Here is a 221,948-nt window from a genome sequence, read left to right as displayed (position 1 = left end):
ACCCTTATTTTACTTAATAATAATGGCCCCAAAGCACAAGGTAGTGAAGCTGACAATTCAGATATGCCAAAGGGAAGCTGTAAATGCTTTGCTTAAGTGAAACGGTTTATATGTATAGGAAAAAAAACATAGCATATATAAGGTTTGGTGTTATCCATGGTATTATCTATGAAATCGTCACAACCAGAAACAGCCCCAGTATCCATAAAGACAATGCATAAGTGAATCGTGGCATGTGCTTACTAATGGAATATTAAACAGCAGTGGAAAAGATGAGCCAACACTATACACATGGGACTGACTCTGCAGTGAGGCCAGGAGGCATTCAGGGTACAAAATTTAAAGAAGCACTCATAGGCTTGTCCATTTGCACAAAGACACAAAAAATATGTATAGTATGCTACAAACAAAACTAAACTATAGCATTAGGGATGGATAAATAGGTGGTAAAATTCTAAGTAAAAGCAATAAATCACTAGCACAACAGTGACACTGTGGGAACCCCAGGAAGGAGGAAGTGCGCACCAGAGTTCCAGGTGCCGGCAAGGCTGTACTTCTCACTCTAGGTGGTGGTTGCACAGGTGTTCATGTTTGTAACCGTGTTTCAAGTGGACCTATCCATTTAATGCACTCATTTTTGGCATGAAGGTCGCATTTCACAATATAAAAAACAAACAAAAGAAAATAAAGAGCAGAATTAACACCATTTTTCTACAATAGTGTGATGCGTATCTCTGTTAATATAGTTTCACACAAAATATAATTAGGAAATATTCATCTTTCATAAGAAAACTTGAAGTGCCACAGCATAGCATAACATCTTGGGCAGAGAACACAATAAGCAACAACATAACAAATGGTTAACTGGAACGCTTGCAGCTCCTCCCGGCATGGATCATTTTCACTTGGTACGATGTGCTCATCCACATCCCACTTTCTGAAGTACATCTTCGTGGGGAAGTCAAACAGGGAAACTGAATAATGCAGCCACATCTTTCCATCGCCCGCGCAAAATGCTGGCTCATACGCTGATTACACGCACCTCTCTCCAAAGAACCCGTACTTAGGAGCCCACTCGGGAAAGATAATAGCGGCATCTAGCCTTTCAGGCAAACGTGTTTGTGCTTTTACTTATACCAGAGCATAAGGAAGAAAAGGGAGCACCGATTACACTGCAGCTGGGCTCTTTGAGGTGCCTGGCTTGGAGAGGAGGAAACAAGCCCTCCGTTCCACACTGAAATGAATGCTCTCTCCTCCACAGCAAAGCTGACACCCTCATCACCTTGATGATGTTGCCGCAGATATTGCAAAAGCTTTGATTGCACTTACGCACATCTGGGGTGGCAAAGCAAGAGGCTCAGCGGCCCAGTGCAATGCCTGCTCTCCCACCGAGGACAGTCAGGCGTAAAGAAAGTCAAGTGGGTGGGAAATAAAGAGACAAGCGGGAGGTCGCCGGATGGATAGAGGTGTGGGTCTGGGTGAAAAAGGTGAAGGGATTCAGTACAAACTGGCAGTTATAAAAAGTCATGGGGATGGAACATACAGAATAGAACATATAGTCAGTAACATTGTAAACTACTATGCATGATGCCTGGGGGGTACTGGACTTATTGGGGTGATCACTTCGTAAAGGATATAAATGTCTAACCACTATGCTGTACACTTGAAACTAACATAATATTGTATGTCAACTGTAATTGAAATAAAAAATTTTAAAAAATTTAAAGAGCCGAAACCGGTTTGGCTCAGTGGATAGAGCGTCGGCCTGCGGACTGAAAGGTCCCAGGTTCGATTCCGGTCAAGGGCATGTACCTTGGTTGCGGGCACGTCCCCAATAGGGGGTGTGCAGGAGGCAGCTGATTGATGTTTCTCTCTCATCGATGTTTCTAACTCTCTATCCCTCTCCCTTCCTCTCTGTAAAAAATCAATAAAATATATTTAAAAAAAAAAAAAAATTTAAAGAGACAAGTAAGAGAAAGACTAAAGAGGTCAATCCCAAGGTCGCCATCTACCTGCTTACCTAATCTTCCACTACCTATTGGCCCCCAACGCACCTCATGCCTTCCCATCTCTGCTTTTTCTTATACTTCCTCCCTCTTCCTCTCTCCTCCACAATGTCCTCCCTGTGCCTACCTGAATCCTACTTACCTGTCCAGGCCCCTTTATCTCACCAGTCATTTCCCAGCTCAGCCCGGCCCACGGGACCCCTCTCTCCTCAGCTTCACTGTAACACTGGCCCTCAGTTACTCGTGCCTGGTTTTCCTCCTCCTCTGAGACTCCTCTCTGCCCTCCGCCCTCTCCTCAACCCTCCAGGGTTGACACCCCTCTGCTCACTCAGCTCCCTGTTTCTGGCAATCTGGCCCACTGCTGTGGCCAACCATTCCCACATTAGAGTTCTCCCCTTTGTTGTCTCACAAGCTCAGAATGTTCAAAACTGAACCCCCTATGTCCTCCCTGCACCCCCAAACCTGCTCCTCCCCATGCTCTCTGTGCTGTAGCTCAGTGAGTGTCATCACCACCCCCCAATTGCTGATGCCAGACACTGGGGGGTCATTCATAATGTTTCCTCTTCTCTGGCCCCTCACCATCGCGCAATCACCAAATCCTGTGAATTCCACCTGTTCTTCTTAAATGTGTCTACATATCTCCACCTCTGCTGCCATCCCATCCCACCACTCTCTCCAATCGTTTGCAACGATTTTCCAACTCTGCCTGCTGCGTCTGCTCTTCCCTTTCAATCCATTCTCATCACAGAAGCCAGAGTGATCTTGGAAAAAAAAAATCAAATCTGCCCGGTTGGTGTGGCTCAGTGGTTGACCATCAACCTATGAACCAGGAGGTCATGGTTGGATTTCCAGTCAGGACACACGCCCGGGTTTCAGGTTCAGTTCCCAGTGCGGGGTGTGCAGGAGGCAACTGATCAATGATTCTCTCTCATCATTGATGTTTCTATCTCTCCCTTCCTCTCAGATAGATGATGATAGATAGATGCATAGATAGATAGATAGATAATTTTTTTAAATAAGATCATACTATTTTCCTGCTTTAAGCCCTTCAGATTAATTCCCAATGCCCTTTGGAAAAATTCCAAAACCATTACCCCAGAGCCCAGGCCTCCAGTCAAGTCTCCCCCTACTGCTCCCTCTTCACGACATCATCCATTGTCCACAGGTCCCAACCAGCCTGCACATTGGACCAGCCTTGGAAGCTTTAAAAGCCACCCAGTCTCAGCCCCATACCTGGAGAGTTTGACTTACTTGGTCTGGGGCACGGCCTATGGCTTGACTTCCCAGCTTTCCAGGTGATTCTAACCTGCGCTACATTCGGCTACATGTGAGAACGTGGGTTTCCGTTCCTTCAAAAGAGACAAAGCTCTTCCTGCCTCTGGGCCTTCTCCATTCTGTGACTCACACCGCCTCCCCTTCGCCAAGTTTCTTTATGTGCTTCCAGCCCCAGCTTAGCTCTTACTGCATTAGGGATCGTTTAACAAGGATTTTCCACCTGACTCAAGCTTGTATCAGCTCCCCATGCTATATGTAGTCTTCACATCTCTTCATTCTTTTGGTAAAATTGTTGTAGCCCTGCCGCATGGAGCCATGAACAAAATGAAAAATCAGTACCCTGGGCAACTCTTCTTATCAGAAAATTTGGGACAACACTGATCTAGTTCAATACCTTCCTGTCCAGGGAGCGCCCAACCTTTGGCTGACACCGCCAGCGCGGGGAGCCCTTGCAGAGGGGTCTGCCTGGCCCTGCCTCCCCTCCTTGGATTCTCCCCTGGGCTCCATAAAGACCAAATTCCTGCCTCAAATACCTGAAGACCATCTGCAGGAGACTGTGAGCTCCTTGAGGGTAGACACTGCAAAGTGTTCTTGGGTTTCGTTTGTGTGGTTGCTTTAAATTTGTCATTTTTACGATATTTTACAAAAGCATAAAAACAGCATGTGAAACAATGCAAAGATTTGCATCTACCCCCTGCCCACCCCAGGGAGTTAGGGTGGAGAAGAGTCTCACAGCCTGTGAAGTTATTCTTCCAAAAGCCACAAGCAATTATATATACTCAGGGCTTTCTTGTTTTCACCAGCCACAGAATCATAGGCCACAGGTTACTCTGCAGCTTGCTTTTATTTTCTATTTTTCAGTTAATGATATATCATTAGCATCCCTATAAGTCAGTAGAGATACATCTTTTTTCTAATCCTATATAATAAAAGGCTAATATGCAAATAGACTGAACGGTGGAACAACCGAACAACCAGTCGCTATGACATGTGCTGACCACCAGGAGGCGTGTGCAGAGCATGGCAGGCATTGGCTGCAGCAGCATGGTGGAGCAGGTGAGTGGGGGCGCCAGACCAAGGTGGGCGCCAGTCGCTGTCATCAGGGCAAGCCTCTGGTGGTTACTGAAAATTCTTTGCTCCCGCACACTGCGATCCTGCCTGGCACTCGCACCTACTGCCAACACCAGCCCCACTCACACCCGCTGCCAGTGCCCAGGGTCAGTCTCAATCACTGGGCGCCATCAGCAGGTGTGAGTGGCAGCTGCCGGCCCTGATCACCCCTGATGGCTTCTCCATCTTCCCCTGCTCCTGAGGGGCAATCAGGGCAGCAGCTGCCACTCGCACCTGCTGCTGGCACCAGCCCCAATTTCTCCGCAACGTCAGCAGATGCGAGCGGGGCCGGTGCCGTCAGCATATGGGAGTGGCAGTGGCAGGAGTGGGGCTGCTGGCAGACAGGAGACCACAGTGGGAGGGGCCAGGCAGGGGTGCGGAGGATGGGCCGAGACCTGTCCTGTGTCCACCGCAGCCTCGCAGCCCACAGTTCCTTTCAAGGTGCACAAATTCGTGCACTGGGTCCCTAGTTTCTATATAAGTAGAATTACACATGCTGGAGGGGTTAGTGCAACATTTTTTCTGCTCTTCTTGCTTGGCCAAATGCTCTGTCCCCTGACCCACGTTGACATCTAGAGCTGTAATTAAAATTTTTGTATGGTCATATATCCTAACATAGAAGCCCATTCTCATACACAGAGGAGCTGTCACTGTTTTACAGAAATGTAATTCTATTATACATTCTTTTCAGCACATTGATTTTCTTAATCAAAAGTACTTCCCCAAATCTTTCTAGCTCAGTTGGTTTATCTCATTATTTTTAATGATTGTGTAATATTCTACAATGCAGAGGTGTCTTAATTTATTCAACTGGTCTCATAATGATGTGCCTTCACTCTGCTTCCAGATTTTTGCCCCCCTGAAAAATGCTGCCTGTAACATCCTTATACATATATACCATATATGTCTAATAATAGGAAGTATTTCTAGCAGCGGTATTGCTAGGTCAAATATTTATATACGAGAGGCCCGGTACACGAAATTCGTGCACTGGAAGAGTGTCCCTCAGCCCAGCCTGCACCCTCTCCAATCTGGGACCCCTCGGGGAATGTCTGACTGCCGGTTTAGGCCCGATCCCACACCGGCAGATAGACATCCCTCTCACAAGATAGACATCCCTCTCACCCATCCCCACTCCTGCCACTGCCACTCCCATATGCTGGCTCCTAACCACTCACCTGCCTGCCGGCCTGATTGTCCCTAACTGCTTCTGCCTGCCAGCCTGATCACCCCCTAACCTCTCCCCTGCCAGCCTGATTGACACCTAACTGCTCCCCTGCCGGCCCAATCGCCCCCAACTGCTCTCCCCTGCTGGCCCGATTGCTCTGAACTGCCCTCTCCTGCCAGCCTGGTCACCCCCCAACTGCCCTCCCCTGCAGTCCTGGTCCCCCCCAAACTGCCCTCCCCGCCGGCCATCTTGTGACAACATGAAGGTGGCCATCTTGTGATGACGTGGGGGCGGCCATCTTGTGACGACATGGGAGCAGCCATATTGTGATGATGTGAGGGCGCAAGGGCCACCTAGGCTTTTATTAGTATAGATATGCATTTTTCAAAAATTAATAGATGTTGGCATATTGCTTTCCTAAAGCACTGCAACTGTTTGCAGTTCCCCCAGGAACGTATGAGAACCTATTCTCTCCCCACCTCCTTCTGGGCAGAAATAGTTATTGCTCATTTTAAGTTTTGTCAGGCTGGTGAGGAGTGTAAGTGATGACCTCATTGTTACATTTCCCTACCTACTTTTAGAATTGAGAATCTTTCCATATGCTTATTGGATTTGGTTTAATGTGAATTAATTGTCCAAATCCCATTTTCTGTTAGAATTATTGTCTTTTTCTTGTCAGGTTGTAAGAACTACATATTTTATGAAATATACGAAGCCTTTATCTTTCAGCTTCTTTGCAAATATTTTTCCAAATCTACTCCTCTATTGATTTTATTTTTTAATATTTTTTATTGATTTCTAAAGAGAGAGAAAGGGAGAGGGAGAGAGAGAAACATCAATGTGAGAGAAAACATCAACCAGCTATCTCCTGCATGCCACCTACTAGGGACTGAGCCCACAACCAGGGCATGTGCCCTGGCCAGGAATTGAACTGGCAACCTTTTGGTGCACAGGACAGTGCCCAACCAACTGAGCCACACCATCCTGGGCGCCTCTATTACTTTTAATTATAGTGTTTCTTTGCTATACAGTAGCAACATTTCTTTTATAACATACTAGAGGCCCCGTGCATGAATTCATGCACAGGTGAGGTCCTTCCGGCCTGCCCCAATCCGGGCTGGCCAGAAGGAGGGGCCATGGGCAGTTGGCCAGCCAGCCCTGCCTCCTGGTTGAACTCCTGGTCGAACTCCCAGTCGAGGGGACAATTTGCATATTAGCCTTTTATTATATAGGATGGATTTCCTGACTTAGTTATAGTCTCTTTCATAATTGAATTGTAGTTCTTCTGAGATTTGTGTTTGTTTTTCTCCCTTAAAGGCTTTACTCAATCAGAAATATAATTTTGGTATATGGTGTGAGATAGAATGCCAACTTTCTTCTTCTATATGGATAAAAAGTGAAACTAACATTATTTATTAACTAAATTAAATTTCCCTTGCTGAATTGAGATCCCACTTTTATCATAAATTTAAAGTACATACTGGGAACTATTTCTTAAATCTCTGTTTTGTTACACTGATCTCCATGCTTATTTCTATTCAAACAAACTTAATTGATTTCAGAGTCTTTAATTTATTTGCTTATAAGGGCTTTCTATTCTGTGTATTCTCAGAGATCTAATCTTTCATGTGGACATTAAGGTAATTTAGTGCAATTCCCCTAAAATCTCTGTTAATATCCTAATTGGAAATCACATGAAATACAGAACTTAGTACAAAGGGGATTGGCCATTGTGTTCTATGAGAGCTTCTCATCAAGGACCATCGTATGTTTTCCATTTGTTCAGATTTTGCTTCATGTCCTTCATAAGAGTTCATGTATTTATTTTTCATTTTAACTTATTGCTCAGTATTTTAATGTTTGTCATGATTGAGAATGGAATTATTGATTCCATTTCTATTTAATGGGACTTATTACTAGTACTAGAGGCCCAGTGCATGAAATTCGTACACGGGGGTGGCGGTGTCCCTCAGCCCAGCCTGCACCCTCTCCAATCTGGGACCCCTCGAGGGATGTCCAACTGCTCATTTAGGCCCGATCATGGTGGGATCGAGCCTAAACGGGCAGTTGGACATCCCTCTCACAATCCAGGATTGCTGTCTCCCAACCGCTCACCTGCCTGCCTGCCTGATTGCCCCTAACTGCTTCTGCCTGCCAGCCTGATCACCCCCTAACCACTCCCCTGACAACCTGATCAATGCCTAATTGCTCCCCTGCCAGCCTGTTTGCCCCTAACTGCTCTCCCCTGCCAGCCCTATTGCTCCTAACTGCCTCCCCTGCAGGCCTGGTTCCCCCCAACTGCCCTCCCCTGCAGGCCTTGTCCTTCCCAACTGCCCTCCCCTGCAGGCCTGGTCACCCCCAACTGCCCTCCCCTGCAGGCCTTGTCCTTCCCAACTGCCCTCCCCTGCAGGCCTGGTCTCACCAACTGCTCTCCCCAGCAGGCCTCATCCCCCCAACTGCCCTCCCCTGCAGGCCTGGTCCCCCCAACTGCCCTTCCCTGCAGGCCTTGTCCCCCCCCAACTCCCCTCCCCAGCAGGCCTGGTCACCCCTAACTGCCCTCCCCTGCAGGCCTGGTCACCCCTAACTGCCCTCCCCTGCAGGCCTGGTTTCCCCCAACCGCCCTCCCTTGCAGGCCTGGTCCCTCCCAACTGCCCTCCCCTGCTGACCTGATCACCCACAACTGCCCTCCCCTGCTGGCCATCTTGTGGCAGCTATCTTGTGTCCACATGGAGGTGGCCATCTTTGACCACATGGGGGTGTCCATCTTGTGTGTTGGAGTGATGGTCAATTTGCATATTACCTCTTTATTAGATAGGATAATGAACAGCTTTGGGTTTTTGTTTATTCTATATTTGTCCACTTATTAAGTTATCTTATTTTTTTTAAATACATTTTATTGATTTTTTACAGAGAGGAAGGGAGAGGGACAGAGAGCTAGAAACATAGATGAGAGAGAAACATCGATCAGCTGCCTCCCACACACCTCCCACTGGGGACGTGCCCGCAACCAAGGTACATGCCCTTGACCGGAATCGAACCCGGGACCCTTCAGTCCGCAGGCCAATGCTCTATCCACTGAGCCAAACCGGTTTCAGCTTAAGTTATCTTATTAACTCAACTTGATTTGGTTTGGTTTTTACTAGAATCTCATGGTGCACAATCATTTTATCACCAAAAATCTACACTTATTATTTTATTTTTTCACCTTACTGAATTTGCCAAAAGCTCTAAGAGGATGTTAGCTAAGAATGTTGTTAGTGGACACTACTTTTCATTCTTGATATTAAAAGTTTTAATGTGTTGCCTTTATAATATATATATTTTTTTAGTTTTTGCAAGTAGACTTTATTAGATTTATGTGGTTTTGTTCTTTTCTTCTATTTTTATTAGAGATGGCTGCTGAAATTTAGGAAATGCCTTAGTAATATATTTTTTTCTCTTTAATTTATTCATAAAATAAATTATGTTGATAGATTTCCTGATACTGACCCACACTTACATCCTTGGAATAAATCCTCCTTGGTTACAATGTACTTTTTCATAACATTGCTGGACTTGATGTGCTAAGTTTTTACTTAGAATTTTGCCTTTATTTTCATAAGTGAAACTGATCAATGCCTTTTTTTTTCTTTGCTATCATTTTCATGCTTTGCTATTCTATGGCTTTCATCAATGGCCTTGAATAGTTTAGATAATATTGTGACGATCTTTTTATTTTTTTTAATAGAGAAAAACTCAGTTCTGAAACCATTGGTCCTTATGCTTTTGCATATAATATTCTTAGGTTTTCAGCTTTTACTTGTTGATTGTATATAACAATTTACTTAAATTATTTTGTGAAATACCTTTAAACATGAGTAAATGAAAGTATAACATTAAAAAATGGAAAAATCATAAAGTAAACTCTGAAATTCTAATAATTCTTCCTGAGGTATTGAAGCAAATGCACACATTTTTTGTAGAAAATACGATTAAGCTACAGGAAAGCATTAAATTAGACATAATAAACAAAAGCGGGGGGGGGGAGGGAAACTATAGGGAGTGGCTATAGGGTTAAGCCTCAAATTGACCTGTGGCAGGGCCGCAAACAAGTCCCAGCCTGGAAGGCAGAGCTCTCCTAGCATAATTAAGCCTGACTTTGTAGCCCTCCCTAATTCCTTCCTAAGTAGCTAATGGGCTGTGAAGTTGCAGCAAGAATTGCCAAATCAAGAGAAACTCACAAGAACATTGTAACTATGTTGACCACTCCTTGTTTATCTCTGACTATAAAATAAAGCCTCAGCTTGTGGGCTGGATCTTTCTGTGTCCTCACCCAGGCATGGGAGGTCCACTGAGCCCCAGTTGTATTCTCTTTGTCTGTCTTCTTTAATCCTTCACCACGCCTCCTCAGGTTCACCCTTGGCTGTGTTGGGGTGGCACAGGAAACCAATAGATTATAAGGTTAAGTAGCTCAGTTAACTATCAAAAGAAACTATGTTGGAGAACAGTAATATTTCTCCCAAGTCTTAGATATACTCTCCTAAGAGTATCCTATCTAATAAAAGAGAAACATGCAAATAGACAGTACCTCTGCTATGCCCACAAGCCACACCCACCAGCCAATCAGGAGCACGTATGCAAATTAACCCAAAGATGGCGGTTGATTTGCATATGCAGGCACTGAGCGGCCTGGGTCCCAGGAACATACTTAGGACCCAGGCCGCTCCTAGCCTGTAGGCCTGCACTTAGGCCCTGAGCGGCAGGGATCCCAGAACACCCCTGGCCACTCTGGGACTATCGGTGCAGCAGCTAAGTAGCTGGGGGAGGGGCGGGAACATCCCCGCATCACCATTGCCCAGCCGCTTGCACGTGCTCTGGCACCAAGTAGCAGTTCAGGTCCACACCCCCAGCCCGGCGCCCACGACAGGGCTGGCTGCTGGCCTCCGGGGCGTTTGGAGATGGGGATGTTCCTGCTCCGCCCCCAGCCGCTTGCGTGTGCTCAGGCGCCAAGCGGAGGTTTGGGTCCACGCCCCCAGCCCAGTGCCCACGATGGGGGGGCTGGCTGCTGGTCTCTGGGGTGTACAGAGACCCCGGGGGCCACCACCAGGTGGCAGGGACACCCCCCAGCCCAGTGGATACAAAGCAGGGGCTGCATGAGCTGCAGAGGAAACACCATTTTAAAATATATATATATTTTATTGTATTTTTTACAGAGAAGAGGGGAGAGGGATAGACTGTCAGAAACATCAGTGAGAGAGAAACATGGATCAGCTGCCTCCTGCACACTCCCCACTGGGGATGTGCTTCCAACCAAGGTACATGCCCTTAACAGGAATCAAACCTGGGACCCTTCAGTCTGCAGGCCCACAGTCTATCCACTGAGCCAAACCAGTTCAAGTGTAAACACCTTTTCTGACTGCTCATTGGCTAAGCTCCTGTACACCACCACTCACAGTGTTCTTGGTAACTTGGGTTATAAGAATCCAAGAAGGTGATCAGGGTTTTTCCACCACACTCCTGGAGGAAAAAATGAAGGTCCGCTGCTGGAGGGGCTAAGAAATGTCATATCCTGCCCTAGCCGGTTTGGCTCTGTGGATAGAGCCTCAGCCTGCCGACCACAGGGTCCGGGTTCGATTCTGATCAAGGGCATGTACCTAGGTTACAGGCTCCTCCCTGGCTGGGGCCCAGGTCAGGGCTCATGCAGTAGGCAACCAATCAAAGTGTCTCTCTCACATTGATATTTCTCTCTGTCTCTCCCTCTCTCTTCCACACTCTCTAAAAATCAATGGAAACATATCCTCAGGTGAGGATTAAAAAAAAGGAAAGAAATGTCATATCCTATGAAAGACACATCTTGAAAATGCCTAAAGAAAGTTGTTGTTTTTTCACAGTGAAGGAACTAGAGTCCATGTTGATGAAAACACCTTGGTGGTTGCAGTGGCTGGCAGTGGCTGCAGCAGCTGGGTAATGGGGCTGGTGCTTTCCCTTGATCAGCCTGGTCACCTCCCACAGAGGGTGGCCAGACTGCGGCTGAGGCCCGCTCCCCAGAGGACATCAGTAGGACATCTCCTGAGGGCTCCCTGTCTGTGAGAAGGGGCAGACTGGGCTGAGGGAACCCCCTACCATGCACAAATTTTATGCACTGGGTCACTAGTACTTAAATACTATCCTTTTAGAAAGTTTACTAGGGAAAAACCAAGATGGCGGCATATGTAAACACCTGAACTTGCTGCCTCGCACAACCACTTCAAAACTACAACTAAAAGACAGAACGGACATCATCCAGAACCACGGGAATGCTGGCTGAGTGGAAATTATACAACTAGAAGGAAAGAGAAAAGCAGACTGAGACTCAGAGGAAGAGCGGAGGTGCGTAAGTGAAGTGCAGAGGTACAGAGGCGCACGTGCGGAAAGGGCTGGCAACTGAGTACGCTGTAGTTTTTTTCAATCGGGAAGGAGACACAAGCTCCCGATTGCTCTGAACTCCAGTTCTAGGCGAGACTCTGGGGACCCAGACTCATACGGGGAGAAACTGGACTATCTGGCATTGGGCGGCACTCGAGGGCGGCTTTCTCTCAGAGGTGCTTGCAGCGATCACTGTTCCTGCACAGTGCTGTGGGACACAGAGACCCGGGGGCCTCTTCAGGGCAGGACTGAAGGTCAGCCATTGCAGTTTGCTCCACCCTGGTGAGTCCCTGAGACCCTGCCCCACCCAATTTAAAACACCACCCAAGCTGTGCATAGAGGCTTTTGCATATGAATGGCCTGGCCTTTTGCAATCTAAAATTACCTAAAAAACTGCGGCTGGGTCAGAGAGCCCCAGAACTTCCAAAAGAAGGCTCAAGGCCCACAGCAGCTTGCACTGCTTCACAGCTGGGCCTCATCTGGGCACCTCCAAACCCCAAACAAAGAGGAGGAATCTGCAGATCTCTCTGTAGCTCCTGCTGGGTGGCCTCAGGCAGTGGCTGACTTTGCACCTCCTTGGAGATCCGAGAGCCAGTGTACCCAGTGGTCAGAGTGAGACCATACAGATTACAACTCTTCAGATCCATAAGGGACACACTCAGGGGGCAGACTCAGTGAGCACCAAAGCCCCAATGAAGCCAGTATTGCCCCGTAAGGGTGTCTCCAACGCAGAAGCTCTCCCATCATAGACACAACTGATCCTCACAGCCAGTTGGCCTGGAGGTCAATTCCTCCCAGTGATACCAACAAAATTCAAGACTAAACTACAACAAGGCTGTGCACACAGCCCACAAAGGGGTGCACCAAGAGTGTCCACCATAGGTAACTGGGGAGGCTGAGCCACTGAGCCCTAGAGGACACCTACCACACAAAGCTACTCTACCAACTCAGGGAAGCAGCGAAAATGCGGAGACAAAGAAACAGGTCACAAATGACAGAAATGGAGGAAAGCAAACGACTGGATATAGAGTTCAAAACCACGGTTATAAGGTTTTTCAAGAATTTTCTAGAAAAGGCCGATAAATTTAGTGAGACCCTCAAGGATATGAAAAAGGACCAACTAGAAATTAAACATACACTGACTGAAATAAAAAATATTATACAGAGACCTAACAGCAGACTAGAGGAACACAAGAATCAAGTCAAAGATTTGAAATACAAAGAAGCAAAAAACACTCAACCAGAAAAGCAAAAAGAAAAAAGAATCCAAAAATATGAAGATAGTGTAAGGAGCCTCTGGGACAACCTCAAGCATACCAAGATCCGAATTATGGGGGTGTCAGAAGAAGAGAGAGAGCAAGATACTGAAAACCTATTTGAAGAAATAATGACTGAAAACTTCCCCCACCGGGTGAAAGAAATAGACTTACAAGTCCAGGAAGAGCACAGAACCCCAAACAAAAGGAATCCAAAGAGGACCACACCAAGACACATCATAATTAAAATGCCAAGAGCAAAAGACAAAGAGAGAATATTAAAAGCAGCAAGAGAAAAACAGTTAGTTACCTACAAGGGAGTCCCCATACGATTGTCAGCTGATTTCTCAACAGAAACTATGCAGGCCAGACAGAAGTGGCAAGAAATATTCAAAGTGATGAATAGCAAGAACCTACAACCAAGATTACTCTACCCAGCAAAGCTCTCATTCAGAATTGAAGGTCAGATAAAGAGCTTCACAGATAAGAAAAAGCTAAAGGAGTTCATCACCACCAAACCAGTATTATATGAAATGCTGAAAGGTATTCTTTAAGAAGAGGAAGAAAAAGAAAAAGGTAAAGATAACAATTATGAACAACAAATACATGTCTATCAACAAGTGAATCTAAAAATAAAGTGAATAAAAAATCTGATGAACAGAATAAACTGGTGAATATAATAGAATCAGGGGCATAGAAAGGGAGTAGACTGACAATTCTTGGGGGAAAGGGGAATGGGGGGTGCGGGAAGAGACTGGACAAAAAGTGTATACCTATGGATGAGGACAGTGGGGGTGGGGGGTAAGGGCAGAGGGTGGGGTGGGAACTGGGTGGAGGGGATCTATGGGGGGAAAAAAGAGGTACAATTGTAATAACATGAACAATAAAGATTTCTTAAATTTTAAAAAATGCCAAGAGCAAAAGACAAAGAGAGAATATTAAAAGCAGCAAGAGAAAAACAGTTAGTTACCTACAAGGGAGTCCCCATACGATTGTCAGCTGATTTCTCAACAGAAACTATGCAGGCCAGAAGGAAGTGGCAAGAAATATTCAAAGCAAGTACCTACAACCAAGATTATTCTACCCAGCAAAGCTCTCATTCAGAATTGAAGGTCAGATAAAGAGCTTCACAGATAAGAAAAAGCTAAAGGAGTTCATCACCGCCAAACCAGTATTATATGAAATGCTGAAAGGTATTCTTTAAGAAGAGGAAGAAGAAAAAGGTAAAGATGAAAATTATGAACAACAAATACATATCTATCAACAAGTGAATCTAAAAATGAAGTGAATAAAAAAATCTGATTAACAGAATAAACTGGTGAATATAATAGAATCAGGGGCATAGAAAGGGAGTGGATTGACAATTCTCGGGGGGAAGGGGGTGTAGGGGTGTGGGAAGAGACTAGACAAAAATCGTGCACCTATGGATTAGGACAGTGGCGGGGGCGGGAGTGGTAAGGCAGAGGGTGGGGTGGGAATCGGGTGGAGGGGAGCTATGGGGGGGAAAAAGAGGAACAACTATAATAATCTGAACAATAAAGATTTATTTAAAAAAGAAAGTATACAGCCCTAACTGGTTTGGCTCAGTAGATAGAGCGTCGGCCTGTGGACTAAAGGGTCCCAGGTTCGATTCCGGTCAAGGGCATGTACCTGGGTTGCGGGCACATCCCCAGTAGGGGGCGTGCAGGAGGCAGCTGATCGATGTCTCTCTCTCATCGATGTTTCTAACTTTCTATCCCTCTCTCTTCCTCTCTGTAAAAAATCAATAAAATATATTTTTAAAAAAAAAGAAAGTTACTAGGAGTAATGCTAAGTTCTTAGAATCCCTGATAGGTTGGAGGGTTCATTTGTTGCAAGGTTGATGCTCTATGAACAGCACACGCATTTGTTTTCTACCTTTTACCCTGAAATTCCAAATGGAATACAATGTACAGTGAATCTATTACTATTTGTTTTTTTAAATAATGACGTAGAATGACATTTGTCCGCCTATAAAATAGGCCCATTAATTTAGGAATATAAAATAAGTTAAGGAATCCAATGCACTTACAAAAAAATTTCTAAGAAGACAGAGTTAATGGACACTAAGTTCTTTCTGTAAAAACGCTTCTAGCTCTACTCTCTCTTTTAGGCTGGACTAAAAGTAGTAAAATTAAAAGATCACAATAGTAAGTATAGGTTATATCTGGATTATTACCAGTTTAATTAATTTTTAAAAGGAGAAATACAACAGAACAATGTTGTTTTTTCCCTAAGAAAGGAAGTTTTTACTTTTATAGTCTGGGCCAGGACTAGTGAGGCAAGCAAGGCACCTTGGTCATACAGTCCCCGGAGGCAGGATTGTGCAGGTGCCAGCTCCTCACTGTGCCGAGAGGGAGGTGCCAGGGTGCCAGGGTTGGCACATGACCAACTTTTTCTTCTTGAATTTTATACCCTGAGCACCTCACTTGCCTCTCATAGTCCCAAATCTGCTTCTATTAATTTCTTATTCAGACTTTTTTTTGCTTTATTTTGTTTTCCATAGAATTTATTCTATAGAAAAACAAGTCCTTTTATTTTCATTCTTCTTTAATAATAATTGTAAGTTTACAAATTTTAGCTATTCTTCTTTAATAATAATGTAAATTTATAAATTTTCCTCTAAGTACAGAATTTGATATTAAGTATTTGCCTTTCCACTGCTCTCTAGACAGATTGCAGTTTTAGCTCTAAATTCCATTTTGTTCCAAAGGTTATCCAGAAAGTATTCCTTAATGTATAAATAGACTGTTCTGGACATTTTTAAATTACTTACTTCTAATTTTATTGAATGTGGCTACAGAAATTTCTTATTTCTAAGGCTTTCTTTGTGATCAAGCGCACAATCAATTTTTATAATATTCTATTGGATATATAAAAATTTCTGGGGTTTTTTTGCCCTAACCGGTTTGGCTCAGTGGATAGAGTGTTGGCCTGCGGACTGAAGGGTCCCAGGTTCGATTCGGTCAAGGGCATGTATCTTGGTTGCGGGCACATCCCCAGTAGGGGGTGTGCAGGAGGCAGCTGATTGATGTTTCTCTCTCATCGATATTTCTAACTCTCCATCCCTCTCCCTTCCTCTCTGTAAAAATCAATAAAATATACATTAAAAAAAATTTTTTTTTAATTTCCTGTTTTTTACTTGAGGGACTTATAATCATCTATATATCTGTTCAATTAAGTATGTTGATTGTATTGTTCACTTCTTCTTTTTCTTATTTTTTGGGGATATTAGATCAGTCCTGAAAAAAAGGTTTTCAAGTCTACGATATTTTTATCAAGTTGTCTTTGAATTTACATTGTTTGGTACACACAGGTTTACCGATGTTAATTCTGCATGAATTTATGTTGTTTTTTAGTATCCCTCCTATAGTGCTTTTAATCTTAAATTCCTCCTTGTCTGCTATTAATTTTGCTATTCCTATTTTCTTTTTTATTATATTTAATTGGTATCTTTGTAAATCCCTTTATTATCAACTTTTCTTTGTGCTTCGTTTCTATAAAGTTTTTATACGTATTCTTTTTATTTTTTAATTTACTGATTTGAGAGAGAGAGAGAGAGGGAAACATCGATTTGTTGTTCTACTTATCTATGCATTCATTGGTTGATTCTTGTATGTGCTCTGACCAAGGATCAAACCCGCAACCTCAGCATATCAGACGATGCTCTAACCAAGTAAGCTACCCAGCCAGGGCCTCTATAAAATTTTTAAAGGTATTTTTTTTTTCTAGATTGTGTAGAGCTGGTTTATATTTTTAGCTCAATTTAAGTGGCTCTGACTTTTAATGGGAAAATCCAGTCCATTTACATATAGTGTAATGATTGGACTTCTCCTATCTTATTTTACTTATTGGTTTATTTTACTTATTTCCTCCTTTTACTTGTATTTATTTTTGCAGGTTGATCAAATTGCCATTATTTTCTCCCTTCCATCTTGTTAATGTGACTCCTCTTGTAGATTCCCATTCTGTTTTTAGCTACTTCCATTCCCTGATGCTCATAATCAGATACAATTTTTGTTACCATTATATGAAAGTCAGACACCTATTTCTCCCCCCAAAATACTCTATGCGTCCACGCCAAACTTTACAATACTTTCACTTCCCCACCAGTTCCACAGCCACTTCCCAGATGAGACCTTAGGAATGCTTCCTCTTTTCAACCCACCCCCAATGCCCGGATTTGCTAAGATTTTATTATTATTTTTAGTTTCAGATTGTTTTTAGAAGAGTTGTCCAGGCAGACGGTGATCATTTCAGGAAAATAATAGTCTTTTACAGAGTGGAGGACCCAGCCACACTCAGCAGTCAGATGGATGGGATTCTCTGGACTTAGAGAATCCAGGTATGGGCAATACACCCTGACTTGGGTGATATTCTTCTAAGATTGTATATTCTCCTGACCCTTCCCCACTCTTCTGGAGATTTTTGCTCACTAAGTAACAGCAACTGGTAATATATTCTTAGGTTATTTTGCAAGACCGGGTGATCGGAAGATACAAGGCTCTTACCTAGATCCATTTCCATACAGTCTCCTACTCTCAGTGGTCAGCAGTTTTTATATTGTAGCTTCTGGTGCAGTAGATAAGCAGTCCAATGTTAGGGTGATTCTCCTTTGCGAGTAATTGGTTCTTCTCTGTGGAAACTTGTAAGACTTTTCTCTGTTCTTACTAGTATAGCTCAGAGATACAACACACCTAGGAGGCTTTTATAAATTCTTCCTGGAACTCTGTGAGATAAAGTCTCTCTTCAGCTCAGAACCTTCTATTATATTATCGATTGCCTCTTCTGTTACATCCCCCAGCCCTTCCTCTTCATCTTCATGTCTCTTTCTATTTTTGCTCTGTGCTTGGAGGTGCATCATTCTCCTATATTCCAGGACACTAATCCACTTTCTCCTTCAATTCTTCTCTTGAAATTTTTACATCAAAACCCTCTTTTTTGATCTCAGAATAAAGTTTGTGTGTGTGTGAGCTGCATTTAGATCTCAAGTTCTGTTTCTTTTTTGTTTTGTTTTGGGGTTTTTTGTTTTGTTATTTTGTTCATGTTATCTATGCCAGTAGTTATTGCTGGACTGAAGGTTCTGCTTGTAACTCTTCTCCCTGGCTGCGGGGCCACACTAGGAATCTTCTTTTCCTTTGTTTGCTCACCGGGGCTCTGTTTCAGCCACTGTGCTATCCTAAGTGGCAGCATTTTCAAAGCAGTAGAAGGAACAGGCACAGCCTCCTCTGGCCCCAGCTGAGCAGCAAATGGGTTGCCAGTCCTCTTCCCAGTCTCCTCACCGCTCCAACGCAGGGGTGGTGGCCACACAGCCCGCACGGTCAGCTCCTCAGGAACCAATGAGGCTAGGTGCAGTCACACAGGCCTGTCCCCACCCCCTCCCAGTTATCATTCTCAGGCAGGAAGCCTGTCCTGGCCCAGCTCTCTCTGTCAGCATTCCTGAGGCCTCACCCACATCCCAGGCCTCTCTGCCTCCTGCAGGTCCCAGCACCTGATTTTCCCGGGAGAGGCAGATGGGCTAAACTGCACAGAGAAGAGAGGCGGGATGCCTTCAAGCTGCTATCTTTCCAGGAGCCACTGCTCCCCACCCCTCAGAACTTCTTGACTTCTTGTTTATTTTTGCTCAATAGATAGTACTGAATAAATGCCACCACCTACCTCAAATGAGCACAGTCTGTTAATTGTGATACTTGGGAAGCTAACTCAAACTGGTTTAATTTTTTTAAATATATTTTTATTGATTGATTTCATAGAGGAAGAGAGAGGGAGAGAGATAGAAACATCATTGATGAGAGAGAATCATTGATTGGCTGCCTCCTGCACACCCCCTACTGGGGATCGAGCCCACAACCTGGGCATGTGCCCTGACCCTGAATTAAACCGTGGTCTCCTGGTTCATAGGTCGATACTCAACCACTGAGCTATGCCAGCTGGGCCTAATTTAATTTTTTTTTTTTTTTTTTTTTTTTGAGAGAGAGAGAGTGGAAGGGAGAGGGAAAGTCAGAGAGAGAAAAACACATTGATTCGTTGCCTCCCACACTGGCCCTGACCAGGGCCAGGGATTGAGCCTGCAACCTAGGTACGTGCCCTTGACCAGAATCAAACCCAGGACTCTTCAGTCCGCAGGCTGACACTCTATCCACTGAGCCAAACCAGTTAGGGCTGGTTTAAATTTTTAAAAATTTGTTTTTAATATCACAAAAAAGAAGTCCCAAGGTAGGCCGGGTTCTAAGATGCTGTGTCTTTTCTTTGCTCTGCTTGGCCATCCTTGGTGTTGGCTGCTATGGTTCCAGGCAGCACACTTAGACATGACAACATCCATAAAAAGAAAAGTAGAACCCCTTCTTATGTTATTAGCCAGATCAGGTTCCATGCCCATTCCTAATCTTGGCACAGGAAATGAGACAACCAAACACCAATCATCCCTAACCACATGGCTGTTGAGAAGACACTCCAAAATCAGGGAACACCTGCTCACGAGCTAAATGTTCTCAGTTCAGCGAGCAGCCTTTCACGTGGAAATGAGAATGCTGGCATTTGAGTGCTCACTATATGCAAGGTTCCTTACAAACATTCTCATTTAGTCCTCGTCACAGTCCCTGAGGTGGCAAATAGTATTATCTTTGTTTCACAGATGAGGTACCTAGAGCTTAACTAACTTTTACAAGGTCACACAGTTAATGAGCCATCATTTCCCTCCTTATCTATATATATAAAGAGCCAGGATTCATAATGTCCAAAACAACCAAAGGGACGACCGAACGCCAGGCTGCCTGCGCAGCAGGCTCAGGTGGGCAGGGACAGGCAAGCAGGCTGAACTGCTGGCCTCTCGGAGAGAGAGAGAGGTGGGACTGATCAGCAGCCACCCCAGGCTACTGGTGAGGCCCAGAGAGATCAGCAGTTCAGCCCGCTCGCCAGCAGCCTGGGGCAGATGCTAATCAGCCCCACCTCTCTGATCAGGCCCAGAGATAGGCGCAGAGACACTGACTGGCATAGAAACTGACCAATCAGAACCAAATCTGGGAGAACTGCGAGGAGCCAATGGCTGCCTAGGAGGCAGAGCTTTTGATGCTGACTGGCATAGAAATCGACCAATCAGAACCAAATCTGGGTGAACTGCAAAGGCAAAACCTAAGGTGGGTCTGAGTAGGGGTTTTAAGGGCAACGGCTGTTTGGTGTAAGGTGTAAGAAAGCGGTTCAATTTTTTAATGACCAGTTTGGCAGTATAGTGCATATGGCTGGCTATCAGTCCAGATATAGGGATTATGTATTTTTGTCTGAAAGGAGCATCTCCTGCTACTGAAAAAGGCTCCCCCCCCCCCCCGATTTAAGCAATCGTATACTATATAATCTATCTATACTAATAGAAGGGTAATATGCTAATTAGATCAGGTCGACTGGCCATCTTCTGGACGTTCGACTTCCTTTCAGACAAAGCCATGGTGGTGGGGGCCGAGGCAGAGGCAGTTAAGGGCAATCAGACCGGCAGGGGAGGGCAGTTGGGGGCAAGATCAGGCCAGCAGGGGAGGGCAGTGGGGGGCGAGATCAGGCCAGTAGGGGAGGGCAGTTGGGGGTGATATCAGGCCAGAAGGGGAGGGCAGTTGGGGGCGAGATCAGGCTGGCAGGGTAGGGCAGTTGGGGGTGAGATCAGGCCGGCAGGGGAGGGCCGCTGGGGGCGAGATCAGGCCAGAAGGGGAAGGCAGTTGGGGGCGACCACACCGGCAGGGGAGAGCAGTTGAGGGTGAGATCAGGCCTGCAGGGTAGGGCAGTTGGGGGCGAGATCAGGCTGGCAGGGGTGGCCAGTTAGGGGAAATCAGGCAGGCAGAGGCAGTTAGGGGTGATCAGGCTGGCAGGCAGAGAGGTTAGGGGCAATCAGGCAGGCAGGCGGGTGAGCAGTTAGGAGCCAGTGGTCCCAGATTGTGAGAGGGATGTCCAACTGCCAGTTTAGGCCTAAACTGGCAGTCGGACATCCCCCAAAGGGTCCCCGATTAGAGAAGGTGCAGGCTGGGTTGAGGGACCCCCCCCTTTGCACAAATTTCATGCACCAGGCCACTAGTCTATAATAATAAAAGTATAATATGCTCAATAGACCGGATGTCCTTCCAGATATCCTTCTGGATGACCTTCCAGACGAAGCTAGGGCTGTGAGGGAAGCCCAGGTCCTAGGTGCCTGCAGGGGGCTGGAGGGAAGCCTGGGTCCTGGGTGCCAGAGGGAAGCTGGTGCCGGCAGCAGGGGGGAAGGAAGGCCTACTCTTGCACGAATTTCATGCATCAAGCCTCTAGTACAGGGGTGGGCAAACTTTTTGACTCGAGGGCCACAGTGGGTTCTTAAACTGGACCGGAGGGCCGGAACAAAAGCATAGATGGAGTGTTTCTGTGAACTAATATAAATTCAAAGTAAAGGAGCGGAGGGGAGAGCAAGAGAACTGGATAGAACAGCCAGATCCGGCCCGCGGGCCGTAGTTTGCCCAAGGCTGCTCTAGTAGGTTCTATAAGTATATAAATGCAGCTAGCAAGACAGTCACCAGCAGAAAACACCCTTTACATGTTAATTTTCTTGGACTGCATGTGAGAGCTGTAATTAGGCCTCTACTTTAAGACACTGCTATATTTTGGAGCCTGGTAACTAGCTAACAGTGCAAATCCTGCATGGCAGACCACTAGTTGAGCTCTCCCTAGAGCTGCTGGGATGTGTGGAGGCATTTGGCTTTGCCTTGGAGTTTCACCTCATCTTATCTAATAAAAGAGCAATATGCAAATTAACCATCACTCCGCTACACCCACAAGCCACGCCCACCAGCCAATCAGAAGCGAGTATGCAAATTAACTCAACCAAGATGGCTGTGGCCACGGAGTGAGCAGGAGGCTTGGGTTTCCCTGGCAATGGAGGAAGCCAAGCTTTCCGCACACCCTGGCCAGCCCAGGCCTCCACTCAAGGCTACAAAGTTTCAATTATAGAAGATAAATAAATCCCAGATCCCAGTACCTCCACTTGGGTCGCTGGGGGGCGTGGCTGGCTGGCAAACCACCACAGGCCCCTTGCCCAGGCCACCCCATGCCCCAAGGGAACCCCCACCCTGATCCGGGACACCCTTCAGGGCAAACCAGCTGGCCCCCACCCATGCACCAGGCCTCTATCCTATCTAATAAAAGAGTAATATGCAAATTGATCATCACTCCAACACACAAGATGGCTGCCCCCATGTGGTCAAAGATGGCTGCCCCCATGTGGACACAAGATGGCCACCACAAGATGGCCAGCAGTGGCGGGCAGTTGGGAGGGACCAGGCCAGCAGGGGAGGGCAGTTGGGTGGGACCAGGCCTGCAAGGGAGGGCAGTTGGGGGCAATCAAGCCTGCAGGGAAGGGCAGTTAGGGGTGAGCAGGCTGGCAGGGGAGCAGTTAGGCATCAATCAGGCTGGCAGGGGAATGGTTAGGGGGTGATCAGGCTGGCAGGCAGAAGTGGTTAGGGGCAATCAGGAAGGCAGGCAAGGGAGCAGTTGGGAGCCAGCAGTCCTGGATTGTGAGAGGGATGTCCGACTGCCCGTTTAGGCCCAATTGGGCCTAAACGGGCAGTCGGACATCCCTCAAGGGGTCCCAGATTGGAGAGGGTGCAGGCTGGGCTGAGGGACACACACCCCCATGCACGAATTTTGTGCACCAAGCCTCTAGTTTATTATATAAGAGGTTCAAGGATCCTCTTACAAAACAATCCTCAAATCTTATTATGGAACAGCTGAGCCCTATACATTAAACACTCTTGGCTTGCACATTTATTTTATATATTCCCTCAGTCCCTAGTCATTTTGGCTCAATGGATAGTGTTGGTCTGAGGACTGAAGACTCCCAGGTTTGATTCCGGTCAAGGGCACGTACCTCAGTTGCAGGTTCCTCCCTGGTTTGGGCCCTGGTCAGGGCTCCTGCAGGAGGCAGCCAATCAATGTGTTTCTCTTACATAGATGCTTCTCTGTCTTTCCCTCTCTCTTCCACTTTCTCTAAAAAAAAAAAAAAAATCAATGGAAAAACATCCTCAGGTGAGGATTAAAAAAAAGAAGAAGAAAGAAACTACAAGAATCTGGGAAGTCAAACAAGTGTTTCATACTCCCGTCTACATTTGAAACTCTGCCATGGGGGCTCTGCAGTGTGTGTTTACTTGTTTTCTCTTCCCTTTATAAAAGCAACAGATGCTCACAGAACATATCAGAGGAAAGGATCCCAAAGTTCTCCTCCTCAACTCTCCTCCCACTCCCAAGATAATCACTTAACTACGTGGTGTGTTTCCATAGACTCTTCCATAGCAATGCTTTATCTTTATTTATTTTTAATATTTTATTATGGAAACATTTAAATATACATAAAAGTAGAACTAGTATAATGAAGCCCAGTGTTCCCATTAGTCCGGTGTCAACAATCAACATTTGCAATGCATTTGACATCACAATGTACTTAGTGATTTTAAAAGTTATTATAAAAAGAACCTGAGTTCATAAAAAATTAAAGCAGTATGGAAAGATAAAAAGTAAAAAATAAAAATCTCTTCCTTTCCCAAGACCCTTAATTCCAATGCTCAAAAATAAGTTGTCAATGTATCAATCTAGACATTTTCTATATTTTCACAAACTTAAAATTTCGCACACAAGAAATTGAACCATACATGTTTATTACTACTTGCTCTTCCACTTTCTAAACCTTAGCCTTCCTTTAGAAGTGAGTAAGTGGAGCTGGTGGGCATCCTCCAACAGCTACAGCATCCCACTAGAAAGCACACCTAACCCAGGAATGCGGGGGAGGTGATTACTGATTTGGTTAAGTAAATCTGTCTCTTAAAGCCAGAGTTACAAAGTGGGTTGTGTACACACCCAGGTGTATGCAAAATGATCCACTAGAGTATGGGGGAAATATAACTTCCATTAATTTTTATACCATCCCTGAAATTTTTTGCATATTTTAAAATATATATACTAATAGTGCAATAATACATTTGTATACTTTATAAACATTTCCGTATGCGAGGTATGTACTCAAAGGGAGCCCCCTGTCCCGGGCGGCTGTGTTGAGCAGCACAGAATCAGTGCTGCCTGGGAGAGTGCAGGAGGTTCCTGGCCTGTCCTCTGAAGCTCTGCCACCCACGCTCCTCAGTGCTTCAAGCCCAGTGAGAATCCCATAGGCAAGGAGAACCTGTTCCTGGCTGGGGACCCTGCAGAAGTACCTGCCATCTAAGCAGCAATTCCCAAATGTTTCTGCAGACCCCGGGCTCTCTAGGGAAGGGAATAAGAGAAGTTAACTGGCCTGGGAGCATGTAAGGCCATTTTACAGATCATGATCAGTGTTACTAAACTAAGTACCTCATTTGAAAAACAAAAACACGTCAATAAATGAAAAAAACAAAAACCTGTTTGATTTTAACTCAGCATTTCTATTTGATTCTGGAATCCATACCTACTCCCAACTTTTTTTTCCCCTGAATATTTGTTTATAAATCTAAGGAACTAGAATTTTGTGGAAAAACTTTGTACAGAAATATTGATCAGGAGGTTTCCTGCAGGAAAATACCATCTACAAAATGGTTAACTTCCACTTTCCATTATGAAATACTTGCATACCATAGATAATTAGCTAAAGAAAACACTTGTCCACACACACAAAGAACGAGGACCTCCAAATTTAACTTCTAAGTCGAGCTTTCTGAATCCACTTCCTCTGCCAGGAGTTATAATTTGTTACTTACACATTCCAGAGCTAAGCTGTGCTTTTCCCATTTGTGCAAAACATGGTGTGCACATTTTACGTTCTATAAATACAAGTGCATATTAGATTTTGAAAGAAAATTTCTCCCGGGGCGTGAGGGAAGGAGGTTGCTCTGCCAAGAGGATTTAGAACCAGAGATGTCAGAAGTACGGTGCTGATAACATGTGATGATGAGACTAACTTTTGAGCTTATCTTGTGAAATTAGCTTCATTGCCTATTTACACACAGGCTTTATTAAAACACCAGTGTTTTTTGAACACTTACTGTAACCAAGTCCAAGGAAGCAGTAATAAAGTGCAGTCCTGTAGAACCAAGAGGGAGGGACGTCCAGGCAGAGGGAAAAGCATCCCCACTGGCATGACAGCATGGTCAGGGAACTGTCCTGAAATGTCACTATTTCTAAAAGCTTGTGACAGGAAGTTTGGACTGAGCAAGATTTTTGTTAGAGCAAGTTCGCTAGAGCAAACTTTTACGAAACTCTAAGACTCAGCTCGAGCCTATCTTCTTGGGGAAGTCTTGGCTCACATATGCATGTCCCCTGAGCTCCTAGGTACCCTGTGTTTGTATTTTTCACAGCACAAATCCTCCTGTATTATAATGGTTGGACTCTTTCTTTCCACCAAATTATGAGCTCCCCCAGGGCATGGATTACATTCCCTGGGGGCTGTCAGTACAAGATGCAGTTAAGTTGATAAGTGAATGAAAATTGAAGTGGCCACTGAGAACAGATGATTCTTTCAAGAGCGTGGTTTACACGAGGCAGGATTACATTGCAATGTGGTATGTGCTATCACAAAGATGTACAGAATGCCAGAGAGCAGATCAGAGGCACCCTTCACTCAGTATGGTAGGAGGTTTAATGTCCTCATTCTCAGTATATGGCTGTAATATCTGCCACAGTAGAAGCCAGCTCTTCAGTAAACAAGTACTAGGCAAAAATGAAAAATCTTTTTAAAAATACACAAAGGCTAGGTTTATATATAATAAGATCAGGATTTAAAACCCTATTTAACCTCTTTTAAAAATATATATATACTGTATATATATATATATATATATATATATATATATATATATAATTATTATTATTATTATTATTTTACAGAGAGAAAGGGAGAGGGATAGAGAAATAGAAACATCAATGAGAGAGAAACTTCAATCTGCTGCCTCTTGCACGCCTTCTACTAAGGTTCAAGCCCATAACCTAGGCATGTTCCTTGACCGGGAATCGAACTGTGACCTCCAGGTTCATGGGCCGATGCTCAACCACTGAGTCACCACTGGTTGGGCTATTTAATCTCTTTTCATCCTTCAGATTTGGGCTCAAGCATCACTTCCATGGGGAAGCATTCCTTGCCTCCTCCTTCATTCCCATCCCTGCATGATGTGCATGGATCCCCAAAGGCTCCCATCATAGCACTTATCTTGGTTACAACTGTACATGTATTCACAATTCTTTGATTAATGACCATAAGCTTCACAAGGCAGGGACATTGTTCAGTTCACTATTGTATTCCTATCATCTAGCAGAGGCGCTGGCACAGCCAAGTGCTTAAGAAATATCTGTCCAATGAATAATTGAGGTAACCAGTCCATTCAAATCAGCACATGCATGCCATAGGAGCCAAAGAATTCCATACAGCCTATAGTAGGATTTCAAGGGAGAAGGGGATAAAATGGTTAACAGGACAACTCACTTAATCATAAAACTAAATAATGATAAATTAATCACAACATATTGACACCTTAATTTATAAAAACTTACTTTTGTGTTTAGAAATATAAAGGCTAATCCTATCTAATAAAGAGGGAATATGCTAATTGACCAGCACACTCTCACAAAGATGGCGGCACCCACAGCCAATAAGGAGGGAATATGCTAATTGACTGTCACGCCCTCAAAGATGGCAGCGCCCACAGCCACAAGATGGCAGTGCCCAATCCCCTCAGCCCCACCAGGGTGGCAGGCATGCAGCCTGGCCAAGCCCACCCCAAGGCTGGCCTGGCTGCTCTGCGCACCTGCCTCCAGAGTCCCACAGTCTTCTCAGCCCTCTAGCCCCCCATGGCTGGCCCAAGGCGCAGGCAAGCCTCAGATGTCAGCTGCCCAGCCACCCAGGGTGGGCCCAAGGCGCAGGCAAGCCTCAGATGTCAGCTGCCCAGCCACCCAGGGTGAGCCCAAGGCACAGGCAAGCCTTGGATGGCAGCTGCCCAGCCGCCCAGGGCTGCCCAAGGCTCAGGTAACCAGGGCTGGCTGAGGCTTGCGCTGCTGGCAGTGGCAGCAGCAGAGTTGTGATGGGGGCGTCGCCTTCCCCTGATTGCCATGTCACCTCCCACCCCTGAGGGCTCCTGCACTGTGAGAGGGGGCAGGCTGGGCTGAGGGACCCCCCCTCCAGTGCATGAATTTTCATGCATCGGGCCTCTAGTAATATACTTAGAATGAAATATGATGGCTTAATTTTTTTGTATTACCAAATAGCCTTCACTTTTCCAAAATGTTTTCTAAAACTTATGCAATGAAAGCACTTTTTATATAAGACAACCTACACTATATCAAATTATTCTAATTCTTCTACGCTGAGATCACACAAGGTATCTTTTTAAAGAGAGATTTCTACCTCTGGGGATCATGATCATTTCAGCAAGAGTATAATCTAGTTTACTGTACTGAGCTACTTAACATTTATTCTAATAAGGGACACACATGTTACATATGGATAATCTCATCACACTCCCTGACACGTTTTAACAGAAAATAAACATTTTCTTTAAATAGCTAGCAATCCCCCCAATAACAAATGAGCAAGGAGGGAGCTAGTGGCCTGCCTGCGAAAACTGCTGAGCAACTGATAGCTTCAAACATTCACCCTAGCAGTTAAAATCAATTAATCATTCCTTATAACTGGAACAGAATATAATTAATTATGTTAGCTTGGCTGGTTCAAGTTTAATTCCACTAAAAAATCATTATAAAAAATCATTATGAATATAGGCCATTATCATGAATTATTGCTAGGATAAAAACAGTAATGAATGAATTTCTAAATGAATCTTATTCACATTTTTTAAAAACCTTTCTAATATAAACACTGGGAGAGAAAATAGTATAATGAATCCCCAAGTATCCATCACCCAGCTTTAACAATTATCAACTCATGTCAATCTTGTTTCAACTATATTCCAACACACTCCCCAATTCTAACTCCTTAATTATTTCTAAGTCCTAAATACCCTATCATTTATTTTTTAAATATATTTTATTGATTTTTTACAGAGAGGAAGGGAGAGGGAAAGAGTGTTAGAAACATTGATGAGAAAGAAACATCAATTAGCTGCCTCTTGCACACCTCCAAATGGGGATGTACCCACAACCAAGGTACATGCCCTTGACCAGAATGGAACCTGGGACCTTTCAGTCTGCAGGCCGACACTCTATCCACTGAGCCAAACTGGTTAGGGCCTAAATACTGCATCATTTTAAACATTTTAATTTACATCTCTAAAAGGGCTACTTATAAAAATGTAACCATCACCACACCTAAAAATAACTGTAAAAATTCTTAAAATCATCGAACACTCAGTTAGTTTTCCTATTTCCCCAATGGTCTCATTTTTTATTGTTTGTTCAAATCAGGATCCAAATAAGTCTATAAGTTATATTGGTAGATATATCTCTTAAGTCTCTCTTAATCTATCTTTTTCTTTTTCTTTGCAATCCCATTGTTGAAGAAACAGGGTCATTTGTCCTACTGTTTTCCAGTATGGACTTTTCCTATTGAATCCCTTGTGAATTGCATTATTTTTTTTAATTTAATAAATCTTTATTGTTCAGATTATTACAATTGTTTCTCCTTTCCCCTGCCCCCCGATAGCTCCCCTCCACCCAGTTGCTACCCCACCCTCTGCCCTTACCTCCCCCCCCCACTGTCCTCATCCATAGGTGTACGATTTTTGTCCAGTCTCTTCCCGTACCCCCGACACCTCTTTCCCCCTGAGAATTATCAATCCACTCCCATTCTATGCCCCTGATTCTATTATATTCACCAGTTTATTCTGCTCCTCAGATTTTTAATTCACTTGATTTTTAGGTTCACTTGTTGATAGATATGTATTTGTTGTTCATAATTTTTATCTTTACCTTTTTCTTCTTCTCCCTCTTCTTAAAGAATACCTTTCAGCATTTCATATAATACTGGTTTGGTGGTGATGAACTCCTTTAGCTTTTTCTTATCTGTGAAGCTCTTTATCTGACCTTCAGTTCTGAATGATAGCTTTGCTGGGTAATCTTGGTTGTAGGTTCTTGCTATTCATCACTTTGAATATTTCTTGCCACTTCTGTCTGGCCTGCATAGTTTCTGTTGAGAAATCAGCTGACAATCGTATGGGGACTCCCTTGTAGGTAACTAACTGTTTTTCTCTTGCTGCTTTTAATATTCTCTCTTTGTCTTTTGCCCTTGGCATTTTAATTATGATGTGTCTTGGTGTGGTCCTCTTTGGATTCCTTTTGTTTGGGGTTCTGTGTGCTTCCTGGACTTGTAAGTCTATTTCTTTCACCAGGTAGGGGAAGTTTTCGGTCATTATTTCTTCAAACAGGTTTTCAGTATCTTGCTCTCTCTCTTCTTCTGGCACCCCCATAATTCGGATGTTGGTACGCTTGAAGGTGTCCCAGAGGCTTCTTACACTATCTTCAAATTTTTGGATTCTTTTTTCTTTTTGCTTTTCTGGTTGAGTGTTTTTTGCTTCTTTGTATTTCAAATCTTTGACTTGATTCTTGCGTTCCTCTAGTCTGCTGTTGGGTCTCTGTATAATATTTTTTATTTCAGTCAGTGTATGTTTAATTTCTAGTTGGTCCTTTTTCATATCCTCAAGGGTCTCGCTAAATTTATCGGCCTTTTCTAGGAAATTCTTGAAAAACCTTATAACCGTGGTTTTGAACTCTATATCCAGTTGTTTGCTTTCCTCCATTTCTTTCGTTTGTGATGTTTCTTTGTCTCCACATTTTCGCTGCTTCCCTGAGTTGGTAGGGTGGCTTTGTGTGCTAGGTATCCTATATGGCCCAGTGGGTCGGCCTCCCAGTTACCTGAGGTGGACACTCTTGGTGCACCCCTTTGTGGGCTGTGTGTACAGCCTTGTTGTAGTTAAATCTTGATTGTTGTTGGTGTCACTGGGAGGAATTGACCTCCAGGCCAATTGGCCGTGAGGATCCGCTGTGTCTATAATGGAAGAATTGCTGTGCTGGAGACATGCTTATGGGGCAGGACTTGTTTCAGTGGGGCTTTGGTGCTCACTGAGTCTGCCTCTTGAATGTGTCATTTATGGATGTAATTGAAATCTGGTGTCGTCTCACACTGACCACTAGATACACTAGCTTCTGGATCTCCAATGTGGTGCAGGTCAGCTACTGTCTGAGGCCACCCAGCAGGAGCTACAGCGAGAACTACAGTTTTCTCCTCTTCGCTTGGGGTTTGGAGGTTTTGGCGCTGTCTGACCAGAGCTGCAGTTTGTTAGTTTAAGCTGCGAATAGGGCAGGCCATTTATATGCAAAAGCCGCTGCGTTGAGCTTGGGTGGGTTTGTAGATTGTGCGGGGCGGGGTCTCAGGGAATCACTAGGCTAGGGCGTGGCAAACAGCGATGGCTTCCATTCAGCCGTCTCTGTGTCTCCACGTTTCCCCATCCCTGCGTCCTGCGCCCCAGCGCAGTAAACCATGATTTTTGGGTGCACCTCTGCAAGAAAGTCACCCTCACTTTCCGACCCGATGGCAGACAGTCCAGCTTCTCTCCATAGGAGTTTGGGTCCCCAGCGTCTCCCCAGAAACTGGAGTTCAGAGTAATCGGGAGCTTGTCTCCCTTCGGGTTGAAAAAAGCAGTGCTCCCAGTTGCCCGCCGCCAGCCCGAGTCGTGCACCTCCGTACCTCAGCTTTTCAGCACTTGTGCACATCTCAATGCTCTTTTCTCTTTCCTTCTAGTTGTAGAACTTCCACTCCGCCAGCTTTCTCGTGGTTCTGGGTGACAGACGTTTTGTCTTTTAGTTGTAGTTTTGAAATTGTTGTGCGAGGCAGCAGTTTAGGTATTTACCTATACCGCCATCTTTGTTTCTCCTGAATTGCATTATTTAACATGTTCCTTTGTTTCCTACATTTCTAGTAAAGAGGTGATTAGATATAGAAGCATGATCAGGATCAGATTTGACTTTTGGCAGGACTGCTTCATAAGTGGCATATTTCCATTAGGAGGCACAAAATGTTAGACTGCTATCTCTTTGAAGTTCTTAGAAGTCACTGGTGACCATTGTCTGAATCCATTAATTGTTAGAGTAAAATAGCAATAATCTATCACTCTCCAACTTATCAGCTAGGATATTTCTTTAACTATGATTTTGTAAACTATCATTATTAACTCGTGGAGTAAAATAGGAGCTTCAATCTCTTGCAGATATTATTCTTACTGATGCTAAAATTAGCTCAGCTTTGGCTAGTGGGAACATCAAGGTGACTCCTGAATCTTTTTGATCTGAATTTGCTTCCTTGCTTTCTGGAGATAGTATTTTCTAGGCTCTTCTTGGGTATTCCTTTCCCTAGATCTGGAATTAGCCTTTTATCCAAAGATGTCCAAAGCTAATAAAGTCAATTAAGGAGGAGTCTTCTACTTTTGTTTCTAATGAATTCATGTGGTTGTGTACCTGTGAATTTTTAAGCATGGAGCCCTCAGATTTAAAAGAAAAACGTTGCCTATATGACAATATGCTAATGGTGGAAGTAATCTTACATAGTAATGGAAGGAGCATAACTTGGTACATCCAACTGGAAGACAATATCATAATTTTTATCCACGACATTTAAAAAACCTTTAACCCAACAATTACATTTTTAGGAATTGTCAGGCTTAGGATTTCCCCTGTAGGATTTTTCAAAATAATGAACAATCTGAAAACCCAAATGTCCAAACAACAGGGAATTGGTTAATTTTTAAATGTACAATGTATTCAGAGAATGAAGTATTTAGTCATTAAAATTATGTAGATACCAATGTATTGTTAAACAAGAAAGGTGGATCACAATAGTGTGCATATTATGCCGTTAGCCACATGCATAGAAAAGTGTATTGTAGGCTATATTCCAAAATCTTAGTGCAATGGCTGTTCTCATGTTGCCACTGCTGGTTTAGAATTTGGCATCCCTGGGTCTGTCTGCCAAGTCAGATACTCCTCTTCTAAATGCTTTCCAGTTTCATTTTGTTCTTTTCTCCAGTACTCCTTGTCCTTGTTGGATTATGCCTTTTTCTTTCTCCAATTGCTGTGATTATAGTGGAGATTTTAAGAGCGAGCAGAGGTTAATAAACATTTTGCTGAGCCCTCCATTTTTACCTATCATCTTGTTGCCTTTTTGTAGGAGAAAACACTCCAAAGAGCTTGTCAGCTATAAAACATACGAATTTCTACTGAAAATGGTACATACATGTATATATCTAAGTCACACAATATAATAGTACAGAATACACTTGTATGCCAATAATACAAAGGGTTGGATATAGAAACAATAATGCAAAACTAAACTGGTAATAAATGGAAAAGAGATTCAAATGGAAGTTGTTTTTAATCAAGAACATAAAACCAGAAATGCTGAAACTGAAGCTGAGCCCTGTGATCATCGGTTTAGTTAATTGGAAATCAAAAATGGTTCTCAAAAAACTATTATTTCTTACAATTTTAATAACCTCTCTACAGATGAACTGTCTCTGGTAGTTGCTTAAAACTATACCCAACTTGCTTTCTAGTTTTGGGAGACCTGACCCTGTAAATCTGGATCATGAACATTCCCTCTTATACCACTGAAAATGGCTGTCTAGTTTTGTAATACTCTTGCTACAGTGACTCTCTTAGACTTTCAATTAAAGGGATTAACAAAAAAAACCCACCATAAATACATAACACACAGGCACACAGACAACAGTGTGGTGATAGCCAGAGGGAAAGGAAGGAGGGCGGAAAGGGGATTGATGAGGGAGACGGGGGCGGGGGGGGGGGGGGAGGGGGAGGGGCGGAGGAGGGCAGGGAATGGGGACGGAAAGAGACTTTGCCTAGGATGATGGGCCCACAATGCAGTGTGCAGATGATGTTTTATTGAGTTGTACACATAAAACCTGTATGGTTTTGCAAACCAAAGTCACCTCAATAAATACAATTTTTTTAAAAAAGAAATATAGTAACATTAGGTCTTAAAATGTACAGACCATAGAAACAGATGTCAGGATTTATAAGAGGAGTAGTTTGCTCAACTTGGAGAAATCTTCAGTTTTTACTAATCTGTGAATATGACAAAAATAAAGTTCCCAAGCACAAAGTGCTGAAGACACCCCAGAAAACAAAACTGATCAGATGGTTTGTCTTTCCCTTAAAGAAGTCCTTTACCAAACTATATGATATTGCCTGATATTATAAGAATTACTAAGTCCAGAAACTGTAATAACTGATTTTACTGATGATTTTGTTTGTAAGTTGCCTGAATTTAGAAAACTGAAAAAAATTCTAAATAAAATCTAAGCATTCAATTTTAAAAACAACCAATTTGCAATCATCTGAATTAATATTAATGGTTTCATGAACAAACAAAACTAAACATAATATACATTTTAATGTTTCTAAATTAAAGTAACTAAAAAGTAGGGCATGTTTATTCATTTTTTTTTAATATTTTATTGATATTTTACAGAGAGGAAGGGAGAGGGATAGAGAGTTAGAAACATCGATGAGAGAGAAACATCGATCAGCTGCCTCCTGCACATCTCCCACTGGGGATGTGCCCGCAACCAAGGTACGTGCCCTTGACCGGAATCGAACCTGGGACCTTTCAGTCCGCAGGCCGACACTCTACCCACTGAGCCAAACCAGTTTCGGCATGTTTATTCATTTAACAAATACTAGTTACTTATAACTGGCCTCAATTTTAAAGAAAGAAAAGAAAAAGAATTGGGGGCAGATTATTCTATGCAGGGCACCATTGTGGGCTTATAATTCTTTTTCTAGATAAGACTGAAATGTCAAGTCTTTCCTTTTTTGCTATGAATTTGACAAAGCAGGAAAATGAGACTCAAAAATTTAAAATATACTTACTAAACTAGGCTTTTAAAAAAATTAGGTACTTAGCAAACTTTGCAAAATATATACTGGTAAAGTAGGTTCTCAAATAACATCGTTCTTCAACATTTCACTATAACTTTGATGAGAAGTTGTAGGAACTTAACTCTACAATTACCCTCTGGTAAAACTGGTTTCATTATACATCGTTTTGCTTTAAGTTGCAGAACCTATGGACCAAGTTAAGTGAAAACTTAATGTCAATAAGACCAGTTTCCAAAATGCCAGCTCTTCCATCAACACTTTTAAACACAAATGAATAGTGACTGGAAATAATGTAAAGCAACTGAGATTATTTCAGTGTTTTGAAAATGTTCAGTGTATAAATACAAAGATACCTAATCATAGTTTTCACATGGACTCCTAACTAGAAATAAAGATATCTATACTTGGGTGGAAAGAGACAATCCTCTTTCTACTGAACAATCTCTTTCATTTAGCAAGAAGTTGCCTGTGGGAAGCTTCTTTTGGTAGTTCTCAGAGTTCAAGAGAATGGAACCTTCAAGTTGATTTCATCAAGTCTATTTATTAATGCATTTCAAGTTTCAAAAAACCTTACATCTTTGCACAATACTTTATTTTTTGTAATTTTTAGTAAAAATTTCCAAAGTGAACAAAAAGATACTGTATAAAACACAGTGGACATTAAACTGACAGTAGTATTAGATCTCATTTGTCTTGATCCTTTTGTTTTACCACATCTTGATCTGGCGTGGAGAGTTCAGTGCATGTATCTCTTTTCAGAAAACATTTAACTTAGACTCAAAATAAAACAGGGCAGTATATACCTGCCAAAACCTCACCACAGGATAACATTACAAGCAAAAAATGTACATGTTCCAAAGTCTACCACACTCAAGAAGTTACTAAGAACTCTTGCAGAATAAAAGTCACCATTTTAGAAATGCAAACCCACTTCCAACCTTTGCACAGTCCAAAAACAAAGGCATTTAAATGATTTAAAAGCAATTACATACATATCTACCTACTTGTTTGTTTAGAATTATTTATAGTCTATCTGGAGTTTCATGTACAAAATTTGTCTCTAAATCATGTACAAAAGGCTGTATTTTGAAAAAAGTCACCATGTACTGTACAAGTTTACAAGGAAGAGATCCCATTATTTTCTCTAGCATTTTTGGCCTTGCTGGCTTGCGTCACATTATGAGAATGATTGTGTAAACCTTATACTCTTAAGAAAAAAAAGGAAAAAAAGAAGCCAAAACACAAATTTTTTCAACTTTCCCTAAATTTGCCTCCTACATGAAGCCAGGAAAATCATAGCTATTTATGTCTAATTTAAGTGATGCAGTTGGAAACAGAAGCAATAAATATGTCACAAGCTTAAAATATTCTTGTAATGCCCCCTTCCATTTCTGCATAGCAATAAGCCTGTTAATACATTAAATGCTTTTGCTTTCTTTCTTTAAAAAGCCAATTATTTACATCTGTTTAAAAAATAATTTTGGAATGGGCCATTGTGCTGTTTCACCTCCATTGTTGTTAAAATATTTTAGGGGGAAAAAAACGTCAGAAGGCCTATCTACAATTTAGTAGTTGAGCAAATCACTCTTCTTTAGTGGTTACCAATGGTCAGTGATGATATACAGAAAAATTTGTTCAAATATTTTGATAATAAAGACAACTTTTCTTTTCCATATCAGACAAAAATCAAAAGCGTAATTAGCATACTTTAGATATATGGAAACACAAATAAGAGATTACAAAAAGAATCATTTCATTGACATAATTTCTACTGAATCATGAATAAAATGTCACCTATCAATCCAAAAATGGAATTGAATTAGAAAGTTTAAAATAAGCAGAAATCAGACACTTACATAAAGAACTAACTCTGAAGTAGTATGCTGCATATGTCCAGTTTGCACAACACAACTGTGTTCTTCAGCATAGTCACTCATGTGCTCTTAGCAGCCATTTGATAAAGACAAAATGAATATCAGAACCAACTCCATCATAAGAAAAAGGTAAATTGATTCTCATTTCAAACTACCTGTGTAAAGCATTACAGAATCCTGGACCACTGAATACCACCATTCTCTGTTATCCTGAGTATGTCAATTAAACAGTAATTTTTCATTAAGAGCAGAAAAATTTTATAATACAAAGAAACATCCATATTGCAATTTCTGTTTACAATTGCACACAGAAGTACAGTGTACGTAAGAAATACATGTCTGATATAACAAGGTATGTACATTGGCAAGTGATGTCTCCAATATTGAGGTTGTCGAGCCTCCTAGCCTTGACTGGCAGTTGAAAAATATATATATATATATATTTCAATTTGTGATAAAAGTTTATAGAGAGCCAAGTTTGCCTGCATGTGAAGAAAATGCAGCAACGAAGAACAGGGAACACAGGGCACACAATAATATTCTAAGATTTTGTGCCATTAGGTTAAAAATATCTGTCCATAAGAAAACTGGGTTCCTTTTCCACCCCCCACCCCCAAATTGGAATTTTCAAGCTTTAAAATTTAAGTAATTCCACCTGGCCTGAGGACATGATCTCTTGCCATTTTTTTCTTTGACTGTTATTTGCAAGGGTTTAGTTTGGGGATGTCTTAATAGGTGTCTCTTTGGAGTGAAGTTTCCCATTGTAGGCACTAGGAAGAACCAAGGCAAAAGCTGCAGTTAACGTCTCATGTGTCCCATTTGATAACTCTCCCGAGGCCTCTGACGCGGGGGTTGTTGAATGGGCTGTGGAGGTCTCCTCCTCTTTAAAGTGCCTGCGAGTCACAAACAAAAGTAAGATAGATTTACTGTGAGCTTTTTACTCTTTAAAAACAAAGCTGCCATATCAATAAGAAAGGCTCTAAACTGGTACTATCGAATAGAATTATAATATAAGCCATATATGTAATTTTAAATTTTCAGAAACTGTAATAATAAATACATTGAGTATTTTTTTAAATATATTTTTATTGATTTCAGGGAGGAAGGGAGAGGGAGAGAGAGATAGAAACATCAATGATGAGAGAGAATCATTGATTGGTTGCCTCCTGCATGCCCCACACTGGGGATCGAGCCTGCAACACGGGCATATGCCCTGACCGGGAATCGAACCGTGACCTCTTGGGTCCTGGGTCAACACTCAACTGCTGAGCCACACCCGGCTGGGCACATCGAGTATTTTTTATTCCACTGAATCCAATATAGACAAAATATTATCACTTCAAGACATGATGGATAAAATAATGAAATATTTCATTTTTTTTGTATAGTAAGCCTTCAAAGTCTGATATGTCTTTTATATTTACAACACATCTCAATTGAGACTAGCCACTCTCAGGTGCTCAACAACCACAACTTATTAGACTAATGTGAATTCTGAGGACAAGATTCATGACAAAGAAATTACTGAGTGTCTTTCAGCAAATGACTTAACCTCCTTGCAACTCTAATGCCTTGTCTATAAAAACAGAGAAAATAACGAACTCATATAGTCTATATGTGAAGATGATATGATAGTGAATGTAAAAATGCTTAACACTTTTTGTGAGAGTTCAATAAATGGTAGCAAGGGTTTTGTGGGATTTTTAAATTTTAAAGGTAGAATTTGCTTAAAGTGAAAATAAGTACAAGAATTGTTCCAATAAATGAGACTATAATTGGTAACTCATCTAAAATGTGTCATGAGGCCCTTAAAAGTGCCTAAAAAACTGACAAAAATTCCAGAGGGCTAAACATTGTAAATTTATGAAAAGCAATGATATAAAAATCAAATTTCCTCTGATTCCCACCAAGATACTATCTCAGCATGAATACTGAGCTCTCTTGCCCCAAGATAGGTAAATACAGGAAAACTCCGAAGGGAACATGGAGAGCATTGTAAGAAACCCCCTGTTTTAATCTGCTTTCTGTAGGGTAGTGAATTTGGCCTGAGGCAAGAGGTGTCATGATGAGTCTGTGGGAGAGAGAAGAGGCAACTGCTGTCCTTTAGCTCTGGTTCTCCTCTGCCATTGCCTTGGGACAATGTCTACCCAAAACCAACAGTGAACAGAGTGCTGGTCCAGGAGTCTGGAGGGCAGCATAAAAGTCACAAATACCTTGGGGAAGGTGAGGGAGAAATCAATACAGACTAAATAACCTGGAGCAGATGCCCCCTACCCTTTTCTTCTGTAAATCTCTGGAACTCATCTAAATCCTCCCTGAGAGGGGAAGGGTGAAGACCAAACCTTAGGAGTTATTTTCAGAGGTGAAGAATGGTCATCAGGTGACTAAAAGCCGCCACCCTAAGACTGTTCCATGGACTGTATTTCCCCATAAGCATCATCCCTAGGAAAAATGAGCTTATATGCCAGAAAATCGCTGATAAACACGAACATTAAAAACAATAACAGAGCCCTAAACGGTTTGGCTCAGTGGATAGAGCCTCGGCCTGTGGACTGGGAGCCTCGGAAGGGTCTCAGGTTCGATTCCGGTCAGGGGCGTGTGCCTTGGTTGCGGGCACATCCCCAGTGGGGGGTGTGCAGGAGGCAGCTAATCGATGTTTCTCTCTCATCGATGTTTCTAACTCTCTATCCCTCTCTCTTCCTCTCTGTAAAAAAAATCAATAAAATAAAAAAAAAAAAACAGTAACAGAAGCATAGTTATTAGAATAGAAGGACCAATAATCTAAAACAAAAATACAAGATCTTAGAATATGAAAACAAAAATTAAGAAAATAAATGAGTAAGTACCAAGCAAAAACAAAACTTTCTAAGGTCTCAATGTTTTTAGACACTCTGGATAGATTAACATTAAACTGTCAGCCATTAGCTAGATTGGATTGATTAAAATAAAATTAAAAAACCAAAACTTAAAAATCAAGTAAATAATTCATCTAGTAATCCCATTCTCAAGGAGAAAGTGCTTTAAAATCAGTTACTAAGGACTCATTCATAATTCAATCCTTCCTGCTGAACAGTTCTGTGTTATAAAAATACAAACTTTGTTCAAATTGTCTTACCTGGAAGAGGTTTAGGAGGAGGCAACTTTGGATTACTACTTGGAGTATGAACACTGCATATCTTAATAAATCCAGCCATTAACATGATCAGGGCAATTCCCATAAGCAATACTGCCCACCAATTATCCTAGAAATAAATAGATTTTCAATTTTAGAATATTTATCTATATATATAAAAGCCTAAGTGACCATCCAACCGTTCGACCATCCAACCGATAGCTATGACACACAATGACCACCAGGGAGCAGGTGCTCTGACCGGTAGCTATGACGTGCACTGACCACCAGGGGGTAGATGCTCAATGCAGAGCTGCCTAGCTGCGGTGACTTGGCAGCTGCGGTTCTCAGGTGACACACCCGGAACCAGAGAAGAGGGAGCCTGATTTCAGGGTGTGTCACCTGAGAACTGCCCTCTCACAATCTGGGACCCCTTGGGGAATGTGAGAGGGTCGGTTTCGGCCTGATCCCCACACCAGGCTGAGGGACCCTACCGGTACACGAATCCGTACACTGGGCCTCTAGTATTATATAAAATACAGAATAGAATATATTACATTTTAATTTTTAAAGAACATTTGTTGGCTGGAAGTTGTATAGATATCATATATAAGCACATACATATGAATTTTTTAAGTATAAAAAAGTATAAAGGAGAAAACAAAAATTACCCATAACTTCACTTCCTAAAGGAAACCACTCAAACTTATTTTCCTGTCAGTCTCTTTTCTATATAGCTATGTCATACACATGGATAAACACAAAACTGGGGTCATCCTGGATACAGTTTATACTGTATTTTTCTATGTTGTTAAGTATTTTCTGGTTTAAATATTTCCCCTTTTTTGGTCTACTACTCATATAGACTATACTATGTTTGCTTTTATACGCTCCACTGACTTGAAGATATATTACTTTAAATTCTACTACTGGACAGATTTTTATATTCTTTCTATTTTTTCTACTCATCAAAGTTAAGAATAAAGTTTTACCTTTTTTGAGGCCCCCTTTTCCTATTACTCTACTTCATTTGCAGTTTGAGACCCAGTCTAATGTTGTAAAATTATTTTAATATATCTTAATTTTCATTCTATTATGCATATATAATAGTTGTCTGTATAAATATATATATAAAAATTTATCTAAAAGTTAATGGTCTTTTTAATATGAAAAGTGGAGGATGTACATATTCTAGAAGCAGGCAAACTTAACTCAGCCTAAAATGGGCCTAAAAATTTTACTTCTAATTTAAATCATATTAAACAAATCAATTAGCTACACAAAAAAATAACCTTCAAAGTTTGAAATAATTTATAGGAAAGTTACTGTTTCCATTCTTAATAAATTATAAGTCTATTTTGCAATTCAAAATATTCAGATTTTAACATAGCATGTACAAAATAGTCACAACTTTAAAACTATGAACTTTCATATTGACTTAACCCAGACTGTTAAAATACATAATAATCATTGCTAATTATTACAAATAAAAATCTCATTTAAGAAGATTTTTTCTGATCTGGGGTCTTACAAACAGCCTATTTCTTTATCCATCAGTAACAATGTAATTAAAGTAATAGAAACAAAAATAACAATGCATGTTGTGGCAAAATACCCCAGGTCACTTTTCCATATGTGAAAAGCCTTTCCTATATACACATATTTTTAATTTGCTTAATTTTGAAAGAGTCTCTAACTTACTGAAAAGTTGTAAGTATAATACAAAGAACTTTTTAAAAACTGGACCATCTAAGAGAACACTGCTAGCATGATGCCCTGTTATACCTGAACCTTTTAGCATATAGTTTCTACAATATTAGGGTGTTTTCCTAGATAACCACAACACAATCATCATTCAGGAAATTAGCAGATACATTACTACCACTTTGTTGGAAGCCGCCCATTGTCTTCACTAGCAGAGAGGTGTTGACATAGCAGAGAGGTGTTGACAAGGAACCTGGAAGGCTGGAGACCTTGAGCTCTGAAAGGTCAGAGCTCTGTACCCACTGTTTAGTTGAGACAATGGTAGCTGAAGCAACTTCCACCTTTTAGTTTTATGTAAATCCTTGCTGATTGGCTATTATTGGAATTGCCTGCCTAAGGGCTATGGGTGTATCCCAAAACCTGAATAAAAGGGATAGCAAGGCCAGAGCAAAGCAGAGTCCTTCCTCTTGAGCTGGGCTCCCGTCTGGCTCCCAATTCCCAAATTTATATTTTCTAGTCTCTTTCATTTGTGTACAGCCTCCTCCAGAACCAGAACCCTGAAACTGAACCCTGAACAACGTGGGAAGTGGGGGGGACACTCACACCACTTAATCCTCAGACCCCACTCAAATTTCATCATTTGTCCCAATGCCATCCAATTCAGAATTGCATGTTGGGTTTAGGTACCATATTTCTTTAATATCCTGAAATCTAGAAAATTTCCAGTCTTTCCTTGGTTTATATAATCTTGACACTTTGGAAGAGTATAGGCCAGTTATTTTGTATCAAAATGTCCTTCAATTTGGATTTCTCAGATGTTTCCTTATGATTAGATTCAGGTCATACACCTTTGGTAAGAATATCACAGAAGTGATGCAGTGTTCTTCTCACTGCATCCTATCAGTTGACACATGATTTTAATCTCATTATTAGTGATGTTAACTAGATCAGTTGACTGAGGTGTTGTCTGCCAACTATCATAAAGATACTCTTCTCTTTTGTAGTCACTGAGTATTTTGTAGGAACATAATTTGGAACTATGTAATTATCCTGTTCTTCATCAAACTTTTAATATATTCATTTATTTATTCCCTCATGGTTTCTTATTTTACACAATGGGTTATAATCCATTACTATGATTATTGTGTCTTTTGAATGTCCCCCACAATTCTTTGAGCACTTTATTTACTGACACAAAGGAAAAGTTCTAGGTTCATCTTGTTCTTTCCCTGCCCCAGCCCTGGAATCAGCCATTTCTCTACCTCGCCCTGGTTCCTTTTAGAACTGTCCCTCCTATGCAGACATCCTCCTCAAAGCATTTGTACTCTGATATCCCAAGCCAGCTGCCCCTTAACAGGGCACCCTTCTCACCCTGCTTGGGCTCTAACACCCCATCCCATAGTAGTATTCTTCCCCTTCCTTCAGTGCCCCACTCTGGTTAGGCTCCAACACCCTGCTCTGTGCCACTGTAGCTCCCCCACCTGGCATGAATGCCTGCCTTGCCTGGCCTCACCTAATGGCTTTAGAAATGAACTGTTTAAGAAAAGAGGGAGTAAAGCCTTACTGCTGAAAAATTTAGGGTTTTTTTTTTGTTTTTTAAATAAATCTTTAGTGTTCAGATTACAGTTTTTCCTCTTTTTCCCCCCATAGCTCCCCTATAGCCAGTTCCCACCCCACCCTCTGCCATTACCCCCCACCCCCACTGTCCTCATCCATAGGTGTACAATTTTGTCCAGTCTCTTCCCGCACCCCCCATACCCTTTTCTCCCCAAGAATTGTCAGTCCACTTCCTTTCTATGTCCCTCATTCTATTATATTCACCAGTTTATTCTGTTCACCAGACTTTTTATTCACTTGATTTTCAGATTCACTTGTTGATATGTATTTGTTGTTCATAATTGTTATCTTTACCTTTTTCTTCTTCTTCCTCTTCTTAAAGAATACCTTTCAGCATTTCATATAATACTGTTTTGGCAGTGATGAACTCCTTTAGCTTTTTCTTATCTGTGAAGCTCTTTATCTGACCTTCAATTCTGAATGAGAGCTTTGCTGGGTAATCTTGGTTGTAGGTTCTTGCTTTGAATATTTCTTGCCACTCCCTTCTGGCCTGCATAGTTTCTGTTGAGAAATCAGCTGACAATCGTATGGGTACTCCCTTGTAGGTAATGTAACTTTTTCTCTTGCTGCTTTTAATATTCTCTCTTTGTCTTTTGCTCTTGGCATTTTAATTATGATGTGTCTTGGTGTGGTCTTCTTTGGATTCCTTTTGTTTAGGGTTCTGTGTGCTTCCTGGACTTGTAAGTCTATTTCTTTCACCAGGTAAGGGAAGTTTTCGGTCATTATTTCTTCAAATAGGTTTTCAGTATCTTGCTGTCTGTCTTCTTCTGGCACCCCCATAATTCTGATGTTGGTACGCTTGAAGTTGTCCCAGAGGCTCCTTACACTATCTTCATATTTTTGGATTCTTTTTCAGTTTGCTTTTCCTGTTGGGTGTTTTTTGCTTCTTTGTATTTCAAATCTTTGACTTGATTCTTCGGATCCTCTAGTCTGCTGTTGGATCTCTGTATATTATTCTTTATTTCAGTCAGTGTATGTTTAATTTCTAGTTGGTCCTTTTTCATATCCTCAAGGATCTCACTAAATTTATCGGCCTTTTCTAGAAAATTCTTGAAAAACTTTCTAACCGTGGTTTTGAACTCTATATCCAGTAGTTTGCTTTCCTCCATTTCTTTCGTTTGTGATGTTTCTTTGTCTCCGCAGTTTGACTGCTTCCCTGAGTTGGTAGAGTAGCTTTGTGTGCTAGGTGTCCTATAGGGCCCAGTGGCTCAGGCTCCCCAGTTTCCTGCGGTGGACACTCTTGGTGCACCCCTTTGTGGGTTGTGTGCACAGTCTTGTTGTAGTTAAGCCTTGACTGTTGTTGGTATCACTGGGAGGAACTGACCTCCAGGCCAATTGGCTGTGAGGATCAGCTGTGTCTACGATGGGAGAACTTCTGTGCTGGAGACACCCTTATGGCGCAAGACTTGCTTCAGTGGGGCTTTGGTGCTCACTGAGTCTGCCCCGAGTGTGTCCCTTATGGATCTGAATAGTTGTAATCTGGATGGTCCTACTCTGAGCACTGGTACACCTGCTCTTGGATCTCTAAGGAGATGCTAATTTAGCCTCTGCCTGAGGCCACCCAGCAGGAGCTATGGAGAGATCTGCAGATTCCTCTTCTTTGTTTGGGTTTTGGAGGTGCCCAGATGAGGCCCAGCTGTGAAGCAATGCAAGCTGCTGTGGGGCCTTGAGCCTTCTTTTGGATGTTCTGGGTCTCTCTGACCCAGCTGCAGTTTGTTAGGAAATTTTATATTGCAAAGGACCAGGCCATTCATATGCAAAAGCCTCTGTGCACAGCTTGCATGGGGCAGGGTCTCAGGGAATTAACAGGAGGGAGCAAACAGCTATGGCTGGTCCTCAGCCCTGCCTTAAGAGGCCCCCCAGTCTCAGTGTCCCTCGGTAATCTTTGCTATCACCTCTGAGAGAAAGCCGCCCTCGAGTTCCGCCCGCTGCCAGACAGTCCAGTTTCTCCCCGTATGAGTCTGGGTCCCCAGAGTCTTGCCCGGAACTGGAGTTCAGAAGAGTCAGGAGCTTGTATCTCCCTCAGGATTGAAAAAGACAACTGCGTCCTCAGTTGCCAGCCCTTTCCACGTCCGCGCCTCCGTACCTCTGCACTTTACTTCCCCACCTCCTCTGAGTCTCAGTGTGCTTTTCTCTTGCCTTCTAGTTGTAGAATTTCCACTCAGCCAGCCTTTCTGTGGTTCTGGATGATGTCCGTTTTGTCTTTTAGTTGTAGTTTTGAAGTGGTTGTGTGAGGCAGCAATTTCAGGTGTTTACCTATGCCGCCATCTTGGTTTCCAGCCTTTTATATATCAGATTTAGTTTTTTAAGAGAAGCTACAAATCTGAATTTTTATGTGAAATCTATTTTTAAATGCCAGCAACTCATTCAAATTTTCTAAAAACAATATATACACCATTCAAGACATGTTTACACAGCTGAATCTGGCTTGGAAACCATATTTTACAATCTACTTTCCTGAGCCATTTCTTGTATCATACTGAGATTGCCAGATAGTGTCTTTGGGTTTCTACAGAATGTAATTTTCAGCGAACTGTTCTCCCTGTGAGTCTTTAGGATAATATTCTCTTTCCCTTGTTATATAAATTTTGTATAGTTTCCTGTTAGGTTTTTTTGGTTTGCATTATTCATCCTTAAATAATAAATCCATTATTTATCAGAAGTGAGGCCTGCCCTCAGCCTGTCAAGTGCTGAGTGAGTTCTCTCTTCACTCTGCCTACTGTCACATGAAGAACTATAAGCACAGCTTCTGTCCTGTTCCTACCATCCAGAGGCCTTTAAAGTATGCTATTTATTGAAGCAGGACTTTCTTCTACCTCTGCTGTCTGAAATTCTGACACTCTGATCTAGTAAAATATATAAAGACGCAAAATCACCAGTGTGTATGTGCTCTTCCTTCTCTATACCAGTGATTCTCAACCATGGCTGCACTTTAGAATCACCTGGAAAGTTTTTAAAACTCAAATACCCAGACCAAATCCCAGACCTAAATGGGGTAGGGAAGAGATCCTAACATCAGTAATTTTGTTACAGCTGCCCAGATGATTCCATTAAACTGAGAGCTACTGGTCTCTACCGGGGGTCAGCTAACTTTTTCTATAACGTTTCCCATCTAGAGATTCAATCAACCGCAGATAGAAACAGTATTATTTTCAATCCACAGATTCAGAAGGCCAACTATATGCACTATTCTATGTCATCTACACTAATAAAAGAGAAAGATGCAAACTGACCGTACCTTCACTATGCCCACCACCCAATCAGGAGTATGCAAATTAACCCAACAAAGATGGGGGGTTGATTTGCATACGCAGGAACCAAGCGGCTGGGTGCGGGGCGGGACGCATCATGGCGACGACGCATGCGTTCCACACCGCCCCAGCCACTCAGGACCTCTGGGCAGTGTGGGAATGTGGAGCCGGAGCAGAAAGAGGCAGCTCCAGGGCTGGAGCGGAAAGAGGTGGCTCTGGGGCCGGAGTGGAAATGGGGTACCAGCAGCCAGGGAAAGGAAGGCCCATTCTGCACAAATCTTCATGCATTGGGCTTCTAGTTTTAAATAAGGAGCTTGAGCATCACCAAATCTTGGTATCTGTTGGGGGTCCTGGAACCAATCCCCCATGGATACTGAGGGATGACTGTATTGACAAAAACAGGGAGCAAATCAGATTTGACCCCTGGGCCATCATTTGTCAACCCCTGTTCCATACCCACACACAATACATTAGTTGAATGGCTACCATTTGACACTACTAGCTCCTTAGTTCTATCTTTCTGAACTACTACTTACCTGAGAGTTTTGGGGAAGCCAAGAGTATCTAATTGGCTGTAGAAAGAGAAGTCCTATGATTGGGAAGAGCTTCTCAAATAATCAGCACTCACATGGTAAAGAAATGGTTCCCATCTCTAAGTAGATCTAAGAATTATCTCATATGTTTATTAACAGACTAGAGGCCCAGTACACAACGTTGTGCACAGGTAGGGTCCGGTCAATCCACCCCAATTGAGGCCAATCAAGCCAGGCAGGCAGGTGGTTGGCGGGCCAGCCAATCGCCTGCGGGCCCTCCTCCCGGCGGGCCCCACCCCCTGGTTGAACTCCCGGTCAAAGGGACAATTTGCATATTAGCCTTTTATTATATAGGATAAGATTATTGGGGTGGGAGTGACCAAGGAGAGGTCAATGGGGAGAAAAGGAGACTCATGTAATACTTAGGCAATGGAAACTAAAGAGAAAATAAACAAATGGGACTACATCAAAATAAAAAGCTTTTGCACAACAAAGGAAACCATCAACAAAACAACAAGAAAGCCCACTGCATGGGAGAACATATTTGCCAATGTTATCACCGATAAGGGTTTAATCTCCAACATTTACAGAGAACTCATACCACTTAACAAAAGGAAGATAAACAACCCAATCAAAAAATGGGCAACAGACCTAAATAGATACTTTTCAAAAGAAGACAGAAGGAAGGCCAAGAGACATATGAAAACATGCTCAAAGTCACTAATCATCAGAGAGATGCAAATCAAAACAACAATGAGGTACCATCTCACACCTGTCAGAATAGCTATCATCAACAAATCAACAAATGACAAGTGCTGGTGAGGATGCGGAGAAAAAGGAACCCTCGTACACTGCTGGTGGGAATGCAGACTGGTGCAGCCACTCTGGAGAACAGTATGGAGTTTCCTCAAAAAAACTGAAAATGGAACTCCCATTTGACCCAGTGATCCCACTTCTAGGAATATATCCCAAGAAACTAGAAACACGAATCAGAAAGGATATATGCACCCCTATGTTCACAGCAGCACAATTCACCATAGCTAAGATTTGGAAACAGCCTAAGTGCCCAACAGCAGATGAGTGGATTACAAAACTGAGGTACAATGGAATACTATGCTGCTATAAAAAAGAAGGAATTCTTACCATTTGCAACAGCATGGATGGAACTGGAGAGCATTATGCTAAGCAAAATAAGCCAGGCAGAGAAAGATAAATATCACATGATCTCACTCATTTATGGAAAATAATGAACAACATAAACTGATGAACAAAAACAGATCCAGAGACAGAGAAACATCGATCAGAACGGCAAACCTCAGGGAAGGTAGGGAACGGTGGGGGTAAGGGGGAGAGAACAACCAAAGGACTTGTATGCATGCATATAAACCTAACCAATGGACACAGACAACAGGGGGGTAAGGGCATGAATGGGGTGGTTGGGGGGGGGTGGTAATGCAGGAATAAGGACACATGTAATACCTTAATTAATAAAGAAATTTAAAAAAAGAATTTAAATTAAAAAAAATCTACACTAATAAAAGAGAAAGATGCAAACTGACCATACCTCCACTACGCCCACCAGCCAATCAGGAGCAAGTATGCAAATTAACCCAACAAAGATGGCGGCAGCCACAGAGCTGAAGCAAGCAGGAGGCTTGGGTTGCTCCCGACGATGAAGGAAGCCAAGCTTCCCGCCCGGCCTGGCCTGCCCTGGCCTCCGCTCAAGGCTACAAAGTTTCAATTATAGAAGATAAATAAATCCCAGATACCTGCTTCCAGCCGGCCCTGGCCTCCGCTCAAGGAGGCGCTGAAAAAAAAAAAAAAGCCCTTTACCCAGGCTGGCCACACCCCCGTGGGGTGAGGGTGCCTGGTGGGGGGCTTCGCCAGCCTGCAAACAGCCATCAGCCCCTCACCCAGGCTGGCCAGGCACCCCAGTGGGGACCCCCACCCTGAAGCGGGTATGGCCAGCCTGAAAATGGCCCTCAGCCCCTCACCCAGGCTGGCCAGGCACCCCAGCGGGAACCCCCACCCTGAAGGGGCTGTGGCCAGCCTGAAAACAGCTCTCAGCCCCTTACCCAGGCTGGCCACCCTGCCATGGAGTAAGAGTCCCTGCTGGGGGGCATGGCCAACCTGCAAACAGCCATCAGCCCCTCACCCCGGTTGGCCAGGCACCCCAGCGGGGACCCCCACCCTGAAGGTAGTGTGGCCAGCCTGCAAACCACCACGGGCCTCTCGCCCAGGCTGCCCCAGGCCCCAAGGGAACCCCCACCCTGACCCGGGACACCTTTCAGGGCAAACCAGCCAGCTCCCACCCGTGCACCAGGCCTCTATCTATACTAATAAAAGGGTAATATGCTAATTAGACTGGGAGACCTTCCAGGAGACCTTACGGACATTCTTCTGGACAAAGCCATGGTGGCGGGGCCGAGGTAGAAGCATTAGAGGCCAAGAGGGGAGGGCAGTTGTGGGTGATCAGGCCAGGATGGGACGGCAGTTGTGGGTGATCAGGCTGGTGGGGGGCGGGGCCGTTGGGGGTAAGCAGACCAGCAGGGGGGTCAGTTGGGGGTGAGCAGGCCGTCAGTGGAGGTCAGTTGGAGGTGATCAGGACAGCGGGGGGGGGCAGTTTGGAGTGAGCAGGCCAGCAGGGGAGCAGTTGGGGGTGAGCAGGTCAGTGGGGAGGGAAGGTGGGGGCAGGCAGGCCAGAAGGGGGGGGGCAGTTGGTGGTGAGCAGGCCGGCACGGGGGGCAGTTGGGGGTGATCAGGGTGGCACGGGGGGCAGTTGGGGGTGATCAGGGTGGCACGGGGGCAGTTGGGGGTGATCAGGCTGGCAGGGGGGGCATGTGGGGGCGAGCAGGCCGGCGGTGGGGAGCAGTTGGGGGCGAGCAGGCCAACAGGCAGACTGGTTAGGGGCAATCAGGCAGGCAGGCAAGCAGGTGAGTAGTTAGGAGCCAGTAGTCCCTGATTGCAAGAGGGATGTCTGACTGCCAGTTTAGGCCCGATCCCTGTAAACCAGCTATAGGACATCCTTGGAGGATTCTCAGATTGGAGAGGGTGCAGGCCGGGCTGAGGGACACCCCAGCCGTGCATGAATTTCGTGCACCGGGCCACTAGTATATATATATATATATACACTAGTGGCCCGGTGCACGAAATTTTCATATATACTATATATGTAAGAAAAGATTATTGAGCCACAACCCTACAAATCCCAATTCAGCTGTTCTGGTTGGTGGAGGTCCCAACCAGCTACATTTTAAACAAGCACACCAGTGATTAGGATGTAGATCAGTGTAGATACACTGGTATTGTGGTACAGGACCATTCTGAGCAATGCAAGTTTAGCATCCCTGGCCCTCATCAGTCAAATGCTAGTAGAACCCCTCAGTTACTTTTTTAAAAATATGTTTTTATTGGTTTGAGAGAGAACCATTGATTGGCTGCCTCCTGCACACCCCCTACCAGGGGCATATGACCTGATTGGGAATCGAACTGCCAACCTCTCCGTGCATGGGATGATGCCCAATCAACTGAGCCATATCAACCAGGGCATCCTCTCAGTTACTCAGACAATTATGTACATTTCCAAATATCCTCTGGGAGGCAGTATCACCACTAAGGTGATCCAATCCATAAGCATAAAGGGTCAAAAGTCTTCCCACTATTTTTAGGCTGATGAGTTATTTCTGTAATGGAAGATGCACATCTATTCCTAATGTTCATTTTATTCTCTAACACAGTGGTCAGCAAACTCATTAGTCAACAGAGTCAAATATCAACAGTACAATGATTGAAATTTCTTTTGAGAGCCGAAAACCGACTTCTACACATTGGCCACGAAGTTTCAATTGCACTGTACATGCGCGCCCGCACGTGGTATTTTGTGAAAGAGCCACACTCAAGGGGCTAAAGAGCCACATGTGGCTCACAAGCCGCAGTTTGCCGACCACTGCTCTAACACATTTTATCCTTCCAGTCTTCCCTGCTCAAAACCATCTTCTACCTGGTCATCAGTATTAGAACTACCTAAAATAAATGGAATTGACTATGTCACTCCTCTATGTAAAACCTTATTCAAAATCTTCCCACCAATGATCTCACAGATAGACCAAGTGGGAGAAAGAAAAAACAAACTTGAGCCCACGATAAGGTGATATATATATATATATATATATATATATATATATATTAGAGGCCCAGTGCATGAAAATTCATGCACTGGAAGTGGGGGTTCCTCAGCCCAGATTGCCCCCTCTCACAGTCCGGGAGCCCTCAGGGGCAGGAGGCGACCCAGCAATCAGGGGCAGGTGATGCCACCATCACAACTCTGCTGCTGCCACTGCCGGCAGCGCAAGCCTCAGCCAGCCCTGGTTACCTGAGCCTCAGGTGGCCCTGGGCAGCTGGACAGCCGCCACCGAGGCTTGCCTGCGCCTCGGGCATTGGCTGGACAGCTGCCATCTGAGGCTTGCCTGCACCTCGGGCGTTGCTTGGGCAGCTGCCATCCAAGGCTTGCCTGCACCTCGGGCATCGGCTGGGCAGCCGCCATCTGAGGCTTTTCTGCGCCTCGGGCCAGCTCTGGGCGGCTGGGCAGCCACCATCGAGGCTTGCCTGCACCTCAGGCCGGCCCTAGGCAGCTGGGGGTGTGGGGGGACTGGGTGCCACCATCTTGTGGCTGTGGGTGCCGCCATCTTTGAGGGCATGGCAGTCAATTAGCATATTCCCTCCTTATTGGCTATGGGCACTGCCATCTTTGTGAGGGTGTGAGGGTCAATTAGCATATTCCCTCTTTATTAGATAGCATATACATACACACAAACACATATGATTCATATATATATATAATTCCATTTGTTTTTTTAAAATATTCTTATAATGGCATAAATAGTTTCTGAAGAATATACAAGAAACACATTTTGAGAAGATTGGGCTCCAGAGTAAAAAGAAGGCATTCTTTTCAATATATTACTTTGTCAATTAAAAAAAAAGAAAAGCCAGAGCAGAGTGGCTCAGTGGTTCACCATCAACCTATGAATCAGAAGGTCACAGTTCAATTCCTGGTCAGGGCACATGCCAAGGTTGTGCAGGAGGCTGAACGTTGATTCTTTCTCATAATTGACATTTCTGTCTCTCCTTCTCCCTTTCTCTTTGAAATCAATAAAAATAAATATTTAAAAAATTATTTAAAAAAAAAAAGATGACAATTTTCAAAAGGAAAAAAGGAGAAGAAAATTTACTTACAAAAATTCATAGTTCTGTGACTTTTTCAGGGACTCCCTCTTCATAAAACATCAATCTGTGCCCTTCTACTTCTAGTAGTCCTTAAGAACTTAGCTTTGGCATCATCTCTTTTAAGTGACCTTCCCCAAATAGTTTCTCCTATTTTCTATGAAAACATCATGAAGAACTGGAAATACATTTCAATGTGCATGCTTGTCTTCTCTACCCCAAACTAGACTGTGAGCTCCTTGAATTTATATACTACAAACTCAGTACCTAGCTCACAAAAAAGTATGTGTTGAATTAGTTATTACAGCTGAGTCATTATTCCAAATACTCATTTTTTGAAACACTACTAACAGCTCAGTTATTATTTCTACAATGTCCACAAAAATTGTGGTTTTGATAGCTCTGATGCTAGCTTTTCAGTACCTATATAGAGTCTTTAAAAAAACATGCAAGAAATATGGCAGTAAGAGAAGCAGATGGGAGAGATGCCTGGATTTAATAATAGTTATAGTAACTTCGTAGAAAACAAAAGTCAAAAGGACCTACTCTCAGTTCAGATCAACAGATATTTACTAAAACATGGCCCCCAGGTTTTTGAGAACTTCCATTGTTCCTTCTAGCAGTGTTCTTGGGACTTCCTCCAAAATTTTTAGGTAACTACATTTTTCAAAAACACAAAGCTTGAGATATTTTAATGACAATGATAGCTTTTCAGAGTTTAATATCTAGGAAAATAGAACATCCTGGATAGATGATAGCAAGAAAAACTAAACAAAACAGTGGTGTATTTGAGAGTGTTAGTAAGTATGGCCACCTTTGGTAAAAGGAATTTTTAATGCTCCGTTTAAAAAAAGAATTCTCAGCCCTAGCTGGTTTTGCTCAGTGGATAGAGTGTAGGCCTGCAGACTGAAGGGTTGTGGGTTCCATTCCGGTCAGGGGCACATGCCCGGGCTGCAGGCTCAATCCCCAGTGGGGGGCGTGTAGGAGGCAGCCATCAATGATTCTCTCTCATCATTGATGTTTCTATCTCTCTTTTCCTTCCTTTCTGAAATCAATAAAAATAAAACTATATTTTAAAGTAATAATATATATATATAAAAGCCTAAGATATCAAACACCCACTTGACCAGTCACTATGAAGCGCACTGACCACCAGAGGGCAGACGTTCAATGCAGGAGCTGGCCCCTGGTGGTCAGTGCGCTCCCACAGCCAACCTCCCGCAGTGGCCAACCTCCCACAGTCCCTCCCCCCCCTGGCTGGCCACCCGATTGGACCTGATTGGGCTGGCCCGCCAACCTCCCGCAGTCCCTCCCCCTGTACTGGGTGAGACAGCCCAATCGGCCCCAATTGCTGGCCAGGCCGAGGAACCCCACCTGCACACGACTTAGCGCACTGGGCCTCTAGTAATAAAATTTAAAAAAGAATTATCAGAGTGTGTTAAATGCTAAATCATATGTCTTCTCTTTTACATATAGTACTATAAAATTAGGGGAAAGAATACCAATCAGGTTGATAAATGTAAAATATGTGTTCTATCTCAAAAGATCACAATTTGTCCACTTGTCAGAGTCTGAAAGAAAAGAGCTACCATTTATCCAACAAACATTTAATGAGTATAAATTATACACCAAGCTCTTATCTTTCATAGATACAGGAGTGTTAAGTGAAACTTAAGAAACAAAGAGAAGGCATTTGAAAGTTTATTTACCAATCTAATTTGTTATGTATCTATAATAATAAAAGCATAATATGCTAATTAGACCAGATGAAGCCAGGGCTGCAAGGGAAGCCTAGGTCCTGGGCGCCAGAGGGAAGCCAGTGCCAGCAGCCACGGGAAGGAAGGCCTACTCTTGCACGAATTTTGTGCACTGGGCTTCTAGTCAATTATAATAGGTTTGTTATTTAATAATCTAAATAAACAAAAAGGACCTATAGGATAACAAAATGATAAACCAGGTGTTACCCAAAAAAACTGTGAGGGAAAAGGGACAAGACATGTACTCAAGTCTCTTAAGACATAAAATAATCTTTGTTGTTTCTAAAGATCCCCAGAAAAAAGTCAACTATCTAATCCTTTCAATGAATGTTCCAATGTTTAACTCTCACTCTCAGCAAATACACTAGAGACTTCCTATAGGTCACAAAACCATGTGGGACCCACAATTCCTTGTGGTGATACTGATTATGCCATCCTGCAGGGCAGAGAGCTTCCATTCTATCCTTCAGAATATACTATAATCTGGACTTGGACTAAATGTTCTATTCTTCAACACTCCATGTGCCACCCCTCAACACCAACCTGCCAAGAGGAAAGCAACTGGGTACTAATCTTTCAGTCTCTTGAGCTCTGTCTGGGCTGGCATAAAATATCACTGAAATCTAAAAACATTATAGCCTCAAAGTGAATGTGCACAATTTTTATTCTTTCCATATAAATAATGACATTTAAGAAATCTGCTTCACTCATCTAGCAAATGTATAATGAATCCTTACCATATGCTAAGCCCTGTGACAATACTGCATCTCTGTTGTTCATGTTTCATGAGCTATGTGGCAATGAAGGACTTTAGAGAACCATAACAATCTTCCATTTACAACATATCAGAATGACAAAGTAGAAATTTTCTGTTACAAGTCTTTTCAAAAGTAGTCATTACATAGCACAGATTGGAAAAAAATGGTTCCCAAACTTTAGCAAGCACCATCACCTACTGGCTCAGTGGGTCCAAGGTAGAGTTTGATAATTTATATTTCTATTAAGTTCCCAGGTGATGATGCTGCTGCTGGTCGGGGGACTAAACTCTGGATCCTCTGCTCTAGGTCAGAGGTTGGCAAGCATCCTATATAATAAAGATGTAATATGCAAATGGTCGTTATGCCATGAAGCGTAATGACCGACTATGTAACGACTGGATCACGGATCAGCAGGAGGGTGGGGCAGCGAGCTACAAGCAGGTGGCAGAGAGCTACAGGAAGGGGCAGTGCAGCAAGCTATGGGGGGGGGGCAGGGGGGTGGAGGGAGCTACAGGAGGGCAGGGCAGCAAGCTATGGGGGGTGGGGGGAGCTACAGGAGGGTGGGGCAGCAGGCGGAGAGCTACTGGAGGGTGGCAGCGAGCTACTGGCACATAGATTCGTGCGCAGGGCTACTAGTTTCCTATAAAAGGCCAAGTAAATAAATATTTTAGGCTTTGTGGGGCCATTACCGTCTCTGTTGCAACTATTCAAAGTGCAAAAGAAGCCATAGACCATATGTAACCAAATTGTGTGGCCATGTTCCAATAAATTATTTATGGACACTGAAATGTGAATTTCAAATATTTTTCAAAAGCATATTTTGATAATTTCTTTTGATTTTTTAATAAATATTTTAAAAAGTGAAACCTTTTTAGCTTGTGAGCCATACAAAAACAGGCAGTGGGCTCAATTTGGCTCAAGAGCCATAGTTTGCCAACCCCTGTTTAGATGAATGGTTCTCAATCCTGGCTCCTCATCAGAAATACTTAACACCCCATCCCAAAAGATTCTGAATTAATGGGTCTAAGCCCTAAGGTGATTCTCATGTACAACAAAGAATGAAATCTGCTGTTCTTAATGTCCCCCCCAACTGACTTCTTAGGATATTTAAGGTTTAATAAGCCTTACATGAATAAAGATTTCTGGGATCAGTTAAGTTTGAAAACAAAGTCAAAAAGTTTTTTTATTACATTATTTCTAACAATATTCTCACAAATCTATAAGAGGGGATATAATAATCTGTTTTCCAGATTAATTTGACCACTAAACCCATGGATCTACTGTGTTTCCCCGAAAATAAAACATCCTCCGAAAATAAGACCTACTTACAGGTTTCCTTCTGAGTGAAATATAAGGCATCCCCCGAAAATAAGGCCCCCAGGCGCTGTCTCAGAATGAAAATTAATTTACCATAAACTGGTCGCTAGGGCCGCCCCGACTGGCGTCTAGCAACCAGTGACAATCAAAATGACACAGGAGGATCAGAGGGGACAATCAAAATGACACAGGAGGATCAAAAGGGGTTACTAAAATGGTAATCCCCCCTCTGATTCTCCTGTGCCATTTTGATTCCCCCCTCTGATCCCCCCTGTGTCATTTTGAGTGATCCCTCTCCCCCCACCTTGATACCCCAATTCTTTTTTTTTTACCCCTAGAAATGAGCGCAAAAAGAAAAAGCTACTCCGTGGAGTACAAGAAAGGAATCGTGGAAAACTCTTGGGGCCAAAATCTTACTGCTTTCTGCAAAGAGAAGATGTTGAGTATCCGATTGGTCCGAAAATGGCGAGCAGAGTATGGTAACCTCATTGAACAAGTGGACAAGGGAAATGCTAAAAAGCGCAAGTGTGGATCAGGTCGGCAACCATTATTTTCCGAGCTGGAAGACCTGATCTGTGAATGGGTTGTTGACAGGAGAGCAAAGGCTTTGGTTGTGAATAGGGCTCAGATTCAAGAATTTGCCCTTGCAATGGCACCACAGTTTGACATAGCCCCCGAAGACTTCAAAGCATCACAACACTGGCTGGATAATTTCCTTCAGCGAAGTGAACTGTCTTTAAGAAGATCTACAACATTGTTTAGGTTGGAAGATACTCAAGTTATTAAGCGAGCACTTGCATTCAAGTCCTTTATTGATGATGCTGACTTCTCTAAATACAATCTTTCCAACATGATTGCTATGGATGAAACTGCGGTGTTTATGGGCCAATCGTCTCAAACAACAATTGAACAGCGGGGTGCCTCTTTAGCGTACATTCCCTCCACTGCTTACGAAAGTGCACGTGTTTCCTGTATTTTGGCAATTCGTCTGGATGGCACTAAAATCCCACCTTTAATCATTTCTAAGGGCAAGAAGGAAAAGATTGAACGTGTTCTGGGCGTTTTTATTCTTGAAACTGAAAAAGCCTGGGCCACACAAGCAGTTATAAGGAAGTGGGTCGATTTAATGCTGCCGCTTGTTATGCGAGGGAGCCAAACAGGTCTGCTAGTCTGGGATGCAGCCAGCACTCACCGCGCTAAAGACATGAAGACATTTCTTCACGAAAGAAAAATAGATCAGATAATGATTCCCGCAGGAATGACGGCCTATCTCCAGACTCTTGATATTGCAATAAACAAGCCATTCAAAGACAATTTGCGCATGGAAATTAATGACTACATTGAAAATAGAATGGAGAGAAATCAGCGTGGAAACTTTGTGAAACCTAAACTGCAAGAAGCTGTGACTTGGGTGAAGAATTCATGGGAGAAAATCACTGACAGTTGCATTGCAAATGCACTGCGAGCAGGCTACCTTGACAAGAAGTACTCATTTAAAGACAGTGCTATTGCTAAACATGAAGAGATTTGGTCCACTGATTCTGAAAGAAATGGAGTCACAAGAAATTCACCAGGAAATTCAGGAATTGGATTGTTATGATGATGTTCCAGAAGATGATGACATGATTGTCATTGAATAAATGAGTAAATTCTTGATACTGTAGGATTCACAGTTTGTCTTGTTTGTGTTGACAACTACCATACTACCGTACCTTATACAGGTAATAAATTTCCTTTATTTGCATTTAACAATAAATGTGTACCGTATTCTTCTTCATGGAAAAATAAGACATCCCCTGAAAATAAGACCTAGCGTGTCTTTGGGGGCAAAAATTAATATAAGACACCGTCTTATTTTCGGGGAAACACGGTAGTATTCTATGAAGCAAACCCATGGATCTAGTATTCTATGAAGCAATTGGAAACACTGCTCTAAATCTTTCATAAAGAATACCAGATACTAATACTTAATTTCATATAAGTATAGTAAAATATGAGAGCAGAAATCAATTGAAAAATTGAACAATACAGTTGGTTACTATCAAAACAGAAATTTTAAAAGTCCAACTCCTATAAATATGAACAAATTAAAAATTCAAAAAGCCACAAATAACAGGCAATTATTTTAAAAGGGAGGGGAAACTACAATGAATCTGAAAAAATAAAATGAAACTACAATGAAATCTGAAAAAAAAAATCAAGGTCAAAGATGGTTTCCACAGTGTCAGACTACTCAAAACATGTAGAAAATCTGAACACATCAACAACTCTGGAAGAAACTGAAAAAGAATTATCAATGCCCTCGAACCTCCATTTAAAAAAAAGGAGATAATAATACAGGGTCTCAATAGATTTACTGGTGAATGCTCTCAAACTTTTCAAGAACTTGGTAACTCCTTGATAAATCCAAAGGATTTTAGCATTATTTACTGGCCAGATAGATACACAGTAGGCATTCAAGAAATGTAGTAAACAAATAAAAAAATGAGCATAGGACCTAAATAAACACTTCTCGAAAGGAGACCAAGAGGCATATGAAAAAATGCTCAAAATCCCTAATCATCCGAGAGATGAAAATCAAAACAACAATGAGGTACCACTTCACACCTGTAAGAATGACTATCATCAACTGATCAACAAACAACAAGTGCTGGCGAGGATGTGGAGAAAAGGGAACCCTCGTGCACTGCTGGTGGGAATGCAGACTGGTGCAGCCTCTGTGGAAAACAGTACGGAGTTTCCTAAAAAATTTAAAAATGAAACTTCCATTTGACACAGTAATCCCACTTCCAGGAATATATCCCAAGAAATCAGAAACACCAATGAGAAAGAACATATGCACCCCTATGTTCATAGCAGCACAATTCACCATAGCTAAGATTTGGAAACAGCCTAAGTGCCCATCAGCAGATGAGTGGATTAAAAATGGTGATACAGATACACAATGGAATACTACACAACTGTAAAAAAGAAAGAATTCTTACCATTTACAACAGCATGGATGGATCTGGAGAGCATTATGCTAAGCGAAATAAACCAGCCAGAGAAAGATAAGTATCACACAATCTCACTCATTTGTGGATTATAATGAACAACATAAACTGATGAACAAAAATAGATCCAGAGACACAAAAGCATCGAACAGACCATCCAACTTCAGAGGGATGGCAGGGGAGGGTTGGCAGGAGGGGGAGGTAGGAGGGTAAGAGATTAACCAAAGAACTTATATGCATATAAGCATAACCAATGGACACAGACAATGGGGGGGTAGGAGGAGTAAAGGCCGGGACTGGGGGGTGGGGGCAGGCTGGGAGAGGACAATGGGGGGGAAAGGGACCTATGTAATACTTTCAACAATAAAGAATTTTTTTAAAAAAGAAATAGAGTAAACTTATTTTTGAGAAATATATTCAAAACACTGTCAAAAACAAAGTAAAGGTCCATCATTTCCATGATACCAGTAGCAATCAGTAACTCATCCTATCTAATAAAAGAGTAATATGCAAATTAACCATCACTCGGCTACACCCACAAGCCACTCCCACCAGCCAATCAGGAACAAGTATGCAAATTAACCCAACCAAGATGGCTGCAGCCACAGAGGAGCAGGAGGCTTGGGTTTCCCCGGCAATGAAGGAAGTCAGGCTTTCTGCACACCCTGGCAGGCCCAGGCCTCCACTAAAGGCTACAAAGTTTCATTTATAGACAATAAAAATATCCCAACAAAAATGGTGGCAGCCATGGAGCTGGAGAGAGCAGGAAGCTTGAGTTGCCCCCTGCGATGGCGGAAGCCAAGCTCCCACAGCCCTGGCCTGCCTTGCCCTCCACTCAAGGCTACAAAGTTTCAATTATAGGAGAGAAATAAATCACAACAAAAATGGCTGCGGCCATGGAGCAAGCAGGAGGCTTGGCTCCGCTCAAGGCTACAAAGTTTCAATTATAGAAGATAAATAAATCCCAGATACCAGGGCCTCTGCTTGGGTGGCCGGCCTGCAAACCACCACAGGGCCCTCGCCCAGGCCGCCCCACGGGAGCCCCCACCCTGATCCGGGACACCCTTCAGGGCAAACAAGCCGGCCCCCACCCGTGCAGCAGGGCTCTATCCTATCTAATAAAAGAGTAATGTGCAAATTGACCATCACTCGAACACACAAGATGGCTGCCCCCACGTGGACACAAGATGGCCACCATAAGTTGGCCAGCAGGGGAGGGCAGTTGGGAGGGACCAGGCCTGCAAGGGAGGGCAGTTGTGGGTGATCAGGCCAGCAGGGGAGGACAGTTGGGAGGGACCAGGCCTGCAAGGGAGGGCAGTTGGGGGTGATCAAGCCTGTAGGGGAGGGCAGTTAGGGGTGACCAGGCCGGCAGAGGAGGGAAGTTGGGGGCTACCGGGCCTGCAAGGAAGGGCAGTTGGGGGGGACCCAGGCCTGCAGAGGAGAGCAGTTGGGGGGGACCACGCCTACAGGTGAGGGCAGTTAGGGGTGACCAGGCCTGCAGGGGAGGGCAGTTATGGGCAAACAGGCTGGCAGGGAAGCAGTTAGGCATCAATCAGGCTGGCAGGGGAGTGGTTAGGGGGTGATTAGGCTGGCAGACAGAAGCGGTTAGGGGCAATCAGGAAGGCAGGCAGGCGAGCAGTTGGGAGCCAGCAGTCCTGGATTGTGAGAGGGATATCTAACTGCCCATTTAGGGCCGATCATACCGGGATCGGGCCTAAACAGGCAGTCGGACATCCCTCGAGGGGTCCCAGATTAGAGGGGGGGCAGGCTGGCCTGAGGGACACCCCCAACCCCGTGCACAAATTTCATGCACTGGGCCTCTAGTATTAAATAAACTACTAAGATTCTTCCTCGTCTACCTACCCTACACAGGAGAAAAGATGCAACAATATATAACAGAAAGGAGACAAAAGCTACCAGGGACCACTGAAAAGAAAAGTGAGTGAAACTAACCCGATTTCTTTCATACCTTCTTACACCAGAGCATCCTATATGACTAACTGAAAGGCCACTTTCTGGACATGATGAAAGACCAAAGCATGAGCTATTAATGTAACAAAATAAACTCTGCTATGCAAGTGAACTCTGCAGGTAACGCAAATGAGACAACTTATAGGGAACTAGAAGTTTGTTATCTTATGATTGACATGATTAATGCCCACAAATGCAGCCACAGCCTAGTGTTACCATTCAGGCATTATGGACCATGCTATCCAAAAGTGTTCATGTGAATATCAACAATGAAATAAAATAAAAGCATTCTACATTGAAGGCAAACTTATAGAAACCTAAAAGTGCCTGATTAATTAGTTCCAGAGCACAAGAAAGTACTTCACATTGCTAATTCATTGTAAGCAGCATTTCACTAAATCCTCAAATCTGAAAATGAAAAAAGGTTTTAAAAATACTTCAAATAGCCCTGGCCGGTTTGGCTGAGTAGGTAGATTGTCGGCCGGAGAACTGAAGGTTCTCAGGTTTGGTTCCGGTCAAGGGCACGTAGCTCTGTTCCAGACTCAATCTCTGGCTTTGGTTGGGGTGCATGAGGGAGGCAACCAACTGATGTGTCTTTCTCACATCGATGTTTCTCACTCTGAGTCTTTCCCCCTCCCTTCCATTCTCTCTAAAAATCAATGGGAAAATATCCTTGGGTGAGGATTAACAACAAAAAGAAAATACTTTAAATAAAAAGATCATTTCTATTAAATATTTTAATAGTAATAAATGAATGAGTTTTTGAAATTCTAAATAAAATGAGTCAAGATTAAAGGTAATGAAGAAAAGTAAAAAAAATATTATTTTCAGATTACATAATAGCCTATCTAGAAAACCTAAAATATCTGGCACAACATATACTTAAGTGGAACATAACTCTGAGATCACTATTATCAGATTTATTTTCAGAACATAGTCTCCTATAATAGTTAAGTATACTAGATCACAACTTGTTTTTTTTTTAGTATGTTTTTATTAATTTTTGAGAGGGAGAGGGGAGAGGGGAGAGGGGAGAGGGGAGAGGGGAGAGGGGAGAGGGGAGAGGGGAGAGGGGAGAGGGGAGAGGGGAGAGGGGAGAGGGGAGAGGGGAGAGGGGAGAGGGGAGAGGGGAGAGGGAGAGTGGGAGATAGAAACATCAATAATGAGAGAGAAACATGAACCAGCTACCTCCTGCACAACCCATAAAGGGGATTAAGCCTGCAACCCAGGCATGTGCCCTGACCGGGAATCGAACTGGGGAGCCAGGCTCATCTTATTCTTAATAGAGGTAATCTGAAAAAGGAATTGGATCTGAATTGAAAATAGGGAAGTATAAGGCCAAAAAAAGAAAGTTACTTGAAGTCACAGAACTAACAAAGGCCAGAAGGATGATCTCAATCTTGTGTAATTCCAAAATCTGTCTCATTCCACTTCTCCAAAGTGTCACAAGGCACCTTTACTTTAACTGATATTTTCTGAACACCTATTATGCATCAAGTGCAGGAATACAAAAATGAGTAATATATTTATGTTTTAAAGATACCTAAGTTAGCTCTAGCTGGTTTCGCTCAGTGGACAGAGCGTCGGACTATGGCCTGGAGGGTCCCAGGTTTGATTCCGGTCAAGGGCACATGCCCGGGTTGTGGGCTCTATCCCCAGTAGGAGGCAGGCAGGAAGCAGCCAATCAATGATTCTCTCTCATCATTGATGTTTCTCTCTCTCTCTCTCTCTCTCTCTCTCTCTCTCTCTCTCTCTCTCTCTCTCTCTCTCCCTCTCCCTTCCTCTCTGAAACCAATAAAAATATTGGTTTCAGAAAGGAACCAATATTTTTAAAAAATAAAGATAAGTTAAAAGAATTGCCCAATTATTTGGTTTAATTTCTAGGTCTCCTAATTCCAACTTCAATGATCCCTCCCACACACATAATCATCACATATCTAAAAACCACATATTACTCTTTCTATGTGTAATAAACATCATTTAATGCTGGAGATAATTCCAAAATTGTTATTGTAGAATGTTATTATTCTAAGAGTACCCTAAAGAGGGACAATCCACACAAACAACTTTTTGGTGTTCTTTTGAGGCATAGTCAGTCCTGAACACACACACAAAAGGTGAGGAATAATTGGAAAAGGGGGGAAAGAGGAAGAGCTGAGTTCTAAGTCAATTTCCAAAGCAAACTCTTTCAGTTTGGGTATAGCACATTATCAAGTACATCACTTGCAAGCTTTCTACTTAGATTTTAATGTAATCATTTAGAAACATGAATATTTAAGAGACTTAAGATAGTCATTCTCAGAAATCTAAGAAAATTTCAGGTAATTTAACATCTGTACAACTTAGAGAAATGTGGGCTTAAAAATAATACAGTTCAGTGGATTTATGTTGGAATGTACATCCATAATCATTAACAAATCTGCAAAAGGCTCTGTATCTGATCTTACCCTGTTCAACATTCCTATCACGGACAAGATGAAGACCCAGAAATTATATTGACACACCAGAAAAAAACTTCAGAAAATCACCAATTTCTCTTTCATCTCTCCTGTTCAGCAAAGTAGAACCAGCAGCTGGCTATCTGTCATATTGAGACAAGGGAGAAGTATAAAAAGCAAGCAGGGCTTTCCAAAACAACTAGAGGAAAAACTCCCATGAAAATGCCCTAAGCATATGGACCAAAGCAGGAAGTAACCCATCAGGACACGAACTAGGGAGCAGAGTAAAACAGAATGACTCCCATCACCTACCAACCAATCTATGAATGATACACATGCAGAGATTCTGATCACTTGAGAAGAAATTAATACCCAGGAATATTTGATATTTAAAAATCATTCTTGAGATAAAGTAATTCCAGTATAAACAGAAAAGTGATTTTTCTCATAACATTGGTGACCTCTGACCAAGTAAAATTATGATCAAAACATTTTAAGATATGAATTCTTTATAAATAAAAACAACTTACCACAATCCATTCAGCAATGTTTTCATAGAGCTCTGGACTAAAAATTGCTTTTTTAAGCCTAGCTAAAGGACCATCAGCATCTACTAATCTGCACCGCATGAAAACATCACAGTAGCCTCTAAAATCATTGCAAGGGGATCCAGGTTGCAGGGTGATGGTTCGACCCATGAAATGCTTGCTCCATTGCACAGACCCAGTACTGGCACAAGTTGATAGGTCCACTAGAAAAGAAGTACCAAATATAAATTGAAGATCAGATTTTCTAGGGGGCTAGTTGGGGAGAAAGGGAGGAGGAAGAAACTGCCTAAAATCATTATCATGACATGTTACAAAGACTTTCATTAGTGAGGCTAGATAACACTACTGGCAATTCACCTAAAATCCTATCTAATAAAGAGGGAATATGCTAATTGACCATCACTCCGTCACAAAGATAGATGCACTCACGGCTGAGACCAAGTTCCCATAAGGAGCCTTAACGAGCAATCAGCAGGGACCTGAGGCTACACCCTCCCCCACCCCCGTGGGGCTTGACAGGGGACCTCAGGCTCCATCCCCCACCCAGCAGGGCTTGACAGGGGACCTCAGGCCACGTCCCCACCCTAGCGTCAGGCTGGGGGACCTGAGGCCATGCCCCCTGCCCGGCAGGGCTTGATGAAGGAGCTCAAGGTGCGCTTCCTGTCCTGGTGCTGGGCTAGGGGACCTCAGGCTGCTCCCCCGACCCCAGTGCCAGGCCGGGGGACCTCAGGCCACACCCCCCACCAAGTGGGGCTTGACAGGGGACTTCAGGCTGTGCCCCCCATCCCGGCACCAGGCCAGGGGACCTCAGACTGCACCCCCCGCCTGGCGAGGCTTGATGGGGGACCTCAAGCCGCACCCCCCGCCCCAGCACTAGGCAGGGTACCTCAGACAGCACACCCTGCCCGGTGGGGCTTGAAAGTGGGACCTCAGGCCACGCCCTCCGCCCCAGCACTGGGCCAGGGGACCTGAGGCTGCGCCTCCCTGCCTGGCTGGGCTTGACAGGGGACCTCCAAAAGATGGTGGCATGGCCTCAGGTCCCCCAGCCTGACGCTAGGGCGGGGGCGTGGCCTGAGGTCCCCTGTCAAGCCCCTGGCCGGGTCTGGATCTAGCCCAATGGAGGGGGTGGCTGGCCGGGTCTAGGTCTCACGTGATTTTGAGGCGCATGTGGGTGGGTGGGCGGGGACTTGACTCTGGGTCCTGTGGTGCGCCCCAGACTGTAACAGGAGGAAGGTTTTCATATACATTTTACTAATTTTCTTTCATCTCTGACACTTCTATTATAAAGTAAGGGCAAATAGCAATATTAAATTATTTCCTCTAATTAATCCCCTTTTAATGTGCATGAATTTCGTGCACCAGGCCACTAGTGTTACAATATAAGTAAACAACTGGAAACTCTTTACTTAGTGCCTACAATAGCTTTAAAATCTTCTACCAGTGTTTACATTAATTACTAGAGGGCCGGTGCACAAAATTCCTGCACGGTGGAGAGGGAGGGGGACGTGCGGGGGGGGGGGGGGGGGGAGGGGCGGAGCCCCTCAGCTCAGCCCACATCCTCTCCAATCTGGGACCCCTCGGGGGATGTCCTGGACAGCTGGCTCCTAATCACTCACCTGCCTGCCTGCCTTGTCACCCGTAACTGCCCCCTCCTGCCGGCCTGGTCACCCCCAACTGCCCCCCTGCCAGCCTGGTCACCCCTCACGCCACCCCCCCCCCCCCCCGCCAGCTTGGTCGCCCCACGCAGCCTGCTGCTTGGTCGTTTGGTCGTCCCTCAGGTCGGCCCTGGGTGGCTGGGCAGCTGACGTCTAAGGCTTGCCTGCACCTTGGCCTGGCCCTGGGCGGCTTGGGGGGCTGAGGGGACTGGGGGACTCTGGAGGCAGGCGTGCAGAGCAGTAACACAAATGAGACAACTTATAGGGAACATCTTGTGGCTATGGGCACCACCATGTTTGAGGGCGTGGCAGTCAATTAGCATATTCCCTCCTTATTGGCTGTGGGCGCCACCATCTTTTGTGAGCCAATGAGGGTCAATTAGCATATTCCCTCTGTATTAGATAGGGTTGCCAAAAAGCTAGCAGGTTTTTGCCTAGTTTACCGTTTTGAAAACACTGTAGGGACCTAATACTGAAACACAATGCTATGCTACATCTAAAGTTTTTCTCAAGAGTATCAGGTTAGCTGAAATTATCTGTGAAAAGTATATGTCAGAGTTTAACACTTAAAATAAAAGAGAAAATAAGATTTTCAAAGCAAATTTTATACTCTTCTAGTATTTCAAAAGCCTTACTCTTCTTCATACAGCAGACATGGCATAATTCCTTATCATCTTTGCTATCAGAACTGGCACACGTACACTCCTCCAAGCCATATTTCTCACAGATAGAGCCTGCACATTGCTGAAAGGAAAATAGAAAATCAATTATTTAATCCCTAAATAGTCAAGCATATTGTGCACAGTAATAGACAGGCAGATATAAACCTCCAATGGTAAAATAATTAAGTAGAAATATAAGCTGGGGAAAAAAGCATAAATTAGTATCAGAAACAGATAATATAAACACATTTGAAAAAGAATAAGTGCAAATAAGATAGGAAATCTTTTAAAGAAATAGCAACTTAAAATATCAAGATCTTTACAAAGCAAAAATAGAAAAAGAGAGTAGATGAACATCAATTTTATGTTAGTTATTATGTGGCTCCTTTATAAGAAGAGAAAAATGAAATTTTCCTCATGTAGAAGGAAGTAACCATTTAGTCAAGAAAGCTTCAAAGGCTTTGTATGCTTTTATTTAGGTATTAAAAAGATATTAATTTATAAAACTTAAAAGTAGCACAAAGTCACATGACTAGTTGTATAACTATTGTTCTCTAGAGAATACCAAACACACACAGTGGAAAGGTAAAAGGCAAGTCAGTAACTAATAGGATGCCATCAACCATATAATACATTTTGGCTTTGTGGGGAAATAGATACTGAAACAGGAACTGAGATTAATTTAACTACCCAGCTTTAAGTGTCAACAGCTATTCTGATAAAGCAGGTTTTATAAAACTAAATTAAAAATATATACATCAAATGCTTACCCCATTAATGCATACTTGTGTATGTCTATTACAGTCTGTAAAGTTTGGTTTAGGGTCAGATGCTGGGCAGAGAGCTGTAATGCCATTACATATTCCTTCTTTTGCACAGTCTGAATCATCCCGACACTTTTCAATTTTTGTCTTGAATGTACACTGTGCTGTACAACAGGGACCTTGGCTTGGACTAGAAGAAACATTAAATGATTAAAGAAAATTGCTAGGATATTTTATATATATAGATATGGTCCTAATTTTTAAAATATAAATCTTATCTTTTAAATGTTATATTATTGATATACAACTTCATATATTGGAATAAGAGACTACTAAATTCAACATTCTAATAAGTACAGAAAAGTGATTGTCTCATTTTTATAAGCAAGCATTCTTATTCTATTTGTCATTAGTGAAAGGCTATAATAGAAAATGGATTTAGTATTAGGCAAGTTATCAGTGTTCTTCATAATTACATCATACATCAGTCAATTTATCAATTCCTCACATTTATATGCTAAAATCAAAGTAGGAAAAACAAACCAGTATTGCACAAACAATATTCTATTGCTTATGTCAATTACTGGCAAAGTAATTTGACACGTGAAACAATTATATGATACTAAGTTATAAGAGTATATGAAATCCACCAGCTGATATGGCTCAGTGGTTGAGCATTGACCCATGAACCAGGAGGTCAGGGTTTGATTCCCATTCAGGGCACATGCCCAGGTTGCAGACTTGATCCCCAGTAGAGGGCGTGCAGGGGATAGCCTATCAATGATTCTCTCTCATCATTGATGTTTCTCTCTCTCTCTCCTTCTCCCTTCCTCTCTGAAATCAATAAAAATGTATTTTTAAAAAGAGTATATGGTGCCGAAACCAGTTTGGCTCGGTGGATAGAGCGTCGCCCTGCGGACTGAAAGGTCCCAGGTTCGATTCCGGTCAAGGGCATGTACCTTGGTTGCGGGCACATCCCCAGTGGGAGGTGTGCAGGAGGCAGCTGATCGATGTTTCTCTCCCATCGATGTTTCTGGCTCTCTATCCCTCTCCCTTCCTCTCTGTGAAAAAATCAATAAAATATATTTAAAAAAAAAAAAAAAAAGAGTATATGGAATCCATATTACTTAAATATTTAAAAATAAGATTCTACAAATATGGATGATAATCATATTTTTAAAGTTAAAAACTAAATAAAATGTATTTTATTCAGCATCTTTTGCATGTCCTTTTTTTAACACCCACCACACAAATTACAATTACATGTAGTTCAATCTGCCAACAATAGTGCACTAACCAATGCTATGGAGTAGGAAAAAAAATACACACACACACACACACACACACACACTAGAGGCCCAGTACATGAAAATTTATGCACTGGAGTGGAGGGGGGCATTCCTCAGCCCGGCCTGCCCCCTCTCACAGTCCAGGAGCCCTCAGGGGATGTCCTACTGACGACTGCAGTCTGGCCTCCCTCTGCGGAAGCAACCGGGCCAATCAGGGGAAGGTGCCACCTCCATTACCCTGCCGCTGCTGCTGCCTCTGGCCTCCCTCTGTGGGAGGCAATCGGGCCTATCAGGGGAAGGTGCCACCCCCCCATCACCCTGTTGCTGCTGCCACTGCTGGCCACCGTGGCTGCTGGCCCTCTCGGCCCTTGCAGCTGCTGTGGCTTTGTCTGGAAGGACATCCGGAAGACGTCTGGTCTACCTGGTCTAATTAGCATATTACCCTTTTATTAGTATAGATTATTAGTATAGATTGTGGGGGGAAAAACACAAATAAAGCCAAACAACAATAAATAAAGATTAAGTTTCAAAACCACATGCAGCTCTTAATTTGTTTTAAATTTGCCATAACTGCCTTCAGGTGACTTTATAGGAACATAAACATGACTGGAATTAGCAAGGCACCTGCACTGTTTTCCAGGTTTTAGCTTGCATTTTCTCCCTTCTTGCTGGTTTGCATCATAGCAGCACTCATCTTTACACTGGTCACTATAGCCACAATCACATTCTTCACCTTGCTCTACCATTCCATTTCCACAAATAGGTTGGCCAGATTCTGAGGAAAATAAACAAGACAAAGTAAACAATGTATGCACACATTAATTTGATTTTAAATTCACAAACTCTTTGGAGACAGGAAAACTTTGACAAGGAAGGTAGAAGAACCTAGAAATGTGGAAATTAAGAGACCTATTACTAACATTGGTTCAGTCATTAACTAGCAATATGGTCTGGGCAATTTGCTTCCCCTTTTTGGGGCCTCAGTTTCTTCATCTGTATAGTGAGGGGATTTGGCCTGATGGTCTCTTCTTAGGTCCCTTCTAGAAGTGGTAACATCCTATTTAGGCCATATCACTGAACAATGACAGCACTATTTATATTACACAGATACAAATTAAGTTAGTGATTTATCAACCAGAAACAAATTAAACGTTTTTTGTTAGACAGAAAATTTCAAACCTACATAGAAACAGTAATAGAATAGGTATAATAAACTCCTACGTACCAATCACTCAGCTTTAACAACTATTAATAAAGAACTCAAACTAGCATACTCATTTGTTCTTATAAATAAGGGGTGGGGAACCTTTTTTCTGCCAAGGGCCCTTTGGATATTTATTTCATTCACAGGCCATACAAAATTATCAACTTAAAAATTAACCTGCTATATTTGGCTAACTCACCCCTAATGCCTTGGCAGGGTCAGACCAAATGATTTTGCAGGCCTTATACGGCCCTGGAGCCAGACATTCCCCACCCCTATTGTAAATACTCCAGGATGAATCTAAGATAAAAGTTTTTTCTTTTAAAAATCTAACTATAATACCATTATCATACCTAACAAAATTAACCGTATGCTTAATAGCATCTAATTAGCAATCCATGTTCAGTTTTACTCAACTATCTCTTTACAACTGGTTTATCTGAAACAAGTTCTACAAAAAGCTCCCCCACACCCTCTCCTGATGAATGCTTTTGGTTGACATGTATCTTCAGTTCTTTTAATATATAGCAGATTTGCTCCTCTTTTTTTTTTTTACATGTTTTATTCATTAAAGAAATTGGTCATTTTGTTCTGTGGAATTTCCCACATTCTATTTGGTTGGTTGTATCTTCCTATATAATAAAAGGCTAATATGCAAATCAACCGAACAGCTGAACAACCAGTTGCTATGATGCACACTGACCACCAGGGGGCAGACACTCAACGCAGGAACTGCCCCCCTGGTGGTCAGTGTGCTCCCACAGGGGGAGTGCCACTCAGCCAGAAGCCAGGCTCACGGCTGGTGAGCGCAGTGGAGGTGGTGGGAGCCTCTCCCGCCTCAGCAGCAGTGCTAAGGATGTCCGACTGCTGGCTTAGAGCGGGCCTAAGCCATCAGTCGGACATCCCCCAAGGGCTCCCACTCTGCAAGAGGGCACAGGCCAGGCTAAGGACACCCCCACTCCTGAGTGCATGGATTTCATGCACTGGGCCTCTAGTAGTCTATAAGTAATTATTTTTAAATTTACTTTAGTTTTGCTTCTCAGCTAGACCAAGCTCCTCAAAGGAAGAACCAGGTATTATTTATATCTTTTGTATTTCCACAGAGCCTATTAGTATTGGGTCAAATATCTTGGTTCATTAAGGTTATACTGCCTAGCCTAAGCATAGTGAATAATTTTTTGGAAAAAATTTTAGGATCTCGAAATTTTCAAGTTATTTGATTTTGTCAGTGAGGTTAAAATTAGAACAAGAATGCTACTCTTTGTAAGATCATAAAATTACAGAACATCAGCACCTGCAGGGAAATAAGAATCAAATGTCTTCATTTTACAGAAAATAAAGCTAAATTCCAGAGAGTTTGTGATTTGCAGGATTCCATATACCCCAGTATGGGCAAAAGACTAAACCTAGGTCTAGATCTAAAATCTGGTGCTCTTTTCTTTCTACACCAAATCAATGTGGAAAACAGTTGTAGTACAGGCTTCAAATGGAGAAATGAGTAAGTGGAAGGGAACACATCTAAAATGCAGGAACTCAACACGAGAAATATCTAGAAAGTCTATGTTTATATTCATAAAGTTCACTCCTATCTTTAACCACATCAAATATTAAAGGGAATCTTAGCAATAATTAAATCTCTATCCCTTTTTCATTTTATATTATCCCTTTGTTTTATAAAAGTAGATGCATGCTCATGCATGTATATATATACTAAGTAAACAATGATTTTTCTAAAGTCTAGTAATCAGTTTATAATTCATGTGACATATAATTTAGAAGAAAGGAAAAATGATAAAGTTAGAAAGCCTATGATACAACATTCACTACATTAATTTATAAGTCACATAGAAATATTACTTCAATCAGCTTAAACACAGAAAAGGTGCTATTTAAGTGCAAAAATTATAATAGGTACATATTTCATTATAAGAAACAAATTTCCTTCCCTTAACACCTGCAAAGCAATTGCTCATTTTTAAAACTCAAATCCAACCAGAAAGTTTATTGTGAAAACCCAGTTGAAAAATTAAGAATGTATGCAGCACTTTCACGTTAAAAGCTTTAGAAAAGCTAAACTGATAAAAATAAAAATGACAACATCAGTGTAATTTTAATCTACACTTTTAAAAGAAAAAGAAGGCTTTAAAAGAGGAAAACCATTCAATAAAAGTAAATACTGATAATTTGGACCTTATCAAAATTTAAATTTTGGTCTGGGAAATATTCTGTGAAAAAGATAAAACGACGAGCTATAGACTGGGAGAAAATATTCGCAGATCACTATCTGATAAATGACATCTATCTAGACTGTATAAAGAACTCTCCAAACGCAACAGAAAAATAATACAATTAGAAATGGCCAAGAAATATGGACATTTCACCAAATATACACATGGAAAGATGTCCAACATCATTCATTAGTCATCAGAAAAATAAAAATTAAAACCACAATGAAATATCACTATATATCTATCAGAATGGATAAAATAAAACTATTAAAAATACCAAAAGCTAACAAGGATGCAAAGAAATTATATCACTTATATACTGCTGGTGGGAAAGTAAAATAGTAGAACCACTTCCCTAGCCAGGTAGGTCACTAGTTAGAACATCGTCCCGATAACCCAAGGTTGCAGGTTCAATACCCAGTGAGGGCACATACAAGAATCAACCAACGAATGCATAAATAAATGTAATAATAAAGTGATCTCTCTCTCTCTCTCTTTCTCTCTCTCTTTTCCCCTCTTTCCTCTCTCTCTAAAAATCAATCAATAAACTTTTTTTTAAAGAATAAAATAGTAAAACCACTCTAGAAAACAGTTTGGCTGTTTCACATAAATAAAAACAAATAATTACTATATGACCCCATCGATTGGATTAGAAATAAAAATTTATGTTCACATAAAAAACCTGTATATGAATGTTTCTAGCTGTTTTATTCATAATCGCCAAGACTGAAAATAGCCCAGATGTCCTTTAACAAGTTAAACAAACTGTGCTACAAACATACCACAGAACACTATTCAGAAATAAAAAGGCACACACTATTCATACAGGCAACAATTTGGATGAATCTCTGAGAATTATGCTGAATGAAAAAAACCAATCCCAAAAGGTTACATGTGTTATATGATTCCAATTATATAACACTAGAGGTCCAGTGCACGAATTCGTGCATGGGTGGGTCCCTCGGCCTGGCTGGCGATCAGGGCTGATCGGGTCAGGCTGGCCGGGAGGAAGAACCACAGGAGGTTGGCCATGGGAGCACACTGACCACCAGGGGGCAGCTCCTGAGTTGAGCATCTGCTCCCTGGTGGTCAGTGCATGTCATAGCAACCGGTCAACAGCTCATTTGGTCGCTTAGGCTTTTATATATACTAGAGGCCCAGTGGGTGTCGCTCAGCCTGGCCTGCACCCTCTCGCAATCTGCCCTCTTGCAATCTGGGACCCTCGGGGGACATCAGACTGCCAGTTTCAGCACAATCCCCGACATCCCCTGTGGGATGTAGTAGTACGCAAAGTGGCAGGCAGCTGGGTGCCACGCCACTCCCGCTTAATCCGGCCCCACTGCGCCTGCCACAGCCGCCGCCGCTCAGTAGCGTGCTGCCGAGGAGGCAGGAGAAGCTCATGCCGCCGCAGCTGTGCTCACCAGCTGTGAGCCCAGTATCTGGCGCCTGTCAGTCAGCTGAGTGGCCCTTCCACTGTGGGAGTGCACTGACTACCAGGGGGCAGCTCCTATGTTGAGCATCTGCCCCCTGGTGGTCAGTGTGTGTCATAGCGACCAGTTGACCAGTCGTTCAGTCATTTGATCACTTAGACTTTTATATATATAGAATAGATTTCTGAAATGACAAAATTTTAGTAATGGAGAACAGCTTACTGGGGAAGTGAGGAGACAGCAGGAGTAAGGTGAGTGTGGTTATAAAAGGGAACACTGGGGGTTCCTTGTGGTGACAGTCTGTTCTGTACATTGACTGTGGTGGTGGATACATATACCTACCTAATCACGTTATAAAACTGCACAGAACCAAACACACACTCACACACAGAAATGAGAACAAGAAAAACTAGGGAAATCTGAATAATCTGTGGACTGCATCAATGTCAATATCCTGGTCGTGATACTCTACTATTCAGTTCTGCAAGCTGTTACCATTGATTGGGTGAAGGGTACATGGAATCTGCTATTTCTTATAACTGCATGTGAATCTAAACTATAAAATTAAGGTTAAAAACAGAAGGCCACAAGGTTATTCAATTATATCTCAATTTTATTTTAAATCCAGCTAAAAAATCAAAAGGCCCTCAATTCTTTCTCCTTTGCTGTCATATTTAAACCCAACTCTGTGAGCTCTTTATATGCAAGATGAGCAGCCTCAATTTTGCCCTCAAGTAATTTATAATTCTGTGAAATAGGACAAGAATCTCCCCAAAACAACATAATGCAAGGTAGATTATTTAGAATATTAAATGCCATAGAGAGGCATAATAGATAAATGGGTAAATGTGTCATATCCATATAATGGAATATTATTCAGCCACAAAAATGTATGCAAATCTGCACTGGCCAGTTTCCTCAATGGTTATAATGTCAACCTGTGGACCGAAGGGTCATGGGTTTGATTCCCAGTCAAGGGCATGTACCTGGTTTGCAGATTAGAGGCACATGCAAGAGGCAATCAATCAATGTGTCTCTCTTATGTCAATTTCTCTCCCTCCCTCTTACCCTTCTACCTTCCCTCCTTCCCCCTCCCTCCCTTCTACTCTCTAATGGGGAAAAATATCCTAGGGTGAGAATTTTTTTTAAAATATTTTTTAAGGCTTAGAATATTTTTTAAATATGGCTATCGGATACATGCTACAACTTGGATGAATTCAGAAAATATTATGCAAAGTGTCTGATACATTCTACAACTTGGATGAACACTGAAAATACTGTGCTAAGTGAAATAAGCCAGAATTACACAAACACAAATACTGTGTGATTCCACTTATATGAAGTATCTGGAAAAGGCAAATTCACAGAGGCAGAAAATAGATGAGAGGTGACCAGGGGCTAAGGAGAGAGAGGAACAGGAGTTACTGTTTAATGGTTACAGGATTTCTATTTGGAGTGATGAAAAGGTTTGGAAATGGATATTGGTGATGGTTGCACAACACTGTGAATATACCTAATGCCACTGAGTTGTACACTTAAAATTAGTTTAAATACATATTTTGTGTTATTTTTTGCTACAGTAAGAAAAAACAGAATTTCATAGCAGCTTAATTAATATTAGGCCAAACCTGAAAAGCCCAGGTGTTAATCAGTAGGAGAGTGGATGAGCAAACTGTGATACTATGCAACACTACATCTATTTCTCATCTATTTTCTGCCTCTATGAATTTGCCTATTCCAGATACTTCATATAAGTGGAATCACACAGTATTTGTATTTGTGTAATTCTGGCTTATTTCACTTAGCAATAACAACATCTATTTTCTGCCTCTCATCTATTTTCTGCCTCTATGAATTTGCCTATTCCAGATACTTCATATCAGTGGAATCACGCAGTATTTGTATTGTGTAATTCTGGCTTATTTCACTTAGCAATAACAACAAAATAGTAATGATAAATCTCAAAATATTATGCTGAATGAGAGAAAAAGTATACAAACTATATGATTCCATTTATATGAAGTAAAATAAGCAAAATAAATCAGAATAGTAGTTACTTCTGTGTGTGTGCTGGGAGCTGAGATTGATTGGGAAGGGAAATAAAAGAACTTTCAGAGGGGATACAAATGCTCTGTATCTTGAGAGGTTACACAGGTAAATGCACTTGTCAGACCTCATCAAAGTGTGGACTAACGATCTGTGCACTTTGCTTATGTAAGAAATAAAAGTATCACAAACAATACTGAACTCTAATGATATGTATGCTGTACTGTTTAGGGGTGAAGTATACTTTAAATTGCAACAAATATTATGGACTAAGGGATAGATAGATTGATAAATGTGATAAAGCAAATACAACGAAGTGTTAATAATCATAAAATATAGGTGATGGGTACATAGGTGTTCACCATATAATAATTTCAAATATGAAAATACTGATAATAAAATGTTTGGAAAACACACATACCAACAAAACAGTTGTTTCTCTTCTTCTCAAGAACTTGGCTTATATTTCTAATGCTACAGAGTGAGAATTTATTGTTGTTAAGTTTGTCCCCAGATGTTGCTCTTGCATACATGATGTAATTGCCATTTTCTTTTTGTCCCAAATTCTTAGATTCTCCTGGAGTGCACTCTGTTCCAGAATCATGCTGTCAAACAGAATACAGAGTTACATAAACAGGGAAGTAAAATAAGGTTTTCAGGTCATCTGATTAAATGTAATTTTTTCATCAGAAGAACAATGAAAGCTTGTAGACTCTCCTTTAGAAAAGATCTTACAGTTGTTTTAGACTGTGAGATAGAAAACAATCTACTCTTTTAAGGCTGCTGTGTTAGTAAGGAAGGAAAAATCAGTGAACCTCTAACCACAACTTATACCTTTGTAAGTAGGTAGCAGAATAGAGGACAAATTATCATAAAAGTCTATTAAAAATTAGTTCACCTACTTTTAAAATAAGTAGGAGAAATATAAACTACTTAAGAACTACTAAATATTCGTTAAAATACATGTTATGGCCAGTTCAGAGAAGACAGAAGCGGGAAAAAAAGGAAACAAAAGAGAATGGTATGGGGTTAAGTACATACAGTATAGGCATCGAAGAGAGTTGAGGATTTACTAATACATAAGAGAAAGGTAAATAAATGCTAAGTAGAAATAGAAACACAATGATCTATTTTTAAATAAAAATTAAGAAAAGCCAAGAGGTAAAACCAAAACACTGCTTTGTGGAATAAAACAGGAAACATACTTGTCTATGTACAGAAATAGTTTATGGTGTTGGTAACTATTCCTGAAGTATCAGATACATACAGTAAAGGACGAAACCACAGTTCCGTGAACTTTCTCAAAGAAAATACATTTACATGGCCAGCACTGAGATTAGGAAAGAGAACACTACCCAATCAGAGCGGGTCTCCCCAGCTCCTGGGGAATATGCATTAAAAACAAAACAGCCCACCAGCTGGTTCAGTGGTTGAGCATTGACCTATGAACCAGGAGGTCATGGTTCGGATTCGGATTCCCAGTTAGAGAACATGCCCAGGATTGATCCTGAGTGGGGCATGCAGGAGGCAGCTAATCAATGATTTTCTTTCATTATCTCTCTCTCTCTCTCTTTCCCCCCCCCCCCCCACACACACCCTTCATCTCTGAAATCAATAAAAATATATTTTAAAAACAAAACAACCTCGGAGAAACCAAGATGGCAGCATAGGTAAGCACCTAAACTATTGCGTCACGCAACAATTTCAAAACTACAACTAAAAGACAGAATGGACATCATCCAGAACCACAGAAAGGCTGGCTGAGTGGAAATTCTACAACTAGAAGATAAGAGAAAAGCTCATGAAGAATCAGAGGAAGGTCAAAGGGCTGAGGTACAGAGACGCGCACAGAGAGGAAGGGCGACTGAGTGCCTGGCTGACTTTCTCTGGTGGGAGGGGGAAGGAAGCCCCCGACTGAACTGAATCCCAGTTCTGACTGCACTGAAACCCAATTCCGGGCGAAACCCCGTGGATCCAGGCTTATAAAGGGGGAGACTGGACTCTCAGGTAGAGAGAAAGGCACACAGAGACTCGGAGACCCGGGGGAGCCGTGGCGGGTCTGGAGGCGCGTGTGCACGCACGCGAGTTCTCGCAGAGAAAGCTGAATGCGGAGGTTGCCACAGGCATTCCCTAGTGGAAGGGAGTCAGAAGCTCCTGACTGCACTGAACCCCAGTTACGACTGCAATGAACCCCAGTTCTGGGCAAGCCCCTGGGGAACCACGCACTTACAGGGGGAATCTGGACTGTCAGGCGGAAACTCAGGGGAGTCGCGAAGACAGAGGTCCGGAGGCGCGCGCAAGGGCAGGGCTAACGGGAAGCCAAGACTGTCTGCTCCACCCTGAGACTCCGGCCCATCCAAGCTGAGCACAGAGGCTTTTGCAATTTTGCAAGTCTGATCCTATAAGGCTGTCTCCAGCACCGAACTTCTCCCAGCGTAGACACAGCTGATCCTCACAGCCAACTGGCCTGGAGGTCAATTCCTCCCGGTGATACCAACAGCAATCAAGACTTAACTACAACAAGGCTGTACACAGTCCACAAAGGGGTGCACCAGGAGTGTCCACCTCAGGTTAACTGGGGAGGCTGAGCCACTGGGCCATATAGGAAACCTAGCACACAAATCTACCCTACCAACTCAGGGAAACAATGAAAACTGGGGAGACGAAGAAACAGATCACAAATGAAAGAAATGGAGGAAAACAAACGACTGGATATAGAGTTCAAAACCACAGTTATAAGGCTTTTTAAGAATATCCTAGAAAAGGCCGATAAATTTAGCGAGACCTTCAAGGATATGAAAAAGGACCAACTAGAAATTAAACATACACTGACTGAAGTAAAAAATATTATACAGAGACCCAACAGCAGACTAGAGGAACGCAAGAATCAAGTCAAAAATTTGAAAAACAAAGAAGCAAAAAACACTCAACCGGAAAAGCAAAAAGGAAAAAGAATCCAAAAATTTGAAGATAGTGTAAGAAGCCTCTGGGACAACTTCAAGCGTACCAACATCCAAATTATGGGGGTGCCAGAAGAAGACAGAGAGCAAGATACAGAAAACCTATTTTAAGAAATAATGACTGAAAACTTCCCCCACCTGGTGAAAGAAATAGACTTACAAGTCCAGGAAACGCACAGAACCCCAAACAAAAGGAATCCAAAGAGGACCACACCAAGACACATCATAATTAAAATGCCAAGAGCAAAGCACAAAGAGAGAATATTAAAAGCAGCATGAGAAAAACAGTTAAGTTACCTACAAGGGAGTACCCATACAATTGTCGGCTGATTTCTCAACAGAAACTATGCAGGCCAGACAGAAGTGGCAAGAAATATTCAAAGTGATGAATAGCAAGAACCTACAACCAAGATTACTCTACCCAGCAAAGCTATCATTCAGAATTGAAGGGCAGATAAAGAGCTTCACAGAAAAGAAAAAGCTAATGGAGTTCACCACCACCAAAACAGTATTATATGAAATGCTGAAAGGTATTCTTTAAGAAGAGGAAGAAGAAAAAGATAAAAATTATGAACAACAAATATGTATCTATCAACAAGTGAATCTAAAAATCAAGTGAATAAAAAATGTGATGGGGAGAAACCAAGATGGCGGCATAGGTAAACACCTAAACTGCTGCCTCGCACAACAATTTCAAAACTACAACTAAAAGACAGAACGGACACCATCCAGAACCGCAGGAAAGCTGACTGAGTGAAAATTCTACAACTAGAAGGAAGGAGAAAAGCTCACAGAGAATTGGAGGTACGGCAAAGGGTCTTTGTGCGCGCAGAGAGGAAGGGCGGCGGAGTACCTGGCTGGCTTTCTCTGGCGGAAGGGGGAAGGGAGCCCCCGACCGCATTGAACCCCAGTTCTGACTGCACTGAACACCTATTCCGGGCGAGCCCCTGGGGACCCACGCTCTTGTGGGGGGAGTCTGGACTCTCGGGCGGAGACTCGGGAGCCGGGGAAGGCGGAAGACTGAAAGTCCGCTCGCGCCAGTGCGCACAAAGGCTGCGGGAGGCTGCCACAGGCTTTCCCTAGCGGAAGGGAGTGAGAGGCTCCTGACGGCACCGAACACCAGTTCTGACTGAAGTGAGCCCCAGTTCTGACTGCAGTGAACCCCAGTTCCAGGCGAGCCCCCGGAGACCCACGCTCTTGTGGGGGGAGTCTGGACTCTCGGGCGGAGAATCGGGAGCCGGGAAGGCAGAGGACTGAAGGCACACACGTGCTAGCAAGGGCAAGGCTGATGGGAAGCCAAGACTGAGACTCCACCCCATCCAAGCAGAGCACAGAGGCTATTGCAATTTGGCAAGTCTAATCCTATAAGGCTGTCTCCAGCACCGGACTTCTCCCAGCATAGACACAGCTGATCCTTACAGCCAACTGGCCTGGAGGTCAATTCTTCCCAGTGATACCAACAACAATAAAGACTTAATTACAACAAGGCTGTACACACAGTCCACAAAGGGGTGCACCAAGAGTGTCCACCCCAGGTTAACTGGGGAGGCAGACCCACTGGGCCAAATTGGAAACCTAGCACACAAATCTACCAACTCAGGGAAGCAGTGAAAATGCGGCGTCTAAGAATCAGATCACAAACGAAAGAAATGGAGGAAAACAAACGACTGGATATAGAATTCAAAACCACGGTTATAAGGCTTTTTAAGAATATCCTAGAAAAGGCCGATAAATATAACGAGACCCTCGAAGAGATGAAAAAGGACCAACTAGAAATTAAACATACACTGACTGAAATAAAAAATATTATACAGAGACCCAAAAACAGACAAGAGGAACACAAAAATCAAGTCAAAGAATTGAAATACAAAGAAGCAAAAAACACTCAACCGAAAAAGCAAAAAGCAAAAAAAAAAATCCAAAAAGTTGAAGATAATGTAAGAAGACTCTGGGACAACTTCAAGCGTACCAACATCAGAATTATGGGGGTGCCAGAAGAAGAGAGAGAGCAAGATACTAAAAACCTATTTGAAGAAATAATGACCGAAAACTTCCCCCACCTGGTGAATGAAATAGACTTACAAGTCCAGGAAGCCCACAGAACCCCAAACAAAAGGAATCCAAAGAGGACTACACCAAGACACATCATAATTAAAATGCCAAGAGCAAAAGACAAAGAGAGAATATTAAAAGCAGCAAGAGAAAAACAGTTAGTTACCTACAGGGGAGCACCCATACGACTGTCAGCTGACTTTTCAACGGAAACTATGCAGGCCAGACGGGAGTGGCAAGAAATTTTCAATGTGATGAATAGCAAGAACCTACAACCAAGATTACTCTACCCAGCAAAGCTATCATTCAGAATTGAAGGGCAGATAAAGAGTTTCACAGACAAGAAAAAGCTAAAGGAGTTCATCACCACCAAACCAGTATTATATGAAATGCTGAAAGGTATTCTTAAAGAAGAGGAAGAAGAAAAAAGGAAAGATAAAAATTATGAACAACAAATACATATCTATCAACAAGTGAACCTAAAAATCAAGTGAATTAAAAACCTGAGGAACAGAATAATCTGGTGAATACAATAGAATCAGGGGCATAGAAAGGGAGTGGACTGATAATTCCCAGGGGGAAAGGGGTATGGGGGGGTTCATAAAGAGACTGGACAAAAATCATACACCTATGGATGAGGACAGTGGGGGGTAGGTAAGGGCAGAAGGTGGGGTGGGAAATGGCTGGAGGGGAACTATGGGGGAAAAAAGGAGAAATAATTGTAATAATCTGAATAAAGATTTATTTAAAAAAAAAAAATGTGATGAACAGAATAAACTGGTGAAAATAATAGAATCAGGGACATAGAAAGGGAGTGGACTGACAATTCTCGGGGGGTAAGGAGTGTGGGGGGTGCGGGAAGAGACTGGACAAAAATCGTACACCTATGGATGAGGACAGTGTGGGGGAGGGGGAGGTAAGGGCAGAGGTTGGGATGGGAACCAGGTGGAGGGGAACTATGGGGGGGAAAAAGAGGAACAATTGTAATAATCTGAACAATAAAGATTTGTTTTTTTAAAAAAAGAAAAAACTGAAATACAATATGACAATATAAGGATGAGTTAAGCACCGTCCACAGCTCTCAAAGGACTTACATTCTATTTTAAAGGGCTAGCAAATTTTAATATCCCTGCATAGTCTGGTCCCTGCCCCATAAATTCATTATAGGTATCACTAATTATTATTTTATTAGCCCAGAGGAGACTGTAATAGATCAAAGCCAACGAATTATAAAAAAGTATGCCAGCTATTTGTCATCCTCATAATAGGGAATAAACAAGCACACAAATAAGCAAAACAGAAAATAAAAGCTACCTTGACTATACCCCCAAAAAGTGCGGTGAGAGTTCAAATAGAGAGAATATAGTTTCACAAAGAAACTATAATCTTAGGTTGACAAGAAAACAGAAAAGCTTATTCCTGACTAAGAAAATAACACATATTCCCTTAGAAATTTTAGAAAATAAAAAATGGATAAAGAAAAATTCACTCATAATCCACCAACCACAATAACTACTATTAACATTTTGGTCTATTTCCTACATGACTTGTATCTAGTAATGTCATATTTTAATACAAAATTTGGGCTATACTCTGTGTTTAGTTATATAAATGGTTTCATTCAGTTTAACAGTATAAGGCAAGCATTTAAATGCTTTATTTTTAAATGATGGCAGAGCATTCCATGATACTTTCCTAGAGTGAAGGCACTTAGCATTAAAATTGTTTGCTATAATAAGTAAAATAGCCATGAATACCTTTTATTTCTATTGGTGAAATGTACACAAATCTTTGATAGATTCTGCATTTATTACTTTTAGTTGGATTCCCAGAGGTAGAATTACTCAGTAAAAAGGTCAAACATTTTAAGGGTCTTGATACACACTGCCAAACCGCCTGCCAAAAGGGCCATACTAATTTACACTATAACAGCATGAGTCAAGACTTCAACAGGCAGACATGGAAAGAAATTGGCTTCTTGGCAGAAGGAAAGTTTTAAAGACCTATAAATTCCTTAATTTGACAAGAGAGGGGAGAAAACATTGAAAATATACTTGGACCCAAATTAAGGAAATACCTAAATGCTAAGATAAGGAAATTGCATCAACAGGTACTAGAAGTAAGCTATTAAGAGAAGTAACAGGATCAGAATGATCAGAACTATACCTACACAGGAGAAACCAAGATGGTGGCATAGATAAACACCTGAACTTGCTGGCTCACACAACCACTTCAAAACTACAACTAAAAGACAAAACGGACATCATCCAAAACCAAAGGAAGGCTGGCTGAGTGGAAATTCTACAACTAGAAGGGAAGAGAAAAGCACACTGAGACGTAGAGGATCTGCAGAAGTGAAGTACAGAGGTACGGTGGCACACGCGGAGAGGGCTGGCAACTGAGTACGCGGCTGGCTTTTTCAATCTGCAGGGAGACACAAGCTCCCAACTGCACTGAACTCCAGTTCCGGGCGAGACTCTGGGGACCCAGACACATACAGGGAGAAATTGGACTGTCTGGCAGCAGGCAAAACTCGAGGGCGGCTTTCTCTCAGAGGTGCTTGCATCGATTATCGCGGGACAGAGACCCGGGGGCCTCTTAGGGCAGGGCTGAAGGGAAGCCATGGCTGTTTGCTCTGCCTAGAGACTCCGCAGCACCAAGCTGTGCACAGAGGCTTTTGCATATGAATGGCCTGGTCCTTTGAAATCTAACCTTACCAAACAAACTGCAGCTGAGTCAGTAAGACCCCGAACATCCAAAAGAAGGCCTGAGGCCCCATAGCAGCTTGCATTGCTTCACAGATGGGCCTCATCTGGGCACCTCCAAACCCCAAACGAAGAAGAGGAATCTGCAGATCTCTCCATAGCTCCTGCTGGGTGGCCTCAGGCAGAGGCTAAATTAGCACCTCCTTGGAGACCCAAGAGCCAGTGTACCCAGGGGTCAGAGTAGGACCATACAGATTACAATTCCTCAGATCCATAAGGGACACACTGAGGGGGCAGACTCAGTGAGCACCAAAGCCCCCCACTGAAGCAAGTCTTGCCTCACAAGGGTGTCTCCAGCACAGAAGTTCTCCCATCATAGACACAGCTGATCCTCACAGCCAATTGCCTGGAGGTCATTTCCTCCCAGTGATTACAACATCAAGGCTTTACTACAATGAGACTGTGCACACAGCCCACAAAGGGGTGCACCAAGAGTGTCCACCTCAGGCAACTGGGGAGGCTGAGCCACTGGGACCTATAGGACACCTAACACACAAAGGCACTCTATCGACACAGGGAAGCAGCCAAAATGCAGAGAAAAAGAAACAGGTCACAAATGACAGAAATGGAGAAAAGCAAACTACTGGATATAGACTTCAAAACCACGGTTAAAAGGTTTTTCAAGAATTTTCTAGAAAAGGCCAATAAATTTAGTGAGACCCTCGAGGATATGAAAAAGGACCAACTAGAAATTAAGCATAGACTGACTAAAATAAAGTATAATATACAGAGATCCAACTGCAGACTAGAGGATCCCAAGAATCAAGTCAAAGATTTGAAACAAAGAAGCAAAAAACACCGAAAACGAAAAGCAAAAAAAAAAAAAAAAAAAAAAAAGAAGAAGAAAAGAAAAAGAATCCAAAAATATGAAGGGAGTGTAAGGAGATTCTGGGACAACTTCAAGCATACCAACATACGAATTATAGGGGTGCCAGAAGAAGACAGAGGGCAAGATATTGAAAACGTATTTGAAGAAATAATGACCGAAAACTTCCCCTACCTGGTGAAAGACATAGACGTACAAGTCCAGGAAGCGCAGAGAACCCCAAACAAAAGGAATCCAAAGAGGACCACACCAAGACACATCATAATTAAAATGCCAAGAGCAAAGCACAAAGAGAGAATATTTAAAAGCAGCAAGAGAAAAACAGTTAGTTACCTACAAGGGAGTACCCATATGACTGTCAGCTGATTTCTCAACAGAAACTATGCAGACCAGAAGGGAGTGGCAAGAAATATTCAAAGTGATGAATAGCAAGAACCTACAACCAAGATTACTCTACCCAGCAAAGCTATCATTCAGAATTGAAGGTCAGATAAAGAGCTTCACAGATAAGAAAAAGCTAAAGGAGTTCATCACCGCCAAACCAGTATTATATGAAACTAGAGGCCCGCTGCATGAAATTCGTGCACGGGGGGGTGGGGGGATGGAGGGTGTCCCTCAGCCCAGCCTGCACCCTCTCCAATCTGGGATCCCTCTCACAATCCAGGACTGCTGGCTCCCAACTGCTCACCTGCCTGCCTTCCTCATTGCCCCTAACCCCTTCTTCCTGCCAGCCAGATCACCCCCTAACCACTCCCCTGCCAGCCTGATTAATGCCTAACTGCTCCCCTGCCAGCCTGTTTGCCCCTAACTGCCTTCCCCTGCAGCCCTGGTCACCCCTAACTGCCCTCCCCTGCAGGCCTGGTTACCCCTAACTGCCCTCCCCTGCAGGCCTGGTACCCCCCAACTACTCTCCCCTGCAGGCCTGTGTCCCCCACAACTGCCCTTCCCTGTAGGCTTGATAGCCCCCAACTGCCCTCCCTTTCAGGCCTGGTCCCTTCCAACTGCACTCCCCTGCTGGCCATCTTGTGTCCCCATGGGGGCAGGATCTTTGACCTCATGGGGGCAGCCATCTTGTGTTTTGGAGTGATGGTCAATCTGCATATTACTCTTTTATTAGATAGCATAGAGGTCTGGTGCACGGGTTGGGTCTGGCTGCTTTGCCCTGAAGGGTGTCCCGGATCAGGGTGGGGGTTCCCTTGGGGCGTGTGACAGCCTGGGTAGGGCCCTGTGGTGGTTTGCAGGCCAGCCATGCCCCCCGGCGACCCAAGCGGAGGCCCTGGTATCTGGGATTTATTTATCTTCTATAATTGAAACTTTGTAGCCTGGAGCGGAGCCAAGCCTTCTGCTCCCTCCGTGGCGGCAGCCATTTCTGATGGGATTTATTTATCTTTTATAATTGAAACTTTGTAGCCTTCAGCGAAGGCCAAGGCAGGCCAGGAAGCTTGGCTTCCTCCATCGCCGGGGGCAACCCTAGCCTCCTGCTCTCTCCAGCTCCTTGGCTGCCACCATTTCTTTGGGCTTTATCTTTCTTCTATAATTGAAACTTTGTAGCCTGGAGTGGAGGCCTGGGCCCGCCAGGGTGTGCGGAAAGCTTGGCTTCCTCCATTGCCGGGGAAACCCAAGCCTCCCTCCTGCTCTCTGTGGCCACAGACATCTTGGTTGGGTTTATTTGCATATTTGCTCCTGATTGACTGGTGGGCATGGCTTGTGCTCGTGGCTTGTGGGTGTAGTGGAGATACGGTCAATTTGCATATTACTCTTTTATTAGATAGGATGCTGAAAGGTATGCTTTAAGAAGAGGAAGAAGAAGAAAAAGTTAAAGATAAAAATTATGAACAACAAATACGTATCTATCAACAAGTGAATCTAAAAATCAAGTGAATTAAAAATCTGATGAACAGAATAAACTGGTGAATATAATAGAATCAGGGGCATAGAAAGGGAGTGGACTGACAATTCTCGGGGGGAAAGGGGTGTGGGAGGTGCGGGAAGAGACTGGACAAAAGCGTACACCGATGGATGAGGACAGTTGGGGGGAGGTAAGGGCAGAGGGTTGGGTGGGAACCGGGTGGAGGGGAGCTATGGGGGGAAAAAGAGGAACAACTGTAATAATCTGAACAATAAAAATATTTTTTAAAAATGCCAAGAGCAGAGGCTGAAAAAGATGGCAGCTGGCAGGACAGAGGTGAGGGAGAGGAAGTGTATGAGTGAGGGTATGAAAGGAGGGTGTGTGGATGTGCGTGGTGTGTGTGTGTGAGTGAGTGAGGGAAAGTTAAATCTCGCAGGAGGAGCAGGGGCTGGCAGAAAGGCTCTCCTTGACAAGGAGAGACTTCCACCGCTGCGGGCACTCCCTGGATGGCAGGACTCCAGCACAGAGCCCACGCCATCTTGAAGGGGAGAATGGCCTTTTTTAGGAACTCATCAGTACCACCACCCAGACAGGCCTTGGAACTGCCCTGCGAACCAGCAGCCACTCCAGCCAAAATCCTGCTACCCCAGCTGCAGACCCGCGGACCCTGGGACCTCCACCTCCAAAGGAGCACCGCTTGGCAGCAGTAAGTGCAACCTCCCCCCCCCAGCGGCAGAACTCCAGATTCGCGAGTATTTGGATTCGCGTGTTTGCAGCCGCGCAGGGCACTCCACTCCTTAGGCAGCTCTTGGGAGCCACCGAGAGCCCCCGAGAGTGTGATTCTGCACAGACAAGGGCGCAGCCCCTCAGTAGAAATTCTGAATTCCCTCTTCCTGGATAACTGCCCACATTCACCCCAGCGGCTCAACTGCGGTGCCAGGACCCCTCAGAGTGCATCATAACTCTGCGCCCGGCAAGCGCACCTCCAGAGAGGCAAAGTTCCAACAGACAGGCACCCTGAGCCCATCTACCAACAGGGCGCTAGTGGGAGCCACTGTGAGCTCTCCCTGGGTGCGATCTTGAACAAGCGGGGGTGCACTCCCCGCCCCCCAGCAGTTTTGAATTCACTCATCCTGGATACCGGCCCACAGGCGCTTGAATTGCGTGGCTACACTGCCAGGGACCTTCAGAGCCCTTCACTGTGCCTTGCTGGCAAACGTACCGCGGATACTCCTATGAGCCGCCACTAGGAGTAAGTGCCTATCCACCACAGGTGCAACAGCAAAGCTGGGTCTGCCCACCCCAATACTGCAGAACTCTGGGCAATACAGTCACGCCTTTCCAGAGAGCAGGTCCCCTGAGCCCCATCACCCCAACTGACGGTTCCTGGGTGCCACTGTGAGTCCCTGCTGGGCACACGTGATTTCAATTAAGGGTGCAAGACAGCAAAAATTGGGACACTCCCCTCCACACGGCTGACTTCTAGATACAGCAGTTGTGCCTCTCAAGCTCACAGGCCTACATCAAGAAAACCCAAATAGCTCAAGGAGGAAGCTACACTAGATTAACATGCCCAGGAGAACTGAGAGATTGTGCCAGTAGCACCATCCCCAAAAGAACCTGGGTAGCAAAGCAATTGGATCTACAATTAAAACATTACAGGAAAACATGGGAAGGCAAAAAAGCAATCCCCAAAGGAAAGAAAAAGAGGAACCATAAGAAAGGGAGTTAAATGAATTCGAGGCTAGCAGCTTATCAGAGATAGAATTCAGAGTAATGGTTATAAGGATGTTTAAACAGATGGATGACAAATACACACAACTCAATGACAAATACACACAACTCAATGAGAACTCTAAGGAGCTGAATGAGAATGTCACCAACATGAAAAGAAACCAAGAGGAGATGAAGAACAACATAGGTGCAATAAAGAACACAATGGAAGGCCTAAACAGTAGACTAGAAGAGGCTGAGGACCGCATCAGCGAATTAGAAGACAAGGTAGGAAAAAACACACAAACACAGCAGCAACTGGAAAGAAGGCTTAAAAAGCAAGAGGAGAGCCTAAGGGAGCTTTGGGACAACAGAAAACGAAACAACATTCGCTTAATAGGGGTTCCAGAAGGAGAGGAAACTGAGCAAGGAATAGAAAACCTGTTTGAATAATGACAGAAAACTTCCCTGATATTGGCAAGAAAAAAACTATGCAAGTCCAAGAAGTACATAGAGTCCCAAACAAGTTGAACCCCAAAAGACCGACACCAAGACACATCATAATTAGATTGGCGAACACCAACGACAAAATAAGAATCCTGAAGGCTGCCAGAGACAGAAAGTTATTTACAAGGGGTCTCCGATCAGAATATCAACTGATTTCTCAAGGGAATGGAATGAAATATACAACGTGATGGAAACCAAGTGACTGAATCCAAGAATACTATACTCGGCAAGGCTATCATTCAAAATTGAAAGTGGAATCAGGAGCTTCACAGACAAAAAAGGGCTAATAGAGTTTTTCACTACCAAGCCAGCAATGCAAGAAATGCTGTAAAAAGAAAAAAGAGAAAGGCAAGAAGAAACACAAACACTAAGGAAAAACATGACAACAAACATGTACTTGTCAATAATAACATTAAACGTAAATGGATTAAATGCACCAATCAAAAGACATAGGGTAGCTGAATGGATAAGAAAACATGACCCATATATTTGCTGTCTACAAGAGACCCACCTCAGAGCAAAGGATTCACACAGACTGAGAGCAAAGGGATGGAAAAACATTTTTCAGGCAAATGGAAATGAGAAAAAAGCTGGGGTTGCGATACTTGTATCTGATAAAATAGACCTCAAAGTAAAGGCCATAATAAGAGATAAGGAACGCCACTACATAATATTAAAGGGAGCAATTCAACAAGAAGATATAACTCTGGTAAACATAAATGCACCCAATGCAGGAGCATCCAAATACATAAAAAATCTCCTGGAAGATATCAAGGAAGAGATCAACAACAATACCATCATAGTAGGAGACTTTAATACACCACTGACATCAATGGATAAATCCTCTAGACAAAAAATCAGCAAAGAAACAGCAATTCTAAATGACACACTAGATCAGATGGACCTAATTGACATCTTCAGAGCATTTTACCCCAAATCCACGGAATATACATTCTTCTCAAGTGCACATGGGACATTTTCAAAAATAGACCACATATTGGGTCACAAGCAAAGTCTCCCCAAATTAAAAAAGATTGAAATCATATCAAGCATTTTCTCAGACCACAATGGCATAATATTAGAAATAAACTACGATAAAAACATTCCAAAAAATTCAAACACTTCGAAGCTGAATAGCATGCTATTAAACAATGATTGGGTTATCAATGAGATCAAAGAAGAAATTAAAAACATCCTGGAGACTAATGACAATGAAAACACAACAATGCAAATAATATGGGACACAATGAAAGCAGTCCTGAGAGGGAAGTTTATAGCTCTAAAGGCCTACCTTAAAAACAAGAAAAAATGGTAATAAATCATCTAACTCAACAACTCAAAGAATTAGAAAGAGAGCAACAAGAAAAGCCCAGAGTGAGCAGAAGGAAGGAAATAATAAAGATCAGGGCAGAAATGAATGACATAGAGACCAAAAAAACAATACAAAAGATCAATGAAACCAAGAGCTGGTTCTTTGAAAGGCTAAACAAGATTGATGAACCTCTAGCCAGGCTCACCAAGAAGCAAAGAGAGAGGACCCAAATAAACAAAATCAGAAATGAAAGAGGTGAAATAACAACAGACGCCACAGAAATACAAAGGATTATTAAAAAAAATACTATGAACAACTCTATTCTAACAAACTAGACAACCTGGAGGAAATGAACACATTCCCAGAAAAATACAACCTTCCAAAACTTACTCAGGAAGATTCTAAAAATCTCAATAGGCTGATAACTATGGAAGAAATTGAAGCAGTCATCAAAAAGCTTCCAGCAAACAAAAGCCCGGGGCCAGACGGCTTCACAGGGGAGTTTTACAAAACATACAAGGAAGAACTAAAACCTATCCTCCTCAGACTATTCCAGAAAATTCAAGAGGAAGCAACACTTCCAAGCTCCTTGTATGAAACCAGCATCACCCTAATACCAAAACCAGACAAAGATAACACAATGAAAGAGAATTACAAGCCAATACCCCTCATGAACATAGATGCCAAAATCCTCAAGAAAATTCTAGCAAATCGAATCCTGCAATACATCAGAAAGATCATACACCATGACCAAGTAGGATTTATCCCAGGGATGCAAGGGATGCAAGGATGGTACAATATTCGTAAATCAATAAACGTGATACATCACATAAACAAATTGAGAGATAAAAATCATATAGTCATATCAATTGATGCAGAAAAAGCATTTGACAAAATCCATCACCCTTTCTTGATAAAAACTCTCAGCAAGGTGGGAATAGAAGGATCATACCTCAACATAATAAAAGCTATATATGACAAACCTACAGCCAAAATCATACTCAATGGACAAAAACTAAAACCATTTCCCCTAAGAACAGGAACAAGACAGGGATCCCCACTCTCACCACTCCTGTTCAACATAGTGCTGGAAGTACTAGCCATTGCGATCAGACAAGAAGACAAAATAAAAGGCATCCAAACTGGAAAAGAAGAAGTAAAACTGTCCTTATTCGCAGATGACATGATACTGTACATAGAAAACCCTAAAGACTCCATCAAAAAATTATTAGACTTAATAAATGAATTCGGCAATGTAGCAGGATACAAAATTAACGCCAAGAAATCTATGGCATTTCTATACACCAATAATGAACTTACAGAAAGAGAAACTAAAAAAGAAATCCCATTTACCATCGCACCAAAAAAATTAAGATACCTAGGAATAAACTTAACTAAGGAGGTAAAAGACCTATATGTGAAAAACTACACGACACTGAAAAAAGAGATAGAGGAAGACATAAACAGATGGAAGAACATACCATGTTCATGGATTGGTAGAATCAACATCATCAAAATGTCCATACTACCCAAAGCAATCTATAGATTCAATGCACTTCCCATTAAAATACCAACGGCATGTTTCGCAGACCTAGAAAGAACTCTCCAAAAATTCATCTGGAATAAAAAAAGACCCCGAATAGCTGCAGCAATCCTGAGAAAGAAGAACAAAGTAGGGGGGATCTCAATACCAGATATCAAGCTGTATTACAAAGCCACTGTACTTAAAACAGCCTGGTACTGGCACAAGAACAAACATATAGATCAATGGAATAGAATAGAGAACCCAGAAATCGACCCAAACCACTATGCCCAATTAATATTTGACAAAGGAGGCATGAACATACAATGGAGTCAAGACAGTCTATTCAACAAATGGTGTTGGGAAAATTGGACAGATACATGCAAAAAAATGAAACTAGATCACCAACTTTCACCATACACAAAAGTAAACTCAAAATGGATAAAGGACTTAAACATAAGATGGGAAACCATAAAAATACTAGAGGAATCCACAGGCAGAAAAATCTCAGACATATGCCGAAGGAACTTGTTCACTGATACTGCTCCTAGGGCAATGGAATCTAAAGAGAAAATAAACAAATGGGACTACATCAAAATAAAAAGCTTTTTCACAGCAAAGGAAACCATCAATAAAACAAGAAAGCCCACTGCATGGGAGAACATATTTGCCAATGATATAAACGATAAGGGTTTAATCTCCAACATTTACAGAGAACTCATACAACTTAACAAAAAGAAGATAAACAACCCAATGAAAAAATGGGCAACTGATCTAAATAGACACTTTTCGAAAGAAGACAGAAGGAAGGCCAAGAGACATATGAAAACATGCTCAAAGTCACTAATCATCAGAGAGATGCAAATCAAAACAATGCGGTAGCATCTTACACCTGTCAGAATGGCTATCATCAACAAATCAACAAACGACAAGTGTTGGAGAGGATGCGGAGAAAAAGGAATTCTTTTGCACTGCTGGTGGGAATGCAGACTGGTGCAGCCACTGTGGAGAACAGTATGGACTTTCCTCAAAAAACTAAAAATGGAACTCCCATTTGACCCAGTGATCCCACTTCTAGGAATATATCCCAAGAAACTAGAAACATGAATCAGAAAGGATATATGCACCCCTATGTTCATAGCAGCACAATTTACCATAGCTAAGATTTGGAAACAGCCTAAGTGCCCATCAGCAGATGAGTGGATTAAAAAACTGTGGCACATCTACACAATGGAATACTACGCTGCGGTAAAAAAGAAGAGAGTTCCTACCATTTGCAACAACATGGATGGAGATGGAGAGCATTATGCTAAGTGAAATAAGCCAGGCAGAGAAAGATAAATATCACATGATCTCACTCATTTGTGGAATATAATGAACGGCATAGACTGATGAACAAGAACAGATCCAGAGACTGAGAAACGTCGATCAGAACCTCAAACCTCAGGGAAGGAGGGGGTCGGTGGGAGTAAGGGGGAGAGATCAACCAAGGGACTTGTGTGCATGCATATGAGCCTAATCAATGGACACAGACAACAGGGGGGTGGGGCATGAGTGGATGGTGGGGGGTAATGGGAGAATAAGGACACATATATAAAAAAATAATAATAAAAATAATAAAATAAATAAAAATGAAAAATAAATAGAAAAGAAATTGTGAGGTAACCAGAACCCCAAGAACGCCTGAGAACGTCTTTCTTGCCATGCTAGCAGTCATCAGCTGTACGGTAATATTACCTGGGGAAAATGGGGAAGTATTTTGGACTTACATTCCTGACCCTTCATGGGTAAGAGCCCTTACGTGGGCTGATCCCCCGCCTAATGTAGTCACCAATAATACCAAACACCTTGGTCATCCAGGAGGACCATGGGTGGGGCAAGGAAGTATAATTACACAGGGGTTGCCACCCAGCTTCCCTTTTGTATGACACAAAATCAAACCACTGCTCCTTTGCGTGTAAAATTGAAGAGAGGTTTCTGGCTTGCGTGGACACCAAAGGAAGGGACTATCACTACTTGCTCCTGGGAGAGGTGCAGAAAATGTAACTAAGACCTTGTCTATACAAAAAGAAATTGACAACCAGTTTGAAATGGAATTGCCATGGCCTAGAGCAAAGAATATCCTTATATGGTATTATTCTACAATGTCATTATAATTTTTCCCAGATTTGTACTACCTCCATTACGTGTAATATTACCTCGCACACTTGGGAATCAATAAAAAATCATCTTTTTGGTGCTTGGAGACAAAGGTAACACATCTCTTGATATTTTAGAATTACAACAGCATAACGTACAATTATCCCAAACAAACTTACAAACTAATTCTTTGAATGTCTGGCAGCAATTTAAAAAGGACATGAGAAGATTTAATCCCTTCCACTGTATAGAGGGCCCCATAGGAAGGCACCTGAGCATTCTATATTGGCCCCTCTTGCCCTTTTGGCCAAGAGGGACCCTATTCTCACAATCCAATTGCCCACAGCTGTTGCCTGTGCTTTCTGTTCATGCTGAGGTTGAAGCCTCGTGGTGGCTGGTACCATGGATCTGTCTCTCGCCCATTGGGGTGAGCTGGGCCCTCCCTGGAGAAGAAACCTGGGTTCCCCAAGATATGTGATTAGTGCCAGGGCCCGCCAGCAGGCGAGGGGATCCCAAGGCAGGTGCTGGGCATGGAGGCCACGGGGGCATAGGCTACCAAGGAGAGAGAACTGAACATCACATCACCTTGCTTGGCCCTGGAGGATGGCTGGTTAGCCAGAGACGGGTAAGATTCCTCAGGGAAGGAACAACCTAAGACAGGCACAGTTGCAGAGGGGCCATCAGGAGAGAACTTGGGGGTCAACAGAGGTAGGGCACAGACCCTCACCCCCCCAACTTTGCAGGGGCCTGAACCCTCACCCCTTCTCAGGGAGGTCTCCTGCCCCCATGGCTGCTTCGCTTCCCATGCCCAGCACAAATTGGGACCCAGGTAACAGACGAAGACGGCTGCCAGCAGCTGCCCTCTCACTGCAACAAGAAGTCTTGAGTTGTCTTGTACCCATGGTATGGGAAAGTGGGTTTTTGATATCTAAATCCAACCTAGCACCAGGAATGCTCAGGGCCTACTCAAGAAGGCAAATAATCCTTTCCACTAATATTTACAGGGTAAAATAAGATTGTTGTTAGAGTATTAAATTTGACAGTAAAATAGTAGTCAAGTTCTCAGACTAATTTAAATTGGCTAAGTGAAATAAGCGAATATTCTAGAAAAATTAATGGTACTGGACAAAAAGCTGTTCCTAAAGTGTTAACTAAAATTTTTATTGGTAATTCATCTCATGGTATAATTGCGTAAATGTAATGAACCTAAAGCAGTCATATTTTAGTGCAAAAAATTAAAATTTAAAAGCTATCAAGACTACATTATAAAATTTCCAACAGCCTCCTAATATTTATATCAAAAAAGGGGGGATAGTAGAAGAATATCATGTAAGGAAAAATATCCTGTAAGTAAATTACATCTGAAAATTTTTACTTTAGAAAATTAACTTTCATTTGTAATGCTAATAGCAAGACACGCATGAAAAACACATGGTGTCTAAACAAGCCAAAGGAAAATTGTTTGGGCAAAAAATGAAAAAGGATCCCAAGTCAAATTTATAGAAAAGATTCCTTTATTAACTTTTGGTCAAGAATATGTTTGTATATTTTCAGAAAACACCTCCAAGACCATGTGGATTCCTGCAACAGAGAGGAATTGACAGGACTGCTCCAGCCATGAAGACAGAAGAGAAACAGTCCAGAGATGGAAGATGCTGACAACGCCTCGCCATACTAACAGTCAGCAGCTGTGCGTCATGGCAGGTTGCCCAGGACCAAACCAGAGAGGGTCAAACCTGTATTACCACCATTTGTCCACCATCCAGAACTGAAATATCATTGCTGAAATGTACACATAAGGAACTGTTTGACAATGAAATTGGGACTCAAAAGAACTGTTGGCCCAGAAAGAAACTCACTACAGACTGATTCATTTGCCTCCCAGCATAACCATTATTGCTTATCTCATTTTCGTTTCTTATAAGTGTATTTCTAGTATCACACGATCTCACTCATCTAGGGGAAATAATGAACAACATAAACTGATGAACAAAAGCAGACCCGGAGACAGGGAAGCATCGATGAGACTGTCAAACCTCAGAGGAAAGGTAGGGGAGGGTGGGGGTAAGGGGGAGAGATCAACCAAAGGACTTGTATGCATGCATATAACCCTAACCAGTGATCACAGACAACAGGGGGATGGGGGCATGCATGGGGAGGAGTCTGGGATGGGAATGGGGGGATGAGGACAAATATGTGATACCTTAATCAATAAAGAAATTAATTTAAAAAATGCCAAGAGCAAAAGACAAAGAGAGAATATTAAAAGCAGCAAGAGAAAAACAGTTAGTTACCTACAAGGGAGCACCCATACGATTGTCAGCTGATTTCTCAACAAAAACTATGCAGGCCAGACGGGAGTGGCAAGAAATATTCAAAGTGATGAATAGCAAGAACCTACAACCAAGATTACTCTACCCAGCAAAGCTATCATTCAGAATTGAAGGGCAGATAAAGAGCTTCAGAGAAAAGAAAAAGCTAAAGGAGTTCATCACCACCAAACCAGTATTATATGAAATGCTGAAAGGTATTCTTAAAGAAGAGGAAGAAGAAAAAAGTAAAGATAAAAATTATGAACAACAAATACATATCTATCAACAAGTGAACCTAAAAATCAAGTGAATTAAAAACCTGGGAAACAGAATAATTGGTGAATATAATAGAATCAGGGGCATAGAAAGGAAGTGGACTCATAATTCTCAGGGGGAAAGGGGTATGGGGGCGTTCAGGAAGAGACTGGACAAAAATCATACACCTATGGATGAGGACAGTGGCGGGGGAGGTAAGGGCAGAGGGTGGGGTGGGAACCAGGTGGAGGGGAGCAATGGGGGGAAAAAGGAGAAACAATTGTAATAATCTGAATAAAGATTTATTAAAAAAAAAAAGTAATAAGTAATGTAACATTCATATACTAAAAACATCTCTCCAGCAACTGGTAGGGGATGGATTAGACAGGAAGTGAAAAGAGAATAGATTCAATTCCCTACTCCAAGTGTGGTCCACAGACCAGCAGCAACAGCAGCATCAGGGGGGTTTCTTAGAAATGTGCAAATTTGTGCCCCACCAAAGACTCACTGAACTGCCATCTGTATTTTAAGATCCTCAGTAATTTATATGCTTTGAGAGGACCTAGACTAAAGGAATGAAGAGTAGTTAGAAAGGTGCTACAATTCCCTTAGTGAGGGCTGGAATCGAAGAAGCAGGGAGAGAAGAGAGGACATTTGATTGTCCTGGAAAATGCAAATTAACTGTGAACAACAGTTCTCTGCTCATCTCTAAAAATTTCAATTACTCCTTTTAAACAGATCACCAAAGCAGTCAAAAGGTAGGGAGATTTAAATACATTTTAAATACTTTTCCCAAGAGTATTGATAATAATCTATCAATTTCAGATTGGGACTTAGAAGAGGAAAGACTTGCAACTTAGTGAGATGCCATTTACATTTTACAAACTGAAGAAAATTAGAGAAACACATTTGAGGATCCAAAACTACTGTATATATTTTCCTAAACTCATAAAAATTTCCATTTTTACAAGTGTTAAGGTACAAGTAAAATAAATTTACACAGTTTTCAAATGAAAATTTATTAAAATCCTAACAAAATCACAAAGAACATATTTCAGTACTTTGCATTTCTGTGTGTATTAATCTTTAGGTCACTTTAAAATCAATATAATGAATTGGATATTAAATGATACCAAAGAATTGTTAATTTTGTCAGCTATCAATCACACTGTGGTTATGTAAAAAAAATGTCTATTTTTTTAGGAATGTATACTAAAATATATAAGAATGAATGAATTTGCTTCAAATACCTTACAAAGAGAAAAAGGAAGAAATACAGAAAGGAAATGTGGCAAAATCCTGATAATTGTTGAATCTGAATCAGGGGCTGAATATGAATGCAAGCCACAACCGGTTTTAATATAGCCTAAGCTAAAAATGGTTCTCCCATGTATAAAGGATTGTAAAAACGACAAAGAAAAATATACAACCAAAATGTTACCCCCAAAGCCTAGATTACTCAATAGCTAGCCCTATACAAAAAAAGTTTGCTGACCCCATTCTGGATGATGAGCATATCAATCTTATTCCACAGTAGAGAAAGACAAATCTAGTAAGCCCTAATAATACTTTAACAGCAACCAAGCAAAACACCTAATGCACAATTTCCTAACATTCAAAATGTACTTTAAATAATAAAAATTATTCTCATTCAATGAATTTTTGAATAAATCATGTACCAGGCACTGTTCTAGGGCCAGGATACATAGAAGTGAATGCAAAAGACAAAATCCCTTACCTTCATAGAATTCTGGCATTGTTAGGTTGACTTTTCTTACTTTAATCACAAATATTCTATTTTCCTTCCCTTCTATATGCTCAAGTACATGACTGTTCTGACATAAAAGCATTCATACATACTTACTTTCATTGTAAACAATCACTAACATAAAAGGTAGGTTAATCACTTTTATTATTTTATTTAAAATGTAGTAATTATGCAATACTTACTGGAGATCCAAAGTTATGTCCAACTTCATGAGCAAAAGTAATGTGAGAGACTTTGGGGGGTACATGAGACCCATAGTTCTGAACAGTAATAATTCCAGTGTTTAAGGACTTCTTCTTACCATCTGAATAGAGCTTACTTTTTTCACATATTCCTCCAGAGCTTCCTAATTCAGAGCAAAAGATGGCTAAATTAGTATCTATTTCACCCCAAAATAACTTTCTAATATGTACTATATTAAATTAAGACATTTTATACTTTGAGTCCAAAATACAACTGGTATCCACATATATCAAATACTCAAAAGTTTCTTTGGTCCAAGATTAGGAAGTCATTTCAAATAAAAGCTTTAATGAAGAAACTCCCAAGATTGAGTACAAAGCCCTTATAAATATTCCTCTTCATAACCAAAAGGTCCCCAGATTTTTGCTCCCAAAAATTAACGAAACAAATTTCTGTTAAATTTGAATATATCAGTATTTACACTGAGTCAAAATCTATACCTTTTATCGTTTACAAAGAAAACTTTAAGTGCACAAAAGTTGAATAAAATATTCTTAAGTAGATTCTAAAAAACTCGCTTCTACAAATAAAAGCAGTGATGCACAGGAATATGTACGTGATTCACTATCCTGAGCGACAACATACATTTTTTTTTTTTTTTTTTTAAGAACTAGGGTTGCCAAGGCATAGTGGTGTGGGGGGTGGGAGAAGTAGGGAGAGGTTGGTAAAAGGTATAAACTTTCAGTTATAAGATGAATAAGGTTTCACAATGTATACAAATAGCAAATCAGCACAATGTACACTTCAAATACCTTACAATTTTGTTAATTATACCTCAATAAAGCTAAAAAAAAAAAAAGAATTATGCGAAATGGGTAAAAAAAAGCACAACAAAGGGAGGAGGGAAGGTCGGGAGGTGTATGAAGGAAGGGAAGGAGGGAGAGCAAAAGTGGCAAAATGTTAACTATGAGATATTCACTGTAGTACTCTTGCAACCTTTTGGCATGTTTACAATTTTTTTCAAAATAAATTCAAAAAATTAAATTATGATTTTCCAATGTATCTTGAGAATACTTCCAAATTTTAAAAGGAAACCCATGTTTTTACTTGTCATTTTATAGTTCATTAATAGTGCCTGAACTTCAAAGTTTAATTCCAAAATGAAAGTGCTTTCCCATCTAAATGCAGTTAACATAAGAAATTAGAAAAAGAACATGAAATTCAGAAACTGGCTGGCCAATCCATGTCTTTATTTACATTGTACTGAGAAAACCATAGTTCTACTAACTATTGAAGAGTTCTAGTGAGAACTTCTTTAGTTTATATTCACATTTAAAATGTTTCTCTATTTGAATTTTTGTTAAAATACAATCAAATGGATTATTCTGATAACTGATCAAATTACTTCAAATTAGCTGTGTATGCAAAGTTAGAACCAAGTCATTAAATCATTTTTAAAAACCTAATATTTAGGCCGGCCGCTCAGTGGTTGAGCGTCAACCTATGAACCAGGAAGTCATGGTTTGATTCCCAGTCAGGGCACATGCCCAGTTATGGGCTTGATCCCCAGTGGGGGATGTGCAGGAGGCAGCCGATCAATGATTCTCTCTCATCATTGATGTTTCTATCTCTCGCTCCCTCTCCCTTCCTCTCTGAAATCAATAAAAATATATATTTTTAAGAACCTAATATTTATAACCTCTAATAAAGCATATAATAAAAAGCAATGAAAAGTAGATCTGCAAGAATGGCATGATACAACTGCTGTCTTGTTCCTTTTAAAATTAGAAAGTATATGGCAGCAAAACATAAATTTGAATTACCGTTATGATACAATGTAGGAAGCTGAGATGATAATGTGCTTAACAGAAAAATAAACTGAAAGACTGGGGCACACGCAGATTTTAACCAGCAAGGGATTGAGAATCTTTATGATAGTCAAAACTTACTTACTACCTTTTCTACACAGAAAACTAAATAAAAAAGGAAACAGCTAATGAATACTGAATAATTAATGTATTTTCTTAAGATACCTCTACTTTTGGAGATGAGTCCTAAGGACTATATCACTATTTCTAGAAAGTAGAAAAGATAGGAATCAGCACTCTGTATATAATAATAATAATAGTATACATGTTATAGTTTTGAACAAATAGTAAATTAATATCCTGCCTTAGCGAAGATTTGTCATTTGCAAATTGGTCCAATGTAGTACTGTCAAACTTGAATTAAGCATAGAAGACTCCACACTGCAAATTTATCAGTTAAAAAAAGTAGAGAGCATATATTAAAAACTCTGGTAATATACTTTTCTGTATTTTTAAGATCTAGTATAAGAGAAGTTCAGACATATACATGAGTGTACTTTTCTGAAATATAGCCTTTGTACTTCATATCTTATTTAATGTTTTAAACAACTGCTTTTGGTCTATTAATTATAGGAAAAGTTAATATTTGTTACGGACTAATAGAATATGTTAGAATAACTCAATTATACAGAAGGAAATAAAATACTATATCTAATTTTATAAGTTATAGTTTAATTTTTTAATACTGTAACTAGTTTTGATATGCCAGAAACTCAATTATTGGTAAGATATCATATATACTTATAAATAAACCATAACTGAAGTTGAGCAATTGCTTTATATTATAAATTTAAGATTTTACTATGTGTGTCATCATTGAAAAACACAATTGTGAATAACAATGAGAAGAGTGAAATATAAAATTAGAAAAACTACAAAGGTAATAAAATATCTTGACAGACTCTAAAAATACAATTTTGATGTGAGCAGGCCTAAGTACCTAAAACTTAATAGTAATATGCTGACCATACAATATTGATCTGAGCTGTAATTCTGAAACACAGTAGTACCACTGCCAGATAGGTTATTAAGAAATATCCGAGGGCATTTCTTTGTCTTTCATGACTGGGGGACAGTACTCACATGTAATGAGTAGGGACCACAGATGTTAAACATCCTGCAAAGGACAATCCAGACCTGAATAAAATGCCAATATTAAGTGTTCTGTTGCAACATTCTAATGATGTAATTCTCCTAGCCTTGTAATTAGACTTTTAAACAACAGGTTAAGAATTCAATAGGCTGTTGGTTATCTGGAGAACCGATGATGAGCTCTGTATGTCCTCAAATCCTAATATGTAAAATTAAATGAAAGTTTCTAAAATAAGAAAAACAGAAGAGACTATTTCTACCAAATGAAATGTTTCAAAAAATGTTCTTCAAATTTAATGAACAACATAAACTGATGAACAAAAATAGAGCAGAGACATAGAAGCATCAAACAGACCGTCAAACTTCAAAGGACAGCGGGGGAGGGGTTAGAGATCAACCAAAGGTTTTGTATGCATGCATATAAGCATAACCAATGGACACAGACACTAGGGGGAGGTGAGGGCATGTGCTGGGGACTGGGGAGAGGTAGATGGGGAAAAAAGAAGACATATATAATACTATATGTAATACTTTAAACAATAAAGAATTTTTTTTTAAATGCTCTTCACAAATGGTCAGAGGAATACCAAATGGTTCAGGATTAACTATGAGAGGAACTTCAAAGCTAGTGTTATTTAGCGACCTACTGATAAAATTAAGATGGATAATATATGAGCAGAATGTACTTAATTATGCCCCCCTAAAAAATGGCCCCTCAAAAGGTGTGTTACAAGAGTATAGCAAGTAAAGTAGAACAAAGGAATTATTTAATATATATAATTTACTTTGTTAAGGAACCAATGTTTTAGTCTCTAAATTAAATAAGAGGCTACCTGCTTAACAGAGAACTGTACTTATATCAAGTTCAGAGTAATTTTTCCAGATTCATATTCAAGATTGACTTTGTTTTGGAGACCAGACTCCCTTTATTGGGCTCTCTTTAAGACCCAGTATAATTTTTATGTTTTTGTTCATCTTCACCCGAGGATATTTTTCCCATTGATTTTTTGGAAAGAGTGGAAGGGAGAAAAGGAGTAGGTAGAGGAGGAGAGAGAATGTGAGGGGAGGGGGAAGAGAGAGAGAGAAAAACATCAATGTGAGAGAGACACATCAATTGGCTGCCTCCAGCATTTGTTCCAACCAGGGCTGGGAATCGAACCTGCAATTCAGGTGTGTCCTTGACCAAAATTCAAATCTGTGACTCTTCAGTGCAAAGGCTGATGTTCTAAGCACTGAGCCACACAGATCAGGAGGACAGTACAATTTAAAACTGGAGCCTCCAAGTCAGCCCAATTCGTTAGCTGTTTCTACTTATTACAGAGTTGAGGCAGAAGGTACTATTTTCCTCATTAATAAAACCCAAGACAGCACCCAACTACAGTATGAAATTAAATACAAACAAATAAAAATTAGTGTAAAAAAGACTTGAAGACCGAAAACCTACTATTCAAATGTTTCAACCTTCATTGTTTTCCCTAGCTTAACTGAGTCAGTCAGTGAAGGGAAATAGCTAATAATTTGAGTAATTGTTCTGTGAAAATTAACATAATAATATCAGAATAAAATCCTTTCCACTACCATATATTTGAATAGTGAAATATCTACAGGTTAAGTGAAGTTAAGCTAAATATGCACCAGAATCAAAATTAATTAGGCCAAATAAAAATGAGAAAAGATTAAGAAACAGAAACAGATCATACGTTGAGCAAATCAGCTATGAAATGCTATTTTAAAAAACCAACAAGATAACAGCAAGCATTACTAAGATGTATAGGCAGAAACATGAAGTCTCAAAGAAAAGGGCAAAGATAGAACATATTAAGGTGAAAAATAAACAACTTGAAGTAAAATGATTTACCTGAATTCAAAGAAACAGAATGGACAAGTACCCAGTCTCACAGCTCCCAATTCAGTGCTCTTTCCATCATGACATAAGAGTTAACCAAAATGATATTAAATATTATAGAGTAGTATTTATTTTATACTGCTCTCTCTTAAGAAGAAAATGAATTCTAACAATATAAAACAGTTTACCAAGATGCAGGAAACATTTCAACTTTTTAGAAATGTGTTAGAAAGACACAGCTAGAATATTACAGTATACAATACCTAGCAAAGTAACTACCAAATGCACTAAACCTGGAGTCAAAGGTCAAGATTCTAGGTTCTATATGTTACTGGGTTAGTCAGTCTGTGAACTTAAGTTTTCTCATCTTCTCCAAAGAGGACACACAGACGGCCAAAGACACATGAAAAGGTGCTCAACATCACTAATCGTCAAAGAAGACGCAAATTAAACCCACAATAACATATCATGTCACACCTACCTACATGACTACCATCAATAAATCAACAAACAACAAATGCAGGTGAGGATGTGGAGAAAAGGGAATCCTAGTGCACACTTGGTAGCAATGCAGACTGGTGCAGCCACTGTGGAAAACATTATGGAGTTTCCTCAAAAAGTTTAAAAAATGGAACTGCCTTTTGATCTAGCAATCCCATTTCTGGGAATATATCCTAAGAATCCTGAAACTCCAATCAGAAGGAATATATGCACCCCTATGGTCATAGCAGTGTTATCATATATAATAAAAGCCTACTATGCTGAGTCCGGTCGTCCATTCAACCAATCAAAGCATAATATGCTAATGATATGCTAAGGACACTCACTATGACGTGTGCTGACCACCAGGAAGCAGAAGCTCCGACTAGTAGGTTAGCTTGCTGCTGGGGTCCAGCAGATTGGGACTGAGCGAGATGGGCCAGACACGCCCTGGAGTCTTCCCACAGTCCCTCCCAGGACCCGATCATGCACCGGTGGGGTCCCTCAGCCTGGCCTGTGCCCTCTCGCAATCCAGGTCCCCTCAGGGAATGTCAGAGAACCGGTTTTGGCCCAATCCCGCAGGCCAGGCTGAGGGACCCCAGTGGTATACGAATTCATGCACTGGGCCTCTAGTTTACAATAACCAAGATTTGGAAACTGCCCAAATATCCATTGGTAGGTGAGTGGATAAAAAAGTTATGGTATATTCACACAATGGAATACTATGCAGCTGTAAAAAGAAAGAAATGCTTACCTTGTGTAACAGCATGGATGGACCTGGAGATTATAATGCTAAGTGAAATAAACCAGTCAGAGAAAGCAAATACCATATGATCTCACTTATGTGTGGAATCAAATGAACAAAATAAGCTGATGAACAAAACAGAACCAGAGTCATGAATATATGGTATTCTGACAGATGTCAGAGGGGAGGTGGGTGTATGGGGTGGACGAGATGAAAGAAGGTGAAAAGAATTACCAGAGAACAGATATGCAGAACCCATGGACATTGACAATAATGTAGTTAGGGCCAAAGGTAGGGGGAGGATGGGGTCTAGGTGGAGAGGAGCAAAGGGGAGAGAAAATGAGGTCTATCTCCAATAATGTCAACAATGAAAATAAATTTTTTTAAAAAAGAAGCTCTGGTGAGGAGAGATTAACCAGGAAACTTATATGCATACTAGAAGCCCGGTGCACAAAATTAATGCATGGCAGGGGGAGGGGGGGGTGTCCCTCAGCCCAGCCTGCACCCTCTCCAATCTGGAACCCCTCAAGGGATGGCCAACTGCCCGTTTAGGCCCGATCCCACCGGATCGGGCCTAAACGGGCAGTTAGACATCCCTCTCACAATCCAGGACTGCTGGCTCCCAACCGCTCGCCTGCCTGCCTGCCTGATTGCCCCTAACCACTTCTGCTTGCCAGCCTGATCACCCCCTAACCACTCCCCTGCCAGCCTGATTGACGCCTAACAGCTCCCCTGCCAGCCCAATTGGCCCTAATTGCCCTCCCCTGCCAGCCCGGTCACCCCTAACTGCCCTTCCTTGCTAGCCTGGTCGCCCATAACTGCCCTCCCCTGCTGGCCTGGTTGCCCCCAACTGCCCTCTTTTGCAGGCCTGGTCACCCCTAACTGCCCTTCCCTGCTGGCAAAAATTTCCCCTAACTGCCCTCCCCTGCTGGCAAAAATTTCCCCTAACTGCCCTCCCCTGCCAGCCTGGTTGCCCCCAACTGCCCTCCCCTGCAGGCCTGGTCACCCCTAACTGCCCTCCCCTGCAAGCCTGGTTGCCCCCAACTGCCCTCCCCTGCAGGCCTGTATCCCCCCCAACTGTCCTCCCCTGCAGGCCTGGTCGCCCCCAACTGCCCTCCTCTGCCAGCCCAGTCACCCCTAACTGCCCTCCCCTGCAGACCTGATCGCCCCCAACTGCCTCCCTTTCAGGCCTGGTCCCTCCCAACTGCCCTCCCCTGCTGGCCTGATTGCCCACAACTGCCATCCCCTGCTGGCCATCTTGTGGCGGCCATCTTGTGTCCTCATCGGGGCAGCCATCTTTGACCACATGGGGGCAGCCATCTTGTGTGCTGGAGTGACAGTCAATTTGCATATTACTCTTTTATTAGACAGGATATGCATAGCCCATGGACACAGATAATAGTGTGGTGAAGGCCTGGGAGGGATGGGTTTGGGGTGGAGGGGGCCAAAGGGGAAAAGAAGGAGATATTTGTAATATTTTCAACAAGATAAATAAATAAAGGAAGCTTTGGAAATTGTTAAGAGGATATTTATTACTAGCTTAAAAAATAGAACTAGAGCCCAGTGTGGCTCAGTTGGTTGAAAGTCAACCCATGCACCGAAAGGTCTCCAGTTTGATTCCTAGTTGGGGCACATGCTGGGCTTGCAGGCTGGATCCCCAGTAAGGGGCGTACAGGAGGCAGCCAATCAATGTTTCTCTCCCCCTCTCCCTTTCTCTCTAAAAAAATCAATAAAAACATATTTTTTAAAAATTAAAAATAGAGCAAGAAATAGAAAAGTAAAAGTATAGTCCAAAGATGCTAAAATATGTATAACAAATCATACAATAAACTAATAAAAATCTTCTATACTAATAAAAGGGTAATATGATAATTTTACCGGACATCTTCTGGATGTCCTTCCAGACAAAGCCACAGTGGCAGGGGCCGAGGCAGAGGCAGAGGCAGTTAGGGGCGATCAGGCCGGCAGGGGAGGGCAGTTAGGGGCGATCAGGCCAGCAGGGGAGGGCAGTTAGGGGGCGATCAGACCAACAGGCAGAGGTGGTTAGTGGTGTCAGGCAGGCAGGCAGGCGAGCAGTTAGGAGCCAGCAGTCCCAGATTGCGAGAGGGATGTCCGATTGCTGGTTTAGGCCCCATCCCACAGGGATCGGGCCTAAACCGGCAGTCAGACATCTCCCGAGGGGTCCTAGATTGGAGAGGATGCAGTCCAGGCTGAGGGACAGGCTCCCCTGTATACAAATTTCATGTACCGGGCCTCTAGTAGAAATATAAAAGCCTATCTTACCCTGGATAAAGCAGAGGTTGATTCTTTTTTAAAAGATAAAAATAATGCATCAGAAAAATTGCTGTACATATAGCTCAGAAGATGATAGACTGGTTATCAAACTATATATGGCAAAATTCATATTCAATGAGTCTGTGATTCTTTCTACAGATCTTTCAATTAATAAATTCATGCCCTAGCCGGTTTGGCTCAGTGCATAGAGCACTGGCCTGTGGACTGAAGAGTCCCAGGTTCAATTCCGGTCAAGGGCACATTCCTCGGTTGCAGGCTCCTCCCTGGCTCGGGCCCTGGAGGGCCCATGCAAGAGGCAACCAATTGATGGCTTTCTCTCACATCAATATTGCTCTCTGTCTTTCCCTCTCTCTAAAAATCAATGGAAAAATATTCTTGGGTGAGGATTAAAATAAATAAATAAATAATAAATAAATAAATTCACATTTCTCTAAACTAGACTACTGAACTTCTTAAACTGTAACTCACAGATGCTCACCCCCACTGCAATGGGAAGGGGATTATCCGATCCCAGTTTTCTCAGTGATGGCAGCTTTCATCACCAAAGCAAAGACCCCACCAGAGTGCTGGCCCAGACGGTGAGGTCAGTGGAGTTGTGGATACTGGGCCTCTTACCTACATCTTCACTTTTGTTAAAATAATGACTAGAGCCCTAGCTGGTTTGGCTCAGTGGATAGAGAGTCGGCCTGCGGACTGAAGAGTCCTGGGTTTGAGTCCACCAAGGGCACATGCCCAGGTTGCGGGCTCTATTCCCAGTAGGGGTATGTAGGAGGCAGCTGATCAATGATTCTCTCTCATCATTCATGTTTTTAGCTCTCTCTCCCTCTCCCTTCCTCTCTGAAATCAATAAAAATATATATTTTTTAAAATAATAATAATGACTAGAAAAAAACCTAGCTGGGTGGTTCAGTTGGTTGGAGCATCGTCTCCTGCACCACAAAGGTTTCGGGTTTGATTCCCAGTCAGGGCACATATCTAGGTTGTGGGTCCAATCCCTGGTCAGGGCATGTACAGGAGGCAACTGATCAATGTTTCTCTCTCTCTCTCCCCTCCCCCTTCCTCTCTCTAAAATCAATAAACATATCCTCAGGTGAAGAATTTTTTTAATAATAATAATAGAGAAAAATAATAATATAAGCAGTTTTTTTCCTTCTACCTGCTCCACCTGACCAGGGTTACTCTCCTTCCAATCTCTATAGAACAGAAGCAAAGCATGATTTTCCCTTTTAACTGTAAAACTTTCTTTTAAACATGTTTTAAATAATTAATAACATTAAATTTTGTGAAAACATTTAATATTTTGCTTTTAATTTTGGAAATTAGTACCACTTTTTCTCATAAAATTATTTATTTCAGCTACTGAATGTACCAAAATATCAGGATATCTCCCTATTGGTACTAATTTCAAAATAAAAAAAAGCTGCATCATTTATTTTTCCATTTATATATATCATGCTAATGAATCTTGTACAGGCATCACTTTCTCTTATACTGTGTAAAATTCAGTCTGCCCTGAAAATTGCTTTTCGTTTCAAGTATTACATCAAGACATAGATAAACTACCTGAAGGTGCTCCAACCCAAGCCAGACCAAGAACGCCATCATCAAAATCTCGGTCAGTGAAGACATAGGCCAAACAGTAGTCATCATGATTCTGCTCAGAATTCAATTCCAGAAACTTCTCCACACCAATATTTGGAAAACGAAAGGGATTTGTGGGGTCCTTCTCATCAGCAGTTGTATTGATCTAAAATTTAAAAACAATTAATGTTAGCGGAGCCTTAGTGTAAGTCTCTATTCACCTCCTTCAGAATCTGCCTGAACAATATGTTTGGGGCCCCTGGGAAATCAGGCCTCAATTAAGTCTTCTACGGTTGTACCCACTGCCTCCCAACCCCTGAGCTGATTTCAGAAGCCAAAAAGAAAAAAAGAAAGGCAAGGTGGAATGTGTTACATTTCTGAGCAAGTATTCACCAGATTGTTGAACACTTGGGATGGAAAAACAAGTCCTTACTTCTAATCAAGTACAGTTTCTCAAATTTAATCATCGTAGCAAGTCTCTTTTAGTGCAAAATCTCCTATATACTACTATGGTGACAAGTATGAGAACATAAAACCCTGCATTTCAGCTAATTACTAGAACATAAAACAAACTTGGTTCTCCTTACAAGTTCAATTTTTTCTCCTGGGTGTGGCAAAAAATAATATATATACATATATTTTACTGCCAATTCATTTCTCTTATTATTTCAGGCTGAGTCCCTAGAATTTTTCTTTCTTTTTAAAAAATATATATTTTACTAGAGGCCTAATGCATGAAATTCATGCAAGAGTAGGCCTTCCTTCCCCCGGCTGCTGGCACCAGCTTCCCTCTGGCACCTGGAACCTGGACTTCCCTCCAGCCATTGGCAGGCACCCAGGACCCGGGCTAACCTCGCAGCCCCAGCATCATCTGGAAGGTCGTCTGGAAGGACATCCAGTCTAATTAGCATATTATGCTTTTCTTATTTTTTTTTTTAAATATATTTTATTGATATTTTACAGAGAGGAAGGGAGAGGGATAGAGAGCTAGAAACATCGATGAGAGAGAAACATCGATCAGCTGCCTCCTGCACACCTCCCACTGGGGATGTGCCCGCAACCAATGTACGTGCCCTTGACCGGAATCGAACCCGGGACCCTTGAGTCCGCAGGCCGACGCTCTATCCACTGAGCCAAACCGGTTTTGGCTATGCTTTTCTTATTAATAGAAGATTGATTTCAAAGAGGAAGATAGAGATAGAAACATCAATGATGAGACAGAATCATTAATCAGCTGCCTCCTGCCCCACACTGGGGATCGAGCCTGCAAACCAGGCATGTGCCCTGACCTGGAACTGAATCATGATCTCCTGGTTCATAGGTCGATGCTCAACCACTGAGCCACACTGGCCAGGGTAGAATGTTTCTTTTGACACTAGCTATTAAACTCCCAGTGCAAGTTCCTCCTTCACAATCTGAAGAATTATGGTATTCTGATAACAAACTTCTGCTAAACAAAAGCTTTCATTTATCAGCCTCTGCTTAATTTCAGAGGCCCCTATCTGTCCTTTGAAGTCCTAGAACAATCTGGCTTTCTTCAAATAAGTCAGAGAATTACATATAATATTGTTGCTAGAGAGTAAAAAGGGTAAGTATGATAGTAAACATTTTTTAGAAGGTAAACGTCAATCTATCGAAAATGTCAATAGTAAGGGAAGGATATAACAGTTAATAAAATAAGAATTACTGGTCTTTTTAGGATCGACACCTTTCAGTAAAACCAAGGGGCTTAGAAACAGAATGGTAATTGCCTAAGGACAGATTTCAGAACATCTGATTATCCATTAACAATTAACAAAACAAAAAAAAAAAAATCAGTTACAGTCATCTAACACACATATACAAAAAATCCAAAAAAAAGCATGATATATATACAAGGGCCGGTGCACGAATTCGTGCATGGGTGGGGTCCCTCTGGGTGGCCTGCAGGGATCAGGCCAAAACCCACAGTCCAACACCGCCTGCAGCTCCTACCTTCCACTCCCGCTCATCCCAGCCCCACGCTGTGTCTGCCGCAGGTTCGTGCCCAATCAGAAGCTTGCGCTGCCACTGCAGTGCTAGCCAGCCATGAGCCCTGCATCTGGCGCCCACCTAAGGGGAGTGGCCTGCGGGATCAGGCTGAAACTGGCTCTCCGACATCCCCCAAGGGGTCCCGGATTGAGAGAGGGTGCAGGCCAGGCTGAGGGACCCCACCAGTGCATGATCGGGCTGGGGAGGGAACACGGAGGGCTCCAGGGCGTGCGTGTCTGGCCAATCTCGCTCAGTCCCGATCGGCCAGACCCCAGCAGCAAGCTAACCTACCAGTCAGAGCATCTATCCCCTAGTGGTCAGTACATGTCATAGCAAGTGGTTGAGCAGCCTTAGCATATCATTAGCATATTAAGCTTTGATTGGTTGTTCCGTTGTTCTTCCATTTGGTCTATTTGCATATTATCCTTTTATTGTCCTACCTAATAAAGAGGGGATATGCTAATTGATCATCACGCCCTCACAAAGATGGCGGCACCCACAGTCAATAAGGAGGAAATATGCTAATTGACTGCCACACCCTCAAAGATGGCAGCGCCCAGTCCCCTCAGCCCCGCCAGGGTGGCCTGGCCGCTCCGCACACCTGCCTCTGGAGTCCCCCAATCTCCTCAGCCCCCCATCCGCCCAGGGCCGGCCCGAGGCGCAGGCAAGCCTCGGATGGTGGCTGTCCAGCCGACGCCCGAGGTGCAGGCAAGCCTCGGATGGCAGCTGCCCAGCCGCCCAGGGCCACCCAAGGCTCAGGTAACCAGGGCCAGCCGAGGCCTGCGCTGCTGGCAGTGGCAGCAGCAGAATTGTGATGGGGGCGTTACCTTCCCCTGATTGCTGTGTCGCCTCCTGCCCCTGAGGGCTCCCGGACTGTGAGAGGGGGCAATCTGGGCTGAGGAACCCCCTCTCCAGTGCATGAATTTTCATGCACCAGGCCTCTAGTATAGGATATCTGTGCAAGGGCCTTGGCCCCGGCTGCCGCCCACCACCACTGCAGTCAGGGGGTCTCTGCTGCCTTTGCCTCGGCCCCTGCCCACTGTAGCTTTGTCTGAAAGGAAGGACATCTGGAAGTACATCTGGTCTAATTAACATATTATGCTTTCATTATTATAGATATAACTAAATTATAATCTAGTCAATCATATTTCAAGAAAAATAAGAGCACAAGAAACCTTATGGCAAATACTTTTATAAGATGATTTTTTAAACCCTCACATTATTTATCTAGTTTACAAATTAAGATTCTTAAAAGCTATACACAATGAAAGAATTTATATGCAGAAATTTTTTGAAACAATTAGCCTAATTTTTTTAGTAATGCATTATTTACTTATTTGTAATTTATAAGATTACAATTAATAATTAGTGGCTCTGGGTCAGCATTTCTCAAAATGTGTCTGTAGTTCTTCGGAGTCTTAGTTGATGTTAATACAAAAAAAGTTTTAATGGTCATATTTGTTTAGAAAAATATGGGTTTCTTTCCTGAAGGACTTCTCAAAACCTGAGATATTTTAGTATACACTGCAAATTTTTTTAAGAAGATGGTATACAGTATTATTTTTCCAACTTCCAAATTTATGTAACCACTGTATCTATCCTTCCTCTGCTGGAACACACTAAAATACACTGCACAAGGCAAATCTTAAAAAACTGGGAAATAATACCACGGTGAGAATGACAAGTACAGTATCTATAGTTATTGAGATGTTAGGGCTTTCTAACTAGAATGTTAATCAGATAGAAAATAGTACTGCCATATCCATTTTGCAGCCCAGATTAAAGTCCTATAGATTTCATTCTTTTTTAAAATATATTTTTATTGATTTCAGGAAGGGAGAGAGAGATATAGAAATATCAACAATGAGAGAGAATCACTGACTGGCTGCCTCCTGCATACCCCACACTGGAAATCGAGCCTGCAACACAGGCATGTACCCTGACTGGGAATCGAACTGTGACCTCCTGGTTCAGACATCAAGGTTCAACCCCTAAGCCACGCCAGCTAGGCTGGATTTCATTCTTTTTTTTTTTTTTTTTAATGTACTTTATTGATTTTTTACAGAGGGGAAGGGAGAGAAACAGAGAGTTAGAAACATCAGTGAGAGAGAAACATCGATCAGCTGCCTCCTGCATGCCCCCCACTGGGGATGTGCCCGCAACCAAGGTACATGCCCTTGACCAGAATCGAACCTGGGACCTTTCAGTCCGCAGGCTGATACTCTATCCACTGAGCCAAACCGGTTAGGGCCAGATTTTATTCTTAAATCATAAACCCAGGTATTCATTCTGTGTGTGCACATATGTATGTGTGTGTATAAAAGCCAAGAGTAAAGATAAACTGCATCAGTAAATATAATGTAAACTATTGCATGCATAAAAAAGCAAGCCTTGCCGAAACCGGTTTGGCTCAGTGGATAGAGCGTCGGCCTGCGGACTGAAGGGTCCCGGGTTCGATTCTGGTCAAGGGCATGTACCTTGGTTGCGGGCATGTCCCCAGTGGGGGGTGTGCAGGAGGCAGCTGATCGATGTTGCTCTCTCATCGATGTTTCTGGCTCTCTGTCCCTCTCCCTTCCTCTCTGTGAAAAATCAATAAAATATATTTAAAAAAAAAAAAAAAAAAGCAAGCCTTTTTCTTTATGTAAACATGGTCCTGTTGTTTCTTCTTTTTTTTTTTTTAACATACTTAACTATTAAAACTCCTTACTCAAAAAAAAAAAAATTAAAAATCAATAAATAAAACTCCTTACTCTTATTCGTTTCACCATGAAACTGATGTTACGAATTCCAGAGAAGTCTGTGGTCTGATAAATTGTATCAATCGCTTTAACATGACTGGATATCTACGGATTGAAAAAAAGAAAAACATTTTAGACACAATGTTAAAATGTGAAAAAGACTGAATTTCCATCACCCAAATCAAGAATTATTCATGTTCCACCACATTCAAATTTTAAAATGTCTACACCAAATACCAGATGAAAGAATGAAACAGATTAGTGAGCTGGAGCTAAAAGGGAAGATTCTGTGCTTTTCCAGGTTCTAGTCCCAACCAAAACTGCACTCTTCTCAGCTATATAAAACTTTGTTTCCTCAATCCATCCTATAATATGACACCTTTACGCCTTTTCACATGCTGTTCTCTAATGCCTAGGGTATCATCCTTCAGATTCAGCTCAGCTCAAACATCTCTGAGAACTTCACTGGTAATATCAGGACACTCAGTCATTCTCTGATTTTGGTCTTTCTATTGCTGCACTAGTACAGTTTGGGTTGTTTTTTCTATAAGTTTGGGCTTTTTTCCTCCACACTTTTTTAAAATTTATTTTCATTTTTTGTTTTGTTGACCATTTACTATATACTAGACACTTGTTTTAGGTGCTAGGGATATAATGGCAAACAAAATAGAAAAGGTCTCTATAAATTTACAGAAATTTATTTGCCAGGGTGATGGAGGGGAATAATAAAAATACAAATAAAATGTTCAGATTTTGCTAAATTCTAGGAAGAGATTAACATAATAACAGAATACAAAATAATTCTCTGTTTACCTACCTATCAACTAAACTCTCTGGCTTCTAAACCACTCTGTACACAACCTTTCTATCTTCATTTACAAAAAGCACTTGCTACCATTAATGTAAAATATTACATATATGTAATATTGTATATACATCTATAGGGTGTCCCCAAAAAATGTATACATACAATGTCTGTAGATTCTATTACATTTTGAAAATAAAATATTTTTTAAAACACTGCCTTTATAATTATTAAAAGTATGTAATACATTTTTGGGACACCCTGTATATATACTATTTTCAAATAAATTATATAAACATACAATAGTCAAGAAGAAGCATTAACAATGATGATTTCAAAAGTAGCTTAAGTAGCCAAACATTGATAAAGAAAATCGTAACAATGCTGACAGATTACATTAAAAAGTCATGCTGTCTAATCTCAGTTTGGCCTAGCAATCTTCTGAGTCTATTCCATTCTCAACGGTGGTGGTTCAAACATTTCTCTTCAGGTTATTATATTTCACTAGAGGCCCGGTGCATGAAATTCATGCACGGGGGGGGGGGGGGGAGGATGGGGTGTGTGTCCCTCTGCCCAGTCTGCACCCTTTCCAATCTGGGACCCCTCGAGGGATGTCCGGCTGCCCGTTTAGGCCCGATCCCGGAAGTCGGACATCCTTCTCACAATCCAGGACTGCTGGCTCCCAACTGCTCGCCTGCCTGCCTTCCTGATTGCCCCTAACTGCTTCTGCCTGCCAGCCTGATCACCCCCTAACCACTCCCCTGCCAGACTGATGGATGCCTAACTGCTCCCCTGCCAGCCTGTTTGCCCAGATACTAACTGCCCTCCCCTGCAGGCCTGGTCACCCCTAACTGCCCTCCCCTGCAGCTGCAGGCCTGGTCCTCCCAACCTGCTCTCCCCTGTAGGCCTGGGTCTCCCCCAACTGCCCTTCCCTGCAGGCCCAGTCGCCCCAACTTTCTTCCTCTGCCGGCCTGGTCACCCCTAACTGCACTCCCCTGCAGGCTTGATCGCCCCCAACTGCCCTCCCTTGCAGGCCTGGTCCCTCCCAACTGCCCTCCCCTGCTGGCCATCTTGTGGTGGCCATCTTGTGTCAACATAGGGGCAGGATCTTTGACCACATGGGGGCAGCCATCTTGTGTGTTGGAGTGATGGTCAATCTGCATATTACTCTTTTATTAGAAAGGATAGAGGCCTGGTGCACGGGTGGGGGCCAGCTGGTTTGCCTTGAAGGGTGTCCTGGATCAGGGTGGGGGTTCCCTTGGGGCGTGGGGCGGCCTGGGCAAGGGGCCTGTGGTGGTTTGCAGGCCGGCCACGCCCCCCAGCGACCCAAGCAGAGGCCCTGGTATCTGGGATTTATTTATCTTCCAACCAACTTCTCTTGTAATCCCTACTTCCCTTTCACTCCCAAATATTTTATATTATTGTAGGCCACCATATTTTTTCTATTTTTCACATTTCTTAGAATCTCACTGCCAAACCATTCCTTACTGATTTGCAATGTTTTCACCTTCACAATTCCATTGAGAACTTGCCTAAAGCTCATCAATAATCTCTAGTAACTGAAAATCAACTACCTTTTGCACCTGTTCTCTTATACCTAGGGTATCATCCTTCAGACTCAGCTCAGCTCAAACATCTATATACCATCTTCATAAAAAAGTAATTTAAAAAATAAATAAATAAAAAATAAAAAAGTAATTATACTTTTTTCCACCATTACTGAGGTATAATTAAATAAAACTGTAAGATATTTAAATATCTTGATATATGTGTACATTGAGAATTCCTGCCATCTAACACATTTAACCATTCTCTTTGATATCTCTGTAAGATAACACTATTGTCTGTGCATTTTGCTTTGAAACTTTGTTTCTAACTTGGGTAATTATTTAATACTACCTCTTTAGAGAGAATCCAAGATGGGGCGTAGGTAAACACCTAAACTGCTGCCTCACACAACAATTTGAAAACTACAACTACAAGACAAAATGTCTATCACCCAGAACCACGGGAAAGCTGGCTGAATGGAAGTTCTACAACCAGAAGGAAAGAGAAAACAGCAATGAGACGTGCACAAGCGCTGAAAAGCTGAGGTACAGAGGTGCGTGAATCGGGCTGGCGATGGACGACTGAAAGCGCTGCTTTTTTCAACCCGAAGGGAGACAAGCTCCCGATTACTCTGAACTCGTTTCTGGGGAGACACGGGGGACCCAAACTCCTACGGGGAGAAACTGGACTGTCTGCCATCGGGTCAGAAAGTGAGGATGGCTTGCTTGCAGGGCTACGCGCAGGAATAATTGTTTACTGTGCTGGGGCGCGAGACGTGGGGACGAGGTTGGAGATGCAGAGCCAGCTAACTGGCAGCCATCACTGTTTGTCACGCCCTAGCCTAGTGACGCCCTGAGACCCTGCCCCACACAACCTACAAACCCACCCAAGCTCCACGCAGCGGCTTTAGCATATGAATGGCCTGCCCTATCGCAGCTTAACCTAGCAAACTTGCAGCCCGGGTCAGACAGTTCCAAAACCTCAAAACCCCAAGCAAAGAGGAGAAAACTGTAGTTCTCGCTGTAGCGCCTGCTGGGTGTCCTCAGACAGTAGCTGACCCGCACCCCATTAGAGATCCAGAAGCCAGTGTACCTAGAGGTCAGTGTGAGATACCAGATTTCAACTCCTCACATGCATAAGTGACACATTCAAGAGGCAGACTCAGTGAGCACCAAAGCCCCACAGAAACAAGTCCTGCACCATAAGCGTGTGTCCAGCGCAGCAGTTCTTCCATTATAGACACAGCGGGTCCTCACAGCCAATTGGCCTGGAGGTCAATTCCTCCCAGTGTACCAACAACAATCAAGGCTTAACTACACCAAGACTTTACACTCAGCCCACAAAGGGCTGTACCAAGAGCGTCCACCTCAGGCGATTGGGGAGGCTGAGCTACTGGCCCCTATAGGTCACCTACCACACAAAGCCACTCCATCAACACAGGGAAGCAACAAAATGCGGAGACAAAAAAACATGTCACGAATGAAAAAAATGGAGGAAAGCAAACTACTGGACGACATAGAGTTCAGAACCACATTTATAAGGTTACTCAAGAATCTTCTAAAAACCGCCGAGAAACTTGATGAGACCTCCGAGGAGCTTAGTGAGACCTTCAAGGACCTTAATGAGAATGCCAAAAAAATGGAAAAGGACCAGTCAGAAATTAAGCATACACTGTCTGAAATAAAGAATATACAGAAACTCAACTGTAGATCAAAGAACCCCAAGAATCAAACCAAAGATCTGAAATATGAGGAAACAAAAAACACCCAACCAGAAAAACAAAAAGAAAAAAGAACCCAAAAATATGAAGATAATGTAAGGAGACTCTGGGACAACTTTAAGCATACCAACATCAGAATTTTTGGGGTGCCAGAAGAAGACAGAGAGCAAAATATTGAAAACCTATTAGAAGAAATAATGACAGAAAACTTTCCCTACCTGGTGAAAGAAATAGACTTACAAGTTCAGGAAGTGCACAGAACTCCGTACAAGAGGAATCCAAAGAGGACTACACCAAGACACATCATAATTAAAATGCCAAGGGCAAAACACAAAGAGAGAATCTTGAAAGCAGCAAGAGAAAAACGGTTAGTTACCTACAAGGGAGTACGACTGTCAGCTGATTTTTCGGCAGAAACTATGCAGGCCAAACGGGAGTGGCAAGAAATATTCAAAGTGATGAACAGCAAGAACCTACAACCAAGATTACTCTACCCAGCAAAGCTATCATTCAGAGTTGAAAGTCAGATAAAGAGCTACACAGACAAGAAAAAGCTAAAGGAGTTCATCACCACCAAACCAGGATTACATGAAATGCTGAAGGTTATTCCTTAAGAAGAGGAAGAAGAAGAAAAAGGTAAAGATAAAAATTATGAACAACAAAATGACATCAAATACATACCTACCAACAAGTGAATCTAAAAATCAAGTGAATAAAAAATCTGAAGAACAGAGTGGACTTGTGAATATAATAGAATCAGGGACATAGAAAAGGAGTGGACTGATAATTCTCAGGGGGAAGGGGGTATGAGGGGTGCGGGAAGAGATTGGACAAAAATCTTATACCTATGGATGAAGATAGTGGCGGGGGGGGTAAAGGCATGGGGTCGGGTGGGGGATCAGGTGGAGGGGACCTATGGGGGGAAAAAAAGAGGAACACCTGTAATAATCTGAACAATAAAGATTTATTTTTAAAAAAATACTACCTCTTTATGTTATGTTTTAGCCCATTGCTTCTCTTCCTCATTCTATTCACTATATACAGATTTTCTTTCCCAGTTTCTTCCCTATTGATTTCATTCTCTCCCTTTCATTCTCTCTGCTTTTAATGTATCGCCTGTATCTCTTTTATACCAAGAAATTCCATGCAAAAAGCTCAAACCTCTCCCAAGTTCCAGTATCAAATTTTTAATATCCTAATGGAATTACCACCTGGCTTTTAGACATATCTAAAATTAAGCTCATTACCACCACCAAAATGAATTCACCATTTATACAATGGCACGTTCATCCTCTCAGTCTCAAATCTTTAAAGTCAAAATGCATTCATCAAACTCTCACTGGATACCTTCAACATGAGAACATATTGAAGGGTATATCTAAAAACTTTATACTTTAAAAAGGATTAAGACACAAATGCAAATAATAACGTAACTTAGAAAGTGCTAAGTACAATGGGTATACAGAGCAGAAATGAAATACTTGTTGAAACAATTCCTCTATCTTTCCCTCTATTAAGACCACGAATGAAATTCAATCCTCTTTTCAAAGCTAAGCTCCAGTGTTATGTCCTTCATGAAATCATTTTCTTACACCTCTCTTTTGAATGACACTGAAATATCCTAACTGGTCTTTCAGTTATTTGTATAGTTATCTTACATATTTCATAATATCATAATTGAAAATACATACTTTTTATTTTTCCAAAATGAGATATGTGCTAACTTTAATTTTAGAAGAAAATATAGCTATTAGAATACAAGAGCTCCTAAAATAGTTGGAAAATTATAAGTACCTGAGCAATCACAGCTTCTCGTGTACCATAATATTTAAAGAATAGATGATCAGTCTGAATGTAAAGCTGACAAGTATTTTTTTCAGCTAAAGTTGTACGTTTTTTCCTCAAGAGTTCTGGACCATTATTAACAGCATGTTCTTCTTCAGGTGTCTGTATGTCAAAAAGAGAGTCATTTCTAATCATTAGCATGCTTCATTAATATAATTTTATATAGTACACTTTATAAACAATTTCATATTCTGCTTTATTATGAGTAGACATTATAAAAAATTTCATATTATAAACAAGAGTAGACATTATAAAATATTTCATATCCTGCTTTATTATGTAACACCATAGGCATTTCCCCATGCCATTAAAAATTCTTCATAAACATCACTTTCAGCCTCATAACATCTACTGCAGAGATTACTTATTCAAGAGATTCTTTCACTTTTACACATTTTCAAAACATACCTTTTAATATGTAGTCATTTGAATATAAAGTAAGTCTTATAGTTTATAATACTTTGATATCCTTCTTCCACCTCACCTCTATAAACCCAATGTATTACCTACCCCTGTCAAATTTGTGTCCTAAATACTTAAGAAACCTGTCTCCATCACATTAGTCCAAACTACCATCACTTATTACCTGGAGTACTAGAATAAGAACAATGTAATCTATCCACATCCACTATTAGCCTTTAATCTATTCTCTATACTGTAATCTTTTCAAAATGCAAACTTGAAAATATTACTCATCTCTATAATATATTTCAATGACTTCCCATTGCTTTAAGGATAAAGTCCTAAATTCTGTATATGCCATCAAATCAGTACTGCAAACCCTAATTACCTGTCCAGTTTCTTCCCATTCCATATTATTTCACAGAGACACCCTACTGCATTACCCAACTCTAGCCCTCTTTCCAATCCTCCAACACACAGTCTGTCTTCTGCTAGTCCTTGCACATGCTGATGCTACCTCTCCTCATCTTCTTTCAGACTTAGCGAAGGTCAATTCATCCATTATACCACCTCATAAAACCATGCACCCATGTCCTTACATAGAGTAATCTTACAATTTATTGTATGGTTATTTGATTAATTTCTGTCCCCCACCCAACACCTATTACTTCATGAGTTCTAGAAAAAAGACACTTATCTCTGTTTGCTTATACTAGAGGCCCAGTGCAGGAATTCGTGCACGGGTGGGGTCCTGCCGGCCAGCCCCGATGGGGACCGATCAGGCCAAGCCAGCAGGGAGGAGGGGACATGGGAGGTTGGCCACTGGCCCCTCCCCCAATCGGGGGTGGGGAGGGAGCCGATCAGGCCAGTTGGCTGCCACAATGCGCATCACAGCGACCAGTCATCCTGGTCATTCCGTTGTTCCAGTCGCTTGACTTTTATATATATAGGTGGCTCATATATATATATATATATATATATATATATATATATATTGTTCTCACCCAACACACACTTGGCAGGCAAACTGAAAGCTCAAATCAGTAGTATTTGTTTAAAGAATTACCACTGCAATTGAATCCAAGTACTTAAACAGTTGCTGACATGTAAAAGAACCATTTTAAATGAATTTTGATGAAACAGTAATAGAGAATTCAAATTAAATTCTTGAGATAGGCTGGTAATGCTATGAATTTCCCTCTTAGGACTGCTATCCTGTGTCCCATAGATTTTTGGTTGTTGTATGTTTTCAGGTCACTTTTGATATCTTCCTTGATCTCACTGTTAACCCATTCATTGTTTAGCAACATTTAGCCTCCATGTCTTTGTGTGTTTTTTCAGTTTTTTCCTTGTGATTATTAAGTTCTATTTTCATACCATTATGGTCAGAGAAGATGCCTGATAAGACTTCAATTTTCTTAAATTTATTGAAATGTGTTTTGTGTCCTAACATGTGATCTATCCTACAAAATGTTCCATGAGCACTTGAAAAGAATGTATATTCTGCTGCTTTGGGGGAAAATGCTCTGAAGATATCAATTAAATTCATCTGACCTAGTGTGTCATTTAAGGCCACTATTGCCTTGTTGATTTTCTGTATGGAAGATATATCCAGTCAATGGGGTGTTAAAATCCCCTACTGTCAATCTCTCCCTTTATGTCCATCAAGATTTGCTTTACATATTTAGGTACTTCTATGTTGAGTGCATAAATGTTTACAACAAGTGTTATATCCTCTTGTTAGATTGCTCCCTTTATCATTATGTAGTGTCCTTTTTTGTCTCCTACTATAGCCTTTATTTTAAAGTCTATTTTGTCAGATGTAAGTATTGCTACCCCAGCATTTCCCCTTTTCCACTTACATAAATTATCTTTATCCACTCCTTCTAAATAAAATTTTAAATGAGAAAAAGTGTCTTTTATATTTACCTACATATTTGCAATGTTATGCTCTTCACTTCTTTGCATAGATCTATATTTCTATCTCTTATTCCTTTTCTACCTGAAGAACTTCCTTTAACAATTCTTGCAGTGTAAATCTCTTACAAATTCTCTCAGCCTGTTTGTGTAAAACAGATCTTTAATTTGCCCTCATTTTTGAAAATTATTTTCACAAAATATAGAATCCTAGTTTGGTAGTTTTTTTCCCAGCACACTTTGAAGATGTCATTATGTAATCTTCAGTTTGCACTGTGTAATGAGAAGCCAGAAGTTATTCTTACAATTGTTCCCCTGGATATAAATGTATCTTCTTTTCTCTAGATGCTTTTATTTATGGTTTTCTCACTTTCAGTGGTTTCCAATAATTTGACTGTAGTATGTCCTACTAATTCAGTTTTCTTTGTGTTTATCCTACCTGGGTTTCATTGAAATTCTTGGGCCATAAATTTTGGAGACATTAAATATTTGGAGACATTTCAAATATTTTTCCTATATCCGCTGTCCCAAGACTCCAATTATTTTCTCTTTGTGCTTAGATCTGAATAGTTTCTATTTTTTTTAATAGATTTTATTGATATTTTACAGAGAGGAAGGGAGAGGGATAGAGAGCTAGAAACATCGATGAGAGAGAAACATCGATCAGCTGCCTCCTGCACACCTCCCACTTGGGATGTGCCCGCAACCAAGGTACATGCCCTTGACCGGAATCGAACCCTTCAGTCCACAGGCCGACGCTCTATCCACTGAGCCAAACCGGTTTCGGCTAGTTTCTATTTTTTACTGTCCTTTATTTGCCCATGTTGCCTTCTGTAGTAAATAATTTGCTCTTAAGCCTATCCATTAAATTTCAATTAAGAAAATGTACTTTTCAGTTCTACAAATTACATTTAGTTCTTTATTATAATTTCTATTATCTCCTCTTTGTTTTCATATTTTTCTGTTATCCTTTGAATGTATTTATAACCATTATCTTAAGTCCTTCTGTGCTAATGCCTGAAATTTCTGGTTCTGTTTTTATCTGCGTGGTTTTTATCCTGATTATAGATCACATTTTTCAACTTTTTGTCATCTAGTAATATTTTGTGAATGCTGGATACTGTTAATGTTACATTATTGAGTATCTACATTCTGTGTACTCTTTTTTTCATTGCTAATCCTCACCCTAAAATATTTTTTTCCCATTGATTTTTAGAGAAAGTAGAAAGGAGGCAGGGAGGAGAAAAGAGAGAGAGAAACATTGATGTGAAAGACACATCGATCGATTGCCTCCTGTACATGTCCCAACCGGGCCAGGGATCAAACCCACAACCTAGGTACATGTCCTTGACCAGGAATCAAATCCACAATCCTTCAGTGCTTGGGTCAGCACTCTAACCAATGTGCATAACTGGCCAGGGCTATGTACTCTTTTAACAAGTATTATTGAACTTTGTTCTGACAGACAGTTAATTTACCTGAAAGTCAACTTGATCTTTTTGGAGTTTGGTTTTTCCGCTTAGTTAGGGCAGGTCTCCAGTAGCCTTTAACTCAAGGGTGAAATTAGCCTTCCTCTTAATATGGCTTGGGATCTCTACAAAGTATAATTTCTAATAGTACATTGATTCCACAGTAGTTTTTCTTTCTCTGGTAGTTTCCTCATAGAATTTCACCCTATGCATGTATAGCTTAGTATTCATCTAAAACTAAAGGAAACACTTATGCAGATAACTGGTGCTTTTTCTCCGTGTAGCTATCTCCTGTCAAACGCTGCCTTCTTGAACTTTGACCTGTCTCTTCAACTCAGTAAGATTGCTGTGTACTTTTTGCTCTTCTTGAGATCCCCTTCCCTGTGCCACACCTGAAGTTTTGCCTCCAGTCATGAAGTCAGGAAAATCACAGAGATATTTATTTTTCCCTCTCAACATCGCATCCTGTACTGCCTGCTTCCAATGTTTGAAAACAACTGTTTCATATATTTTGTTTAGTTTTCATGTTGTTTTCTACAAGAAAGCTATGTGGATACCCATTATTCAATCACAGCTGGAAAGAGAAATCTTTACTTAATATTTTTACTAAGAGTTTCAATGTTTTCATTTTAGACATTTAATACTTTAATCTATCCTAAGTTTTGTTTTGTTTTAAATATGGTAAGAGATAGAGATCCAACTTCATCTTTTTCTAAATGGTTAAACACTTATTTCTGGTTCCATTTATTCAACCATCTTTACTTTTCCTCACCGATTTGAGATTCTAACTCTACCACATAACAAAGTTTCATATCTGTATTGTTTTCATCTCTATGTTAAGATCACACTCTCAATTAGTATAATAAATTTTAATCCCTTCTAGGGCAAATCCCTCTCGCCTGCTCATCACCTTTAGATTGGCCCTACTTCTTCTTAGTGCTTACTTTTCTGTATAACATTTTAGACCCATCTAAGTGCTGTGAATAACCCTTTTGTAATTTGTATCAAAACTATATTTAACCTATTAATCAACATGGAAAAATTAATATTTTTATGATAGGTTATTTTCCATTAACAAGGTGTGTCTCTCCATTTATTTAAAATTAATCTTCTTGCTTGGCCACAGTGTCTCAGAGAAGCACATGATTCCATTCCTGGTCAATGCACATGCCCAGGTTGAGGGTTCAATCCCCAGTGGGGACGTGCAGGAGGCAGCCAATCAATGATTCTCTCATCATTGATGCTTCTATCTCTCTCTCCCTTCCTCCATAAGAATATATTTAAAAATAAAAAAAGAATATATTTAAAAATAAATAAAAGTAATCTTCTTAACACATCTTATTTAGTTTCATAATTTTCCTTAATTAGGTCTTATAATTCTTTGTTACATTTATTCTTCAATACATGATATTCTTGATACTATTAACAATGTCTTCTCTTTTGTTACATTTCTGATAGTCTATTACTGGATATAAAGAAATATGACCTAGCCCTAGGTGGTCTGGCTCAGTGGATAGAGTGTCGGCCTGCAGACTGAAGGGTCCCAGGTTCGATTCTGGTCAAAGGCACATGCCCCGGTTGTGGGCTCAATCCCTAGTAGGGGGTGTGCAGGAGGCAGCCAATCAATAATTGTCTCTCTCCCTCTCCCTTCCTCTCTGAAGTCAATAAAAATATATTTAAAAAACAAACAACAAAAAAAAGAGAAATGTGACCTATTTTTGTATGTTAACTTTATATCTAGCCACTGTTAAACTCTGCTATATCTAGCAATCTGTAGTCTTGTCCTCTCCACACTGCTGATACCTTAGTACAAATCACTTTTCTACTGAATAACTGCAATAACTTCTAATGAGTCTCCTAGTCTCTAATCTTACACCTCACCCTAGGGTTAAAAATTATTTACCAGGCTTACTATCTCTCTGGCCTTTAATATCTCTAATATCTCTGAGGTAATATAAGCATACCTCAGAGATATTACAGGTTCGGATCCAGACCACCATCAATAAAGTGAGTACAGCAATAAAGCGAGTCGTAATCTTTTTGTTGGTGGAGAGTCTTGCCTTCATTTGGTAAAAAACAACATCTGTGAAGTGCAATAAAACAAGGTATGCCTGTATACTGCCTTTCCATCTATTCATGCCCAACCTAACTCTTACTTATTCTTTTAGTTTATGACTACTGTCCTCAATTACTTCTCAGTTTAGATTAACAATCCCTCCTACGTATAGAGCATCATTCTATACTTAACCCTCTTCTATCCCTTACCCTCAACTGTTTCTCTATCTCTCCAAGCAAATTATAAACTTTTTGAGGATAAGTTTTTGGTCTTAATCTCCACATATGCCTAGAACCAGCAGTCTCTGACAATATGACAGATCAACACATAGTTTTTCAATGAATGCAAGAATAAAATCTCACTGATACTTGAAAATCCCACCTGAAACAGAATTGTTTGTGCATGGTGCAGATCAAGAAACACACAAATCTGCATTTATAACTCAAGTAGCTCAAAAACATTACTCTAGCCTACTACTTTTAGAAAGATGTCTAAACTACATGATAAATGTTTTACCATAAATTTTTTTTTCATTTTAAACTTGCTTTGAATTTTTTTTAAGAGAGAGGAAGTGGGAGAAAGAGAGGGAGGGAGGGAGAGGGGGAGGAGAGGGAAAGAGGGAGAAACATCGATATGAAAGAGAAACATGGATCGGATGCCTTCCACACGCGCCCCGACGCAGCACAAACCCGAAAACCTGAGCAAATGCCCTGACTGGGAATCAAGTCCATGACCTTTTGTTGCATGGGACAACGTTCCAACCAACTGAGCCACACTGGCCAGGACTAAACTTAGGTTTTAAATTACTATAAACCTATCCCTTATCACAGGAAAAAGGAGATAAAAAAAAATAAAAGAACAACAGTCAAATGGCAAAAAAATCTTACAATTAAAATATCAACAGCACTGTGATTATTATTAGGGTGGCTAATGATCTCAGTTTGTTTAAAGACACATGACTTTCAGTGTTAAACCGGGAAGTCCCAGGCAAACAAGGGAAAGTTGACCAGCCTAATATTTATACTAATACAAATAGTTACATTTATAGAAAACACAAGTTCAAACTGACTGTTTTTTAAATTAAGACTCACTATGTTTCAGACAAATAGTGTAATATTAATGAGACACACAGATTTGTTTTCAAATGTCTCCACTATGTATTATAGGCAAGTTAACTGGCTTCTTTAAGCATTAAAAAATATCGATATTTCTCCAGTGTTATAAATATTTCATAAATTCTAGAACAAACATATTTAATGCAGGAACACATGCCCAACTTCATTTTTATTTCTTAAATGCAAGCTAGTATTGAAATCCTTACCTGTGTTACTTCCTCTACACCAGTCATCTGGTACTTCCTCATCCTTTCAAATACTGAATGATCTGCACAGCCCCCCTGTGGACCATATTTATGAGGGTAGTCTAAAACACAAAGAAGAAATATTATTTTTGTCACATATTTAGGTACTATGAATTATCTTATAAATGAAAATTTAACTGTCATAAGTAATATAGGAAAAGAATTATGCTAGGCATTCTAATTTTCAAACCTGGTACGTTCCCAAGTTCTCCCTCAATAAAACATCACTGGTCTCTAGAACTTTATCATATAGATAATTTGTTAATTCTCTAGAACTTTATCATGTAGATAATTTGTTTATTCTATAAACAATAATCATTGTTTATTCTGAGTTGAACTTTCCCCCCATTCCCACTTTGGATATACAGAGCATCTTAATACTGCAATTTACTTTATTTTGTAGTGTGTAACTTTCCCTTCAAACATATTAAATTCCTATGCTGCAAAGCACAAAACCACCTCAATCTGAACTACAATTAAGCTAATATAATGTTATATTTGGCTTGAATTCCTCCCATGAATACCAAATGGCCTCAGAAACAAGCTCTATGGCACAGTAAAAGCAGACAGTTTAAATTTATTCAATGTATACTTCAAGCAAATGCTTTATAAACCAATAACTATTTTACCACCATTTTTCTCCATTTATAAGCAATGATTAACTTATCCTTAAATGAGTTGGGTCTATTTCCAGATAGCTGTTCAATTTAGTTTAGTCATTTAAAAGTTTACTCCACTCTCTCAAAGTTCACATACTTCTCCATTGTTAAGGTCTTCCTTAGTTCATGAACATATTTTATAATTCAATCTAGTAACCATAATTAAGAGAATTGTCAAAATAAAATACAAAGACATGGGTAAAAGGGGAAGCACTGAAAAATCCTTAAGTAGCTTATAGAAGCAATCCACAGAATTGTAATTAGAAACACTGCAGGTAGTTAATTAAGAAAAATCTAGCCGAAACCGGTTTGGCTCAGTGGATAGAGCGTCGGCCTGCGGACTGAAGGGTCCCGGGTTCGATTCCGGTCAAGGGCATGTACCTTGGTTGCGGGCACATCCCCGGTGGGGGGTATGCAGGAGGCAGCTGATCGATGTTTCTCTCTCATCGATGTTTCTAGCTCTCTATCCCTCTCCCTTCCTCTCTGTAAAATGTCAATAAAATATATTTTTTTAAAAAAAAGAAAAATCTAGAACCTAGAGTGCATACTAGTAACCTATTTCATTGAAAATACAAATTAAATACTACAACACAAATCTAAACTGGCATGTAGAAGCTAGGTATTATGAACAACCTATCTACACTGATAAACAACTCTGATTTTACATTTTAAATTAGTTTTTATCAAGGGTCAAGATTGCAACAGCTGTAAAAGTCTAATCAATCAATGTGAAAGAAATAATAGACTTAGAAGTTACTATTTCCAAGCCGACATACTATAGTATATTAGTTAATGAAGCCAAAGATCATCAATGGATGCTAAAACCACTGAGTGAAAGATGGGAAGTAACAGGATATTCATAGTCTCTTAAAGCATAACCCCACAGATTATGTAATAATTATAAAGGAAAAATGTACCTTTATATCAAAGCGATATAATAATTACCACTTCATTTACCAAGTGATCAAATTAAGCATTACCAATAGGACAACTTGATATTATGTCCCTCTTACTGTGATGCAGTTAAGAAACATTCAGCTTCACCTGAATGCAATATTCTTGCCAAAATGTGTTAACTGAACCTAATCACGAATAAACAATCAGACACACCAAGAATGTGAAACATTCTATAAGTCACTGCCTTAGACATGTGAAAAAAGGCAATGTCATTTAAAGAAACAGAAAAAGTTGCCCTGCTTGTGTTGCTAGTGATTTGAAGGGTCTCGGTTAGATTCCTGGTCAAGGGCATGTACCTAAGTTGTGGACTTGCTCCCCACCCCCACCCCTGTTAGGGCATGTGCAGTAGACAACCAGTCAATGTGAGACACACTGATGCTTCTCTTTCTCTCTCTATCCTTCCGTTCCCTCCCTTTCTCCCTCCCCTCTCTCACCCTCTATTCCACTCTGAAAAATCAATTAAAAAATATTCTCAGGTGAGGATTAACAAATAAAAATAAAAAATAAAATAAATAAATAAAAAAAACAGAAAAAACTGAGAACTGGGAGGTGGAGGAGCCTGGAAGTTAAGACACTTAAAAGACATACAATAAATGCCAAAAAAAGAAAATATTTTTAGAACTAGATAAATTTCATTTTAGTCTGTATAGTAAATGATATTAATGTTCATTTTTAGGGGATGAAACATTATTATTGTTATTTAGAAAAATGTATGTATTCTTAGATGTGTGCTGCAGTATTTAGCAGTGGTAGCTCAATGCAGTCTGCAACCTACCTTCAAATGGTTCCTAAAAAAATGTGTTGAGGGAAGTATAAAATGTTTATAAAAATGGTAAACTAGGGAGAAGGATGTATGTGTTCCTGTATAATTCTTTAAACTTTTTAAGTTTGAAATTTTCAAAATTAAACTAGAACTAAAAAACTGCAATATCAGTAGAACAAGTTTAAATTATTTTGAAGTGGAAAAATAACACAACTGAAATGATGAATATGCCTGGCTGGCATGGCTCAGTGGTTGAGCATCGACCTATGAACCAGGAGGTCATGATTTGATTCCCCATCAGGGCATATGCCCAGGTTGTGGGCTCAATCCCCAGTGTGAGGTGTGCAGGAGGCAGCCAATCAATGATCCTCCCCCATCATTGATCTTTCTATTTCTTTCTCCCTCTCCCTTCCTCTCTGAAATCAATAAAAAAATACATATATATATAAAAGAAGAAAAAACACTCATACATTTATTACTTTATCATTTCAAAAGCGCACTTTAGCAAAGTGAAAATATAGTACCATCTCACAGATATTTAATAAGAACCTACCGAGCAAGAAACCAAGATGGCAGTATAAGTAAGCACCTGAACTGGTATCTCGCACAACAATTTCAAAACTACAACTAAAAGACAGAACAGACATCATCCAGAACCACAGAAAGGCTGGCTAATTGGAAATTCTACAACTAGAAGGAAAGAGAAAGCTCAAGAAGAATCAGAGGAACGGCAAAGGGCTGAGGTACGGAGACACACACGCAGAGAGGAAGGGCGGCTGAGTGCCTGGCTGACTTTCTCTGGCAGGAAGGGGAAGGAAGCCCCCGACTGCACTGAATCCCAGTTCCGACTGCACTAAACCCCAGTTCCAGGCAAAGCCCCGTGGACCCAGGCACATACAGGGGGAGTCTGGACTGTCTGGTAGAGAGAAAGGCACATGGAGACTCGGAGACTCCGGGGAGGCACGGCGGGCAGGGGTCTGGAGGTGCGCACTCGAGTGCACACAAAGACTGACTGCGGAGGTTGCCGCAGGCATTCCCTAGTGGAAGGGAGTCGGAAGCTCCTGACTGCACTGAACCCCAGTTCCGGGCGAGCCCCTGGGGACCCATGCTCTTACGGAGGGAATCTGGGCTGTCAGGCAGAAACTCAGCGGAGATGTGGAAGGCAGAGGTCTGGAGGCGCATGCGCAAGGCCAGGGCTGATGGGAAGCCAAGACTGTCTGCTCCGCCCTGAGACTCCGCCCCATTCAAGCTGAGCACAGAGGCTTTTGCAATTTTGCAAGTCTGATCCCATAAGGCTGTCTCCAGCACCGAACTTCTCCCAGTGTAGATACAGCTGATCCTCACAGCCAACTGGCCTGGAGGTCAATTCCTCCCAGTGATACCAACAGCAATCAAGACTTAACTACAACAAGGCTGTACACACAGTCCACAATGGGGTGCACCAAGAGTGTCCACCTCAGGTTAACTGGGGAGGCCAACTCACTGGGCCATATAGGAAACCTAGCACACAAAGCTACCCTACCAACTCGGGGGGGGGGGGGGGGGAAGCAGCGAAAATGCGGAGACAAAGAAACAGATCACAAACGAAAGAAATGGAGGAAAACAAACGACTGAGTATAGAATTCAAAACCACAGTTATAAGGTTTTTCAAGAATATCCTAGAAAAGGCCAATAAATTTAGGGAGACCCTCAAAGATATAAAAAAGGACCAACTAGAAATTAAACATACACTGACTGAAATAAAAAATATTATACAGAGACCCAACAGCAGACTAGAAAATCTCAAGAATCAAGTCAAAGATTTGAAATACAAAGAAGCAAAAAACACTCAACCAGAAAAGCAAAAAGAAAAAAGAATCCAAAAATTTGAAGATAGTGTAAGAAGCCTCTGGGACAACTTCAAGCATACCAACATCAGAATTATGGGGTGCCAGAAGAAGAGAGAGAGCAAGATACTGAAAACCTATTTGAAGAAATAATGACTGAAAACTTCCCCCACGTGGTGAAAGAAATAAACTTTCAAGTCCAGGAAGCACACAGAACCCCAAACAAAAGGAATCCAAAGAGGACCACACCAAGACACATCATAATTAAAATGCCAAAGGCAAAAGACAAAGAGAGAATATAAATAGCAGCAAGAGAAAAACAGTTAATTACCTACAAGGGAGCACCCATACGATTGTCAGCTGATTTCTCAAAAGAAACTATGCAAGCCAGACGCGAGTGGCAAGAAATATTCAAAGTGATGAATAGCAAGAACCTACAACCAAGATTACTCTACCCAGCAAAGTTATCATTCAGAATGGAAGGTCAGATAAAGAGCTTCACAGATAAGAAAAAGCTAAAGGAGTTCATCACCACCAAACCAGTATTATATGAAATGCTGAAAGGTATTCTTTAAGAAGAGGAAGAAGAAGAAAAAGGTAAAGATAAAAATTATGAACAACAAATACATATCTATCAACAAGTGAACCTAAAAATCAAGTGAATTAAAATTCTGAGGAACAGAATAAACTGGTGAATATAATAGAATCGGGGCATAGAAAGGGAGTGGACTGATAATTCTCAGGGGGAAAGGGGTATGGGTGGTGCAGGAAGAGACTGGACAAAAATCATACACCTATGGATGAGGACAGTGGCGGGGAGGTAAGGATAGAGGGTTGGGTAGGAACCGGGTGGAGGGGAGCTATGGGGGGGAAAAGGAGAAACAATTATAATAATCTGAATAAAGATTTATTGAGTTGAAAGAAAAAAAAAAAAGAACCTACCACAGCCTTGACCTGTTTGGCTCAGTGGATAGAGCATTGGACTGCGGACTGAAGGGTCCCAGGTTCAATTCCAGTCAAGGGCATGTACTTTGGTTGTGGGCACATCCCCAGTAGGGGTTGTGCAGGAGGCAGCCGATCGATGTTTCTCTCTCATCGATGTTTCTAACTCTCTATCCCTCTCCCTTCCTCTCTAAAAAAAGAATCTACCAGAAAGGCTAGAAAGTGTTATAGAATAATATGCCAAGTTTTTCAATTCTCACCATTTAGTTAATTTGGGGTATTATCACCACTCTAACTTCTTCTCCTACTATAATTTTAACCTGAAAATGTCCCGATGAATCTTTCCCAGATTCTTAATGGAACCTAGCTTGCCTGGCCCCCCCAGTTAAAGTTCCTCAATGTCAAGAACACAATACAAAAGCATACTCATAGACAAGTGTACATATGCACTTAAGTTCTTTATTCAGAAAACAGACGAAAGATCTCTTGGAATTTTCCTAATTGTTTTAATCTTTAAAGTGTAATACGCTAATTAGACCGAACAGCTGAACGACCTTCCAGACATCATTCCAGACGAAGCCGGGGCAGCGGCGGCAGAGGCAGAGGCGGTTAGTGGCGATCAGGCAGGCAGAAGAGCAGGTAGGGGAAATCAGGCAGGCAGGCAGGTGAGCGGTTAGGAGCCAGCGGTCCCGGATTGCAAGAGGGATGTCCAGTCAGATAACCCCCAAGGGGTCCTGGATAGCGAGAGGGTGCAGGCCGGGCTGAGGGACCCCCCACCACATGAAATTCATGCACCGGGCCTCTAGTTATCATATAAAATCAAGTTCATAGTTTGATATTATTTTGTGCTATTTTACCCAACATTGGGATAGTCCAATATCCAGCAACTAAAAATGTGGCCAGATTCTCTGGCTAGTTTTTCCGTTAAATCATGAATAAGAACATAATTTATCTTTTTCTTACAAGATAACAAGGTGAATGAGGAGGAATCCTTCTGCTGAATCTGGCAGCAACTAAGCAGATTAAGTAAAACATGCTCTAAGAGTACTGATGTACAAAATATTTGGCCACAGAAAATGAATAATACTAAGTAATACATTTTCAAAAGCTTATTTTAATTTCTGTTCCAATGTGATAAGCAACTAACTTATGATTCAATTACTATGTTATGTTCTTATTTTTCCTTTATGGATCAGTTTGTGGTGCCTTATTTAGATTGTTCATTAAGATAATAGTTAATAATCTATTTTACCATTTATCTTATACTAATTTAAGTTCAATGAAATAAACATGCATTTAACATTTCATGAAATTCTTAAAGTTGAATTAGACATCTCCCAACATATTAAAAAAGGCCTATTTAAACTACAGTTCTAACTTATCATGAAGTTTCATAAAATTATCTTAATAACTTCCATAACCAAATTGCTGTCTTTCACACATGACCATGAGCACAGATACAAGAGCATGGCATCATGGCCTCACTCTCAAATAAAAAAGACTATTTAACTTAGCCTTTCAAAAGAAAAACCTTGGGAGGAACCAAGATGGCAGCATAGGTAAACACCTAAACTGCTGCCTCGCACAACAATTTTAAAACTACAACTAAAAGACAAAACATCTATCACCCAGAACCACGGGAAAGCTGGATGAGTGGAAGTTCTACAACTAGAAGGAAAGAGAAAAGAGCATTGAGATGTGCACAAGTAGAGGATCCAAGATGGCGGCGTAGATAAACACCTAAACTGCTGCCTCGCACAACAATTTCAAAACTACAACTACAAGACAAAACGTCTATCACCCAGAACCACGGGAAAGCTGGCTGAATGGAAGTTCTACAACTAGAAGGAAAGAGAAAACAGCAATGAGATGTGCACAAGTGCTGAAAAGCTGAGGTACGGAGGCGCGCAAATTGGGCTGGCGGCGTGTGTCTGGGTGAGCTGCTTCTTTCAACCCAAAGGGAGACAAGATCCCGATTACTCTGAACTCCAGTTTCTGGGGAGACGCGGGGACCTAAACTCCTACGGGGAGAAGCTGGACTGTCTGCCATCGGGTCGGAAAGTGAGGGTGGCTTTCTTGCAGGGCTGCGCGCAGGAATAATTGTTTACTGTGCTGGGGCGCGGGACGCGGAAACGCGGTCAGAGACGCAGAGCCGGCTAACTGGCAGCCATCGCTGTTTGCCACGCCCTAGCCTAGTGACGCCCTGATACCCCGCCCCGCACAACCTACAAACCCACCCAAGCTCCATGCAGCGGCTTTAGCATATGAATGGCCTGCCCTATCGCAGCTTAACCTAGCAAACTTGCAGCCCGGGTCAGACAGTTCCAAAACCTCAAAACCCCAAGCAAAGAGGAGAAAACTGTAGTTCTTGCTATAGCTCCTGCTGGGTGGTCTCAGACAGTAGCTGACCTGCACCCCATTGGAGATCCAGAAGCCAGTGTACCTAGAGGTCAGTGTGAGATACCAGATTTCAACTCCTCACATCCATAAGTGACACATTCAAGAGGCAGACTCAGTGAGCACCAAAGCCCCACAGAAACAAGTCCTGCACCATAAGCGTGTGTCCAGCGCAGCAGTTCTTCCATTATAGACACAGCGGGTCCTCACAGCCAATTGGCCTGGAGGTCAATTCCTCCCAGTGTACCAACAACAATCAAGGCTTAACTACACCAAGACTTTACACTCAGCCCACAAAGGGCTGTACCAAGAGCGTCCACCTCAGGTGATTGGGGAGGCTGAGCTACTGGCCCCTATAGGTCACCTACCACACAAAGCCACTCCATCAACACAGGGAAGCAGCAAAATGCGGAGACAAAAAAACATGTCACGAATGAAAAAAATGGAGGAAAGCAAACTACTGGACGACATAGAATTCAGAACCACATTTATAAGGTTACTCAAGAATCTTCTAAAAACCGCCGAGAAACTTGATGAGACCTCCGAGGAGCTTAGTGAGACCTTCAAGGACCTTAATGAGAATGCCAAAAAAATGGAAAAGGACCAGTCAGAAATTAAGCATACACTGTCTGAAATAAAGAATATACAGAAACTCAACTGTAGATCAAAGAACCCCAAGAATCAAACCAAAGATCTGAAATATGAGGAAACAAAAAACACCCAACCAGAAAAACAAAAAAAGAGTCCAAAAATATGAAGGTAGTGTAAGGAGCCTCTGGGACAACTTTAAGCATACCAACATCCGAATTTTGGGGTGCCAGAATAAGAGAGAGAGCAAAATATAGAAAACCTATTAGAAGAAATAATGACTGAAAACTTTCCCTACCTGGTGAAAGAAATAGACTTACAAATCCAGGAAGCACAGAGAACCCAAACAAGAGGAATCCAAAGAGGACCACAACAAGACACATCATAATTAAAATGCCAAGGGCAAAACACAAAGAGAGAATCTTGAAAGCAGCAAGAGAAAAAAAGTTAGTTACCTACAAGGGAGTACCCATACGACTGTCAGCTGATTTCTCAACAGAAACTATGCAGGCCAGAAGGGAGTGGCAAGAAATATTCAAAGTGATGAAGAGCAAGAACCTAAAACCAAGATTACTCTACCCAGCAAAGCTATCATTCAGAGTTGAAGGTCAGATAAAGAGCCTCACAGACAAGAAAAAGCTAAAGGAGTTCATCACCACCAACCCAGGATTACATGAAATGCTGAAGGGTATTCTTTAAGAAGAGGAAGAAGAAGAAAAAGGCAAAGGTAAAAATTATGAACAACAAATACATAACTATCAACAAGTGAATCTAAAAATCAAGTGAATAAAAAATCTGATGAACAGAATGGACTGGTGAATATAATAGAATCAGGGACATAGAAAGGGAGTGGACTGACAATTCTCAGGGGGAAGGGGGTGTGCGGGATGCGGGAAGAGATTGGAGAAAAATCTTACACCTATGAATAAAGACAGTGGCGGGGGTAAGGGCATGGGGTGGGGTGGGGAATCAGGTGGAGGGGAGCTATGGGGGAAAAAATAAGAGGAACACCTGTAATAATCTGAACAATAAAGATTTTAAAAAAAATAAAAATTTTGAGAACTAGCCAAAAAAAAAGAAAAAAAAGAAAAACCTTGTGGTTATATCATTACAGTCTGTTTTCAGATGACTTCCCCTAAATGTCTATCATATCTGGTCTCCCCATCCCACATACTTCACCACTACCAAATATTAAAAAAAAAAAAAAAAAGTATATGGGGTTGGGGAATAATCTGTTTACAAAATATACAATCTTCCTCAAAACCCCTCCTAATAGTATATCAATCATATAACCACTTTTAAAAATATGTTTTAAAATGTTCAGAGATTTTATTTGAAAAAACAATTTCATTATTGGCAAGGTTTGGCAGTCATTGACCAAACAAGTTCCTCACTATCCTGAACAAATCCTGACTAAGTTTCCCAACCTCCCATCCAAGCTAGGTGTACATAACCTAGTTTTTAGTTTAAGAAATATGAGCAGCCCTAACCAGTTTGGCTCAGTGAATAGAGCTTCGGCCTGCGGACTGACGGTCCCAGGTTCAATTCCGGTCAAGGGCATGTACCTTGGTTGCGGGCACATCCCCAGTAGGGAGTGTGCAGGAGGCAGCTGATCGATATTTCTCTCTCATCAATGTTTCTAACTCTCTATCCTTCTCCCTTCCTCTCTGTAAAAAACCAATAAAATATTTTTTTTTTTTAAATAAAGAAATACGAGTAGTAGGAAAGTGTACCAGCCGGGGTCCTATATGCTCTTTTTCCCTTCTGAATGGCGGTATGAGACAACTGGAAACAGCATTATAGTACAGTATAGCATAAAATAAAGTAACCTGGAGATGAAAAGCTGCCTGTTAAGGAATACTCACATTAAACTGTTACTTAGTGAGAAATGAGCGTTAGTGCACTCTGTCACTGAATTGGGGGCTGTTTGGTACTGTAGTTAGCATTACCTTAATACATAGTGAAAACTTTTGTCAAGAACAGAACTTATTTTATATCTGCTCTCCACTAGAGATATGGCAAATTTTTTATCACAGACAATAACAAAATAATGTTGCTCTAGCATATCAGAAGTTTTTTTTTAGCATTGTTGGTATTTGTTATGGTTTTCTAAATGTTTTCATTTATACTAGTTTTCATTCATCCTAAAAAAACTTTTGCTAAAAAATCAATCATACACTTAAGTTGAAGACTGACAGAGTACAGTAATTAAGTCCATCTTTTAACTAAAGACAGAAGCTAGTAGACTATAATACCCAGATTAAATATATTGCATGCTTAGAGAAATAAGTACTGTTATCATTTTCAAACAGTTTCTCAAAAAAGGATTTATCCATGCAAGATTTTCAGTTTCAGAGCAAAAAGCTGTGAGATTCATTAGCAATCAAGTTTTAAGCCCTCCATAAGTTAGTCAATATGCCTGATTTTATTCAAATCTGAGAAAAAACAAAGATCATAAGCTGATCATGACAGAAATTAGAATTTACCTTCATTAAAAGCATATTATGAAATACATTTTGAATCTGCTCCTACACAGGCACAGAAGACATGCTGCAAAGTATTCTGGAAGAGAGCATTTTATAGCTTCCAACCCCATGTTACTAAATTCAAGAACAGAACAAAAATATCCTTATCATAAACTATTACCAGTATAACATTATTTTCTGTAATGTAAGAGTATACATGTCTGATTTATATATAATCAGCAATCCCTACTGTATAGTTTCTCAATAAAATATATTTTCCAGTTTTTATTTTTTTTATTATTTTTTACCTTAATTAAAAATACTTTATTGCTTAAAAAATGGCACTGGATACTTGCTCCAATGTCTGTGAAGCACAATATAGTGAAGCTCAATAAAATGAGGTATGAGGTATTCAGATTTGATAAATCGTATTACAGCATATTCCTGTGGTTTTTGTTGTTTTGTAACTGTTTTGAGGTTATGTTTATAACAGCCTACATGATCTATATTACTTTTTTTTTCTTTTTTTTAATTTTTTTATTTTTTATTTTATTTTATTTTTTCCCCATTGACCTTCCCCTGGCCTCCCCTTCTCCCCAGTACATGCCTTTACCTCCCCCCCCCCCCAGAGTCTTTTATCCATTGGTTATGCTTATATGCATGCGTACAAGTCCTTCGGTTGATCTCTTACAGCACCCCCCCAACCTCCTTTGCCTTCCTGCTGTAGTTTGACAGTCTGTTCAATGCTTCTTTGCCTCTGTATCTATTTTTCCCCCATTTCATTCCTTTAAAAAATCTTGCCTCTGCAGACTAGAAATAAACATATAATAACAAAAAATGTTTGAGTCCCAATTTCAATGTCCAACAGTTCTGAGTCCCCGTTTCAATGTCAAACAGTTCCTTAAGTGTACATGTCAGCAATGATATCTGGATGGTGGGCACATGGTGGCAATGCAGGTCCGACCCTCTCTGGTTTGGTCCTAGGCAACCTGCTGCGTCGCACAGCTGCTGACTGCTAGCGTGGCAAGGCGTCGTCAGCGTCTTCCATCTCTGAACTGTTTCTCCTCCTGTCTTCGTGGTTGGAGCAGACCTGTCAATTCCTCTCTGTTGCAGGAATCCACATGGTCTTGGAGTCGTTTTCAGCTGCGCCTCCCTCGCCATTTCGGCTGGATTCCACTCGTTTCAGCTGCTCCCTCTATTTGCTCCGGGACAAGGCTCAGGACACGTCCGTCTATTCCGCTGCCATTTTGTCTCTCCTATTTTCCAGTTTTTAATAATACTAAATACAATGACACTTTATGCATTCAATAATTGGCACTGATGCTGGGCATTTGAACATGTCAGGGAGGAAATTTTTCTCCCCTACCCTTCTGGGTTCTTCAGACTGGTATAGGAATTAAATTGACATGAGATAGATTAACAGAAAAAAAATCAAATTTAATTTTCTACATACAGGAGCTCCATAAGAATATGCAGCCCAAAGAGCAGCCATGTAACATCTGAGGCTAAGGGAAAGAGGGGAGGGTTCTGGGTCTTCAAAGGGGAAGAAGACATTCAAGGGAAATAAAAGAATAAAGGTTTAGCCCTAACCAGTTTGGACAGAGTGTCAGCCTGTGGGCTGAAGGGTCGCAGGTTTGATTCTGGCCAAGGGCACGCACCTCAGTTGCAGGCTCCACCCCCAGCCATGGTCAGGGCATGCGCAGGAGGCAACCAATTGGTGTGTCTCTCTCACATCACTGTTTCTTTCTGTCTCTCCACTTCCCTTCCTCTATCTCTCTCTTAAAAAAAAAAAATCAATGGAAAAATATCTTTCGGTGAGGATTAACAACAAAAAAAGAATAAATGTTTGCCAGGCCACGTAGAGACAAAGGGACACAGAGAGGCATGTGAACTAACAGGCCTTGCTAATCCCCCACCACCTCCACCACTGATATCGTGTAACCCAGTTATTAATAACAGGACAGTAGCAAAGGAAAGGCCAAATATTATAGGCATATCATTTGGGCAACTCCTCCAGGAAGGTACAACTTTACACTCCCCAGGGGTCTAATGGAGGGGAAATAGATGCATGCCCAGTAAAGTTGGGGTGACAATGGGAAGGTGCTTGTCTGTCAGTCACACCTAGGAACAGATCATTGGCCAGAATAGGCGTGGCCACTTCAAGGGCAAGAAAATTTGGGTTATTTAATCCCCTGAGCAAAGGAGTTCGCTCTCGTGGTTCCTCTTGTACTCTTGGTTCTTGGCATGGTACGCATGACTCCTGGCTTATGGGGCTCTCACCCCTGCTTCCTGGCATTTGCCTACACGGCCCATGGCTATATGGACACCCACACACAATGGACTAATGGACTGTAACTAGTCTGATACTGAACTAGACCTGACTGCAATATGGAACGGAAACTCTGGACACTGGTTCTGATTTTAGCTCTACTGAAGCCCACTATACTTTTTCTGTAACTGGATTAAGGGAAATGGGACTTCGGAAACCCAAGGATATAATTTCATGCAAATAAATATCACTCATCCTCTTGCGCAGGCTCCAGAAAATTGTTTTCTAGAGATATCGTAAGGACTCCACCCCCAGCACACAGTAGGGAAGGGGATACCACAACTTCGTCAATAAAACCACCACACTTTGCTCAAATTCTTTGTAGTTATGTCTGATGATAACTCCCTTCCTGGAATAAGCCCTCTATCTAAATTCTTTTAAGCACTTAAGGGGGAGGCCAAAAAAAATTTCCTAAATCTTCTGTTTCTTAAAAATAATCAGCCTAGCCCTAGCTGGTTTGGCTCAGTGGATAGAGTATCAGCCTGCAGACTGAAGGGTCCCAGGTTCGATTCCAGTTAAGGGCACATGCCTGGGTTTCGGGCTCAACCCTCAGTAGGAAGCATGCAGGAGGCAGCCAATCAATGATTCTCTCTCATCATTGATGTTTCTATCTCTCTCTTCCTCTCCCTTCCTTTCTGAAATCAATAAAAATATATTTTAAAAAATAATAATAATAATCAGCCTAGCCCCAGCAAGTGACTCGGTTGGAGTGTCATCCCATACACTAAAAAGATTGGGGATTCGATTCTGGGTCAGGGTACATACCTAGGTTTCAGGTTCAATCCCCAGTTGGGGCACATATGGCAGGCAACTAATCAGTGTTTCTCTCACATCTATGTTTCTCTCTCTGTGTCTCTCAAAATCAATAAACATATCCTTAGGAGATGAATAAATAAATAAATAATCAGTCTAAATAATTCACATGCCAAAGAGACATATTTGGGGTAGCAAATTTTACTTCCCTAAAATTAAGATAATCAAACACAGTGTCTAATGAGTGCCTAATCTACTTGATAAAATATATAAAGTTGAACAAATATATAGATATACTAGAGGCCCGGTGCACAAAATTCGTGCACGGGGGAGGGGGGTGTCCCTCAGCCCAGCCTGCACCCTCTTCAATCTGGGACCCCATCGGGCCTAAACGGGCAGTCGGACATCCCTCTTACAATCCAGGACAGCTGGCTTCCAACTGCTCGCCTGCCTGCCTTCCTGATTGCCCCTAACCACTTCTGCCTGCCTTCCTGATTGCCCCTAACTGCTTCTGCCTGCCAGCCTGATCACCCCCTAACCACTCCCCTGACAGCCTGATTGATGCCTAACTGCTCCCCTGCCAGCCTGTTTTCCCCTAACTGCCCTCCCCTGCAGGCCTGGTCACCCCTAACTGCCCTCCCCTGCACGCCTGGTCCCCCCCAACTGCTCTCCCCTGCAGGCTTGGGTCCCTCCCAACTGCCTCTCCCTGCAGGCCTGGGTCCCTCCCAACTGCCTCTCCCTGCAGGCCTGGTCGCCCCCAACTGCCCTACTCTGCCAGCTTTGTCAGCCCTAACTGCCATCCCCTGCAGGCTTGATCGCCCCCAACTGCCCTCCCTTGCAGGCCTGGTCCCTCCCAAATGCCCTCTCTTGCTGGCCATCTTGTGGCGGCCAACTTGTGTCCACATGGGGGCAGGATCTTTGACCACATGGGGGCAGCCATCTTGTGTGTTGGAGTGATGGTCAATCTGCATATTACTCTTTTATTAGATAAAATAGAGGCCTGGTGCAGGGGTGGGGGCCAGCTGGTTTGCCCTGAAGGGTGTCCTGGATCAGGGTGGGGGTTCCCTTGGGGCATGGGGCAGCCTGGGCGAGGGGCCTGTGGTGGTTTGCAGGCCGGCCACACACCCTGGCGACCCAAGCAGAGGCCCTGGTATCTGGGGTTTATTTATCTTCTACAATTGAAACTTTGTAGCCTGGAGCAGAGCCAAGCCTTCTGCTTGCTCCGTGGCAGCAGCCATTTCTATTGGGATTTATGTATCTTCTATAATTGAAACTTTGTAGCCTTAAGCGGAGGCCTGGGCTGGCCAGGGTGTGCAGAAAGCTTGGCTTCCTCCATCGCCCGGGGCAACCCTAGCCTCCTGCTCTTTCCAGCTCCGTGGCTGCCGCCATTTCTGTTTGGGTTTATGTATCTTCTATCATTGAAACTTTGTAGTCTTGAGTGGAGGCCTAGGCCGGCAAGGGCAGGTGGAAAGCTTGGCTTCCTACATTGCCGGGGAAACCCAAGCCTCCCTCCTGCTCTCTGTGGCGGTAGCCATCTTGGTTGGGTTTATTAGCATATTCGCTCCTGATTGGCTGGTGGGTGTGGCTGGTGGGCGTGGCTTCTGGGCATAGCGGAGTGATGGTTAATTTGCATATTACTCTTTTATTATATAGGATACACATATAGGTTTGTATCATACATGTAACTGATATATACACAATGTGTGGATTTCTTTCTACCACTCCTTCACAGTCAGAAGGCAAATAAGTATCAGTGCAATACCACACTGCCTATAGGCTAATATAATCTGAAATTGAAAGGAAGCCAGCAGACTATCAGAAACTTAAAAACAGAACCACAACCTAGCAGGCCATCAGTCCCCAGGGTGAAAAGATGGCCTAGATTCAATAATAAGATTCCCTGCACCTATCCCACCCCAATAGGTAGCATTTGTCTGGAATCAAGAAGAGAGTACCTATATTTCAGAAAATCACCTTTTCTGATCCATCATCTGGCAGGGATAAAGAGAATCCTTCTGTAGCATTCCTCACCTCCATCAGGAGGACTCTAGCAGGAATCAAAGGGAAACCCCAGAACTCTTCCTGTTCTTACAAGAAATTCCCCTGCCCCTCACTTCACTAAACACTCACAGCTATTTACCACTATCTGCCTTGGGACCATCAGGACTATTCTCACTGTGGCCTGGCTTTCAGATGCAGGAGACTAAACCACCAACTAGTTCAACTTATTATATAGGTATTTGCTGCCCCCACAAATCCCTATTTCCCTCTATTTTCTTATTTTTAGCTCCTAACTTGTCACTCTTTCTGACACTACCCATAATTCTTAGTGATTACAACATTCATGTTGATGATCCTTCCAATACACTCATACCACCTTTTCTCTGACAGTCTTCTTCTACTTCAACTTTTCACTTATATGGTCATACTTTTGAACCTGTCATTACTGATAACTGAAACCCCTTCATCATCTCAACTGCTAAATCATACTTTCTTTCTACATCTTATCTTTTCAGAACATTCCCTCTAGACTCCAACAATCCTTCAACACTACTAAGACCCTTCAATCTACCAATACTAGCACCTTGTTCAACTGTCCATCACTGAATATTCTTTCTTTTCCTTATTCACCTTAAATCCCATAGTGAATTATTACTATAATTACTCCATTGCATTTCCTTTAATCTCCCTTGACACCCATCTTCCAACCCTCAACCAAATCCTGTTTAAATTCAAATCTCTACCTATATTGCTCCAGCTGAATAAAGCTGGAGAAAAACTGGTAATATGACTACCCTCACTCAAAAATCATAATCTATAACCTAAACCAGTTCATTTATGCTACCTAACAATGACTACTCTATTTTCAGAGTCCATTTTCAATCCTACCTACCAAGTTAACCACTAGCAGTCCTCACTTTGCTACATTACTAGAGGCAATAAAATTAACCATACAAACTGAAACTATGCAAAGTGATAATAATGAATGGGAGAAATTAAAATTGTTCCATGACCTTTAAAATTTTTTATCAAAATACTAAAATTCTCTCACACTGTTTAAATATATAGGAAAATGAAAAATGCTAAAACTATATTGTACCTTGTAATTTAAAATATTAGAAGCCCAGGACTAGTAGCTCAGTTGGTTAGAATGTCATCCACATATGCCAAGGATGAAGGTTCAATCCCTGATCAAGGCATATACAACAGTCAACCAATGAATGCATGAATAAGTGGAGTAACAGATCGACGTTTCTCATTCTCTCTCTCTCTCTCTAAAAAGAAAATCACTAAAAAAATTTTAATTAGAAACATCAAGAATTAGAATATTCAAAAAAAAGTAGAGTGTTTTATTCTTTGTAAATTGTATTTTATATATTATAAATTAATGACATATATTTACTTTTGAAAGCTTGATATTTAGGATAAAAAATTTCCAAAGCAACAAAGTAGTATTTATATATGCATCAAATTCTGTCAGCACAAAACTCTCCCAATAGAAAGAACAAACAAAAAAGATCATGCATAAAACTTTTCCTATGTACAGTACTTTAAAAACTTTTCTAAAACAGCCTATTTTCCCTGGTCATCATGTTAAATGGCATTTTCCCTTTAAAATTACTGACAATATAATCCCATTTCTAGAAAAGCCTTTGTTCAACTAATGAATAAACCCTCATTGAGCAGCTAAATCATAGGATGCACTGTAGCTCCCCTGCAAAGGCCAAACAGCACATTCTTTCACAAAGAGTGAGTCATTGGTGTAGAACAGTAGGCCTATTTAAAACAAAGATCAGCTTTAAATCTACTGCCTTTCTTCCAGTTCCTTTGCATGCTAGCCTCTTGCTTTTGTCTTGTTGTAGGAGGTGAAAATATAAATAATACATATATTGTTATATGGCCTCAAGCAGGAAATAGCTCTAGTTAACGCTCAACTCTAGGAAGGGGGAACATTTACAGTTCAGATTTTCTCCCCAACAGAACCATGCATAAAACACCCACATCTCACTCCATACTAACTAGAGTAGACTTTGCATCTTCACTACTTCCAGCAAGGCAACCCTCCCTCTCTGTGACTGACAGGTTAAGAATTTGACTGCGAAGCCCAAGGCCTTGCTTATGAGATGACTCTCTAACAGTCAAAACTTGGTGTAATCACTCAAATAACATCCAATAAATCACCAAAGCCAATCAAATAACGCAAATTTTATTATATTAATCTATATATCTATATATATAAAAGCCCAACAACTGGAAAGGCAGAACAACCGATCAAGATGATGCGCACTGCGGCAGCCAACCAGCCACATCAGGGCCTGATCGGCCACCTACAACCTCCCATGGCCCCTCCCCTGGGCCGGCCCCGCCCTCGCTTGGCCCACCCCCACCCCGATCAGGGCTGGATGGCCTAACCCCACCCATACATGATTCATGCACCGAGCCTCTAGTTTATCAATAAAAAGGAATAAACTATGCCCTGACCGGTTTGGCTCAGTGGATAGAGTGTCGGCCTGCGGACTGAAGAGTCCCGGGTTCGATTCCAGTCAAGGGCATGTACCTGGGTTGCAGGCACATCCCCAGTGGGAGGTGTGCAGGAGGCAGCTGATCGATGTTTCTCTCTCATCGATGTTTCTAACTATCTATCCTCTCCCTTTCCTCTCTGTAAGAAATCAATAAAATATATTTAAAAAAAAAAAAAAAGAAAAAAAAAAAGGAATAAACTATAGAACATAAATAAATCTATAAATAAAACTATATAACATAAATAAATCTCAAAACAATTATGCTTAGAAGCCTGATTTTAAAGAGTACATAGTGTATCCTGGCCAGTGTGGCTCAGTTGGTTGAGCACCATCCCATGCACTAAGAAGTAGCCAGTTTGATTCCTGGTCAGGGCACATGCCTGGGTTTAAGGCTCAATTCCCAGGGTGTGGAGGAGACAGCCAATGAGTGGTTCTCTCTAGCCGATGTTTCTCTCTCCCTCTCCCTTCCTCAATTTCTCTAAAATCAATAAAAACATATTTTATGTTTAGATCTACTTATGATCCATTTGAATTAATCTGTATACAAAGTATGTGGCTTAGATGGATAATTTTTGGTCACAGATACCCAGTTGGTCCAGCACCCTTTTATGAAAGTGTCTATTCTTCCTCGACTGAATGAATTTCTTTTGAAGCCTTGATTAAAAATCAGATAGTCAAAAATATAAAAAATAGCCCCAGCTGTTTTGGCTCAGTGGATAGAGCGTCAGTTTGTGGACTGAAGGGTCCCAGGTACAATTTCATTCAAGGGCTCATGCCCAGGTTGTGGGCTTGATCCCCAGTAGGGGATACACAGGAGGCAGCCAATCCACGATTCTCTCTCATCATTGATGTTTCTATCTCTCTCTCCCTTCTCCCTTCCTCTCTAAAATCAATAAAAATATCTATTTAAAAAAATGTGTGTATATAACATATATAAAAAAAAATGTAAGTAGCCCAACCAGTATTGCTCAGTGGTTGAGCGGCAACCCATGAACCAGGAGGTCACGGTTCAATCCCCAGTCAGGGAACATGCCCAGGTTTCGGGCTCAAGACCCAATAGGGGGCATGCAGGAGGCAGCCAATCAATGATTCTCTAATCATCGATGTTTCTATCTCTCTGATCCTCTCCCTTCCTCTCTCTGAAATAATAAAAAACATATATTTTTTAAAATGTCCTAGCCAGTTTGGCTCAGTGGATAGAGTGTTGGCCCAAGGACTGTAGGGTCATGGGTTTGATTCCAATCAAGGGCACATACCTCGGTTGCAGGCTCAATCCCTGGCCCTGGTCAGGGCACCTTCAGGAGGCAATCAATTGATGTGTCTCTCACATGGATGTTTCTCTCTCTGTGTCTCTCCCCCTCCCTTCCACTCTCTCAAAAAATATCAATGGAAAATATCTTCAGGTGAGGAATAACAAAAAATAAAATAAATAAGTAAATGAAGAGTAGAGAAGCCAAGATGGCGGCATAGGTGACCACCTAAACTGCTGCCTCGCACAACAATTTCAAAACTACAGCTAAAAGACAGAACGGACATCATCCAGAACCACAGGAAAGCTGGCTGAGTGGAAATTCTACAACTAGAAGGAAAGAGAGGGGCACACGGAGACTCAGAGGAGCTGCAAAAGGCTGAGGTACGGAGACATGTGCGCGGAGAGGACGGGCGGCTGAGTGCCTGGCTAGCTTTCTCTAGCGGTAGAGAGACGGAAGCTCCCGACTGCACTGAACCCCAGTTCCGACTGCACTGAACCCCAGTTCCGGGCGAGACCCTGGGGTCCCAGACTCATACAGGGGGAGTCTGGACTGTCAGGAAAAGAGAGGAGCGCACAGAAACTCAGGGGAGCCGCGAAAGGCAGAGGTCTGGAGGCACACGCACAAGTTTACACAGAGAGGACTGACTGCTGAGTGTGCCGCTGGCTTTCTCTAGCGGGAGGAAGGCAGAAGCTCCCGACAGTGCTGAACTCCAGTTCCGAATGCACTGAACCCCAGTTTCGGGCGAGACCCTGGGGACCCAGACTCATACGGGGGGAGTCTAAATTGTCGAGAAAAGAGAGGAGCGCACGGAAACTCAGGGAAGCCGCGAAAGGCAGAGGTCTGGAGGCGCACGCGCGAGTGGGCGCAGGGAAGACTGACTGCTGAGTGTGCCGCTGGCTTTCTCTAGCGGGAGGGAGACGGAGGCTCCCGACTGCGTTGAACTCCAGTTCTGGGCAAGAATCTGGGAATCCAGATTCATTGGGGGAGAAACTGGACTGTCTGGCAGCGGGCAAAACTCGAGGGTGTCTTTCTCTCAGAGGTGCTTGCATCAAATACCGAGGGACACTGAGACCCAGGGGCCTCATAGGGCAGGGCTGACGGGAAGCTGAGGCTGTCTGCTCAGCCCTGAGACTCCGCCCCATCCATGCTGAGCACAGAGGCTTTTGCAATTTTGCAAGTCTGATCCCATAAGGCTGTCTCCAGCACAGAAGTTCTCCCGGCATAGACACAGCTGATCCTCACAGCCAATTGGACCGGAGGTCAATTCCTCCCAGTGATACCAACAACAATCAAGACTTAACTACAACAAGGCTGTACACACAGTCCACAAAGGAGTGCACCAAGAGAGTCCACCTCAGGTAACTGGGGAGGCTGAGCCACTGGGCCCTAGAGGACACCTACCACACAAAGCTACTCTACCAACTCAGGGAAGCAACGAAAATGCGGAGACAAAGAAACAAATCACAAATGAAAGCCAACGACTGGATATAGAGATCAAAACCATCATTATAAGGTTTTTCAAGAATTTCCTAGAAAAGGCCAATAAATTTAGCGAGACCCTCGAGGATATGAAAAAGGACCAACTAGAAATTAAACATACACTGACTGAAATAAAAAATATTATACAGAGACCTAACAGCAGACAAGAGGAACGCAAGAATCAAGTCAAAGATTTGAAATACAGAGAAGCAAAAAACACTCAACCGGAAAAACAAAAAGAAAAAAGCATCCAAAAATTTGAAGATAGTGTAAGGAGCCTCTGGGACAACTTCAAGCGTACCAACATGAGAATTATGGGGGTGCCAGAAGAAGACAGAGAGTAAGATACTGAAAACCTATTTGAAGAAATAATAACTGAAAACTTCCCCCACCTGGTGAAAGAAATAGACTTACAAGTCCAGGAAGCGCACAGAACCCAAAAACAAAAGGAATCCAAAGAGGACCACACCAAGGCACATCATAATTAAAATGCTAAGAGCAAAAGACAAAGAGAGAATATAAAAAGCAGCAAGAGAAAAACAGTTAATTACCTACAAGGGAGCACCCATACGATTGTCAACTGATTTCTCAACAGAAACTATGCAGGCCAGATGGGAGTGGCAAGAAATATTCAAAGTGATGAATAGCAAGAACCTACAACCAAGATTACTCTACCCAGAAAAGCTATCATTCAGAATTGAAGGGCAGATAAAGAGCTTCACAGGTAAGAAAAAGCTAAAGGAGTTCATCACCACCAAACCAGTATTATATGAAATGATGAAAGGTTCTCTTTAAGAGGAGGAAGAAGAAAAAAAAGGTAAAGATAAAAATTATGAACAACAAATACATATCTATCAACAAGTCAATCTAAAAATCAAGTGAATAAAAAAATCTGAGGAACAGTATAAAGTGGTGAATATAATAGAATCAGGGGCATAGAAAGGGAATGGACTGACAATTCTCAGGGGGAAGGGGTGTGGGGGTGCGGGAAGAGACTGGACAAAGGTCGTACACCTATGGATGAGGACTGGGGGGGAGGTAAGGGCAGAGAGTTGGGTGGGAACCGGGTGGAGGGGAGCTATGGGGGGGAAAAAGAGGAACAACTGTAATTATCTAAAGAATAAAGATTTATTAAATTTAAAAAAAAGGAGTACATACTATGTAACTACATTTACATAAAATTTTAAAAATGCAAACTAACCTGCAGATTAGTGCCTGAGGAAAGAGCAGTTGGGAAGAAGAAAAGTACACTGAGCAGGAGGAAGCTTTTGGGCGTGATGGATACATACACTATCTTGATTATGGTGATAGTTTCACAGCTATATTCATATTAAAAATTATCACATTGTATACTTTACATCTGAGCAATTTATTGTGTCAATTTTTCCTCAATAAAGCTGTTTAAAAGAAATACTAACTAGAGATAACCAAATACAATGTGGGAACCTTGATTAAGTCCTTTTTTTTTTTTTTTCTTAAAGAGCCTTTTTAGAGCAACTGGAGAAATATGCTTACAGACTGTATAACAGATATTCTTTTCATGTCATCCTTTTTTAAATCATTTTTCATTTTCCAATTATAGTTAACATAAATTATCATATTCGTTTCAGGTGTACACCCCAGTGATTAGACATTACATAACTAAGTGATCATCCTGATAAATCTCGTACCCATCTGACACCATACATAATTATTTGAATACTAGAATTCATGCATGGGTGGGGTCTGGGCAGCCCACCCTGATGGGGGCCAATCGGGACTGGCCCAGCTAGGGGTAGGGGTTGTGGGGGAGAGGGGCTACAGGAGGTCGGCTGGCTGGCCGGCCAAACCCACCCCTGATCGGGGAGGGGGCCAATCAGAGTCAGGGCCGGCTGGTGGGAGGTGCCACAGGTAGTGGGCCGACTGGTCCCGCCCCCAATTGGAGGGGGGATCAGGGACTGGGCTGGCAGGGTAAGAGGGAGGGGCCACAGGAGGTTGGCTGGCCAGCCCTACCCTTGATTGGAGTGTGGGGGGGGGGGCAACCAGGGGTGGAGCCAGTTGGGAGACGGGGCCAAGTGAGGCTGGCTGGCCGGCCCTGCCCCCAATCCAGCTAGGGCCAGCCACAGTGCACATCATAGCGACCAGTCATTCTGGTCGTTCTGGTCATTCCAGCGTTCCGGTCGCTTGGCTTTTATATATATAGCCTAGAGGCCCAGTGCACAAAATCCTGTGGGTAGGGTCCCTAGGCCTAGCCTTCGATCAGGGACATCTTCTGCCTGTTCGCCAGTCCCAAGGCCGCCTCCGCCGTCAGGGCGGATAGGTCGCAGGCGCACCCCGCAGCTTGCATCAGCACCACAAGCCCCAGCAGCAGTGGCGGCGGCACCCATGTGAGCGGCCCCGAGCAGGCAGCACATTCCATCAGCATCCGGCAAGGCGCACACACGTGGAGTTGAAGTCGCCGGTACACGCTTTCCCACCAGCCTGAGCCCCCGAGCAGCTGGGGATGAGCTAGGATCCCAACGGCCTGACAGCCAGCCCCGTCCTACCACCACCCACGCCGGTTGCCCCATTCCACCATCGCTGATCCATTGGAGCCTACGGACCGGTGGGGAGGGACCAAGAGATCAGCCGTTCCACCCACTCACCAGTCCCCAGTCCCACCCCACCGCCACCCACCTGCTTCCCCATGGTTCCCCGTTCACATGTGGGCAAGAGTAAGGGTGGGGGAAGTAGGGGAGGGGAGGGACCGAATGGTGGTCAATGCACCTCATGGCGACTAGTCAAGCGGTTGTTCCAATCGTTGTGCTTATAGTCCCTGGCTTTTTATTATATAGAGTCACTGACTATACTCCCCATGCTATATTTTATATCCCCCTGACTATTCTGTAACTCCCAATTCCTTTTTAATCCCTTAACTTTTTTCACCACACCCCAACACTCCTCCTATCTGGCAACCATCAAAATGTTCTCTGTATATATAAGTCTGTTTCTGTTCTGCTTGTTCATGTATTTTGTTTTTCACAATCAATTGTTGACTTTATGGTCTAGAAAAGGAGTAGGCAAACTAGTATGCTGGACAAGTGAATCCTTGTGTTTGGTGTGCAAATTAAAGATAGCTTTTACATTTTTAAATGGTTAAAAAAATAAATAATATTTGTGTCATGTAAAATTATATGAAATTCAAATTTAAATATTAAGGTTTTACTGGAACACTGCCACACTCATTCATATACATATTGTCTATGGCTGTTTTCACATTACAATGACAAAACTGAGTTACAACTGAGCTCATATGGCCCAGAAAACCAAAAATACTTACTATCTGGCCCTTTACAGCAAAGGTTTGCCAGCCCTTGGTCTAGAATTTAGAATATAGCAACTATTTAGAAACTAAAAGGTTAACACATGGATGCTTTTATATATATATACTAATTTCAGAGAGGGAGAGGAAAAAAAAATAATGAGAGATTCATTGATCAGCTGCCTCCTGCACGCTCCCTTCTGGGGATCAAGTCCCCAACCAGGTCATGTGCCCTGACTAGGAGTCAAACCTGTGACCTCCTGGTTTATAGGTCAATGCTCAACAACTGAGCAACACCACCAGGCCAAACAGTTTTCTTAAACCATGGGTATTTTGACTGATTTTCAGATAGTTTCACAAAGGTAATCATCTTAATTTTGTAAGCATTAAAAACTCTGTTTAAAAGCAATTCCTTCCCATACTCTCATCCTCATATAGTTACATTTTCATTTACCAGAAAAAGTTACAAATAAAATCACTCTAAACATTACTATTTTTAAGCTCTAAAACCACAATTGGCGTGTAATAATAAAAATGTGAAACAGCCTCCTTTCTTTGAATATATATTTACTTAGACAAATAAAAATAAAAGAGCTAAAATCAATGGTAAAGTTAAATGCCAAAAGGAATAGACAGAAAGTTGCACCCAATGTCACTGATCCTCCAAGCTAACTCCTTATCTTTGCGGGGGGAAAGAAAGGTTGACATAAAGGAGACTAGTTGAAAGACAGTAAGATGCAAAGTGATCAAATACAATTATATGATGAGGAAGAAATAAAAGTGGAAAAAAAGAACAGATTATGCTTAAACTACTATACATACAACTACATAAGAGGAGAGAAACAAGAGAGAGAAGATGTAATAAAATAAATCATAAAGGACAGAACAAACATAGTGGAGGGCACTTGTGGGAAGTATAAAGCAAAGGAAGAAGTTTGATTACAATATGATAGGAGGATAAAGTTGAGTTTAAAATCTTTTATATTACTCTTTTCCTCTCCTTCCCTTCCCAAAAGGTCTGTTTAATTTTGAGAAAACATTGTATGGAAAATGTTTCAAGATTTCATTATGTGTCTGTGAAGAACCTGCTCCAAACATAAATAATATTTGGAATGTTAAAGAAGAAGGAAAAAAAAAAAACACCAGAAACTGCAGATGGAGAACTTACATCCACTGGACAGAAAAAGGTAATTCTGCAAAAAGATTAGATTACTAGAGCATCGGCCAGTGGACCGAAGGGTCCCAGGTTCAATTCCGGTCAAGGGCATGTACACCCTGGTTACAGGCTCCTTCCCGGCCCACGTCCTGGTCGGGGCTCATGCAGGAGGCAACCAATCGATGTGTTTCTCTCACATCAATATTTCTCTCTGTCTTCCCCTCTCTCTTCTACTCTCTCTAAAATCAATGAAAAAATATCCTTGGGTGAGGATTAAAATTTAAAAAATATATATTAAATTACTAAGAAAATTACAAAGTAACCTATAAATCAAATAGGTAATAATTCTGTTGGCAGAAATAAAGAAAAGAAAGGAATTCATAATCCAATTTGCGAAGGAGGACTATAGCTTAGAGATTGAGGAGAGTTTGAAATAAATGAGAGGAAACTGGAAAGTGAATCAAATAAAGATGAGTAAAAATGTGGGCAAATAAGCCCTGGCTAGTATGGCTCAGTTGGTGGGAGCATTGTCCCATGCACTGAAGGGTCATGGGTTTGCTTCCTGTACATGTACGGGGGGCACCCAATTGATGTTTCTCTCTCAGATCAATGTTTCTCCCTTACTCTCCCTTCCTCGCTCTCTGAAATCAATTAAAAAACATATCCTTGGCCCTAGCCGGTTTGGCTCAGTGTATAAAGCATCAGCCTGCAGACTAAAGGATCGCGGATTCATTCCGGTCAAGTGTGCATGCCTGGGTTGCAGGCTCAATCCCGAGCAGGGGGCATGCAGGAGGCACCCAATCAATGATTCTTTCTCATCATTGATGTTTCTATCTCTCTCTCCCTCTCTCTCCCTCTCTAAAATCAATTTTTAAAAAACATATCCTTGGGTGAGGATTTAAAAAAATGTGGGTAAGTAGCATTAATAAATTTGAGATTTAGCAAGCAGCTAAAATCATAAATGTATCCCATCTAGAATAATTATGCTATTTTCTGTAGAAATAGAGGATCAGAAAAAAAGCAAGAATAGCTGATAGAACAAAAAGTCAAAATGGTTAAAGCTTTCCAGTACATTACTAGGGATGAGAATATTATTATTGACAATAAATTCCTGGCTAAAAAAGGAAAATGAAACTAGAAAGAAGCTGCTAAATTTTAAAAACAGGCAAAAATTGAGAGACTAGTCTAATTACAGTCAAAAATAAAATATGATTATTCAAGAGGCATATAATCAGAGGAATGAATTTCTGTGGTATTTCATTAAAGTGTCCTCATGATTAGATGACTATGGATTCACAGACAGTGGTGGAAATTAAAAGATGAAGTTTAAATACATTTTCTACTCTTAAAACACAGAAAAAGAACTTTCCCAACAAATCACCATCATATAAAAGACCATGGTAGAGGATAAAATTCATAATGATATATCTGGAATCTTACCAAACTAAAGTCATTATTTCAAGATTCCAAAAAGAAAAACTCAAAGGACTTAGAAAACTTTTAAAATACCTAAAATATTTCTTAATCACTACAAATATCCACACTGAAATTTGCATAAGAAGATAATGATGCTTGAATAGGATACAGACACAAAGGCATTATAACATTAAATGACTTGCTGATATTAGAATATAGGATTTCTAGTTCAATCACAATTGGTTAACTTACAGTTCAAATAGAAGTGATTGCATCATATCAACAAAGTAGGACTGGCATAGATTGGTAAGGAAATTGCATCACTGTACTATAGATCTGTTATTCATTAAATTGAAACTTTGGTTGTGAACTATTTTCTAGTCTGATTAATAAGCTAAGGAAAGAAAACAACAAGCTTCACTTGTCTCCACATAGCTTTATTTCTATGTCTTTTTGCAAAAGGGTACTTGATAAAAGTTAAGTACTTACTAATATCATCTTCATGATAAATGACAGAGTGAAAAGGTAGAGTTCGGTCTTTAATATATCTCTCTGCTGGCTCAACATAAAATGTGCCACCATGAGTCTGGATGAATCCTTCAAATCTTCCATCAATAACAGACCCATGGCTAAAACTTCCTTCTTCACCTATTAATGAAAGCAACAAACTCTTAAAAATTTAATTTGCCTAGAATGTTAAATTCATTTTTCTTTAAAAAGCTATTCTTATATATATATATTTTTTAAACCTAATATAAATTCACTGGGAAAGTTAATTTTAACATAAAATATATCAAACTGAGTTTGAGATGTGAATAGCAACTAGTATTTATTAAAATGTACACAATTATTAGTGACAACAATGAAATAAATCACATTCCCAGCACCTAGCACAGTACCTGGCATGTATGCAGTAGTAGTTAATCAATGAATAATTGTTAAATTAACTTAAATAGACCCACGGACAAAATAAACACTTTCAAAATAAAGATATTCAAGTTTCTTATGAAATTTGGCTCTAATTACATAAGAAAAAAGCTCTTTTCCAATCTGATATATTCTGCATGAGCCATGTGGCTTCCTAACCACCTTTAGCTTTTATAAATATATTTCTTAAATAAGATAGTGTCAAATACTTCAAAAGAAGTCTGAACAGAAGTATACAAACAATTTCTTTTACGATACTGGGCAAAGATTTATAATTCTGTCCCATCAATTATACTTCCCTAGTGAAAGAACAAAACAGAAAAAAAAAAGGTATTTTTGGTTCTTAATATAGTCACAAAGAAAAGATGAGCACTAACCATCAAATATTTGAAGAAATGGAAGGTAGAGGAGGGGGCTTTAAAAATTGAATTTACTTAAAATTTTCTCATTAAAACAAAAATCAGGCTTTCTACAATTTTTAAGTTATAGATTAAAATTAATTAGTTAACCTCCGAAATAATCATGAACTGTAGGTAAGAGCCCAAGACATTGGTATTTTAAATGGCATGGTTTTTATCTGCAAGCTGTCATGCTTTTCTTGACCACTGCCTAGCAAAAAAAAGCAGAGACTGTAAGTTACTTGTCAAGAAAGATAAATAATAATAAAAATAATGGAAAACTGTAGTCTAACATTAAAAACTTAGCCCTGACCTGTGTGGCTCAGTTGTTTTGAGCATCATGCTTTGTGCCAAAAGATTGCTGGTTCAATACCAAGTTGGGTCACATGCCCAGGTAGTGGGCTCAATCCCTGGTAGGGGGTGTGCAGGAGGCAGCCTATCAATGATTACCATCATTGATATTTCTATCTCTCCCTCTCCTTTCCTCTCTGAAAAAATAATTTTAAAAAAATAGTAAGAATACAAAAATATTTTTATTAAATAGTTTAGGTTTACTCTAAAAGTGAGAAACTTTAAACATAGAAATGCCTCATGTATCTGGCATAATGAAAAAATAAACACTTTTTTTAAGCACTTAATTTTTCATGTTATAATTCTGATTGGAAATCTAATATATAGATTGGATTTAATTAATTTTTATAATTAACATATAGAAATAAAATTTCTATATGTTAACTATAAAATACAGAAAATTTTTATAATATATAGAAATTTTATAATCTATTTAAATATAGAAATAAAATTTATTTCTATATTTTTGAATATAGAAATAAAGTTTCATAGATTTTATTTACATATTTCTTATGTAAATAAAATTTACATAAGATAATGATGCTTGAATAGGATACAGACACAAAAGCATTATAATATTAAATGACTCGCTGATATCAGAATATAGGATTTCCAGTTCAATCACAATTGGTTAACTTACAGTTCAAATAGAAGTGATTGCATCATATCAACAAAGTAGATCAATGTTTCTCCCTTACTCTCCCTTCCTCGCTCTCTGAAATCAATTAAAAAACATATCCTTGGCCCTAGCCGGCAAAGCTCAGTGTACAAAGCATCGGCCTACAGACTGAAGGATCGCGGATTCATTCCAGTCAAGTGTGCATGCATACAGAAATAAAATTTAACTTTCAGTTAACTTTGTCTTAAAATCTGAGGATCAACTTGAGATTTATTAATGCACAGAGTTATAACACAATGATATTTTGCCCTTCTCTAATAGCTCCAAAAGACTGACTTTTTAAGCTTTTTTATGACTTCTATAATTATTGTGTTCTTCCCAAACTACTAAGCTGTCAAATGTAACTTTCTATTGGGTTAAATGTGTGTGTCAAAAAATAAATTAAAACAATGTGTGTGTTCCCCACCCCTCCAATACCTTTATAATCCGGTGTATGTAGTAAGAGAGATTTGTTAGAATTGTAAACAAAAGCAAATACATTGTAAAGAGGAAGGCCTTAGGAGGATTTTCCTGTCAATGACTGCCACATTATTTTTGGCTGTTAGATGATCTTTACAGTTTCCTTTTAGATTTTTCCTCTTGTTATAAAACATAGCAAAGTTACTGCTTAATTTCTTGTTTGGATGATCAAGAAATTATAGAAGTCATTAAAAAAATTTTTAAATCTAAGTTTGGAGGTATTGAGAGAGTCAAAAATTCAAAACTTTCAGAAGCCAGGCACTGCATAATTCAACATTAAAAAAACATGCAAAGATAGATGCAAGGAATACTTCATTCTTCAAAGACAATTATACCCTTCATGATATATATTCAAACCTCCTCGGAATTTATACCATCTTTTCTGAAGTATCTGCCTCTGATTCAACGTATTTCCTGTGTAGAAAAAATTTAAAGAAAGCGTTCTTAAAGATTCAACTTACCATAAATATGTCCAGTGTAAATATGAGAGGTATCATAATCTAGTACTTTATTTGATGTTTCTACTTTAAATTCATCACTAAAAAGTGAAGTATCCCTCTTCATTCGTAGGTTGAAATGTCTGCAAAATGAGATGGGAAAAGGAAAATTAAATTTAAAGGATCCAAATGTTAAACTATTACTTTTTTAAATAGAAAAGTTTGCAAAATGTGGACTGTTTCACTTCAACTTGTCTATTTGAGAAATATATTGACCAAACTTTTCTTATAAAAATTCTGCTCTAAAATTCAATCTAGTAGCTGTGACACAACTCTAGATATAGAAAATTAAATATTGTCTACAATATATCCTATATAATAAAAGCATAATATGCTAATTAGACCAGATCGCCAAATGACCTTCCAGATGTCCTTCCGGATGAAGCCGGGGCTGCGAGGGAAGCCCGGGTCCCAGGTCCCTGCCAGCGGCCAAAGGGAAGCCAGCCCGGGTCCCTGGTGCCTGCCAGAGGGAAGCCCAGGTCCCAGGTGCCAGAGGGAAGCTGGTGCCGGCAGCTGGGGGAAGGAAGGCCTACTCTTGCATGAATTTCATGCATCGGACCTCTAGTTTAAAAGTAAATGCCAACAGGCTGATTCCTACATGGTAAAACAAGATCATTCCAAGAACAACTACTTAGCAACACACATACACAAAACATTTCAATCCTTTATTTTTCCCTGGGGTGGGGGGGGGGGTCCTAATTCTTATAATTATCTTTGGATCATCCTCAATTCAATTTGGGAACCCTGAAAGATCATGATATTAATTGAAATCATACTCATTCGAACTCTATAAGAGAGAGAAGGACCAAAATGTTGAAGAGAAATTAAGTAAAGAAACTAGAGTTTGGAAGCAAACTTGAAATCAAATCTTAAGCCTAATATTACTAGTCCAAGACTCCTGTCTATGAAATAAAGATAATATACTCTATCTTATGGAATTGTTTTAAGGATTAGAGATTATAACCTATGTAAAATCATTAACACACTTTCTGGCACATAGGATATGTGCAATAAATGGTACCAAATGAGCTATCATAACTAAACTTTTAAAGTATATCAAGTTATCTGTTATCCTATCTAATAAAAGAGTAATATGCCAATTAACCATCACTGTGCTACACCCACCAGCCACGCCCACCAGCCAATCAGGAGCGAGTATGCAAATTAACCCAACCAAGATGGCTGCGGCCATGGAGAGAGCAGGAGGGAGGCTTGTGTTTCCCCGGCGATGGAGGAAGCCAAGCTTTCTGCCTGTCCTTGCCGGCCCACTCCAGGCTACAAAGTTTCAATTATAGAAGGTAAATAAATCCCAACAGAAATGGCGGCAGCCACAGAGCTGGAGCAAGCAGGAGTCTAGGGTTGCCCGCAGTGATGGAGGAAGCCAAGCTTCTGCAGCCCTGGCCTGCTTTGGCCTCCTCTTAAGGCTACAAAGTTTCAATTATAGAAGATACATAAATCCCAAGAGAAATGGCTGCCACCACAGAGGGAGCAGAAGGCTTGGCTCCGCTCCAGGCTACAAAGTTTCCATTGTAGAAGATAAATAAATCTCAGATCCCAGGGCCTCTGCAAGGGTCGCCGGGGAGCATGGCCGGCCTGCAAACCACCACAGGCCCCTCACCCAGGCCACCCAACGCCCCAAGGGAACCCCCACCCTGATCCAGGACACCCTTCAGGACAAACCAGCTGGCCCCCACCCATGCACCAGGCCTCTATCCTATCTAATAAAAGAGTAATATGCAGATTGACCATCACTCCAATACACTAGATGGCTGCCCCCATGTGGTCAAAGATCCTGCCCCCATATGGACACAAGATGGTCACCACAAGATGGCCAACAGGGGAGGGCATTTGGGAGGGACCAGGCCTGCAAGGGAGGGCAGTTGTGGGTGATCAGGCCAGCAGAGGAGGGCAGTTGGGAGGGACCAGGCCTGCAAGGGAGGACAGTTGGGGGTGATCAAGCCTGCAGGGGAGGGCAGTTAGGGGTGACCAGGCCGGCAGAGGAGGGAAGTTGGGGGCAACCAGGCCTGCAGGGAAGGGCAGTTGGGGGGGAACAGGCCTGCACGGGAGGGCAGTTAGGGGTAACCAGGCCTGCAGGGGAGGGCAGTTAGGGGTGACCAGGCCTGCAGGGGAGGGCAGTTAGGGGCAAGCAGGCTGGCAGGGGAGTGGTTAGGGGGTGATCAGGCTGGCAGGCAGAAGCGGTTAGGGGCAATCAGGAAGGCAGGCAGGCGAGCAGTTGGGAGCCAGCAGTCCTAGATTGTGAGAGGGATGTCCGACTGCCCATTTAGGCCCGATCCCACCAGGATCGGGCCTAAATGGGCAGTCAGACATCCCTCATGGGGTCCAAGATTGGAGAGGGTGCAGGCTGGGCTGAGGGACACCCTCCCGTCCCCCAACCCCGCGAGCAAATTTCGTGCACCGGGCCTCTAGTAATTTCGTTTCACCATCTGATCAATTTGCATATTACACACTCACAGTCCAGGAGCTCTAGGGGGATGTCTGACTGACGGCTTAGGCCCGCTCCAGGAAGCAGACCTAAGCCGTCAGTCGGACATCCTTAGCGCTGCAACAGAGGCGAGAGGGGCTCCTGCCACTGCCACCACTGCACTAGCCAGCCAAGACCCTGGCTCAGGCCTTCTGACTGAGGAGCACTCCCACTGTGGGAGTGCACTGACCACCAGGGGTCAGCTCCTGCGTTGAGCATCTGCCCCCTGGTAGTCAGTGCACGTCATAGCGACCAGTCATTCCACCATTCTGTCAATTTGCATATTAGCCTTTTATTATATAAAGGACTAGAGGCCCAGCAAACAAAATTTGTGCACAGGTAGAATTCCTAGGCATGGCCTGCGATCAGGACCCATCTTCCCCAGCTGCTGGCAGCCAGCCCCATCCCCCGCCGACAACATCAGTCACCCTCTGTGTGTGAGGTGACAAGTGGGGTGACCGGTGGGGTGATCAAGGCCCCACTTGATCGCACCTGCCTTGGGCTGGCGGCACTCACGTATACCGCCACCCACCCCTGGTTCCCTGTTCCCCATCAGGCAATCAGAGCCTGCCGGCTGCGGAGAAGAACCAAGAGGTTGGCCATTTCTGCCGCTGGCTGGCCACTCCCCCACCCCTGTGTGTGTGGGGCGGCCAGCGGGACAATCAGGGCCCTGCTCACTTGCACTCACCTTGGCCTGTTGCTACCCGCATCCTCTGCCACTCACCCCCAGTTCCCCGTTCTCCAATGGGCAATCGAAGCCTGCCAGGCGGGGGGGGGGGGGGGGGGGGGGGGGGGGACGAGAGGTTGGCCAGTAGGCTCCGATAACACAATCGGGGCCTGCAGGCTGGGGCAGCTCCTGCATTGAGCATCTGCGACCTAATGGTCAGTGCACATAATAGTGACCGGTCGTTCCACCATCTGGTCAATTTCCATATTACACTTTTATATCTATCCTATATAATAAAAGCGTAGTATGCAAATTGTCCCCTCAATGAGAGTTCCTCCAGGAGTTCAAATTGGGGACGGGCGGCCAGGTGAAGGGAAGGAGGACCCGGCTGGCTGTGGTAGCAGGTGGCCGGGGGAAGGGAGGGAGGCCCTGGCCAGCAGTGGCAGCAGGTGGCCAGGAGAAGGCAGGGAGGCCCTGGCACTGGCAGGCAGCTGGGGGAAAGGAGCGAGGCCATGGCCAGCAGCAGTGGCAGGTGGCTGGGGGAAGGGAGGGAGGTCCCGGCCCACGGCGGCGGCACGTGGAAGGGAAGGAGTCGGATGGCAGTCGGCAGCTGCTTGGGACCTACCAGTGTACAAATTTCGTGCACTGGGCCTCTAATATATATATATCTCTAAGCCTAATATGCAAAGTGTCCCCTCAGGGGTTCGACCGACCGGGAGTTCGATCACTTGCTATGACGTGCAGTGACCATCAGGGGGCGGTGCGCAATGAAGGAAGAAACAGGCCAGCAGCCAGGGAAAGAAGGCTCTGACCGGTGGCCAGCAACCCCTTGAGACCCTACCCGTTCATGAATTTTGTTCACTGGGCCTCTAGTATATAGATACTTCAATAAAGTTGGTTTTAAAACAAAATCAACAACTAATTTTTCAAGTAAATAGAGGTCAACAGGACATACTGATTGGGTTCAGAAAGTGTGTTCCTTTTTCAATAATGTCTATTTTATATTTTCCCTAATTTCATCAATCTTGGCATCCTTTTATTCTGAGGATGTACTCACATTTTACTTGCCCAAAAACTCTTACCAAAAAATTGCTAGCGTTACCCAGCAGCTGTGACAAAAACTCTAGGCTAAGAAAGGCATCCTCAGAGCCTTAACATTACAATCTATTTGAGCAAGTAATCAACAAAGGCAAAATCAACTAAATAGAAATTTCACAAATTTAAAAATAGCCTATCCTGAATAAATAGGAATCCTGCCTGTATTCTTGTGAGACATTCTATCTTTTCATAAAATTACTTCTGACAACTATAGAAAATTCTTGAATCTACAACTACGGAACCCACCGAACAGCTGCGACCCAAGAACACCAGTTCCCAAGTGGCACAAGCATGCGGATTCAGAGGAGCTCTACACTCCACCACAGAAAGGAGAGAGAGAACTACATAACCAGACACGCGGAGAACACGGGGAGACAAAGAAACAGCCCACATATGAAAGAAAAGCAGGCTTCACCAGAAAAGGAAATGAACGAAATGGAGGAAAGCAACCTGTCAGAGAAAGAATTCAGAGACATGGTCATAAGGTGGCTGAAAAGAATGGAAGACAAATTCCACAATATGTGTAAGAAACAAGAGGAAATGAAGAAGAATCAAGAAGAAATGAAAAATGACATCGCTGCTGTAAAGAACTCAATAGAAAGCATCAAGAGTAGACTAGAAGAAGCAGAGGACCACATCAGTGAGCTAGAAGACAAGGAAGAAAAAAATACCCAAGTAGAGTAGCTTCTAGAAAATTAAAAATTAAAAAGCAGGAGGAGAGCATAAGGGAACTTTGGGACAACATGAAACAAAAGAACATCCGCATAATAGGGATTCCAGAAGGAGAGGAAACTGAGCAAGGAAAAGAAAACCTGTTTGAAGAAATAACGACAGAAAACTTCCCTGATATACAGGAAAAAAAAACCCACACAAATCCAAGAAGACCACAAAGTCACAAGCAAAATGTACCCCAAAAGACCGACAACAAAGCACATTATAATTAAATTGGCAAACAACAACGACAAAGTAAGAATCTTAAAAGCGGCCAGAGAGAGACAGAAAGTTACCTACAAAGGATCCCTCATCTGACTAGCGACTGATTCCTCAACAGAAACACATCAGGACAGAAGAGAATGGAATGAAATATACAAAGTCATGCAAAAGAAGGGTCTGAATACAAGAATACTGTACCCAGCAAGGCTATCAATCAAAATTGAAGGTGAAATCAAAAGCTTCACAGACAAAAAAGGACTAAGGGAGTTTATTACAACCAAACCAGCAATGCAAGAAATGCTAAAGGGCCTGCTGTAAAAAAACAAAATAGGAAGCGAAGAAGGAACACAGGGGTAAAGAATAAAAATGGCGACAAGTACCTATCAATAATAACTTTAAATGTAAATGGATTAAATGCCCCAATCAAAAAACATAGGGTAACGGATTGAATAAGAAAACATGACCCATATATCTGCTGTCTACAAGAAACCCACCTCAGAAAAAAAGACGCACACAGATGAGGGTGAAGGGATAGAAAAAGGTTTTTCAGGCGAATGGAAATGAGAAAAAAGCGGGGGTAGCAGTACTTATATCTGACAAATTAGATCTCAAAGTGAAAGACATAAAAAGAGATAAGGAAGGCCACTTCATAATACTAAAAGGAGCAATCCAACAAGAAGAAATAACTCTGGTAAACATATACGCACCCAATACAGAAGACCCAAATACATAAAAAAACTACTGGAAGATATCAAGGGAGAGACTGACAGCAATACAATCAGAGTAGGAGACTTTAATACCCCACTATCACCATTGGACAAATCCTCTAAACAAAAAAATCAGCAAAGAAACATCAATCATAAATGACTCACTAGACCAGATGGAATTGACATCTTCAGAACATTTCACCCAAAGCCACAGAATATACATTCTTCTCAGGAGCACATGGGTCATTTTCAAAAATAGACCATATATTGGGTCACAGGCAAAGTCTCCTCAAATTCAAGAAGATAGAAGTTATATCAAGCATCTTCTCAGATTACAGTGGCATAAAACTGGAAATCAACTACAATAAAAACAATCCAAAAAAATCAAACACATGGAGACTAAATAGCATGCTATTAAACAATAACTGGGTTACCAGAGAGATCAAAGAAGAAATAAAAAACATCATGGCAACAAATGACAATGAAAACACAACAATCCAAAATCTATGGGACACAGCGAACGCAGTCTTGAGAGGGAAGTTGATAGCTCTACAAGTCTTCTGCAAAAAACATGAAACAATGGTAATAAATTACCTAACCCTAACTCAAATAGTTAGAAAGAGAGCAACAAGAAAAGGCCAGTGTAAGCAGAAGGAAGGAAATAATGGTGAGAGCGGAGATAAACGACATAGAGACCACAAAAAAAAAAAAAATACAAAAGATCAACAAAACCAAGAGCTGGTTCCTTGAAAGGATAAACAAGATTGATGAACCTCTAGCCAGGCTCACCAAGAAGCAAAGAGAGAGGACCCAAATAAATAAAATCAGAAATGAAAGAGGAGAAATAACAACAGACCCAACAGAAATACAAAGGATTATTTAAAAATATTATGAAAAACTCTATTCCAACAAAGTGGACAACCTGGAGGAAATGGACATATTCCTAGAAAAATACAACCTTCCAAAATTCAATCAGGAAGAATCTAAACATCTCAACAGACCAAAAACTATGGAATAAACTGAAGCAGTCATCAAAAAGCTTCCAGCAAACAAAAGCCCAGGCCCAGATGGCTTCACAGGGGAGTTTTACCAAACATTCAAAGAAGAACTAAAACCTATCCTCCTCAAACTATTCCAAAAAATTCAAGAGGAAGGAAAACTTCCAAGCTCCTTATATGAAAACAGCATCACCCTAATACCAAAACCAAACAAAGACAACACAATGAAAGAGAATTACAGGCCAATATCCCTCATGAACACAGATGCCAAAATCCTCAAAAAATTCTAGCGAATCGAATCCAAAAGTACATCAGAAAGATCATGCACCATGACGAAGTAGGATTTATCCCAGGGATGCAAGGATGGTACAATATCTGCAAATCAATAAACGTGACACATCACATTAATTGAGAGATAAAAATCACATAGTATCATATCAATTGATGCAGAAAAAGCATTTGACAAAATCCAACACCTTTCTTGATAAAAACTCTCAGCAAGGGGGAATAGAAGGATCATACCTCAACATAATAAAAGCGATATATGATAAACCCACAGCCAACATCATACTCAATGGGCAAAAACTAAAACCATTTCCCCTAAGAACAGGAACAAGACAGGGATGCCCAGTCTCACCACTCCTGTTCAACATAGTACTGGAAGTATTAGCCATTGCAATTAGACAAGAAGAAGAAATAAAAGGCATCCAAATTGGAAAAGAAGAAGTAAAACTGTCCTTATTTGCAGATGACATGATATTATACATAAAAAACCCGAAAGACTCCATCAAAAAACTATTAGACTTAATAAATGAATTCGGCAATGTAGCAGGATACAAAATTAACGCCAAGAAATCTATGGCATTTCTATACACCAATAGTGAACTTACAAAGACACTAAAAAAGCAATCCCCTTTACCATAGAACCAAAAAAATTAAGATACCCAGGAATAAACTTAACTAAGGAGGTAAAAGATCTATATGCAGAAAACTACACGACACTGAAAAAAGAGATAAAGGAAGACGTAAACAGATGGAAGAACATACCATGTTCATGGATTGGTAGAATCAACATCATTAAAATGTCCATACTGCCCAAAGCAATCTATAGATTCAATGCACTCCCCATTAAAATACCAACGGCATATTTCACAGACCTAGAAAGAACTCTCTAAAAATTCATCTGGAATAAAAAAAGATCCCGAATAGACACAGAAATCCTGTGAAAGAACAACAAAGTAGGTGGGATCTCAATACCAGATTTCAAGCTGTATTACAAAGCCACTGTTCTCAAAACAGCCTGGTACTGGCACAAGAATAGACATATAGACCAATGGAATAGAATAGAGAATCCAGATATCGACCCAAACCACTATGCTCAATTAATATTTGACAAAGGAGGCATGAACATACAATGGAGTCAAGACAATCTCTTCAATAAATGGTGTTGGGAAAATTGGACAGATAGACGCAAAAAAATGAAACTAGACCACCAACTTACACCATACACAAAAGTAAATTCAAAATGGATAAAGGACTTAAACGGAAGACTGGAAACCATAAAAATACTAGAGGAATCCACAGGCAGAGAAATCTCAGACATATACCGAAGCAATTTCTTCACCAATACCGCTCCTAGGGCAATGGAAACTAAAGAGAAAATAAACAAATGGGACTACATCAAAATAAAAAGCTTTTGCACAGCAAAAGAAACAATCAACAAAACAAAAAGAAAGCCCACTCTATGGGAGAACATATTTGCAAATGTTAACACTGATAAAGGTTTAATCTCCAACATCTACAGGGAACTTATACAACATAGTAAAAGGAAGATAAATGATCCAATAAAAAAAATGGGCAACGGACCCAAATAGAATCTTTTCGAAAGAAGACTGAAGGAAGGCCAAGAGACATATGAAAACATGCTCAAAGTCACTAATAATCCGAGAGATGCAAATCAAAACGACAATGCGGTACCATCTCACACCTGTCAGAATGGCTATCATCAACAAATCAACAAACGACAAGTGCTGGAGAGGATGCGGAGAAAAGGGAACCTTCGTGCACTGCTGGTGGGAATGCAGACTTGTGCAGCCACTGTGGAGAACGGTATGGAGTTTCCTCAGAAAACTAAAAAAGGAACTCCCCTTTGACCCAGTAATCCCACTTCTAGGAATATATCCCAAGAAACTAGAAACACGAATCAAAAAGGATATATGCACCCCTATGTTCATAGCAGCACAATTCACCATAGCTAAGATTTGGAAACAGCCTAAATGCCCATCAGCAGATGAGTGGATTAGAAAACTATGGTACAAAATTATCACTGTAGAGAAACCAAGATGGCAGCATAAGGTATACACCTGTACATGCTGCCTCTCACAACCACACCAAAACTACAACTAAAAGACAAAACGTCTTATCACCCAGAACCACGGGAAAGCTGGCTGAGTAGAAGTTCTACAACTACCGTGTTTCCCCTAATATAAGACATCCTCCAAAAATAAGAACTACTTACAGGTTTCCTTCTGAGTGAAATATAAGGCATCCCCCGAAAATAAGGCCCCCAGGCTCTGTCTCAGAATGAAAATTAATTTACCATAAACTGGTCGCTAGGGCCGCCCCGACTGGCGGCTAGCTACCAGTGACAATCAAAATGACACAGGAGGATCAGAGGGGACAATCAAAATGACACAGGAGGATCAAAAGGGGTTACTAAAATGGTAATCCCCCCTCTGATTCTCCTGTGCCATTTTGATTCCCCCCTCTGATCCCCCCTGTGTCATTTTGAGTGATCCCTCTCCCCCCACCTTGATACCCCAATTCCTTTTTTTTTACCCCTAGAAATGAGCGCAAAAAGAAAAGCTACTCCGTGGAGTACAAGAAAGGAATCGTGGAAAACTCTTGGGGCCAAAATCTTACTGCTTTCTGCAAAGAGAAGATGTTGAGTATCCGATTGGTCCGAAAATGGCGAGCAGAGTATGGTAACCTCATTGAACAAGTGGACAAGGGAAATGCTAAAAAGCGCAAGTGTGGATCAGGTCGGCAACCATTATTTTCCGAGCTGGAAGACCTGATCTGTGAATGGGTTGTTGACAGGAGAGCAAAGGCTTTGGTTGTGAATAGGGCTCAGATTCAAGAATTTGCCCTTGCAATGGCACCACAGTTTGACATAGCCCCCGAAGACTTCAAAGCATCACAACACTGGCTGGATAATTTCCTTCAGCGAAGTGAACTGTCTTTAAGAAGATCTACAACATTGTTTAGGTTGGAAGATACTCAAGTTATTAAGCGAGCACTTGCATTCAAGTCCTTTATTGATGGTGCTGACTTCTCTAAATACAATCTTTCCAACATGATTGCTATGGATGAAACTGCAGTGTTTATGGGCCAATCGTCTCAAACAACAATTGAACAGCGGGGTGCCTCTTTAGCGTACATTCCCTCCACTGCTTACGAAAGTGCACGTGTTTCCTGTATTTTGGCAATTCGTCTGGATGGCACTAAAATCCCACCTTTAATCATTTCTAAGGGCAAGAAGGAAAAGATTGAACGTGTTCTGGGCGTTTTTGTTCTTGAAACTGAAAAAGCCTGGGCCACACAAGCAGTTATAAGGAAGTGGGTCGATTTAATGCTGCCGCTTGTTATGCGAGGGAGCCAAACAGGTCTGCTAGTCTGGGATGCAGCCAGCACTCACCGCGCTAAAGACATGAAGACATTTCTTCACGAAAGAAAAATAGATTAGATAATGATTCCCGCAGGAATGACGGCCTATCTCCAGACTCTTGATATTGCAATAAATAAGCCATTCAAAGACAATTTGCGCATGGAAATTAATGACTACACTGAAAATAGAATGGAGAGAAATCAGCGTGGAAACTTTGTGAAACCTAAACTGCAAGAAGTTGTGACTTGGGTGAAGAATTCATGGGAGAAAATCACTGACAGTTGCATTGCAAATGCACTGCGAGCAGGCTACCTTGACAAGAAGTACTCATTTAAAGACAGTGCTATTGCTAAACATGAGAGATTTGGTCCACTGATTCTGAAAGAAATGGAGTCACAAGAAATTCACCAGGAAATTCAGGAATTGGATTGTTATGATGATGTTCCAGAAGATGATGACATGATTGTCATTGAATAAATGAGTAAATTCTTGATACTGTAGGATTCACAGTTTGTCTTGTTTGTGTTGACAACTACCGTACTACCGTACCATATACAGGTAATAAATTTCCTTTATTTTCATTTAACAATAACTGTGTACCGTATTCTTCTTCATGGAAAAATAAGACATCCCCTGAAAATAAGACCTAGCGTGTCTTTGGGGGCAAAAATTAATATAAGACACTGTCTTATTTTCAGGGATACACGGTAGAAGGAAAGAGAAAAGAGCATTGAGACTGGGTAGGACATGCACAGGCGCAGAAAAGCAGAGATACAGAGGCGCGTGAACCTGACTGGTGACTGGGTGCGCTGTTTTTTTCAATCCGAAGGGAGACAAGTTCCCGGCTGCTCTGAACTCCAGTTTCCGGCGAGACTCTAGGGACCCAGACTCCTATAGGGTTAAGCAGGACTGTCTGCCATCAGGTCTGAAAGTGAGGGTGGTGGCTTTCTTGCAGAGGTGCACGCAGGAATCATTGTTTACTGCGCTGGGGCGCGGGACACGGGGACACGGAAACGCGGAGATACAGAGAGGGCTGACTGGCAGCCATCGCTGTTTGCCACGCCCTAGTGATTCCCTGAGACCCCGCCCCACCCAATTTACAAACCCACCCAAACTGAGCGCAGAGGCTTTTGCATATGAATGGCCTGCCCTATCGCAGCTTAACCTAACAAACTGCAGCTGGGTCAGCTCCAAAACTTCCAAAACCCAAGCAAAGAGGAGAAATCTGCAGATCTTGCTGTAGCTCCTCCGACAGTAGCTAACGTGCACGTCCTTGGGGATCCAGGAGCCAGTGTACCTAGTGGTCAGTGTGAGATGACACCGGATTTCAACTCCTCACATCCATAAGTGACACACTCAAGAGGCAGACTCAGTGAGCACCAAAGCCCCACGGAAGCAACTCCTGCCCCATAAGGGTGTCTCCAGCACAGCAGTTCTTCCATTATAGACACGGTGGGTCCTCACAGCCAATTGGCCTGGAGGTCATTTCCTCCCAGTGTACCAACAGCAATCAAGGCTTAATTACAACAAGAATGTGCACTCAGCCCACAAAGGGGTGCACCAAGAGTGTCCACCTCAGGTGATTGGGGAGGCTGAACCACCGGGCCCTATAGGTCACCTATCACACAAAGCCACTCCATCAACACAGGGAAGCAACCAAAATGCAGAGAGAAAGAAACATGTCACAAATGAAAGAAATGGAGGAAAGCAAACTACTGGATATAGAGTTCAAAACCACAGTTACAAGGTTACTCAAAAATCTTCTAGAAACCTCTGAGGAACTTAATGAGACCTTTAAAGATCTTAATGAGAATGCCAAAAAAATGGAAAAGGACCAGTCAGAAATTAAGCATACACTGTCTGAAATAAAGAATACTATACAGAGATTCAACAGTAGACCAAAGGACCCCAAGAATCAAACGTAAGATTTGAAATATGAGAGCACAAATAAAAACACAAAAACACAATGGGAAATACAAAAAAAAAAAAAAGAATCCAAAAATATGAAGATAGTGTAAGGAGCCTCTGGGACAACTTTAAGCGTACCAACATCCGAATTTTTGCGGTGCCAGAAGAAGAGAGAGAGCAAAATATTGAAAACCTATTAGAAGAAATAATGACAGAAAACTTTTCCTACATGGTGAAAGAAATAGACTTACAAGTCCAGGAAGCGCAGAGAACCCCAAACAAAAGGAATCCAAAGAGGACCACACACCAAGACACATCATAATTAAAATGCCAAGAGCAAAACACAAAGAGAGAATCTTGAAAGCAGCAAGAAAAAAACAGTTAGTTACCTACAAGGGATTTCTTAACAGAAACTATGCAGGCCAGAAGGGAGTGGCAAGAAACATTCAAAGTGATGAACAGCAAGAACCTACAACCAAGATTACTCTACCCAGCAAAGCTATCATTTAGAATTGAAGGGCAGATAAAGAGCTTCACAGACAAGAAAAGGCTAAAGGAGTTCATCACCACCAAACCAGGATTATATGAAATGCTGAAGGTATTCTTTAAGAAGACGAAAAAGGTAAAGATAAAAATTATGAACAACAAAGTGACAACAAATACATATCTATCAACAAGTGAATCTAAAATTCAAGTGAATAAAAAAAAATCTGATGAACAGAATAAACTGGTGAATATAATAGAATCAGGGGCATAGAAAGGGAGTGGACTGACAATTCTCGGGGGGAAGGTGGTATGAGGGGTGCGGGAAGAGATTGGACAAAAATCTTACACCTATGGATGAGGACAGTGGCAGGGGTTAAGGACATGGGTGGGGGGAGCCGGGTTGAGGGGAGCTATTGGGGGAAAAAAGAGGAACATCTGTACTAATCTGAATAAAGATTTATTTTTTAAAAAAAGAAACTATGGTACATCTACACAATGGAATATTACACTGCTATAAAAAAGAAGGAATTCTTACCATTTGCAGCAGCATGGATGGACCTGGAGAGCATTATGTTAAGTGAAATAAGCCAGGCAATTTAAGAAAAATACCACATGATCTCACTCATTTATGGAAAATAAAGAACATTATAACCTCATGAACAAAAAGATAGATACAGAGGCAGTAAAGCACCAAACAGACTGTCAAATTACAGCAGTAAGGCTGGGGAGTGTTGGGGAAGGGGGGGGGAAGAAATCAACCAAAGGACTTGCATGCATGCATATAAGCACAACCAATGGACACAAGACACTGGGGGGGGGGGGGTGGGATGAGGGCATGCGACAGGGGGTAGGGGAAGCTGGGGGAAGGTCAATGGGGGGGAAAAAGGAGATATGTAATACTTTAAACAATAGAAAAAATAAATTAAAAAAAGAAAATTCTTGATCATATATGTGAGTATAAATACATTATTTTTCAAAGGATCACAGTATTTTTAAAAATCATTAATTTATATTTTATATACTTTAACTTACTAAATAAATACTACCACTAAAAGAGCATTTTTGTTAAACAGACTAAATAATAACTGTCCAAGGGCTTAATATATTTATCATTCAGAATTGATATTCCACAAAATTGTTGTACCCTAAAATCATTATAAGCAAGAGCATTAATATTCTATATGGCAAAAAAGGATAGGTAAAAATTTCAGAAAGACATTTAAGTGCAATATAAGAACAATCTGTGCTACACTCCCTACCCTCTCCCAAAGTAGTTTTACATCACTTAAAAGTGTCTAAGCAGACAGCAACCCAGAGCAAAGTTATAACAAAGAGAACTTAAGAACGCTTGAGATAGACACCTTCCAACCCTAATATTTATTTCATAAGACAACTGTTTCATATTTACAGAACATTACTCTTAGTATTGACTTAAATTGGATTAAAACCATATATAAAATAAGATCTCAATGATCCATGCAGAGTGAAGTAGCAAATAAGATAAATAAATTGACCATACCCCCAAAATGAACTTTTTTTATTAATTATATCAAAATAAATTTGCATCTAAAACATGTATCAACAAATGAGGAAATGAAACAGGACTGAGCCTAGAAATGGCAGAAAAAAGCCACATTGAATTAAGTCTGTCACAATCTATGAAATAGATAAGAAAAACTATAAATTAATAATCTATGAATTCTATTAACTAAGCCACTAAATTCCAATTCCCTAATTTTGATTCTACTACCATCCATTTGATAGGTCAGATCTTTATACTATTTTAATATCTACATGTTATTTTTTTCAATATTCCTATTGGATAACATATTATAAAATAATAACTAGCTAATGACATTCTGCCTTCCCTCTTTCTCAACAACCCTTAAATAAAAAGTCTGAAAACATAACATAATTCTTTAATTGTTTAAACTTTTGGCCCAAAGGTCATAAAAACTGCAGTGAACACTGCCTTATAAAAACCAGTCCCTAGAATAAACACTCCAAAAATTTATATGGAACCAAAAAAGACCCCAAAAAGCCACAGCAATCTTGAGAAAGAAGAACAAAGTTGGAGGAATTACAATACCAGATATCAATACTACAAAGCCACTGTACTCCAAAAAGCCTAGTACTGGCAGAAGAACAGGCATGTAGATCAATGGAACAGAACAGGGAACCCAGAAATCGAGCCAAGCCATTACACTCAATTAATATTGGACAAAGGAGGCAAGAGCATACAATGGTGTAAAGACAGTCTCTTCAATAAATGGTATTGGGAAAATTGGACAGATAGATGCAAAAAAATGAAACTAGACCACCAACCTACACCATACACAAGAACAAACTCAAAATGGATAAAAGACTTACATGTAAGACGTGAAACCATAAAAATCTTATAAGAAACCATAGGCAGCAAAATCTCAGACATCTCTCGTAGCAATATGTTTACCGATACATCTCCTAAGGAGAAAATAATGGAAACTAAGGAGGAAATAAACAAACGGAACTACATCAAAATGAAAAGCTTCTGTACAACAAAAGAAACCATCAACAAAAAAACAAGAGAGCCCACTGCATAGGCAAACATATTTGCCAATGATACATGGGATAAAGAGTTAATAATCTCTATTATATATAGGAAACTCATACAACTTAACAAAAGGAAGACAATCCAATTAAAAAATGGGCAAAGGACCTGAACGGAGAGTTCTCCAAAGAGGACATACATAAGGCCAAGAAACATGAAAAAAATGCTCAAAGTCACTGATCATCAGAGAGATGCAAATTAAAACGACAATGAGGTATCACCTCACACCTGTCAGAATGGCTACCATCAACTAGTCAACAAATGACAAGTGCTGACCAGGATGTAGAGAAAAAGGAACCCTAGTACATTGCTGGTAGGAATGAAGACTGGTGCAACCATTATGGAAAACAGTATAGAATTTCCTCAAAAAATTAAATATGGAACTGCCATTTGACCCAGTGGTCCCACTTCTGGGAATATGTCCTAAGAAACTCAAAGCACCAATCAGAAAGAATGTATGCACCCCTATGTTCATAGCAGCAAAATTTACAATAGCTAAAATCTGGAAACAGCCCAAGTGCCCATCAGTAGATAAGTAGATTAAAGAAGTGTGGTACAATTACACAATGGAAAACTATACAACTGTAAAAAGAAGGAACTCTTACCATTTGCAACAGCATGGATGGACCTAGAGAGTATTATGCTAAGTGAAATAAGCCAGTCAGAGAAAGATAAGTATCACATGGCCTCACTCATATATGGAATCTAATGAACAAAAATAAACTGATGAACAAAACAGATCCAGAAACATAGAAGCAAGGAGACTGTGGAACCTCAGAGGGAAGACAGGGGAGGTTGGGTGGGTGGAAAGAGATCAAACAAAGAACTTGTATGCATATATGCATAACCCATGGACACAGACAATAGGGTGGGGAAGGCCTGGGGCAGGGGGCAGGGGCATGTTATAAGGGGTCAATGGGGGGAAAAAAGGGACATATGTAATACTTTCAACAATAAAGATGTTTAAAAAACTGTATTCTGAGAAAACAGTTTGGTGGTTCCTCAGGGAGTTAAACATAGAATTATCATATGATCCAGCAGTTCTTATCATAGGTATATACCCAAAGAAACTGAAATCAGGGACCCAAAGAGATGCTTGTACACCAATATTTATAGCAATATTGTTCATAATAGCCAAAAGATGGAAACAACCCAAATGTCCATCAACAGATGGATAAAAACCTATATACTAGTATGTGGTAAACACATGCAATGGATTATTCAGCCTTAAAAAGGAACAAAATTCTGATTCATGCTACAACACAGATGAACCTTAAAAACATTACACTAAGTAAGTCTAACATAAAAAAACAAATACTGTATGAGTCCACTTATATGATGTACTTAGACTAGGCAAATTCATAAAGATGGAAAGTAGAACAGAGGTTATCAGGGACTGGTGGAAGGGCAGGATGGGGAGTTCCTATTTAATGGGTATATATAGTTTCTGTTTGGGATGATGAAAAAACTCTAGAATTGGATAGTGGCAATAATTGTACAACACTGAGAATGTACTTAATGTCAATGAATTGTACACTTAAAAAGGGTTAAAATAGGGAGAAACCAAGATGGCGGCATAGGTAAGCACCTAAACTGCTGCCCCGCACAACAATTTCAAAACTACAACTAAAAGATAGAACGGACACCATCCAGAACCACAGGAAAGCTGGATGAGTGGAAATTCTACAACTAAAAGGAAAGAGGAAATCTCACGGAGAAGGAGCGGCAAAGAGCTGAGGTTCGGAGACACGCGCACAGAGAGGAAGGGCGGCGGAGTGCCTGGCTGGCTTTCTCTGGCAGGAGGGGGAAAGAAGCCCCCGACTGCACTGAACCCCAGTTCCGACTGCACTGAACCTCAGTTCCGGGTGAAACCCTGTGGACCCAGGCTCATACAGGGGGAGTTTGGACTGTCAGGTAGAGAGAAAGGCACTCGGAGACTCAGGGGAGCAGCGGCGGCAGGGGTCTGGAGGCGCGAGTGTGCACAAAGACTGACTGCGGAGGTTACCACAGGCTATCCCTAGCGGAAGGGAGTTGGAAGCTCCTGACTGCACTGAACCCCAGTTCTGACTGCACTGAACCGCAGTTCCAGGCGAGCCCCTGGGGACCCACGCTCTTACCAGGGAAATCTGGACTGTAAGGCAGAAACTCGGAAACCGCGGAAGGCAGAGGTCTGGAGACTCGTGCCCAAGGGCAGGGCTGACGGGAAGCCAAGACTGTCTGCCCCGCCCTGAGACTCCACCCCTTCCAAACTGAGCACAGAGGCTTTTGCAATCTGGCAAGGCTAATCCTATAACGCTGTCTCCAGCACTGAAAATCTCCCAGTATAGACACAGCTGATCCTCACAGCCAACTGGCCTACAGGTCAATTCCTCCCAGAGATACCAACAACAATCAGGACTTAACTACAACAAGGCTGTACACACAGTCCACAAAGGGGTGCACTAAGAGTGTCCACCTCAGGTTAACTGGGGAGGCCGACCCACTGGGCCATATAGGAAACCTAGCACACAGAGCTACTCTACCAACTCAGCAAAGCAGTGAAAATGGGGAGACAAAGAAACAGATCACAAACGAAAGAAATGGAGGAAAACAAACGACTGGATATAGAATTCAAAACCACAGTTATAAGGCTCTTCAAGAATATCCTAGAAAAGGCCGATAAATATAATGAGACCCTCGAAGATATGAAAAAGGACCAACTAGAAATTAAACATACACTGACTGAAATAAAAAATATTATACAGAGACCCAACAGCAGACTAGAGGAACACAAGAATCAAGTCAAAGATTTGAAATACAAAGAAGCAAAAAACACCCACTGGAAAAGCAAAAAAAAGAAAAAAGAATCCAAAAAGTTGAAGATAGTGTAAGAAGCATCTGGGACAACTTCAAGCGTACCAACATCAGAATTATGGGGGTGCCAGAAGAAGACAGAAAGCAAGATACTGAAAACCTTTGGAAGAAATAATGACAGAAAACTTCCCCCACCTGGTCAAAGAAATAGGCTTACAAGTCCAGGAAGCACAGAGAACCCCAAACAAAAGGAATCCAAAGAGGACCACACCAAGGCACATCATAATTAAAATGCCAAGAGCAAAAGACAAAGAGAGAATCTTAAAAGCAGCAAGAGAAAAACAGTTAATTACCTACAAGGGAGCACCCATACGATTGTCAGCTGATTTCTCAACAGAAACTATGCAGGCCAGACGGGAGTGGCAAGAAATATTCAAAGGGATGAACAGCAAGAACCTACAACCAAGACTACTCTACCCAGCAAAGCTATTATTCAGAATGGAAGGTCAGATAAAGAGCTTCACAGATAAGAAAAAGCTAAAGGAGTTCATCACCACCAAACCTGTATTATATGAAATGCTGAAAGGTATTCTTTAAGAAGAGGAAGAAGAAGAAAAAGGTAAAGATAAAAATTATGAACAACAAATACATATCTATCAACAAGTGAACCTAAAAATCAAGTGAATTAAAATTCTGAGGAACAGAATAAACTGGTGAATATAATAGAATCGGGGAATAGAAAGGGAGTGGACTGATAATTCTCAGGGGGAAAGGAGTATGGGGGGTGCAAGAAGAGACTGGACAAAGATCGTACACCTATGGATGAGGACAGTGTGGGGGGAGGTAAGGGCAAAGGGTGGGGTGGGAACCGGGTGGAGGGGTCTATGGGGGGAAAAAGGAGAAATAATTGTAATAATCTGAACAATAAAGATTTATTAAATTTAAAAAAGGGTTAAAATAATAAGTTACAAGTTATTTTTACCACAATAGAAATAAACAAATACATTTTTTAAATCACTGTATTCCAAAAAGATGGAGTATAAAATAAAATTATGTTTCTAGCCATACCTTTCTTAGTGGTAAAAGTTCAAAGAGATTTTGTTAAGATAGTGGTATTATATTGAGAATATGAAATTATATATAAATTTATATAGGTTTATGAATTTTTATGTTATAGCATTTTTACATATGTTATTGCATTTCATCCTCACTGTAACATTGCAAAAAAGGCATGATGCATAATTTTATCAAAGGGTCACTAGGTCACAAGACTAAATTAGGAATAGAATCGCAGTACTGGGTTATTGCTGCATATTATTCTTTCTACCATGCCACAAATGCTGAGTGTTGTAGTAGCTTTAATGTAATATTATCAGTCTCTACCAACAAATTACCTATTTCAAAATATACACAAATGCAAGTAAGATTCAGAAACAAAAATTTGTTGGGAGTAAGGGGAGAGATCATCCAAAGGACTTGTATGAATGGACACAGACACCAGGGGGATGAGAGCATAAGTGGGAGGGGTCGAGGAGGGGGTAATGGGGAAATAAGGACATATATGTAATACCTTAATCAATAAAGAAAAAAAAAGAAACAAAAATTTAACCTTATCTGACTTTCACTGAAAATTATACTTTGCAACACCACCATAAGAAATTCTATTTGAACCCTGGCTGGTGTTTCCCAGTGGTTAGAGCATCAGCCCACTCACCAAAGGGTCTCAGGTTTGATTTCTGGTCAAAGGCATGTACCTGGGTTGCAGGTTTGATCTCTGGCCCCAGTCGAGGTGGGTGTGGGAATCAACCATCGATGTGTCTCTCTCACACTGATATCTCTCTCACTCTTTCTTTTTCTCCCTCCCTTTCTTCCTCCCTCCGTCCATCCTTTCCACTATCTCTAAAAATCAATGGAAAAAAATATCCTCAGGTGAGGATTAACAAAAAAAAAAGGAAAGAAATTCTCTTTGGTTATTAATGCCTGATCCACTTTTAGGATTAAGGCTAAACTCTGTTCCATTTCACTATGTTTCATTCAGCAGATTTCATTCTTTTTATTATTATAATATACTGTACTATCATTAAACTTTAGATTTTCTATATAAAGAACTCTATCTGCACTGGAAATGTTTTTTTACCTATAGATTTAACCATTATATTGATTCTAAGGATCAATGGTATTCATCTCTTATCTTGATTATAGTAGTTCTATTATAATTCCTTTTTTCCCTCAGTGGAACTGTAGTAAAGTTATAAAGAATGGAGTGATTATAGGAGGACACAATCAGTTAACAAATGACAGCAATTTAAAAAAATACACCAGATTCCAATTTTCCAGCCTCAGTGATATAAAGATGCAGTTGTACCTGGTGGTGAAAATAGCTGCTTTTCTTTCTTAGGCTTTAGAAAAACACTCTACATCTCAAGAAAACAAATAATAGAGGTACCAGACCATCTTTGGTGCAGAAGAAAATAAATTATGCTAGGATGAGATTCTTTAAGTTCTGGAAGGTCATGTACTTTTCTACATCTTTATGTAAAAAGGCACCTTTCACAGTGGTCGGCAAACTGCGGCTCGCGAGCCACATGCAGCTCGGGAGCCACGGTTTGCCGCTCTGTTGACTAATGAGTTTGCGGACCACTGACCTAGACTCTCGATTCCAATAATTACAGGCTGTTGTTGTTCCTTGTGATTAAGCCCCTAACAGAACAGTAAGAATATAGAGTAAAAAGTTGACTTTCCTTATATGATTGTTATTTTGGCTAAAGGTGGTATGGCTGTGATTCTCAGAAGAAAACAGAGCAATAGCTTAAGGGTGCATACCTCAAACTGAAGTCATATTAAGACCACGGCCCTCAACTGATGGAAGTACCTTGGTAACGAAGGGAAGAAACCTGAGAGCAAAAACCATGCTTCAAAGTATGTGAGTGTAATCCAGCAGTCCCAGATACCAAGACTGTCTTCATGAACAGAAGTCTATCATGTCTAAATGGAACAGGTCAATGGCAGGTCTAAGATAGTGATTGCTAGAAAAAAACTGAACTTAACAGGGTATTCCTGACATCTCTAGATGTCCATTTCCTTCACCTCCTCTTAATAAAGATGCTTGAGAGAAACTCACATTCAAATTATTTTAAGACAAGTTGCCAATATTAGTATCAAATATCGCTGAGTCAAATACCTAGTTTATTTCCAATTAGTTCACTTTTTGAAACAGAAGTCTTTTCAAATAATCATAAAGAAGCCAATGTTAAAGGGGAGAGAGTATAACAGGTTGGCAGAAGGGGAAAGGGCAGAATCAGCCCAAGTGTACCCCAATGAGCAGCACCTGAAATATCCTCCACAGAAATTCTAGTGCTCAACAGTTTGAAAAACTGTTAGTTTTTATTAGTTCCAGGTTTAACTAATGGACCTGAGGTAGACAAGTTACCTCAAATAAGCAAAAATACATAAACAAAAATCCTCAAGAGTACACAAGGAAAATAAAAGTAAAACTTAAGCTAAAATGAGTAACTTTATCCTGTGTAAGAAGACAAGCAGATCATTAGTGTGAGGCTTTCTCCTATACAGAAGAGCCAACGAGGAAAATCTGCCATAATAATGTGATAACAGAACTTGATTACATGTATTATCGATGATTACAGATAAAGTACATTTATTAGGGAGAGAAAAAAAAAAAAGCTTTCTATAAATATTTTCTGACCTTAAGTAACTGTGTAACTACACAATTAGCAAGCAAAACTACTGTTTATAAAACATTGAAACAATGACAGGATTTAACAGTAGAGTGAGACTTTATTCAGATATTTAATGTAAATCAATTAGAAGGGAAGAAAAAAGGAAGATGGTCTCATAGTAATGAACACTACGATGAAAAACAAAGCAGGATAAAATAACAGAGTGGAAGGAGGAAGAAGGATGCTATCTTATAGAAGGTGGTTGGAAAGATTTCTCTGAATAAATGACATCTGAACAGAGACCTGAATTCAGTGAAGGAGCAAGAACCATGTGACTACGGAGTAGAGATGGGGAAGGGTTTCAGGCAAAGAGGAACTAGAGGTGCAAAGGAATGTATTGTGTGCTGAAGAAAAATCCCTGGGCCAATAGTGGTAGAAGGAGGGAAAGGAGAGGAAATAAGATAGAAGAATAGAATCTGGCACACAGAAGGGACTCCAAAACCTTGTTGAATTAATGAAGATGTGTGTGGGCAGCTAGCAGGTTATTCTTTATGTGGCAAACTCTCTAAAACATCTCTGTGATTATATCCCTTCAAGCTACAATATTCCCTATTCCCCTTTGGGGGTTGTTAGAAATGGTAAGGGAACTTGCCCTCTTGCCTTTCTCATCATTTCCAATCTCTCCTTTTTAAAGATAAAACCTATCATCTCTTCCCTAAACTCCCCAATTATTCATTCCCATCCATATTTTCCTGCCCTTATTACTTTTCCACAACCAGGAGGCCTGAGGATCACTCCTCCAAGCTATGCTCCCAAGCTCTACTCATCCAACTATAGTTAAATCAAGTAGCTCTGGTCTCCTTTCCTGTGGATAAGTGGGTACTATATTCACTTCTCATCTTCAGTCTCCCTCCCACTTAAAATTTCTGAAGAAGCAGAGGCACTGTTGCTCTGCTATAGCAAAGTGTTTGATAGCTTTTTATCTGTCTTGAGCCCAACCTCAAGAAGAAAAAGAACACAATGATGGAAACTTCTACTCTAGATCTAATACTGGTAAACTATAAATATTTATGGTTGATGATGAAGTGATAAGAACTTAGGGAGAAGAAACCACTGTCATCCTATCACTTTAAAGTTTAATAAAACAAGAAAAGAAAAAACAGCATATAATAGCAATGGTTTTAGTAAAGCAGAATCTTAAATGTTCACAGAAAACATAGTTAAGTAAAATCTCCTATTTGGGGACTTTAAACACATACAAGTGAAGTTGAATGACTAAGTCTCAAAAACCTCATTCAATATTAAGTTGTATAAAGTGACCTTTAAAGTCTCAAGATAAACTATGTGAGCCCGGCCAGCATGGCAGTGATTGAGCATCCACCTATGAATCAGGAGATCACGGTTCAAATCCCAGCCAGGGCACATGCCTGGGTTGTGGGCTCAATCCCCAGTAGGGGGCATACAGGAGGCAGCCGAGCAATGATTCTCATCACTGATGTTTCTATCTCTCTCTCTGAAATCAATAAAAATATATTTAAACAAAAAAAAATTTTTAATAAAAATAGAAAACATAAACTATGTGAAAGGCTCACTCAGTTTGACAGGTAAGAGTAAACTATTTGTCAAAATGAAAAATAAAGAGATTTTGGAACTAAAAATAGTTATGGATGTAAGCTGTAATTGAAAAAGAAAATTTTAAAAAATAAAAAAGGTCAGTTTAAAAAAAAAATACACATTTTGGGAGTCAAGTATATGGCCAGAACAGCTTTACTATGAGCAAATGTGTTTGTACTTCATACATTTAGGGGAAAATTAGCCAAGCTATACTCAAAAGATAACTGGGTGCTTATAGTCAATCACCACAGAAGAGGTAGAGATGGATTCCTAATCCAATACCTGTCTTTCAAAGATAGTGGGCCAATATGCTCTTGTAACCAAAATATATTAGCAGTTATCATGAATCATTCAAAATTCAAACCAAAAATGTTATTTCTTTACCTTTATACATAACTATCATGTGTTCAAATCTGGACTACTCTGTATAATTAGATCCAGCAAAATCAAACAGAACTAAAGAAATTCAAAGGATGAATAACATGGACAAAGAATATTGCTAATATTCAGCATGATAAGAGCAAGCAGCAACAACTAACCCCTCACTTCCTTGAAACATTTGTCCTGTGCCTTCCAGTATACCATGCTCCCAGCCTTTCTTATACTATTCTTACCTTTCTTAAGTCTTTGCATCCTCTCCTCCACCTATCCCTGAAAATGTTGGCATTTATCAGGGCTTTCTCTCTCCTAGGTCCTCCTCATATGCTTCACATAACATATTCAAAACTGAACTTATGATTTCACCTCAAACTTATAGCTATTCCAGTATTTCCTATGTCAGTAAATGGTCCCAGTAGCTCCTCAGTTGCTCAATCCAGTGGTCAGTCAGTCATTTGACTCCTTCTCTTTATACCTCACTACATGTCAATTAAGTCTAATAAATTCTACCTTCAAAATATTTTTTCAAATCTACTCACTCTCCTTCATTAGCTCTTATGCCACCTTAATCCAGGCTACCATTCCCATGAGGACCAGTGCAACAGCCTCCAACCTAATCTCAATGCATTTAGTCTTCATTTGCAGCCAGACTGAATTTTTAAAGTCTATAAAATTACTTACTATTAAAAACTCCCCATGGCTAGGTAAAACTTGTCACCATAAACTCTCAAAGATCTGGCTCCTGCTTACATGCACAGCCTCATTTGAAACCTTTCTCCCTCACATTTTAAGCACAAGGCAATTCCATCAGCATGCCACTTCTCATTCATCTCAGTATCTTTGCACATACTGTTTCCTGTCTAGAACACATCTCCTTCCCTTCTTTGCCTAACCACCTCCTTTAGTCATCCTTCCAGGATCAATTTAAATGCCATCTCCTAAGTGTGGCCTTCCCAGACCTCCAGACAAGTTGGCAGCCCTCTGTGTTCCCACAGCAATCTTCTGAACATTCCTTTCTTAACAGTTATCACATTCTCATTCCTAATTCAATACCTGTCTTTCTCATGAATTCATAAACTCCATTAACAGCAAGAGCCTGTCCTATTCAGCTATTCCGTTCCTAGTGACTACTAAAATGACTGGAATACAGTAGATGCTTAAGTAAATACATAAAACAATAAGAGGGTTAAAACAAATTAAAACATGAAATTGGACTTAATAAATTATGGCATTTAAAACTATAGAAACATCTCTTATAGCTCAAATAAACTTAAACAAAAGGAAATACACAACACATTTGCTCATTCCATCCAAAGATCCAAATTCCATTTAACTAAATTTGTGGTTTAGGTTTCTTAAAAAAAGTGACTGCTACTACATAACACAACTATTTGTCCCACACCATCATATCTTTGCCCTCTAAGTTTGATATGTTAGATTTTGTGTTTATATTTGATTTGTTGTTTCAGTATCATTCTCCCAGTACAGACTGTTTAAATATAATTTAAGATATCAGAACCAAGCACAAATTAACAACTTAATTTTATCCCTCTGTACAAATATCAAAAATATCTGGTAACCCAAAGAAGAAGAAAAAAGCTCTAGTAAGTTGTATAAGAGGTTATGATACAATCAAGCAAGGAATCAATGTTCAGAAACTATTTCAAGAAAAAATTGTAGCCCTGGCTGGGTAACTCAGTTGGTTAGAATGTTGTCCCATACACCAAAAAGGTGGCAGGTTTGCCCGACCAGCATGGCTCAGTGGTTGAGCATCAACCTATGAACCAGGAGGGCACGGTTCAATTCCTGGTCAGGGCATGTGCCCAGCTTGCGGGTTCAATCCCCAGTGGAGGGCATGCAGGAGGCAGCCGATCAATGATTTTCTCTCATCATTGTTATTTCTATCTCTTCTCCCTTCCTCTCTGAAATCAATAAAAATAAATTTAAAGGGGGAAAAAAAGGTGGTGGGTTTGATTCCCAGTCAAGGCACACACCTAGGTTTGTAGGTTCGATCCCCGGTGGGGAACATATGGGAAACAACCAATCCATGTTTCTCTGGAAGCAACCAATCAATGTTTCTCTCTCCCTCTCTCTCTCTCTCTCCCTTCCTTTCTCCAAAATCAATAGACATATCCATTGGTGAGTAAAAAAAGAAAAAGAAAAAACTGTAGATGTGAATTTTTAACATATTTTTCAGTTTAAAAATTACATGCTATTATATAAGGAGATTTCACTGATGCTTAACAGAAAATCCAAACAAGAATATTATAAAACTGATAAACTAAAAATATTCATTCAAAACAATTATATAAAGAATTTTCAGGTATAATGAAACAGGATAAATATTTAAATAACCTTTAGTCATGTAAAATCCTTACTACACTTTTTTTAAGAAATAATGCAGCAACTAACCTGGAGCTTAATCACTTGGAAAACAAGAAAGAAGTAACAACAACAAAAAAGACAAGCTATGAATCCTAATTACAACTGAGCTAAAGTGCTTATCTCACAAAAAACCCAAATGCATTTGCCACATTTTAGTATGCAATATAACTTACAATTAAAGAAAATGATAGATGGGCTTTTCTACTAGACATATACCTAATTTCTGACATTTACTTTCTAAGTCACCAATCTAGAAACTCTGACATTAAATATTCTATCAGACGCAGCCTGCTTTAGACCAACATTTAGAGTAAACGATATACTCAAAGAGTTAAAAAGTCAGAAAAACATTTTTATACTCTTCCCTTCCCTTTTAAAAATAGGAAGAAGGAAGCTCCATTTAAGTTTTTCTTACAACTCATTGAATATCTTCCACATAAAGCCTAGTTAATGATTAAAAACCTGTAAAATAAAAATGTTTTTGTTGAAATCATATCTAAGAAGCTAAACTCAGAGCAATAATCAGCTCTTAATTTAGCTTCTTAAATACAAAATTAACATGAATACAACTCAGCTCTTGTTTTTTCTTATGATTCAGTAAGTAATTCAATTAGCCAGTGTCCTTTCAGAATTTTTAAAAACATATTTACAGGCTTTTAATTTCTGTGTAAGAGGAATCAAAGAAGAATAAAAAATATCATGCCTGGCCAGTGTGGCTCAGTTGGTTAAGCATCCCCCCATGTACCAAGGAGTCCACGGTTAGATTTCCAGTCAGGGCACATGCCAGGGGTTTCGAGCATAATCCCCAGTAGAGGACATGCAGGAGGCAGGCAGCCAATTGATGTTTCTCTCTCATGGATGTTTCTATCTCTCTTTCCCTCTGCTTTTCTCTCTCTAAAATCAATAAAAACATATTTTTTAATTTTTTGAAGAATAAAAAAAATCACAACCTAGAAAATCCACAGCTGAGACAAAGAGCAGTGTGAAATATACTTAAATTAATAATATATGCTAACAGGCACTGTACCGGACATAAACTAGTACTAAATAAATAGCATTTCCTTTAGGAAATTTTGTTCAAATTTTGTTGGGAAAGATTTAAGTACCAAGTCAATATTTTTCAAAATTTTGTCTTGCCACATTCTTAACAATAGTATTTTTATAGAATTCAAATGTATTCTATTGCTCTTCTTTATGAGCTGGCATCCATTTGTGCTCCCTAAACTACCTCTGCTTCTCAAAGCGTGCTGGTCTATCTACAGAGTTAAAAGTATCCTAGGTTGCTGCTACCCCATTCATTATATGACAAAAATAGCCCTGGCCACTGTAACTTGGTTAGAGCATCATCCCATTCATGGAAGAGTTGCAGGTTCAATTCCTAGTTGGGACATATACCCAGGTATCAAGTTTGATCTCCAGTAGGGGCAAGTGTGGGAGGCAACTGATCAGTGTTTCTCTCTAACATTGATGTTATTCTTTCTCTCTCCCTCTCTCTCTTCATCTCTCTGTAAAAACAATAGAAACATGCCCTTGGGTGAAGATTAAAAAATAATATAGCCCGGCCAATGTTGCTCAGTGGTTGAGCATCAACCCATACTCCAAGAGGTTAGATTCCTCTCTCTCTAAAATCAATAAAAACATATTTTTTAAAAAATTTAATAGTGGGAAAACCAAGATGGCGACATAGGTAAAAACCTAAACTGCTGCCTCGCACAACCATTTCAAAACTACAACTAAAAGACACAACAGACATTATCCAGAACCACAGGAAAGCTGGCTGAGTGGAAATTCTACAACTAGAAGGAAAGATAAAGCTCACGGAGAATCAGAGGAGCGACAAAGGGCTGAGGTACGGAGACACGCGCGCAGAGAGGACGGATGGCTGAGTGCCTGGCTGACTTTCTCTGGCGGGAGGGGGAAGGAAACCCCCGACTGCACTGAACCCCAGTTCTGTCTGCACTGAACCCCAGTTCCAGGCGAAACCCCGTGGACCCAGGCTCATACAGGGCGAGTCTGGACTGTCAGGTAGAAAGGCACACGGAGACTTGGAGACTCCGGGGAGCCGCGGCGGGAAGGGGTCTAGAGGCGTGCGCTCAAATGCGCACAAAGACTGACTGCGGAGGTTGCCGCAGGCATTCCCTAGCGGAAGGGAGCCAGAAGCTCCTGACTGCACTGAACCCCAGTTCTGACTGCACTGAACCCCAGTTCCAACTGCACTGAACCCCCGTTCCGGGCGAGCCCCTGGGGACCCACGCTCTTACGGGGGGGGGAATCTCTGCTGTCAGGCGGAAACTCAGGGGAGCCGCAGAAGGCAGAGGTCTGGAGGCGCACGCGCAAGGCCAGGGCTGACAAGAAGCCAAGACTGTCTGCTCTGCCCTGAGACTCTGCCCCATACAAGCTGAGCACAGAGGCTTTTGCAATCTGGCAAGTCTGACCCTATACGGCTGTCTCCAGCACCAAACTTCTCCCAGCATAGACACAGCTGATCCTCACAGCCAACTGGCCTGGAGGTCAATTCCTCCCAGTGATACCAACAACAATCAAGACTTAACTACAACAAGGCTGTACACACAGTCCACAAAGGGGTGCACCAAGAGTATCCACCGCAGGTTAACTGGGGAGGCCGACGCACTGGGCCATATAGGAAACCTAGCACACAAAGCTACCCTACCAACTCAGGGAAGCAACGAAAATGCGGAGACAAAGAAACAGATCACAAATGAAAGAAATGGAGGAAAACAAACAACTGGATATAGAGTTCAAAACCACGGTTATTAGGCTTTTCAAGAATATCCTAGAAAAGGCCGATAAATTTAGCGAGACCCTCGAGGATATGAAAAAGGACCAACTAGAAATTAAACATACACTGAAATAAAAAAATATTATACAGAGACCCAACAGCAGACTAGAGGAACGCAAGAATCAAGTCAAAGATTTGAAATACAAAGAAGCAAAAAACACTCAACCGGAAAAGCAAAAAGGAAAAAGAATCCAAAAAGTTGAAGGTAGTGTAAGAAGCATCTGGGACAACTTCAAGCGTACCAACATCAGAATTATGGGGGTGCCAGAAGAAGAGAGAGAGCAAGATACTGAAAACCTATTTGAAGAAATAATGACTGAAAACTTCCCCCACCTGGTGAAAGAAATAGACTTACAAGTCCAGGAAGCGCAGAGAACCCCAAACAAAAGGAATCCAAAGAGGACCACACCAAGGCACATCATAATTAAAATGCCAAGAGCAAAAGACAAAGAGAGAATCTTAAAAGCAGCAAGAGAAAAACAGTTAATTACCTACAAGGGAGCACCCATACGATTGTCAGCTGATTTCTCAACAGAAACTATGCAAGCCAGACCCGAGTGGCAAGAAATATTCAAAGTGATGAATAGCAAGAACCTACAACCAAGATTACTCTACCCAGAGAAGCTATCATTCTGAATGGAAGGTCAGATAAAGAGCTTCACAGATAAGAAAAAGCTAAAGGAGTTCATCACCACCAAACCAGTATTATATGAAATGCTGAAAGGTATTCTTTAAGAAGAGGAAGAAGAAGCCCTGACTGGTTTGGCTCAGTGGATAGAGCGTCGGCCTTTGGACTGGGGGGTCCCAGGTTTGATTCCAGTCAAGGGCATGTACCTTGGTTGCAGGCACATCCCCAGTGGGGGGTGTGCAGGAGGCAGCTGATCGATGTTTCTAACTCTCTATCCTCTCCCTTCCTCTCTGTAAAAAATCAATAAAATATATATTTAAAAAAAAAAAAAGAAGAGGAAGAAGAAAAAAGTAAAAATAAAAATTATGAACAACAAATACATATCTATCAACAAGTGAACCTAAAAATCAAGTGAATTAAAATTCTGAGGAACAGAATAAACTGGTGAATATAATAGAATCAGGGGCATAGAAAGGGAGTGACTGATAATTCTCAGGGGAAACGGATATGGGGGGTGCAGGAAGAGACTGGACAAAAATCGTACACCTATGGATGAGGACAGTGTGGGGGAGGTAAGGGCAGAGGGTGGGGTGGGAACCGGGTGGAGGGGTCTATGGGGGGAAAAAGGAGAAACAATTGTAATAATCTGAACAATAAAGATTTATTAAATTTAAAAAAATTTAATAGTAATAATAATAATATAAATAAATAAAGCCCAAGACACTTCCAGACTAACCTAACTCCAGTCAGGAACCATCAAAGGAAATTTTTATGCCTTTTACAGGTTATCGGACACATTCTTGATAATAAATACTAGGATAAAAACACGTCGTAGCTTTGCTGAGAAATTAAAAACCAGTTTTCTCAGAGGTTAGAGCATCAACCCATGCACCAAAGGATTATGGTTTTGATTCCCAGTCAAGGGCATGTACCTGAGTTGCCGGTTCATCCCCCGGCACTAGATGGGACATGTGCGGGAGGAAAACCACTGGTGTCTCTCTGTAACATTCCTCTCTCTCTCTTTTCTCTCTTTCTCTTTCTCTCTCTCATACACAAATACACACACACACAACACACACCCTCCCACACATACACAGGCAAAAATACAAAAGGAGGTAGGGAATTGGTTTCTCCAAATACTCAATATGAATTATGTGATAGATCTAATAAAAATCTAGTCATGTAGCAGGAATTCAGTATGCAAATCAAAAGCAGCTAGAATCTCAACTTTTCCTTTTGGCATTCCCACTGTATTTGGAATATAGTATTAAATTTATTTTGAGGTGGTGGCTAAAAACTTAGGGAGGCTTAATGCTTGCATATTATTTCATGGTACTAAAAAAGAATGAGTAATTTTAAAATATCTGAAGTTAAGGGTCATAAAAACTTAAATGAAATGCTGCCACTAAAATTTTTACCTAGAAAATAAACAGACCCTGAAATGAATCTTTTTTCCCTCCTTCAAATCAAAGTAGGAGATTTTATAACTTAAATACTTTTCCCTACAATGATCATTACATTGCAATATGGAAAATAAGTTATTTTCAGTAATACATTTATTTCCATGTACAAAATACTTTGTTTCATAGTATTTCTTATTATCTGCCTTTTCATCCATTAAAATACTTCTTAAGCATCTTACTATAAGTGTAAACAATGAATGACACATTAAATATTAGCCAGGTTCATTGCCTGTGAGGAATAAAAACACAGTCATAGCAAAATAAACAAGAAATACATGCATGGCCCTGACCGGTTTGGCTCAGTGGATAGAGCGTCGGCCTGCGGACTGAAGGGTCCCGGGTTCGATTCCGGTCAAGGGCATGTACCTTGGTTGCGGGCACATCCCCAGTGGGGGGTGTGCAGGAGGCAGCTGATCGATGTTTCTCTCTCATCGATGTTTCTAGCTCTCTATCCCTCTCCCTTCCTCTCTGTAAAATATCAATAAAATATATTTTAAAAAATAATAATAATAAAATAAATAAATAAATAAAAGTTCCAAGGAAGGTGTAGGTAAAGCTTCAAAGAAGGAGAACTTGAATGCACATTAAAAGATGGTGAAAATTATTTAAGATAAATGACACAGAATAAATTGTACCTGGTTTAAAAAGCAATCAGAAGATCGTTCTGGATGAAACAGACAATGTTGGGAAGTGGAGTAAGTTTAGAATATTAGACTAGATTTAATTTACAGAGAATACTGAAAGCCAAGTTAAGAAATCTGGCTAATAATTGTAAATAGAAGACTTCAGAGCAATAAGCTGGCATGAAAAAGGAAGCACTTAAGGAAGAGTCATCTCATAGCATGTAGTTTAAATGATAAATGGAGTGGAAGTGGAGAAACCTATTAAGAGGTAAGTAATAAATCAAGATTACACCAATATAATAAAAGTACAAAAAGAGTAAATTTACTAATTACAGCAGGCAAGTAAGAGAGTCTGACAAGAATACTCAAAAATTTTGTATCTAAATACCCCTAACAGACAGAAAGAAAAAAAATTGAGGTTTAAGTCAGCCAGGTCTGGGCCAAATCTGTGCTGTGTAATTTTAAAGAAGTTAACTTCTTTGAGCCTTAGTTTCCTCGGATATAAAAAGATATTTACCATGTTTGCGTGCTGAGAGGATTAAATAAGAAAATGCATATAAGGTATCTATGCACCTGGTACACAACAAACACTAATAACTGATTTTTACCTCTCCCCCTTGGCTCCCTGTTCTTTATCCCTTAACAATTCTGTCTGAGAATTGAGCAATATGTAAGCAATCTATCTACAAGTGGTCATTTTAGAGCTGATGAAATTTGAGTTTGTGAGATATTAAATGACTTATTCAATGGCATACAACCAGGTACCTTCACTATTAGTACCAGAGACAGATACACTGACCATAAAACACATAAAAAGTAGTGGAAAACTATGAACATAAAATCTTTTCTTTTTTTAAATGGCATCAAGAATTTATTCCATCTCCTAGTAAAAAAAACATTTTGTATATGAAAAAGAAATCATCCTGGCATAATTCTACCATAAAATCTTCTTTAAAGACATATCCTCTAATAACACAATAGAGGATCTAATTCATAAATATAATAGTATTTAAATAACTGTTTCCTTAACAATATAAAAAGGGCAATACATTTTATAAGAAAACATTTTTTTAATGTATATACCAAATTCCAGTGTAGGCCAAATTTCTAAATAAGGACCTTTCCATTAGAAAAGGTGAATTAAGGATATAAATTTCTTCTTTTAACTTAGATTGAATATAGGTGAAATTCAAACACAGTCAGCAGTTAATTTACTCACCTTCCATGGGCATGGAAATCTAGACGTAAAAACTGGTCCTCGTGTGAAACTGCTCTTTTGGCACGCTGGTGTTTTTGGTGTAATGAATCCACATCATAAGATAATCCTTCATAATGTCTAATATATTTAGTTAAAGGATTTCCGTACTGACCTATGAAAAATAAACACTTTGAATTAGAATCCTCTTGAAGGCTCATTCTAGTTCTATTATGATTCCATGATCATTCAAATATCTACAAATATGTATGAAATAATTTTCTCACTAATCCTAATACTTTACTTTCACATATTTTTTTTAAACTTGTTGTAATGGGAATTTCAACCATACACAAAAATTTGGATGTTAGCCATAGGTCTGTCTTAGATGTATGTACATTTTTTAAAAACTCATTGTAATGGAAATTCAACCATACACAAGTTTGGATGTTAGTTATAAGTTTGTCTTAGATGTCTTTTATCAGATTGAGAATGGTCTCTTCTCTTCATATTTTGCTGATAAAAACTATCAGGGACAAATGTTGACTTTTGTCACCTGTTCTTTCAGCATCAATAAAGATGATTATATTTGTGTGTTTTTTTCTTTTTAGTTTATTAATATAGCAAATTGACTAATTTTCTAATGCTAAACCAATCTTGCATTACTGAAATAAATCCCACATAGTCATGGGGATTCAATTTGCTATAATTCTGTTTAGAATTTTTATCTATGTTCATGAGAGACAGTGGTTATAGTTTTCTTGTACTTACTGTCTTTGTCAAGTTTTGATATCAGAGTAAAAAAATGAGTTGGGGCCCCTGCTGGGTGGCACAGTTGGTTGGAGCATTGTCCCACACACGAAAAAGGTTGTGGGTTTGTAAGTAATTTGCCACTCTCACAGTACAGATAAAGTATTTCGCCACTTCTGATAACTTAGAACAATAACTACTGCTGTGCCATTTAAGCACGTGTGATAAAAGCTCAATTATTTGCATGAATGGAACAAAACTGGGAGAGTTATTAAACAAAGTCATCTTTTCTCTGTCCCACACACAAAGAAATTTATAAAGCAACATAATGTTTACTTTTACTGGCAAAGGACCTGAGTAATGATTTCTGAATCTTTATAACGGAAATAAAACATAATTCACAGGGTTTAATTGGGAAAGTTTAAAATGTTACCCAGGGACATAGAGTTATCAAGTATACTTCATTATTATCTTCTATAAAAGATCTATGTTCCTGTGCTAACTATGCCTAAATATCAGTGTTTATAATTCCAGTAAGGTTAAAAAAAAAAAAACACTGAAGGTAAGATCATGTATTAAAACTGTATTACATAACTTTTCTCACCCAATACTTAGTAAACTGAAGGGGGAATCATGAAAACAAAGAAACAAAACAACTATAAAAAGCAATCTAGTCTTTCACTTAAGAAATATCCTCAAGAATTAAAACTACAGAAGAAAAGGATATAACCAGTGTTTATGGAGCTGAAACAGGCTCATAAATTCCAATTCTATTCCCAACTCTGTTCAGTGGCATTATGTTGACAGACTGAAAACAGCAATGGGAGGAGTATTTACAGCACTAAAATCAAAAAAGGTTACAAATCAGAAAATGTTTTTCTTCTTTTCAAGAGAGCCAGTATACTAATACAATACTGGCTAAAACCTGATGGTATAATCTCTCAAACAAGCAGCCAAGGAAGTATACAGTCTACTATAATGAGAAAGTAAAAAAGCTTAGCACACAGGACTGCTGATGCTGCCCCTAACCCTCAGAAGTCATACAATTCACTTTTTAAAAAGTCCCAAAGGGAACAGAGTTCTGGAATTCTTGAAAATTTTGTATATAATCATGGTCCCATGACTGTAGAAAAGGGTAAAATACAAAATAAACAATCCCTCAAACTATGACTTGAAGGGAAAAAAATACGCTGGTCTCAGAGACAAGGAAAAAAGGAGTTGCCCACATTATATCACAGCAAAAAGAACAGGACAGAGAAGAGCCACACAACCATGAACATAATATTGTCCAAACATACTAGAACAAAAACAATGAAAGAAACAATAAAAGCAAAACAAAAGAGAACCCAATTGAGAAACAAAAAACATTTGGAAACAATCCTGGACAAACTGGAATCAGTCTTAGATGATATTAAGGAATTCCTACCATCCAAAGAAGAAAGACCTGTAATATATAAAGCTTTGGGTATAGCCCTCAGGAAAAAAGCAGTGTATTTATAGGGGTAAAATTAGCCACAGATTAAGTAAAGGGTGCTCTGGAGCTAACCTGACAAAGCTTAAAGGCAATCATCCAAAGAATTTAATTGATTCCAAGTAGCTTAACTGTACACCAAAACAGTCTAACAATGTTTAAAGAAAACAAAAATCAAACACACGCAAAAAAGTAAAATTCAGAATGCTCTACATCTTATCAAAAACTACCATGAATATAAAAAAAATCAAAAAATATATATTTTTCAACCATAACTGAGAAAAAAATCAGATACTAGAAACAGAAATTATAGATAATGGAATTAGCATACTTAAAACAGCTATTCTAAATATGTTCCATTTGTTAAAGAACATATAGGAAAAGAAACATGTTGGGGGGGGGGGAAGATAAAACTATAAATCTAGATATCCAAGAAACTCAACAGATCCTAAGAAGAATAAATATAAAAGAAAACCACACAGAGGCAAATCATAAATTAATGGCTGAAGATAAGCTGTGGATGGGTTAGAAAAAGACACATTACATATGGAGGGACAAAAGTACAAATGACAGCATAACTCTATGTAAGACGGAAGACAATAAAACAACATCCTATCTAATAAAAGAGTAATATGCAAGTTGACCGTCACTCCAAGACATAAGATGGCCACCCCCCTGTGGTCAAAGATGGCTGCCCCCATGTGGACACACGATGGCCTGCAGGGGAGGGCAGCTGTGGGCAGTTAGGGGTGATCAGGCCAGCAGAGGAGGACAGTTGGGGGGAGACCAGGCCAGGAAGGGAGGTCAGTTGGGGGGTGGGGGGGCCCAGGCCTGCAGGGGAGGGCAGTTGCGGGGGACCAGGTCAGCAGGGGAGGGCAGATGGAGGACTCCAGGACTGCAGGGGAGGGCAGTTGGGGGGAGCCAGGCCTGCAGTGGAGGACAGTTGGGGGGACTGAGGCCTGCAGGGGAGGGCAGTTGGAGAGGGACCAGGCCTGCAGTGGAGGACAATTGGGGGGGACCCAGGCCTGGAGGGGAGGGCAGTTGGAGGGGGACCAGGCCTGCAGGTTAGGGCAGTTGGGGGGCACCAGGCCTGCAGGGGAGGGCAGTTGGGGGAGGGACCAGGCCCGCAGGGGAGGACAATTGGGAGGGACCAGGACAGCAGGAGAGGGCAGCTGGGGGGGGGGGGGGGCGACCAAGCCTGCAGGGGAGTATAGTTGAGGGGGACCCAGGACTTCAGGGAGGGCAGTTGGGGAAGACCAGGCATGCAGGGAAGGGCAGTTGTGGGCAATCAGGCCAACAGGGAGGGCAGTTAGGCTGAGCCACTGGGTCCTACAGGACACCTACTATACAAGGCCACTCTACCAATTCCAGGAAACATAACAGCTCTACCTAATATATAGAAACAAACATAGGGAAACAGCCAAAATGCAGAGGCAAGGAAACATGTCATAAATGAAAGAAGAGAAGAAAGCTCCAGAAAAAGAACTAAATGAAATGGAAACAAGGAAACTACTAGATACAGAGTTCAAAACAATGGTTATAAAGTTGCTCAAGGAACTTAATGAGAGTTTCAAGGGACTTAGTGAGAATTTCAAGGGTCTTAGTGAGAACATCAAAGACATGAAAAGGACCACTCAGAAATTAAGGATACACTAACTGAAATGAAGAATAATTTACAGGGAATCAACAATAGAGTAGAGGACGCCAAGATTCAAATCAACAATTCAAACAGCAAACAAACAAAAGAAATCATTACAGAAAACTTCCCCTACCTGGTGAAAGAAATAAACTTACAAGTGCAGGAAGCACAGAAAGTCCCAAACAAGATGAACCCAAAGAGGCCCACACCAAGACATATCATAATTAAAATGTCAAAAGTTAAAGACAAAGAGAGGATCTTAAAAGCAGCAAGAGAAAAGCAGTTAGTCAGTCACCTACAAAGGAGCACCCAATGTGGCTGTCAGCTGATTTCTCAACAGAAACTACGCAAGCCAGAGGGAATGGCAAGAAATATTCAAAGTGATGAAAAGCAAAAACCTGCAACCAAGATTACTCTACACAGCAAAGCTATCATTTAGAATTGAAGGTCAGATAAAAAAGCTTCCCAGATGCCGAAACCGGTTTGGCTCAGTGGATAGAGCGTCGGCCTGCGGACTGAAGGGTCCTGGGTTCGATTCCGGTCAAGGGCATGTACCTTGGTTGCGGGCACATCCCCAGTGGGGGGTGTGCAGGAGGCAGCTGATCGATGTTTCTCTCTCATTGTTTCTGACTCTCTATCCCTCTCCCTTCATCTCTGTAAAAAAATAAGATATATTAAAAAAAAAAAAAAAAAAAAAAAAAAAGCTTCCCAGACAAGAAAAAACTAAAGGAGTTCATCATCACCAAACTAGTATTACAGGAAATGTTGAAGGGAGAAGAAGGAGGAGAAAGAGAGGAAAGGGAAGGGGGAGAGGGAGGTGGAGAAGAGGGAGGAGAGAAGAATAGGAGGACAAGAGGGAAGAGAACGAGGAGAAGGAGAGGGGGAGAATAAAAAAAGATTAAGAATATGAACAATAGCCCTAACTGGTTTGGCTCAGTGGATAGAGCGTCAGCCTGCGGACTGAAAGGTCCCGGGTTCGATTCCGGTCAAGGGCATGTACCTTGGTTGCGGGCACATCCCCAGTAGGAGGTGTGCAGGAGGCAGCTGATCGATGTTTCTCTCTCATCGATGTTTCTAGCTCTCTATCTCTCTACCTTCCTCTCTGTGAAATATCAATAAAATATATTAAAAAAAAAGAATATGAACAATAAAATGGCAATAAATATATATCTATTAACAATTGAACCTAAAAATCAAAATAAATGAATAAGTAATCTAATGAACAAAATAAACTGATGAATAAAATAGAAACATAGGCATGGAAACATGAATCAGATTGACAAATCTCAGAGGGACAGGGGAGGGGCATCATAGGCATTACCTATGGACACAAACAATAGGGTGATGAAGGCCTGGGGTGGGGCAGGAGCTTGGTGGAGGACAACAATGAAGGGAAAAAGGGGAGGACATCTGTAATATGCATAACAGTAAGATTTAAATAATAAAAAATATAAAATAAAATGCTTCTATTGAGAAATCAACTGATAGCCTTATTGGAGCTCCTTGTGGGTAACTCTGAGACAACTTCAATAGTACGAATGGCCTTTCTCCTGTTATTTTTAAGTTTCTCTCTTTGTCTTCAAACTCTGCCATTTCTTTGAATTCATCTTGTTTGGGACTCTGCGCTTCCTGGTCTTGTGCATCTTTTTCCTTCACCAAATTAGGGGAGCTTTCAGTCATTGTCTCTTCAAATAGATTTTCAATACCTTGCTTTCTTTCTTCTCCTTCTGGTAACCCTATGATGCGAATGTTATGTTTGATGTTATCCCAGAAGTCCCTTATACTATCCTCATTTTTTTCATTCTTTTTCTTTCTGCTACTCTGATTGGGTGCTTCCTGCTACCTTGTCTTCCAAACCACTGATTTCAGATATTGTATTCTTCATTTCTGACTAGTTCTTTTTGTTTCAATATCCTTTCTTATGCTTACTATATGTTAGCGTTCTCACTAAGTTCATCCATTCTTCCCCTAGGGTTCTAGAGCATCCTTAGAACCATTGTTTTGAAGTCTGAATCTGGTAGATTGCTCACTTCCATTGTAATTAGTTGTTTTTCTGGAGATTCCCTCTGTTCTTTCATCTGGCGTGTTTTTTTTTGTCTCCGCATTTAGGCTGTATTTGTTTCTATGTATTAGATAGATCTATTATGTCTCCCAGCCTTGTTAGGGTGGGATTATATAATAGGATCTGTGGGGCTCAGTGGTGCTGTCACCCTATCACTAACAGTGTCCTTGTGTGGGGTAGGTGAGCTACCCTGTTGTTGAAATTGATGGCTCTTGGCCCATCCATGGGTGGTACTGACCCTCAGGTTGGCTGACTGGAAAGACTGATCCTGACCACAGTGTATGAATTGCTCTGCAGGGGCTGACCCCACAAAGTGAATTCCCCCCTGCAGGTTCTGATGCCTGCTGTGACCTCCCATAAGTTGTGCCACTTGTGGTGCTAATTGGTCCATGATCTGATGTGGTCTGAAGCCAGCCACTGTGTTGGTTCTAGAGCCCCTTGGGAGAGACTCCTGCACAGGTCCACATCAAACACTCCATGTGACCGGCCCTGAACTTCTTGTTAGGAGGTACTAAGTGATTCACATTGGTGGCTGCCTCTGCTGGGCCTGGGTCCCTGTGGAAGGGGCCAAGTTGCAGACCAAAGCCAACTTCCACCAGTACCATGCCTGGGACAGGTCTACAAAATGCCCAAGACATCCCAAAATCTGCCTTTGCCTGTCAGCTGCCTATTAGCCTCAGCCACTGAAAGAGCCTCCCACAGTATGTGAGCTGCATGAAGCAAGTTCTCAGTGAGTCACCAGGTAGGAGTGAGTGGTGTTCACGAGGTTGATGCAGATTCAAACTTGGCACCAGTACTGCATCTAAGGCCACTCAAAGTCTCAGTGTACACCAATGGCAACCGCCATCTTCCTGGAGTCTGCACACCTTGATGATGGGGCAGTGCCTCAGGGAGTTGGCAGGGTGGGGCTAGTGCATCTCCCCAGGCTAATGCCATTGGGTTGGGGGGGGGGGGTACCAAAACAGAAACAATAGCATCAGTGGGGGGGGGGGGGCATTCAGGGAAAATGGCCCTCATCCTAAAGTTACGTAACTCAGTCTCTGAAACCTTTGAGTTTGCCCAGATTTCCTCAAGAATTTTTCAAGAATGACTGCAACATGGGCCCAGGCTGGCTGCAGCCAACAGATTCCTCCACAGGGTGCAAGCTTGGCTAGGATGGGGCCTCAAAGTCGGAAATATACGGCTATTGAATCTCCCCAGGTTGATGCCATATGGAAGGCAGTGCTGGACGTCCACCAGGAAAGATAGCATCTGTGAGCAGTGTGGGAGAAGGACTCGGCACAAGTCCATTCACCTCCAGCACTTTCACTGAAAGCATACAACCCAATCTCTCCCTGTATTGCTCCCATCCCGTGAGCCACCATCACTCTTCCTGAGCCCAGGTGAGTGCCTGCAAGAGAGATTTTTGTGGGCTGGCCCTCTAATAGGGCATCTGGGTTTCCAGCAGTCTCCTGTTTCACCTGTCACATGGAATCCCCAATGATTTTCACAGCCAGATGTTATATCGACTCCTCTTCCTAACACTGTTGTTCCAGGCTCGGAAACCAGTATGGGACTAAGACCCATGCTCCTCAGGGGGGAACCTCTGCAGCTGAAATAAACCTCCAGATTCTCAATCCCCACATGTAGGTGCAGTGCCAGCCCTTTTCGTGTCTCTGCCCTTCCTACCAGTCTCAATGTGGCTTCTTCTGTATATCCTTAGTTGTAACACTTCAGTTCAGCAAGTCTTCAGATGGTTGTCCAGGTTCATTGTTCTATAATTTTGCTGTAATTTTGATATGATCCTGGGAGGAGGTGAATGTAACTTCCACCTCTCCATTGGATCCTCTCCTTTCTCCATAAATTTTAAAAGGTAGAAATCATGGAGTATGTTTTCTGACTATAATGCCACTAAATCAGTTAGAGGTATTTGAAAATATCCTCAAACATTAGTAACTTAATACACTTCTAAACAAACCATGGATTAAAGAAATCAAAAGGAATATCAGAGTCCCAGCTGGTGTAGTTCACTTGGTTGGAGTATTGTCCTGTATGCCAAAAGGTGGTGGGTTCAATTCCCAGTCAGGGCATATACCCAGGTTGCGAGTTCAATCCCCAGCAGGAGATAACTGATCCATGTTTCTCTTTCATATCAACTAGAGGCCTGGTGCACGAAATTCGTGCATGGGGTGTGTGTGTGTGTCCCTCAGCCCAGCCTGCACCCTCTCCAATCTGGGACCCCTCGAGGGATGTCCGACTGCCTACCTGACTGATTGCCCCTAACCGCTTCTGCCTGCCAGCCTGATCACCCCCTAATCACTCCCCTGCCAGCCTGATTGACGCCTAACTACTCCCCTGCCAGCCTGATTGACGCCTAACTACTCCCCTGCCAGCCCCATTGCCCCTAACTGCCCTCCCCTGCAGGCCTGGTTGCCCCCAACTGCCCTCCCTTGCAGGCCTGGTCCCTCCCAACTGCCCTCTCCTGCTAGCCTGATCACCCACAACTGCCCTCCCCTGCTGGCCATCTTGTGGTGGCCATCTTGTGTCCACATGGGGGTGGCTATCTTGTGTGTTGGGGTGACGGTCAATTTGCATATTACCTCTTTATTATGTAGGATGTGTCTCTTTCCCTCTCTCAGTCTCTCCCTTCCTCTGTCTAAAATCAATAAATAAATAAATAAATAAATACCAAAAAAGGAAAATCTGAAAGTGTTTTGAATTGACTGCAATGAGCATTGAGGGAACCTTATGGGTTGATGTAAATGTTCTATATTATGATTATAATAGTGGTTATATGACTATATCCATTTCTCAAAATTAATTGTTGAATTTTAATTTATTGAATTCAGACCTCAGTAAAGCTAACTAAATTTTTTAAAAGAAAAATGTTGAGTCAACATTTTTTGGGTATTAAGTATTTGACTTTTTTTTTTTTTACTTTTCCCTAATTTATAAAACTTTTCAAAATAAAAGTCCAAAATCAAAGACAATTCTAAACATTCCAACTTGTCCTCTTTCAGTAAAATAAATGAAATCAACAGTCTACTTCGCTCCAAGAATTAAACATCCTGTAATGACTCATTATTCATAAATAACTATAGCTTTGTTAATAGGACATATGTAGTACGAGATGAAGGAAATAATAAAAGAATAAGTGACAACCAGTGATCACAGGTACAAAAAGAAAAACATTTAGAGAAACCAAGCATTAAGGAAAAATATCACTTGAGACAGTGACAACTACACTATTTCAAGAACTTCTTAGCAGTACTGAAGGTCCCAACTAAAAGCTAAGAAAACCTGGGATCCACACCACATGTTCAAATAACAAATTCATTCATTATACATTCCCACTGAGAGTGGGAATTTGTTAATGTTTCAGCCCTTACCCAATTAAATATTTTTCTATGTACAGCATTTTGTGTTTTCCTGACACCTTGCTATTCAAACTCTGAGGGATGAGTTATATGGGCATATCCTGGGAAATTACTGGCAATGCAGAATCTTAGGCTCCTTCCCCTCCAATCTACTGATCCCCCAAAGTGACTCAGGCTCTACCCAGACCTACCTGATTCCCAGAGTGATATGTATACACATTCAAGTTTGAGAAGCTCTGCAACTTTTCTGTATACAGAAATTCCTTCACTTTTACTAGAAGCTATTTCTTTTTCTCCATGCTTGCTTTACTCTAAGGTTTTAACGGCATATTAACAGGGCTAGTTACCACTGGTGCTACCATTTAAACAAAAAATACCTTAACTAATGTCACAGGTAATGTACTGATTAGAAAAAGTTCCCAAATAATATATAACTGAGATAGGCAAACTATAACCCATAGACCTATTTCAGCTGGCCAACTGATTTTGTAACATAGCTATTTACTCATTCATTTACATATTTTCTATCACTGCTTTCATACTACAACGTCAGAATTGAATAGGCAGAGCACTGCAAAATAGGTATCAAATCTGCAGGAAATCACTTAAGCATTTAGTTTCATTAGTATTGACTGATTATAACCCCTCTTTTTTCTACTCTGCAACAGCTCTAACCTAAGATCCATATTCTGTTGTAGGGGATTCATGAGCCCCTTGATTTTGCATACAAATTTCTAAGAATATTCTTTGTTGTGTGTGTGTGTGGCTGGCACTTTGTTGATTCTGCTTTTCATATTTAAATAGTTTGTTCATCTATTTATAATTCTATCTTTTTTTTAACTTTACTACATAACCACCAAACTATGCTGAATAACTATAACTGAGGACTTTTTCACTTTGTTCCTAACTTTAATAAGAATATCTTTAGTTTTTCACCATATAACATATTCATAATATTATGTTAAGGTCGTTTCTTCCCATTTCTATCTTAGAAATCTAATATTTTAAAATTCACATGAAAATCTGGCTAAAAGACATTTATTTTTGTTTTTTTAAAAAAGCTCACATCTTGCCGAAACCGGTTTGGCTCAGTGGATAGAGCGTCGGCCTGCGGACTGAAAGGTCCCGGGTTCGATTCCGGTCAAGGGCATGTACCTTGGTTGCGGGCACATCCTCAGTGGGAGGTGTGCAGGAGGCAGCTGATCGATGTCTCTCTCTCATCGATGTTTCTAGCTTTCTATCCCTCTCCCTTCCTTTCTGTGAAATATCAATAAAATATATATAAAAAAAAAAAAAGCTCACATCTTAAAATGAAAAATTAAAAATCGAAAACTATATATGCTTTTTAAAAATGTATTCCATTTTTTCAAAATGTACATTGATAGCTTGTTATGTATAAAAAAATAACCTGACTCGATAAACTTCAAGTATTAAATGATGTTTCTAAATTGGATATAATAATTTTATTGAGCACATTCTATCTGCCAAGCCCAGTATTCTACATTTTCATTTAATCTACCCTAAAGTAAGAACTGTCAATCCATTCTAAAGAAAACTAAGGTTTGAGAGAGATATAAAAACCTCAAGGTCACAGAGCAAATAGGAGGCAATACCAAGGAGATTATTTTGGTTTCAATGACTTTGTGATTTTGCTAAAATAATTCTATTACCCTTATCATAAGCAAGGTAAGTCACCATTCACATTTCTGATGTGACTACAAAAAACTGAAAAGGAAAAAATTATCAAACACAGCACATGGCAGGGACCTTTCAAAACCTAAACTGACATCTACCTAAAATGTGGAAAAACATGTAAAGAAATACCAAAGAATGTACTTTTTATAGACCAAAAATATATGTATGTATGTATACCCTTGATTTCCACAGCTAGTGACTGAAATTGGCACAGTTTACTCTATAGGAATCCATGCCAATCTCCAAGCCTTGCACTACTTAGCTCAGTCAGACACCACACAACTGCCTGTTCTCACATGCAGAGTCTGGACCTACTCAATTGAGATTTGTTCTTATACTCTAGCAACCAGTCAAAAGCTCAAAAAATAGGGATAGAAAGCAGCTCTATCATCAAATCTCACTGATGCAGTTAAATATTCACCCATCTCCTCAACACCATCTGAACAGAGCTTGACCTCTGATCTACTCACCTTTATATGTATTCTCCTTGTTACAGATCTCCTGATTTCCTAGTTCTAAGCTGCATACTTATCTACTCTTAATTCCTAATCAACTATTCTATTCCTGATGCTGTTACTTGCTAGACTCTCCCAGGTTCTATCAATCCAAAAATACATATGCCCTAATACTAACAATACCATTGCTTCTACAATATCAAAGTAGTACCAGATAAAAATAGGAATACAAGATTTTATGTTTCCTGCAAATCATACAAAGGAAATTTGACCCAGAATCTTTAGATTTTTTTCCGTAAATACTGAAGCATTCTCCATTATGATAATACCCAATTCTCATACAACATTCTTCTACTTGAAGTAATATTCTATTACTTGACAATAATACTGGAACCTCTATCACTTTTATCTTCATTAAGACTAATCAGGTGTCCCCAGAAGCCAGTAGTATATACCATAATACCCAAAAAAATTCATGTGAAAAACACCAACACTGCTCTGCCCCTCCAATGTCACCTTTGTACCAGAAATACAGGAAAAAAATCTTTCATAATTGTCTGAAAGATACATACTGGCAAAACTTTAGCAAGCAAACATGTGCTCAGTTCAGAATCCATGTCTACAGTGATGTTTCTGATTAGAGGAGCCTAGTTCAGAACACCAGTTTACATGCCAGTGTCCTAGTTGCAAATGGAAGGCTGGGAATCAGAATTAGGGAGATTGAATTCATAAGGCTGAAAATGGGCCAAACACAGCAAGGTTCAGAAGGCTCTGGACAGTCAAAAACTATGACAAATAAGCCCTCTTTGCTTCCACTCTTGCCCCTTATAATCTATTTGTCATACAGCAGCCAGAGTAATGTTCAAGTAAAGTCATATCATGTCACTACTCTGCTGAAAACTTTTCAAAGGTTTCCCAATTCCTGAAGTCCTAACCATGGCTTACAAGGCTGAACATGATCCTTAACAGGGACTCCATTCCCCCACTCAACTCTATTATCTCTCACCTTATCTTCTACCACTTTCCCCTTATTGTGTGCTACACCCACATTACTTTCCTTATTGTCCCTCTACCTAGAATATCTTCCCCAAAGCAGGGTTAGCTGCTACATTTATTCAAATATCTAGTCAATTTCTTCAGAAGCTTATTCTGATCACTCTATCTAAAACCATATTGTCCCAATCATTCTCATTCAATATCCTGCTTTAACTTTCTTCATATTATTTTTCAATGACATATATCCCTCCACCACTAAAATATGTTTCATGAGAACAAGGATGTTGTTTTGTTCAATGATGTACCTCAGTACCTAAAACAGTCAGAAAGCATGCTCAATAAATGTTTGCTGTAAGAATTGATGAATCCACCCCAATGTTTCATTGGAAATTTCCATTTTCATTTGTATTTATAAAGAAAACTGATAAGAGAGCCATAAATCAATCATCCGAAAGTGTGTGATCCTATAATACCCAAGAAGTATCAGAATTTCTAACAGGCCAAGCAAGCATTTGCAAAGTCCAATTGATTAAAAATAAAATTATTGTAGATTTATTTACTAGATATGTTTTTTAAAATCTTCTACTAATGCTATGAGTGCATTTCAGATATTTATTTTTGCAATTATTCATGCAACTTTCATAACCATTTTGCATGACTTTCCAGTTATAACTCTCATATCCCTCTAGCAACTAAGTTTTTCAATAACCATGGAAGTATATGGTCAGCATCTTAGTTAACATTATGTTCCAACCGTTTAGCAAGCATTTCATTTATTTATAATCATAGGTTAGAATCCCACTTTTGTCACTTATTAGTTAAATCATCTTGGACAATTTACTTATTTCTCTATGCCTCTGTTTTCCCATCTGAGAAATAGCAATACCTGTACCAAATAATGTTGTTATATAAATTAAATTAATAAAGAACTTAGAATAATGGATAGTACATAAGAAGAATTCTTCAAATTAGGGCTAAATTAATTAATGAATATATTATCTCATTTAACCCTTGTAATAACCATATAGGGCAAGTATAATTAATTTCAAGATCAGGCACAGAGAGGTTAAGTGACCCACCAAAAACTACAAAAGTTCCTTTTAACTCTAAAATTCTGTGATTCTAAATTTACTCCAAAATGAAAATGGGTTTTTAAAAGTTTCATCTTAACAATAGAGTAAATTTTATTGGGTACTAGAGGCCCGGTGCACAAATTTGTGCACAGGTGGAGTCCAGCTGGCCCGCCCGATGGAGGCCCATCAGGTCAGGTCAGTGGTGGGAGGGGCCGTGGGAGGTTGGCTGACCAGCCCCACCCCCGATTGGGGTGTTGGGGGCTGACTGGGGGCGGGGACAGCACGGGGGAGGGGCTGCAGGTGGTTGACCAGCCGGAGGGGGGGCAATCAGGGCCCGGATCAGGCTGGTTGGCTGCCACAGTGCACGTCATAGCCACTGGTGGTTCCACTGAGCTTTTATATATATACTAGAGGCCCAGTGCACGAAATTCTGAGGTCCCTCAGCCCAGGTTCCTCAGCCCAGCCAGCAAACTCTCGCAGTCCAGGAGCCCTCAGGGGATGTTTGACTGCCGCAGAGGCAGGAGAGGATCCTGCCACCACTGCTGTGCTCGCCAGCTGTGAGCCTGGCTCCTGGCTGAGAAGTGCTCCCCCTGTGGGAGTGCACTGACCATCAGCAGTCAGCTCCTGCATTGAGTGTCTGCCCCCTGGTGGTCAGTGCACATCATAGGCGAGCTGTTGAGTGGCCTTAGCATATCATTAGCATATTACACTTTGGTTGAACTGACAACCAACGACTGGACACTTAACATATTAGGCTTTTATTATATAGGATAGACTATAGAGGCCCAGTGAGGGGGACGGGGCCCTCAGCCCAACCTGCACCCTCTCGCAGTCTGGGACCCCTCAGGGGATGCCTGCCTACTGGCAGTCAGACATCCCTCTCGCAGTCCAGGACCCCTCATTCCTTACCACCCACCTGCTTGATGCTCCTTATTGCTCGACTCGCTGCTCCCTAGCCCTGCGGCGGAGGCAGGAAAGGTTCCTGCCACCACCGCTGCACTTGCCAGCCATGAGCCTAGCTTCTGGCTGAGCAGCACTCCCACTGTGGAAGCGCACTGACCACCAGGGGGCAGCTCCTGCATTGAGCACCTGCCCCCTGCTGGTCAGTACGCATCAGAGCTACTGGTCGTTCTGGCTGTTCCACCATAATGGTCACTTAGGGTTTTATTACATAGGTAATCAGAAAACCATGGAAATAGTCTATATTTCTCCTTTTAGTCCAATTTTTACAGTGAATGACAACAGTTAAGTGCTTTAAAAACAACATTTTTTTAAAAGAACACATAGTAGTTGAAAAAAAGTAACTTAGTTTTTATAGAGAAAATTCTAACTCATTCAACCTACCTAATTTTTAAATTAACAGGGCATATAAAAACACTCAATGAGCAAAACAAATACTAACAAAAATAGTAGCTTCATTCCATTTTAAAGTCAATTAAAGTGCCCTAGCTGGTGTGGTGCAGTTGGTTGGAGCATCGTCCCATATACCACAAGGTGGCAAGCGCAATTCCTGGTCAGGGCACATACCCAGGTTGCAGGGCACTTACAGAAGACAACTGATCAATGTTTCTCTCTCACATTGATGTTTCTCTCTCTAAAAGCAATAAAAAGCATATCCTCGGGTGAGAGACAAAAGAAGTCAAGTAAAAAGATTTAGAAACTGAGCATTTCCAGACTTTCCAGAAAGTAAAATTATTAGTACAGTAATCTATTCACTCAACACATACATAATGGCACTTATCATATGCTTGATGTTGTTTTAGGTGCTGGGAGCATCGCAGTGGACAAAACAAAGTTACTGACCTAATGAAGCTTTATTCTAGAAAAGGAAGACAGACAATGAAACAAGTAAATAATTTGGGATGGCTATAAGAGGGTCATTGCAGGGTAAGCAGAGAGAATGTGCGAAGGAAGGAGTTAGTATTTTCACATGATGTAATAGAAAGACCTTACTAACGTTTGAACAGAGATAAAGTACTTGATGCTACTGAACTGCACACTTAAAAAATGGTCATAATGGTCAATTTTATGTTATGTGTATTTTACCACTATTTCAGAAACGAACAAGGAGAAAAACAGAACAGGACCTCTGAGGATGTGTATGTATATATCATGTAGGATCATGCAAGCCACAATAAGTAATTTAGTTTTTTTAAAAAATACTAGAGGCCCGATGCAAGAAATTCATGCAAGAGTAGGCCTTCCTTCCCCCTGCTGCCAGCATCGACTTCCCTCGCAGCCCCAGCTTCATCCAGAAGGTCGTCTGGAAGGACATCTGGTCTAATTAGCATATTATGCTTTTATTATTATAGACTAGAAGCCCAGTGCACAGAATTCGTGTGTGGGGTGTCCCTCAGCCCAGCCTGCAGCCTCTCCAATCTGGGACCCCTCGAGGGATGTCCAACTGCCCACTTAGGCTCGATCCCACCAGGATTGGCCTAAACGGGCAGTCAGACATCCCTCTCACAATCCAGGACTGCTGGTGCTCAACCACTCGCCTGACTGCCTGCCTGATTGCCCCTAACTGCTTCTGCCTGCCATCCTAATCACCCCCTAACCACTCCCCTGCCAGCCTGATCGATGCCTAACTGCTCCCCTGCCGGCCCAATTGGCCCTAAATGCCCTCCCCTGTCGGCCTGGACACCCATAACAGTCTTCCCTTGCAGGCCTGGTCGCCCCCAACTGCCCTCCCCTGCCGGCCCAGTCACCCCTAACTGCCCTCCCCTGCCAACCTGGTCGCCCCCAACAGCCCTCCCCTGCAGGCCTGGTTGCCCCTAACTGTCCTCCCCTGCAGGCCTGGTTGCCCCCAACTGTCTACCCCTGCTGGCCTGGTTGCCCCCAACTGTCCTCCCTGCTGGCCCAGTCACCCCTAACTTCCCTCCCTGCTGGCCCGATTGCCCCTAACTGCCCTCCCCTGCTGGCCTGGTCATCCCTAACTGTCCTCCCCTGCAGGCCTGGTGCCCCCCCCAAGTTCCCTCCCCTACAGGCCTGGGTACCCCCCAACTCTCCTCCCCTGCAGGCCTGGTCACCCCTAACTGCCCTCCTCTGTAGGCCTGATCGCCCCCAACTGCCCTCCCGTGCAGGCCTGGTCCCTCCCAACTGCCCTCCCCTGCCGGCCATCTTGTGGTGGCCACCTTGTGTCCACATGGGGGCGGCCATCTTGTGTCTTGGGGTGATGGTCAATTTGCATATTACTCTTTTTTTTAGCTAGGATATTATAGATATTCCCAGTGTGGTTCAGTGGTTCAGTGTCAACCTATGGATCAGGAGGTCACAGTTCAATTCCCCGTCAGGGAACATACTTGGGTTGCTGGCTCAATCCCCAGTAGGGGGCGGGGGGGGGGGGGTGTGCAGGAGGCAGCCAATCAATGATTCTCTCTCATCACTGATGTTTCTACCCCTCCCCCTCTCCCTTCCTCTCTGAAATAAATAAAAACATATTTTAAAAAAATTTTAATATAGGGTGCCAAAAAAATATATACACACTTTTAACAGCTGACAGAGCAATTGATGTTTCTTTCTTTTCAGATTTAACTCACTGGAATTAATAATTATTCAAAGTGTGTATACATTTTTGGGGACACCCTGTACTGAGCCACTGGATGGGGTTTTACTAATTTTTTATTTTGTTATTATGTGCTTTATTGAGATACAATTCACATAACATAAAACGTATCACTTTAACCAATTTAATGTATATAATTTTCCAGTAGATGGTTTTGACCAAGTAGCTTTTGAACAGGATTATACTGACTGCTACACTGAGAAGAGACTGGGAGAACAAGAAAGCATGGAGAACAGTTAGCAGTTTTTATAGTAATTAAAGTGAGATGGATGCTGGCTATGTCAATCAGGGTAGTTAGTAGTGGAGCTAGTGAGAATTCATCAAAATCTTCATATACTTTGAAGGAAGAGCTAACAGGATTTGCATGGTGTGAGAGAAAGACAGGAATCAAGAATAACTCCAAGTTTTTATCAAATGAAGAACAGAGCTCCCACTTACTGAGATGGGGAAGACTATAGGACAAAAGGCAGCGTTTAGATAAGGGAATCAGGTTTGTTTTGGACATGGTAAGTTTGAAATGCCCACTAGACATCTAACTAGAGATGCAGCTGGGATACAGGAGTCTGGAATTCAAGGGCTAGAGATAAAAATATGGGGGTCAACACCATATTAGGGGTTATTTAAAGCAATTAATAAGTTAAATACAGGCACAGAAACTACTTTTCCAAAGGTCTGTTGCCATTTAAATTAACATATGATTTGTGTTCCATAACATAGACTATTTTCTTTCTCTAATTTAAGTTCTTTATTTACATGAAGTAGGTTTGTGTGGAAAGAAATATAGCCTACAAATCTAGGAATAAAAAACAAAACAACAATCAGGGAAAAAAAAAATTCGTGTTCTGATGCTGAATATAGAGCTGGAATTTATCACCCATGCAGGGCAAAATGAATGACATGGAAGGACTCAAAGGACAGCAATCTATAACTCCTTTTATCCCTTCTAATAAAGAATAGAATACCCACTGGAGACATTCTCACATTAAGTTTTTAACAATGGACAAATAGATCTGTTACCTGACGATGATGAAAATAAAATACATTTAACCTAGAGTACAGTATGATGTTAGTAATCTGATATCAATGGAAAATGATAGCTTCCACTGAGAAAAATTTCTAGATAACTGAAGTTTACCTATGTACCAAATATCTTTCCATTTGAAACATTACTGATTTTTTTTCCTCTACCTTATCACCTTCTTGAGCTAGGCTCATCCTTATTAACATCTTAATCCTAAGAGGTCATACTGATGTGATAACCCCAATACTATTATATGTTACTAGAGTCCCAGTGCATGACATTGGTGGGGAGGGGTGTCCCTCAGTCCGGCCTGCGCCCTTTAGCAATCTGGGAGCCCTCGGGGGATGTCTGGGGAGCGGGCCTAAGCTGCAGTCAGACATCCTTAGCGCTGCCGCAGAGGCAGGAGAGGCTCCCACCACCACCACTGCGCTCACCAGCTGTCAGCCTGGCTTGTGGCTGAGCAGCGCTCCCCCTGTGGGAGCACACTGCCCACCAGGGGGCAGCTCCTATGCTGAGCTTCTGCCCCAACAGTCGTTCCGGTCATTGGGTGTTAACAGTCTCTTAGGCTTTTATATATATAGAAGATTGTGCCATTGCCTGCAGTTCGGAAGCCCCACAATCAATCGCCCTGCAGAGGGAGGCCCTGCCCACCCACCGCAGTGGGCCTCCCTCTTTGGGGCAATCCATCGCGGAGCCCCCCCGACTGATTGCCCCACCAGCCGGTAGCCTGAGCCTCCCTCTGTGGGGCAATCGTGCAATGATGACGAGGCCCCCCCACCCCCGACCAATCACATCAAACCCGCCTTGGCTGGCCTGGTGCCAGTGTGTGTCATAGCTCCATCCTGCAGTGTGGTTATTTGGCCAGTTATTCCTCCTTCCTCGACTATTTATTATACCTATACATAATGTATAACAACAGCATTTATATTCTGGTCCTTAGTTGTAGTTGCCAGAAATCTGGTCTTCACAGAGCATACAACAAATTTACATTATACCTAGTACTTACAAACTTCATGGACTGTTTAAACATCTCCAAACTTAAAAGAGAAAATAATCTTCTTGTTTATATAAGACAATGTCCTTAACTTTATGAGATGCATACTAAACTGAAGTATTAGGGGTACAACTTACTTTCAAATGGTTGGGGGTGGGGGGGTGTTGAGCATATTAGAGAGAGAAAGCAAATACAGCAAAAGATAACCATTAACAAATTTAAATGAAAGGTGTACAAATGTTAGTTGAACTATACATACTGCTAATCTTTCAGAAAGTGTAACAGTGTATATCAAGCAAATGTCTATGTGTAAAACTAGTAGAATAACTGTATTGGACCTATAAGATGGAGAAAACAGATTTAAAATTTTAGAAGAAAAGTCAGGGGAGGGGAGTAATGCAATACCAAAAAATCACCTACATACAAGAGTAGAATATGACCAGCAGGTGTAAGAAGTAGAAAAAAGTGTAACCTAAGAGAGCTTAGGCAATTTCTCCCTTTTTACAACTAAGAACAGTATAGCTGTCCCTCAGTATCCATAGGGGATTGGTTCCAAGACCCCGCAAAAAAACAAAATCCAAAGATGTTATATAAAATGGCACAGTATTTGCATATAACGTATATTTGCATAGAAGCTACAGAAGGGAATGGCTACACATCACTTCATTTGCATGGATTCAGCATAGTGCTCAGTACATGGCAAATTCAAGTTTTGGAACTTAAGATTTTTTTCCCCTGAGTATTTTCAATCTGCAGTTGGTTGAATTCACAGATGCTAAACCTACAGATATACAGGGCCGACCATATTTTTATTTCCAGTAACTTTTCAAAGTCACCATTTACTAACAATAATCTGCCTTAAAAGAAAATTATTTTTCCTGATTACAAAAGTGATTACTATAAAGATATATATCTTACACCTCACCATCCAGAAATTTAGTAACTATCCTCAATTTTTTAAAAATGAATATGTAAATTTACCTATTACCAAACTGAAATGATATTGTGCATAAATGTTCTACTAGTATAAGGTTCTTTCCCCACTTGATTGCAAACATTTTCTAATGTCAAAAAACAAAAATAGCTTGTAAGAACTTGACTAACCAAAAGTCAAATGGCTCAAATACTATCAGTACAAAGAACCTAATTATGCTCTTGGTAAAATGATCCAATATTTCATGCAATGACAGAATGTGACAATCTCATTATACTTTTTAAGGCATGAGATATGTTTCTAAGAGGTAGTATAGTGTTTAAGAGCATGAATTCTGGAGCAGGCTAACTATTTTCAAATCCTGGCTTCCCCAATTAATAGCTATATGACTTTTCTGACCTTGAATAAGTTACCGTCCCTGAACCTGCTCCCTTATTTGTAAAATAAGTATAACAGAACCTATCTTATAGAGATGTTGCAAAAATATTGAGTTAGTACACAAAATGCCCTAAGAACAGTGCCTGGCACTTAAGTATCCTATAAGTGCAAGCTATTTATGATTTATTTTCCATATTCCATGGGTAGGTAGCATCTTACCTCCCAGGAACACTTGCAAACAAACTCCTGAATCCAAAACCTACAATCTTCATTCCAATCTAAATTGAAAGTAAAAATTTCAATTTAGGGCAGAAACAGAATGAAAATTACATTAACATCAGGGGAATAATACAATCAACAATCAGAGAATAGCTTCCTGATGATGGGCCAATGTCATCATCTTTGTGTGGAATACAAAATATTATATAACAAACTAGAGGCCCAGTGCACAAATCCTGGCCTCCAGGGATCAGGCCAAAACTGGCTCTCCGACATATACCGAGGGGTCCCAGATTGCGAGAGGGCACAGGCCAGGCCAAGGGACCCCACCAGTGCACGATCGGAGCCGGGGAGGGACGGCGGGATGGCTCCAGGGCGTATCCAGACCATCTCGCCCAGTCCCAATCAGCTGGAGCCCAGCAGAAAGCTAACCTACCAGTCAGAGCGTCTGCCCCCTTGTGGTCAGTGCACATCATAGTGACTGGTCGAACGAACAGTTGGGATACTTAGCATATTAGGCTTTTACTATATAGGATAAGCTTAATTTTTTTCTCTATGTCAAAGAAAGTTGATTCTGCCCTAGCTGGTTTGGTTCACTGGATAGAGCAGCCGTGGGCAAACTACGGCCCACAGGCCGGATCCAGCTGTTCTATCCGGTTCTCTTGCTCTCCCCTCTGCTCCTTTACTTTGAATTTATATTAGTTCACACAAACACTCCATCCATGCTTTTGTTCCGGCCCTCCGGTCCAGTTTAAGAACCCATTGTGGCCCTTGAGTCAAAAAGTTTGCGCACCCCTGGGATAGAGTGTCAGCCTGCAATCTAAAGGGTCCCAGGTTTGATTCCGGTCAGGGGCACATGCCCAGGTTACAGGCTCCATCCCCAGAAGGGGGAGTGCAGGGGGTAGCCTATCAATGATTCTCTCTCATCATTGATGTTTCTATCCCTCTCCCTTTCTCTCTAAAATCAATAAAAATGTATTTTTAAAAAAGAAAGTTGATTCTACAATCTTAATAGGAGAGAAAAATCTATAAAAATGTTTGACATTACAGATCTCCTTATTTACCGAAAAACTTAATTACAATAAATGAGAGGATGTGTAATAAGACTGGCACATTTCCATTCCTCAGAAAAACTCCTTATGATCAAGCTGTTTTCAACAGATGTTTCACTTGTATAATTTTAAAATTAGGCACCAAGAGCATTTTACCCCAATATAAAAGTGTATAGTATTTCCTTCCTGCCCTAGCCAGTGTGGATCAGTTGGTTAGGCACCATCCCATGCACCAAAAGTCTGCCAGGTTGCCAGTTTGATTCCCGGTCAGGGTACATGCTTGGGTTGCCACCCAATCCTTAGTAGATGACATGGCATGCAGGAGGCAGCCAATCTAAAGTTTCACATTTCATATAAATGTTTCTCTCTCTCTCCTTCACCCTTGCTTTCTCTAAAAATCAATTTTAAAAAAAAATTTTAAGAAAAGTGTATTTCCTTCCTAAGGAACTTAGTTATCAACTGTCTTAAGCATCACACAGTGTTGACCAATGGTTCTTGTATTTGACTAGAGGCCCAGTGCACGAAATTCATACAGGGGGGAGGGGGGAGTCGCTCAGCCCAGCCTGCACCCTCTCACAATCCAGGACTGCTGGCTCCCAACTGCTCACCTGCCTGCCTGCCTGGTCACCCCTAACCACTCCCCTACCAGCCTGATCAACGCCTAACTGTTCCCCTGCTGGCCCGATTGCCCCCAACTGCCCTCCCCTGCCGGCCTGGTCGCCCCCAACTGCCTTCCCCTGCAGGCCTGGTCACCCCTAACTGCCCGCCTCTGCTGGCCTGGTTGCCCCTAACTGCCCTCCCCTGCTGGCCCAGTCACCTCTAACTGCCCTCCCCTGCAGGCCTGATCCCCCCCAACTACCCTCCCCTGCAGGTCTGGGCCCCCCCCCAACTGTCCTCCCCTGCAGGCCTCGTCACCCCCAACTGCCCTCCTCTGCTGGCCTGGTCACCCCTAACTGCCCTCCCCTAGAGGCCTGATCGCCCACAACTGCCCTCCCTTGCAGGCCTGGTTCCCCCCCAACTGCCCTCCCCTGCAGGCCATCTTGTGGTGGCCATCTTGTGTCTACATGGGGGCAGCCATCTTTGACCACATGGGGGTGGCCATCTTGTGTGTTGGAGTGATGGTCAATTTGCATATTACCTCTTTATTAGATAGGATATGTATTCACTATGATCTTGAAGTCCATATACCATTAACAAAACTGTTCTCTTATATATATACCATTAACAAAACTGTTCTCTTATATAGGCTTCCAGGAACTATCATGTTCTATATTTCAGTAATATACTTAAGTGCCTTTACTGCACTCTTAGAAACACTACTTCTACAACACGACCTCATACTTAAGCCACAGTATCCATTTCTTCACTAGAAACCAGTCAAATAATTTTCTAAAAGTGAATATCTATACCTAACAGTTACAAGGAAAAGTTCAAGATAAGAGGGTGTGTCTATAATTAAAAGCATATTTCAACACACCAACTTTTTTCGAGATAAGCTAGTCTCTAAGAAATAAAAATAAAGCTAGCTGACTTAGAAGTGAAAGTAGTTTTTTTATTATAAACTAAATCAATTACAAAGAACACAAAGCATTAATGATTAAAACCTACTAAATGTGTTAAATTTCTACCACTGACTTATGATACACAACTTAAAAATCCAAAAGTAGAAATGTGTACATAATTTAGATTCCTATGCTAATTTGAAATGCCTTTATACCATTTCAAAAAAGTGTAGACACAAGTACAGACAGTAACCCATAAAAAGGACTGTGACATTCACCCTACCTAAACACACACACACACACACACACACACACACACACACACACACACGCTCTGGATCCAGCCATCCATTACCTTATCTACCCCAGACCCTGCATTTCATCCTAAACCCATTCTTATTACTTCATCCTTCTCCCATATTATATCCCAAACCATCTGCCTCTGCCTCCTTCCAGGAAATCTGGATGTGCAAATAAAACAATTCTGCCAACTGTTTAGTGTTATTGATAACTAGAGGTCCGATGCATTAAATTCATGCAAGGGGCTCGGCCCTCACAGCCCTGACTTCATCTGGAAGGTCATCCGGAAGGATGTCCAGAAGGTTGTTTGGCTGTCCGGTCTAATTAGCATATTATGCTTTTTATAGGTTATTATAGACTAGAAGCTTGGTGCACAAAATTTGTGCACGGGGGGTGCACACTCTCCAATCTGGGACTCCTCAGACATCCCTCTCGCAATCCGGGACCATTGGCTCCTAACCGCTCACCTGCCTGCCTGCCTGATCACCCCTAACCGCCTCTGCCTGCCTGCCTGATCGCCCCTAACCGCCTCTGCCTGCCAGCCTGATAGCCCCTGCCAGCCTGATAGCCCCTAACTGCCTGTGCCTGCCAAGCCTGATCACCCCTAACCTCCTCTGCCTCAGCCCCCGCTACCATGGCTTTGTCCGGAAGGACATCTGGAAGAACATCCGGAAGACATCCGGTCTATCAGGTCTAATTAGCATATTACTCTTTTATTAGTAGCATCCCTCCAGTTGTGACAACCAAAACTTTCTCTAGACTACTTATAAATATTTTAGTATCTGCTTTGTGTATACATTTTAACTACGTTAATTTCTTTTTTAAATATATATATGTTTTATTGATTGCACAGAGGAAGGGAGAGGGAGAGAAAGAGATAGAAACATCAATGATGATAAGGCTGCCTCCTGCACACCCCCTGCTGGGGATCGAACCCACAACCCTGGCATGTGCCCTTGACTCGAATCGAACCCGGAACCCTTCAGTCCGCAGGCCAATGCTCTATCCACTGAGCCAAACGAGGTAGGGCAACTACATGTTAATTTTTTACAGGACACAATACTGCATAAATACTATGATGTAAGTTCTTAATAATAGGCATTTTAAAAGATTGAACGATTAATATTAAAATGTGGTAAAATTATGGAGAAAGAATTATGGATTTTCTTAATTTCTATTTTATGATGTTTGCTAATGATGTTCTGGTACTTCAACTTTGTAAAATACATTTTACCCCTCGATATTTTGCAACTAATAGACTGCAAACAAAAGTAGGCCTGGAAACACCATAATTATGATAATATTTGTATAGCAGTTTACAGTCTCTTCAGCATCCCATTTAACTCTTAGGAAATGAGAGAGCAAATTAATATCTCACTCAACACGTAAGTGTAGGATTCTATCTGTATTCTTTTGAAAACAAAATCCAAAGTTTATAGCTCAAAATGTGTGTATACCCTTTGCCATCATCAATAGAAACAAAGATCAATGGAAAGAAATTCTGCTCCACAAATGGTTATATTAAATTTAGCTTAAGGTCACATTCTTTTTGTCTCTGAAATAGAAAGTTCACAATTCACATATCATCAAGAGTATCAAGCATATTCTTGAACTAAAGAGTATAATTCCAACTTAAGGACAGTAAATATATTATTTGTAAGTAAGAATATACTTCTTAATATATTAAATCTAACTTCTCCCCTCCACTCCAAATTCACCAAACTTCTATCTCCCAACTATCTGGAGCAGTGCTTCCCAAATGACTAGTCACAGATTACTGAAGGGTTGTACAAAGTTTTAATCAATCCCCAACAAAAGTATAAGCATGTAAGCAGGAAAAAATCCCAGACTCGTAAAACATATCCCAACCTATATCCTTCTATCCAAATTCAAAACCTTAGTTATTTTCAACTTCAGATACTGAAGTCCTCAAAGTTTATTAAGCCACATCTTCCAATGCAACAGCATATAAGATCTAAATTCAACAACCGAGTGAGCCCTCAATAAATTTTATCTTCACATTAAACATTTGCCAAATTTTACCAATTTTTCTTCCATGTCATTTGTTCTATCCTAATTTATTTCTACAATCACTACCTAATGCAAGACTCAATCACCCAGTTCATCAAGCAGCTTATTTATTCCTTATTATATCATATCCCAACTCCTCAACATGAACTCCAACCAACATTCCATAATACTCTGTGTCACAGTTACTATTATCTAAAATATGAATAATTAGAATCCTGGTTATCCTGCCCCAGTTAGAATTTCCCTTTATTTCCTGCCATGGACTCTCCATTCCAGGCAAGTAAACTTACAAGCATCTTATTATACTATAAGCCATTCCCTTATATCTCTAAAAAGCTTTCCCCAACTGGCTGATGTCCCTCCAGCTTAATAAATCCTCATTTCAACTGCAATTACAATACATAAATAGAACTAGAACTATGTGACTTCATGACTCCTACTAGCTGCAGACATACAATAAACTCTGATGACTAAAGAGCATGTTCTCGCTGTACATTCTCACATTGTTTAGTTGGAATTGTAGTAGCTCAGAATAAATTCACCCAATTATCAAAGGGAATCTAAATTCCTGAGAACTGTTCCCAGCACTGCTATTTCCTGCAACCTAGCTAGGACAGAACCACCCCCACCAGTACTAAGGAAAAGCCTTCAAACTCCTGATAGCAATGTTACTACCCTCATAGGAATCTAACTAGTAAGACTATTAGTTTTTCCATTTATCCTTAGCATTGCTTCCTTTTCCCAGTATAAAAATTGACAGCTAAACAATCAGAATTACCACTACTGTATTTTTTTTTAATATATTTTATTGATTTTTTACAGAGAGGAAGGGAGAGGGAGAGAGAGTTAGAAACATCGATGAGAGAGAAACATCGATCAGCTGCCTCCTGCACACCCCCCACTGGGGTTGTGCCCGCAACCAAGGTACGTGCCCTTGACAGGAATCGAACCTGGGACCCTTCAGTCCGCAGGCAGACGCTCTATCCACTGAGCCAAACCGGTTTCAGCACCACTACTGTATTTTTATTCAGAATAATAAGACTTTTTTAAAAGTTGCTTGGAAGAATCTCTAACATTAAATAAATCAACTCCTCCTTTAAAAAAATACACACACAAACAAAAACAACAGAAAAACCTGGGACTCTACCCAAGCAGGTCACATTAAGATGCTTATGTGAAAATAGATCAAATGCAAATCAATTCCTACAATTTTAGTGTCTGCCCTTGTGACTTGGGGCTCGTACTGGAAATTTCTGTGTGTTTTCTGTCCACAGCCTTTCATATCTATAATTTGTCTCCCCAATTAGTGGCCATATAGGCGCCTCACTGAAACTTCATGTTAGCAGCTATGACCAATGATTCCCCTTTCCTGCACCCAAACCTTTCCACACACACAAACTCCATTTTTGGTATTCCACATCTATATATATAAAAGGCTAATATGCAAGTCCATGCACAAATTTCGTGCACCGGGCCTCTAGTCGACTATATTTTAAGCTAAACCATCCCAAAACTATACCTCCAACTTTGCCAAAATTTTTCTATTAGAATGTGATACAATTCAAAGACAGACTAGAAATTTAACTTTATACAAATCACAAAGTCACCAACTGTAACACACAACAGCTACTTACTGCAAACTAACAATAAAACACAGTATCAGCAACCTTTGTCGTCTACCTTTCACCTAATCTTTCCTTTAAATACAGAGAATACTTCTTAACTTACAACTTACATTCCTGTAGAGAATATTACAATTGCACATCTTAGGGTATGTTTAATATCAATAACCTAATATATTAGATTCAGATCAGAGTACTTAAGATTCAAATCTAGGAAATGATCTACAGGCAACCAAATGATTGTGCACTTTATTTGCTGTGTCTTCCTGGTTATTTATCAATTTCTTCTCTCCACTCTACCTTGCCTCACTTTAAGTAGCAAAACAATACAGCATGACCCCAGTTGTTCAGAATGTAAGACTAGGGCAACCTCAATACTAAACTCTATAAAGCCAAAACATATACATTAAAAAAAAAAAAAAAACTTATCTAAAGCTCATGTATTCCACTTTACATACAAATGTATCAAGCATGATTATTTATAGTTTCCCCATAGAAAATATAGTAGAAACAATAAATTAAAAGATGATATACTCAAGGTTTGCAAGAAAGCCAGGAAATCTAACCCAAAAGTTGGAAATACTATTAACACTAGCTACAGGAATGAAAAGCACCATCACCAAGAATGCCCATTTCAATTGTTTCTGAAAAAATAAAAAATAGAAACTACAACAGAACCCAGAATAGCAGTTGAGCTTATACTAAACCTCAATCATTTAAGAAAATATTAAATTCAGCCCATAGTAAGAACACAGTAAATGTGTACATCTTAGGGAAATTTCCATAGGAATAAAAAAAACAGCCACAATTTTAAGCCTGGTCCCAGATTTGTTATATGGGAATCTTCTCATATCTGAACCTGTCATCTCCCAACATTTTAAGAAAAATGTAACTTGTTGAATTTATTGCTTCATTTCAATGTTCTTTATTTCAAAAGCATAATTTATATTTATAACCCATTCCTCAAGGGGAAAAAAGCCTTAGTTGGGTTTTGTTTCCTGGTTTTTGTTTGGTTGGTTTTTGGGGGTTTTTTTAATTGATTTAAGAAAAGAAGGGAAAGATAGAAACATCAATGATGATAGAGATTCAATGATCAGCCGCCTCCTGCATGCCCCTCCCTGGGGATCGAGTCCACAACCTGGGCACGTACCCTGACAGGGAATTGAACCATGACCTCCTGGTTCATAGGTCCACAGCTCAACCACTGACCCAAGCCCACAGGGCCCTAAGTTAGTTTTTATTGATATGACCCTCAATCAATTTTCTAAGTCTTATCTCAGTAGGAAAGAAATGATTTATTATTTACTAGTATTTGCTCACTGAGATCAAGATATTTAGAAAAACTAACCATTCTTTAAGATCTTCAAATTGTTGGTATTATAAAAACAGGAATTTTAAATATCTGATAACCTAATGCTAGATAAAATTATGTCAGTTTTATTAACAAATTTTTAAGACTATGGAAAAATAAATTACAAAAAATATACAGGGTGTCCCAAAAACATGTATACACACTTTAACAGCTGACAGTTCAATTGTTGTTTCTTTCTTTTCAGCCACACTAAGCTTTCTTCTTTTTTAAAAAAATATTTTTTAATTGATTTTAGAGAGAAAGGGAGAGGGAGAGAAGAAACATCAATGGGCTGCTTCCTGCATGCCCCCCACTGGGGATTGAACCAGCAACCTGTGCCCTGACCATGCAAGAGGTCAACCCTCAACCACTGAGCCCCACCGGCTGGACCAGACTAAGCTTTGAACAAAGGAAATTCATTCTAAAATGCTACTGTTTGAAAATGCAGTTGAAGTACAAACAATGCCTTTATAAATTACTCTGAGTATACATTTTTTGGGGGGTAGGGGGAGAGACACACAGGATGTCCCCAAAAAATGTATACTAGTAAACATTTTAACAGCTGATAACTCACTTAATTTTCACTTCTTTTCAGGTTTAACTGATTTGAAATAATGGGTGAAGCCAGACTAAGCTTTGAACAAAGAAAATTTATCCACCAGACTTTTTTATGGGGATACATAAAAAATAAAGTTTTCAGAACAAAATCAGCAACAGTTGACAAATTGAAGACACACAAATACAGAACAAAATGATTCTTGATGTCTGCCATTCCATTGCTTCATGGTATCAGCAATGCCTGGACCAGAACGGTCATCAGTTTGAAAACAGGCAATGACACACACACACAAAAAAAAATTTATTTCTGTAGATTCTTTCAAATTTTAAAAATTAACTGTATGTTAATAAACACTGACTTTATAATCATTCAAATTGTGTATACATTTTTTGGGACACCCTATATATTAAAAGCTGGATAAGAGGTTGCAGTCAAAAAATAAGCATTTTTTTAAAGTTTGAAATCATCTATGAAAGATTAAGTCAAGGCAAAGATGTGAATATCATTCCTACAGGACCCAGGCAGGTAACAAAAATGAGTGAAATAGGCCATTTCTATTACCCACAGAAATGATGGGAACTGCGTTGACTGGTAAGCACATGCCCAGTCTAAAGAGGGCAGCTACTGTTCTACTACTCTGCAGACAATGGGAATGCAGCTAAGTAATGCCTGGATGTTCAAGTCTTCCCAAAAATCAAGAAATCCATAAATTTTATTGAGAAATTTCCCAATTTTTCAATGTCGATCACTAGCTGAAACTTACAAATACTGCAAATCAAACAAAACAAATCTATAGGATGGTTTAGTCCAGAGGGCACTTCTAAACTAATGTGTGAAAACTGCTTTCATAAAACTATGAGAGGGTAATGAGTAAAAAATTCAAGCTTTGAGGTCAAACAGGCTTGTGTTTGAATGAATGATGCTAAAAAATTATTTCTTCAAGCCTGTTTCTTCAACAGTAAATATCACCACTCTCATAAATGATGAAAAACTCCTAAAACAATACCAGATACACAACACACATTACAGAAATAGCCCTTACTCTCCCTACTTAACCCTGCAAGTCCTTAGGAAAATTTTAAATATATCAAATAATAACACCCTTAAAGACCTTAAAAGTTATAAAAAGGACATCAGAAAACAGAGATGCCTGCCATGTTCATTGCTCTCAACCCCTGCTACTCAGAGAGGTCCTGTAGAAATACAGAGAAGATACTGTTAACTTAGGGCAGCGATTTCCAGCCTTTTCATCTCATGGCACACATAAACTAATTACTAAAATTCTGTGGCATACTGGTTGAAAATCGCTCACTTAGTGGATGGCTTGAAATGGGCCTTCTTAAAGTGCTACAGCTAACTAGATTGTCAATCTTCTGTTAAAAAAGATAAAGAATCAGAGCTCCTTAAAGAAAAGACAAAAAAAAAAAAAAAAAAAAAAAGACTAAATGTCTGTCTCTTTTATTAATTTCATAGACCTTTACTTGCTGGTAGAAGTGGAAGAAGTAGTTTATACTTTTAATACTTTGGGCCAAACTTCCAGAAGACTTATTTCTATAGAATCCATGGTACAAAGCAAAGCATTTACACCAGGTTTTTAAATATTAAAAATGTCATACTCTACAGTTCATTTTATGTATAATATCATCAAACCAAAACATGTACTGCTACAGCTAAAATACCTTTGGACCTCTCAAACTACTTAATTTTTTAAAAAAGAAAAGACATCAACTTGCAACATATCTGTGTTAAAAAGTAATATTCACATATTCATAAAAATTCTTTGGGCTATATTTAATAAAAATAGGTCCAATAAATTTCTAATGTAGTTACAAGTAATTTTAAAAAGCATTTTATGTATATATTTGAGTATACGTCTACATAGACACTGAACTCTAGAAATTTTACAAATATAGCATAGGCTGGGACATGTGCTAGAAACAGACAGCATTAGAAAAGTTTAAATTTTATAATTTCAAACACTTTATCTCTTCCAGCTTCCATCATATTAGGAGGAAAAATAATTAATACAAAACAGTGATTGGTAAGTCAGAAAGGGGGAAGCAATTAAAAGGCTTTATTAAGTACCTAAAAATTATTTACACTTTAAAGTTAAACCCTATTTCCACTACTAATTCTCCTAATCTATACAAACATAATCATCCTCTCATACATTAAAACAAATACAGAATTTCATTTTAATATATTCTATTCTACATATCTCATCATGTAAACTTCTTACAAACTTGATCATAAATATCTCAGAACAGATGAAAAAACTGTATTACCATAAAATTACAAATATCGCCATGTACCCAAAAGCTACAATCTTGATGCTGATTTTAAAATCAAATACTTGTATTGTTTTTTAAAGTTCTGCTTAAATGTTAAAAAGTGTAACAAACCTTTTAACCACTGTGTAATGCAAAATGACAGTTTATAAATGATTTCAGAGTTCTGAATTTAGAAAATGTCTGTGTATCTGCCCTGACCAGGTAGCTCAGTTGGTTAGGTTTCGGGTTCTATCCCGGGTCAGGGCACTTACAAGAATCAACCAATGAATGCATGAATAATTGGAACAACAAATCAATGTTCATCTCTCTCTCTCTCTCTCTCTCTCTCTCTCTCTCTCTCTTAAATAAATAATTTTAAAAATAAAAAGTTACTGTTAAAAAAAAGAAAATGTGTAACAAGAGTCTTAACCCACAAAGATTATGCTGTTACTTTACTTTTTTTTTTAACCCTCAGACTACACCAGTTTTTATTCTTACTGTTTAAATCTTTAAAAATAAAGGACAGTTTATAAACTACATCAGTAGTTTAAAGTATCTCAGGTGTTTGTCTTACTTTTTACTACCTCATATAAATCAGTATCTAACGCCTTATAATCACAAAAAGTGAAAACTGACAGAAAAGTGATTTACTAGAAGCCCCATTTAGAAGGTATATACAAATGTTAAATGAAAAGTTCTAATAGAGGGTCTCTAGCACAGGATACACTAAATATCTACTAGAAGCTCTTAATCCAAAATGTATTATCTAATAAATGAACACCACAAACTACAGCAAAAGTTTACCTACAAAGTTATCAACCTCGGGCTAAGTAGAATACAGGACAAAAAAAAAAAAATATGCTTGGCTCTCCAATCATAAGTCAAAGTGACAGACAAAAGAACAGAAACTATATATACTACATGAAATATTCAGATATTTTTTTAATTACCAAATTAGGTTATACTCATCCAAAGCATTCCAGAAATTTTTTCAATTCAATGCTTTAAAAATACATTCGAAGTTTTTAAGTATACTTTTTAAGCCTACCTAAAATAAAGCATTTACACAACAAAATGATGCAGCTGGTCCTAGGATACAATAGAAACAAAAATCTTCAAAACCCACGTAATCAAGAGTGTATGTGCTTTTAGTAAATATAACTCCAACTTGGGGGTCAGGGGTTGCCGCTGTCTTGACAGCTACCCTGTCTGTTCCACCTGGGAGTTTAAGAAAACTCTTCAAAAGTTGGGCCACCCATCGACCGTCGCTCTGAGAGACCCAAGCCAGCCTACAAAATAAAAGAACATCCCGAAACGGCTCACCTTCTCCCCACCAAACCCTTTCCCCTGGGCAACAGAATGTTTTCACTGAACTTAAACACACCCTCCTGCGAACCCTCTCCAAACACTCTCGGCTCAGACAACCAGGAGACCACGGGTACCCCTCCACCCGTGGCCCCTCTGTAGAACCGGTCGGTCTGGACCGCCACCCCTGGTGAAGAACAATTCACCAGCCCGGCCGCACAGATCCCGCAACTTCCCACGAGCCTGCGCCGCGGTGCAGACTCCGGAACCCGCCGCCGGGCAGGGGATGAGGGCGGAAGGGTGCGGGTGAGGATGAGCGCGCTACCAGGACGGCAAAGACCGCTGGCCCGCGGCGGCTGCCCCAGAGCCAGGCAAGCGGGCTGGAGTGATGGAGCCACTGGCCTGGGCTCCACGGCTCTCTCCTGGAGACCCGGATCTCCCAACTTTGCTTCTCTGGGAGGCGACCCCCACATCCCCTGCCACCGGGGCTGTAGAGGGCGGGGAAGGCCTCGCCGGAGGCTCGGAGCCTCCTCGGCCCACCACGGAAGGGAACGCGGTCAGGGTACGAGGGACAATAGGGAGTGGGGAGCGCTGCGCGCCTGAGTGGCGCCGCCGGCCGGTCGGGCTGACTGACGCGTCCGCCGCGCGGCACCAGTGGGCTCCGCTCGGCCGGGCCGCCGCTGCCGCCGCGCGGTCCGCGGGGGTCACGGCGCCCCCGACACTCCGGGTCGTGCCTCACCTCCCAGCCCCGCCGCCCAGGAGAGGAGCAAAATTAACACTCTCAGCAACACCATCTTCCGCTGCCGCCGCCTCCTCACGGGTTAACAGCAGCACATCGATCCGGAGGGAGAAGCTGAAGGGGCTTGGTCCGGAGACTCCACGGGAAGCCGGGACCTCCCGCCGACCGGAGAAACGGCGAAGCACCTCCCTCTCGCTCCACTTCAGGGGCCCGACAGGCTCCCAGTTCCTCCAAAACAGGGACCTCCCTCCCGCTTGTTCGTTTCCTTCCTCCCTTCCCCGCTTTCCTTCCCTCGCTCCTTTCCTCTTCCCTATCTCCCTCCCCCAAGCCCGGGACCTCCGCCTCCTTCCTCACCACGTGATGCACGAGCGCCCAACGGGCACGCAGAGCCGCGCCCCTTCCTCCCGCCCCTCCCCCTCCCCGAGGCGTCCCAGGGGCGCGCGCATGCGCGCGGAGGCCGGTTCTCGGGCGGCCGGGCCCGCCGCCGCTTCCTGTCCGCCGGGGGAGAGCTGGGATTGGCCTTGGGAGGCGGGGTTCCCTCTGGTCCCGCCCCCCAGCGGGAGCGCGTCTCCGCGGATCGAGCTCCGCTAGTTCCTACAGCTGCTAAGAACTGTCAATTGGGGTAAAAATGGGAGAATGAAGGATGTTAAGGGGCCGCTTTCCACTTCTTAACAAGGAACGGAGATTTTTGTTTCTTTTTCGGCTTCTGGTGATGCACTACAGCTAATAAGTAAACAAAAAGCAAGGTACCAGCAAGCGGCAATTATACTGGCGACAGTCACCGGCGATCAGAACACAAATGTAAACAGCTTCAAGCATCAGAGAGGAAAGGCACAGCCTAAGGCATATTTTTCTGAGCTCTTTACAGATTTGTGTCACAGCCCTGGCCTTAGCCGTTCTAAAAGCCTTCAGCCTAAACCACAAAGGTCCTAAATCTCCAGCCCCCCAAAAATGTCCTCTTTACCACTTTCTCTGTCCCATCTCTGAAAGAACTTTCAAATCTCCCTCATCTCAACTTCCTAACTTA

At 41.3% G+C, this 221,948-nt stretch overlaps 1 protein-coding gene across 1 annotated transcript; it reads right to left on the bottom strand.

The window, feature by feature from the left end:
- Positions 1-34,600: 34,600 nt before the first annotated feature.
- ADAM10 (ADAM metallopeptidase domain 10) lies at positions 34,601-221,261 on the bottom strand. The gene is made up of 16 exons (XM_080675408.1): positions 220,922-221,261; positions 187,607-187,757; positions 154,455-154,573; positions 151,669-151,827; positions 124,355-124,455; positions 117,139-117,291; positions 111,284-111,376; positions 106,506-106,689; positions 96,616-96,779; positions 74,875-75,058; positions 68,170-68,320; positions 66,263-66,446; positions 65,466-65,574; positions 63,158-63,378; positions 39,069-39,195; positions 34,601-36,846 (listed from the first exon to the last, which is right to left on the bottom strand). Exons 1-16 carry the CDS (start codon positions 220,974-220,976, stop codon positions 36,752-36,754), a joined length of 2,250 nt encoding a protein of 749 aa, XP_080531534.1. The 5' UTR covers positions 220,977-221,261; the 3' UTR covers positions 34,601-36,751.
- Between the last annotated feature and the right edge of the window lie 687 nt (positions 221,262-221,948).

This window comes from Plecotus auritus (assembly GCF_963455305.1).
Source record: "Plecotus auritus genome assembly, chromosome: 1".
Classification (NCBI taxonomy): Eukaryota; Metazoa; Chordata; class Mammalia; order Chiroptera; family Vespertilionidae; genus Plecotus; species Plecotus auritus.
Note: the sequence above shows the minus strand (reverse complement) of the source record. Positions and strands in the feature narration are given on the sequence as shown.

What these genes read in the sequence shown, in the direction of transcription:
- ADAM10 (XM_080675408.1), bottom strand. Translation starts at nt 220,976, where the DNA reads ATGGTGTTGCTGAGAGTGTTAATTTTGCTCCTCTCCTGGGCGGCGGGG. An exon ending in GAGAAGCTGTGATTGCTCAG is followed by an intron (nt 111,377 to 117,138) that starts GTACTTATAATT and finishes TTCAATCCGTAG; the next exon opens with ATATCCAGTCATGTTAAAGC. An exon ending in CACAAGTATGCATTAATGGG is followed by an intron (nt 65,575 to 66,262) that starts GTAAGCATTTGA and finishes TTTTCCTTTCAG; the next exon opens with CAATGTGCAGGCTCTATCTG.